The sequence below is a fragment of the Sus scrofa genome, chromosome 5 (genome assembly GCF_000003025.6).
Source record: "Sus scrofa isolate TJ Tabasco breed Duroc chromosome 5, Sscrofa11.1, whole genome shotgun sequence".
NCBI classification, from domain to species: Eukaryota; Metazoa; Chordata; class Mammalia; order Artiodactyla; family Suidae; genus Sus; species Sus scrofa.
The window spans coordinates 3,100,428-3,379,958 of record NC_010447.5 but is presented as its reverse complement, the minus strand read 5'-3'; the positions used below and the strand labels follow the sequence as shown (position 1 = coordinate 3,379,958).

General features: G+C 56.4%; 7 protein-coding genes across 13 annotated transcripts; 4 read left to right on the top strand and 3 right to left on the bottom strand.

Annotated features, from left to right (window-relative positions):
• On the top strand, positions 58,868-77,204 carry PPARA (peroxisome proliferator activated receptor alpha; the record flags this gene model as incomplete). The annotated part of the gene is given in 7 exon segments (NM_001044526.1): positions 58,868-59,075; positions 66,718-66,878; positions 68,129-68,246; positions 68,249-68,266; positions 69,509-69,711; positions 74,147-74,594; positions 76,957-77,204. Coding segments are annotated over 7 exon segments (1,404 nt in total).
• CDPF1 (cysteine rich DPF motif domain containing 1) lies at positions 84,117-92,916 on the bottom strand. 2 transcript variants are annotated; one of them, XM_003125953.4, is made up of 4 exons: positions 92,811-92,916; positions 87,699-87,811; positions 86,751-86,862; positions 84,117-85,912 (listed from the first exon to the last, which is right to left on the bottom strand). In XM_003125953.4, the coding sequence occupies exons 2-4, from the start codon at positions 87,809-87,811 to the stop codon at positions 85,766-85,768; spliced, it is 372 nt and encodes a 123-aa protein (XP_003126001.1). In that variant the 5' UTR covers positions 92,811-92,916; the 3' UTR covers positions 84,117-85,765. The 2 variants fall into 2 exon arrangements, with proteins under 2 accessions (XP_003126001.1, XP_005655527.1); XM_005655470.3 differs by lacking the exon at positions 92,811-92,916 and adding an exon at positions 92,453-92,804 and having other exon boundaries at positions 85,315-85,912.
• On the bottom strand, positions 96,901-109,206 carry PKDREJ (polycystin family receptor for egg jelly). Its single transcript, XM_021093095.1, is given in 5 exon segments — positions 96,901-99,286; positions 99,289-102,021; positions 102,024-104,508; positions 104,618-104,737; positions 109,162-109,206. Coding segments are annotated over 5 exon segments (6,873 nt in total). The 3' UTR covers positions 96,901-97,796.
• TTC38 (tetratricopeptide repeat domain 38) lies at positions 109,144-131,617 on the top strand. Of its 4 annotated transcripts, XM_013988183.2 has the most exons (15): positions 109,217-109,237; positions 110,258-110,335; positions 110,451-110,582; positions 112,875-112,956; positions 114,351-114,522; positions 115,840-116,013; positions 117,029-117,104; positions 120,538-120,657; positions 121,529-121,588; positions 123,060-123,098; positions 124,788-124,869; positions 126,729-126,894; positions 128,039-128,198; positions 128,401-128,502; positions 130,664-131,617. In XM_013988183.2, exons 5-15 carry the CDS (start codon positions 114,353-114,355, stop codon positions 130,826-130,828), a joined length of 1,314 nt encoding a protein of 437 aa, XP_013843637.1. In that variant the 5' UTR covers positions 109,217-109,237; positions 110,258-110,335; positions 110,451-110,582; positions 112,875-112,956; positions 114,351-114,352; the 3' UTR covers positions 130,829-131,617. The 4 variants fall into 4 exon arrangements, with proteins under 4 accessions (XP_003125999.3, XP_013843636.1, XP_020947036.1 ...); XM_003125951.6 differs by lacking the exon at positions 110,451-110,582 and having other exon boundaries at positions 109,144-109,237; positions 128,429-128,502; XM_013988182.2 differs by lacking the exon at positions 110,451-110,582 and having other exon boundaries at positions 109,144-109,237.
• Positions 133,280-152,146, top strand: GTSE1 (G2 and S-phase expressed 1). Its single transcript, XM_021091376.1, has 12 exons — positions 133,280-133,768; positions 134,222-134,317; positions 137,782-137,839; positions 137,940-138,486; positions 142,091-142,261; positions 142,847-142,976; positions 145,045-145,419; positions 148,310-148,380; positions 148,956-149,188; positions 150,609-150,819; positions 151,072-151,272; positions 151,680-152,146. Exons 2-12 carry the CDS (start codon positions 134,299-134,301, stop codon positions 151,761-151,763), a joined length of 2,100 nt encoding a protein of 699 aa, XP_020947035.1. The 5' UTR covers positions 133,280-133,768; positions 134,222-134,298; the 3' UTR covers positions 151,764-152,146.
• TRMU (tRNA 5-methylaminomethyl-2-thiouridylate methyltransferase) lies at positions 155,577-171,837 on the top strand. 3 transcript variants are annotated; one of them, XM_021091373.1, is made up of 11 exons: positions 155,578-155,727; positions 159,889-160,054; positions 160,751-160,857; positions 163,072-163,194; positions 166,647-166,819; positions 168,398-168,451; positions 168,535-168,601; positions 169,886-169,986; positions 170,346-170,490; positions 170,883-170,965; positions 171,368-171,837. In XM_021091373.1, the coding sequence occupies exons 1-11, from the start codon at positions 155,646-155,648 to the stop codon at positions 171,530-171,532; spliced, it is 1,266 nt and encodes a 421-aa protein (XP_020947032.1). In that variant the 5' UTR covers positions 155,578-155,645; the 3' UTR covers positions 171,533-171,837. The 3 variants fall into 3 exon arrangements, with proteins under 3 accessions (XP_020947034.1, XP_020947032.1, XP_020947033.1); XM_021091374.1 differs by lacking the exon at positions 155,578-155,727 and adding an exon at positions 157,930-158,291; XM_021091375.1 differs by lacking the exon at positions 170,883-170,965 and having other exon boundaries at positions 155,577-155,727.
• On the bottom strand, positions 176,581-265,549 carry LOC102159820 (cadherin EGF LAG seven-pass G-type receptor 1). Its single transcript, XM_021091370.1, has 34 exons — positions 264,904-265,549; positions 244,145-244,367; positions 237,973-238,088; positions 236,780-236,868; positions 219,206-219,363; positions 217,997-218,160; positions 217,416-217,541; positions 214,649-214,815; positions 210,722-210,907; positions 209,668-209,781; positions 208,037-208,211; positions 206,641-206,782; positions 204,442-204,562; positions 203,185-203,368; positions 202,731-202,832; positions 202,068-202,162; positions 200,889-201,098; positions 199,712-199,895; positions 198,051-198,194; positions 195,821-196,025; positions 194,889-195,056; positions 193,108-193,234; positions 191,161-191,361; positions 185,548-185,722; positions 184,482-184,594; positions 184,062-184,141; positions 183,026-183,152; positions 181,869-181,994; positions 181,410-181,504; positions 181,053-181,156; positions 180,669-180,818; positions 180,128-180,356; positions 179,385-179,646; positions 176,581-178,604 (listed from the first exon to the last, which is right to left on the bottom strand). The coding sequence occupies exons 1-34, from the start codon at positions 265,481-265,483 to the stop codon at positions 178,596-178,598; spliced, it is 5,451 nt and encodes a 1,816-aa protein (XP_020947029.1). The 5' UTR covers positions 265,484-265,549; the 3' UTR covers positions 176,581-178,595.

The following is a 279,531-nucleotide window of genomic DNA, read 5'->3' as shown; positions in this document are numbered from 1 at the left end:
TTTTTCGAGGAGAGGGGGGTACAAGGGGCAGGGGGTGCAGTTGGGGCTGTTTGGGGAGGAGGAGGAGGTGAGGGAGGGCTGGCCTCCTTGGCCGGAGCTGGTGACGGGTTTGGAGGGACTCTGGGGAGTGGGTGGCACGTTTGTACACGGAGGCATTCATGCACGTACTTGCTCAGGCACACAAATGAACAGGCCGAAGGCACATGCACACACACGTGCAGCCAGAAATGCACACCTGCTCATGCACACGCCCATACACAAGCTATACCCACGTGCGCAGCCTTGCACATGCATCCATGCTCTAGATGGCAGGCGGAGCTCCCGTCCCACCAGTGACTCAGCCATGCAGAGTCCCGTGTCTCCCGACCCTCATCCTTCTCTCCTGGAGGAGGAAGCAGAGCCACGGTCTGGGGAGCTCCCAGCTCTGCCATGTGGGCAGCACACGCTCCGCTCCAGGAAGGTCAGAGCTGTGGTTGCTGGTTCCATGCAGCCCCCACGTCCAAGGGCATCTCTGGGGGAGGAGCACAGGGATGGGGCTGGCCGGCTCACCCGGGCAGAGGGGAGTGATTCGCTCAAGGTCACACACACAGGCTGCTGGGGCCCCGGTCCTTTTATTGTTCTGAAATAAATACCCCTCACAGTATATGTTAACAGAAAAATGGAGGCTTTGAGCAGACCGGGGTAGAAATTCTGACTCTGTCTCCTCTCTACTACTCGGCCGACCGATGACTCACATCCAACAAGTGTACATTCAGCTCTGAACTTCCCACCATGGGGAGGAAGTGACACGGACGGAAACTCAATTCCTTTCCCGTAAACTGGTTAAATCCAAGAAAAAGCCGTGTGTGGCTAAGGCAGCCCCGGCCACCTCCCTGCCCTCCTGCCCCCGCCCAGGGGTGCTGGACAGGTGGATGGGTGGTCCTAGTGACCTCCGTGGGCAGTCCCTACCCAGAGGAGGTTCCAGAAACCTGGCCACTACCCACATCCCTCGGCACCTGCAGAAGGAGATGCTGGCATGACAGGGGCCGGGAGTCAGGAGCCCAGGGGCAACTGAGCCACCCCGGCTGGCTCCTGGCCTCCCTACCAGTGCAGTAGAGGGTTGAACCCTTGCCCTGAAGCTGCTGTGGTGCCACCCAGGAGCCTCCCAAGATACTTGGGAAGTATCCAGGTGGGTGGGGAGAAGGTGGCTGGGCCCACGGGCTCTGGGATATCGATGGGCCTCCCTCCGGGGCTGCACATTTACGATTCCAGAGCCAGCAGTTTCCGTTGTGGCTCAGCAAAAATGAATCTGACTAGTATCCATGAGGACGCAGGTTCGAAGCTTGGCCTTGTTTGGTGGATTAAAGATCCAGCGTTGCTGTGAGCTGTGGTATAGGTTGCAGATGCAGCTCGGATTCTGTGTGGCTGTGGTGTAGGCCGGAAGCTGCGGCTCCGATTTGACCCCTAGCCTGGGAACCTCCATATGCCATGGGTGTGGCCTTAAAAAAAAGCAAAAAAAAAAGAGATTCTGGAGCTACAGCAAAGCAGCCCCAGGGAGGGTGCTGGGGGGCCGCCAGTGCCTTGTCAAGTCCAGGTTCCTGGGCTGCAAAGGGCAGGGACATCTGAGGCTTGATGGTCTCCCCAAGTGCCAACCTTCTCGAGTGCCCGGCCTGCCCTGAGGAACGTACGGGTTTTAACTTGCTGGCCCTTCCAGCAGCTGATGAGGCAGGATAATTATTGTCTTCCATCTCCAGATGGGGAAACTGAGGCATGGAGTCATGAAAGGGTGAGTCCAAGGCCCCACGGCAGCAGGTGGCAAAACCAATCTTCCCTGTGGCCAAGCTCTCGACCACTCTGGTGGCACAAGAATATCCCCCCAAATGTCCACGTCTCAATCCCCAGAACTGGTGAATATGTTACTTCTGCAGCAAAAGGGACTTTGCAGATGGGATTCAGCTGAGAATCTTTTTTTTTTTTTTTTTTTTTTTGTCTTTTTAGGGCCACACCCATGGCACATGGAATTTCCCAGGCGAAGGGTCCAATTGGAGCTGTAGCCACCAGCCTACACCACAGCAATGCCAGAACTGAGCCGCGTCTGCGACCTACACCCCAGCTCATGGCAACGCCGGATCCTTAACCCACTGAGTGAGGCCAGGGATCGAACCCGAATCCTCATGGATCCTAGTCGGATTCGTTAACCACTGCGCCACGACGGAACTCCTCAGCTGAGAATCTTGAGATGGGAGATGGTCCTGGATTTTCTCAGTAGGTCCAAGGTCATCACAAAAGTCAGGGGAGGAAGGAGGAGATCGGAGCCAGAGAGACTGGGAGACGGAAGGGGCCACGAGCCAAGGAATGTGGGCACCTCCAGCAGGCGGGAAACGATTGTCCCCTGGAGCCTGCAGAGGGACCTCCGCCCGCGCACACACCTTGACGTTAGCCTGTGGCAACCACATTACACGCTGATCTTCCGACCCGCGAGGGAGTAAATTCGGGGTTCTTTTAGCCATTACGTTTGTGGTCATTTGTTACAGCAGCCACAGGACGCACATACGAGGCTGTGCCAGCTGTGCCCACCACCTCCACCCGCCTCTCTCATCTCGCTTTCCCACAGTCCACAAATTCTCCCCGGTTTCTCATGGGCTCTGTATCCCCCCCTAGTGGATATGACTTAGCGCTACCACGCTGGGCACTGGGGATGCTCTCTCTGCTCCTTTTCTTTTTGGCCGCCCCAGGGCGTACCGAGTTCCCAGGCCAGGGATCAGATCCAAGCCACGGTTGCAACCTATGCCATTGCAGATCCTTAACCACTGTGCTGGGCCAGGGATGGAACCTGCACCTTAGAGCTCCAGAGATGCCGCTAATCCCATTGTGTCACAGTGGAAACCCCTCTTCTTCTTCTCCTCCTCCTCCTCCTTCTTCTTGTGGCCGTGCCCTTGGCATGCAGAAGTTCCCAGGTCAGAGACTGAACCCTCATCAAGTACTGACACTTTAGGATCCTTAACCCACTAGGCCACCAGGGAACTCCCGGGTATGTTCGCTTTTACGCGTTATAATCCTCCCTGCTGGAACTCGCCCCCATGTGGTCTCAGGCGGGAGGGGAGAAGGACTCAGGGTCAACCTGGCTGCAGGGCTTGAGGATTTTCCTGATGGGGCCCCTGTCTTCCCAGCCCATTCCCCCTGTGGTGTCTTCCTAGCAGGTGTGTGCATGTTGGGGGGCTGTCCTGATTTTACCCCAGCCTGGGGACACCCCTTCCAGTGCCCTCCAAGCCCCAGGAAGAGTAGACGGGGATGAGGGTTAGGACGCCGTGAGGTCCTAAAAGCCATGGGATTGTGAATTTTACGGCATGTGAATTAGGCAGCATGGAAGCTGTTAGAGCAAAAAAAGAAAAGAAATATCTGCTTGTTGAAGTTGGGGGCAGCGTCAAAGAACACCCACAATTGGAGTTCCTGTCTTGGCTCAGCAGTAACAACCCTGACCAGTATCCATGAGGACCCAGGTTCAATCCCTAGCCTTGTTCAGTGGGTTAAGATCCAGTATTGGGAGTTCCTCTCGTGGCACAGGGGAAACAAACCCGACTAGGAACCTTGAGGTTGTGGCTTCGATCCCTAGCCTCACTCAGTGGGTTAAGGATCTAGCGTCGCCGTGAGCTGTGGTGTAGGTCACAGACACGACTTGGATCCTGCAGCTGTAGTTTTTTTTTTTTTTTTTTTTTTTTTTTTGCTATTTCTTTGGGCTGCTCCCACGGCATATGGAGGTTCCCAGGCTAGGGTTCTAATCGGAGCCATAGCCGCCAGCCTACGCTAGAGCCACAGCAACGCCGGATCCTTAACCCACTGAGCAAGGGCAGGGACCGAACCCGCAACCTCATGGTTCCTAGTCGGATTCATTAACCGCTGCGCCACGACGGGAACTCCAGCAGCTGCAGTTCTGATTCCACCCATAGCCTGGGAACCTCCATATGCCGCAGGTGCAGCCCTAAAAGGATAAAAAAAAAAAAAAAAAAAAAAAAGGATCCAGTGTTGGCATGAGCTCCAGTGTAGGTAGCAGACTCCTCGGCTTTGATCCCAAGTTTCTGTGGCTGTGGTGTAGACCAGCAGCTGCAGCTCCGATTTGACCCCTAGCCTGGGAACCTCCATAGACCGTGGGTGCAGCCCTAAAAAGCAAAAAAAAAAAAAGAAAAAAAGAAAAAAAGAAAAAAAAAATACCCTCAATTACCTGAAACTGCTATTAAATCTGCCCCCTCCCACCTGCTGTTGTGTGAAGCTAGATTGTCTGGCCAGAGGTCAGAGGTCAACAAATATGATGGATGGCAGCAGGTTGATTGCAGAAGTGACGTGAGCATCAAGCGAGCGTCTGTTAAACCAGATGTTAAAGAGATTGAAAAAAATGTTTTTTCTTAATTTGGGGGGACTTTGGAAATGATAATCATTTTCATAAAAGTGTTGTATGTGTTAACCTAGGAAGGACTTAGTGTTATTTTTATAGGAATTAATTTAAATACTTAAAGTTCTATTTTCTAATCCTGGAAATATGGACACTGGAATATGTTCCACAGACACACAGCGTCTTGGGGTTCTCAGTAGGCTTTTAAGAGGATAAAGGCGGAGTCTCTTGGTGGCGAAGTGGGTTAAGGATCTGGTGTTGTCACTGCAGCGGGAGCTAAGGCCACAGCTGTGGCACAGTTTCAGTCCCTGGCCTGGAAATTTCCATGCACCACGAAGACAGCCAAAAAAAAAAAAAAAAAAAAAAAAAAAAAAAAAAAAAAGATTGCTCCTACTGTTGTTGTTGTTATTAATAATCTCAGACAAAATCCTAATCCCCAAGAAACTTCCAACCTGGTGAAGGAGATGGACGAGTAAATAGGCCAGTATAACACAGAGACCAGCAGAGGCACTGGGGAGCGCAGAAAAGGAACACAGCCCAGAGAGGGGAGATCTGGGAGGCCTTCCTGGAGGAGGCAGGGCATTGAAAGAAAATCAGAAGTGGGAGGAGGAGAGGCCCTGCAGAAGTCAAATAAGTGGGGCGTGGTGGCTTGCAAGCAGAGAGGCTGGGCGGAGGGGTGGGGGATGTGACCCTGGCTGACCCCACGTGTCAGGCCCAGGGGCTCTGCCAGGCCTATCAGGCTGCCAGTAGTGCAGGGATGTGGCAAGAGGAGGGGCTGTGCAGGCAGGACCGAGCCCGGTGGCTGGTGGATGAGGGTCGTGGGAAATGCTTGCCCAGCTAAAAGGGCAGAACGAGCACGTGGGGGAGGAGTCGGGGCCCGGGGCTTGCTGGCTGGGGCCAAGATTGACCTTCAGAACCTCCGACCCTGACAGCGACCCTCCCAGGGCAGCCTTAACTCTCTCCACAAAGCAGCTGAGGAGCTGCGAGGAAGGCAATGGGCCAAGTGCGCCAGCAGAGCCGGAATCAGCGCTCTGACTCGCAGTCTGGCTTTGCTTCCTGAACAGAATGGGTGATGGGGACAGGGAGCCCCTCTCAGTGATGAGCCCATGTCACCCCAAGGCTGCCCGAGCCTTCCTTTCAGGGCCTGTGCCTGGCCCAAGGGGCACAGCAAGGATACCACGGGGTCTTGCCCTTAAGGAAACCCAGTCAGTCCAGAAAGTTCCAGTTGGGCCTCAGGTCCTGCCAAGAGGCCCTTCCCCAGTCGACTTCTCGGGCTCCCTTCCAAAAGGGCAGGAGTAACTGGGTGAGGAGGCCCCAGGGCCGGCTGGGAACCGGCTTTCTGTTCCCCGACGTGCTAGTGTGTGAATGGGGGCTGCCTGGGACTGGATTCTGCTGTTTTGTTAATTTGCCGAGTCCCGTCCCGTCCAGCAATTTCTTCCTCTTATCAGCGGGATCTGCCACCTCTACTGGTTTCCAACAAGAAGCCGGAGCAAAGTTTTAGACCCCAGCGGTGGGTGGGACTGGCGGGGGTGGGGGTGGGGGTCCCTGACAGAGCAAGCGAAGGGTAGGAAGGCGAAGGGGTGTCCCCTCCCTGGTACGGGGTTGGAAAGGGACACGGGACAGCCTGTCTGCTGTGTGTTTGCAGAAGCAGAGGTGCGTGACTTTCAGCTGACCCGCCTCGGCCTGGGAGGTTCCAGCCTAAAAAAGGAGCTGATTTCCTGCGGGCCACAGTGTCGGAGGCAGATCCCAAGCCCAGAGTCTGGTCCTGGAAGCGGTTCCAAAGCCCGAAGCACGAGATGCCGATCGTAATTCACACAAGTGCTCAGCCCCAAGTCATGTGTCTGCTCTCCCCTGGCGAGGCAGGAAAAAGTGCCTCCCTCGTGGACACTGGCAGCTGGCTTCTGGGGCACGTCACTGTCACACCCCGAGCCCCGCTCAGAATCCCGAGCTGGCAGGGGACGTCTCAGACCAGCCAGCTCTGCCTCTCAGTTTGTGACTGGGAACAGACACGGGGCAGTCATGGCTGTCCAAGGTCACAAAGCCCAGGAGGGGGGTGGGGGGGGGCACAGTGGAAAAACTGAGCACACTTGAGCCAGGCAGACACACCGGGCAGACACAGCTCTCAGGCAGCAGAGTCAGGGGAATGGGCCAGCCTCACAGCCTCAGTTTCCACCCCTGGGGGCAGAGGCCGAAGGGCAGCTCCTGCGGGCCTGCTTGGGGCTCAGCAGCGCTGAGCACAAGTGCCGCACGTCCAGCGGTTACATCATCAACTGTCTATAGGCAACCGAGCCAGAGGGTGCCCTCTGCCCGAGGAAGAGGGGCAGTCACCCTCCTCCCTCTGGATCCCCAACGCCCTTAAGGCGAAAGTGCCTCGAAAGTGCCTGATTAGCCGCCCCCTCCCCCGTGACAGGCAAGCCAGGCAACTCACAGAGTGGGAGGGACAGGCCCAGGGTTCGAGCTGTTTAACATCTGAATCACAACATAAATAAGCATCCTCTCCGGCTGAAAGTGGCTAATTGGACCGACTCTCTGGAAACAAGTCAAACTTTTGGGTAAAAAAGTCATTTAGGAGTTCCCGTGGTGGTGCAGTGGAAACAAATCGACTAGGAAACATGAGGTTGCGGGTTTGATCCCTGGCCTCGTCCGGTGGGTTAAGGATCCGGCACTGCATTGGTGTCGGTCACAGAAGAAGCAGCTTGGATCCTGTGTTGCTGTGGCTCTGGTGTAGGCTGGCAGCTATAGCTCCGGTTCGACCCCTAGCCTGGGAACCTCCATATGCCGTGGGAGCGGCCCAAGAAATGGCAAAAAGACAAACAAACAAACAAAAAGAAGTCCAAACATCAGGCACCTAACTGGGTGTGGGGGAGCTGTCCCTCACACTGAGCTGGAGGCCAGGGTGGCGGGAACCAGGGGGACAGCCCACCTTGCTGTCCTGGAGGAGGTCAGGGCTGGAGTCACTGGGTGGTGAACCGGGTTCAGGCTTGGAAAGTGCCAGCTCAGGCCTTGGCATCCCTAGGTCCTTTTGCAGGGTGGGGTTGGTTTCAAATTAAATGCAGCACCAATACTTGCCCAGGCGGTTAACCTAATCTAATGTTTCAACGGAGAGAAGTGACGGGTCTGCAGCCCCAGTCTTTCTGTCCCACCCGCCGTCTAAGGACCATTGCTGACCCCATGTCCTCCCGTCATGCCAATGGAGCTTTCTAGAAAGAGCATGCCATGTAGATTTCAGCTTCCCTCCTGCCTCCAGCCGAGTCCCTCCCCTGCACAGCTCAGGCTCTGAGGCCGAGGGAAGGCTTGTTCCCCCATGGGGCCCCCACCCCGAGGGTGCCCAATGGCTGAGCTGGGCCCCAAGTGGGTGTAACCCCTGCAGGCTCCCAGGCAGTGGCCCACACCCTACTCCCTCACCCTGCTAAAGATCCGAATCAGGCCCTCCCGCAAGATTTTATATTCCCTGCTGCAAGTCTGGACACAAGCAGAAGTGTTGATGTGAAAATACGTATCACGAGCAAACCGGGAGAAGAGAGCGGGGCCAGAAGGCTCAGAAAAAATGGCAGGAAGCCTGTGCATCCACGTGCTTATCGGTAAATAGTCCAGCCGGGCCTGGACTTTGGGCTCACAAACCCTTTTACATGGTGTTGGGGATGCTCAAAGGGCTGCTGGGCCAAAACACACCGTCCCGTCCCTGTCAACTCTTAATCAGCTTCACATCTGAGACATTTTTATTAAGAAAAGGCATTTTTAGGAGTTCCCATCATGGCTCAGGGGTTAACGAATCTGACTAGGAACCATGAGGTTGCAGGTTCGATCCCTGGCCTTGCTCAGTGGGTTAAGGATCTGGTGTTGCCATGAGCTGTGGTGTAGGTTGCAGACATGGCTGGGATCCCGTGTTGCTGTGGCTCTGGTGAAGGCCTGCAGCTATGACTCCGATTAGACCCCTAGCCTGGGAACCTCCGTGTGCCACAGGTGCAGCCCTAGAAAAATAGGAAAAAAAAAAAAAAAAGGCATTTTTAGCAACAAAAGACTCTAAAGGACACGCTCAGGGAGAAAGAGGATCTTTCTCTAAATTGACCAGATGGAGCTTTCCAGAAAACTCCCCACGAAGCCCTTGGCTTTTTTTGCCCCTGTTGCCACATGCTGGGGACATTTTGTCAGATGTGGCCTGTCCCTTCAGGGCACTGGGGACCATGGCCTACTTCTTCCAAAAACCACGGCCTGGGAATGCTGACAGACATGGCAGCCACTCCCCCATGTCACGCAGCCTGGCAGGGTGGGTTCCAGGCCCTGGGCTAGGCACCCACGAATGGAGAGCGGGTCGGGGGAGCTGGCAGCCGGGGGCAGGGGGTGGTGGTGGGGGCGGGCGCAGCAGGCTGCTCAGCCTGGCTGGCGGGACCCTTCTGTAAAAGACAAGAAACAGGCACCTTGCCAGGTGCCAGAGAGGTTCAAGTTCTCAGTCGGGTCAGCTATTTGAGTGGTGGGCAGGCAGGGGTCAGACGCGGTAACGACAGCGCTGACTAGACAGGAGCTACCCATGGAAGAGGGTGGGAGGGATGCCCAGCAGACTTCCTGGAGGAGGTGACCCTTGGCAGAGCCCCCAGGCAGGTGGTCATCAAATCTCCAACCAGACCCCACCTATCAGGCCCTGCCCCTGCACGTGCTATGCGCTCCTTCCTAATGCTCACCCCAGGGCCCGCGGGGGTCGGCATCCCTGCCCCGTTTTATCTGCGAGGAAGTTCAGAGGCAGGTCAAGTCTTTTGTCAAGGTTAAATGCTGAGTAAAAGGCAGAGCAAGGTGTTGAATCCAGGTCGGCTTGACTCCAAATCCCAGGTTCAATCTACTAATTTCAGGAGGGAATTGGGGGGTGGGGTCCCAGGCAGAAAACCTGCATTTATAATACACCTGCATTTATGGCTCATTTGTGGGTCAATGCACCTGTCGTATCGCTGCCCGCTCCCGACCCGCCTGCCCGCAGCAGTTGCAGTTCACGGTCAGGACCCTGGTCAGATATTTTCGAAGCCCGTCTCCAGCAGAGCAGGAGGTCCTTGATTGACCGAATTCATCTTGACATCAGCCTTACGGTGACATGCTCACCTTCCAGGTCCCCCGGGTTCTGAAACGCCAAGCCGGCGCTCTGAACCGGGAAAAGGACATCAGCGACCCAGCCTGTCCTGAGGAGCTTAGGCCACCTGGGATGGGGTAGCAGGTGCTGAGGCGGAGGGATCCTGACTCTTGAGAGGAACAGCGTGGGGAGGGGCAGGGGTGGAGGGGTGGCAGGAGCACCGCAGTGGGTGGGCTGCCTTAGGCAGATACCAGAGACAGAGACCTGGAGCACAGCCGGGAAACGTTGGCCCAGATCAGCTTAGTTCTCAAAGGGGCCCCATGTCTATGAGAGCCACCTTTGCTGGGCCTGCAGAAGGTTCCAGACCCTGCAGACTTCAAGCGAGTGCACAGCTTTACCCACCACCCTACCTCTGGTTCGGTCATAACAACTGGTTGACACATACCTTCTATAATCTGTTACTGCGGTGATGGAGTCAAGCCACACTCCCCATGCGGCCACAAGGCACTGCCCCCCTCGGCTTGTCTTGTGCCATTTCTACGTCTCCTTGAACATGGCTTTTTCCTGCCACAGGCCTGTGCACGTGTTTACCAGCATGCTCTGGGTCTGCCAGAGACGGTCAGGGTATCAGGCCAGGAGAGCACCGGCTTCTAGAGTGGACAGTGCAACCCGGGGGCTACCCGAGGCAGGTGTAGAGGGCCCGCTTCTCGTTCCCCCTTGGAGACCTCGGCCGAGGGATGTTGGTTTTCGCCTCTGTAAAATGAGAATGAAGCCAGCTGTTTGGCGGGGCCACTGTGAGTTCTGTGCTTTGGCGTGACAAGACTTGGTTGCCTGGAGGCCCGCGGTTTGGCGGCCCATGCTGCACAGGATGGCAGCCGTGCACCTGCACGTGGCCGGTCCTCGCTGAGCTCCTCTGTGGGCCACGGAGCAGCTCTGCTGACCGTGAACGCTCTCTTTCTCAGTCCCCTGCCCCTGCTACCTTCTACCACCTGACCTGAGGGCCTGTTTCCAGGAGACCAGAGGCCACGGCCCTGGCTGATGACACCCCAGAAGCACAAATTCCATCTCATGGGGGAACTTTGCAGATCAGCAAAGGGCAAACGAGTGACCCGCTGAGGCTTCGACAGTTCCTGGAAAAGGGCTTACCCCAGCTGCAGGTCAAACAGACAGACTTCTGCCTGGGGCCTTGACCTCAGACTCAGGGCAGACGCTGCCCCCTGCAGGGGTCAGGACAGCATCTGAACACAGAAGCTTGGCATCACGTATTTACACACTCAGGGTCTAACCTGCTGCCTGGAATCTAGTGGCGAGAGCCTATGCCAGCCTCTCCCTTCCTTTCCTCTCAGTGTCCCTGAGCTTCCTGATTCTCCCCCAGAGGCCAAAGGGTAGCCTCTGGTGGGATTCGGCAGGTGGATCCATCCGAGAGTGGCTCAGCAGGGCAGGTGTGGGCAGCACAGACCTGCTTCCTATCCTGGGCTCTACAACGGGCCAGTGTGACCTGGTGTGGCCGTTCGGGGGGTTGGGGGGAGGTCCATGCTTCGGTCTCCCTCTTATCATATAGGCACAATAATAATTCTTTTTCCAAACATCTTCGAGATTAGAAAAATGTGAAACAGGACCTGAAAGAGCATCAGCACCAAATAAATGGAAGCTGTGAATTGAGATACACAGCACCCCGCCCCCTCCATGCTTTAAGTATTTACCAAGGCTGCAAAGAGGAATTCAGGCAGGTTTCAAGGAGTACGAATTTGTCCCTGACGTTACAAGGGTCTGCTCAGTCCGTGCACAGGAAGCTGTCTGCGTTCTGGTGCCCATGTTTTGTTGTTGTTGTTGTTGTTTTGTTTGTTTTGTCTTTTTATCTTTTTCCTGAGCTGCTCCCACGGCATATGGAGGTTCCCAGGCCAGGGGTCTAATCAGAGCTGTAGCCACCGGCCTACACCAGAGCCACAGCAACTCGGGATCTGAGACACAGCAACGGGGGATGCGAGCCGTGAATGCGACCCACACCACAGCTCATGGCAACACTGGATCCTTAACCCACTGAGCAAGGCCAGGGATCGAGCCTGCAACCTCATGGTTCCTAGTCGGATTCATTAACCACTGTGCAACGACGGGAACTCCACCCGTGTTTCATCAATGCAGAGAGTGGTAAGGAGGGAAGGAGGGGAGACTTCAGGAGCTGGGGGCGGGGAGAGGCATGTCCTTTCTGACAGTTTCTCCTGTGCTGGGACACACAGGTTTTTCATGGCTAACAGAAAGTCGGAAAGGTAAACGGGAGTGAACAGTCCCCTGGGGGGCAGGACGTATGGGGCCGTGTCACGAACACTCCCATGAGAAAACTCCTAAGCACCCTTCTAGTTTCCTCCCGGTGGGGGGGAGGCAAGGGACCGGCTGGGAGCATTTGTTCAAAGGTGAGGAACTTCCATCAAATGCATGAAAAACAAATTGTCTCTCCACCAAACCTTGGGAGCGCCAAGGACCCAAGAACTTCATTTCTCTAGATCTGCTGCAGGTACACACACTACCCTGTGGAACCCCATGCAGCTTCCTCTGCCCTGGTCCAAAATTTTCCCCAGGTCTTTCCAACTGCCGTATTTACATGGGTTGAAAGCAGACCATCACGGTGCTTCTGGGAAAAAAAAAAAAAAAAGCCAACACTCCTGTGTTTGGAGACTTGGCTCTTGATGGCCTGGGAGATGGAGTGTGTCAGGTGACCACGTCTCTGAGCCTGGATGTCCTTCTGAGGACCCGCTGGGCAGGGGGTGGTCAGCTCCCTTCCCTGCTATATCCATGACACAGCAGTGCAGTACAGCCCCTAGCTGGGTGAATCAATAATACCTACAACGTATCCTGGATCACTCTGTAAACTCTGAAACATAATACAAAAAGTGTCTATTGCTATATGGCATGTGCAATAAAAGCTGGGATTGTCAGATGTGTTAGTGGGAGGGTTATGTGGGTGTCTGCAGCGGGGGCAAAGTTCACCGCAGGTATGGGGCCAATCAACAAGGGAGAGCCTAAGACATCTGTGAAAGGGCCAGGTAGGGGCAGGGTCTCCAGCGCCTCCGTGTAATGAGGGGGTTTGCTTTGGAGTTGTTTCCGGTCCACTACAAATAGAACAGTGACAGGAGCAGCGGGAGGGCAAGGAGCAGCGCTGGCATAGCATACATTTCGTTCCCACAGGAGGGGCGTCCTGGTGCGCTGGCACCAGAGGCTTTGTGCATTCCGCGCGGGGAGCTCGGGCGTCGCGGTGCAAACAAAGCCGCTTTGCAGCTCTCGCTCTTACTCCTCTCCATTGGCTGCCGGGCCGCGACCTCCCTCCTGCGCTGGCAGAAGCCCAGCGCGTCCGCTGGGCACAAAGTCAGCCCCTCACCCCCGACGCACGGGGGGAGGGGTACGGCACTCGCGACAGCGGGGGGTGGGGGGCGGCTGGTCCGAGTAGGCGGCGCCTCCCGGTGTCCCGTCCGGTTGCCCTTCACCCTTCTACGTCCCTGTCCCGCCGCACCTGCCCTGGCAACTCCCCCACCTGTTGATGCGTCCTCCTTTTGCATTCTGGGGTCCCCCGGACAAACTCCTTCACCGCCCACCCCACATCCTGCGCTCCCCAGAGACTCGAGGGCACCTCCGCCTCGGTCCCGGGTCTAGACCAGCTCAACGCATAGACGGGCATAGCCGGGCTCCCCGAGGGAGGAGGGGCCTCGCCAGCGTGGCCAGGGCGCGGGGCGGGAACCTCCACCCGTCCCGCAACCTCGCGCCCGCCCCTCCTCGACTTCAGCCCTTCCCGGTGGGCGGGGCCGGACGCTCGCCGAAGCCCAGCCGCACGAGGTGTGCCATCGAGGCGCTGTGCCCACCGGCCAGTTGACCTTGGCTGTCCCTCCGCCTCTCCCTCCTCAGTTTCCCCACTGGTGTTGCCAGGGCTGGGCAGGAGGTGGGAGCCGCCAGGAGCGGCCCCACCCCGGTCGCCGCCGACAGCCAATGGCGCGGCGCCATCCGGGGGTGTGCCCCGAGCGGGGCGGGGCCTGGGCGGGGCTTCCTCCCGGGTCCCAAGCGCTCGCGGTCTGAGCCTCCCGGCCCGGGAGGGGGGCAGAGGGGCGGCGCGTGCCGCAGGGGCGCGGCTGGCACGGGCGCGGGGAGGCGGCGCCGGGCTTGGGTAGGGGACGCAGCGGCCCCACGGCGAGGGCAGCCGGCGGCGGGGGCGGAGGCGGCCGCAAGCGCCCTGCCCGGCGCCGCCTCCCTCAGCGCGCTTGCCCGGCGGACCGGCAGGCGGCGGACCGCAGCCTCAGGTGCCAGGCGGCGGGCGGGCGCGCGCGGGGGTCCGCGGGCCAGGCTTCCTCCGACTCCGGACCCCGAGCGGCGGCGGACGGGGAGGGGCCGGGCGGCGCATGCGCGGGGCCCAGGGGCGCGGGTGAGGGCGCTTGCCGCGGGCTCGTGCTGGGAGATCCCGGGCCCCTGGGGCCGCTTCTAGCTCGGCCTCCCTTGGAGCGTCCAGGGCCTTCCCGGAGCCTCGGCGTCCGCAGCTGTCGGTGGGGCTGGGGGCTGGGTAGAAGTGGAGGCCGGGGACTTCGGAGACACTGCGTCCTTAAGTTGTCACCCCGGGGAGAAGGCCCACCAAGCGAGTGCCTCGGGTGCGTCTTCCTTCAGCGTGGTCGAGTTTGGGTGTCACCGGCTGGGGGAGGTTTCCCGCGGCCTCCGGCGACCCCCTAGGCTAGGTGGCCCGAAACCCCGACAGACCGACTCTCCTGCCCCTGACGGCTGAGTCCCACGGGAGGGACTCGCACGCGGGTTAGTTCACCTTTGAGGAGCTGCCCCACTTTGTCCCTGAGCGAAATCGGGCGACCCAGACGGGCCGGGCCGGGCGAGCCCAGGGCAGTCTCCCGAGCCCGGGGCCCTCGAGTCCCCAGCTGCACAGAGAGGTGCTGGCGGAAGTCCGGAGGGTCGGTTCGGCCCCCCACGTCCTCCGCAGACCAACGAGGAACAACTGTATGCTCGTGCTTTCCTCGCCTTTTTTAAGTTTTAAAGGCCCGACGCCGGTGCCCCAAATGCCAAGGTTCTTTCTAAGAAAAGTCCGTAGTTGTATAAAATGTCTTGGATTTCGCCGGGACCCAAGGCTGCATGCCTGCCCCGACCCGAGCCACCCCTCCCCAAACCAGGGAGCCCCTCCTCCTCTCCCAGGGCTGCTTCGGAAGGGGTGCAGGGGGCGCGCGGGAGGGGGTGGGGGTGGTGGCGGCAAGGTTGGGCTGGGAACGACCCTGCCACACTCTAGCCATTGAACAAGAAGTGTCACGGTGACTTTCCTCTTCCAAGGTGGTGGAGCGTTGGGGACAACCCAGGGGACATATTGTAATTATTTCCTCCTTTACTTTCTTACTGCCAAGACTGCCGTGAAAGGCCCTGCCTCGTGGCAAGACAAGCTCAGAAGCAGGACGCTGTCATCACAGGTAAACAGAAGATTTAACTTACTCATTTTTCCAGACTGAAGTATTGAAGCCTTGACTTGCACTGCCCTATAGACTAGCACGCTGAGGGTTAATTATTACTTTGTGATGCAACATGAGACGGCTTTTCATTTCTCTGAAAGTAGGATAAATGTGGATGGATTCTCTAAGTTCTGAAAACGTTCTCGTGTTGGTTTTCCTAGGCACCTCCCGTCTTTATGGCAGGCTGTTTGCATGTAATTTCAAACTAGATAATATAAGCACGTGAGAAATGTTTTTGCTTCGCAGACACTTAAGTTACAGACTCCCAAGGAAAAGAGCCTCAGGCCATCTCTTAGCCGTTTTAATCCCAGTTTGAGTAGCAAGCAGATGGCTTTCTGAGCTTGTAGGCCAGGTCTGAAACTGTCATTGACCCAGAGGTGTCACCCTGGAGAAGCAGGTGGGTGGTGAAGAGTTTGCGTGGTCACTCTGTATAAAGGGCCAGCAGTGAGCGTGACAAAATTCTATACATCTTCGAAGCAACAGCAGCATAACTGACCTTAGGAAAAACGTGTTCTCTTTTCTCATCGTGGGTGTATACAGGTTATTCTGTAATCATGCTGTAGTTTTTGTGCCCGGAACACAGCTTTTTAAAACATCTGTGAGAGAGGGAATGAGAGAGAAAAAAAAATGTGATTATATGGACTATTTTGTCATCTGCTTTATTCACCATGAGGACATGAAACATCTTTGCATGTGAAGAAAAGTGTTTGTGCCTTATCGTTTTAAATGTCTAGGTAATATTTCACTGGGGTTAGGGGATAGTAGTGATTGAGCCAATACTTTCAGATAAATATTTTAAATTCATTTATTCTGTAAATAGGGAGCGAGGAGCTGCTCTATGCTCTTGTGTTCAGTACCGAGCAGAGCAATCCCGGATCTGCTCATGAAGCTGACTTTGTTACATCAAAATATTAAAAAGGGAGCTGAAAGAGTGTGACCCTGGCGTGGGGAAAGGGAAACTATTTTTGCTACACCACCTTGCTGGAAACCAGTACTTTTTCCCTTGCATGTTGCCTATGAGCTTCTGTGGATGCTGTAAGTAATTGTCTTTTAAAAACGTTTATGAAAACGTTTATGAAAATGTTCCTTTGCTCACTGTATGCAGATTTTAAACATGCCCAATTTCTGTTTCCTCTCTGGGTCTGTGCGTGAATGGATAGATTCTTAACAGCAAATAGAATGAGTGTCTAAACTTCCAAGAGGCCCGTGTTTGGGGTGAACCGTTTGTACTCATTTTGTGGCACTGCAGTTAGAGGATGTGGCTTTTTGGGAATGGGAGCGTTTGTTCTTATTTCTGGTGTTGGTGCCTTAGTATAGAGCCCCAGACGTGTTTCATAGACATTTCAAATAAAGGCATAGTTTCTGTTTGTAGGATAAACATGTGCTGTGTCTGTTACTTCTGCCTTTAGGATTACATTGAACAAGCTAGCTCACTTCTAAGGCCAGGTGGTTAGAGACGATTAGGCAAAGAATTTTAATTTCCAGCTTGGTGTTAAGATCGTTTTAAGGTTAAGAACCAAACAGGAAAAACCCCCAATGTCCCAGTGGACTCTGTTTAAAATGTTTCTTCTTCCAAGTATTTCTGTCACTTGCATGCAGTGACCTGTCCTGTGGGGAACAGACATCCCTGAGTCTGATTTGCTCGTCGTTAAAGGTGTGTTGATTCTTTATTTCTGGAATATTTAATTAGCCCCTTGTCATAGTGATATCGCGGCAGAGTTTATGTCCTTCGGAAGGTGAAAAATATACTCCTTTTACCAGGTCAGTCCTATTATCGTTGTTTTGGTGGTGGAGCTGCATTTCTTTTGAGGTCTGCGTATAATACAAGAAAAAACACTTGAGAAGTTTGCTTTGCATCAAGGAAGCTGCTTGACAGAGCGGAAAAGGCCTCAGGTCATCGCCCGTGACGTGCCTTAGGAGCACACCTGCACTGCCCGCCTCTCTCCCTGAGCCCAGTCTGGTACCTGGTGTTATTTCCGCTCTGACCATCTTGTGAATTTTCAAAGGCTTTTGGAAAGAAGCACATCCCCCACCCGGCATAGACACTTTGTCATATTTTTATTTTTACTTTTTAATGGAAGTATAGTCACTTTACACCGCTGTGCCAATCTCTGCTGCCCAGCAGAGCGACCCAGTCATACATTCCTTTTCTTATATCGTCTTCCGTCATGGCACTTGGTTGTTTTTTTTTTTTTTTTTTTTTGCTTTTTAGGGCCGCACCTGAGGCATATGGAGGTTCCCAGGCTAGGGGTCTAATCAGAGCTATAGCCTGGCCTACACCACAGCCACAGCAATGCGTGTCTGCGACCTACACCACAGCTCACGGCAGTGCCGGATCCTTAACCCACTGAGCGAGGCCAGGGACCGAACCTGCAACGCCGGTTCCTAGTCAGGTTCATTTCCACCGCGCCACGACGGGAACATGATGACTTTTGTGTGTGTGTGTGTGTGTGTGTGTGTGTGTGTGTGTGTGTGTGTGGTTTTTCGTTTTTGAGTAGGTAAACGGGAGTCCTACACCAGTGTGAACAAAACTCCTGCGTGGTTTGTGTTGCTGTGAACGTGGACACACGGTCGTGTTTGATATTCTTGCCCCCTTTGTCGAAGATGAAGTGACTGTAGGCGTGTGGGTTTATTTCTGGGTTCTCTATGCCGTACCATGGCTCTGTGCATCTGTTGTGGTACCAGCAACACACTGTCTTGATGCCTGCGGCTTTGTGACACTGCCTGAAGTCAGGGAGAGTTAGGCCTCCTGCTTGCTTTTTGTTCCTCAGGATTGCTTTGGCAAGTCTGGGTCCTTTGTGGTTCCATCTAACCAGTTCTGCGTTATGTGGTTCCATATAAAATTTTGGCTGGTTTGTTCTAGTTCTGGCATGGGTCATTTGATAGGGATTGCATCGAATCTGTAGATGGCTTTGGGCAGTATGGCCGTTTTTACAGTATTAATTTTTCCAGCCCAGGAGCATGGAATAGCTTTCCATTTCTTTGAATCCTCTTTCATTTCCTTGATGAATGTTTTCTAGTTCTCAGCCCATAAGTCTTTCACCTCCTTGGTCAGGTTTATTCCCAGGTATTTGATTTCAGGGGTGGGCTACCCTGCTGTGTTTTGATGGTGGTTTATTTTGCTTCTGGCCTTACGCCCCGGTACCCTGACCTTGCATGTGGTCGTCCCTCATCCTCGGAGGTTCTGCCCCCGTGCAGCCTGGGTGGCTCCTACGTGCTGCCCCGCGTGGCTTTTCCCGTGGAGTCTGACCCGATGAGAGCAAAGTGTCTTAGTCCGTTCTGCCTGGCTGGTCCTGTGTACTGAGTCGGTCCTTATGCAGTCAGCCCTCCATACGTGCAGGTTCTGCCTCCATGGATTCAGTCAACCATGGACCAGGAATATTCGGAGAGAAAACATTCCAAAAAGTTCCGAAAAGCAAAACTTGAATTTGCCCATGCCGATAACTGTTTACATGGCATTTACGTGGCGTTACATGGCAACGATTTACACCGCAGTTGTGTTGTCCTAGGTATTACAAGTGATCTAGAGCTGATTTAAAGTATACAGAGGATTGGCGTTCCCGTTGTGGCTCAGTGGCTAACGAATCCGACTAGGAAAAACCCTGAGGTTGCGGGTGCGGTCCCTGGCCTTGCTCAGTGGGTGAAGGATCCGGCGTTGCTGGGAGCTGTGGGAGCGGCCCAAGAAATGGCAAAAAGACAAAATAAATAAATAAATAGATAAAGTATACAGAAGATGTGCATAGGTTGTATGCAAATACAACACCTTTTTTTTTTTTTTTTTTTTTTGTCTTTTTAGGGCTGCACCTGTGGCATATGGAGGTTCCCAGGCTAGGGGTTGAATCAGAGCTCCAGCTGCCGGCCTACACCGCAGTCACAGCAACGTGGGATCTGAGCTGCATCTTTGACCTACACCACAGCTCATGGCAACACCGGACCCTTAACCCACTGAGCAAGGCCAGGGATCGAACCCGCAACCTCATGGTTCCTAGTCAGATTCGTTAACCACTGCGCCACGACGGGAACTCCACGACACCGTTTTATTGAAGGGACTTGAGCACCTGCAGGTTTGGGTATTCCTGGAGGGCTCCCAGAATCAATTCCCTGAGGATGCTGGCCGAGGGCCGCGAATGTTCATTGAACAAATGCGGGATGAACAGAGTTGAAGTCAGCAAGTGCTTGTCGGTGTTTTCACAGCTCTCAAAAGCAGGTGGCAGCTGGCTGAGGAGGGACTTAGACATACAGGAGGGGGACTGCCCCCCGCAGCACCATCTCTCCTTGGCATTGCGTAGCTTTCCTCAATCCTTAGATGCCCAGAGTCCATCCTTCCATCCCTCTTAGGCCTGTTGCTGCCCGCCGTGCCCGACTCCTACACGTGGCTCCCATCACACGGGTGTCATAAAGGTGACAGCTGCCAGTCAAAGTATTCCGTTTATAAGTATCACTAGATCAGGGGTATATCAAGCACCAACTAGCCTTTTTATGAGACGGCCTGAGAATCTGATTAAATAAAATGCTCTTTCTTTCTGCAAGATCATGGGTTTTAATTCCAACCAACTGACTCAGTAGGCAAGAGGTGTGTCTAAACCTTCAGGAGTTGGGAAGTCTTTTTGTTTAGCAGGGCCAGGGTGCTGCTGGCCCTCCAGTTGTGGAGATAAGATTTGCCCAGGAGGAATTAGAGGAGGCTTTGAGGATATTTAAATCTTCTGTGTACATCTGACTGCTTTTATTTTGCTCCGTTTAAAGAGATTTTGCAAATAAAGAGGGGTGGGAGTTTCTGTTCTGAGATCTACTTGCTTTATGCTTTTAACTTAGAGGCCGCCAGTAAATCTTTGAAGAAGGATCGCCTTGGAGTTCCCTGGTGGCTCACTGGGTTAAGGGTCAGTGTTGTCACTGCTGTGGCTCGGATTCTGTCCCTGGCCCCACAACGTCCGCATGCCGTGGGTTTGGCCCCCAAAAAGGCATCATCTTGATTAGGAAGAATTAGGACAGCAAATACAGAAGGCATTATCTCAGGGTTTTGAAGCCTCCTATGAAAGATTGGACATGATAACATAGTTAAGCAAACAGTAACATGTAGCCCCTCCCCACCCCCGCTTTTAAAAGTTCCTTGCAGCCATTTGTAACCGAATGAGTCTGTGGTTATGTGATAACCACACAGAGGTGACAAATTGCCAAGTTCTAGTAAAAGATACCCAGTTATTTAAAGGTTGACATGTAAATATGTCCCTTTTGGAAATATTCTAAGTGGTTGTTTGCCCTCCATGCATATTTAAATGTATACTTACAGTGAAGTAATCTGGCTTGTAAAATACGGGGTTGCAGGATCCAATGACAAATTTAGATGATCTGAAATCAAGGTGTCCTCTGTTACCTATATGTTAAATGGGATTTTTTTTTTTTTTTTTTAACCAGAAGAATGCTAAGAAGCATTTTCAGGCATTGTTCTTTTTTCTCCCATCTTTTTAGGGTGCACCTTCAGCACATGGAGGTTCCCAGGCTAGGGGTCGAATCAGAGCTGTAGCTACCGGCCCACACCACAGCCACAGCACAGCAATGCAAGACCTGAGCTGCGTCTGCGACCTACACCACAGCTCACAGCAACACCGGATCCTTAACCCACGGAGCAAGGCCAGGGATCGAACCTGCGCCCTCGTGGTTCCTAGTCAGATTCATTTCTGCTGAGCCACGACGGGAACTGGACCCGTTGCCACCTAGTAGGCTGCCAGCAGCAAGCATGTATTCTCCTCTGAGTAGAATTAGAATACATTTGATCAGTTCAGGGCCGTCATCCCACTTTGGCTCATTTTACGGGACAGCTTGCTAAGTGGGTTAGTGTCTTACTTATTCACCATCTGCTCCCTTTCTGGTTTCCTAAGCGTGTGTGGGAGCAGGGGTTCACGTGAAGAATGTCAGAAGGAAGACTGTTTGGAGAAGTTGGGCATTTGGTTTAAACAGAGGCATCTCATGGTGTGTGGAACTTATCTGCAGTATAAGCAAAAAGGCAGTTGAGGGCATCCGTGGATTTTTGGATTGGGCAGGCGGAGTATTTTGCTTGAGTATCGGGACCACTTTTTTGGTTTTGGCCGCTTTGAAACACGTGGCAGAATCTAGGCGAGGGGACTTCTGCCGGCCTCTCTGCAAGAGCCTCCTAATGGTCGCAGCAAGCAGCCCAAAGCACGGGGAAGTTAGACAGCAGCCTTCGGGCTCTCCTCGCCTTAGACAACCTCACTTGTGGAGAGCATTTTCCAGAAGGGAAGACAGGCTGTTGCTGTGGGTCTCAGATCGGAGCAATACACCTGATCCTTCCATTCAGGGAGGAGTCCCGAGTAGGTAAACTAACAAACAAACAAACAACGCACCAAGTTCACTTGTGCAAAAATATCGATGGCGAGAGCTTGGTAGGGAAAAAATACGGGGCATAAAGAGAAAGGCAGCAGAGCATTTAAAGGCGTGTGGGGCTGATGCCCCTCGAGAGCAAAGACGGGCATAGACGGGGTTAAGCCTGTGTGGGTGATGAGCGATGGCAGAGGAACCTGGGGGTGGACGTGTTGGGGTCCCAGCCGGAGGAAGAAGGTTCTGGACCCAGGAAGGAGGTAGGGTCAGGGTGCCTGCATCACCTAATGATGGGGGGGATGGGGGATAGATGTCTCATCGTGGGGGGTGGGGGGCTGCCCAGCCCCCACTGGAACAGCCTGGAAACCAAAGATTGCAACCGCCAGCCAGTGCAGGGACAGGAAGTCCAGATGGAGCCCTGGTGTGTCGAACCGAAAGAGGAAGGTCCCTCTCCTGGTGGAGGGTGACAGCGGCTGGCGACAGGAGGAAGGCTTAAGCGGAAAGCCCTCCATGCGGAGCGGCAGGAATCCTTTCCAGGTCCTGGCTTCGGGTGTGAATGTGGCGTGAAGAGGATCCAGCGCGACGAAGCCTTGTAAATCACCTCTGGTGCCATGGAATAAAGTCTCTGAAGAAGTATCGAGCAGGAGAGCAACGTACGAAGAGAAAATCGGGTATTTCCCTGCACTCTGGAAAGGAGAAATTATTGATTTTTTTCCCTGCCGCAGTCTCTTTACTTAGATGAATCTCCTGCAGTTCGCTTTTAGTGGCTCGGTCAGAAGTCTAAGTGAAAGTGAATATTTAACCACGTTCAAGGACGACTGATAATCTTTCCTGCTAATAGAGACGCAAGACTCAAGAGAAAGAAGAATCTAGAAGAAAAAAAAAAAAAAATAGCCAGGGAAGCAGATATGGCCAAGGCTGGTTCACGGACGGATGGAGGAAGGGCTCGCAGCCAAGGAGGCTCTCGAGAACTCTGTGTGGAACAAGCGACTTCACATGCGGGCTTTCCACGTCGGATCAGTTCTTTCCTCGAAGGTGTTTGAGAAAGATGCACGCCCAGTTCTGGTATCAGACCTCGGAGGACAAGACCTCTGACATGGAAGAGCCAGGAAATAAAATTTAGCAATGACTTTTAGGAAATGAAAAGATGAAATCCCAACCTCAGGTATCTACACATCCCCCACCTGTCGTCTTCACGTGGGTGGATCTGAGGTTCAGTCGCCAAAGGACCGGGGCCACGGAAGCTCACTCAGCGCAGCAGGCTGTCCCCTCCCTGGGTGGCACTGACGCTGCACGGTTGCCTGGATCCAGCTGGCCTGGCCCTGCTGGAGGCCCCTGTGCTTGGTCGTGGCTCTCGTGACCTCGGGCCCCACGTCTGCCAGCCTTCCTGACACCCCCAACCCTCCCCGAGACTCCAACTCAGCCTGTCCTGTTCTGAGCCCCCCCGTTCTCCCCCAATCCTGGTCTCTCCTCCCTGTCCAGTAAGTGGCCTCCCATGGGGGCAGAGGCCACAGGACAGGTACAAGGACCTGACCTGCTGCTTAGCAGCCCTCGGGCTCAGGCAGCCCATTCATTGGCCTGTGCCTCAGTTTTCTTATCTACAAATGGGGTAGATACTGTCACTTTGTGTGGGTGGTTGTGCCTGGCACAGAGCAAGAACGCTTTTCTGGAAAAATTATTTTGGAGTTCCCATTGTGGCTCAGTGGGTTAAGAACCTGACATGGTGTCCGTGAGGATGCGAGTTCCATCTCTGGCCTTGCTCCGTGGGTTACGGATCCGGCGTTGCCGTGAGCTATAGTGTAGGTCGCAGATGTGGCTCAGATCTGGTGTTGCTGTGGTTGTGGTGTCGGCTGGCAGCTGCAGCTCTGATTCGACGGCTAGCCTGGGAACCTCCATATGCCACAGGTGCAGCCCTAAAAAGAAAATAATTTTAAATAAAAAACTGATTTTACTCAACTATAGTTGATTCACAGTGTTAATTTCTGTTGAGCAGCAAAGTGATTATTATACATATATGCATTCTTTTTCATACTCTTTTCCATTAGGGTTTATCACAGGGGCTTGGCTCCCGTTCCCTGTGTAACGCGTGCTTTAGTTGGGGAGCTCCCTGGTGGTCTGTGGTTAGGACTTGGCACTTTGACCGCCGCAGCCTGGGTTCAGTCCCAGGTCTGGGCACTGAGATCCCACCTCAAGCCGCTGCGTACCATGGCCTGAAAGACAAACACAAAGAAACTGTATTTGTTTCCTTGCCTGCTGGTAACGCCGCCGTGGGGTGGACTCAGTGGCACGTAAATGTATCAGGGAGGCAGGGCCGGGGCCCCCACTCTTGGGGGTCGACATTCTTCCTCCGCCACCAGATCCAGACCCCAGGACACCCCCACGCCCTGCCCCTCACCCACCCTCCTTACCCTTGATGTTTCAGCTGAAAATTGCTTTCTTAGGGAAACTTCCCGGAACTGCCTGCCTGGGTCGGGCCTCCCCGATGCAGCGTCCACTGCTTCTCCCGAGAGCTTGCCTAGTCCGTGTTCATTTGAATGGCCTCTCTCAGAAGCCATTCTCCCCGATGGGTCTCAGACCCCGGGGTGGGGGGGAGGAAACCACAGCTGTCACGCTTCTGTCACCCAAGATGAGCTGCTGGCAGGTGCCGCGGGACCGGCTTGGTGACCATGCAGCTCCGGTCCAGCAACCCTCCACTTGAGAGTCCTTCAGGGCTTCGGCAGACGCCACCTCCTTCAGGAAGCCTTCCCTGATTTCCCCCCCACATCCCCCAAACAAGAGGCAGGAATTTGGTCACTCAGACACCCTGTAGCAGTTTGAATTTCTCGGATCGGGCATCATCTGTGTCACCTTAGCAGCCGGTGATTGAGTATTTCAGCAGTTTACTCCTCAGCGCGTTCATTTATTCAGCAAGTGTTTCCTGAGCACCGACTATGGGCCAGGCAGCGTTCTAAGTGCAGGTGACAGCAGGGGGAAGCGGCAGGCACCGTTTCCTGCCCTAGAAAGCACTGCGTGACAGGACAAGCAGGACTTCTGCGCTCAGAGGACAGGCAGATCCCAAAGCAATGACATGAGCGCCAGCCTGGAAGTTCCGGTAGGCGAGGCTGGTCTTTCCTGAGCACCCTGGCGGCCAGAGGAGCAGCGGTGTTTTAACAGTGATCCGCCCGTGCGGGTGAATAAACAATCGTCTTTAAAATCTCCTGTCCCAGTGTTCCCATTGTGGCGCAGTGGCTAATGAATCTGACTAGAAACCATGAGGTTGCGGGTTCGATCCCTGGCCTTGCTCAGTGGGTTAAGGATCCGGCGTTACCAGGAGCTGTGTTAGGTCGCAGACGTGGCTCGGATCCTGCGTTGCTGTGGCTCTGGTGTACACGGGTGGCTACAGCTCCGATTCGACCCCTAGCCTGGGAACCTCCATGTGCTGCGGGAACGGCCCTAGAAAAGGCAAAAAGACAAAAAAAAAAAAAAAAAAAAAAAAAAAAATTTCCTGTCCCTGAAGGAGCTGAGTTGGAGAAAAGACCCAAGCCATGGCAGAACCCGTCTTGGTTCTTCTGGTGATTATTGTCCTCTGTCACTTTCCAGGAGGGGCTCCAGGGAAATCCTTTTGACCCACTTAGGTCAGCGGGATTTGAATCTTGGAGGCCTGGGAGCTCATCCCGCCTCGAATGGCCTAGTTTCAGGAAGGACTGCACCTTGAGTCACAGACTCTGCCGTCTCTCTCACTGGTAGTTCCAGCAGGAAACACAGATAAGCCCTCTGAGTGGTGATTCTGTCTTAATCACAGGTGGGTGAGGACGGCTTCCTGAAAGGAACGGGTCGGGACTTGCAGGGGCACAGCTGGATCGCGGGCGCCGGCAGACTGGCATCGGGTGTTTCGTGGCAGTGAATGAGCCGAATGATTCCCCGGACACAGGCAAGCCCCTTTCCTGGGATGATGGACAGCGGTCATGTCTGTGCCTTCCTGGGCCACATCCTTCCCGCTCTGTGGCTGGGGTGATGTGGGAGAGGCCGCTAAACCCTGCCCGGGAGGTTTCAGGCCCAGGTGCATCAGGTGGGAGCAGGGCTGGCTGCAGAAGGGGCTGAGGAATCCCCCTGGCTGCCTGCTGCATGGGGGTGATGATGTGTTAGGCTGGCTTCCAACGCCAGACTCGCCAGACTCGCCAGACTCGTCTCTTGGCGTGAGGCTCCCGAGAAACCCAGGCGGTGGAGGTGGGTCGGAGGCTTTTTTGAAGTCGGGTTTACTGAGCTATAATTTACATGCAGTAAAATCTGTCCTCTTCGGGTGGACTCTTCTGTGCGATTTGAACACCCTCTCGCCTGTTTTTCTCGCTGGTTCTCAGCCAGAGGCGCCCACATTCCTTGGCTTGCGGCCCCAGGGTTGTCAAAAGCAGCCACATGGGTTGAGTCCTCACACTCAGAATCTCCAGGGCCTCCTCTTCTGCCTCCTTTCAGCCAGAGAAAGGTCTCTGCTTTTCAGGGCTGAAGTGATTTGATTGGGCCTCCCGGGTTATCCAGACATGCTCTGTACCCATGTCAGTGGCCTGGGGCTGCCGTCTCAGCACCCCAGTCCGGGTGGCTTTAAACAACACAAATGCATCCTCCTGCAGTTCTGGGGACCAGAGGTCAAGGTGAAGGCAGGGACGCTGTGGCTCTGAGCCTCTGCGCAGACTCCTTGCTCTGATCTTGGGTGGTGCCTGTTGACCTGTTGCATGGTCTGGCTGTGGAAGCACCCTCCAGTCTGCCCGTCGTCACGTGGCATCCTTGCTGTGTGTGTCTGTGCCCAAATTTTCACGGTTCATTTCGCTTTTATTTTTGGCCGCACCCACGGCCTGTGGAAGCTCCTGGGCCAGGGATCGAACCTGCACCACAGCCATGACTCGAGCCCCAGCAGTGACAATGCCGAGTCCTTGACCGCGAGGCTACCGAGGAACTCCCAGATTTCTGCTTTTTATAAGAACACCAGTCGTGTTGCATTAAAGGCCCGCCCCCTCCGAGGTAACGTCATCGTAACTACTTTGCCAGACTCCCGTGTCCAGTGAGGTCACAGTCTGAAGTCTTGGCCGTGAGGACGTGGACGTAGCTTTTGGGGGGGGGACACACTGAACCCTTGATGTCCCCTTAGTCGCATCTGCGGAGCCCCTTCCACACGTGTGGGTGACATGTCCATGGGCTCCAGGGCTGGAGCATGGACATCTTTGGGGCCTTATTGGGCACCCCTGGGCACCCATGCCCGCCTGGCACGCACGGTCTGTGAGCAGCTAACACTCGCGCAAGGACTTGTGGGAGCCTTGAGACCATGCTGCGCACATCCTGTTCGTCCTCCAAGGCGGGAGACTTCTGTGGTGTCCATCTCAGCAGTTAGGGACAGAGCCGTAACGTCAGAGAAAGGGTCGTGATCGGAGGTGTGTGATGCGTTGGGCGGCTTAGGTAGCGCTCGTCTCGGGGACCTTGCCCAGGGCGGTGGGAGGAGGGGGGCCCTAAAGTGTCTGAGTCAGAGCAGCGGCAGTCCAGGGCCTGGTGGCCCCGGGACCCTCCCAGCCCCACGTCCCTGCTGCAGGAAAAGGGTCCCCTGCGTATATCGCCCCCCCAGCAGAGAGCCCTCCCCAGCCCCTTAGTTATAATGGCAGCCCCTCCCCCACCAGGCCTCCATCTCTCGGCGTTTAAGCGTCGCTGGTTTCCTTCTCCACTGTGTCCTGCAGCATAGCAGCCCCACGAGGGCAGAGGTGGTGTCTGTTTTCTTCACTGCTGTACCCACACCAGCTGTCACAGGAGACGCCTAAAAATACCTGTTGAATGAACAAAGCTTTCTGCACTGCTTAATGGTCCGTGCCTTCCCGCTTGTTGAAAAGGTGACGGTTTTTCTGTTCTAGGATTTTCTTGGCATTTTATTAGTGAGTTGGTGTTATTTGCGTACTGCTACCCGAATATGAGGAAAACCTTAAGGCAATGTCATCATTTTTCCATATCCAGGCCATGGAGGTTATTGAAGAGGGTGGAAATACCTCTTTGTAACTCTGGACGTGAATGATAGCCATTTCGAACTGTGGAGCTGATCATTCAGTGGTTTTTATGTGTTAAGACAGGGGCTCCATTTCTGAGCATGGCTTAACTGTTTGGAGGTCAAGTTGAAAAGATGGACACAAGCTTTAAACAGGTGCTGAGACACCGGCAGTGTCTCGAGGGGATGCATTGTTTCCAGGCTGAGATCTGGAGAGGGTGGAAACTTGACATCTGGGGTCATTTTGTCCCTGGGGTGCTGGCCAATTTATGGAAGAAGCAGTTAAGAACCTCAGTGGCACTTCCGAGGGGCTGGGAGTCAAAAATTGGAATATAAAGGGAAGGCCGTGATCAACAGCCCCAACTCTGGAAATACAGGGGAAAAGCTGCCCCGGGAAATACACGTGACCTGGAAACCGACCCTCTGCTCAAAGACCGAAGGCCTGTTGTAACTAATCTCAATCCCTGAGGTTGGATTAAGGTGCTCTCAGATTGCTAGGACCTCCGATGCCTGGAGGAAACAAATGAATATCCTCTCCGGGGGAGCACAGCAACCTCCTCGGCCTCTATTTCTGTGAATAATTTTTCAAATACAGGTGGGCCTCACTTTGCGCCGTTCCATTATGCACAAACTTCACGACCATGGTTAGTTAACTAACAACACTGGTCTGACCACAGTTAGTTAAATAACACCAGTCTCCCTCTCCCAGGGCTCAGATTTCAGTTATCTGGGATAAGAGCTGCGTAGCTGCAGAAAGAACAGTCTCTGCGGAGGGCTCCCCAGCCCACAAATCACTACGCAGATAACAGACGTGCCTAGGATCAGTGACCAATCCTGTCACTCCTTTCAGAGTCAGCCCTGTGATTGGTCCTTGTGCATCTGTCATTCACACACAGACAGCAAAGTGTGTAACCATGTTGGTTCCTCCTCCCCCAGTGAAAAACCCATGTGACACTTTATAAAAATGGGTAAGTAATGAGGAATTGGCCAGCGAAGATGAAAGTGCAGCAAATAAGTGAAAGGTGCTAATGCTGGGTATAAAATCAGAGTTGAACATGAGTGGAGTTTTTGAAGAAATAGTTGACAGTGGGAATGTGGACACTGCTGCCATTCAAGAGACTCTAGGTTGGCAGCCAGGAGCACTTAGTAAAAGTGACTCATTGAGGAAGACCGTTGTGATGAAAAGTTGAAGTTGTCACACAGGAAATGACCCCAGCAAAAAAAAAAAAAAAAAAAAAAAAAAATCTAATTAAAAGAACCCTTTCAGGAGTTCCCATCATGGCTTGGTGGTTAATGAACCTGACTAGTACATATGAGGACACGGGTTCGATCCCTGGCCTCGCTCAGTGGGTTAAGGATCTGGCATTGCGGTGACTGTAGGTCACAGATGCGGCTCCGATCCTGTGTTGCTGTGGCTGTGGTGTAAGCCGGCGGCTACAGTTCAGATTGGACTCCTAGCCTGGGAACCTCCATATGCTGGGGGTGTGGCCCTAAAAAGGAAAAAAAAAGAACCCTTTCAGAAATTGTAAGGATAAAAATTGGAAGCTGATCCAAACTTAGTATGACAATTTGGTAGGACATAGAAGTTCGCTCCTGGAGTTCCCATCGTGGCTCAGCAGTCAACAAACCGAGTGGCATCCATGAGGACCCAGGTTCAATCCCTAGCCTCACTCTGTGGGTTAAGGATCTGGCACTGCTGTGAACTGTGGTGTAAGTTACAGATGTGGCTCAGATCTGCATTGCTGTGGCTTTGGCATAGGCCAGTGGCTACAGCTCCAATTAGACCCCTATCCTGGGAACCTCTATATGTCGCAGGTGGGGCCCTAAAAAGACAAAAAGACAAAAAAAAAAAAAAAAAAAAGAGGTTCGCTCCAAATTGTAAGTTATACAATTAGTAGAAAGCAAGCATGGTTCAGTCTACTCTTGATAAGTTTTTTTAAACAAGGAAATAAAACACTTTTTAATTTTCAATGATCCTAATGTTTTAAATTGCAATCTACTAAATACATACTACTTTTACTATAGTTTTTATTTCCCTGTGTGTTTACAACTAATAAAAAGAAGTGTTTTAGGAGTTCCTGCTGTGGCACAGCAGGTTAAGACCCAGTGTTGTCTCTGTGGCAGTGCAAGTTGCAAGTTCAATTCCTGGCCGAGAGCACTGGGTTAGGAATTTGGCATTGCTGCAGCTGTGGTGTGGATTGCAGCTTCAGCTCAAATTTGATCCCTGGCCTGGGAACTATGGCTGAAAGAAATGGGGGGGGGTTGTTTTAATATTTTGACAAAAAATTTAAAGGTCATGGAGCAGTTGTGATTTTTCACCTCTGATTAGTAAAATCACTTTGCATAATCTCTGCTTGTGGGATGCTTTTTATCTTCTCACATTGCTGTGCAAATCAAGACTGTTTGTACAGTAATGACACACAACAAAACCAACCAAGCCCATGAGAGAACTCATGAACCAGCCGAAATGATAAATGATAGAAACAGAACTATGAGACTCTAAATATTAGATTTAAAAGACAAACTTTAAAATAAAATTGTTTATTACACTCACAAAGATTGGGAATTTTGGTAGAACACTAGAAATTGTATTTTTAAAAAGGACACTGATTTGAAAAAAAAAGTCAGGAGTTCCTTTTGTGGCACAGCGGCAACAAATCCAATTAGGAACCATGAGGTTTCGGGTTCGATCCCTGTCCTCACTCAGTGGGTTAGCAATCTGGCGTTGCCGTGAGCTGTGGTGTAGGTCGCAGATATGGCTCAGATCCCACATTGCTGTGGCTGTGGTGTAGGCCGGCAGCTATAGCTCTGATTGGACCCCTACCTAGCCTGGGGACCTCCATATGCCACAGGTGCGGACCTGAAAAGCCAAAAAAAGAAAAAGAAAAAAAGTGGAAATTATGTATTGTAGAAAGATATTATAGCTGAGGTGAGAAATGGTGAGTAAGAAGATAGATCAGAATCAATAACTAATATGAAGCATGAAAGACAAAAGGGAAGAATTCAAATGCAAAGATCAGAGTGAAGAATTCTACCATGCATGTGACTGGAATCCCAGGATAAGAAAGAGAAACAGGACAGAAGCAATAGTTGAAGAGATCGTGGCTGAAGTTTTTCCAACACTGATGAAAGACATTAAGTCACAGATTCAAGAATCCTATGGAGGAGTTCCCGTCGTGGCGCAGTGGTTAATGAATCCGACTAGGAACCATGAGGTTGCGGGTTCAGTCCCTGCCCGTGCTCAGTGGGTTAACGATCTGGCGTTGCCGGGAGCTGTGGTGTAGGTTGCAGACGCGGCTCAGATCTGGCATTGCTGTGGCTACAGCCAGGAGCTACAGCTCCGATTCAATCCCTAGCCTGGAAACCTCCATATGCCGTGGGAGCAGCCCAAAGAAATATCAAAAAAAGACCAAAAAAAAAAAAAAAAAAGAGTCTTATGGAACAACCAGCAGAATAACCCCCCCCCCAAATCCATACCTAATTACTCTGTAGTAAAACTGCTGAAAAAAACAAAGGGAAAGAGATAATCTTAAAAGAGTCTAGAGGTTAACAACAAAAAAACAAAACCACACATTATGTTCAAAGGAGCAACACGTCAGAAATTCTCAACCCAAACGAGGGAAGCCAGAAGACAATGGAAAGACATCTTCAAGATGCTGAAAGTTGGCTTTGTTCCAGGAATATAAGATTAGATTAACGTTTAAAAAGTAATCAAGCATCGGGAGTTCCCTGGTCACCAGTTAAGGATTTGGCTTTGTGTTCAATCCCTGCCCAGGAAATTTCGCATGCCGTTGGTGCAGCCAAAAAAAGAAAAAGAAAAGGTGTGTGAGAGAGTTCCTGTTGTGGCTCAGCCGGTTAAGGACCCAGCTAGTATCCATGAGGATGCAGGTTTGATCCCTGGCCTTGCTCAGTGGGTTAAGGATCCGGTTGCCACAAGTTGCGGCATAGGTCGCAGGTGCAGCTCAGATCTGATATGGTGGTGTATTCTGCAGCTCCGAATGGACCCCTAACCTGGGAACTTCCATTTGCTTCGGGTGCAGCCATTAAAAAAAAAAAAAAAAGTAATCATGCATCAACCAACAGGAACTGCATCTGGATAAGATGCATGAGTCTTGGACAGTGAAATTTACCAAACGTGGCTGAGAGTAAATTTGAAACCTAAATAAACGACAAGTTACAGCAGGCTCTTGAGTCATCAGACTCAGTATCGCTACGATGGCTGTTCTTTCCAAGATGCCCTGCACGTTCCCAGTGAGCAAAGTCAAATCCCAACATGCCTGTTTGTAGAATTTGACAAACCGAGTCTGAAATGTTACGGAGATGCAAAGGATCTAGAGTGGCTTTGAAGCCGAGGACTGTCAAAGAGGACTTCGACTAGCTGATTTCTTTCTTTCTTTTTTTGAAGTTGAGGTATAGCTGATTTCCAGGGTTGTGTTAATTTTTTCTGCACAGCAAAAGATGGTTTTCGGATACATGTATGTATACTCTTCTCAGAATTATATATATATATATATATTTTTATGGCCACACTCCACGGCATAGGTATGTTCCCGGGCCAGGGATTGAATCCACAGCTGCAGCAACACCGAATCCTTTATAACCCACGGTGCCAGGCCAGGGATCGAACCCGCTCCCCTGCAGTGACCCAAGCCAGAGCAGTTGGATTCTTAACCGACTCTGCCACAACAGGAACTCCTCCTTTTTTTCTTAAACAGATTTTTTTTTTGTTCCCTTAGCATTCTTGCCCCTCGAAGGTGCGTGGTGAGTCCTTGTTTCTTCGGGAAGGTTCCACACCCAGGCTTTACCTGTTGAACCCTGGCGGTGTCCTCTGCATAGACTCCTTTTATTGGTTGGTTACTGTCCATGATGGGAGCGTTTTTGTAGGAAAGGGAACGGTGGTCAGAGTGGAGCACCAGTGTTTGATTGAATCACTCTCTGTTTATCGAGCACCTGGCTTGTGTGGAGAGCACGCTGGCAGGTGTGAATTCCGGCTTAAGGAGCGGCAGATCAGTTGGCCAGAAAAGACATCTCTCGATGCCTGTGATGTCAGCTGTGGGGCTACAGAGGGATGAGGTCCTTCCGCCTGGTGAATCCGGGAAAGTTTGGGGAGGACTTGGTTTTTAAGCTCCCCCTGATATATGTGCACATGGGAGGCATTCCAGGCAAAGGCACGGGAGGGAATATAGAGGCTGGAAAGCATGAGGTGAGTCTGGCAGGGGCTGAGCAGTTTATTTTGACCAGCACACTGGGTTTGCCAAGGGAAATGAAAAGAGGATTGATTGGTTCAGCATAAAATTCCATCGGATGTTTGCTAAGCTCCGTCTCTGGGCCAGGCATCATTCTGAGCATTTGGAGGTACATGAGCAAGCAAAGAACCGAGAAAGCCTTTTCTTGGGCAGACAGATGAGAAGCACAGTGGCCGCGTCCATGCGCGGCTTGGTGTGTTTGAAGATGCTCTGGGCAGGGGAGGCACGGTCCAGGGAGGGCGAGGGCACTGCAAGGATGGCCAAGGTGGCCTCTGGAGAAAGGACTGGGAAGTAAGCGGCTAGGCAGACATCAGGAGGGGGCATCCTGGGGGAGCGGGGCAGCTGGGGCCAGGCTCCCCGGAGGAGCACGAGGAGGCATGACTGGAGGAATGTACCAGCCAGGCGGAGGACATGACGTCCCAGAGGGCAGGTGGCAGCGGGTCACCATGGAAGGCCCTGGGGACAGCGTAAAGGCTCTGGCTGTGCGCTCTGCGTAAAAGTAGCCCCGGTCGGGGGAGGGCCGTGGTGAGGCGTCATACACGTCAACTATGCACGGCTCCCTGTGGCTTGTCGTCACAGGCCAGGGACTGAAGCTGCAGGCCGGTGGTGAGACGTGACAGTCTGCACCTTGGGCAGCAAGGTGGCCTGGTGGAGGACGCTGCTCCACCCGCGGGGCAGGGAAACTGACCTGAGCAGCCCTGTGACCTTGGAGGGTCCTTATCCTCGATCTGTCTCCTTTACCTGCAGTTCCAGGTGTCTGGGCTCCTCACTGGGGTGCCTGAAGCGGGGGCGGTGTGATCAGGGGGCACCTGGCAGCCAGGCGGGAGACCCTTGGAGAGGGAGGTCGTGGGGGGGCGGGGGCGCGTTAGGGGCTGTTGCAGGAGTCCAGGCTGGAGTCGGGGTTGGGGCGGGGGAGTGATGCCGTGGGCAAGGCAGAGACGGGATGCAGGTAATTGGGAAGAAAACAGTCTTTCGAAACAAACGGCAACCAAACCAACCCCACCGTCCGAAGCCTCGAAGCTGTGATTTTGTCCAGACGTTAAAGACCAAGGTCACATCAGGGCGTGTTGGGTATGAGGCGTGGACAGCTGCTCCCGGCCTCAGACATGCCCTCTGGCTGGCAGGTGGCCACACAGAGCCTTCTGCAAGTCAAGCACTGGTGCTTTGATGGGCCCCTGAGCCCGCTGCCCTCCCGCATTGGGCCCAGTGGATTGGAGTAATCCGTTACCCAAGAGACATGACTGCTTCCTCCTTAAAGGCCCCAGCCCTGGGTCTTATGAATAAACTCTTAGTAGCTTTCCTGGTTCTCTTATTTTTATGCAGGGCTTGACTTGATAGCCGAAAATGCAATGTCTTCCCCTAAACAGATTGCTTCTGTTCCCTTGGTGTCCTTGTCACTTTAAGTCTAGCCTTCCTCCCAGTTTCTGCAGAAAAGCCATTGTTCTACAGCCGGCCATTGAAGACGGTATTTGGCTGATGGTTCGTTACCGCATGTGCTCACTGTTGGCTTTATTGAGCTGCTTAAACATCAGCGTTAGGTAGATTTTGTTTCTGTCTTTTTCACTCTCTTCCTGCTTGGGAATTTACAGAATAATTACGTTTTCCGTTTTCTTTTCTTCGTTATGCTGAATAGGAATGGAAGCTATGTAGCTCTGGGAACCTCTAGTTCCAAATAGGAAAGCCTTGCAAAATTTCCAGCTGGCAAACGGACAAAACTGAGGGCGTGAAAGTTGCTCCAGAGGCTGAGAGCCTGCTGAAGAACTCAGCTCCGCCAGGTCACGTGGTAGTTGTATGTTTCGTTTTGTAAGAAACTGACCAGCTCTTTTCGAGTGGCTGTACCACTGTTCCCACCAGCAATGTCTGACTGGTCCTGTTTTGCATTTGGTGGCGTTGCCCTTTTTTTCATTTTGTCCATCCCGACAGGTGTGCAGTGTTATCTTACGGTGGTTTTCATCTGTGAGTCCCCCGTGGGTGGTGATGTGGAAATTATTTCCTGTGCCTAGTCTGCCGTCTTTGGCTCTTCTTTGGCCAAATGTCTCTTCATGTTTCCTGCTCATTTTCTTGTTGAATTTTAGGTGTTTTGTGTGTGTGTGTGTGTGTGTTTTAACAATTCTGAAGGAGTGTTTTCCTGTTTTTAGAATTCTCTTTCCATCCAGGCTTCTAATCAAGCACCAGAGTAGAAATAACACTGTTGACAGCTGATAAAGATCTAAATACGTATGACTGGAGTTCCCGTTGGGGTGCAGTGGAAACAAATCCGACTAGGAACCATGAGGTTGCGGGTTCGATCCCTGGCCTTGCTCCGTGGGTTAAGGGTCTGGCGTTGCCCTGAGCTGTGGTGTCGGTCACAGATGCAGCTCAGATCCCGCATTGCTGTGGCTCTGGCGTAGGCCAGCAGCTACAGCTCCGATTAGACTCCTAGCCTGGGAACCTCTATATGCCTCGGGTGTGGCCCTAAAAAAAAAGGCAAAAAAAAAAAAAATATGTATGACCTGCCACAGGTATCCTTTTGGGAGAAACTATGGGAGAATGTGCTCCCCAAAAACAAGGGGGGGGAGGAACAGAATTATATAAGAAAAGAAATGCATGCATGGCACACGACACGACTTGGCTGTCGTATATACATTATTTTACATTATTTATGCATTACTCTGATATGTCCTCTATGTATTAACATTGACTCTTGGGTTAACTGGAAATGTTATAAAATTACCATAAGAAGAAAGAAATAGGAAAAGTGTGATTGGAGCAGTGAGAATAGAGTTAAATTCTAAGCTCCTTGGGCAGGAAGTCTAAACTAACACTAAACACATCAACCTAGGGGGGTTTTTTGTGCATTTTTTGTTTTTTATTGTTCAGTTTTGAAATTATTTGTTCAAGAGACTTGTCTTTTGTCAGATATGCGATTTGCACGTATTTTCACCTGAAGTATACTTGTCTTTTCATCCTCATTATAATGTCCTTTTTAGACCAAACATTTTAAATTTTGATGAGATCCAATTTATCGATTTTTCCTTTTAGGGGTTGTGTTTTCTAGTGTCAAGCCTAAGAACTTTTTACTTAGCTGTAGATCTTAAAGACGTTTCTCCTGTTTGTTCTCCAAGTTTTTTTTTTTTTTTTTAGTTTTAATTCTACGTCTCAGTCCATGACCTATTTGAAGTTAGTTCTTGTCTTAGATGTGAGACCTTAGATTGAGGTTCGTTTTTATTATTATGATGATGATGGATTTCTACACCAGCACCATGTGTTGAAAAGGCTGTCATTCCTCCATCGTCTTCATTTGTATCAAAAACGAGTGGGGCATATTCGTATAGAGCTACATCAGGGTTTTGTGATCTGTCCACTGGTCTATATGTTGATCCCTTTGCCAAAACCACACTGCCGTGATTACAGAGTAGGTCTCAGTACTGTTTCTGAGTCCAAGCATGTAATGCCCACCGCAAGACATGCCTAGAAATGGAGGGGCAAGTTGTTGTGGCGAGGAATAGCAACTTCATTTGGAAAGCCAGCAGACCAAGAAGACGGTGGACTCCTGACCCAAAGAACCACTTCCTTGAGGCAAAATTCAGGCTTCTTTTATACTAAAAGGGGAGGGGGCGCCAGAATCTATTGTTCTTGCAGCTGTCCCTGTAGATCTAGTTGCAATGTTCCCATAAACCTCCACCAAGACAACTGTTGTTTCCTGTGCTGCAATTTTTATCGCTGTGTGAATGGAAAAGTGTTATCTCTTTAAAGGTCAGAGCCTTGACAATGGGCTCTCCTGTGTATTTCAGGCTAGAGGCAACATTCCTTTAGGAAAGGTACAGAGCCAGCCTGACCAAACACAGGCAGCAGAGCACAAGGGTTGGAGCTGAAGAAATGGGTTCCCAGAGGAGTCAGGTTTGTTCTTCTCTGTTACAGTGTTAGGTAGAATCAGTCCTTCTCACTCTACTTCTTTTTCATGATTGATTTAGCCTGTTTCTGGGGCACGTGCCTTTGCATAAAATTTAAGAGTAAACCTGTGTCTACCAAAAAAAACCTTGCTGGGATTTTGATGGCATTATATTGAACCTGTAATCTGGGGAGAACTAATGTATTTGTTGTGTTGAGTCTTTCAATCCATTAACATGGTATGTCTCTTCTTTATTTCAATCTTTTTGGATTTTTTTTCATCAGCACTTTGTAATTTTCAGGACGTAGATCCTGTGTATGTTTTGTCAAGCTTATACTCGGTGTTTCGTTTTCTTTGGCATGCCTGTAAATGGCATTATTTCAGAGTTTCATTTCTGTATGTTTACTGTCAGTAAATAGAAGTACTGTTTATGTTTGTATGTTGATCTTGCAACATTGCTGAACTCACTCACTAGTTCCAAGAGGTGTTTGGTAGCTTCCTGGGTATTTTCTATCTATAAACAAGCATGTCCTCTGCAAATAAGTTTTTAATTCTTCCTTTTCCATATGTATGCCTTTTACTCATTTTCCCCCCCTTATTACAGTTAATGGCTATAACTTCAAAAACTCTGTTGAACAAGGATGATGACCCAAAAAAGGAGCTTCCGCTGTGGTACGGCAGCATTGGCATTGTCTTGGGAGCACTGGGAGGCAGGTTCATTCCCCGGCCTGGCACAGCACTGCTGCAGTCGTGGTTTCGTTTGAGACTGTGGCTCAGATCTGATCCCTGGCCCGGGAGCTGCATATGCCATGGGGTGGCCAAAAAAGGAAAAAAAAAAAAAAAAAAAAAAAAAGGCATGATGGGAGTAAACATCCCTGCTTTTTCCTGACCTTAGGGAGGAAGCATTCAGTCTTCCACCGTTAAGTATGACATATGGTTTTTCTAAATATTCTTCATCAAGTTGAGAGGGATCTTCTCTATTCCAAACTTCCTCAGAGTGTTTGGTGGTGAATAAGTATTAGATTTCGTCAGATACTTTTTCTGCATTAATTAATGTGATCATATGATTTTTCTTTTTTAGTTTTGTTGAAACAGTAGATTTCAGTCATTGATTTTCAACTACTGACCCAGACTTTGCATACCTGGGATAAATCCCACTTGGTAATGGGGTATACTTCTTTTTATGCATTCTGAGACGTGATTTGCTAGTATTTTGTTAAGGATATTTATGTCTAAGTTCACAATCAGTATTGGTCTATAGCTTTTGGTGGTTTTTTTTTTTGGTACTGGTTTTGTCTGGTTTGGGTATCAGATTAATACTAGCTTCATGAAAATGCATTGAGAAGTATTTCCTCCTCTTCTGTTTTTGGGAAGTGATTGTATAAAATTGGTGTAATGTTAATTCTTCTCTACGTGTTTGTTAGAATTTTATGATGAAACCAGCTGCATATGGAAATTTCTTTCTCAGGAGATTCTGAACCACAAATTCAGTTTTTAAGTGGTTATAAAGCTACTGAGGTCATATGATTCATGTTGGTTAAGTTTTCGGAGTTTGTAGTTTTCAAGGAATTAATCTTCTAAGTTGTTGAAGTTGTGAGCCTAAAATTGCAGATTTTTATTACTCATTTTTTGTTTGTTTGTTTTTTGTTTTTTAGGGCCGCACACCTGGCATATGGAAGTTCCCAGCCCAGGGGTCAAATCGGAGCTATAGCTGCCAGTCACAGCCACAGCCACAACAACTCGGGATCCAAGCTGACCTACACCGCAGCTCACAGCAATGCCGTGTCCTTTAACCCACTGAGCAAGGTCAGGGATCGAACCCGCATCTTCATGGATACTAGTTGGGTTCATTACCACTAGCCACAGCAGGAACTCCTATACTTCACTTTTAAAAGATGAACAGTCTTATGTAATCTCGATAAGCAAGGTTTTTGGAGAGATCTCAGTATTAGGTTTAAACAGGGATTTGAGTATGTGTGAGGAGGAGGTGTTTCAAAAGCTTGGTTGCATACACAGGAACTGTATCAGTTCTCAGGTGTATATTCAAGGACATATATCAGAATCTTGGGTATTTGTCCAAGAAAGTGTTGCAGAATCTCAGGTATAAACCCAAGAATTTGTAACAGGATCTCAGGTTTTACAGCCAAAAAGATGTATCAGAATCTTGTATACCCAAGGAAGCTTAGCAGGCTTTCATGGGGGTGGGGGTAAAGTATAGTCTTCAAAAATTCATTTACTTTTAAATGTAAAACAATGTTAAAGAAGGATATGAGATAATTCTGTTTATCAGAAGGGGACATAGATTTTAAAAGATTGAGAAAGAATGGTTGCAGCCTTGTAACCAGTTTACCCTATGTGTGTAAAAATGATTGGTTCTATTGTCCAAGATGGAATAACAGGAACAGATGTACCTTCCTGCCAGAGATAACCAGAAATCCAGACAAATATATGAAACAAGGTTTTTCAAGACATTGGATATCAGGCAAAGAACATACTGGTGGTTGAGAGGCAAAAACAACTAAGGTGAGAGGTGTGACTTGAGAGGGTTTCCAGGCCATGGTGCAGGGAGGGGGAACCCAAGCTGAGCTTGGCAGCCTCTCCAAGTTGAGGAGATGGAGCTGAGAATCTGGACAGACCAACACGTTTAGTGTCCCCAGGGCAGAGTACCAAAGAGAGACCTTGGGAAATCTGCTGTGTGCTGATTGGTGCAGGCATGTGGAGGACAACTGCTTGAGGCCAGGAAAAGAACCATCTGAGAGGATTAGAAGGAACAGTGGCCAGCACTCAAACTGGGCCAGGAACAGTGCCTGGCGTTTGTTCACATGGGGCTGGGAACTGTGCCTGTTTCCACCTGCCAATCTGGAAAACCTCATACTTCAAGGGAAATTTGATACAGTCCTCGGAAAGATCTTGCCTCAGTAGTGGGGATAATTGCATTAGATTACATACGGCTGTTGTCCTGCCTGACAGATCTCAAACATAAAATACAAAGGCATCATTTCCAAGTAATTTAACTATATCCTGGAGCAAAGCTCAAGAATATTTATAGGAGTACAAAACTATCCAGCATGACAAAGGTAAAAAAAAAAATCACAATATCTGACATCGAATCAAAGATTACTCGACATGTAAGGAAGCAGGAAAAGAGGAAGCATGATGAGAGAAAAAATCAATTAATGAAAAGCTAAGAACTGACATATATGTTAGATTTAGCAGACATTAAAATAGTTATTATGGCTGTATTATAGGTGTTCACAAAGTTAAGTAAATACAGCAAAAGACACCACTTGAACTACACTGGAAAACACAGTGTCTGTACTTAAAACACACTAGACAGGATTAACAGCAGATTAGATATTGGAGAAGAAAAGATTAGTGAACTTGAAGGCATAACAATACAAACTAAAATGATACATACAAAGGAAAAATAATAATAATAATAAAAAAGAAAACAGCATCAGTGAACTGTGGATGTGTGCATAATTGGTGTCCCTGAGGACAGAAAAAATATTGGAAGAAACAATGGGTTTGATTCATTGGGAAGACTTAACAATTCTAAAAGTTTATGATTCTAATAACAGAGCTTTAAAATACATGAAGCAAAAACTGATAGAGCTACAAGGTGAAAGAGACAAACAAAATTATAGTCAGAGATAATACACTGAACAAATATAGAGAATTCAGCAAAAATGTAAAAGATTTGAACTACACTGTCAGCCAACTTGAACTAATTGACATTTTTATGTAGCACACTCTACCCAATAAGAGCAGAATATGCATTATTTTTAAGTGCATACAGAACACTTACCAAGACGCATCGTATTCTTGGCTGTAAAACAAGCCTCAATACATTTTAAAAGGTTCCATCATACAGAGTGGATTCTCTGACATAATGGAATTAAATTTGATATCAGTAACATAACATGAGTGAAAAATCATCAAATATTTGTAAACTAAATGACATCCTTCCAAACAATCCATGTGTCAAAAAAGAAATTAAAAAAAATTAGAATGTATTTTGAACTGAATGAAAATAAAAACAACTTACTGAAGTTTATGGCAGTACTGCTATGGCAGTACTTAGGTGAAAATCTATAACACCAAACACCTATATTAGAAAAGAAGAAAGGACTCTTATCAATGACCTTAAGAAACTAGAAAAAAAAAGAGCAAATTAAACCTAATGTAAGCATAATAATAACAATAGTAAAGATCAGGGTGAAATTGATGAATAGAAAACCAAACACAACAGAGAAAAACAATTTTTTTTTTTTGTCTTTTGTCTTTTTAGGGCTGCACTCATGGCATATGGAGTTTCCCAGGCTCAGAGTTGAATTAGAGTTATAGCCACTGGCCTACGCCACAACCAAAGAAATGCCAGATCTGACCCGTATCTGTAACCTACACCACAGCTCATGGCAACACTGGATCCTTAACCCACCAAGTGAGGCCAGGGATTGAACCTGTGTCCTCATAGATGCTAGTCAGATTCGTTTCCACTGAGCCACGATGGGAACTCCACAACAGTGAAAACTGATGAAACACAAAGTTGGTTCTTTGAGAAGATAAATAATATTAATAAACCTCTAGCCCGGCTTGTCCAGAAAAAGAAAAGGCACAAATTATCAGTATCTAGAATGAGAGAGGTGGCATCACTACAAATTCTACAGATATCAAAGGGGTAATAATAAAATATTATGAATTTTATACCAATACATTTGACAACTCAGATAAAAAGGACAAATTACTTGAAGTACACAAACTTCCAAAACTGAATTCAAGAGGAAATAAATCATCTGTCTAGCCATCTATCTATTAAATAAATAGCATTTTCCATTTAAAACCTTTCCACAAAGAAACCTCAGGCTCAGATGGCTTCACTGGTAAATTCTACCAAATAGCTAAAGAATAAATGATACCAGTTCTACACAAAATCTTCCAAGAATTGAAGAAGTGAGAGTACTTTGTAATTCATTCTAATAGGCTGACATTAATCTGATACCAAGACTAAGCAAAGACATTACAAGAAAAGAAAAATAAGACAAATATCTCTTGTGAACTAGCTGCAGAAATTCTAGGCTAAAGTTTAGGACACTGAATCAATGATATATAAAAAGAATGTTATATCATAGGCAAATGGGTTCAGCCCGGAAATGTAAGGATGTTTAACAGTCAAAAATTAGTGTATTTCACCAAATTAACAGAACGAAAAAGAAAAACTATATTGTCATTTCAGTAGATATAAAAGAAAATCATTTGATAGCATTCCGCATTTGTTACTAAGAAGAATCACTGTTTTTTTTACAAAGGTACAAAGGCAATGCAGTGGAGAAAGGGCAGTGTTTTCAACAAATGGTGCCAACGCAGTTGGTTATCCATATGCCCCAAGTGAACTTTGATCCATACCTCACACCATATACAAAAATTAACTCAGGAGTTCCCATCGTGGCTCAGCAGAAATGAATCTGACTGGCATCCATGAGGACAGAGGTTTGATCCCTGGCTTTACTCAGTGGGTTAAGGATCCAGTGTTGCCTTGAGCTTTGGTGGAGATCACAGACACGGCTCGGATCTGGCATTGCTGTGGCTGTGGTGTAGGCCAGTAGCTGTAGCTCTGATTCGACCTCTAGCCTGGGAACCTCCATATGCTACAGGTGTGGCCCTAAAAAGACAAAAAATTAACTCAAAATAGATTAAATATAAAATCTAAAATGATAAAACATCTAGAAGAAAACGGGGAAAAAAAAAATCTTTTTGACCTTGGGCTAGGCAAAGATTTCATAGGTATGAGGCCCAAAGCACAGTGCCCCAAAGAAGAAAACTGATAAATTATACTTCATCAAAATGAAAACCTTAACTCTTTAAGAGACAGTTTGGGGGAAGTGAAAAAGAAATTACAGACTGAGAAGAACTCCTCTTTGTAAAACATAAACCCGATAAAAGACGTATTCAGAATACAGGAAAAACAACAACAAAATTCTGAAAATTCACCTGTAAGAAAATAACCCAGGGGGAGACAGGATTAAGACGGGGAATAGAAGGACTGGAGCTCACCTTCTCTCATAAAAACAACAAAATTACAACCAAATTCTGAGCAACCTTCAACCAAATGGACTGGAAACTTTCAAAAAGATATCCTACTCCAGAAGACAAAGAGGAGGCCACATCAAGAGGTAGGAGGGGCTATTACAGGCAACCCCATACCACCTGGGTGGGAAGCCCCACAGACTGGAATGTAACTGGTTCACAGAGACTCACCTACAGGAGGGAGAGTTCTGAGCCCCACATCAGACTCCCATGTGTGGGATCTGGCACTGGGAGAAAAAGCCCCAGGAGCATCTGGCTTTGAAGGCCAGTGGGCTTATGTGCAGAAGCTCCACGGGACTGGGGAAAATGGAGACCCCATTCTTAAAAGGCAAAAGGCACACACAGACTTTATCACGTGCACTGGGTCCCAGGGCAAAGCTAAGTCTCCACAGGAATCTGGGTCAAACATGACTGCAGTTCTTGGAGGACCTCCTGGAAAAACGGGTGAATGTGGCTTGTTGTGGGGGAAGGACATTGAAAGCAAAGCTCTTGGGAATATTCATCAGCATGCCTTTTTCTGGAGGTGGCCTTTAGGGAAAATCTGGCCCACTCATCAGTGCTAAGAAGCCCCAGGGCAAACAACAATCCAGGTGGGATCACAGCACTGCCCATCAGTAAACAGGCTGCCTAACTCTAATCTCATCCAGAGACATAGCCTCACCCACCAAAGGGATAGGAATCAGCCCCACCTACCAGTGGGCAGGCACCAGTCCCTCCCATCAGGAAGCCTATAGCAAGCCCCTGTATGAACTTCAGCCACAAGGGGGGCAGACGCCAAAAGTAAGAGAGGCTGCAACTCTATTGTCTGCAAAAAGGTCACCACAACAAAAACCTATAAAAATGAAAAGACAGAGAACTATAACTCAGATAAGGGAGAAGGAAAAAGCCCCAGCAAAACAGATAAATGATCAGGAGGTTATCAGCCTCCAGGAAAAAGACTTTAGACTGTTGATGCTGAAGGTGATGCAAGACATTGGAAGTAAACTGGAGGCAAAGATTGATAATTTACAGGAAACACTGAGCAAAGAGATACAAGATATAAAACTTAAGCAAGAAGAGATGCAAAATACAATAACTGAAATAAAAATTCATTAGAAGCAGCCAACAGCAGAATACAGGAGGCAGAAGACCAAATAAGCGAGTTGGAGGGCAGACTAGTGGAAACCACTGATGCGAAACAGAAAAGAGAAAAAAGATTGAAAACAAATTAAGAGAGTCTCAGAGAACTCTGGGACAATGTTAAATGCACCAACATCCATATTATAGGGGTGCCAGAAGGAGAAGAGAGAGAGAAAGGGACAGAAAAAGTATGCGAAGAGATAATAGCTGAAAACTTCCCTAACATGGGAAAAGAACCATTTCTTCAAACCCAGGAAGCACAACGAATACCATATAAAATAAACCCAAGGAGGAACACCTCGAGACACATATTAATTGAACTGACCAAAATTAAAGACAAAGAGAAAATACTGAAAGCAGCTGCAGAAAAGAAACAAATAACCACAAGAGAACCCAGATAAAGTTATCAGCAGATTGTTCAGCAGAAACTCTGCAGGCCAGAAGGGAGTGGCATGATATACTTAACATGATGAAAAGAAAAAGCCTCCAAGCAAGATTACTTTACCCAGCAAGGCTCTCATTCAGATTTGAAGGAGAAATCAAAACCTTCACAGATAAGCAAAAGCTAAGATGATTCAGCAACACTAAACCAGCTTTACAACAAATACTAAAGGAACTTCTCTAGGCAGAAAAGAAAAGACAGCAACAGGAAACAAAAATTCCACAAATGACAAGGCCCACCAGTAAAGGTATATATACAATAAAGTTACGAAATCATGTATGCACAATTATGCTACCAAAATCAGAAATCGTGAGACGACGAGGGCACAAATGCAGGACAGTGGAGATGCACTTGCAATTGAGAGACCAACAACTTCAAACAATCTCATATATAAATAAATATAAATATATATTCCTGTATCAAAACTACAGGGCAACTGCAAACCAAAAATCTACAATCGATACACAAACAAATAAGAAAAATCACCTCAAATACAACACTAAAGATAGTCATCAAACCACAAGAGGAGAGAACAAGAGAAGGGAAGAAAAAAGAGCCACAAAAACAAATCCAAAGCAATTAGTAAAATGGCAATAAGAACATATGTATCAATAATTACCTTAAATGTGAATGGACGAAACGCCCCAACCAAAAGACATAGACTGGCTGAATGGATACACAGACAAGACCCATGTATATGCTGCCTTCAAGAGACCCACGTCACTTCTAGGGACACAGACAACCTGAAAGTGAGAGGATGGAAGACAATATTCCGTGCAAATGGGAATCAAAAGAAAGCTGGGGAGTTCCCGTCATGGCGCAGCAGTTAACGAATCCAACTAGGAACCATGAGGTTGCGGGTTCGATCCCTGCCCCTGCTCAGTGGGTTAACGATCCGGCATTGCTGTGAGCTGTGGTGTAGGTTGCAGACGCGGCTCGGATCCCACGTTGCTGTGGCTCTGGCGTAGGCCAGTGGCTACAGCTCCGATTCGACCCCTAGCCTGGGAACGGTCTAATAACATGCCATGGGAGTGGCCCCAAAAAATAGCAAAAAGACAAAAAAAAAAAAAAAAGAAAGCTGGAGTAGCAATACTCATAGCAGACAAGAAAATAACGCAGGCCTTCTCTGCAGCTCCGCGGGTTAAGGATCCGGCATTGTCACTGCAGTGGCTCAGGCTGCCTCTATGTCAAAGGTTCAGTTCCTGGCCCAGGAACTTCCTCATGCCAAGGGTGCATCTAGGAGAAAAAAAAAAAAGAAGAAGAAAGAAAATAATCCTTTTTTTAAAAATGGGCGAGAGGTTTGAACGGACATTTCACCAGAGAAGAAGGACGGATAGCCCATGTGCGTGTGGAGAATCTTCGACGTGGTTAGTCACCAGGGCAGGTTAACCCTATTGTCCCCATACTAGTGTTTCGTAGTTTTCCCAGGGGCCATAGGGGCCACTGCAGACCCATTCGAATGGCTAAAATCAAGAAGACCAACCACACCAAATGTTGGCCATGACCTGGCGGAGCTGGAATGCTCATATGCTGCTGATTGAAATGAAAACAAGGCAAGCACTTTGGAAGACAGGTGGGCAGTTTCTTTAAAAGTTGAAGAAAGATGGATATTTTCACTATCGTGACGGCATGCAGTGTTTGTCTTTCCCTTTCTGACTGACTTAGTATGAGAATCTCTAGTTGCGTTAAGATGAACTAAAAAGTTCTGCCAGGGAGTTCCTGTTGTGGCTCAGTGGTAACAAACCTGACTACTATCCATGAGGACACAGGTTCAATCCCTGGCCCTGCTCAGTGGGTTAAGGACCCCACGTTGCTGTGGCTGTGGCCTAGGCTGGCAGCTGCATCTCCAATTGGACCCCTAGTCTGGGAACTTCCATGTGCCCCAGGTGTGGCCCTAAATTTTTTTTTAATTAAAAAAAGATCTTCTAAGCTGAGCTCCTGTTTAATTGTTGTACACGGTGTGTGAGTTTCTCTTTTGAAACTCTGCTCCCTCTCCCTCTGTCATACTCGGTGCTTTCTGTGCTCTTCCTTCTGGGGTGATTGTTGGTAAGCGTGTTCTATCTTTCCCCTCCCTCGATTACTTCTGGAACTCCTGAAGGCTAAGAGCTATGTCCCAGTCAGCTCTCCCCCCGAAGGCCTCCTACAGGCCACGCACAGCACCATGAAGCTGAAGAAACTGTTGCTTGGTGACTCTAGAAATAAAATTATAATATTATCTGTCAATTGTCTAACAGAACCGCTGAAGAGAAGCAGTAGGCTTTTTTCCTTTTTTTTTTTTTTTTGTATAGTTGTACAGTGATCATCACAATCCAGTTTTATAGCATGTCCATCCCACACCCCCAGTGTATCTCCTACCCCCCAAACTGTCTCCTTTGGAAACCATGTTTTCCAAAGTCAGTGAGTCAGTATCTGTTCTGCAAAGAAGTCCACTGCATCCTTCTTTCAGATTCCACATGTCAGTGAAAGCATTTGATGGTGGTGTCTCCTTGTCTGACAGACTTCACTTAGCATGATCATTTCTAGGTCCATCTATGTTGCTAAAAATGTTGGTATTTCGTTCCTTTTAATGGCTGAGTAATATTCCATTGTGTGTATGTACCACGTCTTCTTGATCCACTCCTCGGTCGATGGACATTTAGGTTGTTTCCATGTCTTGGCTGTTGTAAACAGTGCTGCAATGAACATGGGAGTACATGTGTCTAGGCTTTTTTTTTTTTTTTAACCCAGTCTCCTTATTCTTATGGAGAAGGATGAGCCAGTGAAAACATTGTATGACTATCCCGGAGTTTGGCTTTTTTCTTACTTTTGTCTAATTCGCCGTAGAGCAAAACCCAGACAGAAATGAGCAGAGCAGGCATCTACCATTCAGTCAAGAAGGAAAGGCAGAAGGCAGGAGATTCTGGAGGCGTGACACACTGACTCATTTTGTACCTTAGTGCCACTTATGAAAATGTCCAAAAAATGGCTTTCACTTAGGGCCACATGTGTGACACATAGAGGTTCCCAGGCTAGGGGTCGAATTGGAGCTGTATCTGCCGGCCTACACCGCAGCTCACTGCAATGCCAGATCCTTAACCCACTGATCGAGGCCAGGGATCGAACCCGCATCTTCATGGTACTAGTCAGGTTTGTTAACTGCTGAGCTGTGATGGCTACTCCTCATTTTTTTTTTTTTAATGGTTTGAAAAAAAGGAAAGAAATGGACACCTCTCTTTATCAACTTTCTGAAATAAAACCAAACTAATCTCCAGGATAGAGAGCATCTCCAGAAGTAATCAGCATTCTCCTTGGTTAGTCTTGGTTTCTTTTATTTTTTTATTTTTATTTTGTCTTTTTGCCTTTTCTAGGGCCGTTCCTGCGGCATACGGAGGTTCCCAGGCTAGGGGTCTAACCGGAGCTGTAGCCACTGGCCTACACCACAGCCGCAGCAACTCGGGATCCTTAACCCACTGAGCGAGGCCAGGGATCGAACCCGCAACCTCATGGTTCCTAGTCGTTAACCACGGCGCCACGGCAGGAACTACTGGTTAGCCTTGGTTTTGAGCAGATGCACACATCCATTGAGTGGGCCCCCAGAAGTTAAAGGGAAAGGGACCTTTCTCTTTCCCTTAAAACCCATCTCGCACCCTTGTCTGAGTCTCTCCGCAGGGAGGTGTTTTGATGCAGGGCTGGATGCCGCGAGTCAGCGTTGGGGAGTCTGCTTCCTAGCGGCTCATTTTGTTTCAGTAACACCAGGTCCTCCCCAGGCCTCAGACGTTTGTTCTTGGTCCTTGTGGCTTCTCATATAAGTGGCGTCTCCCTTCCCCCTTCCCTCTGTGGCTCAGCTCGGTGCATCCGAGGGTGTATTTTGTGCAGTACCCTTGCGTAAGGCTTGGTTTTGTCTTTGGGGATAGTCTAGATCGGGGAAGACCCCTGCAGGGGGAGGAGGGGGGTGATTAAAGGAGAAAGGCAGGGGGGTGGGGGGGACCCCAGGAGGAAGGAGGTCCATGTGCCCCATGAGATCGCTCGGAACAACCTGCACGGGGTGTCAGGAAGCCTGACTCACGGATGTTGAGTCTGCATTTCAAGGTCACTCAGCCCCGCCCGAGGAGGGGACTTCATGGCAGGACTTCATGGCCCAAGGTGCCGATGCCGGACAAGAGCCATACAAGGCCAAGGCTGCTCGCCTCATCAGGATTTCCCAGCCTGTGTGACCCTCAGACACCCTAACAGCTGGTTTACTGCTGAACTGGTTGTTTTTCCACCCCCACCCCCCACTCTGCACCCCGGGAACCTGCCCTGCTCCTGCCATTCTGGATTTCACAGATGTCACCCCACCCTCCCAGTTACCTAAGCCAGAGAGGAGGTTTAGCCTAGGCTCTGGCCCTGGTCCCTGCTCCATCAGCCGCTGGCTGTCCACGTTGGCTCCTCGTCCCTTTCCCGTCCTCCCTGCCTCCCCAGGCCAGCCCCTGGGGCCTCATCACCTCCTGGGCAGGGTTCCCACAGCCCCAGGAGGAGTCTTGCTGCTTCTCGCCTTGTCTCTTTTCATCAGGATCCCACCTTGCTGCCAGAACAGTCCTGATGCAGCCCTTCCCAGGTCACCCTCCTGCCCAGCACCCTCAGTGACACCTTACTGCTTTCAGGACAGAGTCCACTGCCTGATTGCACTGCCCGCCTCTCCCCGTCTGCAGGCTCCTCTCCTGCCCCTTCCCCCCACCCCGTGCTGCATCACAGGCTCTCTGAGCACCACGGCCCCCCCACCCCCATCAGAGGTAGGGCTTCTTTCCCCATCCCTTGCACTTGAGCTTGGGACTCGCTTTGACTGTGGCCAAAGTGACATGGAATTTACGAGGAGGTTCTCGAAGTTTCCACACTTGCTCTTGGAAGATGGAGGCCTCTGCAGCCGCCTGGGCTGGTCTCCCACGGAGAGAGGAGGGCCCAGCCCACAGCCAGCACCCACCGCCCCTCCAGCCGTGGCTGCCGCATGACCGAAGAAGACCCGGCCAGCGCAGCCCAAAGTGCTGATCCACAGAGCTGTGAGCAAGTCAAGTGGCTGTAGCTTCGAGCTGCTGAGCTTTGGGGCTGTTCACTGTGCAGTGACCCCATAACCGACCCAGCTCCCTCAGGGTGGACCGTCCAGCCTGTCTCAGCTACTCCCTCGGTGGTGTTTCAGGGCATCTCTGCATGAGGGCTGTGCCCTTTGCTTAAAAATACCCCTTACTTTTTTTCTGTCATTTTTTTTCCTGCTGCCTTTTTAATTTTTTTAAAAAGACTTCTCTTTCCCTCCTTTTTTGGCCGCCCCATAGCATATGGAGTTCCCAGGCCAGGGATCAGATCTGAGCTGCAATTTTGACCTATGCCAAAGCTGTGGCAATGCTGGATCCTTAACCTGTTGCACTGGGCCAGGACCGAACCTGCATCCCCGCGCTGCAGAGACGCCATCAATCCCATCGTGCTGCAGTGGGAACTCCCGCTGCCTTTCTTTCTGATCAGCTTTTAGGATTCAGCTTGGGTGTCCCCTCCTGCGTGGAGCCTCCCCCGACCCTCAGGATGCCCCATTAGGACACGTGTCACTCGGTCTCTATGATCATGTGTTTCTCTCTTTCTCTCTCTTCACCTGCTGGCTGCCCACGTGATGTCCATCCAGGTGCCTCTGCATTTTCTCCTCTGTCCACGGGACCAGTGCTCCCCACCCTGTCCCGGGGTCCAGCCCATTAAAGAAAGCAACGCAGTAACTGTTTCTTGGGGCCTGGCTCCAGGAGGGCTCTGAGGACATCCCTGCCTGTCCTGGGGCTGCGGGTCCCCTTCCGTGTCCCCAGGCAGGTCCCCCAGGGAGTCTCCAGGTGAAGCACAGCCATCGCTCAAGGCACTCATGTGGTTCACAAGCACAGTGTCCCACCGTGTCCCGCCCCAGGGGCGACCACCAGCTTAACCCTGAGAGCGGACGCTGAGCCTTCCGTCTGCCTGCCGCCTGTCGGATGGATTTCTGCCTAAACCCACAGGCCCCTCCTTGTCTGGAAGGTCACCCTGCGGTTCTGTAACCATCGAGGCCCTCGGCCCTCCGTTGCTTCTCTGTCCTGTGGCTGGAAAAACTCAGTGTCATCCTGTTGCGGTTGGTTCCGTCTACACGGGGTCAGGGCTTTGTGCGCTGAATGCGAAGTTCATTTCCACTGACTCGACTCCCGTGGTCAGCTTCTCCGTCCCTCGGAGCTCGCTGCAGCTGATACTAACATGTGCCCTTTGCAGCTTTCCTGTCATTATTTCCATATCACCATCTCCAAAGGTAAGACTATATTTAAAGAGAGTTCCTGTCGTGGCCCAGCAGTAACGAACCCCACTGGCATCCATGAGGCTGCAGGTTTGATCCCTGGCCCTGCTCAGTGGGTTAAGGGTCTGGTGTTGCTGTGAGCTGTGGTGTAGGTTGCAGATGCAGCTCGGATCTGGCGTTGCTGTGGCTGTGGTGGAGGCGGGCAGCTGCAGCTCCAATTCAACCCCTAGCCTGGGAACCTCCATATGCTGCAGGTGTGGCCCTAAAAAGACAAAAAAAAGTTTAAAAATGAGAACTCCATTTTCAGGAAAATGGAAAGGAGTTGGGCTTGAAGGGGCTGGAACACACACTGTCCTCGATCGAGTGAGACTTTTGGGTGAAACTGAAGGGGGTTTTCTTGAAATGACCAGGAACATTCTTTTTGCACCTTTAAGGATAGAGCCAGAGAGGCCCACAACTGCTCTTCTGTCCCCCGTTTTCGCCCCATTCTTTCGATGACAACTTTCACGCCTCCGGCGTTGTTGGGAAAGATCCAGATATCTAGTTAAACCTCTGTGACATACAGACTCTTCATCCCACATTCGATTTCATTCCTTAAAATACACACCCCCCTAGGAGTTCCCGTCGTGGCTCAGTGGTTAACGAATCCGACTAGGAACCATGAGGTTGCGGGTTCCATCCCTGGCCTCGCTCCGTGGGTGAAGGATCCGGTGTAGGTCACAGTTGCAGCTCGGATCCCGCGTTACTGTGACTGTGGTGTAGGCCAGTGGCTACAGCTCTGATTAGACCCCTAGCCTGGAACTTCCAAATGCCATGGGAGCGGCCCTAGAAAAGGCAAAAAGACCAAAAAGAAAAAGAAAAAATACATATATATATATCCTGTTTCCTTATCATTATTATACTCTGATATTTTTCTTCTGTTTCAAATGTGTTTCCCCGGCATTTTCGCTACTTAGTTTGATAGCCTGTTAATCATTCTGCACGTGGTAATGATTAATCTATGTCAGTGAACTCCTGTTGCTGGGCGAAGGTACAGAGGGCTTTTTAGCGTTCTTTTGTTTATTTTGAAAAGTTATTTTAAACCCTAGCCCAACACATTAAGCCAAAAGGCATCTGAGTTGTATATATAATATCTTGAAGAGTAAACAGAAGATGTGAGGGGTCAGACAAGGTGGTGAGTTCAAATTGGTAAAAAATGGAGCAATTCACGGTCTCAGAGCTGCTTATATCTGCTGCGTAGATAGTGCTCCCTGGACAAAATTGCACCTTTTACCTTTAAACCACTCAATGAAGTCTAATTGGGCTTAATTTGGCAAAGGAGCATGTCAGCAGGGAGTCCCCTTGTGGTGCAACAGGTTGAGGCTCCAGCATGATCACTGAAGTGGCACGGGTTTGATCCCTGGCCCAGGAACTTCCACGTGCCATGGGTGAAGCCAAAAAAATGTCAGCCGATTTCTCTAAGGTGGCATTTTTTTTTTTTTTGTCTTTTTGCCATTTCTAGGGCCGCTCCCATGGCATATGGAGGTTCCCAGGCTAGGGGTCCATTCGGAGCTGTAACCACCAGCCTATGCCAGAACCACAGCAACACGGGATCTGAGCCGCGTCTGCAACCTACACCACAGCTCACAGCAACGCCGGATCCTTAACCCACTGGGCAAGGCCAGGGATGGAACCCGCAACCTCATGGTTCCTAGTCAGATTCGTTAACCACTGCGCCACAACGGGAACTCCTAAGGTGGCATTTTTAAGCATAATAAGTGATCATTTGAGAGGGCTTTACGATGCAGGAGTTAGAATTGAATACAGAAAGATAAATAGCAGCAAAGTAAAAGACTGGTGTTTGTAACTATTTAGCTGGACCCTTTTGAGTCAAATGTGAGTTCTGAGTGTGGGAATTCCAGCCCAGTTCCATTCGTTCTTTTGCTTGAGTGTCTGGTATCCATAGCGTTTAAACATGCATAGGTCGCTGTTACTGAATACTTAATTTACGAGCAAAAAGGTGTTCTACGTCCCAGAAACTACGTTAATTGTGTAGGATGCAGGTCCACGCACCCCAGCGTTCATGGCAGCACTATTCACAACAGCCAAGACGTGGAAACAACCTAAATGCCCATTGACAGAGAAGTGGAGAAAGATGGCGTGGTGCATATATACAATGGAATACTACTCGGCCTTCAAAAAGAATGAAATGATGCACTTTGCAGCAACATGGATGGACCGAGAGATGATCATATTAAGTGAAGTTAATCAGACAAATACTATGAGATCACTTAAATGTGGAATCTGTGATGCAAAAGAACTCATTTAAAAAGCAGAAACAAACCTAACAGATTTCAAAACCAATCTTTCTTGGTTACCATCTGTGAAACTGTTGTGGAGAGAAAAGAACTGGGAGGTGGGAATACCACACACACACCACTGTATAAAATAGATGCTTAATGAGAACCTACTGTGTGCACCGCGAAATCTACTCGATAGCTTGTAATAAACAACGTGGGGAGAGAAAGAATGGGTATATCTGTATGTATGACTGTGAGTATGTATGATTCATGTTGCCGCACACCCGAAACTAAAACAACATATTGTAAACCAACTATACTCCAAAAGCAAGTAGATTTTAAGAAACCGTAAGGATGCAGAGATGGGAGAGAGATGGTAAGCCAACAGCAGTGATTTCCCCTTACTGTTTTTTTTTTTTTTTTTTTTTTTTTTTTCCTGGCTGTGCCTGCAGCATGCGAGAGCTCCTGGCCCAGAGATTGACCCCGAGCCACAGCAGTGACAATGCCACAGCCTCGGCCCACTGGGCCACCAGGGAGCTCGTCCCTTCGTCTTTTAATGCAATCAGATGATGAAGCTCTGTCCCTCTTTCTTCCAAGCACCTGATCTATTTTATCACCAAACGTTTCCCAAGCTCTCTAACTGCTGCCTCCACGGAGTCAGGCTGGTCATCTAATCACACCTCTCCTGAGCAGTCTCTCCTATGCCCGTGCGCTGCCCGGGCCGTGGGCACAGTCCCGTTCTCAGGATGAAGGCCTCGAGCATCAGCACCTCTGCCCCGAACAGCCCCATTTGAGGCTTGTCCTTTCCTGTGGATGCCAACTTTGTTGTTCACTCTTATGCTTAGGGGGGTTTTCCCTCCCTCTCATGCTTAGTTTTTCAGTCCCTGCAAAGGCTGTGATCCATTCTGCAAATTCAGCATCCCTTTCCGCGGTAGCATCACTTGGCTAGATATCTTTATGTGTTGTCTTTCCATCACTGGCTGCCCGTGCAGCTCTGCCGTCTGGGTGACAGGCTGTGGAGGCTGTCACAGGCCCGGGAGGTGGTCTCACAGACCTTCGCCTGGTGAGCGTGGAGTAAGCACTTCATGAGTTCAAGTTCTGTGCCAACCTCGCTAAGCGGTAGCAGCGGAAACGGAGCGTCTGCCGCATGTCAGGGATTGTGCTGGAAGGACAGGGACAGAGATTAGCCAAGTCCATTCCCTGCCATCAAGAAACATAGTCTGGGAGTTCCTGTTGTGGCACAGTGGGGACAAACCTGACTAGTATCCATGAGGACGCGGGTTCGATTCCTGGCCTCACTCTGGAGGCGGTGCCGTGAGCTGTGGTGTGGGTCGCAGATGCAGCTTGGATCCTGTGTTGCTGTGGCTGTGGTGTAGGCCGGCGGCTACAGCTCCGATTCGACCCCTCGCCTGGGAACCTCCATCTGCCTCCGGTGAGGCCCTAAAAAAGCAAATTAAAAAAAAAAGAAAGAAAGAAAAGAAGAAGAAATATAGTCTAGTGGGAGACATGGAAACCTTTCCAACACTGCCTGTAATTAGGGCTCAATCAGAATCAGGCCGAGGGTGCTGGGGGGCGCAGGCTGGAGTGTGCCCGGCCTTCCTCGGCTTCCCAAACTCGGAGCCCGTTACAGCAACTCATGCTCCTCCAGACAGCCTACGTCCTCTGAGAGTCGATGATCAAATCCTTTAATATCAAGGTTAACAATTAGTGCTAAAATTCTTCTGGAGAGTTCCCTGATGGTGCAGTGGGTTAAGGATCTGGCACTGTCACGGCTGTGACTCGGGTCACTGCTATGGCACAGGTTCGATCCTTGGCCCAGGAACTTGCACGTGCTGTGGGTGCAGCCAAAAAAAAAAAAATTTCTTTTGGTGTTTTCACCTGCCCTTTGTTGGGGTGACATAAAGTGATCCCAGGATACTCTCTCTCTCTTTTCTCCATTCTTTCTTCCTTCCTTCCTCCCTCCCTCCGTCCTTCTTTCCTTCCCTGTATCATGTCCCCCCAGTGTTCTGCAGTTTTCCTGCAGCCTGCTTCGTACCTCTCAAAGAAATATTCTGACTGATAAATATTCTGCTCAACATCGAAGTTCAGCAGTTGACGTTTAATTCTCTGATTTTCAGGGTGTGGCCCTGACAGTCACATGGGTTGGGGAAGAAAAAAGGTGCATTGAGAACCCCAGGGGGCCTGGGGCTCATGCATGAAGGAGTGACAGGATTACACAGATGCCACCCCTTTGGGGGACGTCGGCTTTACTGCCGCTTCTCAGCGCCCCGCTGCTCCTTGCTGGTGCCTCTCTGTGAGGACAGCAAGGCCGCTTTAAGCTCCACTCACTTCCTCTCCTGATTTCTTGGGAAGCGTTAGGAGCTGCTGAGAAGAGACCTCCTTCTGCCCCCGAAGGGAGAGAGGGACATCGGGCGCAGGACACGACAACTGGCGCCTGGATGCCCGTCTCCATGAACTGGGCACTGGCCGTGTTCTTCGGATTTGAGAGGCAGGGCGTTGCGGTGATGTCCCCGCACCCCGAGCAGAGGTGACAGCACCGAGGGGCGAGCGGGTGCCAGAGCCTGCCCAGAACCGCAGGCCAGCGGGCGGGCGCTGGGCCACATGGCCTCAGCTCTACCTGGGGACGCGTTCAAAGGGCGCCGTCCCTTATCGGCTGGAAGGGAGGAGGGCCTGTGTGTCCAGGGATGTGGGCAAAGGCCAGTCCTCTGGCCAGAGGTCCCTGTGTTGCCTCACGCTGGAGGGATCTTGTTGGGCGCTTCATGCGCAGGACAACCCATGTTTTCTAGACACATCTCAGGTATCCTTTCAAAGCAACTGAAACGCAAAATGGTAAGATCTCCAAACATCCTAACTCTCCGAATGGAACAACAGAGAGACCAACAGCCTCTCCTGGGGGAGACCAGCTCCTCCCGTTCCGGCAGGGAGAGAGGCTGTTGGCAGGAGGGAAAGGCTGCTGTCCACGTGCATGCCCCTGGCAGCGCCAAGTTGGTGATGGGGCAGGGGAGGAGGTGGTCACGGCCCCATTGATAACACAGCCCCTGCCCGGCTGTCGCATGTTTATTAGGCTCAACTTTATGGTTAAGCTACTAAGTTAATGACTGCACTTTGGAACCTTTTGTTCATGGTGGAAAATATTTTGAGTAATGCTTCCCGCTTGATCTTACTTGCCATTTGAAGAAATCGCCTTCCATTATGATGCAGAATAAAAATAAATGGAAAGAGTTCCTGTTATGGCTCAGCAGGTTAAGAACCCAGCTAGCATCCGTGAGGATGAGGGTTCCATCCCTGGCCTCGCTCAGTGGGTTAAGGATCTGGCGTGACTGTGAGCTGTGGTGTAGGTTGCAGATTCGGCTCAGATCTGGCGTTGCTGTGGCTGTGGTGTGGGTCGGCAGCTGCAGCTGGAATTAGACCCCTAGCCTGGAAACTTATAAATGCCGCAGGTCTGGTCCTAAAAAGAAAAATAATTTTAGGAGTCATGGCTTCGCGGTTAACGAACCCAACTAGCATCCATGAGGATGCGGGTTCGATCCCTGGCCTCACTCAGTGGGTTAAGGATCCGGCGTTGCCATGAGCTGTGGTGTACGTTGCAGATGCGGCTCAGATCTGGCATTGCTGTGGCTGTGGCATAGGCTGGCAGCTACAACTCTGATTCGACCCCTAGCCTGGGAACCTCTACATGCCCGGGTGCAGCCCTAAAAAGACAAAAAAAAGAAAGAAAAAAAGAAAAATAATTTTTAAATAAAAATAAAATGTAGTAGAAAAAATGCAGAGATTCACAAGCTGATTTGTACTAGCACACAAGAGAGAAAATTTACTGAGCTTATAGACATTTCATCATTCTTTTTTATTTTTCCCTGTGTGTCACTGTCCCCTCGGATCATTTGTTGTGAGAATTGCAGGTGTGAGACGTGCCCATTTTTTGTTTCTGAAAGAAACCAGAGCATCTTTTCATCTTTGCACTTAAAGCTGTTTCCTCGCTGCAGGGCTGAAGGTGACATGTTTTCCCACAAGCGCCTTCCAGGAGTTTTTGCTTTGGCAGAATTTCCTTCCTCCGTTGAGAGAGCCAGGCCTGGTGTGGCCCTGTGGGACGGCAGCCACCGTGCAGGGAGCCCTGGCCTGGTTGGTGGCACGAACCTCTCTGGTCCTGCTGCCACGTGGGCCGTGGGCTTGGCTGTGACCATGGCAGGTGGGGAAACAGTTCCAGGAGCTCAGGGTCACCTCACTGGCCTTGATGGGGATGAGCGACCCCACTGGGCCGGGGGTGGGCCTGGAACGGGGCCCCAGGGCCGGGGTGGAGGGCAGTTCGGGCAGGTGGGCGGGGCCCAGGTGCAGAGACCGCAGTGCAGGGAGGTCTGGGGGAGGTGACAGCCCGGGGCGCTGGTCACCGTGGGGGCGGGGGGGGCCAGTGACCGGGGCGAGGTCAGGGGAGCCACGTCACCGGGGCCCACGTGGCACTGAGCGGACTGGTGTTAGGCCAAGGTCACCGGAAGTGACGTCAGAGGTTTGCGTAAGAGCGAGAAAGCCACCAACGCGGGAAGAACCGCAGTCTGGCCTTTGTACCTGGGCGCGATCGCCAGGGTTGCCCTGACAGGGGCCCGCCGACCCTGGCCCTTCGCGGAAACTGACTTCTCACAGGCCTGGAGGCTTGAAGCCACGATCACAGCGTCGCGCGGCGCTGGTTTCTCCCCGGCCCCGCTCCCTGATTGGCAGGCGGCTGCCTTCCTGCTGCGTCCTCACGTGGCGGCCCTGAGTGTGCGCAGCCCTGGTGTCCCTTCTGATGTGTCCAGACCTCCTCCTAGGACACCAGCCCGCCTGGATGGGAGCCCCGCTTAGAGACCTCATGTTAATGTCACCCCACTTTCCTATCCCCACGTACAACCACGTTCTGAGGTCCTGGGGGCTGGGAGTCCCCCGTGGGAATCGAGGGGCACGGTGTAGCCCGGAACGGTGCCCACGTGGGGAGCGTTCCTCCTTTTTTCGTTGTTTCCTGTTTCTGTTCTTGGCCGCCCCACAGTGTATGGAGTCCCCCGGCCAGGGACAAGATGTGAGCCACAGCTGCGGCAGCACGGGATCCTGAACCCACTGTGTGGGGGCTGGGATCGAACCTGTGTCCCGGTGCTCCGCAGATGCCGATGACCTGTTGTGCCACAGCGGGAATCGGTTTTTGAGTTTGAAGTAGCCTAACACTGTCAGGGATGAACCTATTTAGATTTTTTTTGACTGCCGTGTATTTGTTAAGGTGCACAATGTTTTAGAGCTGCCTACATGAGTCAGCCCAGGGCACACGGGGAACAGATAACATTGCACCCTGCGTGCACGCAGACTGCCCGCCCCGTCCTGCTCCCCTGCGCCCTCCACTGAGCCACCCTGGCCTGTCCTTCCCAGAAGTACCTGCAGGCTCCCCTGCCCCCCCTCTGGAGGGCTTTACACTCACTCCTCTTTTCTTTTTCTTTTTTTTTAGGGCTGCACTCAGGGCATATGGAGGCCCCCAGGCTAGGGATTGAATCTGAGCAGCAGCTGCCAGCTTACGCCACAGCCACAGCAACACTGGATCCAAGCAATGTCTTTGACCTACCCCACAGCTCATAGCAATGCCAGATCCTTAACCCTCTGGGCAAGGCCAGGAATCAAACCCCCATCCTCATGGATACTAGTCAGGGTCTTTATGGCTGAGCCACAACGGGAACTCCTTTGCCATTCCTTGTGCTGGAACATTCTCCCAAGACCGCTGCACAGCTCACCCTTGCAGGCATCTGTTTCCCTTTTCTGTGAGACCCTCCCAGCCAACCCTGTGGAACAGGGTCTGTCCCGTGTTCCTCCTGCATAGTCCCCACCAGATGTTCTAGACGTGTGCTCACCCCAAGGGCATTCGGGGACAGCCGGGCTTGGTGTGTGTCCCCTCCCGCTTCTCTGCGTCCGATGCTCAGTGTGCACGAGCTTGCTTACTGGTGAATGATTCCCAGCCTGACCTCTGGCTCCTGAGACGGGTTCTTGCTGAAAGATGCCTGTTTCCACAATGAGCTTATCAAGAGCCAAGCTGAAGAAGGATGGCCAATGATGTCACACTTTTTTTTTCCCCCTGGCCATGCCCGAAGCCTGTAAAAGTTCCTGGGCTAGGAATTGAACCTGAGCCGCAGCAGCAGCAGCAGCAGCGCCAGATCCTTAACCTGCTGCACCGCCAGGGAACACCAGCGGCATGACTTTGCAGACGATGAGTTCAGCTTTGTCTGCACTGACAAGTGATGCTTTCGTGGGAGGAAAAACCAATGTGCTTTTCTCTCATTTTACCGACTGCTTCTCCCTCCCAGGAGCTTGGAGCCCGGGGCTGAGAGCAGACTGCCGGGTCAGGATGGTGGACATGGAGAGCCCCATCTGTCCCCTGTCCCCGCTGGAGGCCGACGACCTGGAAAGCCCGTTATCTGAAGAATTCCTGCAAGAAATGGGAACCATTCAAGAGATTTCTCAGTCCATTGGTGAGGACAGTTCTGGAAGCTTTAGTTTTACAGACTACCAGTACTTAGGAAGCGGTCCGGGATCAGATGGATCCGTTATTACAGGTAAGTCCAGCTATTTCCTAGAAAGCACTCTTTAGAAATGTTTTCTCTCTCTCTTTTTGTGTGTGTGTGTTTTGTTTGTTTGTCTGTTTGTTGCTTTTTATGGCTACATCTGCAGCATAGGAAAGTTCCCGGGCTAGGGGTTGAATCGGAGCTGCAGCTGCCAGCCTACACCACAGCCGCAGCAATGGGGGATCCAAGCCACATCCGCAACCTACACCACAGCTCATGGCAACGCTGGATCCTTAACCCACTGAGCAAGGCCACGGATCGAACCTGCATCCTCATGGATGCTAGTCGGGTTGCTAACCACTGAGCCACGACGGGAAATCCCCCCCCCCCATCTAACTTTGTTTCCTTTCCAGATTATTCAGTGTTATTGTTTCCAGTTAACTGAGAGAGGGAGAATTATATCTTATTTGGATTTTTCATCTTTGTATCTGATGGCTCCCTTGGGTGCTGTTTCTAAGTTACATCCATTGCTCTTAGGGAGGGTCACCTAGAAAATGCATTCATTTTGGGAGTTCCTGTTGTGGCTCAGCAGTCACGAACCCAACGAGTATGCGCGAGGACGCAGGTTCGATCCCTGGCCTTGCTCAGTGGGTTAAGCATCCGGCGTTGCCATGAGCCTGTAGTGTAGGTCACAGATGTGGCTTGGATCCTGCGTTGCTGTGGCTGTGGTGTAGGCCGGCAGCTACAGCTCCGATGGAACCCCTAGCCTGGGAACCTCCATATGCTATGGGTATGGCCCTAAAAAGACAAAAAAAAAAAAAGTAAGAAAAACAAAACCTAAAAATAAATAAAATACATAAATAAAATAAAATAAAATGTATTCACTTGGAACGTTATGCCTGGGAGACCAGATGGCCCGGGCGGCTTTGCTCTGTCATCTGTCTTTGCCACTCCTCCCAGTTTTTCTCAGCAGCTTTATTGACATACAAAACCTCCACATATGCAAAGTGTACGTTGGATGTACACGCACACACGCACGCTTGTGAGGCCATTGGCACAATCAGAACACCAGCCCCTGCACCCCAGCATCTGCCTGTGCCCTGGGGTCGTGTCTCTTCCCTGGGTTTGCTTCTGTCATTAGAGATCAGTTTGTATTTACTAGAATTTCACATAAATAGAACCATAGAGAATGGACTCTTCCTAGTCTGGCTCCTTTCCCTCAGCAAAGTGATTCTGAGGTTCATATGCATTGTACCCATAGTTCTTTTTTTTTTGCTTTTTCAGTGCGGCACCCACGGCATATGGAGGTTCCCAGGCTAGGGGTCCAATCGGAGCTGCAGCTGCCGGCCTACGCCACAGCCACAGCAACACCGGATCCGAGCCGCGTCTGCGACCTACACCACAGCTCACAGCAACGCTGGATCCTGAACCCACTGAGCGAGGCCAGGGATCGAACCCGAAACCTCCTGGTTCCTAGTGGGATTCCTTTCCGCAGCACCACGCCGGGAACTCCTGCCATAGTTCACTTTAACAGTCTACTGCATGGATATGCCCCGGTTTGTTTCTCGGCGATGATTCGATTGTTTGCGGGGTTTGGCTGTTACAGATAAAGCGGCTGTGAACATTCAGGCAGACGTCTTGTTTAGACAGCTGTGTTCACTGCTCTGGGGTAAATCCAAGTGGACTGGCTGCGGCATGTATGCTAGATGTTCCGGGGACTTTTTTGTCCCTCTTGGGGCCGCACCTGCAGTGTACGGAAGCTGTCAGGCTAGGAGTCGAATTGGAGCTGCAGCTGAGGCCTGTGCTGCAGCTATGGCCACAGCCACGCTACATCGGAGCCTCGTCTACACAGCAACGCCAGACCCTTACCTCACTGAGAGAGGCCAGGGATCAAACCCGCATCCTCACGGATACGAGTCGGATTCGTAACCTGCTGAGCCACAGTGGGAACTCCCTGTGTGACTTTTTCAAGCAACTGCCCAAATCTGTCCCAGAGTGCTCTACTGCTTCCTGTTCCCACGGCCACCGTGAGAGTTCCGGGTCTTCCGCAGCCTGACCTACGCCAGGCACCACCCCGCTTCAGGGTGGCAGCCGTTCTGACAGGTGCGCGATGGCGTCTCATTATCCCGGGTTGCATCATCGTTTCCCTGGTGCCTAATGACCTGGAGCATCTTTGCCTGTGCTCACTTGCCAGTTTTCTTCTTTGGTGAAGTTCTATGCAAATATTTTGCCTATTTTTAAATTGAATTGTTTGGTTTTTTTTTTTTTTTTTAAATATTGACAGTGAGAGCTATTTATATATTCTGGATACAGATACATGATCAGATATGTGATTTATTTTTTTTTGGCTTTGTTTTTGTTTTTTTAATATTGACAGTTGAGAGCTATTTACATATTCTGGACACAAATACATGATCAGATATGCGATTTGTCAATAGTCTCTCCCAGTCTGTGGCTTGTCTTTTCTTTCTCTTAAGCACAGCCTTCAAAAAGCAAAATTCCTTAATTCTGACAATGTCTAGTTTGTCATGTTTTTTCTTTCATGGATCATACTTTTCATGACATGACATATCTAAGAAATTTTTGCCTAACCCTAAGTCCCTTCTTTTGGAAGTTTGATATATATATATATATATATTTATTTATTTTGTCTTTTTAGGGCCACACCCACAGCATATGGAGATTCCCAGGCTAGAGGTAGAATCAGAGCTCTAGCCCCTGGCCTCCGCCACAGCCACAGCAACTCAGGTTCCGAGCGACCTACACCACAGCTCACGGCAACGCTGCATTCTTAACCCACTGAGCAAGGCCAGGGTCGAACCTGCGTCCTCATGCATACTAGTCAGATTCATTTCTGCTGAACCACGACAGGAACTCCAAAGTTTTATATTTTTAGGTTCTGCATTTGTGCCTACGATCCAGTGCGTCAGTTTTTGTGCTGTGAATCCAAACTCATTTCTTTTCTCTCTCCCTTATGCGTCCATAATTGTTCAAGCACAGTTTGTGAAAAAGCCGGCTGTCTCTGGAATTTCCCTTGCGGCTCAGCAGGTTAAGGACCCAATGTTGTCTCTGTGAAGATGTGGGTTCGATCCCTGGCCTCACTCGTGGGGTTAAGGATCCAGTGTTGTCGCAAGCTGCAGTGTAGGTCTTAGATGTGGCTCGGATCTGGCGTTGCTGTGGCTGTGGGTGTAGGCCAGCAGCTGTGGCTCCGATTCGACCCCTCACCCGAGAACTTAACGTACGCCACAGGTGCAGCCGTGAAAAGAAAAAAAATCTGCATTCTCCACTAAATTGCCTCTCTACCTTTGTCAAAAATCGATTAACCACACATGTAGGAGCCAATATCTGGACTCTATTCAGTTCCGTTGATCTGTTTACCACGGTTCCTGGTGGCTGCAGCTTTCAAATAAGGCCTAACGTCAGGCAGCAGAAGTTCTCCGACTTCATTCTTCTTTGCCAAAGATGCTTTGGATATTCTGGGTCCCTTTCATTCCCATAGGAGTTTTCCAGTGTCTACCAAGAAGAAAAGCCTACTGAGATTCGGGGGGTTGCCTCCCCTCTGAGGGTGCATGTGGGAAGATGTAGGTGCGTCTCATAACCAAATTGAGTCTTCCGAGCTGTGACCTTTCCTCCATTTAGTCCAGGTCTTTTTGACGTCTCTCAGCTGAAATTTTGTCATTTTTAGTGTTCAGGTCTTTCACACTTTCTGGCAGATGTACTGCTGTGAGTTGCATGTTTTGGATGCTTTTGTGAATGGTGTTTTGAAAAATTTTATTTGATTCTTTATTGCTGCTTATAAATAAAAATTCATTCCTATTTCTCTCTGTGTTTCATTTTGCATGGTTTCTTTAGCTTGGATGTCACGTTTACTCTTCTTCTCTCTGCAAGATATCTAATCTGGTTCTCATCCTGCCCAATATATTTGCTTATTTCTTTTTTTTTAGGGCCACGCCCATGGCATACGGAGGTTCCCAGGCTAGGGGTCGAATCGGAGCTACAGCCGCTGGTCTACACCACAGCCATGGCAACGCAGGATCTGAGCCATGTCTGCAACCTACACCCCAGCTTACGGCAACACCAGATCTTTAACCTACTGAGCGAGGCCAGGGATCAAACCCGCAACCTCATGGTTCCTAGTCGGATTCGTTGCCGCTGTGCCATGGCAGGAAGTCCCCACCCAGCGTATTTTTGATTTTGTACTTTTCATCACTAGACACTCGATTGGGTTCTTTTTCACCCCCAGGGTCTTCCTGACATGTCCAGTCTCTCCTCTAACTTCTTAAACATTTTGAATACAGTTATAACTTTTTAAATGTCTGGACTGGGAATTCTATCACGTGTCATTTCTGGGTCGGTTTCAGTTCTGTGATTCTCCTCTTTGCTGCGGGTCACGTTTTTCCACTTCTTCGAATGTTTTATAATTTGCTAGTGGATGCCACACCTGGCGAACCTTCGGGATGATGGCTATTTTCGTCTTTACGCAGATATTCTGCATTTTGTTCTGGGGTGCCGTCAAGTTGCTTGGAAAATGCTGGTCCTTTTGGGTCCTGTGGTTAACCTCTGTTGTGTGGGACCAGAGCAGTGTTGATTCTAGAGGTAATTCTGTCAACTACACAAAAGCTTTTTTTGTATTTAACTCAGCGCCTTGAGGATGCTGAGATTTTCTGCCATGAGTGTTGGTCACAGGATTACATCTGAGTCCTGGGCACTGTTCCTGCCCAGCATTTCAGGTTGCTATGGGAGTGGCTTTCCTTTTTGGCTCTCTCGGCTGCTGGAGTGGACACAGCCATGTGCAGTTACTAGCCACGTATATACACATGGGTATACACGAATATTTCTCTCTGCAGCCACCTGTCACCTGTCTCTGTGTTCGGGTAGACATGGCTTTAACAGATGTCTGCAGTTAACCTGCCACCTCCCAGACCATTCTTGCTTTCCTCCTCTTGCTTCCCTGTGAGCTCACACCCAACACTGAGAGACCCGGCCCCCGGCACCTCCATCCACCCGTTCATCCATTCACCACCACTAATGGAGAGTTAGTGGTGCTTCTCCCACGTGGTGGCATCAGACCTGCTGACCCAGAGCCTTGGGGGAAACAACCTTATCCGCTAAGGATAGTGTCCAGGTGCAGCGTCCTCTAGTCTCTGGCCCCACAGACCCCATGTCTGTACACACGGACCTCATCCCCAAGGTCACCTAGGTGGACGTCCATTTGTGACATAGTCAGACTGTCTTGCCACATTTTGCACGTTGTCCCCCCCCCCCCCGTTACTGTTGTTCATTTGCACACACGAAGGCTCCCTCTGTACTGTAAAATTCTGTGGATTTTGACAAATGCATCGTGTCACGTATTCATCCATACACGTCTGTATGCACGGTTTCACCACCTCCCTAAAAACCGCTGTAATTCGCCTATTCGCTGCTGCCTCCCTCATCCCCGCTCCATACCACTGCTGTTCGGATTTTCCCAAAATGTCAGATATTAGCAATCATATAGTATAGAGCCTTTGGGAGTGGTCTCTCCCCTCCTGAAGCATTTTGGTTGCTTCTGATTTTTGGCAATTAAGAATTAAGCTGCTGGAGTTCCCATCATGGCTCAGTGGTTAACAAGCCTGACTAGTATCCATGAGGACGTGGGCTCAATCCCTCGCTCAGTGTGTTAAGGACCTGGCGTTGCCATGAGCTGTGGTATAGGTCACAGCTGCAGCTCTGATTCGACCTCTCGCCTGGGGACCTCCATATGCCATGGGTACGGCTCTGAAAAAAAAAGAATAAAGCTGCTAAAAGCATCCACGGGTAGGTTTTTGTGTGGACACACATTTTCAGCTCACTTGGGTAAATATCTAAAGTTGTAGTTCCTTTAAGGTTCTTTTGCGTCATAAGAAACTGCAAACTGTCTTCCAAAGTGGCTGCACCATTCTGTATTCCCTCCAGCCAGGAGTGAGAGTTTCTGTCACTCCCCTTCATTGCCCGCACTTGGTGGTGTCGGTTTTGTGGCTCTTAGCCGTTCTGAGAGATGCGTGGTGATGTCTTGTTGTTTTGATTCACAGTTTTCTGATGACCAGCAATGGGGAGCATCTTTTCAAGTGCTTGCTTGCCATCTGTACCGCTTCCTCAGCTAGGTATCTAGTCAGATCTTTTGCCCACTTTTTAATTGAGTTTCTTGTTTTCTTACTGTTGAGTTGCAGGACTTCTTTGTGTATTTTTGGATACAAGTCTATTGTCAGATGTGTCTTTTGCAAAAAGCTTCCCCCAGGCTGTGGCTTGTCTTTTCATTTTCTTAACAGCAGAGCAGAAGTTTTTGGGGGGTTTTGTTTGTCTGTTTTCAGCCGTGTCCATGGCATGCCAAAGTTCCCGGGGCGGGGATCGATCCTGCACCACAGCAGTGACAAGCCCAGATTCTTTACCTGCTGAGCCATCAAGGAACTTCCAGAAGTTTTTAATTTTAAGAAAATCCAGCTTATTATTATTTTTTTCTTTCCTGGGTTGTGCTTTTGTGTTGCCCACATGGATTTTTTTTTTTTCTGTATTCTCTTGCATTTTACTGAGTTAACAATTAACAAAAGGGCCGGAAGGGAGGAAGTAATGAAAGCCATGAATTCTATGTAATACATGTCAATTTTTGGCAACTAAGAATAACAATTCATGTACATTGGCTGCTTGTTAAGTGGCCCTTTCTGCAGGGCCATGATTTAGTCACTTTTGCTTTTTTGGACTAAACAGTCAAGTTCTTTCTCAGTTGGGGAGCCTCTTGGGTGCAGGGGCTCTGAGGATGCCTGTGCTGGTCACTCTGGGAGCACAGGAGGGGGACAGGTCAGGCCCTGACTCAGGATGCGGGGCCTCTGGCTCCACTGGGCTGATGCCACGCCTCTAAATGCCCTCATCCTGGTGGAAATATCACATCCTCAGAAACCTGGTTCATAAAGAAGCGGTACGGATACACAGTGGAATATTACTCAGCCATTAAAAAGAATGAAACAATGCCATTTGCAGCAACATGGATGGACCTCGAAATTTTTATACTAAGTGAAGTAAGCCAGACAGAGAAAGACAAAGACCATAGGAGATCACTAATACATAGACTCTAACAAAAACGCCTTGAAAGAACTTACGAAAGAGAAACAGACTCAAAGATTTTGAAACCAAACATATGGTTACCAAAGGGGAAATGGGGGCCAGAGGGATAAATTAGGGGTCGGGTTTGACAGCTCCACACTATGTGTATAAAACACACAAGGAACGGGGACCTGCTGTATAGCCCAGAGTAACCTACTCAATGCTTTGTCCTAACCTATATGGGGAAGAATCTGAAAAAGAACAGCTATATGGAAATGTGCAACTGATTTAATCTGCTGTATGCCTGAAACCTACACACCTTTTTTTTTTGGTCTTTTTAGGGCTGTACTCATGGCACATGGAGGTTCCCAGGTTAGGGGTCAAATCAGAGCTGTAGCCACCGGCCTACACCACAGCCACAGCCACACAGGCCAAAGATCGTACTTGCATCCTCTTGGATTCTAGGAAGATTTGTTATCACCGAGCCATGCCGGGAACTCTAACACAACTTTCTCAGGCAACCATACTCCAATATAATTAAAATAATAAATAAATAAAGTTTTTAAAAAAGAAACCTGGTTTAGACCCCGGATGGTGAGGCCGTGGATATTCACGACTCTTCCCCTTCTGCCCTCAGACACCCTGTCTCCAGCCTCCAGCCCCTCGTCCGTCACCTACCCTGTGGCTCCTGCTGGTGCTGACGAGTCGCCCAGCGTGGCACTGAACATCGAATGTAGAATCTGTGGGGACAAAGCCTCGGGCTACCACTACGGAGTTCATGCCTGTGAAGGTTGCAAGGTGCGTGGAGCCTGGACGGGGAGAAGGGTGGCCTTTCAGGGACTATGGGTGGTCCCTTTGGTTCTGCACACAAATGCCCGCCATCATTCCTAAGAATAAGATCCGCTGGGAGTTCCCGTCGTGGCTCAGCGGTTAACAAACCCGACTAGCATCCATGAGGATGCGGGTTCCATCCCTGGCCTCGCCCCATGGGTTAAGGATCCGGCGTTGCTGTGAGCTGTGGTGTAGGTCACAGACGCGGCTCGGATCCTGTGTTGCTGTGGCTGGGGTGTAGGCCGGCAACCTCAGCTCCAATTCGACCCCTAGGCTGGGATCCTCCATATGCCAAGGGTGCGGGCTAAAAAGCAAAAAGACAAAAAAAAAAAAAAAAAAAAAAAAAGAAGAAGAAGAAGACCTGAGGTTGTAGATCAGAAAGTGACCCAAGCGGATAATCAGCAAGGACCTACTGTCAGCACAGGGGACTCTACTCAGTCTTCTGTAATAACCTATTTGGGGGAGGAATCTGAAAAGGAACGGAGGTCTGCAGACGTATCACTGAAATCACTTTGCTGTGCAGCTGAAGCGAGCACATTGTAAGTCAACTATACTCCATAAAAATTTTTTTCTAAAAAAGAAACAAAGGGAGTTCCTGTTGTGGCTCAGCGGTAATGAACCTGACTAGAATCCATGAGGATGTGGGTTCAACCTCTGGCCCCACTCAGTGGGTCAAGGATCCGGCACTGTCACAAACTTCTTGTAAGTCGCAGGTGTGGCTCAGATCCTGCATGGCTGTGGCTGTGGTGTCGGCCGGTAGCGGCAGCTCCAGTTGGAGCCCTGGCCTGGGAACTTCCATATGCTGCAGGTGCGGCCGTAAAAAAAAAAAAAAAAGGAGAGAGAGAGAGAGATGATAAATAAACAGGCAGCATGACTAAAGGGATGACACTGATTCATCAGTGGTCCCTACTCTTTTTTTTTTTTTTTGGTCTTTTTGCTATTTCTTTTGGGCCACTCCCGCGGCATATGGAGGTTCCCAGGCTAGGGGTCCAATCGGAGCTGTAGCCACTGGCCTACACCAGAGCCACAGCAACTCAGGATCCGAGCCACATCTGCAACCTACACCACAGCTCACGGCAACGCGGGATCGTTAACCCACTGAGCAAGGGCAGGGACTGAACCCGCAACCTCATGGTTCCTAGTCGGATTCGTTAACCACTGCGCCATGACGGGAGCTCCAGTCCCTACTCTTTACTAAACTGTATGTTAATCGGCAGGGCTTCTTTCGGAGAACCATTCGGCTAAAGCTGGTCTATGACAAATGTGATCGGAGCTGTAAGATTCAGAAAAAGAATCGGAATAAATGCCAGTATTGTCGTTTCCACAAGTGCCTCTCGCCGGGATGTCCCATAATGGTAGGTAAGGTTGTCTCTGGCCAAACACCTCGTTTACCTCCCGGGTCGGGTCCGAATGGACTGTCTTTTGAATGTATATGCTGCAACAATACCGAGATCCTTTTGTGAGATGCTCGCCTGAGAAAATAAGTCTCAAAAAATCACGACAGTCCAGCAGATCCTCGGAATTACTGAGAAACAGCACGTGGCAAAACTTTGGCGTGAGATGTTTGAAACCAACTGGAAATCACAGGGCCACCTTAGTGTTCGTATCCTGCGTATGAAGCCTGTGCCATTTCAATCATGTTTATTAAATCATGAACTTAAGTCTATACTTAAGTCATACTCTCATTTTAAAACATGCCAATTACTATGGGAAAATAAATGTAAAATAATGCATTCCTGAGAGCTGCATGTTTACCTTCTGGAAAAAGAAACAAGTGTTATGTAAACTTCTTAGGCTCACACGATTCGTCTCCTTAACCGAAAGGCTCGGAGTTCCTGTCTTGGCTCCGTGGTTAACGACTCCGACTAGGAACCATGAGGTTGCAGGTTTGATCCCTGGCTTTGCTCAGTGGGTTAAGGATCTGGCATTGCCATGAGCTGTGGTGTAGGTTGCAGACATGGCTGGGATCTAGCGTTGCTGTGGCTGGGGTGTAGGCCAGCGGCTACAGCTCCGATTCGACCCCTAGCCTGGGAACCTCCATATGCCGAGGGAGCAGCACAAGAAAAGGCAGAAAGACAAAAAAACAAAGGAAAAAACCCAAAAACCCCGAAAGGCTTGACTATGTGGTACCTAATGATGTTAAGTGGCCTGAAGCCCGTCCTTCTGATAAATGCGTATTTCTTTTTTTATTTTAACCTTTTAAAAAAGCCCCGGAGGCGTTCCCACGCCAGTGCAAGGGGATCGGCGGTGGGTCTCTGCAGCATCAGGACACAGGTTCGATCCCTGGCCTGGCACAGTGGGTTAAATTCTGCTGTTGCCGCACCTGCAGCTTGAATCTGATCCCTGGCCCTGGCCTGGGTACTGCCGATGCTGCAGAGCAGCAAAAAAAAAAAAAAAAAAAAAAAAAAAAAAAAATTCGGGGACTTGGTTTTTTATTTCCGTCTCTTCCGAGTTGAGAAGTGGGTTTTCACTGACCCGTGAATGTTCCCTCGCAGCTTGACTTCTCGTCCAGCTGGTGGCCGTCGTTCGGGCTGTGCTGTTCATTTCTGTGTGTTTTCTGTCCCCCCCGCCCCCGTCTCTCCCCTCCAACCCCCCAGCAATTCGATTTGGGCGCATGCCAAGGTCTGAAAAAGCCAAACTGAAAGCAGAAATCCTCACATGTGAACATGACCTAGAAGATGCCGAGACCGCAGATCTCAAGTCTCTCGCCAAGAGGATTTACGAGGCCTACTTGAAGAACTTCAACATGAACAAGGTCAAGGCCCGGGTCATCCTCGCGGGAAAGGCCAGCAATAACCCGGTAGGTGGCTGGGCCGCTGCTGAGTAGAGTCTGAAGCGCTGGCACCGCGGCCCCTGGGTCGCAGAGGAGGGAGGAGGAAACGCGTCCTAAACACTGAGAAAATAGCATTTATCCCCGAGGCCAGTGAGAGACAATGGAATGGCAGCATTTTGTTCAGAGATGATAAAACATAGCCTAGGGAGTGCCCGTCATGGCGTAGCGGAAACGAATCTGACTAGGAACCAGGAGGTTGTGGGTTCCATCCCTGGCCTCGCTCCGTGGGTTAAGGATCTGGTGTTGCCGTGAGCTGTGGTGTAGGTCGAAGACGTGGCTCGGATCTGGTTTTGCTATGGCTCTGGCGTAGGCGGATGGCAACAGCTCGGATTAGACCCCTAGCCTGGGAACCTCCATGTGCCATGGGAGTGGCCCTAAAAAGACAAAACGACAACAAATAAACAAACAGGAGTTTCCGTTGTGGTGCAGTGGTTAACAAATCCGATTAGGAACCATGAGGTTGCGGGTTTGATCCTTGGCCTTTCTTAGTGGGTTAATGATCTGGCGTTGCCGTGAGCTGTGCTGTAGGTTGCAGACGTGGCTCGGATCCCATGTTGCTGTGGCTCTGGCGTAGGCCGGTGGCTACAGCTCTGATTAGACCCCCAGCCTGAAAACCTCCATATGCTGAGGGAGTGGCCCTAGAAAAGGCAAAAAGACAAAAAATAAATAAACAGACAAACAAACAAATAAATAAAACGTAGCGTACCAGCAACTCCCGTCCCATTTGATCCACCTCGAAGCTCCCAGCAACCAAGTCATTATGATGTGACTGTGTCACTTGATGCACCCCAAAAAACCGGGTTAATAGTTTACCAGGGTTGTTTCTTAAGATTCTAGGCAGGGCTTCTGGATGCCAGCAAAAGACACTGCTTCCCACTCAAAGTGAGTTCTTGCGCCCTTTCTCCTAAAACTAACCTGTCGTCCCGAGTCCCCCGCTTCTTACCCGATACCTTCCTTTTCTCCGATGAGGAGGATGCGACATCTCAGGGCTTAGAAAGGGCCCTTTGTTGCAGGAGGTTTTTACTTGTATTGTCTTTGTGGACGGACGGTAGCAACGAAGAGGGACCCCACGCGCCGTCTGCCCAGCCAGCCCACCCTGTCCCCACCCCATGGTCAGCGAAGCCTTTGTCTCCGTTACCAAACTCATCTCCGAGCTGCCTTCAAAGAGCGGATGGCCCAGGGTTGGCCAATAAAGACCTTTTGCCTTTGTCCTATGAGCGTGGCGAAACAGGTTTAATTTGTCCTAATGACTAGCTTGAAGCGGTCCTTCTTGGGAATTACAGGCTGGAATTTTTAGTCACAGGAAAAGAAAGTCTTTCACAAGCGGCTTTGTTTCATGAACAAACCAAACCTCTTTTTTTTTTTTAACCGAGCCTTTTCATTCTTCAGTGGATTCTCCAATTAAATCCCGGAGACACTTCAGAAGGGTTCCAGCAGACTCTGGTAAGTGGGTAAAGCCGCACCCACACCAGGTGGCCCCAGAGGCTTGCATACCTAGACCCTTTCTGGATCCCAAGGGTGTAACAAGCAAAATCATCTTTTCCCTTTGAATGTCCGTCCTGGGAATGATTAGGATAGCCCCAAATCAGAGCAACCCCCACTTTTTTTTTTTTTTTTTTAAATCTCTTTGAATGTTTTGGATCTTTCTGAGAACTTCTGCTTCCCCCTTGGGTTTCAGAATGGAAAGCAAACACGGAAGCCATCTTTACTCTTAACCAAAGACTCTTGTTTGATATTAACCTGATTCCCATGGGCATCCTTCTCGTTTCCCGCCGAGAGCCGCACGCTCTTAGGAGCTGGTCAGGCCGGAGGTGCGATTTGGACGGTTGAGGACTCTGTTACTCTGGGAGAGGGACCTGCACGTGGGTCTTAAGGAAGTGCAGGTATAGACCAGGTGTCCAGGAATGGGCTTCCCCGGATGGGCACAGTGGAATTCAGGGTACAGCTAAGAGTCGATTGCCTGCTTCTGCCCCCACTTCCAAACCAGAGCGCCGTGGGTACCACTTGAAAGGAAGCTTCCGGGGGTCGGCCACTGCATCGTCTTCATGCACGTTTACTCCAAGTTACTTCGCTTCCCACCCCTGCCCTCTACGTGTCCAGGCATGGCCCTCCTCCTGCCTCCCCACCCAGCTCAGGAATTCAGGGTGGATTGCCTGCTCAGGAGCGCCCAGCTCGGAGGCACCCAGCTCGGGGCCAGTCTCTCCTCTCCGTCTGTGCTCACTGCAGGCAGAGCTGCCCGGCGGGGTGCCACCCTAGAGCGCAGCCCCCTAGCACCGCGTATTGGGCTCTTGCCTGCTGTTAGGTTGAAATATTTTACCTACAACTTCAGTTGTCTTTAGATTGAAAAACATGCTTGCTATTTGGGGAGTTCCCATGGAGGCTCAGTGGAAACAAATCTAAGTGGCATCCACGAGGATGTAGCTTCGATCCCTGGCCTTGCTCAGTGGATTAAGGATCCAGGGTGGGCATGAGCTATGGCGTAGGTGGCAGACGCGTTGGATCTGGCATTGCTGTGGCTGTGGTGCAGGCCAGCAGCTAAAGCTCCCATTCGACTCCTAGCCTGGGAACCTCCATATGCCGCAGGTGTGACCCTGAAAAGACAAGCAAACAAACACAACTCATGCTTACATTTTATACTCTATCTAGAAATGTGTAGTAAAACCTCACCAAAAGCATATTAAATCATTTCATCCACAGCAGTTCTACCAATAGTTCACCATTAAATTTCTCCTCAAAGATGGTGCTGCCTGATTTGTCACAGATAATACTGTTTAAATGTATTTTGGAGACGAATTGTTGCAACATCCCTAACACGTAGAACAATGTCGAGTATGAGCAAAGTTCATATATGCCAGTTAGGGGAGCTTTCAGGGCTTGGTGGGGAGTGACTTGGGAAGAGAGCGGGCAGCTTTCTGTCTTGCGCTGTTTAAAATCATTATCATGGGAGTTCCCGTCGTGGCGCAGTGGTTAACGAATCCGACTAGAAACCATGAGGATGCGGGTTCGGTCCCTGCCCTGCTCAGTGGGTTAACGATCCGGCGTTGCCGTGAGCTGTGGTGTAGGTTGCAGACGCGGCTCGGATCCCGCGTTGCTGTGGCTCTGGCGTAGGCCAGTGGCTACAGCTCCGATTCGACCCCTAGCCTGGGAACCTCCATATCCCGCGGGAGCGGCCCAAAGAAATAGCAAAAAGACAAAAAAATAAATAAATAAATAAAGTAAAATAAAATCATTACCATGTGCTCCATTGATTTGAAGTGACCGCCTGTAAGGTCACATACATTCATATACAAGCTGGACTATGAAAGGCACGTTCCAGGAGCTCCCTGGTGGCTCAGCATGTTAAGGATCTGGCATTGTCACTGGTGTGGCTTGGGTTGCACCTGTGACACGGGTTCAAGCCCTGACCCCAGATCTTCTGCATGCTGTGGGCGCAGCCAAAAAAAATAAAAAATAGTAAAAGGGACATTTAAAGTTAAATATAAGCTTCCTCTTTGGCTTTAATAAAGACTGTTTGGGGTTTTTTTTTTTTTTTTTTTTTTTTTTGCTTTTTGGGGCCACACCTGAGACATATGGAGGTTCCCAGGCTAGGGGTCCAACTGGAGCTGTAGCCCCCCTGCCTGCACCACAGCCACAACAATGCCAGATCTGAGCCGCGCCGTGACCTACACCACAGCTCATGGCAATACTGGATCCTTAACCCACTGAGCCAGGTCAGGAATCGAACCCACAACCTCATGGTTCCTAGTCGGATTCGCTTCCACTGTGCCAAGGCAGGAGCTCCTAATAGACATGGTTTTTTAATGTTAGCCCTTGTTTTGAATTCCAGTGACTCCAAATTTTACCTGTTAAGGAGGCCTACCTTCTAAAATCCAAGTGCTAATTTTACAAAGATGAAATGGAACCCTTGTTACCACTGAAGTCTGTTTATGAGAATGTCTCACATAAAAGTAGCCCAGCTCGGGCTTCCTGGGCATGCCCCCTGTTTCACAATGTCCCCTGCTGAGAGGGCCCTGCGCTGGGGTTTAAGGCTCTGTGTCATGGATGTGACATTTTTTTTTTTTCTATTTTAGGGCCCACCTGCGGCATATGGAAGTTCCCAGGCCAAGGGTCAAATCGAGGCTGCAGCTGGGGCCTCCACCACAGCCAGGCAACGCTGGATCCCATCCGCATCTGCGACCTATGCTGCAGCTTGCAGCGTGGGGCCAGATCCCTCACCCACAGAGCCAGGCCAGGGATGGAACCCGCCCTCTCACAGAGACCACGCAGGGTCCTGAAGCCCCTGCGCTACCGCGGGGACTCCCATGCCAATGTCGGAACTGTTTTGCCGTGTCCTTTTGTCTGGATGACGAAGAGGAGAGCTTGTCGCCAGTCGCGCGGCTCATCCCCGTGTCTTTCGTTTCAGCCTTTCGTCATACACGACATGGAGACACTGTGTATGGCCGAGAAGACGCTCGTGGCCAAGCTGGTGGCCAACGGCATCCAGAACAAGGAGGCGGAGGTCCGCATCTTCCACTGCTGCCAGTGCACGTCCGTCGAGACCGTCACGGAGCTCACGGAGTTCGCCAAGTCCATCCCGGGGTTCGCAAGCTTGGACTTGAACGACCAGGTCACGCTGCTGAAGTACGGCGTCTACGAGGCCATCTTCGCCATGCTGTCCTCTGTGATGAACAAGGACGGGATGCTGGTGGCTTACGGCAATGGCTTCATCACGCGCGAGTTCCTCAAGAGCCTGAGGAAACCCTTCTGCGACATCATGGAGCCCAAGTTTGACTTCGCCATGAAGTTCAATGCGCTGGAGCTGGACGACAGTGACCTTTCCCTCTTTGTGGCTGCTATCATTTGCTGCGGAGGTAAGTTGCTGCCTTCACCTGCTGGGGCAGTGCCGCCTGCAGCCTCCTCTCTCTCGAAGAAGCCGACAGTGGGAAACCCCGTGAGAGTGGCACGGGACCAGCCCTGGCAGGTAGGCAGGCGTCTGAGCCCCCACGTCACCGCTGACTGGAACTTACTGAGAGGGACATCAAAGTCATGTCACAGTGTAGCATTCGTGAATTTAGCAACGCACGTGTCGATATATAATCTACCTAGTCGTTCATATAGGAACAGATGTGTTCATATATAATCTAACATATGTGTCAACACAGAAACACATTTGTCAAGTATAAATAGTCCTGTGTAATCACATGAGCACACATCTACGTAATTACATAATATACATTCCATCCTGTTATAGATTCAATATATTTATATAGTCCATAAACAATCGATAATGTAATCGATTACATTATCTATTATTTATATATAATTTATTCATATTTAAGTATAAATAACTATCACGGAGTTATATCCATTATCCATACCTAATAGCTATTACATATCAGATATAATAATAATGCACGGTGTGTAATATTACCATATACAGTAGACCCTCCACATATGCGGGTTCTGTGTCTGCAGAGTCAACCCACTGTGGCTCCAAAACAGTTAGGAAAAAAATTTCCGGAAAGTTCCAAAAAGGAACACTTGAACGTGCCGACACCGACAATGATTCACGTAGCATTTACGTGGTATTAGGTGTCTCGGGTAATCTAGGGAGCCTTTGAAGTGTGCACGAGGCTGTGCACAGGTTATGTGCCCTCTCAGGTAGGCACCTGAGGTTTGGTCATCTGCAGGAGGTCCTGAACCAAGGCCCCGCAGATCCCAAGGGCCGGCTGTGTTGTAACGATGTTACTATAATCTCATCTCCGTATTACAGCCAGCGTTCTGTGCCATACAGGTATCTGTACAGTCGCTGTCTCAACGGGTCTATTTATGCTGTTTCATAAGGAAAAACATCAGGCACTAACTGGCAGTGACAGCAAAGTGTGCTTTGCCAAAGGAGGTAGATCCCAGAGAAGGAAAATGGGGGCCCCTTGCAGGGGAGCTGGCCCTGCCGTCCCCACATTTTTGGCTCGGTGTCTCATTGCCGTAAATAGCCCTGTCCTGGATCTGAGAACGTCATCCCTCTCCTGTAAACTCAGCTGACCTTACCCAGCCTTGGGGCAGACACATGGGGCAACCGTCCTCTCAAACTGCCTGATGTCTGTCCCCCATCAGCCCTCCCTCAAGGAACGGAGGCTGCAGGCTGCAGGACTCCGTAGGTGGCGCTGGGTGAGGGCGGCCGGGCTCCACCAGGCCTGAAGCATCGACTGGCGAGGCAGCTGCACGTAACCTGCCGCTGCCCTCTGTGTGCTCAAGATGTAGTGTGGCGGGTAAAAAAACAACGCACAACTGTTTATATAAGTAGTGGGACCACAGAGGCCTAGAGGAAATTACAGCCCTACATCGGAAAAATGTCTGGTGAGGTGTACCTGAAATCTGTACGATGGAGTCCAAGTTATGAGAAGGGGTTCTCCTACTCGTTTTTAAAATCTCTGTTTAAAAGCTGAGTAATCCTTTTACAATAGCAACTGCAGCAGCAAACAATGAAAAACCCACATCAGCAACACCCGAAAGTCCTGGTCCTGAGCGGGCTCTAGAGAGCGGTGCCTCCTGAATAGGGAAGGCGGGCTGCGATTTTTCTGGACAAGGATGCAGGACGGTCTGAGCTGTGCTGGGAAGTCTGGTGCCTGTGTCCCAGCCTCCCCAGGTTTGTCACCTGGTGTCCATGTCACCGTCCCTGCACCAGGCCTCAGGACCCCCCCACCCCCCACCCCCGGGGAGCCCTCGGCATCCTCTCGGCCCGTGTCCATCTTCCCATTCATTTCTTGCCCCACCATCGTTTGAGCTGATTTATCTTAGAAGGTCCCTCTGATGGTGTTTCAAGTGGGACACACCCCATTCTTTCAATGTGGTTGAAACCGAGTATCTAGGGGGGACACGGAGAAGAAGCATTTCATGTCCCACGTTATGCAGAAGTGGTTGACTGTAGAGCTGCTCCTCGTGTCTGGGGGGTGATGATGCTGATGATTAGACAAAACCCCAAGGAAGGGGCCACCCCGAAGGGGCGTTTTAAGACAGCAGCCCTCTGTCTTGTCTGCCCCTGGTGGGCCTGGAGACTCTGGAGAAGTCTCGTTCTATCTTCTCGGCACGGGGACGGTAGCCAAGACGGCTAAGCCTGCTGCCAGCAGGGCCTCATCAGAGCCGAGTGTGGGGTTCCGCCACCTGCACGACACCTCTGAGGCCTTAGCCTGGGGCTCCTCCAGCTCAGACCTCTCTTCTTTCTTTTGAGGATAGACCGGCCCGGCCTCCTAAACGTAGGACACATTGAGAGAATGCAGGAGGGTATCGTGCATGTGCTCAAACTTCACTTGCAGACCAACCACCCCGACGACGTCTTTCTCTTCCCCAAACTCCTGCAAAAGCTGGCGGACCTGCGGCAGCTGGTCACGGAGCATGCGCAGCTGGTGCAGGTGATCAAGAAGACGGAGGCGGACGCCGCGCTGCACCCGCTGCTGCAGGAAATTTACAGGGACATGTACTGAGGGCGCGGCCCAGCGCGCACCGAAGAAACTTTCCCAGGGTTTTGTTTTTGTTTTTTTTGTTTTTTAAAGGCAACAGCACTACAGGTGAGACATGGGAGCAACGCGGCTTTGCACCTTGGACAACAGAAAGCTTAACCAGCTCTAGGTAACCGGCATCCTATTATTCCACGTCTCTCTGTTTAACCAGTTCTCCGAAGAGGGAGCGGAGTCTGGAAAGGCTGATGATAAGCGCCTGGGCCTCAGGGCTTGGAAAACAAGAAGGAAGCGGGTCAGCGGTCTGATGGTGGCGCCCCCCGCTGTTAACCAGCGCAGGATGCTTAGTGCTTTACCCTTGAACTCCCCTCAGAACGCGCCGTCCGTCTTCCCTTTGCACCACCTCTTGACGCCCGTGCTCCTTTAGAATTTGGAAAACTAATCAGCACTTTTAAAACTTTTGTAATGATGTAAATCTAGATGTCCCCGAAGGTTAGGTATTTTGAAAAAGCAGCAGAATATTTATTTGAAGGACTTCAGTTCTGTGTCCCGAATTTGAAGAAAGACAACACGCTGCTTTTTAAGCACAGGATTTAGAAGTTCCAAGAACGATGTGATAAGCTATCAAAACGCAGTGGTTCCATTTCAGTTTGCCATTTTCATGGTTGTAACTAATACGGGAAAGCCTGTTGCTCCCAGGTTTGTGGAGAAGGTCCCAGAAAGCCACGTCGCCAGCACCGCCCCCCCCAAACTTGGTTCTCTGTGGTCGGCGGGAACCGGACAGACTCGGAAGCACATTGGCTCCCCATTCCTCTCACCCCCACTTCCTCCCAGATCTGAACCAGCCGAGTCAGGTGGTTTGGGGGCCGCGGTGGTGTTTCCAGGGGCACAGTGACAAGTGACTTGTAGATGTCGCTTTGAAGCTCCCTCTGTCAAGGCAGCTCTGTGGTCTTTTTCTACGTTGCTTTCCAAAATATGCAGCTTTATTTTTTTAACTCTTGATGGTGGTAGCTGCTCCCTGGAGTGGAGTGACTTTATAGCATGGCCTGGGGTCGGGGCGGGCTCGGGGTCTCAGCTGGAGAACCGGGGTGGGGGGGGGTTGGGGGCGGGGATGAAACGGTGGTTTTCCTTGGTCTCAGGATTCATGACGGGCTGGTGTTTTTTACCAAGATTTCGAGGGTGGGCTCCTTTTCCAAATCCACATATAAGGTGGTTTTTCCAACATCAAAAATAGGTGTTTCGGGAGTTCCCAATGTGGTGCCACAGAAATGATCTGACCAGGAACCATGACGTTGCAGGTTCGATCCCTGGCCTCGCTCCGTGGGTTAAGTGGGTTAAGGGTCCGGCGTTGCTGTGAGCTGTGGTGTAGGTTGCAGATGCAGCTCGGATGCCATGTTGCTGTGGTGTTGGTGTAAGCTGGCAGCTATAGCTCCGATTCAGCCTCTAGCCTGGGAACCTCCATATGCCGTGGGCTCGGCCCTAAAAAGCAAAAAAATAAAATAAAATAGGTGTTTCAGCCTTAAAGATCAACTAACTGTTCAGCCTTGCCCAGAGATGAAGGCAGTGCTGATTATAGGTTTTGTCCAGAGCACTCAGACCTGGAAGTTCTCTTTTTCTGTCCACCAGGGTAGATCAGTTGTCCCAGCAGAGACCCTTCAGCAGTGCCGTCCTCTGAGCCAGACTGGGCTGGGTCTGCCAGTTCCATTGCCCCCCTGGGTTAAGGATCCTGGGGTCTCTGGAGGCCTCTTGGACCCACAGTGCTCACAACCTGGTTGTACCCTTGACACCCCTCCTCCTCTGTCTTTGGGAAGTTTGGTTCTAGAAGGTCATGATGATTTGCCGTTAAAGAATGGTTAGGATTGGCATTCCCGCTATGCCCAGTGGTTTAATGATCCAGCTTGTCTCTATGGAGGTGCCAGTTTGATCCCCAGCCCAGTGCAGTGGGCTGAGGTTCCCGCATTGCTGCAGCTATGGTGTCGGTAGCAGCTCTGGCTCCAATTCGATCCCTGGCCCGGGAACTTCCACATGCTGCAGGTTCAGCTCAAAAAGAAAAAGAAAAAAAATAAAATAAAAAGGTTCAGATTGAATTGGATAAAATTGCCAAGAGCAGCATTATTTTTTTAAATTTGTTTTGCTTTTTAGGGCTGCACCCTCAGCATATGAAAGTTCCCAGACTAGGGGTTGAGCTGAGCTACAGCTGCCAGCCTACACCCCAGCCATAGCAACACGGGATCTGCGCCGCGTCTGTGACCTACCCCCCAGCTCATGGCAACGCCCAATCCCCGACCCACTGAGTGAGGCCGGGGAGCCAACCTGCATCCTCACGGCTACTAGTTGGATTCGTTTCCACTGCGCCACAACGGGAACTCCCCCGGGATCAGGAGTGTTATAAGTGAAATGGTGACGCGGGCGAGAAAAAAGCAGACGTTTCCATTAGGACACCCTCTTGCACACCACACACGTGCTGATTTATTTTTAGTTTTAGTTTTTGAATGATCCAGTCAAAGCATCTGTTGGCGGCAAATAAAAGCATTTCTGCTTCGGAATGACGCCCATCAAGCGTCGCCCTGAGTCACCAAGGAGTGAAGTGGGGAGTCGCAGGGTTCCGCGGCCGTGTTTTCTCCTGCGCTGCTGAGCCTGGGGGGCTGCGGCTTGCCCGAGGTCTCGGGGTTGTGGGCTGGATCCTGGTTCTGGGTGTGTGCTGCCTCCGGCTCCGGGGAACAGATCCGTCCAAATGGACGCCGCCTGGAAAGTGAACCTTCAGGCTCTCGGAAGCCTTGTTCATTCTGTTTGGATTCTCGTAAAACCTGCCTGAAACAGTTCTCATTTCACGAGCTGACCGCCGGCCCAGGTTCTGCATCAGCGGCATTAGCGAGCTCTTGGCTCTCTTGGGGCCCAGCTGGACCACCAGCGATGCCCCAGGCGAAGCCACCGAGGAGGCCACAGGTGACCTCAGCTTGGAAGTCACTTGCCATTGCTCACTTCTTAATAGGAAGAAATTCACTTTAAATAACAGAGGTACTAACGGCCACGCAGGATGTTAGGTCACCTAATCAAACATTTCTCAGAGCACTGATTGTCAGATTGAGACCAGTTACTCACCGGTATCATATACAGTAGTAGTTTAAATAGGAACAATTGAAGAGCACCCCTACGGCTTGCTAGGTGTCAAGCAAACATGTCAGCATAAGGGACAATGGAAACAGGTTCCAGAAGCTTCCAACCAGGAGTGTGGAGCCCACTGCCCTCGGGGTGGACGCAGGACACGGCGGGACCCGGTTTCACCACCTCGACCTGCTCTTCACCCACTGTTTCAGCCTGGTTCCTCCTTTCCTCCGCTTGTGGCAGAAAGCACCATACTCCCCAGAGACCCCAGATTACCAGGCGGCCTCTGTCTGGATGCTCCGCCTGCAGCGCCCCCTCCCCCTGCCTCCTAGGCATTTCTGGTTGGGGGTGCCCCACGCTGACTTCTGCCCCCGCCATCCATTGAGAAGCCTGTGGGCTGCAGGACACCTTGTCCGTGACATCTGGGACTGTCAGCAACGGGCGCCCCAGCCGTCGGCAGGTGTGGTTTGAATGTGGCCAGCGCACCAGAGCCCGTCTGTCTTTCCCGCCTTGTCTCCAGTTTCCCTGTGACCTTTCTGCAGCCCTCCTGTGGGATGAGTTTCAGGCATCCTGGCCAAGAGGATGCAGGCACGGGCGTAAATAAGGAATGTGAGTCCAGGGGAGAGACGTCCAGAATGCCCGCCAGCGCTCTCCTCGTTAAAAGGATTCCCTCCTTTCATTTTAAGAGCAGAGCACGCACCGTCCCGCTGTTCCCGAGTGTTCCCCACACCGGGCCACAGAAAACAAGGACACGGACGGGCTTAAGGACTGAGTGCGCAGAAACAGCGCAGAATCCCGAGATCTGAGCAGAAGCTCCAGGCACGAGGAAGAGCCTTTGCTGGACGGTGATGAAGAATGAAGCAGTCATTCGGCACCTGCTGTTTTCCCAGATCTACACGACGGCTGTCTCGGCAGAGCTATCAAAAGGCACTGTTACCGTGAAGGGCCCCGGGACTCCGCAGTCAGACCACCTGGGGTTAGGGCCCGGGGTCTGCTGACCTTGGCTGTGTGCACGCCGGGCTGGAAGGTTATAGGGCTTTTTAAAGGGGCTTGTTTGAAGGGAGCCTTAAAGTACGAATGCGCAGAAGTTGCTGCTCAGGAGTGAGCCCCGGGCGATGGTCCCCGCCTGCAGTGACCTGCCCGCCCCCTCTTCAGCCACACCTGCTGGGCATGCAGGAGCCTGCAGATGTGGCTGGAGGGGGTGCCTCCAGGCCAGCCTTGGTCAGACGGTGGCTTTCCCAGGCCTCACCCACCCCCCAGCCGCACCTGTGTCCTCCCGGCCTGAGTCCTTTTTAAACACGGCTGCAACACCGGGAACATGTGGGGTCTCTTTTGTTTTTTGTCTTGGCCCATGGCCCCACCTGTCTCGGGGGTGTCTTAAAAAGTCCTGTGTAAATATAGGCCCATTGTTTTAACCAGCGAGTCCGGTGCTCGCGGCCGGGGCCCACTTGACCACCGGCCTGGCCTTTGGAGGGGCTTCCAGGGACCCAGGGAAAACTGGGCACCCCAAAGTACCTCTTCACCCCAAGTGCCCTTTTAGAACATGTCAGGTGCTCACGGCTGCCCACCTAGGCTGTCAGCGCAGGGTCCTGCTGTCTCCTCCGGTTCTTGGCCCCTTGAGGGGGTCGGGCTGGCATCTTCCCCACCCTAAAGATGGGCGAGGGTGCGGCGAGGAGCTTCCTGGAGGTCAGCCTGGCCTGTTGGCTGCACATGCTGCTGGAGGTCACTTGGTCTTAGGTTTGCAGTGTCGGTGTCCATTCAGGCGAGGCAAAGAAATTATACTGTCGCCAAAACTAAGGTCGATGCCATCAACGGAGGGCTTCCTGATTATCAAGAAGCGTCCAGGGAGGATTTTGCCACACTCGCTCACCAGTGCACGGCGTGGGTGCTGTGGGCACGGGCGGTTCCCAAGCCAGAGTGTCTGTACTTGCTCTCGATTTTTTGTGGCGCAGCTTCTCTCAAGCCTTGGTCCAGGCGGACTTACAGGGACCCGCTGGGATGGAGGATTTTTTCCCAACCAGGTCTTGGCATCCAGTTGACAGCTGAGGGGACTCTCAGCTTCCTGCCAGCAGGGATGTCCAGACGGCCCGGCCCCCCTGCCAGCGCCCCACAGACTGGACCCTGTCCTCCCCAGGGCGAGATGCTCCCCGCGGCGTGTTCCCTGGAGACCCTCTGCCCAGAAAGATCTAAGACTGGGCTCCGAAGGTTGAGGTCTGAGTTTCTGCTGAGATTTCTGTCAGTGTTTAGGTGACATTTTAAGACAATTCGGGAAAAGAGTCATCCACCCTCAGCCTGTAAAACACACGAGGGTGAAAACCAAGGCAGCCCTTTGGTCCCACTCAGAACACGGGAGACCAGCGGCTCTGGAAACCCTAATATGAACCAAAACGTGACGCTGGAAGTTTGGCGAGAAAAGGAGACAACGCATCCCGATGCTCTCGTTGAAACAGTGCCCTGACACCTTCCATCGCGCTGTGTTCGTGGACTGCGGCAGGTTCCTCAAGCTCATTTCATTAGAGTGGGGTGCTCTGGGGGGGGCAGGGGGCCGCGCATTAGAACCGAGAGCAAGAGGCTGCTGCCCAGGGCTGATCTCCACGCACCGCTTCCAGCTTGAGGCGCCTGGATGCCTCTGAGATCTAGAGCGGGGCTCTCAGCAGACCAGCTGCTTCCCGGGAATTTCAGTCTAACGAGAGAAATAACCGTTTCTCTCCACCCCTCTGAGGACGAGGGGCCTCTCTGATGTGGTCCCGCTGGGAAGCACAACGGCCGCTCCTTCTGGAAGCCTTGGCCACATACCACAGCCCAACAGCTTCCGCTTCAAGCTCACATCTCAACTGAAGCAACTGGTAATAACATCAAGGATTTCAGTGATCCCGTGGCTGTTAATTGCACTACTTGCAAAATAAAAATATGAGTTCCTCTGTGGCTCAGTGGCTTAAGGATCCAGCATTGTCTCTGCTGCGGCAAGGGTTCGATCCCGGGCCCAGGAGCTTCCACGTACCATGGACATGGCCGAAAAAAAAAATCAAAGAAGTATCCATTTTTATGTCACAAGCAGCAAATGAAGATCTGGGTCAGGTTTTTACTTTCAGATGCTTGCTCGTTTGGGTCAAATGTGCAAACCCTCCCTGTTTTTCCCCAGAGGAGGTAAGAACCAGCCTCCTCTCTTGCCCTTCCTCCCTGCCCCGCCCAGCACCTGACATGCCTTATGTGAGGAACCCGTACAGCGCGGTGCCACCCCCACCCCAACGAGCCCTGCCTCTTGGGACAAGGAGGAGGGAGCCACAGGCCCTGAAGACGAGTGGCTTAGCTTTTCAAAGGTAAAAGCATTCATTTTGGGGAAATGGTTTTTTTTTTTTTTCTTTTTGGCTGCCCTGCAGCACAAGGAGTGCCCCAGCCAGGGATCAGATCAGAGCCGCAGTTGTGCCCCACGCTGCAGCTGCAGCAATGCCGGATCCTTTAACCCACTGTGCCAGGCCAGGAATCAGACCCGCGTCCTGGCACTGCAGAGGCGCCGCTAATCCCTGTTGCGCCACAGCGGGAACTCCTGGGAAAATGTCTTTTTTAAAGGCCCAGATGGTCTGGTCCTTTTTTCAGGCCTAAAAAAATGTACCTCATAGGAGATGGCTACCACTCAGTCCCCTTTTGGGCAAGATTACAGTGTTTGTGTTCCAGTGTCACTACCTTTTCCACACTCTGTGGTGAAACGAGCTGTGTTAATAGCTGTGTCTTAAATACTGTGATTTGAGTTTTTGAAAATCCTAGTATAAACGTTTTATTAACGTACAATCATGCACCTAATAACAAACATTGGGACTCTTCTGAAATCAGTGTTAATTGTTAGTAGCCTGGCTTTGGACGGGTTGGAAACACAAAGGAAGCTGAAACAACGGTGTGTGCCCTGCACACGAGCTCACGCACACACGCTCGCACACAGGCACACACACATCAGGGCTTCTCGCTCCTGAGCCACGCGGGATTTACTTCCCTGTAAACCTGTTCCCTTCGCCGTGCTTCACGTGCCAGGTATGCACAGGCGAGTCTGTGTCATTCCCACCAGCGAGGCTGCCTCGGACCCAGCTTGGGCGGCACCGATTTCCCAGGAGACACGAGCCAGGCCTGCACAGTGGGTGGCTGTCTGCTCTTCAGGGAATCGCTCCCTGTGGGCTGTTACCAAAGATCCCGGCCCTTTGGAAGACGCCGGTGGCAGTGATTCATACCAGCTGGTTCTCTGGCACCTCCAGAGCCCAACCCGGGCGTGTGGCAGAAGCCACAGACCCTGAGTCTCCCAGACACTGTTTCCATACTGGGGCAGAGCCCGCCCGATGTGTCTGCCCCCAGGACGTGTGGGGCAGAGCCGCGCAGGTTCCCAGCGCCAGGACTGGCCTTGGCGTCGCGGTGTGTGCTTGTTCCTGATCTTGGGTGCCTTATACGCAGTGCTCAGGGGCTGACAGGCCCCTTCTGTCTTGTACTAAACAGCGGCAATCCCAAAGCCCATCTTTTCCGAGCAGGCTCTGGCATCCCCTCCCTGGACCAGACCCTCTGGGGACAGCCGGGCTACGGGGAAGAGCAAACGGAATCTAACCTGTCACTTTACTCTGGTGGTTCCAGGCAGTTAGAAAGCAGATATAAAATAACTTAATTTTTAAAAAAATCTTGGGTCTCATTCACTTTCCCTTTAGGAGATTGAACTGATCGTATGTGTTGATTTCTGTCCTGAATTCACGGGAACTTACACATCTGGAATGTCCTACTGTAAGACTGATGAATGTAAAGAGTTAATTTCAGGGTACAGCTTTGCCTTAATGGTTTAAAAAAATAAACTATTTTTAAAAATTATTTGGTGGGTTTTGAAGGCTGTGGTGAGATGAACGTTTTGGTTTCAAACAACAATCTCGTCCTGGAGCGTCCACCCTGGACCTGGAGCAGGCCCCCCACCCCCGGCCCCTCCTGGAGGCGTCTCTGCCTCCACGAGTCCTTCACGGTGGGCCCCAGTCAGTGTGGCCCCAGCTCACAAAGCCCAGCGCCGGCATCCATCCGTAAAGGCTCTTTATTCATCCTCTCATCAGACACATTTCTAACACCCCCGGGAAAGGGTTCTCTGGCCCCGCAGAAGCTGCAGAACAGCACAGAGCTGTTGGGTCCGCTAAGACCTGCGGGCAGAGGGGAGCCCACGGGTGGCTTCTCACCAGTTGCTACAGGGGGCCTTTGAGGGCGGGGGGCAGGGGAAGGGGCGCCCGCCGTCTCAGCACTGACAGCAGCTCTGGCGCACCGGGGTCTGGGCGCCTTCTCGGCGTGGTCCTCTGGCCCTGTCGCTCAGGTCCCTCGGGCTGCAGACACTGCCTCCCGTGGCCCAGAAACAGCGCCAGGCACGGCAGCTCCCAGCTCGGCCCCATCTCTGCCCCAGGCCGCAGAAGCCCGCAAGCGGGAGCCGGAGCCGGGTGCAGGGCCGGCACTACTGCGGACCCGGTTCCCGGCTGCGCTCACGTCCGAGAGCCGTGCTGGCTGGAAGGCCTCTTGCGTGGGCTTTTCTTTTTCTCCAAATCTTGCTGAACTTCCGGAGGGAAAGCAGCAGCGTTCTCCTGGGCACAGGGGAGGCAGAACCTCCTGCAGTAAAACAGACTGCATTCCTGCAAGAGGAGGAGGAAGCTCAGGGCCGCTCACAGAGGCCGGGCTCCTCCCAGCGGGGGGGCGCAGGCAGGGTCCCAGCGGGGCCCAGGCAGTTGGGCGGGTGGGGGGTGGAGCCAGAGCCAAGGGAAGGGAGAGCAGGACCCTGGGCCTGGCCGGCCACCCTAAGGAGGTGTCTTCGCCTAATTGAGAAGGGGAAGATGAGCTGGGGGCGGGGGGAGGCATTGCAAAACAGCCAGGGTCAGAGCTGCAGGCAGCGGTTATGGTTCCAGGATGGGGGCCTGCTCCTCCAGGCGCCCTAGGCTTGCAAACAGGCCCAGCTACCCAGTGACCTGCCAGCTGGGCCTCGCCACCCCTCGGCTTCCTGACCCATGCATGCATGCATAACACGGGTGCAGCATGGCTGGGCCTGACGAGGCGGGACAGGAGTGAAGGAAGCCTCTGGAAAGCGCCCCTCCACCCCCTGGAAGGGCCCAGAACAAGGGGAAAGGCCGCCACCACCCAGGGAGGAGCACAGCTGGTGGCAGGGGAGGGGCTCTTGGGGGGACGGAGCCTCGGCGAATCTCTTCCTCAACCCGCTGGGATGCTCTAAGCGACCCGCTTGCCTGCCCCCTACCCCTCTGGGGGCCGCGGGGACCCACCCTTGACAAGGCAGACCAGCTGCCGGAAGAGACCCCTGACGCCCGCCCCCCAAGCGACTGTGAGGGCTCCCGGGTCACCAAGGGCGGGAAAGGCTGCTGCTCTCGCCGGCCCTGGGGAAGGGTCTCTCCCCGGCCCCGCATGTGAGGTCGCCGCCACAGGCAGGGAGGGGAGGCGGCCGGGCGCCCGCGGCTCACCCACCGGGCCCACGCACACCAGCCTGCCGCACAGACTGCATCTGGAGCCGAGGATCAGGAACCTGTCCTTGTCGGAGGTGAAGGGGTCCTTCATGACGTAGCTCTCCTCCAGGAGCCTGCGGGACACCGAGGGGCGCCGGTGGGCGGACGGCCCAACCTCTGCTGATGGGGGCCGCGCAGCTGGACGGACCTGCCCACTGCGCGTGCGCTTGGGGAGCCACCCCCTCACCCAGCCCTGGGGCTGAAATGCGACCTGCTCTGGGCTCCGTGACACCCGCAGGGAGAGGACCCCCTCCTCCGCAGCCAAAGAAGGGCTGCTGCTTCCTCGCCCCCACGGCCACCCCCAGCCTGGCGAGGGGGGCGAGGGGGGGCACGAGGCCCCGGGATGACGCCCACTCCCAAGTGGCTGCTTTCCCGCAGAGAGAACAGGCACCTTGCACTGGGTAAGGGGCGGCCTCGCAGCACAGAAAGGGGACCGACACGTTCCCAGGTGACACAGGAGGAAAGGAGCCTGCCCCCCCCTCCCCCCGCCTGACCCACGTGAGTGAGGTCCTGGTCAGCCCCACGCAGTGGCATCTGATGAAGGACAAGCCGAAGGTCAAGAGTCAAGCCCCAGGGCCCCGTGGCTCTGCTCCAGGCCTTCCCTGGGCAGGTGCCTGGGAAGCCGTGCTCAGGGCGCACTCCCAGCAGGACAAGGGCCAGGGCAGGCCGCCTCCCACTGAGAAGGTGCCTCATAGGAACCAGCGCGATGGGCAACAAGGCCCAGCCCCAGCGGGGGCGGCCTGCACCGCCCCTGCATCCCTAGCTGCTGAGCCTGAGCCAGGTGTTTCCACCCCACAGCTGGAGCAGGTGCTGGACTCTGGGCTGAACGGGGAGGTAGGGACCGGAAGGTGCTGGATGGCCCCAGAACCTTGCCCTGTGCCTCCCGGGCCACTGGGACACTGGTACTCACACAATGGACTGGGTGTAGGGGGGCCGCTGCCCCACGTAGCTGTAAGGGGCTGTTAAGGCACAGAGCTGGCACTCGAACATGCCCAAGGGACTGTGCTCTGCCTCACACGCCATCTGCAAAACCAGGAGACAGGACCTGTCAGGTCCAGAAGAGAGACCCCCCCCAACATCTCAAAGCCACCACTGCTCCTTACAGACAAGGAACCCCAGAGCGAGTACCACACCTGCTCAAGGCCACACGTTATTTCCAAGCGCATGTGAGATACTCACCAAGATAACATGAGCCTCAAACTCTAAAAGCCTGAAATCACGGAGTGTGTTCTCCACCCCAAAATAATTAAATTAAAATTAGTCACAGAGATACCTGGAAAATCTCCAAATATTTGGAAATTTAATGATATACTTCTAAATAAAGCATAATTCAAAGATGAACTCACAAGAAGAATTAGAAAATATTTTGAATTCAATGAAAACTAAAATAAAAAATGTCAAAATACATAGAACACAGCTTAAGCGGTGTTTCCAGGGAATTCACTACTTTATTATATTTTTTATCTTTTTGCCATTTTCTTGGGCCGCTCCCATGGCACATGGAGGTCCCCAGGCTAGGGGTTGAATCAGAGCTGTAGCCGCCGGCCTACACCACAGCCACAGCAACGCGGGATCCGAGCCACGTCTGCAACCTACACCACAGCTCACGGCAACGCCAGATCCTTAACCCACTGAGCAAGGGCAGGGACCAAACCCGCAACCTCATGGTTCCTAGTCGGATTCATTAACCACTGAGCCATGATAGGAACTCCCAGGAATTCACCACTTTAAATGTTTAAATTAGAAAAGAAGGTCTAAAATCACCTAAGTTTTGGAGTTTCCCGGTGGCTCAGGGGTTAAGGACCTGGCATTCTCACTACTGTGGTGCAGATTCAATTCCTGGCCCAGGAAATTCCACACGCAGTGGGCACAGCTAAAAAAAAAAAAATTGTTTCTACCTTAAGAAGGTAGAAAAAGGCAAGTTAAACTCAACATAAACAATAAAATAATAAAGAACAGAAATCAAAGAAACAGAAAATGGACAAACAATAGGAAAAAATCAATAAAACAAAAGCTGGTTATTTCAAAACTTCAATAAAGTTGATAACCTCTCATTAGACTGATCAAGAAAAACAAGAGTTCCCGCCATGGGACAGTGAGTTAAGAATCTGACTGCAGTGGCTCAGGTCGATCCCCAGCCTGGGGCAGTGGGTTAAGGATCCAGTGTTGCCGCAGCTGTGGTGGAGGTCGCAGCTGCAGCTTGGATTCAGTCCTTGGCCCAGGAATTTCCGTATGCAGTGGGTGTGGCCATAAAAAGAAAAAATAAATAAAAAGAAAAATGGGAAGAAGACACAAGTTACCATAATGAGGAATGAAACAGGGGATATCACTAAGGCTGCAGACATTTAAAGGATAGTAACGGAATGCTGTGAACTTCGTACCCAATAAATTGACAATTTAGATGAAATGCACATATTTCTTAAAAAAACACCAATTATCAAAAGTGACTCAAAAAGAAATAGAAAACCTGAATAGCCGTATGTCAATTAAGAAAAGTAAATTCATAATTTAAATTTTCCTTTAAAAGGAAAGAGAACACCCGCAAAACTTCACGCCCAGCGGCTTTCCCAACAAATAGGCAAGCATTTAAGGACGAAGCAATACCAACCCACAGAGACTGTTTCAGACTATGAGAAAGGAACACTTTCCAAGCCACTCCATGGCAGTATTATATGGATGCTTAAACTGCCAGTATTATTACCCTGGCACCATTAATAAGACAAAGCTATTCGAGGAAAAACTACAGACCGATATCCTGTGCAAATAAAAATCCTTAGCACGGTATTAGCACACCGAATTCAATGATACATGGGAAACCTGGAGCATCATGGCCAATGGATCCAACCCAGGAATGCAACGTTAGTTTAACACTCGAAAAACCGTGAAGGCAACTCATGATACTACCACAGCAAAGGAAGAAAACCACGCCATCATTTCATGACAAAATTCAACAGGATTTTACAAAACGTAAGGCTCCAGGTGGTGCGTCAAAGCTAAGGGGCTCCCCACCTGATCACAGAATAAACTCCCTTCCTTGGCCTTTGAGGCCCCCCCACCCCCAAGACGGCAGGCTGCTCCCGACGCTTCAGATATATTCCCTGCACCTCCAGCCTCGATTCCTGCTGCTGCTGACACCCGGAGGGCTCTTCCCCCCCACCCTCGGTCTCTACCCAGGGGGTTTCCCTCTGGCTGCCTTGAAGCTTTTGTTCACCTTTGGCTTTCAGGAGTTTGAATACACATCTGCTTCCCCCACGCCTTTTAAACCCGTGTATCCTGTTTACACAGCTTGATCCATAGTTGGATACTTTTCATTACTTTTGGACACTTCAAATGTGTCCCCTGCCCCTTTCTGTCCCTTCTCTCACTGAGATTTCAACTGCAAGGACATTGAACTTTGATGTTGTCCTGCGGTTCTTGGACCCTCTGTTCTGGGGTTTGGTTTTTCACTCTTTTTAAAATATTCCTTAGATCATACACACACACACACACACACACACACACATACACACTTATATATACAGAGAATAATATTCCATATCCTATATTTATATTCTTTTCCATTAGGGTTTAGCATAGGATATTGAATACAGGTCCCGTGCTATACGGTAGGACCTTGTTGTATGTATAATAGCTGACCTCCAGTAACCCCAACCTCCCACTCCATCCTTCCCCAACACCCTCCCCCACCTGGCAAGACAGGTCTGCTCCTGGTTGTTTCACAAAATAGGTTCACTTCTATCATATTTTAGAGTCCACATATAAGTAATAACATATGGTATTTGTCTTTCTCTTGCTGACTTCACTTAGTATAATCTCTAGTTGTATCCATGTTGCTACAAATGGCATTATTTCATTCTTTTTATGGCTGAGTAGTACTCCATTGTATATACGTACCACTTCTCCTTTATCCATCTGTCAGTGGACATTTAGATTGTTTTCCATGTCTTGGCTATTGTAAACAGTGCTGCTATGAACACAAGGGTGCATTATCTTTTTGAATTATAGTTCTGTCTGGATATTTGCCCAGAAGTGGGATTTCTGGATCACATGGTAACTTCATTTTCAGTTCTATTTTATTTCTTTCTTTCTTTATTTTATTTATTTATTTAGGCCTCTTCTAGGGCCACTCCAGCAGCACATGGAGGCTCCCAGGCTAGAGGTATAATCGGAGCTGTAGCCACCAGCCTACACCACAGCCACAGCAACGCCAGATCCTTAACCCACTGAGCAAGGCCAGGGATCGAACCCGCAACCTCATGGTTCCTCGTCGGATTCATTAACCACTGAGCCACGATGGGAACTCCTTTAGTTCTATTTTAGTTCTGAGGAAACTCCATACTATTCTCCATAGTGGCTGTACCAACTTCTCCCACCAACAGTGTAGGAGGGCTCCTTTTTCTCCACATCCTCTCCAGCATTTGTTATTTGTAGACTGGGTTTTTTCTTTTCTTTTCTTTTTTTTTTTTTGGTCTTTTTAGGGCCACACCTGCAGCATAGGGAGGTTCCCAGGCTAGGAGTCCAATTGCAGCTGTAGCCACCAGCCTACACCAGAGCCAGAGCAGAGCAATGTGGGATCCAAGTTGCATCTGTGACCTGCACCACAGCTCACAGCAACCCTGATCCTTAACCCACTGAGTGAGGCCAGGGATTGAACATGCATCCTCATGGATGCTAGTCAGGTTCATTAACCACGGAGTCATGAGGGGAACTCCCATTACTTGTATACTTTGTAATCATAGCCATTCTGACTGGTGTCAGGTGGTACCTCATTGTATTTTGATTTGCATTTCTCCAATAATTAACAATGTTAAGCAGTTTTTTCATGTGCCTAATGGCCATCTGTACTTCTGCTTTGGTGAAATGGCTATAATGGGCTGCATTGCTTTACACTAAGAGTGAAATGTCAGAAAAGGAATGTAAAAAAAAAAGCCAATACCTTTATTTATTCATTTACTTTCTGGTCATGCCTAAAGCATGCAGAAATTCCTGAGCCAGGGACTGAACCCAAGTCACAGCTGTGACAACGCCAAACCCTGAACCACTAGGCCACCAAAGAACTGCAGGTACCTTTTAAAGTCACACCAAGATAAATACATACATACATACATATGTAGGAATAAACCTATCCAAGGAGGTAAAAGATTTATACACCGAAAAGTATAAAACATTAATAAAGGAAACTGCAGATGATTTATTAAAGAAATGCAAGGACAGCCCATGCTCTTGGACTGGAAGAATTAATACTGTTGAAGTGGCTATACCACCCAAAGTAATCTACACATTTAACGTGATTCCTATCAAATTAACCATGACATTTTTTACTAGAACAAATAACCCAAAAGTGTATATGGAACCACAAAAGATTGCCAAAACAATCTTGAAGAAAAAGAACAAAACAGGAAGCATCACCCTCCCAGACTTCTACAATACTACAAAGCTACAGTAATCAAAATGGCATGGTACTGGCAGAGAGACAGACCTACAGATCAATGCAACAGAGCAGAGAGCCCAGAAATAAACACACACGCCCATGGTCAATTCATCTTCAACAAAGGACGCAAGAATATACACTGGGGACAGTCTCTTCAGCAAGTGGTGTGGGGACAGCCGGACAGCCACGGCAACACACCCTCACACCATACACAAAAGTAAACTCCAAATGACCTGAAGGCTTCAACATAAGACATGGTCCTCTTTTCTGTTTCATTTCGGCTAATGTCTATCGCCCTGTCCGCGTGTTCCCTGGCTTTTCCCTTGGCTATGTCAGGTCGGCGCAGCGGCGCCCCGCAGGATCCCGGCGTCTCCGCAGGGCTCTTCCTCTCCGTCCACCCGCTCCGTGCTCGCCCTCCGTTCCTGCAACGCCCCGCAGGCCACCCGCTCCGTGCCCGCCCCCAACGCCGCAACGTGCGCAGCCGCTCGGGCCTCCGGGTTCCAAACCCCGCCGGGCTCCGCTGAGCCGCCCAAGCCGGCCCCGCGAGCGGGAAGCGCACTACCCTCCGGACCGTCAGGCCGCACCACTCACCTCCGCCTCCGCCTGCGCGGCCCAGCCCAAGGCGCGTGCGCGGCCCCGCCCCAAGGCGGCCGTCCGCCCTGGGCGCGTGCGCAGCGCGGGCGGGGGCGGGGCTTCTCGGCGGACTTCCGCCTCGCGGCGGCTTCCGGAACCTCAGGTCTCGCGGTTGGCGGCGGCAGGGCGGGGCCTGGGTTCTGCTTGTCGGCTCCTGCTGACGGGGCTGCAGTCTTGGCTGCGCGGAGGCTGTCAGGTTCTTCCTGGGCTTCCCATCCAGCTCCACGGAGCCGGTGCGGCCCTCGCGCGGCCCATGGGTAACCCGGCCCCATCGCCACGTGGTTTCGCTCAGCCTGCGCCTCGGACCGAAATGGTCTTAGGTCTGCTACCTGTCCCCCCAGTAGAACAGGAGCCCCGGGACCTGGGCCCAGGGCTGCAGGAAAAGTCAACTGTCTCCTAAGGCAACAGACGAAATGAATTCAAAATGAGCCTTCTCGCTTCCTGCAACCTTTAAAAGCTGTTTGCACCCAGGGACTTGTAGCTTCTCCTCCAAAGCGGTAAAGTGGCCTGGAACGCCCGCCATCACCCGGGCCCCACCATCCTTCAGCCTCCAGGTCCTCGCCCTGGGGCACCAACCACGCCTGCTTCAAAGGATCCTCTGGACCCTAAGCTCCCCCTGGCCCAGGCCTCCGGTTCTAGACCGGCTGTGACCATCACACCCCACTTCTTCCCCTCTACTGTGTGTGGGGCACCGTTTTATGGGGTTAGGGGGTGATTTGAAACCCAGACACCCTGAGGTCTGGGACTTTTTCTTTCGGGGAATTAAGAAATAAGGATTATACAAGGTATTTTGGTAATGCTGAAAACCATTCCTGGACCTGAGCAAGAGGGGCTCCTGCCCTGAGCCTCAGGAGCTAATAAGCACTTTGATTTTGTTCCTAGAACATAGGACCTCAACTGTGCTTACAACAATGACATTCTTTGGATTAATTCAAAGATTATATACTGCTGGTTTTTATTTCTGGATCTGCCCAAAGGTGGACCGTCTTGATGAAGTATTTCAAATGTGACCTATATCCAGTCTCAGATACGTGACCGGTAATCACGTCAATGATGTCAAAGCCTTGAGATCGTTTGGACAAGTTACAAGCTGCGCTGGAAGGGTTAAGTGATAGGCTATCACTTAATATCGGAGCAAACCATGGTCTCTGGGAGAAAATAAAGTTAATTTTGATTTGAGTTGTCCCAGTTACTAATAGAGAAAAAGCTTACCAAAAACCCAAAAGATTAAAAATATCTAATAAAGCTTTAGAAGAAAATGGTTTCCTGAAAGAAACTGCACACGAAATAAGCACCCAATCAAGAGAAGGAAAAGACAGGCCACAGAGTGGGCAAAAGAATTTGCCAAAGACAAATCTGATACAGGACTCTTCTCCAAAACACACAAAGAACTCTTAAAATGCAACAGGAAGAAAGCAAGCAATTTGATTAAAAAATGGGCAAAAGAACTGAACAGACCCCTCACCCAAGGGGATACACAGATGGCAAATAAGCATCTGAAAAGGTGGCCTGCATCCTGTGCTATCAGGGAAATGCAAATTAAAACAGCAGGGAGATACCACTGCACACCTAATAGAACAGCCAAACTCCACAACACGACAACCCAAGGGCAGGGGAGGATGCTGAGCGACAGGAAGTCTCATTCGCTGCTGGCGGAATGCAAAATGGTACAGGCGCTTTGGAAGAGAGTTTGGCAGTTTCTTGCGAAAACAAACATACCTTTCCCACGTGACACAGCCATCATCAGGTCCAAAGGCTGGCATGTTGCTTCCAGTGCTAGTGAACTTCCAGAAGCAGGACGTGGTTTTTTAAGCAAACTCTTTAAAGTACAACACACATACAGGAAAGTACATGCTTTCTTAAGTGTGTGGCAAGATGAATTTTCCCTAAGTGCAGCAGCGTCACCAGTGCCAGATAAAGTCTTCATGACACACCACACTGGAGGTTTCTTCTGGCTCAAGGGAAAGTTTGGTTCTCTGTGGAGGGTGAAGGGAGGATGCAGTCTGGGACCTGAGTGTGTGGCCGATGGACAAAATGCCTTTAGTGTTGCAGGTTTTTAAGTAAATATTTAACAGGATATTAGCACAGGCTTTGCAAATGCACGTCTTCATGATTAGTAAAAGGGTTTGAAATGGATTAAGGACACGGAGCTACGGCTGGAACAGTCTCTCTGCGCGTAGAACTTGTTCACCTGCTCTGCCCTAACGAGCGTACGTTTATCTCGTTTTCCTCCCAAGCCATGGAGACTTGGGTGGGTATCCATAGCTGTTTCCGACTAGTTCTGGTGTGCGTCTACCCTGTACCTCTAAATGCGATGCGAACAAGTCTCTAAAGACTCCTTTAGAAACTGTTGCCATGTCCTGTGAAAAGGACCTTCCAGAGGAACCTAAATTTTGATTTGTCTTACTTGTCAGTTTGGCTTCCTGAGGTTAACGTACGACAATAAAACAGGTCTACTCGGGAGCAGCGGAGTTGCGATTTGGAACATGTGAGTCTGGCAAAGCAGAGGAGGGGAAACTCTTTTATGGAGGAAAAGGGGAGGCTGGGAGGGGCTGTTGCAGATAAAAAGTCCGTTGGAAGAAACACCGTACCAAATGTAGTGGCTTTCATGGCTGAGTTGTGACAGTCTCTCATTGGCTGAGCTGCTGCTGGCCAACACGAGAGGCTGGCAGGTCATAGGGTGGTGTCACTTTCTGCCGGAGATGCAAGGTACCTGTTGGGATTGGTATCCATCTGAGCGGTACCTGCGTGAGAGCTCCCCCTTCTGGCCTCCTGGCTCCCTTTTGGTGAGGTTTCCCCTTATTTTCACACGGATAATGTTGTAGGTGGCATCTCTTTATTCCTAAATGATGTAAATACTTGCTCTCTCATATTTAGGGGGCCCCCGGCACTCCCCTCTTTCCCAGTGTACATGGAAGCGGTCCCATGACTCTGCCAGACGTCTCACTGTAACCAGAGGTCGAGCGTCTTGTCTGCAGCACAGGACCTGCAGCCACGCTCCCTGGTCCTGACCCTCGCATGCTTGTTCCTGCGACCCTCGGATTGGCCCTGCATTTCTGACCCTGGAACTCACAGCCCTGGATCACAGGATGCTGTGCTGGTCTGGTGGGTTTCTTCCAGGGAAGGGAGGCCAGCTCACGCAGCTCTCCATCTCCCCAGCACCAGGAGGGCGCAGAGACTTTAGCCGATTCCTAAATGGTGGGAAGGCTGTCTGGGCGCACCCACCCAGCGTGCGCGAGTCTGCCTTGCCTCCCCTCCGCCTTTTTGTTTTTGTCTTTTGAGGGCCAAACCCACAGCATACGGAGGTTCCCAGGCTAGGGGTCGGATCAGAGCTACAGCTGCCGCCTACACCACAGCCAGAGCAATGCCAAAGCCTTAACCCACTGAGCAAGGCCAGGGATGGAACCCTCAACCTCATGGTTCCTAGTCGGATTCGTTTCTACTGCGCCACGACGGGAACTCCTCCCCTCTGTCTTTGAAGCCTCTGAGGGCAGGCCTGCCCACGTGGCCCACACATCTCATTCCCCAGGGCTTCAACTCCCTCCTTCTGTGATGAGCGAGTGCCTCTGACCAGACCCCGGGAAAAAGGAAACAAACAGCTGTCGCCTGTGTTTACTCTTTTCCTCAGCATGTTCAGAAGTCCGGTGGTAAGGGGAGGTGCTCACCATGAACCTTCATCACCTTGCCCACCAGGGAACTCGGGAAATCCAAAACGGACCAACCTTCTGACCGGAACCATGTGGGTGGCCTTGGGTGAGTCACAAACCCTCTTCATTTTCTCACCTGGCGGAGAAGACCCCTCCCCACCCCAGCTTCTCAGGCCGCCCTCCCCCTCCCCGGAAAGCAACGTGGGACGCGCATGCACGCCTGTGCGTGTGTGCCGGTGCGTGTGCCCACCGGGGTGTAGAGGATCGTGGCCACTCCAGCGCAGCTCAGGCTCACAGGGGTGCCTGTGAGCAGCAAACGCCTGAGACAAAGCAGTCACCCCCGCCCCCCGCTTGTCCCCTCTGTGTCTTTGCCCCCCTCTCAAAGAAACCACTGCCGAGCCCACAGAAGTAATCTCACATTTAATTCTCATCAAGCTTATAGTGGCATCTACATAAATGAACATGTTCTGAGTGAAAATACAACAGCTGCTAGTCCGTTTTTCTTAAACAATAAACCACCTTTTCTTGCCACGGGCCGTCAGCGCCCAAATGCTGGATGTGTGTGTTGCTGCGTTCATTACATAGAGTATGTACTCTCTTTCCATGTGAACCCCCCCGCCCCCGACAAGCACACGCGTTCTTGTTTAACAAGAGTCATGTCTCGTGGCCAGAAGATGCCGAGAAATGTCACGCCCTCAGCTTGCAGTGGCCTGAAGGAGGAAATGGGAAGCTTCAGGCTTCGGACCCCTGGCTCACATCCCTGCGTTCCCAAGCACGAGGGCAAGTTCTGGAAGTCCTCGCGCGAGGGCCCTGCAGCCCTGGCCCAGCTGGTGTGCGGGCGGCGGCAGTAGGGAGGGTGGAGGAGGCGCTGCAGCCCCGTCTGCACAGGGCACCGCCAGGGCCAGCGGGGCGAGGGAGCCGGGCTCTGGGCTGAACGCTAGCACTTGCCGCAGAAACAGCTGAGGGTTCTCTGGCGGTGGTGGCGGTGGGCAGGGTGGGGCTTCCAGCTCCCTCCCTCCGTCTAGGCGTCTAAGCCTCTACACTGCGGCGAGTTCCAAGGATGCCTACTTCGCAGCTAAAAAGGAAGTCCACCCAGGGCTCACGGCCGTCAGATGCTACATTGCATGCCTTTTAAGATCTCAAAAGTGGATGACAGGACGGGGGCACCCCCGAACGCAGGGGTGTGCGTGGTGAAGGAGAGGGCTCGGAAGCAGCGTGAGCCGCCGAACAGGTCTCTCCGCCGTGATGGGCCCGGGGGAGAGACCCGCCTGCGGGGCCCGACACCCTCGTGGATGGATCACACGACGAGGTAAACCATTTTCTTCCCGTTGATGTTTCTGGTCTTCAGGCCCAGGTACCGGCGGCTGTTCCTCTCGGGCTGCCCGTACACCATGTCGACAAAGAACTCGGATTCCTGCCTCGGCTTGGCTGGGGCGCTGCGGAGGCCAAACGTGCTCCTTAGCCTGTAGCACAGGTAAGCCATGGCTTCCGCTTCTTCCGAGGGCTCCTCGTACACCGGCTGCTTCATCTCCTCGTAGGCGGACAGGATCACGGCCTGGAACAGGTTGATGAGGACGCAGACCATCACCAGCGTGAAGGACAAGAGGAAGAGCACCCCCATCGCCCGGCTGTGGGCAAACTCGGTGTTCTGGAAGGCCGAGACGCAGTAGGAGAACACGGTCTGCGTGGCGTGGGTCATGTCGCTGTAGTTCCACTCGTGCTGCCCGAACACCAGGTAGCCGAAGGCCATGAACACGAAGAAGTACACGGACACCACCAAGGCCATGTGGCAGATGCCGGGCAGGGCGATCTGGATGGCCCGCTGAGCCAGACGCACGTCGTAGAAGAGCCTGGAGTAGCGCAGGGTCTTCAGGATGGTCAGGAATATCAGGACCCCCAAGACCACCTTCAGGGTGTGGTCCACCTGCGACACGGCGTGGAAAGGGACGAAATCCTCAGGGCGCGACAGGTAGGAGCGGGTGAGGCCCGCGGCCAGGAAGTGTTTCCTCAGAAAGAGCACGATCAGGAGGGCGAAGGAGCACTTGAAGGCGAAGTTGAGCAGGTTGTACAGGCTCCTGACGTAGGCCGTCCCCTCCTGCGCGAGGACGTAGGCCTCGTCGAGGACGTAGGCGGCGAAGAAGATGAGGACGGCCACGTACAGGTAGACCTCGGCCGAGGCGCCCCTGTCGAGGTTGGCCAGCGAGAAGGAGCGCGCCGACAGGCTCGTGTTCACCACCCCCAGCTGGGAGACCTCGAAGGCCACCAAGACGCTGCAGAACAGGTGGACGTCGGCGTTGTAGGTGGTGAGCTCCACAAGGACCGCCCACGTCTTCTCATCCAGCCAGTGGTTCCCCTGGAGTTCGCTGAGCCTCAAGGAGGAATTGGACGGCTGCTCTTTGGGGAAGAAATAGAACGCGTACCCCCCTGACCCGTAGGTGTGCAGCAGCCCGTGGGAGGCGTACCTCCATCTCTTTTCTGGAGGCTTGTAGGTGAAGCCGTGGGCGTTCTCGGCGACGGCCCGCTTGCTAACTCGACTCCACGACCCCGCGTAGCTTCTGGTGTCCTCGGGGTCGGTGCCGTACTGGGGGTGACAGTGGATCTCTTTGTGGAGGCTGTTCTGCATGAAGTTTTTGGCAGGCGGGCAGGTTTTGTTTCCGGGCTGAGCCCTCACCTGCCTCATCAGCGGCAGGCCGAGGATTTGGGAGGAGCTGTCCGGGAGGAAGCGGGGGCGCGCGTCGTTGTGCAGCAGAGGCAACAGCACCCTGTTCAGCCACGGATAGACGTCGCCAGCTTGGTCACCGTCGCAAGATCCACGGAGAACTGGTCCTGGATGAACTGATTATAGTAAAAGCTGTCCCGGTGGCGGAGGAGGGCCACCAGGACCAGCAGGAGAGCCAGAAAGACGAAGTGAGTGAGAATGTAGCCCAGGAAGAGGAAGGCCCTCCTCTTGACCCTCCTCTTCCTCTTGAAGAGTCCGATTTCGTCCTCGGTGAGGGGCTGGTACATCCTGGAGCTGCGGAGCTGGGCGTTGTACTCCTGGAGCCTCTGCATTTCCTCCGGGTTCTTCCGGAGGTCGGACAGCTTGATCTCGGAGTAGTGGTAGTTGGTGGCCCAAGAGATGTTTTTGGAATACTTGGGCTTGCCCGTTTGGTACCCCGTCAAGAGGATGATCTTAGACGGCTGCACCACAAAGACGGACAGGATGAAGGCGCAGATGGAGGCGAAGAGCCAGTCTATCGACTTGCTGAAGCCGTACGTCAGCCCGTAAAACACAATGAAGAAGGAGGAGATGCTCGAAGTGGCGAAAACCAGGAACCAGGCGACATACACACACCACCAGGGCAGGACGATCCGGGGCTTCTCTTTGAAGGGCTCGATGCCCGGCAGCTCGAGGGACTCCCCGGAAGCGGCCGTCTGATCGTCGCCCGCGTTCGGGTTGTTGGTGTTCCTGTTCTTCTCTTGGGCGCGCGGGGCCTGGCTTTCTGCTGGCTTGGCCTTGGACCGCGTTTTAGAGGTCGCCTTGGTGGGAGCCTTGCGAAGCCCCCGGGTCTTCCTCTTGAGCCGGTGCTTCCTGGGCGCCCGCACGCGTTCCTTGTCAACTTCCTGCGCGTGCCACTTCTTGAGCCGCTCCTCCCAGTGCCCGCTCGTGGACGTGAAGACGTGCTCCTGGGGCGAGACCTCCTCCAGGCTCACCTGGGGCCGCCTCTGGGAGTAGAAGAAGAGGAAGGTGATCAGCACCTGCACGGGCACGGTGATCAGGGCACTTTCCAAGCCGATCATCATGGACCGGATGAGCCGCACCCCCGGCGCCCCGGGCGCGTCCTTCTCCTCGTCCACGTTGAAGAACATGATGTTGCACAGCAGCGAGGACAGCAGCATCGCCAAGCAGCAGGACAGTCGCTGCAGCCTATTGAACGGCTTGGAGATGACGCCCGAGAAGACGGAGAACCATATGTGGCTCTTCCCCAGCTTGTAACTCAGATCGATGAGGAAAAAGTCCCTCCTGGCGAGAGGCGTATCCGGGAGCGTTACAGGAAAGGTTCTGTCCAGAGAGGTGTCCACGGAGAGCCACTCCCGGCACAGGAAGAGCCAGATGCGTCTCCGGAAGAGGTTCTCCACCTTGACTCGACTCAGATACCAGCTGGGGGATCGGCCCTCGTTGTTGTGCCACACGCGGATGGCCTGGATGTCCCCCAGGTCGCTCTTCGTCGTCAGGAGGAATGTGCTGATGCTGCCGCGGTAGAGCGTGGTGAACTTCGGGTGGCTCAGGCAGTGCACGTCGCTGCTGCCTTCCGTCCCCTGCAGTTGGATGAAGACGTCGGCCCTGGTCCCGGACCCGCAGCGGCTGCCGGTGAACACCGTGACGAGGTAGCACACGTCATCGTAAGGGTCGTTGTCCGGCAGCACCACCACGTGCTCCCGCAGCAGCTCGTCCATCTCGTCCCTGTGCAGGGCCCAGAAGGCCAGGATGATGTACAGGAGCGTGATGAAGAGGACAGTCAGGAGGGTCACGGGGTTCCACATCACCTTCCGGATGGTGTCCAGCCGCAGGTCCACGGGGTTGGGGACCACAATCACCCTGGCCGCCACGTAGTAGGTGTGCATCGGCAGGCTGCTCAGGTCTGTGAGGCCCAGCTGCCGCTTGGCCCGCCGGGGCGTCCTGCAGATGCAGTGGATCTTGTCCCAGCTGCTCTTCTCGCCGAGGTCACAGGTGTCCTCCCGCCAGTCGCTCTGGACCCCGTACATGTCCAGACACTGGATGCTGAACAGAGCGATGCTCACCAGCTTGTCCGTGGGCTTCAAGACGAAACGCGGCGCCTCCAGAACCATGGTGACGGTACACTCGGGCGAGTCGCCGGCCCGCCGGGCCAGGACGCTCAGCAGGGACGGGGACAGGCAGAGCACGCGGGCCGTCCTCACGGTGCAGGCCGAGTCAAACAGGTCGCTGTGGTTGGCGATCGGAGGGAGCTCGTGGGGCACGAGGAAGGTGGCGACCAAGGCGTCGGGCGCCATCTGCCGGCCGGCGTACACCAGCACCGTGAGCAGGAGCGTCACCTCTGTCACGATGTGCACCAGCACCTCCTTCCTCGTCTGGCTGTCCACCGGGAAGCAGAACGCCCCCGTCGTCTTTCTCGACGCCGCGTCCCCGGTGCCGGGCTCCTGGCTGGATCCCACCATGAGGGCAAAGGCCCCGAAGGTCAAGTTCCTGCGGAGGAGGTGCACCTCCGCCACGTCGGGCGTGATGTCCGTCACGGCGCCGGAGGCCTCGGCGCCCGTCAGGCGGAAGCCCACCACCTCCGTCAGGGAGCTCGCCTGATACTTCAGCCACGGGAAGGGGTCGTCGGCGAACTCACAGAACATGGTAGAGATGGGCGCGCGGGCGGGCAAACTGGGAGCGCTGTTCACGTCCAGGGTCGGGTAGAAACAGTTACTGCGACAGTGTCGCTGGCCGCTGAAGAACTTGGTGACGTTCCACTTCTCCGTCTTCTTGAGGTACATGTTGAAGTTGGAGGTCCTCAGGCCGTGGTCTCGTTCTCGGGCACTTTGACCGCCAGCACCGTGTCTGCCAGGGCCTCCACCACGTGGAAAGGCTCTTCCTCCACCTGGTGACGCGTGGTCTGCCTCAGGACGTTGGAGAGACTCGTCAGGATCCCCGTGCTCACGGTCTCCACCTGCTCGGAGGAAACGCGCCGGTCCCGCGCGTGACACTGCTGCAGCGCTCGGCTCGCCTGCCAGACCCTCACCATGGCCAGCTTGCGCGCCATGGGGGTGAACTCCGAGGTCTTCTGGGTTAACTTGGTCACACACATGACCACCTGGCTAATCTCCACCAGCGTGGTGATGGGCAGAGCGAAGGTCTGATTGAAGAGGTACTCCTGGAGTCTGGTCTTGTTCGCCTCCAGAGGTGGTTCCGGCTTCAGGCTGTTCAAGACAGAAGCTACGACGTATATCAGATAGCCGGCAGGTAAGAACTCCCGCTGCTGAAGCAACGTCGCCAGCGATGAGTTTGGTCCTTCCGTGAAATTGAACAGCTGCCCCAGCACCGTGCCGGACGAGTTTCTGTCCGTGGGCGCCTGGACGGTGGCGTACAAGATCACCTGCGAAAAAGCTCCCAGAGCATTGTTGTACGCCTGGACGTAGAGCTTCACGGCGTAGTGACTGGCCACCACGCCCACAGGCAAAAAGGAAGGGGGCGACGTGGGCTCCTCCCCCAGGTACAGGATGGCCCCAAAGGTGTTCTCTTTTAACGAGCTGATTTCCCCAAAGCCGTGCACATCCGAAACGATGATTTTGTACGTAAGAGGGACGTTAATCTCGGTATTGTTGCACCGGATGACAAATTTGGTCCACAGCGCGATACCTTCGGCCGGACTAATCTTGCATTCTCTGATCTCAGAGATCCGCCTAATAATGAAGGGGTGCCTTAAGTCCAAGGTCCAGCCACTCCAGGTGGTTAGATGTAGAGAGACCGAATAGTTCCCTTCGGGGAAACGCTGGAAAGCAAAAGCTTTTATGGACAAGTGAGCACCATTCCGCCCTGTTGCTGTTTGCCTGGTCCAGTCAAATGGTATCTCATCACCTGAGGAGGACAGAATCGACCACCGATAGACGTCACGGCCTGCCGTGCAGTGGGTGCACTCCAGAGACAAAGAAAACCTGTCTGGTGTAACCAACACTGCATCACAATTTTCGATGCATGAGATGTTGGCTACAAGTGTGGGTTCTCGGAGCACATGCACTGTCTTATCAGCAAATGCCGTTCTGTTGTTCTTCTGGATCACCATCCTGAAAAAATACGCACCGGCACCCTTAAGTGTTCCTGGCGGAAGTGTGAGGACAGGACCCGAGGCCCCTGGCCACCTGAGATCGGCCTGCTCCGGGAGGCAAACGTCCCTGCTGTTCACTCTTACTGTCTCCCCTTGGTAGTTCCTTGGGTCTGTGGTGCAGTACCAAAAAAACTGAAGTCCCTCCGACGGGTTTTGCGCATCTGGGTCAGAGGATGCCGAGCCATTCAGAGTCAGCCCTTCGGTGAAATTAATGCTGATGTTGGCAGGTCCAGGAATAACGGCCTTCAGGGGGGCTCTACCAATGACTAGGTAGATGGAATCAGAGTCTCTTAGCATCGGTATCCTGGGATGCCTTCTGTAGATGACCACTGAGATATTAAGCACGTACACCCCCCAGGATAAAGAATTCCTCCGGATGTGGATAACGTTGGGCTCCATCGCTGCCCTGAAGGGTGGATTTCTCAAAGGACTAGACCAGTTTGGCACATCGGATACAGAGTTCACGGGAAAGAGTCGCCAGTGGTAATTAATGAACTGCAGGTTGGGGCAGCGGTACTGCACCGTGGAGTTGACGGTCAGTTCCCGACTCCGGCTCCAGTGCAGCGGGCCGGTCTCATTCCTGTGGATCCTCACCGGCTCCAAAACGCAGGGGTACTCGTCTTCGTCTTCCTCCTGGCAGGACACCGACGACTCGACGGCTTGGGAACCGTTCGGGTGGACAGCCTCGAACGCCACAGGGGTGGGGCCGTCCGTCGGGCACCTGGCTCTGCCGCCGGGCCGAGGCGAGCTGGGCGACACGTGCGAGGCGGCCGCGGCGCTGACGGACCCGAGCGGCCCCGGGCGGGAGGTCGGCTCCAGGCCCGGCAGCGAGCGCGGCAGGCGGGCGAGCCGGCGCAGGGCCGGCCGGCCGCGGCCGCCGCTCCGGATCAGGCCGCCGCCCAGGGCCGCGCGGGGCCGCAGGCTGAGTTGGGCGCGGCCGCCGCCGGTGCCGCCGCCGCCGCCGCGCACCCCGGGACCCTGGGCGGCCTGGACCCGGCGCGGCGCGGCCGCCTCGCCCCGCACGGGGACGGGGGCCCGGGCGGCGGGCGGCGGGCGGCGGGCCGAGGCGGGGGCCGGGCCTCGGAGGTCCTCGGCGGGCGAGCGGGGCGCGTCGGCGATGGGGGCCCGGCCCCCTCGAGCAGCCCGCGGCGGGGGGCGGCGGCCAGAGGCCAGGCCCGGGCCCTGGAGGAGGAGGAGGAGGAGGAGGAGGGAGAGGAGGAGGAGGGCAGGCCCAGGCCGCATGGTTGCGGGGAGAGGGCGGCGCCGCGGAGGTCGAGGCGGACCAGCCAACGGCCGCGGGGTCGCGAGGCAGGGAGTCGCGGGGCGGCGGGGTCACCGGGGTGTCGCGGGGGGTGGGGGTGGGGAGGCTGCGAGGCGCCCCGGCTCCGGGCGGCGCCGTGCCCGCGCCTGGCTAGGCCTCAGATCAGGGGTGCCGGTGAGGCTCCTGCGGCCCAGTCTCTGCACCTGCTGAGAAGGCCCCTTAGCGGGAACCCCAGTCCCCCCAGCCCAGGAAAGCTCTTCTCATAGCGCTGCAAAGCAGAGGGGACCAGGGCCTCCCTGAGCGCCAGGGGAATCCCTGCTGGGTTTTTCCTTTGCTTTTCTCTTTCTACTGTTTGAGGATGAAACCCTGTGTCATTACTTTATTTATTTACTTATTTATTTATTTATTTGGTCTCTTTTAGGGCCGCCCCCGAGGCATACGGAGGTTCCCAGGCTAGGGGACCAATTGGAGCTGCAGCTGAGGCCTACACCACAGCCACAGCAACATGGGGTCCAAGCCACATCTGTGACCTGTGCCCCAGCTCTCAGCAACATCAGATCTTTAACCCACTGAGTGAGGTCAGGGATCGAACCCAAATCCTCATGGATACTGTGTTCGGTTCTTAACCTGCTAAGCCACACCGGGAACTCCAATTTCTAATTTAACATTGTTATGATCAGAGAAAACACATCTGTGTGACTTTTATCCCTTTGAACTTACTGAGACGTGTTTGAAAGCCCATCATGTGGTCTGTCAATGTATGTTCCATGTGCACTTTCTTCTTCTTTAGCTTTTTTTTTTTTTTTTCTTTTTTTTTTGTCTTTTTAGGGCTGCACCTGTGGCACATGGAGGTTCCCAGGCTAGGGGCTGAATTGCTACAGCTGCCTGCCTACGCCACAGCCATAGCAACTCCAGATCCACATCTGTGACCTACACCACAGCTCATGGCAACGCCAGATGCTTAACCCATTGAGTGAGGCCAGGGATTGAACCTGCATCCTCATGGATACTAGTCAGATTCGTTTCTGCTGAGCCACAACAGGAACTCCCCATGTGCACTTTATTTTTATTTTTTGATTTTTAGGGCCACATCTGTGTCATATGGAAGTACCCAGGCTAGGGGTCCAATCAGAGCTGTAGCTACTGGTCTACACCCCAGCTCACAGCAACACCAGGTCCTTAACCCACTGAGCGAGGTTAGGGATTGAACCCACATCCTCTTGGGTACTAGTCAGGTTCATAACCTGCTGAGTCACACCAGGAACTCCTCCGTGTGCACTTTAAAAGAATATGTAGTCTACTCCTGTTGGATGGATTGTTCTGTACATATCATTTGGATCAAAAGGAGTTGGCGTGTTGCTTAGATCTAAGTCTTTTCTAGACTTTTGCCTGGTTGTTGTATCAGCGGCCGAGAGAGGATGCTGATCTCGTCTGTGACTGTGGGATTGTCTGTGTCGTTCTTTGACTCTGTCCGTTTCTGCTTTCTCTATTTGGGGCTCTGTTTATTAGATGCATACACATTTGTGGTGGTGTCTTCCTGGTGAACCGCTCCTGTCATCATGATGACATTCTTTATCTCTGGTAATAATCTTTGTTTGGAGGTCTCTTTTACCTGGTATTAAAATAGCCACATTAAGGAGTTCCTGTAGTGGCTCAGCCGAAACAAACCCGACTAGTATCCAAGAGGACACAGATTCAATCCCCAGCCCCGCTCAGTGGGTTAAGGATCCAGTGTTGCCATGAGCCGTGGTGTGGGTCCCGAATATGGGTTGCATCTGGTGTGGCTGTGGTTGTGGTGTAGGCCGGCAGCTGTAGCTCCAGGTTGACTCCCAGCCTGAGAACTTCCATATGCCACAGGTGCGGCCCCCAAAATAAAATAAATAAATAAATAGCCACGCCGTATGTCAATTATATTGCAACACAGTGGGAGAAAATGAAGTACAGTGGTAGAGCCACACCAGCCTTCTTATCCTTAGTGTCTATGTGGCATGTGTTTTTTCATTCACTTACTTTCAGCTTATTCATGTCTTTATGTTTAAAGTGGTCTAACATCTGACAGGGTTGTACTTTTTTAACCTACTCAGTCTCTGCCTTTTAATTGAGGTGTTTGGATCATTAACAGTGTAATTATTATCATGATTTCATGTAACTATTGCTATGGCTGTCAATTGTTTTCTTATTATCCCTTATTCCCTCTTTTTTTTTCACTCCCCATAAATTCATTTAGTATAGCCATTTCACACATATTTCTCAAGCACCTACTGTATGCCAGACATTTTTCTAGGCATCAGCCCTAGGTCCAGTTCTCATGGAGTTTCCATTATAATGACGATGAGAGGCAATCAGAAAGAACTCGGGAATGATATATTTGTGATAAGGCATACGAAGGAAAATAAGACAGGCTAATAGATAATAAGTGAAGATGAGTCGGAGGAGTCAAGGAAGGCCTCTTGGAGGAGGTGCCGTCTGAGCCAGCAGATCCGTGCGAAATGAGGGGCAAGCCTCACAAAGAGCTAGGGAACAGGAGTTCCTGCTGTGGCACAGTGGGTTAAGGATCTGGCATTGTCTCTGGGGTGGCATGGCTTTGATCCCAGGCCCAGCGGCGTGGGTGAAGTATCCAGCGCTGCCGCAGCTGTGGTGCAGGTCACAGGTATGGCTCAGATTCGATTCTTAGCCTGGGGAACTTCTTTTTTTTTGGTCTTTTGTTGTTGTTGCTATTTCTTGGGCCGCTCCCGCGGCATATGGAGGTTCCCAGGCTAGGGGTCGAATCGGAGCTGTAGCCACCGGCCTACGCCAGGATCCGAGCCACGTCTGCAACCTACACCACAGCTCACGGCAACGCCGGATCGTTAACCCAATGAGCAAGGGCAGGGACCGAACCCGCAACCTCATGGTTCCTAGTCGGATTCGTTAACCACTGCGCCACGACGGGAACTCCAAGCCTGGGGAACTTCTGTAAGAGGCAGGTGTGGGGGGAAAAAAAGGGAAAAAGAAAGAAAAAAGAAAAAGAAGAGAACAAGGAGCAAGGAAGTGGCATTCCTAGCACAGGGAACTGAAGGTGCAAAGGCATGGAGGCAGGAACAAAGTGACAAGGTTAGCAGCGGGAAGGTCAGCAAAGAGAAGGTTAGTATTGGGAAAGGTAGTCGTGGGGCTGGAGTGAGCAGGGAGGGGAGTGAGTGGTAGAAGATACGCTTGGAGAGATGGCCGACGACCACGGCAAGTGGGGCCTCAGAGGCCGTGGCCACATATTTAAATTTTATCTCAAGTGGGTTGGAAAGTCTTCGGAGGGTGTTGAGCCGGGAAAGGCCCCGCTCTGGTTTCCAGTTTGGAAGCCTCCTTCTGCTGTGAGGGAAATAGATCGTACATAGTTAGAGGGAAAGGACAGAGGCCAAATTGGGGGTGTGGGCAGTGAAATCAAAGGGGCAGGCCAGGAGTTCCTGTCCTGGCTCAGCAGTTAACAAACCCAACTAGCATCCCTGAGGACTCGAGTTCCATCCCTGGCCTAGCTCAGTGAACAGTTAAGTATCCAGCGTTGCTGAGAACTGTGGTGTGGGTTGCAGACATGGTTCCGATCTGGCGTTGCTGTGGCTGTGGTGTAGGCCGGCAGCTACATCTCCAATTGAACCCTTAGCCTGGGAACCTCCATATGCTGCGAGTGGGGCCCTAAAAAGACAAAAAAGAAAAAGACAGGCTTGGGGCTGCTGCAAGAAACAATTGGTGTGTAAATGAGCCAATGCTGACTTGGTTAGGGTTTGTGATGGTGGAGGCGGTGAGCCCTGGGAACTCAGAAAGATGGCTCTCTTTAACGGCTTGGCTGTCAGAGGACTGGCTACATGATTTTCAGGGCCCAGTGAGGAATGACATGTGGGGCCCTTGTTCCAAACCTGCTAAGGACTTCAAGTCAGAGGCAGCAGAGCTTTCAGCCAAGCGGGGTGGGCTTCTAAGTGTGAGGCCCTGCGCAGCTGCCCAGGTTGCACACCCATAGCCACGCCAAGGCTTTCCTACCACAGCCTTTTGTTGCCTCTGGGCCCCAGGCCCTCCAGGGAGCTCCAGAAGGCCCTGCTACTTGTTGGGGTGAGGGGAAGGGGAGGGGAAATGCCGCATCGCAAAGTTTTGGTCTCCAAAGACACTCTCCCCGCCACTTCAGCCTCTACCCTGACAGGTTGCAGGGCGAGGCGCCCCCGCAGGTCAGAATAACCTCTGAGTGTTTGTGCGCGCGGCTTCCGGGTGGGGCTGTAAGAGCCTGAAAGCGACCGCCGTCCCGAGGATCCCCTGCTCCCATCGGGACTTTGCAGTCGCCTCCCAGAGGGTCCCCACAAGGAGACCCCTGCCCGTCCTCTACCCTGCCGCCCCAGGCTCTGTGTCTGATGCGGGAGCCGGGCGCATACACGGAGGCTAACACCCAAGCCGCCTGCCCGGAACCGACCCGGTTCCCAGAGCCCCCGAGGTGGGAGCCCCGGGGCCGCGGAGATGGGGGGGGCCTTGCGGAGCGGGGAACGCGAGTCCAAAGCCGACCAGTGAGCGAGCGGGGGGCGTGTCCGCCCCGCCCCCAGGCCTCCAGGCCCCGCCCCCACCCGGAAGGCCGCGGCGTTGGTGCCGCGACACCGACCGTGCACCATGGCCGCGGCCGCGCCGCTGCGTGACTGCCAGGTACGCGGAGGCCGCCCCCCGCCCGCTTCCCCGCGGCCCGGCGACCCGGGGGAGCCCTGGCGTCCTGGGGAACAAGGGATCGGACCTGCCGGGGGTCTGGCGGGGGCGTGGCCTCCGGGAGGCGGGCGCGCGCCCTGGGCGCTCGGAAGGGACCTGAGGGCCCTCCGGTGGGGCCGCCACCCAGGGAAACCTGCGGCGCGGGGCGGGGTACCCGGGAGGCCCCGGCCCCTCTTGAAAAGTTTAGCTCCTCAACCCCGGCACAGCAAGGACGCTGGGCATTAGTGAGCGTCTCCTTGGGGACCCACCAGGGCAGGGAGCCTGGGTCCATTTTGCAGATGAGGACGGGGAGTTCAGAGGAGCGAGGGACCCTGACCACAGCCAAGCAATGCGCATCCCGAGGGGCCGCCCGCTGTGCTGGACAGAGTAAGGGAGATTTCCCCTGTCCGGGACAGGCTGTGCGTCCCTGGCAGGACACCGGGAGCCGCCGTTACAGTGGACAGTTCTGCCACTTGGAGACATTTCCACTGTTTGAATCGTGGGGTAAAGCAGGGAGATGAGAAGCATTGCTTCCGTGGTTGGTGGATCGTGTGCCCCTTGCCAGCCAGGCGGGAAGACCGCAGTCCTGGTTTTGCACTCCAGCGCTCGCCCCCCTTCCGCCCAGCAGCCTGATCCGGGACTCCCACTTTAGTGAGAGTCTGCTCCCTGGGGGACACTGTATAGTCACCCAGCAATCCTCCTGAGCCCCATTTCACAGGGGGGCCAGCCAAGGGTCCCAGGGAGGACTTTGCCTGGGGACACACAGCTCCTTAGAGGCCCCTGGGACTTGCATCGGATCTGCCGCCTGCAGGGCTCACCTTCTCTGCTCTGCACCCTCTGTGAAATCGGGGAGCCCAGCTTGCCCCCCAAGAACAGGTCTTACAGAGGATGCTAGGCATTAGCATCTTTGTTGCTTGGGGGGTCGGGGTTCGTGTGTTTGTTTGGAGGGCTCCATGGAGTAAGAGTCCATCTTGCTGTGTGCAGGCATGGAAGGATACCGGGCTCCCGCTCTCCACCACAAGCAATGAGGCCTGTAAGCTGTTTGATGCCACCCTGACTCAGGTATGCCCGTGGGGAGAAGTGGTGGCGCCTTCTGTAATGGTCCAGGGGCAGGTGTCTTCAACTGGTGATTTTTTTTTTTCTCTCACTTAAAAAATTTTTTCGGTGCATCTTACAGCTGCATTCATTCGTGCCCCAAGGAAATGGAACTTCACAAGTGTGCACTGCTGCTCCAGCTCCCATCTAACACAGCTTGCTTAAACGTACAGACAAACTGCCCATCATCTGATGTGCCCTCCAAGTAAAGCTGGTTAGTAATGACCTTGAGCAGGCACACGACCTTCAAACTTTGAATGTCCTTATCCTGACTTTATAAAGGGCACAGCCATCCACCCTATTCCTATGCAAATCTCCAGGTAAATTCGCGTATTGTAAGGCTTCACGGGGACCCAGTCTTCAAGACGCTTGGAAGCATCCTTGCACGGGACCAACCGCTCAGGCTGCTCCAGAGCCCCAGAGACAATGGCTCTGAAAGTGCTGGATGCTTTTTAAACTTCTTGGAGACGTTAGCAATTGGCAGCAATGAATCCTTCTACTCTGTACCCCCGGAACATGGGAATGCTATCCCTGCCCAGGGCATTGGCCTGCAGTGTGGGGCTCCTCCGTTTAGGGCATGGGGCCCCCCTCCTGGGGCTAATCTGTGAATAGACCACTCTCACTTATGGCTGTCCTAAGACCTTCCAGATTCCCAGCTATTTCTAACACCAGTGAAGAAGCCTATAGTCTTAGAACTAGAAGGGTCTCAGATAAGTTCCAACTACTTTGCCTGACAGATGGGGAAACTGAGGCCCAGAACGCTGAGCAGGATGCACCTGGGTCTCACACACTGATGGAAAACTAGAACCAGGCTTTTTCAAGAGCAGGGAGGCCCCCCCCCACCATGCACTGACTCCAGCCACACAGCAGAGGGACCAAGGAAGCCTCTAGAAACACAAGGGCCGTAGGAGAAGCAACTGGTGAATTGCCGTCATCTTGCCCAGGGACCCCGCTGCATTTGAGCTCTTGGCCTGTTTGGGCCCTTCCTGCCCCTCCTGGCCCCTGCAGAGCATGGCTGTTACAGGGAGTTCCTCGGGCAGCCCACCCGCACCCACAGCCCCACCCCCACCAACCTGTGTGTATTCTGTCCAGCTGCCTGGTGTCTCTCTGCCAGCTGCCTGTGTCTGCTTAGAATACATGTGCTAATTCTGTGTAGATGTAGGTTAGATATTCTAAAATCTAGTGCACTATTGTGGATTTAAGATTTTTTAAAATTAGGCACTTAAAAAAACAGACTAGAAGAGTTCTCTTGTGGCGAGGCAGGTTAGGGATCGGGCGTTGTCACTGCAACAGCTCAGGTTGCTGCTATGACGGGGGTTCGATCCCTGGCCTGGGAACTTCCGCATGTTATGGGTGTGGTCAAAAAAACAAAAACAGGAAGTTCTCCTTGTGGCTCAGCGGTAACAAGCCCAACTAGTATCTATGAGGATGAGTGTTCGATCTCTGACCTCACTCCGTGGGTTAAGGATCTGGCGTTGCCGTGGCTGTGGTGTAGGCCGGCAGCTGCAGCTCTGATTTGATCCCTAGCCTGGGAACCTCCATATGCTGGAGGTGTGGCCCTAAAAACAAAACAAAACAAAAACAATCAGGGACAAAATACTTTTAAAACCACTAGAAACTAATACACCAAATTGTCAGAAATGATAATGAGATGAGATTAAGGGGTGACTTTGATCTTTCGGCTTTCATGCTTCTTCCCAACTTTCTATAATGAAGGGATTTTTGTTTGTTTGTTTTTATTACTCAACTGAATTTGTCACATCTGTAGTTGTATAATGATCATAACAATCTGATTTCACAGGATTCCCATCCCACAGCCCAGGCACATCCCCCCACCCCCCAAACTGTCTCCTCCGGAGACCATAAGTTTTTCAATGTCTGTGAGTCAGCATCTGTTCTGCCAAGAAGTTCCATCTGTCCTTTTTTCAGATTCCGCATGTCAGTGAAAGCATTTGATGGTGGTGTCTCATTGTATGGCTGACCTCACTTAGCATGATAATTTCTAGGTCCGTCCATGTTGCTAAAAATGCTGGTATTTCGTTCCTTTTAATGGCTGAGTCATATTCCATTGTGTGTATGTACCATGTCTTCTGGATCCGCTCCTCTGTCGACGGACATTGAGGTTGTTTCCATGTCTTGGCTGTTGTCTGTAATGAAGGTTTGCTGTGGTTCTTTTTTAAGGGAATGACGTGGGAAGGTGCCTATCACGATAGGCGATGTCAGGGCCTCTCTTGCGGTGACAAGGCTGATGATGGGGGCGGGTCGCCCGTCAGGAAGAACCTTCCTTTCGTGTTTCTTTTTTTGGAAACGGTGGCCTCGCCAGCCCTCGAACACGTGTCTTGAGTTGCGTGTATTCACTCTCTTCACATGAGATCAACCAACTGACCTTTTCTTTGAGCTAAGATGCAGAAAATACTCAGCGTTCTCGAAAAAAATAAACAAGGTTAGATCCATGCCTTCATTAAAACTCCCTGGGGACAGCTTGGTTTTCCCTTTTAAATTTCAGTACGTCAAATGGACCAACGACCAGAGTCTCGGTGGCATTGAGGGCTGCCTGTCAAAGCTCAAAGCAGCCGATCCGACCTTTGGTGAGTGACGCTTTTCCTGGGCGGAAGAGCCCTGTTTTGTGAGTGCAGCCCCTCTCTGGTTCCCTGACTGCAGGACTCAGCTGGGCGGGTGGCAGTGACCAGGCTGGCATTTGCACAGAGGGCGGGAGGGAGGGGGACCCCTGCCTTTGTGCTTAGAATAACAGCTGCTCCCAGAAAGATGCCAGGATCTAGAGAAGGTGGCTTTCAGGTATTTTCCTCAATCGTACGTCAGTTCTGCAAGGAAGACACTGATCCCGTTTCTCGGATGAGAAACCTGAGGTTTGGAGAGAGTAAGACATATACCCAGCCTCCCAGCTGGTAGTTGGGGTGGGGGCTGGATCAGACAAGGCTGCCTCAGTCCAAAGCCGGGACCCCCCTGGAACCCAAGAAGTGGCCGCTGCAGCCTCCCTAGGTGGCCGGGGTGGGGAGGGCCAGCCTGGTGACGGAGCCGCCCTCACAGGCAAGCTTCCTGTGTGGCAGGTGTCGGGGAGGCGTGGTGATCCCAGTGTGTTCTGGAACCCCAGGAGGGTGGCCCAGTGTGGGGTGAGGTTCCCAGCTGGGGGTGGGGCAAGGGCTGTGGAGGCGGGAGCTGGGACATCTTCTGTGGCCAGGTCCCACTGAGGGCGAGGGGCACAGGATGCGGGAAGGAGGAAGCTGTGAGGGCGGCCAATAGGGGCGGGCTTAGGCTCTGAGCAGACCCAGGGGCCCAGGGCAAGAGCAGGGCCACCCGGGTGGTCCCAGCAACATGGTTGGGTCCTAGGTCCCAGGCCTGGGCCAGGGAATGCGTCTCAGATGCCAGAGGACACCCTTCCTCTGTCAAGGTGGGGGCTGGGAAGCCCAGGGAGGACCTGGGGGCTGCACGCCTGCCAGCAAGGTGGCTACAGATGCCACAAGATACGCCCCCGTGGTCCCCCAGCCACCAAGCTCTCAGCACATGGGCTCAGCCAACACAGGATCACGGCTTCTGTGCCCTGGGGACCAGCTCCCCCAACAGCATCTACACGGTGGCCCCTGGGCAGCCGTGTGCTGGCGTAGCAACAATGGCAGCTGATGAGGGAAGCGAGGGGGGTGCCACGGAAGCCTGGAGGCGGCCCCTAAGCGCTTCACCCAGCGAGGGGCAGTGAGGGTGCTGGGGATGTTGGCACTCCCCAGAACGCCACCATGAGAAAAGTATTTGAGGGGTGAGGATGCTTCAGGATGGGCACGCCTCCACGTGCATGGCGAGGGCCTGGGCCGCGTTCTGGACTCTTGGGGGCGACACAGCCCATCTGCCTCCTGGCCTGCCCCTCCCGGGACGTGGGGTGTTTATTTCACGTGCAGGGTCGGGGTGGGCAGGGCTGGGCTGGGCTGGACCGGACCGAAGAATCACCAGCTGTTTTTCCACCTTTCGCCAGCCATGGGCCACGCCATCGCCAACGGCCTCGTGCTGATTGGCACCGGGAACTCTGTGAGGCTGGACAGAGAGCTGGACCTGGCCGTGGCGAAGATGGTGGAAATCTCCAAAACTCAGCCGCTGACCCAGCGGGAGCAGCTGCACGTGGCTGCGGTAGAGACCTTTGCCAAGGGGTGAGGGGCCTCCTGGAGCCAGGGGCTGGCGCTCTGAGGCCAGGCCGGGCGAGACCATGGGCCACCCCAACACCGCGGGGGGGGGGGTTCACCGTGATCCTCGCCCGCCTCCTGGGCCCCTGGGATTGAGAAGTGCATCCTGCCTGCTCGCCTGTCCTCAGCGGACTGGGAACCAGGGCGTGGTTGGTTAGGAGTCTCAGGGCGGCATTCAAAACAACTGTCTTTTGGGAGTTGCCCTTGTGGTGCAGCAGAAATGCATCCACCTGGCATCTATGAGGATGCGGGTTCCATCCCTGGCCTCACTCGCTTAGTTGCCATAAGCTGTGGGGTCGATCACAGATCCCGCGTTGCTGTGGCTGTGGCATAAGCTGGCACTTGTAGCTCCAATTTGACCCCTCGCCTGGGAACTTCCATATGCTGTGGGTGTGGCCCTATTAAAAAAAAAACCAAAACAACTTTTTTTCTTTTTTTGGCCGCTCCCGGCATATGGACCAGGGATCAGATCCAAGCCACACTTGTGGCCTTCACCGCAGCTGTGGTGACACTGGATGCTTTAACCCACCGTGCTGAGCCGGGGATCAAACCTTCATCCTGGCGCTGCAGAGACGCCTCTGATCCAGTTGTACCACAGCAGGAACTCCCAAAACAACTTATTTTGTTTTGTGAAATGAATTGGTTATTATTTTTGTTACAAAAATAATAAGAGCACCATAGAAAAATAGATTAAAGGTAGGAGAAAGAAGAGAACCCTCAGCCTTATATGCTCCTTGTCCTCACACAGCCTCCAAGCATCTGCTCGGAGCCTTGTAGATGGTCCCCTGCCCCTGTTCCCACGGCTGTCCCCTAGTGTGGGTGCTGGGACCCTGAAGCCTGCCCCGGACAGCCCCCGTCTGCTCGGGCAGGGGAGAGCCCTGTGCTGCTAGGTGACCCGAGCTGAGTTCTGGAGAGTTTGTTCCTGGTGAGGCAGTGTGGGTGGTGGTGCCAGGTGGATCCAGCTCGTATTTCCTGCAGCTGCTTCCCTGTCTCGGGTGAAATCCTCTGGCCACTTGTTAAACCAGTTTTGTTTTGTTTTGGTTTGGTTTTTTGTTGCGTGTGTTTGTGTGCGTGTGCATGGGTGTGTGCGTGCATGTGTGTGTGTTTTGGCTTGAATTAAAGAGAAAAACTTCCCACTGGCTTTTCAATTTTCTGAGCCCCAAGCTACATAGAAACTTACATGTGTATTTTAGCCAGTTCTCTGTCACGGGGACTTGAAGCCTTTTCCACTCGCCGTGCGTGAACTGTGCTCAGTGCTGCTGAGAAACCGCTCTTGGCTTCCAGGAACTTCCCCAAAGCCTGTGACCTATGGGAACAGATTCTCCAGGACCACCCCACAGACATGTTGGCCCTGAAGTTCTCCCATGATGCTTATTTCTACCTGGGCTACCAGGAACAGATGCGAGATTCTGTGGCTCGAGTCTATCCCTTCTGGACACCTGACATCCCCCTGAGCAGGTGGGTGCCAGAGGGAAATCCCATCATTGCTATTTCTCCGACTCTCTCCTCGTCCCTAAAAGCAGGGTGACTCTCCTGACCCTGCCCTCAAACTAGGGAGACGACTGTGGATCTTCTCCCAGTTCTTTTTTATTTTATTTTATTTTATTTTGGCCATGACCACAGCATGCAGAATTCCCGGGCCAAGGATCAAACCCGAGCCACAGCAATGACAATACCAAATCCTTAACCCACTAGACCAACAGGGAACTTCTTTCCTAGTTCTTTAAAGGGGAAAGGCTTTGTGTCTTCATTTGATCATCCCATCTCGTGAATGAGGTAGTACCAGTATGTATCAGTCAGCACAGGATCGTTTTTTGCTGCAGTAACAAACATCCCCTAGAGCTTTTTATCCAAGCTTATTACAACCAAAGTTAGTTTCTCACACACAATGCATGGCCATCATAGGAGGGCCGAGGCTCTGGCAGTTGTCTCCCTCCAGGAACCCAGCTGATGAAGCCACTGCTTTCCGTACATAGAGCTGCTCAGAGCAAAAAGAGAGCCATCCTAAGGGACTCGCCATGGCATTAGTGCTCAGAGCCGAGGGGGTGCCCTGTAGCCATGGAGTCACTGGCAAGACCCAGTCATCCACCCACAGGAGGGCTGGAGGGAGGGGGAGGCCTTGAATATCCATGAACAGCCCTAGGGACCACCACACAGGGGCACCTCCACTGCATCTTTTAAAAGTTATTTTTCTATTTAGGGCCGCACCCATGGCATATGGACGTTCCCAGGCTAGGGGTCGAATTGGAGCTCCAGCTGCCAGCCTACACCACAGCCCTAGCAACATGGGATCCGAGCTGTGCCTGTGACCTACACCACAGCTCATGGCAACGCTGGATCCTTAACCCCCTGATCGAGGCTAGGGATCTAACCCACATCCTCATCGACACAAGTCAAGTTCTTTAAGGCTGAGCCGCAATGGGAACTCCCTCCACTTAAAAGAAAAAAAAATACCTGTTTTCTCTGTTTTCAGCTATGTGAAAGGCATATATTCTTTTGGACTGATGGAAACCAACTTCTATGATAGGGCGGAAAAGCTGGCCAAGGAGGTACGAGGGCCTGACCCCCTGGGGAGTGGTGGTGTCGGGTGGGGCGTAGCTCGGGAGGACCAGCACCTGTGGGCGACGCTGTTCACCTGGTTTCCTCCTCGGAGGGCAGCTCCCTCCAGTCGCCTGTGCCTCCCGGGCCTGCAGAGCCGCCCAGCTCAGCATACTGCCTGCACAGGCGAGGAGGACAAAATGAGGCCTGGGCGTTCTGTCCACCCCCTCATTCAGGGTCACACAGGGTGGCAGCTCTGGGCGCCCCCAGCTCTGTGTCACCAGGGCCCACAGTTTGCGCTGCTGGCCCCAGACTTTTGTAGGTGGCCCAGCAGGTTCCAGCATTGGTTCTCAAACCTGGACCCTCATGGTCTGAGTGTCACTGACGGGAGCAGAGAGCTGAGTGATGCATAAGGCCTGCCGATGAAGAGTCAGTGAGCTGCCAAGTAAAGGAAAGAGGGAGTTCCTAGCGTGGCTCAGTGATTAACAAATCCCACTAGGAATGAGGTTGCGGGTTCAATCCCTGGCCTTGCTCAGTGGGTTAAGGATCCAGTGTTGCCGTGAGCTGTGCTGTAGGTCGCAAACGCGGCTTGATCCCCTGTTGCTGTGGCTGTGGCGTAGGCCAGTGGCTACAGCTTCGATTCAACCCCTAGCCTGGGAACCTCCATATGTCGCAGGAGTGGCCCCAGAAAAGGCAAAAAGACCAAAAAAAAAGGAAAGACGTTCCTTTTGTGGCTCAGCAGGTTCAGAACCCCACACAGTGTCTGTGCGGATGCAGGTTCAATCCCTGGCCCCGCTCAGTGGGTTGAAGATCTGGGGCTGCAGTGTGGGCTGGCTGCTGCAGCTCTGATTCGACCCCCAGCCTGGGAACCTCCATGTACCACAGGTGTGGTCCTAAAAAGAAAAAAAAAATTAAATTTAATATATATATGTCAGGCTGCTTCTGGGCAGACCAGCCCCTCTCTTGAGCACAGCCCCCAACTGGAGGCAGGGCTGGAGGCTAAGTGCTTCCCGCTGGCCTGGGCCCCTCCCTGTGAGTGGCTGCCGTGGGCTGGCTGGTACCGAGGATGCACTGTGGACGTCCCTCGCAGGCGGGCCCGGGCCCTGGGGGGTCTCTGGCTCTCAGCGCCCCTTGCAGGAATGGAAACTGAGGCCCAGGGAGGGGCCGCCATGCAGACTGGGGTGACAGCCGCTCTGTGCCTGGCTCAGGGCTGGCGCTCTGTCTACACACCCGCTCCCATCTGCTCAGCCCTCTGACACAAAGCATCAAGCTCTTCACTGCCCAGAGGAGTGCCAAGGCTCAGGGAGGCCAAGGCCACAGCCGCGCAGCTCATGGAAGGCAGAGCCGTGCTCCCCCAGGCCGGCAAAGCACAGTCCTTCATGGGCCCTGGACCAGACCTGCTTCCTAGCAGCCAGCCGGGGCTCCTCGCCCCAGGCGTTGCCCTAGTGGGCTCGCAGCACCCTCCCCACAGGACAGCCAGCACCCTCTGGGCCTGTGCCGTCTCTGACACCACTCTGCTTACAGAAATAGAGCCCAGACCTGAGAGGGGCATGATGGGTCCGTGCTTTAGCCTGGGGCCGAGGCTCGGAGGGACTTACTGGCAATCTTGCCTCCATGGCCTGGGTGACTGGACACCCCCATCCAGGGGGTCAGCCACAGGAAGGTCCCCTGGAGACCATGGCAGCTGGGCCTGAGGCACCTGAGGGAAGTCAGAGGGTGGCCGAAAGGTGCAGGTTCTCAGGGTGCCCCTCTTGCTCCCTTCATGCCCTTTCTCCTGCAGGTGCCCCACTCTGACCCCCACCCGCCCACCACAGACAGGTCCTGGGCAAGGCCAGGCTTCTAGGAGAGTGAGGGTGGGCTGCCCCAGGCTCACTGGAGTCCTGAGGGCCCTCCCGGTGATGTCACCTGGCCTTGTCTGCAGGCTGGGCCCTGAGGCTGAAGAGCAAAGGGCAGCAGAGCAGCTGGCAGAGCCTTGGTGACCCAGAGACGTGGACAGCCTGATTGGCTGAGGCTCAGGGTGTGGAAGGGCTGGGTGGGTGCTGGGAGCACAGTCTGGGGGACAGGGCCCAGTGGGGCTGGCCTTGTTGACTGTCCCCGGGAACCCAGGAGGAAGCTGGCCAGGAGCGCCTCAGCAAGGGTGGGGCTTAATGCCAGCCGGGCTGGTGGGGAGCAGCCGCCCTGCCCTGAGCCTTTGCCCTGCGTGGCGCCCTGACCGGGCCGGTGCCCCAGCTGCTCAGTTGTGCCCCTCAGCTTCCTGAAGTGTCCTGGTCCTGCAGGACCCATTGTCCCTACCCACATGCTCTTTCTCTGTGTTCCCATGTGAACCGTTTGGGACCATACACGCTGGGGCTGGAGCAGGGAGGCGGGGCTTGCCAGAGACCACCTGCCCGCATAGACCCCATGGCCGGTGCCTGGCCTTCCCGGTTCTGCTTCTGTGAAAGGCACGGAGGACTGAGGTAGCAGGGCTGGGGGACCCTGTGATCAGGCTGGGGGCCTGGATTCGCGTGGGGGCACCCACAGGACCATGGCGAGCCTCAGCTTACTGCCCGTGCTGGGTTCAGTGGACGCTCGGCAACCACGAGCTGCACTTCCCGCCAGTAGTGGGAGTCAGAGCTCGTGTCCCGCCTGCCACGTCGTCACTGTCAAGTTCAACGGTCTTGTGGGCGGCTGTGGTTATTAGCAGGAACATCAGAATGAGCCCAGAAAGCCAAACACATGGTCCTTGCGTGTGTGTCGGTGGGAGGGGTGACCCGGAGCACGCACCCGCTCAGCACCCTCTTGGCCTCCATGCAGCCCCGAGAGGAAGCCGGTGTTACTTCTCACCACAGGGGACACTGGGTGGCACATTGCAGGTGACAGTATGCAGGAGGCGGTGGGGCCCAGGGGTTGGATGAGCCCCTGCTCTGGAAAGACCCCCTCTGCCACCAAGCTGTGTGGCCCCAGGCAAGTGCCTTAACCTCCCTGAGCCTTAGTTTCCTCATCTGTGAAATGGACAGTGATACGCTCATTGGCAGCATCCTGTATTTGATCAAGCCTGGTCTTTGGGTCCTTGCCATCTTTTTTTTGGCTATTTCTTGGGCCGCTGCCGCGGCATATGGAGGTTCCCAGGCTAGGGGTCCAATCGGAGCTGTAGCTGCCGGCCTACGCCACAGCCACAGGCAACGTGGGATCTGAGCTGCGTCTGCAACCTACACCACAGCTCACGGCAACACCGGATCCTTAACCCACTAAGTGAGGCCAGGGATTGAACCCACAACCTCATGGATGCTAGTCGGATTTGTTAACCACTGAGCCACGACGGGAACTCCCGTGGTCCTTACCATCTTGAGCCCAGTCCCGTCGCTTGCTCAGGCCCCCCCCGTGTTCCTGCCTAACTTGGGGACGCCTTGTCACCAGGCTTCCTGACTCACCTACGTTCTCTCCACCTGCTCCCCAACCCCGTAGGCTCTATCTATTGACCCAACGGACGCGTGGTCAGTACACACCATCGCCCACATTCACGAGATGAAAGCGGAGGTCCAGGATGGGCTGGAGTTCATGCAGCGCTCAGAAACCCACTGGAAGGTACTCGTCTTGCCTGTCCACCTGCCCGGAAAATTCTGTCTTTTCCCCCAACTTAAGCTGAGGCTTAGTGGACAGACCACAGGGTCCAGCTTGGTTCTGAGAAAACTCAAATTCCGCTTGGAGACATTGCTGTCAGGCCACAGAGTCCCCTGGGAGCCACACGGCTCCCCAGCACCTGCCAGCATTTTGAAGGTGATTCTGGAATTAGCTGTGGGCAGACTGATTTGGTTGTAGACGGAAGGCATGAGAAAATTGCCAAGGGAAACAAGAGCCCAGCAGGGGTGAGAACGAGGAGGGCTCTGAGCTGCTTCTTCCACCACCAGCCAGTGGGCTCCACATGGACCCCAGGACTGAGGTGTGCCCCCACTGGCAAGTGGCCCAACAGGGGATGATGGGAGATGGGGCGGGGACGGCCTGGAGACTGTCTGCAGCGCTGGCATGCGGGCCTCAGAGGCCTTGTCGGGCAGCGATGCTGGTGCCACCCAGACCCCTCAAGCCCTGCCAGGCCTCTCCCTGGGGCCTGACCATCCCCACTCCCGGCGCCCACCTGCACCCAGCTGTGATGGCCTGCCCTCCTCTGCATGCACCTGTTTGTCTCTGGCTACCTGTCCAGGTATGGTCTGCTGCCCTGCCCTTCTCTGGGCCGTGCTGGGCTTCCCAGGGCACCGCCGGCCAAGGCCAAGGGCAGAAGTAGACGGTGGGCTTTGGCATCGCTGGCACAGGCTGGCCAGGGTGGGTGCCCGGGATGTGTTACCTGCACGCAAAGCTTCAGGATTCTGCGCTGGCACAAGACAGCAGCTGCTCTCTTTCACCACTGCCCCCGCAACACACATACGGTCAAGTGTCTCTCACTCTCTCGTTCTCTCCCCAGGAGTCCGACATGCTCGCTTGTCATAATTATTGGCACTGGGCTTTATATCTGATTGAAAAGGTAAGACGAATAGTTGTTTTCTCCTGTAAAGGCGTCCAAGGAAAGAAAAATGTCCCTACCTTTCAGAGCATTTATATCCTGTGGAACACTATTCTGTGTTTGCACATTTATTTTATTTTAAGTTTTTCTTTTTTCTTTTTAGGGCCTCACCTGCTGCATACGGAAGTTCCCAGGCTAGGGGTCTAATCGGAGCTCCAACCGCCGGCCTACACCACAGCCACAGCAACACCAGATCCGAGCTGCGTCTGCGACCTACGCCACAGCTCACGGCAACGCTGGATCCTTAACCCACTGAGCAAGGCTGGGGATCAAACCCGCAACCTCATGGTTCCTAGTCCGATTTGTTTTCTCTGAGCCACAGTGGGAACTCCAAGTGTTTGCACATTTAAATGGTGCCCTGGAGTTCCCTTTGTGGCTCAGTGGTTAAGGAACCCGACCAGGATCCATGAGGATGCAGGTTCGATCCCCACCCTTGCTTAGGGGGTTAAGGATCCGGCGTTGCCGTGAGCTGTGGTGTAGGCCGGCGGCTGGAGCTCCAACTTGACCCCTAGCTGGGAACCTCCATATGCCGCAGGTGTGGCCCTAAAAAGAAGAATAAGAAAAAAAAAATGGGGTCCTAAGGCCAAAGAGCATCAGCATTTTCAAATAGCTTTTCAGGTTTAAACGACTTTAGGTGTTTCCCACCGTCTGGACTCAGAAACCGGGCATCTCGTGTGCCATTTGTGGAGACAGTTTAGACCGAGGGCCTCTCTGCCGATGGAGTGGATTGCTTCGTCTCCGCCCCACAATTGTACCCGAAGGAGCCACCAGACCCCTGAACGCCCTGCCCCCAGGGAGGGAGGGTGTGGGGACACCCATGACCCCAGTGGTTCCACGCTGGGTCCTGTTTATAAGGGTGCTTTTGACAGTGCTGATTATCAGAGAGAAAAACCTAGGAGCTCCCTAAACGCCCAAAGGGAAATGGCTGGACGGCAAGACCCTGTAAGGACGAGCAGGAGGCCGTGATGCAGTGTCTCCGAGAAAGCAGTCAACCCACAGCTGAATGGGCAGCAGGGAAAACAAAGAGAGGAGGAAGAAATCCACAAAAAAGCTCACAGCTGCCCTCTCAAGCACTTCATAGGAATGGAGCTCCCTGGTGGCGCAGCAGGTTAAGGACCTGGCATTGTCCCTGATAGGGCGTGGGTTCGATCCCTCGTCCAGGAACCTCTGCATACTGCAGGCACATCCAGAAAAAAGTATATACTGCTTTCACAGGAAGTGTTCCCTCGAGGCAGCCCGGGCTGCTGCTGTGTCTTCTCCACGGAGAGTGAAGGGCGGGAGCGGAAGTGGGCTCCTCTCTGGGTTCCTCTCCCCATCCTGAGCCCCAGCAGGGCCAGAGGGCGCGGCGGGGCTTAGTCCAGGCCGTTTTCAGCTCACCTCCCAGCAGGACGGTTCGGCTTCCCCACGGTTAGCCTCAGCCTTTGTTTTCCAGGGCGAACCCGAGGCGGCGCTGACGATGTACGATGATCACGTAAGTCCAGCGGACCTTGGCGCCCTTGCCGTTGCCCCTGCCAGACCCACAGCCGCCCCAAGAGCCCAGCTCTTGGGTAAGACCCGGTGGGGCTGACAGTCCCCCAGAGCCGGGTCGTAACCCACAGTTCGCCGTCGGCCTTGGTAGGTTGCACATCCCAGCTGGTCGTCTCTGAAATCTCAGACTTCTCTTCAGTATTTTTTTTTGTTTTTGTTTTTGTTTTTGCTTTTGTAGGGCCGCACCCGCAGCATATGGAGGTTCCCAGGCTAGGGGATGAATCAGAGCTGCAGCTGCCGGCTACACCCCAGCCACGGCAACGCCAGATCGGAGCCACATCTGTGACCTACGCTGCAGCTTGTGGCTACACCAGATCCTTAACCCACTGAGCGAGGCCAGGGATGGAACCCGCCTCCTCATGGACACCACGTTGGGTTCTTAACCCGCGGAGCCACAACGGGAACTCCCTCTTCAGTCATTTTAGATTGTTTCTCTTTGATGGAATCACTGACCTGCCCGTAGGAAGTTTTTTTACTGTGGTAATGATATATATACCTGGAGTTCCTGTCATGGCTTAGCGGAAATGAATCTCACTAGTATCTGTGAGGACGCAGGTTTGATCCCTGGCCTTGCTCAGTGGGCTATGGATCCAGCATTGCCATGAGCTGTGGTGCAGGTTGCAGATGCAGCTCGGATCTCGTGTTGCTGTGGCTGTGGTGTAGGCCGGCAGCTGCAGCTCCCATTCAAACCCTAGCCTGGGAACTTCCATATGCCGTAGGTGGGTGCGGCCCTTTTTTTTAAAAAATAATATGTACACACCATATTTTTATTAAAAAAATAATATGCACATACCATATTTTTATTAAAAAATAATATGTACATACCATATTTTTACGGTTTTAACCATATTTTTTTTGGCTGCACCCATGGCATATGGAAGTTCCCAAGCCACAGTACTGGCAATACCAGGTCCTTAACCTCTAGGCCACCAGGGAACTCCCTGTTTCAAGCATTTTTGAGTGTACGAGTCTGTGTACATTTACACTGTAGTACAGCCATTTCCACCCTCCATTTCTAGAACTTTTTCATCTTTCCAAACTGAAACTCCTCGCCTGGGAAACACTAACTCCCCATTCCCCCTCCCCCCAGCCCTAGGCATGTGTTTAAGAGAAAAAAAAAAAAGTGTAGCTCACAGCTGCTGGGGACCCCACTGCAGGCTTCATAACAGAACCTGGGGTCACAAAAACGCTTGTAATTTGAGGATCAAAACCCCGGAGAAGACGCTCATCCGCTGTCCCTTAGGTCACCCTCTCGGGTTGTCGGGACTGCGGGTGAGGAGTGAGGGGTGACGGTGCTGTGGGCCGGGAGTGTAGACCAGCTGGACGAGAATCCTGGGCGGGGGATGATTCTTGCCCACGTGGTCCAGGACTGGGGGCAGGAGATGCCGTGTTGGGGCCGAGACTGTGTCCCCCCAGGTATCAGTGCAGGGGGCTCTTCCTTCCACTCTGCTGCCCCTGTGCCCCTGGGGCAGTCCGGGCCCTCGGCCAGGGGGACAGTCCTGATAGGTGGCATGGAGGGTACAGAGGTGATGGCTCCTATTAGCTGGGGGCTGGTTCTGCCCAGCTCCCCCCCCATCCCCGCAGCCCAGCTGTCCCTGCAGCCCCTCACCCCCCACCTGCCCTTGTCTTCCAGATCCTTCCCAGCCTGCGGGCCAGCGGGGCGATGCTGGATGTGGTGGACAGCTGCTCCATGCTGTACCGGCTGCAGATGGAAGGTAGCTGCTTCCTCCTCTCCTCCCACGCCACGAGGGGAAGGCGTGGCGGCCTGGGCCCAGGGCGCCAGGAGCTCGTTTCTCCAGGCCCCACTCTCGGCCCTGGGACAGCAGGCCCTGCGTGATCTGCAGCTGCCTTCCAGCCAGCCTGAGGCCAGTGGGCCCGGGCCACCACTGCCCTCTCTCCCAGTTCCCACAGCTCCTCGGTGTGCCGGCCATTCCCTCAAGCCTGCAAGGTCAGGCCTGCAGGACGCAGGCACCTGGCCACCAGCCTCTGGGCACCACTTCCGTTCCTACAACAAAGGAAGTGAGGGTTTCTCAACTCCGTGGGATTTCAGAGAGAGGGGTTTCTCAACAGTGTCACCCCGTGCTCTGCAGGAAGCCTGGAGGGGTAGCCACAGCCCCGGGAGTGATGGAGGGCCCCGGCCTACTGCTGGGGGTGCCGATGGCTCCCCCACCCCCAGGTTCAGCAGAGCCAAACCCATACCCGCCCCAGGTCCTGGGTCAGCAGGATGATGTGCGGATGAGGCCTGAGTGGGTCTGGCTGTTTCCAGAGGGTTCCGGGAGGGCTTCCTGGAGGAGGGAAGTATGAACCTTGGAAGAGAACGTAGGGTTCGGTCAGGTGGCCATGGAAAGGACATCACGGGTGGAGAGCAGCCTGTCCAAAGCCCCCAAGACACAGAAGCCAGTGGCCTGTGAGGGGACCAGTGACTGAAGGGTGGGGTTGTGCGGTCGGATGGAGCAGAGGAGGCCCAGGCGGGAAGGGAGCCTTATCTGGGTCTGGGGGAGCGGCGGCGCTGGACAGACTCCATCCGACCTGCCTCTGAGAGACTCCTGAGCAGGGGCCAGGCCAGGGGAGGCCGGGCAGGGGCCGGGGTGTCCCCCGAGGAGCTGGGAGAACATGAGGAGCTTTCTTGCCATCCTGGTGACAAGTCAGGGACACTGGAAGGGGGCCAGCGGAGGCCTGTGTCTGTCCAGCCAAACCATCCAGAGCTGCGTGGAGAGGCCACGGTCCTGGGGCAGTTACCTATTGAGCCTTCACCTGCGGAGGCGCGGCTGAAGCCTCAGGCCTGGGCCCCTGAATGCTTGGGCCCTGGTCTGGAGGCTGGGCGGCCCGCGGGGTTGGCGCCGAGGGGCAGGCAGAGGGAAGAGAGAGGCCCCTCGCGCCCTCGCAGCACAGACCAGAGACTCAAAAGCCGCGTCCAGTTTGCCGGGCTGAGAAATGGAGGTCAAGGGCAACGACAAGGTCAGGGAAGGAGCCGCTGGGAGGGGTCACGCGGGAGTGGAGAGGGACAGGAGGCGGGAGGTGGGGTTGGGGAGGCGGCAGGGACTGGGACTGTCCAGAGGTGGAATCCAGCGCCGAGGCAGAAGGGTGCTGCGGGTTAACTGCACAGACCCCTGTTCTGTGTCAGCTGCCATCCCATCCGTAACCACGGCAAGAGTTTTTAAAGTGGTTTTGGGGTTTGAAACGGGGGCCGAAGACTTCATTTAACCTCTTTCATAACTTTTTTTTTTAACTTGCTTTCTACCCTCCCATCTCGATTTCGTGATTAAACAAAGTTAATGGGGAGTTCCCGTTGTGGCCCAGCAGTTAAGAACCCGACTAGTATCCATGAGGATGCGGGTTTGATCCCTGGCCTCACCCTGTGGGTTAAGGATCCGGCGTTGCTGTGGCTGGGGTGTAGGCCGGCAGCTGCAGCTCTGATTGGACCCTTAGCCTGGGAGCCTCCATATGCCACAGGTGTCTCCCTAAAAAGGAAAAAAAAAGTTAAGGAGAACTGGCCCCCAAGCAGACGCTGCTTGCCAGCCTTGCCAGGTCTCCTCACCTGGGACCACCTGTGGGGGTCCTCCTGTGTCCCCAGGGGTGTCTGTGGGTGAGCGGTGGCAGGACGTCCTGGCCGTGACCCGGAAGCACAGCCGAGACCACATCCTGCTCTTCAATGACGCCCACTTCTTGATGGCGTCGCTGGGCGCCCGTGACCCCCAGACCACGCAGGAGCTGCTCACCACCCTGCAGGACGCCAGCGAGTATGTGTCCAGGCCAGGGCCTTCGAAGGCCCTGCCGCCAAGGGGGGCCCCTGCCCTGCTGAGAGGGCTGCGGTGGGAGGGGTCTGCCCCTGCTTGCCTGGGAGGCCGGGGCTGGAGCACGGTCACACGGATGCCCGCGGGTGCCCCCAGGTGTTCAGTGTCCCCAGATGTGCGTCTTTGCAGGTGTGCCCTGCAAGGGTACAGCCGGCTCCCCCAGGACACACAGCAGCCTCTCCATCCCCTGGGCCTCCATGTCAGTGTCACACCCAGGGGACACAGGGAGGCCCTGGAACCAGAGAGGCCTGAGCTTACAGGGCCTGAGATCCTGGACAAGGCACTTCTCTGCTCTGAGCCTGTTCCCTCACCTGCTGAGTCAGGCTGGTAGGAGAGGGAGAGGCAGTGACGTGGTGACACACCTCCCTGGCACAGCTCCTGGCACAGGGGGGACCCAGCTCCAAACACAGCTGGGCCAGAGAATCCAGGGAGATGGCTCTGCCTGGCACAGGGCCACGAGGAATACAGCCAGCCCTGTCTCCTGCCTGTAGGGCTAGAGTCATGGGGCCTGTGACCCCTGGTGGTTTGTCCTGGGCACCTAGGGGAGGGTGACCCCTGCCAAGGCCACTTGCACGGCCTCTCCTCCCAGGCCCGTGCCGCGTGAACTGGGGCCTTTGGCCGGGGACATGCTTCAGCCCCCCAACCCTCTTGACCCAGAATGGCCACCACCCGAGGGCCACAGAAAATTAAGGCTGGCCACGGCCGTTCACCCCAGCGGTCAGCACCAACTCCAGTGCCAGGCCTTTACCTGTACTGCCCTGTGAGGTTGGCACCAAGACTCCCACTTTACAGATGAACATGCTGAGGCCAGATGTTGGGGGACCTGCCCAAGGCCTTGTCCCTAGTGCTCAGGAGTCCAGCCCAGTTGAACTGAGTTTGTGCCCTGCTCCCTCCCCTGCCTGGCAGCCTGTCCTCTGTCAACTCACCCACTCAGAGCACCTAGTGTGTCGAGCATGGTGCCAGGGACAGTGGGCTGGGGACCAGGCTGTCTCTCCTTAGGAGCCTCAGCCAGGCGGGGAGACAGACGTGCTGGGGTGGGGGTGGCACAGGCGCCCTGCAGGCCACTGAGAGCACCTTCTCGGGCTGGCAGGTCCCCGGGGGAGAACTGTCAGCACCTGCTGGCCCGCGACGTGGGACTGCCCTTGTGCCAGGCCCTGGTGGAGGCGCAGAATGGGAACCCCGACCGCGTGGTTGAGCTGCTCCTGCCCATCCGCTACCGGCTCGTCCAGATTGGAGGCAGCAATGCCCAGGTGAGCCTCGGGCCTCGAGTCATGCCAGCTGCCGCCGCGCAAGGGCCCAGGGCCTGGAGCCCACAGCTCCCGTCTCCCGGGTGCTGGTGCCCACGGTGGGGGAGCATCCTTGCCGTTCACACGCCCAGTAGGCTTGTCCCTGCGCACAGGCGGTCTGTGGTGGGGAGGGGTGAGTGTCCACATTTCTCACCCCATGTCACAGAGCCTTATGCGCCCACCTGACCTTTCAGAGAGATGTCTTCAACCAATTACTGATTCACGCGGCCTTGAACTGCTCGTCTGGCGTCCACAAGAACGTGGCCCGGTGAGTTCCTCATTCTGGCCCCAAAGCCCAGCGGGGAGGACTCTGAGCACAGCCACCCTCTCCCTGGGGTGACTTGCGGGGGCCCGGAGGCTCCCACCTCCCTTGGCCTGAGGCGGTGCTCCCCTTTGAGGCTGTGAAGGCGTGAGGCTGCAAGGTCCCCTGGTTCTCCCCTGCCAGCATGCTCACCTTGACCTAAGGGGACCCCCCACCCCCAACACACACCCCTCCTTTGCTCCAGCCCGCTCCTCGTCGTGGCCATGCTGCGCTTCGGTCACTTTCCAGGCCCCCGGGGCTTTGCACATGCTGCAGCCTCTGCCTGGAACACCCCGTCTTCTTTCTCACCCCGAAACCTATGATCCTTCAGGCCTCAGCTCACATTCTCCTGCCTGTGCTGCGTGCCAGGAGGCGCGATGGGCAGCAGACCCAGCCCGGGCTGCGTGGAGCTTCCCTCTCATGTGGGAACAGACACGAAGCAGTGAATCCCACTGTTTATATAAACCTGCCTCGAGGGCGGGTGCTGTGACGGAGGAGCTGGCAAGTGGGAGTCAGGAAGGGAGAGTCCCCCTGCGGTGACATTGAGGGGGAGCTGACACCCAGCGGGTTTAAGCAGGCCAGGGTGGTCTCATTAGGTCGGCTGGAGGATTGAGGGTGTCAGGATGCAGACAACCCGAGAGGAAAGCTCTGCAAAGCCACATGTTGCCAGCAGCCTCTGTGCTCCCACATCTGCTAATCTTGCTTGGCACCGGGCGGCTGAGTTCCTTGCCAGCTCCTGCCCCAGCCTCTGTGCTCCTGGGCTCAGATGTGAAACCACCCCCCATCCAAGCCCCGCTGGAATGCCAAGGGGAGGGGCGGAAGAGGGAGCCTCGGGGTGCCGGCTGGGCAGAAGGGGTGTCCTGAGGCCCCGTGCAGCTGCTGCAGCAAGTCTGGGCTGGCACCGTGGGGCCCAGGAGGCCCTTGCTGGGCTCGAGGTCAAATAGAAAGTGCCAGGGTACAAGCATGGGCACAGGGCCCACAGTGGGCAAGGCCTAGCGGTTCTTAACTGAGCAGTGTGGGTGCTGGTGGTGATGAAGCAGCCGTGGACGCTGTGTCACACCCACGTCTGGATGGACATGCTGGAATTGGTCGGACTCTGAAGTGTCTAAGACATGTGGCCCTGGCTGTCCCCCTCCGTGGGCACGGGGCAAAGCTGCACACCTTTCTCTACTGGGGTAACTGCTTGGGGAGCTCCGGGTGGACGAGGGTGGGGGCGGTGGGCAGCGCCTCCAGTGGCAGCCAGGTCGGGGGTGGGAGGGTGGGGGTCGGGGCCTGTCTGGACAGAGAGGAGAGTGAAGGCTTGAGTGGGGGACCTGGGGCCCACCCAGGGCAGGTGGGGTGCCCGGCGGGGCGTCTGCCCTGGGAGCGCTGAGGGGAACAGGCTGACTGGAGGGGAGCTTGTTGCTGTGGGGGTGAGAGGCACGCCCCCTCCAAGTGCCCTGGGGCCACCATCACACATCTCAGGTGGAAACCCTGGGCCCCTGCCATGGTGTGCCCACCCCAAGGGCCAGGCTCCATCCCCTCAGCCCCACCCACACCGCACGGAATCCCCGTTGTCAGCTGTTTGGGGCCTTTGGCTCGGCGGTATTGAAAGTTGGACTTTTCCCACACTATCTTCTCTGCCACTCTCTTTCCTGAACATTCTCAGGCCTGGCTGCCCGCTCTCCCATCCCCACCGGCGTCCTCTACCCTCTGGTCCCCGCTTTTCAGCTTTGGGCTTGGATTATGGCGGGAGGTTGGCCCCCCATGTTCCGGAGGCAGACGAGGCCGCAGGGGTATGCGGACCTTGGAATCCTCAGCGCTCGGGGCCTTGCCAGCGTGTTCGCCGGCACAGGGCGCGCTCCCGGGCCGAGCCCGCTGGGCTCCCGAAGCCCACGCTCTCGGGTCCTCCGCCCTCCCCCCACCTCCTCTGCGGTCCGGTCCCTCCGCCAAGGTCAGGGCTCCTTGGTCCATCCTGTCCCCCTGCTGTGATGCCGGCCCCTCCTCCAGCACCTTGGGAAGCGGGGCCCTTTGCTCTCCACCCAGGGCAGCCCCAGCCCGAGCTGCCCGCATCCTGCTTTAGGGTGGAGGGACGCTCCGGCCCCCACGGTCTAGGAGGTTCCAGCATAGGCCCTGTCTGTTTCCCCAGGAGCCTTCTGATGGAGCGAGACGCCTTGAAGCCCAACTCACCCCTGACGGCGAGGCTCATCCGGAAGGCGGCCGCCGTCCACCTCCTGCAGTGAGCCTGCCCCACGCAGCCTCGCCAGGGCTGCCCCCCGACCTCTCAGGCTTACAAGTAGCCAGAGCTCGTTAGGCAACTTTGACCAGAAAGCCCTGTAACCAATGGCATTAATGGAAGAGGGGACGCAAATCGTTTTCAGCGTGATTCAGAATCTTCTTCTAATCCGTGTTAAGGGCCACAGGGCTGTGGGAGGAGGCCCGTCCCCGGCCCGGGCTGCCCCTGGGATAAACCCCTTCCTTCTGTCTTCCTGTCATATGCTGGAGAGGCTCTGTTGCCCCATCTTTTGGGTGAGGGGACCGGTGGGGGGAAGTGACTTGCCCAGGGTCACAGCTAGTGGAGGCCCTGCTGACATTCACCTCAGACCCCTGCCCTGTGCTTCCTGGGGGAGGGGAGGGCGCCCCCCTCACTGCCTGGGGCCTGGGCCCTCCTGCTGTTTCTGCAGAGATGTCTTCAGGCTTCTCGGAGGCGGTGTGGGGGTGGTTGGTGGTACGGATTCGGGCTTGTTTTCTCTTTATTCTAAACTGCACACTGTAAAGGGACCTTGGGTACCTGGCTTCCTTTGTCATCCACGATTGTAAGCACATGAGGGCACACGCATGGAGCTGGTGTGTTTTCTGGGTGTGAGGAATGAGCCGAGAGGTTGCCCTGTGGTGGCAAAAAGCCAAGCATTGTGGTGGGGTTTTAACAGGATCTGCCTCAGTCTCTTTCCCCATAGGTCACCTGACCTGGCACAGCCATGCCACGGGTGTTTCTTGGATTCTTTCAAAGCAAACTGAAGTTAGGTGGGTCTCCTGGAGGCGCTGATGCCTCCAAATGGACTAGACAAATTCCTGAAATTAAAATAAATTGGTTGATTGGTTCTTTGGCTGTTGCTAAGTGGGTACCTCCAAGCATCTTCCATGTGCCAGGCCTGGGCTGGGTCCTGGGGAGATAGGCTTTTCCTTGAACTTGGGGGTGGGGTGGGGAAGCAAGTCAAGAACAGAGTAATTGCAGTAGGATTTTTTTTTTCTTTTTTTTTTTGCTTTTTAGGGCCGCACCCGCAGCATATGGAGGTTCCCAGGCTAGGGGTCCAATCAGAGCCACGGCTGCCAGCCTATGCCACAGCCACAGCAATGCCAGATCCAAGCCGAATCTGCAATCTACACCACAGCTCACAGCAACACTGGATCCTTAACCCACTGAGCAAAGCCAGGGATCGAACCTGCAACCTCATGGTTCCTAGTTGGATTCGTTTCCACGGTGCCATGATGGGACCTCCCTCAGTAGGATCTTAAGAGAGGTGCTGTTTCACCTCAGGGGCTAGGGGCACATCCCAAGGGGGAGCCTGCCTTCCCATCCTGAGCTGTCCCCTCCTGCCAGTTCTCAGGACAGAGCCTGCCCACACCCCACCTGTCCTTCCTTCTCCTGGTTCCAAGCAAGATACGACTTGGCCAGGGTATCAGGAACCCTGGTCCCCTCCTCTGGGAAGGCCTCTGTCCCCCCAGTGCAGGCTGGTGCCCCACAGCCCTTGGCACCTGCCCTTGCTATTGCATCTTTCTCGCCGGCTGGACTGCTTGGGGTCAGGGACAGCATATGTGTCCCAGCCTCACCCAGCACAGAGCCTGCACTGACTATCTGTCAGGGACCCATGATGGATACGTGATCCCATGAACAAGTGCAGGAAAACATGAAGCATAATCCAACCAGGCAGGGAGAACTGAGTCTACAGTGGATGGAAAAGAGGAGGCCCAGAGGAGAGATGGATGAAGGTACAGCTCAGAGTTAGCAGCAGCAAGTTATTGATAATTGGGGTACTCACTGAGCACGTCCCACGTGCTGATATGATGCAGGGGGAGGAGCATCGGGAGTGGGTGTCTGGGGGCCTTCACCCCAGCAGATGCCCACAGGGTCGTAGGAATCCGACATCTAGGCTAACTGCCCTTGGGTCTAGTACCTTCTGGGTCCCTGCTGCAGTGGCCCTGTGGTCACGACCAGGCAGGCCTGGGCCTTGGGATCATGGATTGAGTCCAGGTTCTGGCAGGCAGGGAGAAGCCTGGAGTGAAGGCAGCCTGCCTGAAGCTGAGCAGGACCCCAGAGGGGCCAGCAGGGGACAATCTGACCTGGCACCCTCCTTCAAGCCCCTCTCTCTGTCTAGGCCCGAAGTCAGGACTCCTGTCAGGGCTCCTGGACGTCCCTACTCCTGGAGCCAATAAATACTCTTTCTAAAGCCAACTTGAAGCTGATTTTCTATTACTTGTAACCCGAGAGCTCTGGACCAAGACCTGCCGCTGGGATTTATACCTGGGTCTGTCTGGCCCCCTCTCTCTTCTCCAGTTAAGCAGGGTCCTGAGCAAAAGATGATGAAACTCAGAAGGGAGCCCATGGACAGAGGCCCAGGGAGAATCCAGGAGGACCCAGCACATCAGAATGCAGCGGGGTGGGGGGCGAGGCAAAGAGCAAGGCCCAGGACTGCAGGGGGAGCCCTTGGATAGACTGGTCAAGGATTCAGGACAAGACAAAGCGCGGATGAAGGCCATGTTCAGGGCCTAAACACGTTCTCCGGGTTCAAGGGCACAAACTGGGGTGTCTGGTCACCCGGTGTCACCTGGGCACTCTTCCGGGCAGGGAACCGGTCTCCTTGCTCTGTTAAGAACTTGGTAATGCTTTACAAAGCAGGTGGGAGCACCTATTTCGTTTGGTCTTCACATCAACACCCTACGATAGGAATTTGATTTTTATTTAAGGATGAAGATCTGGTCCTGATGCCTGGTCTTCTGGGACATACGGGGTGCAAGCTCTAAGAGACCTCGCCCCACGTCAGCTCCACCGCAAGCCTGGGACGAACCTCAGGCACGATCAGCGCGCCGATGCAGTGCGCATGCGTCCTGTGCCCGCCTCCCAGGGCTCTGACTACAACCCCCAGCATGCACCGGGCGCCGAGACCTTTCAAACTAGCCAATCCTCAGCCCGCGCCGCAGTTGCCGCGGCGCGTTTAAACCCGGGGCGGAGGCGCGTCGGCCGGGACCGCTCCGGGTGAGGGGGCGCGGGGGCGCGGGCGAGGCCCGGGGCGCAGGTCGGGGGACGTCGAGCGGGGGGCTCATGTGGCGGGGATCCCAGGCTCCCCTCGCGCGCTCCGTCGGGGCTGCAGCGAGTACGGAGCCGCCCCGGGGGCAAACCGCAGCCCCCAGCAGTCGGCCTGGGGGCTGGAATTCGGTCGTGCGGGTCCGGGGCGTTCAGGCCTGCCTCGGCCGGCGCCGCGCCGGAGCACCCGGCGTGGAGGCGCGCGGGCGCTGGGGTGCGTCCCGGAGGGTCTCGGGCTGCGCCTGAGGTGGCCTCTGCCGCCCCCGCTCCCTGGCCCGCCGCGGCCGCCAGCTCAGCTCCCTCCGCGCGGCCCGTGCTGCTCGTGCTGCAGGGCTTCTCTGGGGCTGGAGGAAGCCGGGGCTCGGCTCTGCCACCCGCTCACCCTCTGGCCCGCTCGTCCCGCAGTGACTTCTGACAGCTCTCGCCGCGGCGGGAGGAGCCGGCAGCGACGCGCCTTCGGCCAGCCAGGCCCAGCGGCGGCGATGGAGGTTCCCGAGGACGGTACGTTTTGTGACTGCAGCGCTGTTGTTCGGGGAGCTCGGGGGAGATGCAGGTCGGTTTAACGCTCTTGGGACAACTTACTCGTTTATTCATTCAGTGCTCGTCCTGTGCTCTGCACCCCTGCGATTCCTGCTCCCTGCCTTCAAGGAGTTTGCATCCGTCTACTTTTTTTTTTTTTTGGCCCTGCCCGTAGCATGTGGAAGTTCCTGGCTCAGGGCTCCAGACCCCAGCCGCAGGAGTGACAATGAGGGATCCTTAACCCCTAGGCCACAAGGGAAATCCCGTCCAACGTCTTTATTTTCCGGTTTTCTACATTCCCTTTGCTCCCAGTTTCAGCTTCATAGCCGAGATTCTTTGCGATTTTATTCACCGCAGGATCCTCAGTGCCTGGCCCGTGGTGGGTCCTCAGCTGTATTTGTGGACTTGAATTTGATGTTGCCTTTTCGCGCTCCTGCTGGTTCCCTTTTCGAAGACTTGCTTAGGATCGCCGTCGCTGCCTTAGGGAGAGAGCCTGGCCTGTGGCTCTGCTGTCTTGTTCTGTCCCTGTCTGATTTGAGTGTGGCGGTCAGAGCACAGCCTCACCAAAGGAGTTAAGGACCGTACCCTCTTTCTCTGCTGAAGGGCGGGGACATCCTTCTAGCCTTTGTTCTTCGCAGCATTCCCCCCCCCCCCCCCGGCGTGTAGACTGGGTATCCCAGCATCCTTAATGCCTCCATTTTGCAGAAACCCCCCCAGAGGCCGCCAGCCATCGGCGCTGCTTCATCAGATCTAGAACGGTCTTTGCTGCCACATCCCTCTCCTTCCGCTGCCCTCTCTGGCCCCTCCGCCTGGCATGCTGAATCCCCTTGGGGACCCCAGCCTCTCTCACCCTCCCTTTGCATCCTGACTTTTTTGCCTGTCCATCAGCGCAGGCCCATCCCTGACACATGGATGGGTCCTGTTATCTGACTTGTCCCCGTAGTCTCTGCTCCCTCTCCACTGCTCTGTGCCTCATTCAGAGCCAGGCTTCAAGAAGGTTCTCTGTTTCCCCGTGTTTTCCCATCCTCAGCCCCCACAGCTTCCTCCGCCCCCGTCCTCTGGGAAAGCTGCCTTGTCAGTGCCTGAGGACAGCCGGCTTGTCATTTTTCAACGTCTCATTACCTCTTGACCTTCTCGCCTTCTGGAAGCGTCCCTTGCTTGCCTTCTGAGGCGTCTTGCTTTTCCTCCGGCCTCCCTGGCTGGTGTATCCATCACTGTGCCCTTCTCCGGCTCTCCCAGCTTCTGAAGCTGATTCCGCAGGACCTGGTTGGGGGTCTCTCTGTATTCCACCCCCCACCCCCAGGTCCTCAGTGGTGCTGTGGCTGTAAATCCCGTCCTCCCTCAGGCGGTGCCCACATTTTGTCTTGAGCCAAACCTCTCCTCTGAGCGCTGGACGTGTACGTTCACCTGCCTACCTGGCATCAGCCGCCCGAGTGTCTCCCAGCTCTTCCTTGGCACGTCCCCCCTCCCACCTCCTTCCGAGCCGTTTCTTTGTCTTTCTCAAGGAAGTGAGCTGCCCCTCCAGTGGCAGCTGCCACCGCCACCCGGTCTTCCGTCACTGTCGTTTCCACTTTCAGAGTAGACCTTCCTCTTTCCAGCGCCACTCAGATGCCGCCACCGTGGTCTCAGCCGTAGCAGCTCTCCTCCACCTCCCCAGTATGCTTTGCGCTTTGGCCCATGTGTCCATTTGTAATTTCAGTGGATAACGCTTCTTTTCAGATACACTGTACGCAGCCACCAGGGTAGCTTTTTAAAAATAAAAGTTAGAGCATAAACTCTTCTGCTAAGAACCCTTCAGTGACTCCGGTCGCACTCTGGACAAAATAGAAAAGCCTGCCATGGCTTGTATGCTGCTTTTCTGATATGTGTACACAGCCACTAGGGTAGCGTGAAATTTTTATCTATTGGACTATCGACCTTTTATTTAATGGCTTCTGGCTTGGAGGCATGGTTAGAACTCCGAACTCCAGGTTGTAAAATCTTTTCCCCATGGTTTCTTGTTTCTTTAAGGTTTCATTTTTTTTCAGTTAAGTCTTTGACTTATTTGGATTCTGTTCTGCTATGATGTGAAGAATAGATCAAACTTGAGACACATGTATCTCCCCTCCTCCCCCAAAGGATTATCGAGTTTATCAGTTTTGTAAATAAGTCAACTTTAATCTTTTTTTTTTTTCTTTTTTCTTTTTGGCTGCGCCCCGGTGTGCAGTTGCCAGGCCAGGGATCAAACCTGTGCCACAGCAGTGACAACACCAGATTCTTAACCAGCTGTGCCACCAGGGAACTCCTTACTCATTTAAATACAAAAATAAATTCTATTTTCTAAAACATTTCATCCAAGTTCTTACTTTGTGTACAGAGTTGAGCAACCTAGCTTATAAATCTATAATCTCCTCTCTCTGGTTATTTTTTTTTTATTTCTTTGGTGCAGTTGTGCTTTCTACCTTTTCCTTGATGAGGTAATTAGGATTAATGGAATTGACTAATTGGGACCTAATTAGAATATTAGTGTATTTTTAAAATGTTATGGTTTTGGTAAACATGCTGCATTGTTTATTAGGGTCAAATAAAATAAGATCTGTGAAAGTGGTATGTATATACACTTTACAGTACTGAAATACCAGTTCCTTGCATTTCGGTGAGTATTGGCTGAGTGTCCAGGCCCTTAGCTGGACCTTGGGGCATTTGGGGGTGTATTAGACATGTGCTGTCTTAGAGAGCTCACAGTCTAGTGGGGGCCACAGAAGGTCGAGGGACACCTGCAGGCTAGCAATGCTGGCGCAGAGGTCAGGTCCAGGTGCTGCGGGAGCCCCAGGGAATGGCAGGGGTGGCGCGGGATGCAGGAGCCGGAGGAGAAGCCGTTGCCCCCGCAAAGGGGCCTGCTGACCCCGAGCCTGTGGTCTGTGAGCAGAGGCTTGTGAACGGTCAGGGCTGTGAAGGCAGTGGGGACCGGGGCGCAGAGAGCACTTTTCCCTGGGGTTCAGAATGGGCTTCAGGGAGAGGGGACCGCAGGTATGTGCGTCTGAACAACACTGAACTTGGCTTTGAAAGAGGAATCGATGCAGCTTGTAAATGGGGCGTTTCATTCTAGGGGAGCTGAGGCAGGTGGCCTTTCAAAAACGCTCTGTGCTGGAAAATGACTCACCTGGTCCTGCGAAGCTGGTCGAATGACTCGGTCTTTGGTTTGAGCTTCCCTCTTACACTTCAGGGCTCCAAGATAAGCACCTCTTAGGCCTTGGTGGCAACCTAGCGAACAGAGCGGCCGATGCTATTTTTAACAAGAAAAGGGAAAAAGTGAGATAATCCAGAGCCCCTCAAGAGAATGCGACTGTGACAGCGATGTCACACTTCGGAAGTGACGTCTCAAAAGCGCCCTGACAGCCGCGGAGACCGGTGGCGCTTCCCGGGTCCAGCCCACCCCTAAGATAACGGCCCGCTTCTCCCCGCAGGTGTCGTCCTTTTGGCCGATGAGAAGTTCGACTTCGACCTTTCCTTGTCGTCTTCGAGGTAACACGTCGCCTTCTTCTCCTGCCTTTGCCGTGGCCGCATCCGGCGGAGCCTCTCGCGTCCGTCCAGTGCCGCTCACCATGCTTTTCTTTTAAAACAGCGCGAATGAAGACGACGAGGTCTTTTTTGGACCCATTGGGCATAGAGAACGGTGCGTCGCCGCCAGCTTGGAATTAAAAGAATTAAACGGCCAGATTCCCAAGGAGCCGCCGCCGCCGCCATCTGAAAGCCGCCTGGCTTGGAGCCCTCTCACGGGGGAGAAATTTGTGGAGGTTTATAAAGAAGCTCACTTGCTGGCCTTGCAGATACAAAGCAGCAGCAAAAACCAGGCGGCCCAGGCTGCCAAGCCCGAGGGCCCTGGGAGCCAGGGGGCGGATGGATTCATCCAGGAGTCAGCGTTAAAAATAAACCTCTTCGAGAAGGAAAACGAAGCGGAGAAAAGCCCCAGGTCCCTGAAGAGGGAGACGTACTGCCTGTCGGCCGGCGCCCCTCCCGGCCTGGGCCTCGGGCAGACGCGGGGCCCACCGGAGCCGAGGCCTGCTCCCCCTCCGAACCAGGCTGGACCGCAGAAGAAGGTCACCAGCAAATTGCCACCGCCCCGAGCCTCGTCCCATAGAGGAAAAAGCATTCCCTGGGCCGTGGAGAAGGTAGTCACACCGACCGGGGGCCAGACGGTCGCGGCCCTGAGGGCCCCGACGTTGGGGACAGAGCTGGGCTCGGGGGGCAGGGCAGGGCTGCCTCAGGGACAGAGCTGGGCTCAGGCGGCAGGGCAGGGCTGCCTCAGGGACAGAGCTGCCTCTGGACAGATGGGGCTGGGCTCAGGTGGCAGGGCAGGGCTGCCTCTGGACGGATGGTGCTGGGCTTGGGTGGCAGGGCAGGGCTGCCTCAGGGACAGAGCTGGGCTCGGGTAGCTGGGCTCGGGTGGCAGGGCAGGGCTGCCTCTGGACGGATGGGGCTGGGCTTGGGTGGCAGGGCAGGGCTGCCTCAGGGACAGAGCTGGCCTCGGGTAGCTAGGCTCGGGTGGCAGGGCAGGGCTGCCTCAGGGACAGAGCTGGGCTCGGGCGGCAGGGCAGGGCTGCCTCAGGGACAGAGCTGCCTCTGGACAGATGGGGCTGGGCTCAGGTGGCAGGGCAGGGCTGTCTCTGGACGGATGGTGCTGGGCTTGGGTGGCAGGGCAGGGCTGCCTCAGGGACAGAGCTGGGCTCGGGTAGCTGGGCTCGGGTGGCAGGGCAGGGCTGCCTCTGGACAGATGGGGCTGGGCTTGGGTGGCAGGGTAGGGCTGTCTCTGGACAGATGGGGCTGGGCTTGGGTGGCAGGGCAGGGCTGCCTCAGGGACAGAGCTGGGCTCGGGTAGCAGGGCAGAGCCGCCTTGCTATTGTGGTGTCTTAAAGGCACCGCCTTCTCAGTTCGGTTTGAAATCTTGGCTTTCATTTTGCTGCAACACTGGACACTCCTGCCGTTAGGGGTTTTCTTTGCATTAACAAGCAACCTCGTCCCACTCCCCTTCTGGAATAGCCTCTAGTCATTCTCCCCCGCCAGCAGGGCTGAGTGTCGGTCACTCTCCTCCAGGCGTGAGGCCGATGCCCGTCCTGGGAAGTGGCCGCGGACCCGTGTGCCTTTGGGGTGCCCACAGCCAACTCTGGGAAGCTGGGGGTCCTGTGGATTGTGGGGGTGGGCACTTGGGTAAGGTGGGGGTCAGCCTGCGGCTGCCTCTGGTTGGCCTTGGCCGGCTTCGCTTGGGGAGGGAGGGAGCATCTGCTCTGGGGGAGCCCCGTGGAGGCGGCCCCGCTTGGGCCGCCCAGCCAGTTAGCGGGATGGCGCCGTGGGGCTGGTAGTAGGGTTAGGTCAACGCAGAACACCCGGCAAGGCCTCGAAATCCTTTCTCCTTCTACGAACTCACCTCCTGAACCGCCTGACTCCCTGTTGTCAGGACCCAGAAATGAACCGAGCTGAAAGCGGGGCTGCCGTGGGGAGCCCTGGACGGAGCGGGGCGTGTGGCCGTGGCGTCCCCAGAGGGCAGAGGCTCTTCTGTAGTCGTGCAGACTCTTTTCTGGGGGTCATTTGGATGTAAACTGCTGAAGTGATGTTTCTAGAAGGAAAGCAGTGTGAATCCACGTAGCACATGGATTTGTGTGTGTAACACATGGGCTTGGGCAAGGATTTGCGTGTGTAACTTGGAGACTTGAGGCAGGGGAGTGTGTGTGTGTGTGTGTGTGTGTGTGTGTGTGTGTGTGTGTGTGACACACGGTCTCAGGGCAGAGAGGTTGTGATGAGATTCTGGCTGGTTGGGCCCTTTTGTTTCCTCGTCCTCGGTAGCGCTCCGGCGCCAGGGCTGTTTTCGGTCGCAGAGGGGTTCGCCGAGAGCTGGGCTGCGTCTGAGCTCCCTCGGGAACCCCTGTCACTTCCCACGGGGTTTCTACGGGAAAGTCAGCCCCGTCTCAAGTGACCTGTCGGCCCACATCCCTCCGTGAGGCTCGCCGGTCACGGCCGGGCTGCTTGGCGGGGCCGCTCAGAAGTGTCTGCTGCGGCGGCGGGGCCGCGGCCGAGGTGAGAAGACGCCGAAGTAGCACGTGTGTCAGTGAGGCTGTGGAGACCTCGCAGTGCTCACGCGTTGCCAGCGGGACGTGCAAGTGGTTGGGCGGTTCCCGGAGAAGTTACACAGAAGTCACGTGGCCCTGCAGCGCCACACCTCGGCCTGGTCCCCAGGGAGCTGAACACACGTGTCCACGCAGAAGCCTGTGTAGCGGTGCCCAGAGCAGTGTTGTTCATGGCAGCCGAAAAGCAGTAACCGCCAGTAGTGCCCACTGGCTGATGAACAGATACGAAAACGTGGTCCGTCCATACAGTGGGCTATGTGGGTTTTGTCTTTTTCTTTCTTTTTCATGCCCACACCCATGGTGTATGGAAGCTCCCAGGCCAGGGATTGAACCCTGTGATCTCTGCCACAGCTGCAGTGAAGCCGGGTCCTTTACTCCACTGCGCTGGGCAGGGATTGAACCTCTGCCTCCACGGTGACCTGAACCGATGCAGTTGGATTCCTTTTTTTTATCCATCTTTTTAGGGCCACACCCGCAGCGTGTGGAGGTTCCCAGGGTAAGAGTCGACTCAGAGCTGTAGCTGCCGGCCTACACCACAGCCACAGCAACATGGGATCCGAGCCGCGTCTGCGACCTCCACTACGCTCGCACCAACGCTGGGTCCTTAACCCACTGAGCGATGCCAGGGATCGAACCTGCGTCCTCATGGATGCTCGTCAGATTTGTTTCTACTGAGCCACGACGGGAACGCCTGTGGTTGGATTCTTAACGCCCCGTGCCACAGCGGAAACTCCACAGGGGGATACTTATGACCAGGAAGACATGCAGGACGGATACCTGCTAAACACAGGTGACCTTGGGAGCAGGGTCAGTGAGGGAAGCCAGACGCAGAAGGTCCCACGTCGTGTGATCTCTTTTCTCCGACGTGACCATAACAGGCAGGTCCTGTTCGCGAGACAGAGGGTAGCTTGCGGGTGGCCTCGGCCGGGGCTGAGGAGCGCAGAGGGGCTGCTGAGGCCGCGAGCTCCTCTTGGGGCAACAAAAGTGTTCTGAAGTTGAGTTGTGACGATGCTCCCCCGGCGCAGAATACGCTAAAACCACTGGTGTGTCCGCTCCGAACAGCGGGTTTTAGGTTACGTGGCGTATGTCTCTCTTTCCAAAAAGATGTGACGGGAAAAGAAGGTAACCGCTTCCCCCCGCCGACTTCAGGAGCTGCTGTTGCTTGTTCACAGGGGTTGTTTAGGCAGCACGGCCTTCAACTCCGTGAATGCCCTTGTGCCTAAGTGTCAGGAATTTATTCTCTGGTTGCTTCTGCTGGCCAAAGGAAGATGGCTTTTTGGTCCTAGATGAAGATGCAGGGCAGTTGGGCAGCTCCTCTGGTCGCGGTCGTGACCCCTGGTGAATGATTCCTTTCCGGGCGGCGTTTGCGTTTGTGTGACTAGATCAGTGTCCTGTGATCAGCCTCACGCAGAGTGACTGCGACCCCCTCGAGAGGCGCGCTCTCCTCCCTGGTAGAGACCCGACTTGGTGCCGCTTCACCCTGCTTCTGATGGGGACGCACAGGCCACCCTCACTCTGGTCCGTGCTGATCTGGGGAGGAAGCGCGTGGCTGGCGGCCTTTGGGAACGGCCGTCGGGAGCCGGACGCCGGCCGTTGCTCTGACCGAAGGCTCCGTGCGCCGGCGGCTCTCACACCTCAGTGTTCCATGTCCCAGCCTGTGAAAGAGAGGCCAGCTAGTCTTTCCAGCGTGAAGACCCTACATGACAAGGAAGCCCTCGGCACCGTGCCCGCCGACAGGCCCCTGGCTGCCCAGGACGTCAGCGGCTTGCCCGCCAGCGGAGGCCCCGCGGTCCCGGGCAAGCGATCGCTCCCTGTTCCCAACAAGGTGGGTCGGCCTGGGGCTGGGGCTCTGGCTGTGGACGCGGGGGATCGGGTGGCTTTGAACACGCGGGACCTGTCTTTTGATTAAAGTCAGGGTTAGGGAGGTTGAAATAGGACCCAGGAGAGGCAGCTCGGCAAAATGTGGAGCAAAATGTGGAGCACGCGGGCCTGGCCGGCGGGAGGGGCGGTCAGAGATGCTCCCTGCTACCCTCCCAGGGTCCAAGCGCCGAGGAGAGGGGGTGCTGGTGCTCGGGAAACGGCAGCTCCTCCCGGGCCTGGAGACGCCTGTCCACGCCCTTGCTGCTTATCTTCCAGCACTGAGGTCAGGCTGAGCTACGTGAGCTCGTGACGGCTGCCAGATCCCTGGTGACGCTCGTGACAGTGGCCGAAAGCCAGGCCCCGCAGGCCTCCCCCGGTCCGCATGCAGCCCCTGGTGCTTCCCGCGCGGGGCCCTGGCCGCGCTGTGGGAGGTGCTGCTCCACCTCCTCCTCCTTTACGCCCGAGACGGCGCTTTGCCCGTTACTGCAGACCGCGGAACCCCCGCTCTGGCGGAAGTAACTATGTGTGGGTCACGAGGTCTCTGTTTCAGTCCGGGTTGAAGAGAAGCATGTTCAAACCACCTGGATGCGCTGGCGGTCTTGCAAGAAAGCCCTCCTCCTCCTCGGGGTCCCTCTCTGGCGGGAGTTCTGGCGCCTGTGCTTCTCCGGTGGCCGGCAAAGGTAAGGCGGCCCGGAGCGCTGTCTGCTCCTGCCAGGCTCTCTTGGCAGGGCCACTTAGCTCGGGAGGTTCCGGGAGGCTTGCTGTGGTCTGGGGCAGGGGAGGCGGTGTCCTCCAAGGAGAGGCACGCTCGGACGGACGGTCATCGTTTGGGTGGGACAAGCGGTCACCAAGTGGGCGCCTTCTAGGTGCCAGAGAATCGGAAGGAGGCTGAGACCAGCCTCGTGGACATGTGGTCAGACACGGGTCTCTAACTGGGACGGTTCCAGGTGCTGTACACTGAGCAAAGGGCCCTTCTAAGTCCTGGGTACTGGTTTGTTTATTTATTTTTTAATGATTTTTGTTTTTTCCATTAGAGTTGGGTGCTAATTTAAATCTGCACTCCCAACCCTGTTCCAAGTCAGGCTACTTGCTGCTCTTAAGCCAAGCATGCCATCTGGTGGTCAAGGGGAGAGATCCCACTTCCTAAACCCGCTTCAGAGCATGTTTGCTGTGTAGACTCCTGACTGTAGTCCAGGCAGCGTGGTGTGCGTTTTGTACACAGAATGTGAAGTCTGAACTCCGGAATGAGGCTGATCTGATCTGGAGTCCTGACTGCCAGTTGGTGGCTGAGAGAACGGAGTTGTTTCTGCATCTTTTCAAACCTCCCCGCAGTGTCTTGTGGGCCTTAGAAGGACCCACAAAGTTCCGGCCCCGTCTCTGCCAAGTGGCCCATGTCCAGTGGGAAGGACCTCTGTTAGGTTCGGTACTGTGAGGTCTGTTTTGCTGCACTGGTTCAGCATGGGCACTGTTTTCGTGTCCAATTTCCAGTCCTACCTCTGGTGTTGAGACAGACTGAGGGGGCTTCCGGTCGGTGTGTCTTTCCCTGTGGTCTCTAGCAAATCTCCAGGGTCACATCCAAGTGTGAGACCGTTCGACACAGTGTAACGTGAGCTGTGGCATTGCCCATTCTCTTACGTTTTTCTTTTAAGACTCTTCTACCAGCTTGGCCTCTGTGTGGGGTGTATTGGCAGCTGTTTTTACCCCAGTTTATTTGCTCTTCTGATGTAAACAGCGCTCGTAATTGATATGCTCCAACCTCCTTGTAATTTAAAGGACCGACCAGTAACACGTCGTCTCTCCCTGTCCGCTGCCCCCACCCTCGTGCCCGCTCCAGTGGGACAGGCGGGGCCTGTGACTCGACCGTCCGTTTTCGTCTGCTCAGCTAGAGGAGATTTCTGCCGTCGACATAGTGAAGATAGGGGAGCTCGAACTCTCATACACTGATAGACATTCCGATAATTGTGTCCAGAATTAGCCCTTAACACACTCTCGGCGAAGCTGTGAGTGGCCTGGGTGGCCCTGTGTTTGAGGGTGCTGCATGATGGACATGCAGAGTAGTCTTCATATGTCGTTTTTTTTTTTTTTGTCTTTTTATTTTTATATTTGCTTTTTAGGGCCGCACCTGTGGCACATGGAGGTTCCCAGGCTGGGGGTCTAATCAGAGCTGAAGCTGCCAGCCTGCACCACAGCCACAGCAACACCGGATCTGAGCCTCGCCTGTGACCTAGACCACAGCCCATGGCAATGCCAGATCCTTAACCCACTAAGCGAGGCCCGGAATAGAACCCACAACCCGTGGTTCCTCGTCGGATTCATTAAGCACTGAGCCACGAAGGAAACTCCTTTGTCTCTTTATTTTATTTTTTTATTTTTTAGGGCCACACCACCCTCGGCATATGGAGGTTCCCAGGCTAGGGGTCTAATCGGAGCTGCTGCCGACAGCCTACTCCACAGCCACAGCAATGTGGGATCCGAGCGGCGTCTGAGGCCCACACCACTGCGCCAGGCCAGGGATCGAACCTGTGTCCTCATGGATGCGAGTCACAGTCACGTCCGCTGAGCCAGGACGGGAGCTCCTGCCGCGTTTTTGTGTGGAAATCACTGCGCTGGAGATGCGTCATTCTCCTCACTGGGAAGCGCGTTGAGGGAGACGAGTTAAAGAAAGCGTGTCTGTGTGTCTTAAGTAACTTGGGGATTAAACATCACATCAGCTTGAGTGATGATCAGACTGTGTGTCTCCGCTTCCAGCTAAATCCGGTGACCATCCAAGCCTTCCCGCGGGCAGCTCCCGGCCAGACCCCGGCCAGTCGGGCAGAACCGGACTCGCCGTGCCGCCGCCGGCTCTGCAGGCGGGCCCTGTGGCCGAGGCCCGCGGGCAGGGCCAGCGTTCCGGGCCTGCCGCGTGGACAGCGGAGCAGCCCAGGGCGCCCAGCAGCGGGCCGCTCGCCCGACCCCACACTCCAGGACAGGGAGGCCCCGGGCTGAGCTCTCACTTGGGTTTGGCACCGTCTTCGCAAACGCAGGCGACGGGGGGCGCCAGAGGGCGTGGTTCCTGTCTGACTTCCAAGACCAAGGTCACGGCTACCCCGACAGACCAGTTTAAAGTTCCCAAGTTTTCTGCTGGTAAGTAAGAGAGAAACTTTCGTGTGCTTTCAAAATAGTGAACACACTGAAAGTTAAAGAAATTCCTGGCTTTGGGGATGCTGGTGTCTTGGCTCTGGTCTTTCCTGAGGCGCCTCGCGTGAGTGTCCCGGCGTGGCTGTCTGGGTGGGCCGGGCCTCTCCTCCCTCGAAGGACCCTCCGCCTGACGCCGCATCGCCCCGCGGCTGCTCCCGAGAGGCTCTCGTGCTGGTTTCAGCACGCCGACGATGGCGTCTTTGCGTTTAGCCTGCGTGGGAGTGCTTGAGTCGGTCTGTAGGTCAATATTTGTAATCAAATCTGGGGAAAACCTGGCCGTTATTTCCTCAAGTATATTTCCTTGCTTCCCCGTTTCCTGCGACTCTAGCTGCCTGAGGCGTGGGCTTCCTGTGTTGTCCCCGAGGTCACTGTGCTCTGCGCTTGTGTTTTCCCAGCCTCTGTTCTTGTGCTTCGGTTTGGATCGTTTGTCACGTCTCTGTGAGCACAGGTGTCCTGTTCTGCAGGTGTCTAACCTGCTGTCAGGCCCGTCCAGTTGACTTTCATCTGACGGTGTAGTTTCCCCATTTTTGTCCTCATGGTATTTGTTTTCCTTCGAATTCTTAAACATTTATAATGGGTTTTTATTTAATTAATTAATTAATTTGCTTTTTAGGGCTGTACCCGTGGCATGTGGAGGTTCCCAGGCTAGGGGCTGAATCAGCTACAGCCGCCGGCCTACGCCACAGCCACAGCAGTGCCGGATCCGAGCCGTGTCTGCGACCTACACCGCAGCCCACGGTAACGCCAGATCCTTAACCCACGGAGCGAGGCCAGGGATTGAACCTGCAACCTCAAGGTCCCTAGTCAGATTCATTTCCGCTGCGCCACGACGGGAACTCTAAATGGCTTTTTTTTTTTTTTTTTTTTTTTGTCGTCTTTTTGCTATTTCTTTGGACCGCTCCCACGGCATATGGAGGTTCCTGGGCTAGGGGTCGAATCGGAGCTGTAGCCACCGGCCTACGCCAGAGACACAGCAACGCTGGATCCGAGCCGTGTCTGCAACCTACACCACAGCTCACGGCAACGCCGGATCCTTAACCCACTGAGCAAGGGCAGGGACCGAACCCGCAACCTCATGGTTCCTACTCGGATTTGTTAACCACTGCGCCACGATGGGAACTCCTAAATGGCTTTTTTGAAAGACCGTTTATTCTAATTCCGTCTTCCCTGTCCCTTTGGGCCTGTTTCTGTTGACTAGTTTCTTCCTCGTTATGGTTACATTTCCCTGCTTCTTCACATGTTTAATAATTTTTATTGTCTACTGGACATCAAAAATCATACATTTTGGGTTTTGGGGTTTTTTTTGGTCTTCCTAGGGCCTCACCCAAGGCATAGGGAGGTTCCCAGGCTAGGGGTCGAATTGGAGCTGCGGCTGCCGACTTGCACCACAGCTCACCGCAACGCCAGATCCCCGACCCACTGAGCGAGGCCAGGGATGTGGCTGTGAGCCATGGGGACTCAAGGTGACCCTGGCGATGGGAGGGCGGGAGGGAGAGCAGAGCTTGGACAGAGACCAGGGTCCAGTCTGGACCTGTCGAGTCTACAGGGGCTGCGGGCTCCAGGGGTGTCCATGAGCTTGGACCTCAGAGGAGAGGCCTCAGCGGGAGATGAAGCGGAGGGTCCCAGGGCGGAGAGCTGGGTGCGTGTGCAGCCGCGGACGCCGTAACGGATGGCTCCCTCGGGGGCAGCCCCTCCCAGGGAGCTTGTTCAACGGTGTTTGCCCCCTTCTTCCCAATCGCCCGCGTGCTGCCGCTGCCCAGTTGCCGGCTGGCCCTCCCTCCCCTGGACCCCTGCCCACTGCTGCCAGGCCAGCCCCAGACGGCTCCTCAGCTCCTCTGAACCTGCGTTCTCACTTTGCCAGCTGTCGCTTCCCCACACCCTGGGCCAAAGTGTCCCCACCACGTTAGTACCGGCTCCACCAGGGCTGCGACGACATGGCTGAGCACACGCTGCCCCCACTCTGGCTGTTGTGTGACACTAGCTGTCATCACAGGAGACTCGGGGCCTGTGTTGCAACTTTCTGATGATATTCCTGAGATGGAGTGTCATTTGCTGTGACTCCGCCGTCAGGGCCACACGAGGAACTGAGGCCCGAGTGACCTGCACTCAGCCTTCGAGTCGGAAGCGCCAGCCCCAATCCCCAAGCCCAGGGGCTCGGCCCCCCTGCTCACCCTTGGTTAATTGTGGCTGTGATAGGGTAGTTTAATAATCCGAAATTCAACAGAAGGCGTTCCCCTCCATGGTCTTTGGAAGCTCCACCAGAAGGCAGAAGCAGGGGGAAGAAGGTTCGGGCTGTGACAGCGGGAACCCAGCACGGGGGTTTGGGGGTGAGGGCGGCCCCGTCTGGGCAGGGACCTCCTGGTGGGTGGGTGAGCTCCCGCACGTGAGACTGCACGTAAACAACAACGTCACATGGTCACCACATGCTGTCCTGGTTCCTGAGAGCGGAGGCGGTGGCAGGCTCTGTGGGACCCGCCTGGAAACACCCCCCCCCCGGCACCGTGTGAGCGCTGCCTCCCGGGGCGGGGGCTCCCTGGGCGGCCTGCCTGGGCTCGGCCCTGGGCGCTTTCCCCACTCTGGTGCTCCAGCCGCTCTGTGCCTGCCTGGGGACAATCCAGGCTGAGGGCAGCGGTGTGACGGCCGCACCCCCCGGCCGGGCACTGCAGCCCTGCCGGTATGTCCCCTGCTGCGCTCCAGGGCCGGCAGCTCTTCCCGTGGGCCTGTCTCCTCTGTCTGCTTTCCGTGCCATCTTCCTGGCAACGTGGGCAGGTGGAGACCAAGAGGAGACAGACTGTCCGCTGACCCGCATCTGACTGCTCACTTCTTCTTGTCACAGGTGAACCCCCAGGCGGTGCCACCCCCAGGTCCTCCCGGGCGCAGAGGCCGCAGTCCTGCACGGCCGTGGGAGGTAATGAGTCGGTCCACTTCCTTTCCTCTAAGAAGAGACCCGGGCGCCTGCTACCTTCCCAAGCACCTTCTCCTGCGTGCGGCGACCCCGCGGCCTGGCCACGCAAGGCTGGCCTGAGCCTGGTCTCTTGGAGCTGCTGCTCCATCCGCTGTGGTTCATGGTGGCCGCAGCCTTGCTTCTGGTCCTCGAACCTGTGGTTCTCTGGCCAGACCGCATGGCCACCCGCGGAGGTTCTGGCTCAGTTGGGCTGCGGCAGAGCCCTGCGCCTGCGGGGCCTGAGGGCCGCTTGTGTGGGCCGTGGTTGAGGCAGGGTCTGAGCCCAGGGCGCTGTTTCCTGGCCCAGACTGAGTGCAGGCGATTGACTCTTTGGACTTCGTGTCCCAGTGGGGCCGCAGAGGAGCCGAGGGCGGGGCGGGGTGGCTGCAGCCCCCCTCAGAGGACAGGGCTCTAACTGGCTCCGCTGGCCTCAGCCTTTTCCATTGAAACTGCAGACTTCCCACCTCGTTAGCACGTGGCTGAGCCGTCAGGTTGTCTGCGTCTAGGTCACCCCTCCCTGACCCCCGTTTGCCTCCCCAGGGTCGTGCACAGCACGCCTGCCCGCCGGTCCTTGGCCTCACAGAGCCTCGTGGGCAGCATGGGGACCCCCGTGAGCGCAAGACGCATGTCGGCCCTGCCCACGCCTGCCAGCCGTCGTCTCTCCAGCCTGGCACTGGTGACCCCTCAAACCATGCCCAGAGCACTGGCTTCTCCCCTGTGCGTGTCTGCTCGGCGACTCGCTTCTGAGCCACAGAAAAAATCTGCAGTAAGGTAAGAGTTAAAGGTTGCACTAAGTTCCTCTCAAGTTCATAAAACTCCCAAGTGGTCGTGTGCTGAGGCGCTGAAAGGTCACTGTAGGAACTGTCCCCACTGCAGCCGTGAGGGACCCCCCTGTGGGCGGGGCTCTGAAAGGGGGGCTGGGCACCTGCTCCTTTCTTGTGCTTCTGTCCCGGGTCCGAGCTGGAGGCCTGGGCAGCAGAGAGGACGCCTGGACCTCGTCACACTCTCGGGGAGACGAAGGCCTCCCTCTCCCGGGGAGGGCCCCCAGCCTCGCCCCAGCCTCGCCCCCGAGGGTCTCCGGGGGGTAACCACCCCCAGGCTTCCTGGGAGGCGGCCGCAGCTCCACTGCCTCACCCTCGCTGTCACTTTGCCACTTTGCTCCGGCCCCACGGCCCCTCACTGCACTGTGGGCATGCCCATCCTCGCCATCCTCTCTGCCCCGCCCGCGCCCCTGGTCCTGGCAGGGCTGCCCTCTCTGGGCGGCGGTCTGCGTCCAGGGCCCTCTCTGGACCCCAGATCCCTGCCTGGGCTCCTTGCTGCCCCCACAGAGGCCACGTGTGTCCGCTGGCTGCTCGTCCGAGTCCGCAGGGGTGGAGGCTCGGTGCCCTGTCCCCAGGCCTGGGGACGCACTCCTGGCACACAGCAGTCTCAGGAACTGCCTGTGAGAGGGTCACCCACTGGAACAGACCCTTGGTCACTGGCTTCCGTGGCTGGAAGCCTGTCTGTGCAGGGGACCGGGCGGTCGGCAGAGCTGGGGGCAGAGCACACAGGTGGGTGTCCGCTCGGATCTGGACGAATGGAGAGCAGAAGGAAAAGCGCTAGGCTGTGTGTCACATGGGGAGAGGGGACACCAAACAGATGCGGCCTGGAGTGTGGACCGCGACTGCGCCCTGTTCGCAGGTGTCAATGCCACCTTCTCGGCAGTTCTGATGCCTGTAAACGATTCAAAGGGAAACGAGCCGAATTCATTGACCGAAGCCGCAGCTTTCTGTGCTTTCGCGTGTGACCTGTTCTGAGGGGTGGGTGTCGACACCTGCCGGGTGGCTGACCCTGTCCTGGGTCTGGAGACACATGGGAGGCAGGCCGGCTGGGACCGCACTGCTGCCAGGAACACCGACTCCAGGGCAGTGTCTGCTGGGGACCGGGGACGGGCTCACGGCGGAGCGTGGAACCAGGGCATCCTGACGCGTGGCCTGGGCTCCCGCGGCAGCAGCAGGGCCGCTGTGGTCCTGCCCGGCTCCTCCTGCTGCTGCCTGACGGAAAGGGCCTAAAATGGGCTCGTGTGGAGGCAGGCTGGTGGCCGGCGCTGACGGGGACGCAGGAACCCCAGCCAGCCGCCCAAACCAGGCTCCCCGAGTCCCGGACCAGCCAGCGCGGGGCGCCGGTCCTGAAAGCGCCCCTCCCTCCGCAGGGCCGCCCCAGCGACGGAGCGCCAGGGCCGGGTGGCCTCCGGGCTCTCGGACACGTCGCTGGACGGGAGCTTTTCTCCTGCGTCTGCTGTGCCACAGGCGCTGAGCTTTTCTCCGGAAAAGAGTGACTTTACTTTCTCGAAAAGTATCGCCACAGAAGCAGCAGCAGCTCTGGGTGACCCGCGGCCACCCGAAGCTCCGCTCCCCGAGGAGGTGAGAGCCGCCGCGGTGCCGGGTGGCTCGGGGCTTCCAGTGCCGGCCCTGCCGGAGGGAGGGTGTCGGGACCCCCGCCCCACCGGCCGCGACACGGAGAGACCCCGGTGGGGTGGGGGGGCGCAGGTCAGGGTTCCCCCCGGCCCCGCCCAGGCCTCCTTCCCAGGTTCCTAACCGGCCGCGTGGGAGAGAAGCCAAGGCCGGCGTCTCCGCGGCTCGGCCGACTCGCCCTTGCCCGCGTCTCCCGTCCAGGCGGTCCTCGTGGACGTGCAGCTGGAGCAACTCCGCATCGGCCCGGCAGCCGCGGGCGACCTCCCGCTCATCGACTTCTGCGCGCCGCCCGAGGCCAGCGCGGCTTTGGGGGCTGGGGGCGGGCCCCTGGTCGACCTCCTGACGAACACCCCAGGCGCGGAGCGGGGGGCTGCGGCCAAGCCCCCCCTCGAGGCGGGGCAGGTGAGGCCCAGGCGGCCTGCGGCTTCGGTTCGGGTAGTCGCGGCTGGGTTTGCTCCTCCCCAGGCACAGCAGGATGACCCTGCCGAGGGGCCACCGGGCTTCGAAGGGCCGCAGGGCTCGGCCTCCTCGTCGGTGGCCGGAGCCCTCCGTTCCCCAAGCCCCGCGGAGGAATCCCGCCCGGGATCCCCTCCAAGGCCGGGTCCCCAGTGCCCGACAGACATGGTGGAGGCGCACGGGGTTCGCAGCGAGTGGCGCTTTCTCCCTCCAGCTGCTCAAACACAGCGGTCAAGGCGTCTCCCGGGGCCTGGGCCAGGTTCCCGAGCCGTCGGGGCCGCGCCGCGGGGGGCTGGCCACAGGCAGCCCGGCCTTACGCGGACGCCCCGCTCCCCCGTCCTTCTCCCCTGCAGCTCATAGACTTGTCCTCCCCTCTGATCCTGCTGAGCCCCGAGGCCGACAAGGAGAACGTGGAGTCGCCGCTTCTCAAGTTCTGAGCAGGACGAGGGCCTTTGCGTTTCCCTCAAGGCCAGTGCCTTCACCACAGGCAGCCCTAGTGTGGCTTTCAACCCTGAGATAAAGTTGAGAAGAGGTGGTTTTGGCAAAGGTGAAAACACAAACATCTAAGTGAAGTGGCCATGCCTGGAGTGGGGCTGTGGGATCCAGGGTGTTGGCCACCTGAGGTCACTGCTGGCCAGGAGCTCCTGTTCCCACGCCCGCCACACCCGCAGGAGCGAGGAGCTGCAGTGGCTCTAGGTGAAGAATTTGTTTGGAATCTTTTGTACGTAAAATAGCAAGTGGCTATTTTTAAAATTAAGTGTGTATGAAAAGTTAAATATTCCAGGTTTAAGTTAAATTGTAAAATAAAATGTATTAAAGCTTATCTGGATGTTTATCTTGATTTTCAAACATGCATAGCTATTTTTATTACTAGTCAGCATGCTCGGTTTATATTATCCAAACTTTCTTTCTACAAAAGTGATTTTCAGAATTTAGTGTGGATAAAAATTGGTTTAAATGCAGATCCCACGCCCCACCCCCAGGTCTGGGGCAGGCCTAGTGTCCTGTGCTTTCAGTGGGCACCCAGGTGACGGTGGCGAGATGGGTTCCAGAGCTTCCCTTAGGAGGAGGCCGCTCCAGGAGGTGGGGTGCAGGACGGAGGGGGAAGCGTGGGAACGAGGGGCTTATCCGAAGGCTGGACCGCTGGCTGTAGCAGCGCCCCTGGTGGAGGCCAGCAGGGTCATGGCCTGTGGAACCCTTCTAACTTAGTATCTGCTAAAAACAGCTAGCCTGGAAGTCACTAATCCACAGAGATCCTTTGTTTTAATTTAATTTTACTTTTTTAACGGCCACCCCTGTGGCATAATGGAAGTTCCCAGGCGGGGAGTCTAATTGGAGCTGCAGCTGCCGGCCTACGCCACAGCTCACGGCAACGCCGGATCCTTAACCCACTGAGCGAGGCCAGGGATAGAACCTGCGTGCTCACGGAAATAACATTAGGTTCTTAACCCACTGAGCCACAACGGGAACTACCTTATTTTTTATTGTACAGCCGCACCAGAGGCATATGGAAGTTCCAGGGCCAGGGATCGAATCCAGCTGCAGCTACAGCACTGGGCTGGGGATCGAACCCGTGCCTCCATAGCGACCCAACCACTGCAGTCAGATTCTTAACCCACTGCGCCACAGCAGGAACGCCTATTATTTAATGAGGAAATTTCTCAGTCTTAGTTCAGTGGCTTCACAGCAAACAGTAGAAAAGCTGCTAACTGGACCGGCTTTGGGGTCCAGTGTTCCCCACATGAAACCAGGGGACCTCTGTTCGCACCAGGCTGGGGGCGGGGAGCTGGTTGATTCGTGTCAGCAACGCACAGCAGCATCACTTGGGACGGCCGCTCCCGCGGTACCAGGGGCAGACAGGTGAGCACCAGGGACCGCACCGCTGCGCCTGGAGCCAGAGCTTCACCTGTGAAGGCGGCGGTGCTCGGACATGAGTCCCCAAGGAGGCGTCCCAGGAAACCAGAGGTTCGATGCCAGCAGGGCCGCCTCCCCCAAAACCTGGAACTGCATTCACTCATTCAACCAGCATATGTGGAGACAAGCACGAGGCAGGCTGCATTTCAGCGGGGGTCGCCGCTAGGGGGCGCAAAGCTCACGCATCGTCCAGCGTTTGCTGGGAGGGAGGGAGCAAGCGGGCTGGGGCGGGCAGTCCACGCGGGGGCTGAGCTGGGCCCCTCCTCCTCCCCGGCTCCTCTCATTGGGGCCCTCCCCTCCCGCAGACTCCTCGGGAGCAGCCAAGCTCTCCTGGGGGCCACGGTGCGCTGTCCCATCTACAAGGGTCCCCGGGCAGGACGGCAGGAACCCTGTCTCTTCAAACAGATAGGAGGAGGTCCCCAGAGCGCGTTGGGTAACCAGGGCCTGCTGCGCCCTCATCCTTACTCTTCTGGAAAAAGAGCCCTTGCTCTGCTTCCTACAGGGGCCGTGTCCATCGCCGACCACGGAACTCACTGCTCTCCGCACCGGTGGCCCTGATGTACCACCAGTTGGCAGTTCCTGCTTCTTGTGTCAGAACTGGGGACTTGGGGCTTTCCTCATTTCACTCCAGGCTCTTGAAATTATTCATATTCTCAAAAAAATGACTTGCCTTAATAATTATCCACATTTAGACAAGTACGGCCGCTGTGAAGCTTTTAAGAAACTGTTAAGAAATCAATGGGTTTTTTTTTAGAGCCGCACCCATGGCATATGGAAGTTCCCAGGGTAGGGGTCAAATCTGAACTGCAGCTGCCTGCATACCCCACAGCTAGAGCAACGCAGGATCCGAGCTGTGTCTGTGACCTACACCACAGCTCGTGGCAACACCGGATGCTTAACACTGAACGAGGCCAGAGATCGAATCCACATCCTCGTGGATTCTAGTCGGGTTCATTACTGCTGAGCCATGAAAGAAACTCCAAAACCAATGTGATTTTAATGCTAAGCTTTGGGGTGTGTGTGTGATCAAAAACCATCTGCATTTGGAGTGCATTTCCTCCCCTGCTGTTCTCAAACGATGGTTCAAATCCTACCTGAAATCAACACGGTGACGTGCACCAAGTTTTTAAACGTGAAAAAGAATGAAATGAGAAATAACAGGTACACAGCCCACTGCGAGGGTAAGAAATGTTCCCAGATGTTTTTTTCTGTACATATGTTACAGGGTGGCGCGTCCTCTGGGCTGCCCTGTAAATTGTGACTGTGAGTTGAAGTCGAAAAAGTTGAGCCACTGGTTTAACAAATGCCTGTATCTTGCACACGTGGACCGGAGCCTCTGGGGTCAAACCAAATCCCAAAGTCCTCGGAGGCCTGTGGCACTCTTGGTTTGAGCTGTGTCATCCTGACCACACTGACGGCCCCCTCCTCGCTGTCCCAGCCTCTCGCCCAGTCACTGGACCTCCAGCCAGCTCGGCTTCATCAAGGTCTCCTAGCTGGGCCTCTTTGCTTTCCTCTACACCCGATTCCCTTCCCACACCCTTCTATTAGGCTCAGCGAATGTTCCTAGGTGCAGGCTCCCCTTGACTCCCAGCCTCGCTTATTCCTGCAGGAACAGACGCATCTCCGGAGGCGCATCCCCAGTGCAGCTCACACGGTGAAGCTGATCTCGCCGGCCCCTTTGGTCCTCAGAGAACACCCCTCAAGACAATATCATCAACTCCTCCATCCTCTTTCTCATCCCCCATGTCCATCCCACCAGCAAGGGCTATAGATTTTACGTCCGAACACGCATCTTTCTGTCTCCACCACCTCCTTCCCAGACGGCTGGGGTCGTGACCTCCTAGCCAGGCCTCAGCCCCTGTCCACAGCGCAGCCGCGAACATCTTCTAGGAACTTCACGAGGATGGCCTCGCGGCCTGGCCCTACACCGTCCCCGAGGCCCAGGGCCTTTGGGCGAGGCCCTCCGCTTGCTATTCTTTTTTTCCTCATTAGCTAAACCCTGACCCCCCTTCCAGCAGAACCTCGCTCAACCTCAGGGCCTTTCGTTTACCAGCCTGTCTACAGGGCGCCCGCCTAAGCCGCACACGCCTGTGGGTGCTGGGAGCACAGCCGCGAACCACGCACGCAGACGCACAGACACACACGCCTGCGCCTCACGGTTCGGGCGCGCTAGACACCAGCTCACCAAGGAGGCGGGAACGGAGCGGGGAGGGCGTTGGGCGTGGGCAGAGACCCCGCCTCCGAGGGGACCCCGGGGACTGGCCCGCCGAGCGGAACGCCGGACGACGAGCACGCGTTTCCGGCCGGGCCTCATCTGCGCGCGCCGCCGGGGGCGGGCCTTCCGGCGCGGCGCGGAAGCGGCGGCGGCGACAGCGGCGGCAGTGGAGCAGGTTGGCAGCACTCAGATGCAGGCGGCGCGGCACGTCGTGTGCGCCCTGTCCGGCGGGGTGGACAGCGCGGTGGCCGCGCTGCTGTTGAGGCGGAGAGGTGAGGTGGCCCCTTCTCGGGAGTCCTGCCCCGTCCCGCGGGCCTTGGGTGGCGCCCCGTCTCAGCTGTGCGTGGGGCGCTGTGGGACCCGGGTCCTCGCTGTGGCGCCCCGGCCCCTCTTCCTCTGCCTGGGCGTCGGGAGAGCGCGCGACGGCAGCCGGGGCAGTCGGGCCCCGTAACCGACGCCGTGGAGGGTGGATCTCCGACCTGAGGGCACCGCGTTTTTCCCTGACCCAGCGCGCGGGGTCATGGCGGCGGCGGCGGCGTCCGCACTTAGCCAGGGGCGGGCGCAGACGTGAGCGGCGCTGACCTCTGCGGACACAGCAGCCTCCGTCGAGGGCCTTGTCCTTACGATAGACGAAGGGACCGTCAGCAGCGTGTGCGACAATACCGACGGGCAGTCTGCTTATTTATTTATTTTGCTTTTTAGAGCAGCACCGGCGGCATGTGGAGGTTCCCAGGCTGGGGGTCCAATCGGACCTGCAGCCCCCGGCCTACACCGCAGCCACAACAACACCGGATCCGAGCCTCATCTGTGACCTACACCGCAGCTCACGGTAACACCGGATCCTTAACCCACTGAGCGAGGCCAAGGATGGGACCTTCAACCTCATGGTTCCTAATGGGCTTCGTTGCCGCTGCTGCACAAGGGGAACTCCCAGTCTACTTGTTAAACCATGTCCATGTTCTCCATTGAATGGATGGCAGATTTCTGTGCAAAAGCGCTTGTATTTCTCAGGCGTCCAAAGGGTGCCTCCAGCCGAGATTAACTGCCTGGGGATATTCTCCATGTGTGTGGCCCTCCCTCACTGTGAGGCCTCGCACACACCTAGTGACGCTTGTGGACCCTCTGCTGTGAGCCGTGCTGGAGACTCCGAATGCAGCGTGGATGGGAGGTGCCCGACCTGGGACACGTGGCTTAAGCTCTCCCTGTCAAATGCCTACCTCCCAGAGTCACTGAAGTATTAAGTAACAGCACATATAGCAAGTTTGCACAGTGCATATTAGGCACTCGGAAAAACAGCAGAAACAAACCTGACTAGTATCCATGAGGATGCAGGTTTGATCCCTGGCCTTGATCAGTGGGTTAAGGATCCAGCGTTGCCATGAGATGTGGTGTGAGTCGCAGATGCAGCTTAGACCCCGAGTTGCTGTGGCTCTGGCATAGGCGGACAGCTGTATCTCCGATTGGACCCCTAGTCTGGGAATTTCCATATGCCGCAGGTGCAGTCCTAAAAAGTGGGAAAAAACAAAACAAAACCAAAACTAGTCGTGGCTATTCGTTCATATTATTAACAACCATATCTGTTACAAAAGGTTTAATAAGTGTTAATCAGAAGTGCAGGAGTTCCCATCGTGATGCAGTGGTTAACAAATCCGACTAGGAACCATGAGGTTGCAGGTTCGATCCCTGGCCTTGCTCAGTGGGTTAAGGATCCGGCGTTGCTGTGAGCTGTGGTGTAGGCCGGTGGCTACAGCTCCAATTAGACCCCTAGCCTGGGAACCTCCATATGCCGCGGAAGCGGCCCAAGAAACGGCAAAAAGCCAAAAAAAAAAAAAAAAGAAAAAAAAAAAAGAAGTACAGGCAGGAGTTCTTGTTGTGGCGCAGAGGAAATGAATCTGACTAGGAACCATGAGGTTGCACGTTCAATCCCTGGCCTTGCTCAGTGGGTTAAGGATCCGGCATTGCTGTGGCTGTGGTGTCGGCCGGCAGCTACAGGTCCGATTGGACCCCCAGCCTGGGAACCTCCACATGCCGCAGGTGTGGCCCTAAAAAGACAAAAAAAGCCAAAAAAAGCCAAAAAAAAAAAAAAAGAAGTACAGGCAGACTGTAAGCGTACATAATTGTGAGGAAGGTTGGATCAACAGGTCACAGAGGTGGTGGTGTTTGAGCTGAGACTGTTGTCAGACCCATGTCCAGGGAGGCCACACCAAAAGCTTGAGTTTGGAACAGAGAAGGGCTAATTAGGGCAGGACCTGGAAGTTGGGAGACCTGGACTCGTCCCAAAGCCGTGGTTACAGGACTTGGAGGAAGAGTAGGATTTCACTGAGCAAAGATCCGGAGTCGTGACGTGAGGAGGAGAGCACATCTGGCCGAGCCAGCACAGGGCAGAAGCCAGAGACACGAAGGTGTCGGCCAGGTCTGGCCAGAGGCAGGTGGAAGGGGAGGAGGGTGGGGGCAGGGTTGAGCCCCGGTTAGGGAGCGAGTTCTGTCAGATACCCGGCCGTGTCGGGTGGCAGTGCAGCGTCCTCTGACGGGGCCGGGACGTGTCGGGGGAGACGCGGGACACTGCGTCCATTAGGAAGGTGAGCGCGCCTCCTCCTCGGAGCCCAGATAGTCCAGCTTCCTTGGGCCTTCCTGCTCCCATGGGGAAGCCGATGGACGTAGCAGAAGAAAGCCTGGTCCTCTCTGCTTGGCCTCCAGGTCTTTCCCAGTCTCGCTGGAGGCGCACGTTTTGTCGTGTGCTCCTGGGGCAGGCAAGGTGTTCCAGTCCCATCCTAGACTGCCTGAGGCCGTGCGCTTGCAAGTGGGTCACATCTCCGGGAGAAAGATGAGGAGATAGGTGAGGCTGCACAAGAGGGGATTTCTTTATCTTTTTTTTTTTTTTTTGGTCTTTTTAGGGCTGCACCACGCATATTCAGGCTAGGGGGGAATTGGAGCCATAGCCACAAGCCTATGTCACAGCCACAGCAGTGCTAGGTCCAAGCTGCATCTGTGACTTACACCTTGGCTTGCTGCAAAGCCAAATCCTTATCCCACTGAGCGAGGCCAGGGATTGAACCCGCATCCTCATGGATACTAGTCAGGTTCTTAACCCGCTGAGCCACAGTAGGAACTCCAGGAGAGGGGATTTTTAAAGCGCTGGGTGTGGAGTTGTATGTGTGCTCTGTTAAGCTCTTGTTCTGGTGCTGGACACCGGGGACATGGCTGGCTGAGACGCAGCAGCGCCTGTGGTCAGAGGGGGTGGCTCGGTGCTCTAGTGAGGGGCTGGGGGCCACTGGCCGGCAGTGCTGGAGCCCAGCGTGCTTTGCGCTGTAAGAGAAGCAGAGTCGGGGGGTTTGGGAGGCAGGGGGGGGGGCCTGTCGCCTGCTGGGGTGGGGGTCGTTCTCCATGTGGCGTTTTAGTTTTGGCAAAGCTCTGTCACTGAATCTCTGTTTTCTGGAGACCATTTTAAACCTTTTGCAGCCAGATGCCCTGTCTTTGATTGCATTGAGCCTTTACCCCAAAGAAACAGATTTCTCATAGGTGGTGGGCACCTGTGCAGCGCTGAAGTTGGTCTCGGAAAAGGGAAAAAATAAGTCTCAAAATATATAGAGAGGACAGCTCTTAGAGTAAAACAAGCCCCCCTCAATTTTTTTTGACGGCACTTGTGGCGTGTGGACGCTCCTGAGCCAGAGAGCGAACCCACGCCGCAGCAGTGACCAGAGCCGCTGCAGCGACAATGCTGGATCCTTAACCTGCTGAGCCACAGGGAGCTCCAGAGTTGAGGACTGAGAGTCTCCTTCTCAGCTGGCAGTTGGAAGTAGCTCATGAAAGAAGTTTACTTTTCTGGTGACCGAGGGTGGTTTTTATTTGCTTTGAAACATTTTGTGGACTTTCTGCGCTCCCTTCGTTCAGTCAGCACACCTTTGCTGCGTCTCCCTTTGCGTGAGACATCGTGCTGACAGTGTGGGGACCCAGCGATGACGACGCGCCGTCTTGCTGTTCCCGTGGGGACGCAGGCAGGCAGCCCCGCAGGGGAGTGTGGTGACGGAGGCCTCACCACGGGCGGCGGGAGGCTTGGGGTAGGACCATCAGCTGGGAGTCAGGGTGGTTTGCACTAAGATCTGGTCCGAGCACCGAAGGCCACGTGCCCAGGGGGGTGCCGGGCACACTGGTGCACAGAGGCACAGGAAAGTTCCTTTTTCCACCCATGGTTGGTTTTGTCTTTTTTTTTTTAGGGCCGCACCCGCAGCATATGGAGGTTCCCAGGTCAGGGGTCACATCTGAGCCGCGTCTGCGACCCACACCACAGCCACAGCAACACCGGATCCATAACCCACTGAGCGAGGCCACATCCTCCTGGATGCCAGCTGGGTCCGTTAACCGCTGAGCCACGAAGGGAACCCCCGTGGCTGGTTTTATTCACTGCCTTTAATGTGCCCTTGGTGCCTCCCCAGGTTACCAGGTGACGGGGGTGTTTATGAAGAACTGGGACTTGCTGGATGAGCGGGGGGTGTGCGCCGCCGACAAAGACTGCGAGGACGCGTACAGAGTGTGCCAGATCCTAGACCTCCCCTTCCGGCAAGTGTCCTACGTGAAGGAGTACTGGCATGATGTGTTCAGGTGGGTGTGGGTCCCGCGGGGCCGCGAGCTCTTCCCCAGGGCAGGGCTACCGTAGCTGGCCAGGCTGAGGGCCTGCAGCCGGCGCTTCTGGGCCAGTGGTGCCAAAGGCCGCGTGTGGGAGGCCCAGCCGCTCTCGGGGAGTCTGCGTTAGAGCCCAGGCCTGCGTGCCAGCGCACCCTGGCTCTTATTCCTGCTGTGCGCCACCTGCTGGGAGTCTCTGTAATGTCTCTGGAATCTTGAGCGGTTTCTGCAGTTAAGGTAGCTCAGAGGAGCTGGGGCGGCGGTCTCCCCTGCAAGGCTGGCTGAGACTGGCCCGAGGACGGGTCCACTGGGCAGTAGATGTCAGGCTGAGGAGTCAGGTGGGGTCCTTGTCGAAAGGGACCCGGGTCTGGGCCTGGGATGGGGCCTGGGCATTGCACTGTTTCAGGCCCTCCGCTGAGTCCGGTGGAGGGGGTCCTGTGGGCCTTTGGGCAGCAGTGCCACGGGGCTGCGGGTCTGAGGAGCGGAGCTGCAGCCGCCTCTGCACAGATGTTTGGTGCAAATACTGAGAATGGCCCTATACCGAAGGTTTCCTGTTTTGCAGAAAATTATGGTTTTGGTAAGACAAGGAGAGACTCTAAGCAAGTAATTTAATGGGTTTATCTTTGGAGGGATGTTTCACACTTAGGAATGAATGGTCTTTTTCTCTTATTCCAGCGATTTCTTAAATGAGTATGAAAAAGGAAGAACTCCTAATCCTGACATCATCTGCAACAAGCACATCAAGTTCAGTTGCTTTTTTAATTACGCCGTGGATAATCTTGGTAAGTAATTCGGATCGTCTTCCTTTGTCTTTTTAAAAACCCAAGGTTCCGGGAGCTGCGGTTGGTTTCAGTGTGTATCTGCTGGATGGTGGTGGCTTGTCTGCATCTGCGGACGCAGAGCTTAAAATTGAAGAGCTCACCGGTGTAGTCGGCCCAGCGTGGGACAGGTGCTTCCGTCAGACTCTAGAGCAGGAGTCATAGCCGAGCCCGGGAGGCACGGCACGGCCTCAGCTCTCCCGCTGCTGCTCGTAGTTAATGTCATTGCCAAAGCCTCGTGTTAAGGGAACACTTGGACTCCAGTGACAAAGATGAGTCACGCACCGCATCCTTCGTCGTCACGCACACGCGAAGCCCCTCGGGCAGCAGGGACGCAGACCGCGTGAGAAGTACGGTCCCTCGGCCTCTGGGGACCGACCTAGGATGGCCTGGGTCGCAGCCTTGAGCTCACCCTGCTTGAGAGGCATGTGGGCCATTGGATGCTCTTTGGAAACGTGGGTGCTCACACCGCTGCTGCTGCTTCCTTTGTGTGTCTGTGTGTGTTTTAGGGCCACACCCGAAGCATGTGGAGGTGCCCAGGCTAGGGGTCCAATCAGAGCTGTAGCCACCGGCCTACACCACAGCCACAGCAGCACCAGATCCGAGCTGTGTCTGTGACCTACACCACAGCTCTCGGCAACACCGGACCCTAAACCCACTGAGGGAGGCCAGGGGTCGAACCTACTTCCTCATGGGTACCAGTTGGGTTCATTACCACTGAGCCCCAATGGGAGCTCCCCTGCTGCTTCCATTTGGAACGGATTCCAGAGGCCGACTGTCTGCTCTGTGACGTCAGGGTCATCGTGGCAACAGATGCAGCAAATCCAGAAGCACGACTTCCCACCCCAGGTAGAGGCGTGGCCTTGGCCTCTGCCTGTGTCTCGTGCTTGGGAAAGTGGGTTGAACGTTACCCGGCAGCCCAGGCCTCTGGCCATTTTGCATAGTGTGGACAGAGGCAATTAGATGTGCTGTTTGGTCCTTCACTGTGACAAAAACTGTATGTATTGATCAGAGACAGTGGAAAACTATAGAAGAGCGAAAAACGGAGGGAAGGTGTCAGCTATCATTTCACCTCCCGAATCAAAGGAGAAGATTTCTTTTCTTTGCTTTTTTTTTTTTTTTTTTTTGGCTTTTTGCCATTTTCATGGGCCGCTCCCGCGGCATGTGGAGGTTCCCAGGCTAAAGGTCGAATTGGAGTTGTAGCTGCCAGCCTAGGCCAGAGCCACAGCCACGTGGGATCCGAGCTGCGTCTGCGATCGACACCACAGCTCACAGCAACGCCGGATCCTTAACCCACTGAGCCAGGCCAGGGATTGAACCCGCAACCTCATGGTTCCTCGTCGGATTCGTTAACCACTGAGCCACGACGGAAACGCCTTTTTTTTTTTTTTTTTGCAAAGGAGAAGGTTTTCTGATGTTTGTCTTCATTTTTATCTGGACATTAAAAAAAGTGGAGTCCTAGACGCTTTTGCTACTGAACAGTATCCTAAGTATCTTCCCGGCGCCGTTAAAAATTCTGCGTGAATGGCACTGTTATCACGGCTTTATGTATCATTCATTTATTTCATGTTCTCCTGCTGTTGGACATTTTGGTTGTTTTCCGTTTCTCCTTGGTTTAGGAAACACTGAAATGCGCTTTCTGTACTTAAAGCTTTGTGTGCGCATCTGACTTCCTCCTTAAGCTGGAATGAATGGACAGCTGGATGTTAACTTTCAAAGGCGCTCAGAGATGCCGTAAAACCTGTTGCAGGTGACGTCCCCCAGAGGTCCTGCTGCGTTGCAGCTGGTTAATGAGTCAGCTTGTCTCTGTGGCCGTGCAGGTCCGATCCCTGGGCCCACGCAGTGGGTTAAGGATCCGGGGTTGCTGCAGCTGTGGTGCTGGTCGCAGCTGCAGTTTGGATTCGATCCCTGGCCTGGGAACTTCTCTGTGCGGCGGGGGTGGCTGGAAAAAGAAAGGTGAAAGTTTAAAGACTCACAAGCTGCTTGTCCAGCAGGATTTCGGGTGCTCAGGAATGTCTCTGCTCCCTGGGCTCTGGGTGCTGCGGGGGCGGGGCGCAGACCCTGCTGGCGGAAGACCTGGTGTCTGCCCGCGCCCTGCACCCGCCCCCGGGCTCACCCTGGCCATGGCCAGCAAGTGCGAGTCTCAAGCGGATTGTTGTGCTCCTTAAACCCTCCCAGGAGCAGACGCCGTGGCCACGGGGCACTATGCGAGGACGTCGCAGGAGGATGAGGAGGTCTTCCGGCAGAAGCACATCAGGAGGCCAGAGGGGCTCTTCAGGAACCGCTTTGAAGTTAGGAGCGGTGAGTGAGCGCCCGCGTCGGAGCCCGAGTGTTTGTGCACAGCGGGAAAGACCGTGGAGCGTGACCGCGGGTTGTCTGAGCACCCGCCCCACCTCTCTCTGAGTCCCACACTCGCGCCTCGGTTTGGTTTCCTTTGAAAAGGGACAGTCACTGGGAGGTCGCGTCCCCACGGGCCTGTGGTTGGTACCGGGAGGGGGCTGAGGCAGGCGCCCAGGCCAGGGCTGCCGGGTCCCCTAGTTCCAGGGGAATGTGTGTCAGGCATACCGCCGCCTGAGAGGCCCTGGTCTTACCCTTGGGTTTGGGGGGCTTGGGGTTGAGTGACCTGACAATCAGGCACAGGCCTGGCGGCCAGGCTTGTGACTCTGCTTATGAGTTCGTTTATCGGGGTCAGAGCTTCACCTTCCAAGATGCCCAGCAGCCATCTGCAGAGCTGCCGGCGGGTCCCGTGCGTGTGCGTTATAGCCAAGAGGGCTTCGCATCAAGTGAAAGACAAATGGGCCCGAGAGCCGTGTTTCTGCAGGCAGTGGCCTTGTAGGATCATGGGGGTGGCAGCGTGGGGGCTGAGCGTCCCCCTCCTCACGTCCGCCGGCCTCCCCGCCCCCCACGTGCGGTCTGTGTGCGCCCCACGGTGCCCCTCTTAGCTGTGGCAGGAGGGGGTGCTCTCGTCCTGCCTCTCAGATGAGGACTGAAGCCCCGCTGTGCTGTGCTCACTGCTGGGGAGGCCGTGGCGCTAGGCGGTGGGGCTGGACCTCCGCAGGCTCCGTGCCCTTCCTGCCGTCCCCCGGGCCACCCACCCGATGTGAGGGCCTGTTCCCTTTCCCTCCGCCCCCCTCACAGCCGCCGAGGCCCCAGATCTCCTTACTGAGGGGCCCAGACAAGGCCTCTGCTGCCCTGATGTCGGGCGGCCTCCCGCTGCTGCCGCGGTCCCTGTGGGGATGCGCGGGGGGCGGGGAGGTGGGGGCAGCGACCCTCCCCGCCTGCTGCCTTCCACCCTCCCTCCTGGGCACCCTCCATGGCAGGAGAACATGGGCTTGGTGCCCGGCCTGGGCGCGTGCAGCTCCACGGTGGGAGTCGCCGGTGAACGTGGGTCTGAGGGACCCGAGAAGATGAAGCCTTTGTTTCGTGTCCAGCAGCCCGACTCTGGTCTCCTAGGAAGGGCGAGGCCCGGCAGGGCTCCCCAGGCCTCTTCGAGGGCCTGCACCCAGACCCGACTGCCGGGCACTGGCTGGTTCCGCGTGGTGGCTGTGGTGACACCGCAGTGTCTTCGTTCTCTGTGGTGCCCAGAGATGTGTTTTCCTGTTTTGAGCATTAAAGCAGTGAAGGAGATGTAGTTTTATTGGGGATTTTTGGCCCAGCAGGCATTTTTTTAGCAGTAGTAAATTACAGTTGAGCAGGGAAAAACCCCATGGTTAAAGTATATAAATTATTAAAATTTAGTGAAACGAAATCTAAGTAGTTTTACTTTGATAGAAGTTACTGTTCTTCATTCTTTCCCACTGTTTTTGATAACCAGAGTTTTCATTTTATTTTTTGGGCTGCTCCCACGGCACACACAAGTTCCTGGGCTAGGGTTGGAACCCACACTACAGCAGCAACAACACTGGATCCTTAACCCACCGAGCCACCAGGGAACTCCTGATGACTGGAGATTTTTATTTGACTTTTACTCAGTTGCCCTGGAGACCAGGACGAGGGCCTCCGGGCCTGGGTCCTGGGGGGTCCTGTGTGGGGGCAGCGGAGGTTTGCCGGCCTGGGGAGTGAAGGTGCTGAATGAAGCTCCGGGCACAGGCAGACCCTCACCTGGTGGGCGTCCTTCTCGGGGATTTAGGGTTGTCTGCTTTCTTTTTTAAAGATCATAGACTTTGAGTCTGTTTTAAAGAACTCAGAACTTGGGAATTCCCTTCATGGAGCAGCGGAAACGAATCTGACTAGGAACCAGGAGGCTGCAGGTTCGATCCCTGCCCTCGCTCAGTGGGTTAAGGATCCGGCGTGGCCGTGAGCTGTGGTGTAGGTCGCAGATGCGGCTCGGATCCTGCGTTGCTGTGGCTGTGGTGTAGGCCGGCAGCTCTAGTTCTGATTCGACCCCTAGCCTGGGAACCTCCATATGCCGCAGGCACGGCCCCCCCAAAAAAAAGTAAAAAAATAAAGTAACTCGAAACGTGGAGAAATTGCACGTTGCTGCTGGTGTTCGGAGGCCTCTGTACACAGTGTTGGAATTCAGTTTTGAAACAAAAAATATCACTTGGCAGATGAGCCTGCCCACCTGATGGCAGGTCGAGTGACCTCTGCTTTTCACTTGCCCCTTGATCTTGTTGTTTTGTGTGTGAAAGTGATGGCATGGATACGAGGGGGTCGGGCTCCGTCTCCAGCTCGGTCCTTCTGTCCCTGCGCCTTCGAGGGCAGGCACTGGGGTTATCTGAGCCTCGGTGTCCCCTGTTGCAGACCCAGGCAGATTTGAGGTCACGGGTGAGAAACGTTACGTGTCCCCTGTCACTAGACCCAGGCAGATTTGAGGTCACGGGTGAGAAACGTTACCTCCACGAGAGCATGTTCCCTGCATGCCTGGGACAAGCCACACCGTGCGTGTGTGTGTGTGTGTGCGCACGTGCGCGTGTGCCCGGGTGTCCCTTGCCCTGGCTGTGAGAGCCGTGGGAGGAGCCGGAACCACTCGGATCACGCTAACTTTTCGCCATTGGTCCCTGAGCTTTGTTTGTGGTCGTGGAAGTTCTGTGACACGCCAGGCAGGACCGAGCGGCCCGGAGACAGAGCCGGGCCGTCTTTGCTAAACCGCGCCCCGTGGCCGGCGTGGGTCGCCCCGCTGCGCCGTGGCCGTGACGCCGGGAAGGGGCTTTACAGTGCAGCGGAACGTTAGAGGAGAGGCAGAGAGCGTCTGGCAAACATCAGCCTGGTCCCGAGACAAAACCCCACCGCCGCCGAGCAGGGAGGCGCGTTGCGCAGCCAGGTGCTGCTGGGGTGTGGTCTGGGCCGCTGGTGGGGCCTGGGGTCAGGGGGTTCCTCGGGAGCAGCCAGGGCCCGAACCCATCCCGTGGTTACCAGAAACCACAGCTGACACCACGGCAGCGGATTTCCTGTGAGTGGTCTCATCCAGTTTCCCCAAAGGTGGCTGAACTTTTCTTATTACTTCAAAACATTTTGTCCTGAGAGGCTTAATCTTTGAAAAGATTACAGTCTAGTATATAAACTGGAATGAGTTTCCTTCTCACATAAAACCTACCTTCCACGTGTTTTTTTTCAATAGTAGATAAATTCAGGATGAGAATTTTTCATACCTGAACCTCGATGGCTCTTTTTCTGGAAGCGGGTTATTGAGTATTGATCTTTGCTTCTGCCAGACCAGGGCTGGTCTGTCAAAGTAAACAGGAGGACGTTATTTAAAAGCAAAGTAGGATGATTTTTATCCCTGCAACATCTTCTGTTTTTACTTTTGGCAGCGGTAAAGCTTCTCCAAGCAGCTGACAGCTTTAAAGACCAGACCTTCTTTCTCAGCCAGGTTTCCCAGGACGCCCTGCGGAGAACCCTCTTCCCCCTGGGGGGGTTAACGAAAGCGTTTGTAAAGAAAATAGCTGCTGAGAATAGACTCCATCATGTGCTTCAGAAAAAGGAGGTACGAGGAGTTCCCGTCGTGGCGCAGTGGTTAACAAATCCAACTAGGAACCATGAGGTTGTGGGTTCGGTCCCTGCCCTTGCTCAGTGGGTTAACGGTCCGGCATTGCCGGGAGCTGTGGTGTAGGTTGCAGACGCGGCTCGGATCCCGCGTTGCTGTGGCTCTGGCGTAGGCCGGTGGCTACAGCTCCGATTCGACCCCTAGCCTGGGAACCTCCCATATGCCGCAGGAGCAGCCCAAGAAATGGCAAAAAGACAAAAAAAAGAAAAAAAAAAAGAAAGGAAAAGGAGGTACGATTGGGGGCATGTGTTCACGGCCACAGCCCCGTGTCCTGGGGTCCGGGTGCTGATGTCATCAGTGGGCGGTGCTGTGACACGTGCAGAAAACAGCTGAAGAGTGACCTCCCCCGCCTGAGCCCCGGCGCCTCCCAGGTGGCAGCTTCCCGAGCAGCGCGGTGGCTCCAGATGAGAGCAGGGCGATGAGGACCGGGCCCCTGGGCGCCCTGTGGGCACCCAGGTCTGTCTGCCACACGCCCGCGTCACGTGTGTCCTCTGCACTGGGCGCTGGGCCGCTGGCCTCTGAGGACACGGTGAGGGGCACAGTCTCACTCCCGCTCACGGAGCTCAGGTCACGGGCAGACGGACCGACCCACCGTAGTCAGCGTGGGGGTGTCTCTGAGGAGCATGAGATGGGTGAGAAGACGCCAGGGGCTCTGGTTTAGATTGGGGGCCAGAGACAGGCAGGAAAGGCCTCGGAGGAAAGTGCCGCCTTCACCCTGAGGCCTGGCGGCGAGTAGGACTTGGGGTCACGTGGGCGGCCGGGCAGAGCCTGTGCAAAGGCCCTGTGCCTGGCACATTGACGCTGAGGTGAAGCAGCGTGGTGGGGCCGCGCCCAGGGCAGGCCCCAGTCTGACCGGCCGTTTCGGGTTGAGGCGGCTCTGGCTGCAGCTGCCACTCCATGTCTGTCCTGGGGACGGGCCTGGCTGTGCCCTGGTCGGCAGGTCCCCAAGGAGGGCACCCTGCACCCTGCCTGCAGCCGTCCCCCGTCCATCTCTTCCCCTGGCGGTTTCTGGGTGGGATGGTGGGTGCTTGGGGAGCCACCCCACAGGACCCGCATTCTAGGGATGCCACTGAGGTGCACGTGAGGAGGCGCAGGCGCGGGGCGCATGGCCCGGGGCCCCGGTCTCCCGCGCTGGGCGGCGTCACCTCGGGAGGAGGCTCCTCGCTGAGACCCTCCTGCGATGCTTCGCCTCGTGGCCCGGCCTCTGCTTCCCGCTCCTGCCCTGGACTCAGGGACAGTGGCCCGAGGGCTTGAGCAGCCGTATTTCCTTTCCCGGGGCGGCTGGTCTCACCGGCTGCAGCGCAGGCAGGTGTGGTGTTGTCGGGCAGGGCCTGGACTGGGGACCCGAAATAGCCCCGCAGCTCTGTGTGGCTCTGACGGTGGCTGCAGGGCTGCAGGAGGGAGGCCGGGCAGGTGAGGCCCGAGGAGGCCGGGGCCCGGGGTCTCCGAGCCGACGCCGCCGGGGCAGCACGGCCCCACGTGGGCGGCTGGTCTCACGCAGCCTTCCTTCCGTTTCAGAGCATGGGCATCTGTTTCGTTGGCAAAAGGAACTTTGAGGATTTCATTCTTCAGGTGAGCGTCCTTGATGCCAACGGAGGGAGTCGTGTTTCTCCCCCGGACCCGCGTCCATTATTGATGGACCCTGTGTTTTCCAGTATTTACAGCCTCGACCCGGTAAATTTATTTCTATAGAAGACAATAAGGTTCTGGGAACGCACAAAGGTGAGACGCGGCCTCCGGCTGCCCTTCCCGCTGAGCCCCGTGGGGCGTGCGCGGCATGGGTGGAGCTCTGGGGACGCAGACGCACGGGAGCTCTGACGGGGTGTTTGGGTTTTGAGATGTGGGCTCCTTTTAAGCCTCGCAGCCCCTGGAAAGGATGCCATCTGGGGGAAAGAAAAGTTTGCTGGTGGCCTAGCAGTAAGGACTGGGCATTGTCACTGCTGTGGCGCAGGTTCAATCCCCGGCCCGGGCACTCGTGCATGCTGTGGGGCAGCCACAAAATCAGAAGGAGCCCGCCTCACTCAGCTGCCTCCTCTCTGGGCTGTGTGCTAAGCCCCTGTGAGCAGACTTGCCTTTCCCCCGTGTTCCGGGAGCCCTGGACTGCAGAAAACTCCCACCCCCAGGCACAGAGTTAGGTCAGCTTCACGAGACTCATGATTTAGGATGTGAAGAGATGGGATCAGAAGGGGGTCCTCGGGCCCGTGCGGCCCCCTCCTCCGCAGGCGGCTGTTGGGGCTAGAGCACCAGGACAGCGTGGGGAGGCCGGGTCAGGCGGGAGGTCACGCCCAGGAGGGAGGAGGGCGCTTGGGTCGATGATAAGGGGGCCTTGGCCTGGGGACCCTGGACTCGGCCCCGCGTGGGTCTGACCTGCCGGAAGGACGAGGGCGCACTCCCAGCTGTGGACACTCACAGGGGCTTGTTCCTTGGAGACCCCTCCCGCTGGTTTGGCTGGTGCTTTTCCCCTCCCTATTTTCTGTTGGGGGAGTGGGGCCCAGACATCACTGTGACAGGAGGAGGTGACAGCCCTGCTGAGGCCAGAGCCACTCGGTGCCCCCACCCTGTCCCCACAGGGCTGTCGGGACGCAGGGGAGCCTGGCTCAGTTGCGCAGCCTGGAGAAGAGCACAGGGCGGGTGGTTCCCTCCGCTGCCTCTGCCCGTGCACGGGCACGGCGAGGGTGGTCCTGCCACCTGGCCTGTGGTGTTTGTGGAAGCGGTGGGGTGTGCAGAGGGATGCGGGGGGAGCTGGGCACGGGGAAGTCGGGGCAGCCCTGAGGCCCCAGCCCGCATTTGGTCAGTACCTGGGGGGCGTGCGTGTGGAACCCACGGGTACATGGCTCCAGCGGGAGGCCTCGTGGCTTCAAGCGGGACACTTGGCCCACATTCGAAGGGAGTGTCCCTGTTCTTTGGGGATCGGGGGCCCCGCAGCTGGAACGGGCCTCGGCGCCCCAGCCCAGGAGTGCTGTTGGAAGCGGGACTCGCTCCCTCACGGAGCACCTGTCTCTGTAGGCTGGTTCCTGTACACTCTGGGCCAGAGAGCCAAGATAGGGGGCTTGCGGGAGCCCTGGTACGTGGTGGAGAAGGACAGCGCCAGTGGCGACGTGCTCGTGGTGAGTCGGGCTGGTGAGGGGACGGCGGTCTGGGTACACTGAGCCCACGGGGCCGAGACCTGCGGACTTGAACTTCTAGGAGGAGTGAGGTCCTGGGGTCGGCTTGCACGCCCCTCTGCTGCTTGTTGCGCGGGACTGTGACCAGTGATTTTTTTCCCTCTGCCTCAGTTCCCTCGTCCGCCAAGGGGGGAGGAAGGCTGGTGGGGAAGCTGGTGGGTCGGATGGCGTGGTTTTGTGGTTTTCCGTGCGTGTTGGCCGTTAATGATCATTGCCAGTGAGGTGCAGTGAGGGCTTTGGGGCGGGGACCCTCTGCCGAGGTGAGGTCCCCAGGGCGTCAGGACCTGGTGTCCCCTCCACAGGCCCCCCGGACAGACCACCCGGCCCTGTACAGGGACCTGCTGCGGACGGGCCGCGTGCACTGGATCGCGGAGGAGCCGCCGGCAGCCCTGGTCCGGGACAAGATGATGGCCTGCCACTTCCGCTTCCGCCACCAGATGGCGCTAGGTGACTGAGCCGGGGAGCTGCCCGGGAGGCCCCTTGTCAGGACAGGCGGTGCAGGTGGGGCGGGAAAGGCCCCACCTTTCAGGTGATGTGACTGTCCAGCCCTCCCCACCCTCTGCCCAGGCCGGAGACAGCCCTGGGGGGCCAGCTCAGCCTCCGTCCATGCCACGGGGAGGTTTTGGGGGAGAGGGTGGGGGACGAGGGTCCAGCTGGCAGGCTGGGCGCAGGTAGTGTCTGTGCTGGCCCCAGGCCCAGGCGGGCAGCACCAAGCCCCTCTGGGTGTCCCCTGAGCTTCCTCTGTTCCCGCTGCCCGTTCCTCCTTCCCTGGGGCCTGGCCTGGGCCAAGCACACTTGGCAAGGCCGGTGCCCCCTCCAAGGTCCTTCTCTTCCATCAGTGCCCTGCGTGCTGACTCTTAACCAGGACGGCACCGTGTGGGTGACGGCTGTGGAGGCTGTGCGGGCTCTCGCCCTGGGACAGGTGAGCGGGGCGCCCAGCTTCTCCGGGGCGGCGGGCGGGGGGATGCCAACAGGCAGGCAGGCTGGGACCTCGGCCCCGAGACTCTGCACTTCCTCCCACCAGAGCATCCGGTCTGCGGCTGGGGCAGAGGGGCTGCAGGCGCTCAGGTCATGGCCCTCGAGGGTGGGCGCACGGGCAGCCCTACGACCTTGAGGCCTGGCCCCTGTGTGGCCCCTGGGAGGCCCGACTGCCCCACCTCGGCCCACCTCTGGTCTGGGCCTGGGGACAAGGACGGGGTGGGGTGGGGAGTGGACAGAGATCGCCTCTCCCCTGCCGCCAGCAGCCGCAGGTCTGGGCTCCTGGCTGCTCTGCGGGCGCCCGGATGCTGGCTGTCCCGCGGGTGACACGGCCTCTCGTTTGCAGTTCGCTGTGTTCTACAAAGGGGACGAGTGCCTGGGCAGCGGGAAGATCCTCCGCCTGGGGCCGTCCGCCTACACGCTCCAGAAGGGCAGGAGCAAGTCCAGAGCGGCCACAGAGGGCTCCAGCGCCGGCCAGGGCGGTAGCCCGGGCCCGGGTCCCACGCTCTGACGAGGCTGAGCCGCCGCTGGGCAGTCCCAGGGGAGGACGTGGAGGAGCGCGGCCGCCAGGGGCTCTGCCGCCGCCTCAACCAAGGGGGTGTGGCCCGGCCTGCTGCCCCCCGCCCTGGCCAGGCTGGCCCAGCTTCTGGAAAGCCTCCGGAGCCGTGGAGAACCCGTCTTCCCCGCCTGCCCCGTGGTTGGAGCTCCGCGTTCACAGCCCCAGGCAGGTTGCCCCAGGAGCGCACCCGCGGGCCTGTGGGGGGTTGAACGGGCTGCAGGGATGGCATATCCAATAAAACGCCGTCGGGATGTGGATTCTGACCTCGGCCTCCACTGGGATCCGGGGCGGCAGGGCGCTGGCCGGGCGGGACGGCAGGTGTGCGCGGCCCAGGGGAGCGACCGTTCCCCGCCGCCTCCCCCAGGGCTGTGTGCGGAGGACCTGCGAGCGGCCTCGGGCTGCCTCCCAGGGTCTGAGGGCAGGGTGGAGGCCACCCGTCCCCCGGCTACTCTGCCGCCCAGAAGCCACCCCTTCCACTGGGAGCTCCCCGCTCCCTGGCCCGTCACACGGGAAGCCTAAGGGCTGAAGGGGCCGGCGAGGGGGAACGAGGGGGATGAGGAGCCGGGGCGCCTGTCCGGGTCCCTTCAGGCTGCTCTCAGAGGATACCCCAGACCCTTAGGCGTCCGTGTCTTCTCGTCGTGGAAGGGCCGGGGGTCTTCCTGGGGCCTCTCGGCGAACGCCAGGCCCATCCTAGGGCCACCCCCGGGCCCTCATCCAAGGCTGCACCCCCTAACTCCGCCTCAGGCGTTGGGCGTTTCGGGGCACGGATGCTTAGACGGCACTGTGTGTGTGTGTGTGTGTGTGTGTGTGTGCGCGCGTGTGTGCGTGCGTGTGTGTGTGTGTGTGCGCGCGCGCACGTGCGCACGTTTGTGTGTGTGGGGACAGCAGCTCAAGCAGGTGAGCGTACAGACGTTCAGAGCTGGCTTCGGCCTGGGGTGTTTTGGTCCCCGCTGAGTCCTGGGCTGGCTGTCGTGCTGTCAGTGGTTGACCGGCCGGCTGGGCCACAGCTGCAGGCCTCGGAGGTTTCGAGGTGCTCGGCTCCGCCTGCCCCCGCTGTCCTCGTGGGCTCCGCCTCGGGAGGGGCCGACTGCACACCCCGCTGCCTCCACTTCCCTGTCCTGGGGGTGAGGGTAGGGCCCTGTCTGTGGCCCCCAGGGTCCCCCGGAGGGAGGGCCTGGCCCCCTGGTCCGGGTGGCAGGTGGATGAGCCTCAGGCTCCCTTCTCCCCACTTCAGACCCAGTTTGTTCGTAGTGCTTCGAGCCTGTGGGGGCTGGAAGGGTGGCCCCCTGCCTCTTGTGGGCTGGAAGGTGCCCCAGGTACTGCGCTGATGGTGGTGGGGGCCCCTCGGGAGGCAGTCACATGCGTGTGTGCGGGGACAGCAGCCTCTAGGGCTCAGAAGCCCCCAGTGCTGGGGGTGGGACTGCAGGGCCAGCCCTGGTCAAGGCGCCGGGGTCGAGCAGCGGGTGGCAGGCAGCCCGGGACCCACAGTGAGGACTGGGCTTCCTTGCGAACAGGGAGGGGAGGGGCCTGAGCGAAGAGTCCCTCTGGCCTGTATGAGGACAGGACAGGACCAGGCAGGCTATAGAGGGTGGGTGTGGGGGGCAGAGTGGGTCCGGGAGCAAGGAGCTGACCACTAAGCCCTGGTCCCAACACGCGTGGCTGGCAGTGTGTGCAGAGCAGGGCGTTGTCCAGAGGGAGGCGGGGTCCAGACGCCCTGCTTCTCCCTAGCGGCTCGGTGGACGCTTCCCCAGCCCAGCGCAGTCACCCTCCTGCACAGCCGGCTCCCAACCCAGGGCAAGGGGGCGAGGCTGGGAACTGACCCCACACTTGGGACTTGCTTTGGGTTTCGGGGAGCGGCCTCAGGCCTGGCATGCTGTCCCTGCTGGCCTGGGGCGAGGGGCCCGAGCAGGGCTGTGCCCCAGACATCCAAGTGTGACCCTGTGTCAGAGGGGGACCCCCTGTTCTGTGGGGGAGCTGTGAGAGCTGCACCAGCCCCCGCCCCCAACCCCAGAGGAGTTGTGAGGGGCCAGGGGCCTGGACCTGGACTCTGCTCTGCAGAGGACAAGGCCCACAGGCAGGACGCACCCCCATGGGAACTGAGGGCCCTGGCCCCACCCCAAAGCCCAGCGGCGTCCTCCCTCCACGCCGTCCTGGCTCAAGGGAGCAGCCTCGGAGGAGCTGGAGCCCCATGCCCCCTCCTCGGCCTCCTGGGCCCTGCCTTGGCTCTCTCCCACCCATGCCTCGCCCAGCAGTGGGGAGGGGGCCAGAGCAGACACGGCCCACACTTGCTACCCTGCCACGCAGCCTCTGAGTCGGTTCCCACAATCCAGGTGAAGAGACAGACCCTGTGAAGTGGGGGCTCGGGCCGGGCAGCTGCCCCCAGGCCTGCCTCAGGCTCACGCTCCAGCCAGGCCCAGCGAGGCTTGCCTGGCTCTGGGCAGGGGGCCGACCACAGCATGGAGGCCGGGCTGAAACACCGCCTTTGTTCTGCCCGCTCAGAGGGCAGCATGGGGCCGCCTGGGGCCCAGGTTTCCTGGATCCACTGCCCTGGCGGCTGGGCCTCACGCCGGGGAACCGGGGTCTGAGCTGTGGCCCTGTTTGGGGAGCTGCCACTGGGCAGGAAGGGCAGCCAGTGGAGGCAGGTGGGCAGAGGGTCACCACTCACCCACAGCTGGCACCCGGGGCAGCCTCGGGCCACCAGTGCTACCTTCTCTCTGGGGACACAGCCTTCCGTGTGCCCTCCGGGAGGTGATGCCTCAGATTCAGCTGCAGCTGTTGGCCAAGGGGCACCACTGGGCCAAGTTCACAGGCTGGGACTCCAGGGCGTGACCTCCACAGGGGCTGGGGCTGGGCTAGATGCCCTTCCCACGTCGGGCACCCTGCTGCCAGGCCCCGTCACCCGCACACCATGACCATGGTGGAAGGGCCGGAGCTGAGGCTTTCTCACACCTGCCTCGCCTCCTGATGTAAACTGGGGGGTCCCCCTCGCCCACATCGCCCCCAGCCTAACCTCGGCCCCCGCAGCTGTGTTGTCTTCCTAGAAGGTTCAGTGTCCAGCCCTGGGGCCTGTCCTCTGCCCGCAGCACCCCGGGCTCTAGCTGCCGCGTGTCCACGTCGCGGGAAGCCTTCGCAAGCCCCTGGTCCGCCTTCTGTGTCTTAATAAACCTTGTCTGCAGGAGAGGCCGCAGCTACGTCTGAGGGTGAGTTATCCCTGCAGCCAGACCGGGAGGTTTGGATGTTGGGGCCCGGATACGGTCTGACGTCCAGTGTTCACGCCTGTGTTTCTCTGTGATCCCGCGGGTCCCAGAGCAGCGCTGTCTGAGCTGGGCGTTGGGTACAGTCCTTTACATCCACGGGACACCGGCCCAACGGACACATCTGTGCCCTTCCGCCCTGGCTGCTCTCCTTCTCGAGGCGGCCCCATTAAGCAGGACTTTGTCCTATCACGTTGGTGACCGAGCACGCTGAGACGGAGCCTCAGCAGGACACTGGGGACGAAGGAGGGCCTGTGGGGGTGGGGCGCCGGGACCGGTCTCTTTCTCCCAGCCGCGACCCAAGGGCAGCCCTGGCTCTGGAGCTGTGTGACCTGCACCGGGGTGAGGGGTCCAAGGGAGGCCTGGGAAGAGGGGGCCCTGTGGGCTGAAGAGTGAGGGAGCCCCACTGTTTTCTAAGGCTCCCTCTAGTTCTTCCCAAAGGGCCACCGTCGGGTGGAAGTGTGAGGTTGTGTGGGCAGCTAGAATTCTGGAAGAAACCCACCTTTCCAGACAGGAACGCAGCAGAGGGGCCCAGGAGTAAGCCTGTGGGGGGTGAATTCCAGGGAGGAGAGGCCTGGCGGAGGGGACCCCCCCAGGCATCCTGACGGCCTCACCCCAAAACGGCAGAGCAAAGGTTCTGAGGGCAGAACAGATGTAAACCACCCCAAGTCCCAGGCTACCAGGATGGCAGGTGCAGGGTGGCCCCAAAGCGGCAAAGTCACAGCTGTGGAAGGTGAGACGGGACTTGTGGGCTGAACCCAGCCGGGTGGACCACCCACTAACACCAACCAAAATGACATCAGCCAGGGGATTCTAACAGGACGCAGCGTCTCCTGACAGAACCTTCGACCTGTCGATCAAGGAATCGATTTTCCCGCATACAAAGAGCCAGGAAAAGGCCAAGAGAAAACGGATTTCGGCCCCTCGATGACCCAGATCTACAAATAATCAAAAACCTAAAGCAGCTCTTTTTTTCTTTTTTTCGTCATTTCTTGGGCCGCTCCCGCGGCATATGGAGGTTCCCAGGCTAGGGGTTGAATTGAAGCTGTAGCCGCTGGCCTACACCACAGCCACAGCAACGCGGGGTCCAAGCCACATCTGCAGCCTACACCACAGCTCACAGCAACACTGGATCCTTCACCCACTGAGCAAGGCCAAGGATCGAACCGGCAACCTCATGGTTCCTAGTCGGATTCTTTAACCACTGAGCCACGACAGGAACTCCAAAGCAGCTCTTACAATCACGCTCTGTGAAGCAAAGGTTGACACTGAATATTCATGGAAAATCCAAAGTCTTTAGCAGAGAAAGAAAAATTATAATAAGGAACCAAATGGAACTTTTAGGACTTGAAGTCGTAATATCTGAAACTTAAATCACTGGATGGGCCCAATGACAGAATGGAGATTATAGAGGAAAGAATCAGTGAACTTGAAAACTGATCACTTGAAATGGTTGAATACAAAGAAGAGGAAAAAAATGAAGTCAGAAGAACAAAGCCCCAGTAACCTACAGACCCTATCAAAAGGTGCGACATTTGCCTCACCGGAGTCCAAGGCGGACGAGAAAGAGAGATGGTGCAGGGAAAAGAACTCGGGTGTGAGGTGCAGGGGTCTGGATGAGGAGGAAAGTGAGCAGAAAGTTCCGGAATGGCCCCTGCTCCCCCAGGCTCCTCAGCAGCCTGTACATGGTCCCTTTTCGGGGAAGCAGGAGTGGGGGAAAGTCAATCAGCACAGCAGAAACACAGATTCAAAAATCTTAATTTATTGTAGACTCTTTCCTCATTTGTGTCAAAATTCCAGTGTTCTGAACATTAATAAATACACATTTGTTAAAAAAAAAACAACAGCCTCCAGTGTCTCGGAGCTCTCATAAAATTTTTAAGTCACAAAAATAGGTTTACATTTTTCCTGTCTTCATAAAACTGACCCTTGTTTTTTTGGTAACAGTTCTGACCAAATTAAAAACTTTAAGTACACACCTCAAGGGGCAAGAGCCAGGTGCAGGTGACCCGAAGGCAGAGCGCTCACAGACACGACGACACGACCACCTCGAAACGTTTGCTCGGAAAACATCTCCCACGGCTGACCCCTGAGGGTGCCATGCTTGTGTGTCTGGAAAAGGCCACTCACCCGCGAAGGCACGTTTCTAACTCATCGAGGCACGAGGGCTTTGGGTTCTCCTTTCGCTTGTGTGCGACGCGTGCGGCCTCAGCCCAGAACCAGAGACGTTTCCTCCGGGCCGTGAACAAGACTCGCATTTTCATCGGAGAAACACAGCGTGGACATCTTTGCTTTGCAGCTGGTTTTCCTCGTACCTTGCGGCGTCTCACACTGGGGAGCAGCCAGGCCGGGCCCCCGATGGAAGGACAAAAGAAACACTGAACTAGAACGTGTCTGGAGGTTTCTGGGCCCCGTTCCACAGCCCCTCAGGCCACGCCGTCCCAACTGCCCACAGAGGGACAGTCACAGCCGGCCCTGGGTACGAGTTTCCAAAAAACAGCTTGGTAACCATTGAACAGGGTGGCTGCGGCTTTGTCCCTTCGCACAATTGGCCATTTGAGGCAAAACGACGTCATTGGTCAGACGCTGGGGGTGGGAGCCCCGCCTGCCTGGAGAGCCTCGGAGTCTAAATAGGAGCTAGAAAATCGGCAGGAAGGAATGTGACATCCTGGAAGACCTCACGCCTCCGTCTGAATCGGGGACGTGTGAACGCCCTGCAGAGAACGGGAGCAGAGGGACAAAGGAACTCCCCACCTGTGGAACCACCAGGCAAGATGGGGCCCGGGAGGCCCCGAGGGCTCAGAGTGGGGCTGGGGGAGGGGACGGGGAGGGGGTCACGGCCAGTGTGCAGCCACATCCCACCCCGAAGGCCAAGGCCCATCCAGTCCCAGATCGCCCCAGAGGCACCCCCATCCGTCCAGGCACATGCGAGGCTGAGCGCAAAGCATCTCCAAAGCGGATGTGCTGTGTGCCCAGGTGACCACGTGCAATGCCCACGGGCTCCTGGCTCCAGGCTGGAAGCAGCACAGGAACCTCTATCCAAAGACACCCCCTCCACCCCTCCCGCCTCTGCTTGGCTGGGCCACCAGCTGCGTGAGTGCCACACTCTGGGCCGCCCGTGCAATCTTCTTTATATAAAAAATAGCGAGAGATCACCCCACAATCTCCCAGCATCCACAGAGTCAGTACAAATGCAAAATATACAGAGCTTTTCGCTTTTCAAAGTTCCATACAAATATACAAAAGTATCTACACCTTTTTAACAAAGCAAAGGGGTCTGCTTTAAGACCAGGGCGGCCTTTGCTGCTGTGGAGCTGGTGGCCCAGGGCCTACGCTGCAGGGAGGTGCCCCCGGCCCCGAGTCCTGGCAAGATGGCCTGGTGGCTCCTCTCAAGGCCAGCTCTCGTGCTGGGCCCTGTCCCGGCCAGGCCAGTGCAAGCCTTGGCTCTGTCTGCTGCCTGAGGATTGAGCTGTGCTGGCCTGGAGTCCACGCCTCTCCGTGCCTGTGGCCTTTTGGCACTTGTCCTGGGGTCTAATGGGCCCTGAACCCCCAGGGCAGCTCAGGGCTTCTCCTCTGGACCTTCAGTCTCGCTAGTCTTGGGGCTGTCACAGCAGGGACCCGGCCACCGGGGCCTGCTTCACTGAAAGGGCAGGGGCCCCTCAGGCTCCTTGCAAGGTCCAAGAGCATGACGTCACAGCAGAGGCCTGGGTGCGGGCGACAGGCTGATCTCACGGATTCCTGATGGTCAAATTGAAGTTTCGTTACTGCCTCTGCACGTGGGAAGAAGCCGTCAGGCAGGTGGAGGGTCAGCAAGGCGGCCCCTGCCATCCTTGGAGCCAGCAGCTGCGCTGGGGCCAAGGCCATGCAGAGGCACACCCCCCACGACAGAGGGCAAGTCCAGGCGTGGACTCAGTGACACTGGCAGGCAGGACGGGGGCAGGTCGGACCTGCACCCCTGACAGCCAGCATCCCCTGGGGACCCAGGCCCATCTGTGGTCCTGTGCAGGGCTGGCCACGCACAGGAGCACAGGGAGCCACAGCGAGTGACGAGACTCATTCTCTACGTTTCAGGAAGAGGGTTCTGGGAGACCTGGTCCCTATTCTTCCTGCCCCCCTGGGGTGTCTGTGAGCAAGGGGTCGGGGCGGGGGTGGAAGCCCCGGGGAGATCAGCAGGCCCGCCTCTGCGGCTGGGTGTCCCCCGGCCCCAAGCCTCAGTCTCCTCAACCACAGGACGGGGCTGCTAAGGACCCTGGGCCGCGGGAACGACGCTTATAAAGTGCTTGGTGCTGCACGGTCTCAGGTCCTAGAGTCACAGGCTTGGGCTTCGGCGGACTCGGCCCCCAGGACAAGGGTCTGCGCCACCTCTGGCCGGTCCCTCCTGGCCCCGAGCAGAGGCCCTCTCTTGGGTGGAAACCTACTGCGGCCCCTGGGCATCTGGGTGCGCTCTGTGCTCAGGCCCCGACCATGCCCCCCCCCGCCCCCCGGACTGGGCGCCTGTCCTCTGGGCGAGGGACGCCCGCCCCTGCTCCCGCCAGGCCCAGGCTACTCACTCGGAGCCGGAGCCCTGGGCCTGGGCGCTCCCGGCCCGCACGTTCATGGCCGCCCCGTTGAGCTGCTCGCGCCCCGGCTCCCGGCGGGGCGTCTTGACCGTGACAGCGCTGTCCGGGGCACGGAGCCCGTCGCTGGAGCCCAGCGAGGACGACCGCGAGGACGCGGGGCTCTGCTCGCACTCCGCTAGCTTCTCCCGCAGCCGGGACTTGAGCGTCTTCTCGGTCAGTGGCGGCGGGTAGGTGACTTTGTTTTTCAAGATGCCTAGGATGGGGGGCGGAGGACGGGAAGGCTGACGTGGTCACGGCCAGGCTGCCACAGAGCTGAGTGCTCGGCCTCTGGGCTGCCCTCCGCCCTGCCAGGTGCCAGTCTGTGCCCCACAGACCCACCCCCCTTTGGCCCTTCTGTCGCCTGCCCCGGGGCACATGGAGTTCCGGGCCAGGGATCAGATCCGAGCCACAGCTGCCGCTCCCACATCCCTGGCAACGCCAGATCCTTTAACCCACTGTGCCAGGCTGGGGATTGAACTTGCGTCTCAGTGCTCCAGAGATGCGTTGAATCCCGCCGTGCCACAGCGGGAACTCCAGCCCAGCCAGCCCTTGTCCAGCAGGGCCTGCTCCACCTGCCTGCACGGTCCCCGCCTCCACGCCCCCCCCAACCCCAGGGCCAGGGACTTCCCAGCGCCCCCTCCCACATTCCCTCCCCCCGCCCCCGGCATTGAGGGCAGCGGGCGCTCGCTCGGCACCTTTCCTCTGCTCGGGGGCTGGCTGGGCGGGGCGGCCGCGGGCTTGGGCCCCCGCTGTCGCGGTCCGGGACACGCTCGCTGCACAGGTGGCCCTGCTCGTCCAGGTGCAGCTCCACACTGACCCTGGTCTCCACCTTCAGGCGAGGCTGCTCGCCGGGCTCCTCGCTGTCACTCCCGGCCAGGCTCCCGTCGGGCCAGCCGGCTGGGACATGGTTGGCCACGGCGTCCACTGAGGCACAGAGGTGACGTTCAGCAGGCAGGGAGCCCCCCCCCCACGGCTCCCTGTCCTGCTCAGTGGGGACGCGTCCCACCCCGCAGGGTGGGGACTCCAGGGCTCAGGATCCCAGGGTGCGCCCCCACTGCACCCCAACACCCGGGAGCCTCGTGCTCCCTACAGACAGTGGCACCAGCTTCGTGGAGACCTTGCGGTGAGGGTCCCACAGAGACGCGCAGAGCTGGCCTGTGCTCCTGGTGGGGGCAAACGGCCACCTCCGAGGCCCGCCCTGCAGCGTGGCTCCCCACTGTGCCCCGGCTCGCTCACCTTTGGGGGTGCTGTGCACGGGGCCCCGGGCCGGGTCCCACTTGCCCTCGGCCTCCACCCCGTCGTCCTCGCTGTCGGACGAGTGCGAGGACGCGTAGGAGCTGCTCTGCTCGTCCAAGGACAGCTCGCTGTCCGAGTCCGAGTCGTGGCCTGCAGGGAGGAAGGAGGGACGGCTCAGGCCCGTGGCGGGGCTTCCCGCCAAGGGGAGGGCAGAGCCACCTGGGCCCCTGTGGACCCTCCAAGGGTGACGTGGCCCCCGCTCCAAGGTGTGCGTTCCCCAGTGGCCGGGGGGCCACAGGACAGACAAGAGCCAGCAGGAGGCCCTGGCCCATGCCCCCCGCCCCCAGCCCCCAGGAAGGAAACCACCCTCCAGGGGACACGCACCGTGGGACTTCTTGGCACTCCTGGGGACAAAGGACGAGGCTGGCTCCCCATGGCCGCCCCGCACCGGCCCAGAGGACACGCTGAGCTTCTGGCCCCCGGCGTCCCTGGAGGGCAGACAGTGGGCTCAGCACCACTGCTGGGGCAGGGGGAAGCATGGCACAGCCACCCAGCACCTTCTGGGTGTGCAGGGCAGCCACTCCGGGCTCTGGAAGGTTCTTGGCCACCAGACTCCCAAAGCACATGAGCAAACACACATGAACTTGAAGAGCGGGACACACAGCTGGCACGGAGGGGACAAAGGCTGCCCTTGCCCTGAGAGCCGGGCCGCCCCGCCCCATGCCCGCCGCCTGGCCTGACCTGAGCGTGCTGTCCAGCGAGGCGGTGGACTCGCCCAGGGCCGTGCGGAACATGTCGGGCTCCTCGCCGTAGGTGTTGTTGCAGTTGAGCGAGCGCTGCGGGGAGGGGCAGGTTATCTGCCATGCAGAGGCCACCAGGGCACAAGGGGCAGCTGGGTCCCCAAGGCAGCCCCAGGCCAGCACCCCGACTACCCCTGCCGGGCAGAGCACTGGGGCCTGGGGGCAGCTCCCGCCGCCACTGCCTCTGGCCGGGACCCCCACTGGCCGCAAGGGGAGAAGAGCTGCGACTTGGACAGGCCCCAGCCCACAGCCTCTGCCAGCTCCGGGGAAGGCCGCCCGCTGGATGTCAGGTCCAGGGTTGGGTCTGTGATGCCCCCTCCTCTGCGGGACTCGAGACTGTGGCGCTGTGTCTGACACTGGTCCCGACACCCCCAGGGCCCAGCTCCCAGGCGCCTCCTACCGTCAGCAGGGTGGCCCTGGTGGTGGCCGAGTCGTCAGGGTAAGCCTTCTTCCCGGCCAGCACGGCCTTCAGGTGCTTCCGGACCTCCCTGTTGAGCACGCAGTGAAGCAAGAGGACGCCGAGGCCCTGGGGGGTGGGGGTGGAGGGGGTCAGTGCCGGGCTCAGCCTCGGCCTCGGGACAGAAGCCAAGGCCCTGCCGCTGCCACGCTGTATAGCCACCTGCCAGGAGGCTACAGGGAGCACAGCTCAGCAGTAAGGAGCTGACGGTCCCCAGGGCAGGCCTGGCCCCCGTGGCCGTGCAGACGCCCACAGCCCACACCGGGCCTCCCCACCCAGGGGCTTGCGCTTTTTCCAGGTAGGGGGCCCTGGTCAGGACAGCCAGCAGGCCCCAGCCCTCTGGCCACTTGGGTCCCCAATGCTGCATCATGAATCGGGGTCCAGGGGGGGCCTCAGTGCGGACTGTAACCAGCCAGCGCCCTCCTGGGGCCACAGCGAATTTACTACGGCCTGGGAGGGGGTGAGGCCCTGCAGGGGCCAAGCAGGAGGACAGCATCCTGGCAGCCACGGGAGGGACCGTGGAGCGGGGGTCCCTGGGACAGCTCCAGGCAGGGCTGTGTTTGGAACAACAGGCTCCTTTTGGTGGCAGGACCACAAGCCTTCACCATAACCCCTAACATAACACGGTGATGACACGGGAAGGACAGCCCTGTGTGTCCGGGAGCGAGGACGCAGCCTGGACGCCACATCAGGGATCTCCCACTCGGGGGAGGGGCATTTCTTTTCTTTGCTTTTTTGCCATTTCTTGGGCCGCTCCCGCGGCATATGGAGGTTCCCAGGCTCGGGGTCAAATCGGAGCTGTAGCCACCAGTCTATGCCAGAGCCACAGCAACGCGGGATCCAAGCCGCGTCTGCGATCTACACCACAGCTCCCGGCAACGCCGGATCCTTCACCCACCGAGTGAGGCCAGGGACCGAACCCGCAACCTCATGGTTCCTCGTCGGATTCGTTAACGACTGCGCCACGACGGGAACTCCTTGGGGTTGGGGCATTTCAGACGGGAAGCACCACAGGCGACCCAGGACCTCGCCAGGGCTGGCCCAGCAGAGGCCCCGCCAGGCCCGGGGACATCCGCCCGACCCGCCGGCGGCACCCGCACCTGTAAGCAGCTGAAGGCGGCGAAGAGGTAGTGGAAGACCAGCCCGTCGCTGTTCACGGCCAGCAGCCCCAGCAGCCAGGCGGCGCTGATGAGCAGCAGCAGGAGGAAGGCGGTTCTCAGCAGGGAGCTGGGGGCGAGGGCGTGACTGCAGCCTCCCCTCCCGCCGGTGCCCCACCCCTGGCCCCTGGCCCCCTCCACAGCCATCTCAGACGCTGCTCTTCCGAGGGCTGAGGCCCCCCCCCCCCCCCGCTGACCCCAGCCCCGTGGGCCTCCTCCGGCATCCGCCCTCCCCTGGCTCGGGTTACCCAGCCCAGGGGACGCCCGTGTCCTCCTCTCCCCCGGCCCTTTCGTGGCTCCCGGGCCCCATGCTGAGCTCTCCCGCTGCCCAGTCTGGCTCCCCAAGGGAGGGTCCCCTGCCTCCTCCCTGCCCGTAATCATGGGAGGGTCCCCTCTGCTGGGCCCCCATTCTTGTGCTGTGGGGCCCCTCTCTCCGCTCTGGTGGCCCCAGGGTCACCATCACCACCACTGTGGAAAGTCGCGCCCCACCTCCACCCTGTCTGACTCCAGGGGGTGTCCAGGCACCCTGGCATCTCTGCCGTCGTCACCCCCCTCCTCCTGCCCGTCCCAGGCGTGGACCCCAGGCATCCCTGCCAGGCCTGTGGATCCTACCTCCTAAACACCCTCAGATCCAAACACGACCCCTCCCTGGTCCCGGCTGACCTCTGGCTGCCTGCCCTGGTCCCCTGTGGTCAGCCTCCCTCCCTCTCCTCCACAGCGTCCAACCCGGATCCAGACACTGCTTGGCACAGCCCAGGCGTGGCCAGACGCAGCTGGCCTCTGCCGCCCGCGGCCTGATCACTACTGACGTGGCTGCCATGGCCCCCGGGACCGGCCCAGGAAGCCGGCCACCGGCCCACCAAGTGACGGGCACTTTCACGGGCTTCCACCCCGTGTGTAAACCAGACTCGCGGGGGTTCTCGGGTGGGCGTGGCTCCATGGTGGTCCCACCCACTGGCTGGGTGTAGCACCAACTTACACGACCCGTTTTCTTTCATAATAATGGCGCTTCCTTTGGCAGGAAACCTTTGCAGACAAGACAAAAATGACTGTGTTGACCTGGAAAAAAAAACAAACAGAAAAACCCAAAGTCAGGTGATCGGCTCAACTGCATTGTCACAACACACCTTCGAAAGCCAAAGGCTTCTGAGGATCCTCAGCCCACGTCTCAGGGGGTGACTCTGGGATGAGGCCTCGGGGTCCAGGAACCAAATCCCAGAGTCCAGGGGTCGGGGACCAGGCTTTCTCCCCGTGAGATCGGCCCTTCCTGTCCCGCCAGATGCTCCGTGGAGCTGGCAGCCCAGCCGGCCCGGAACGCCGTTCAATTCAAGGCATCTGAGGGGCCCCGGCTTCCCACGTCCCTGAGAGCCTGGGGCTCCGCAAAGCTCCTGGCACTCACGACTATGATGATTCCAATGGGCCCAGCAAAGCTCCAGATGAGGGTGTCTCGGAGGGACAGCCAGCAGAAGTCCGGGTTCCCGTAGCCCTGGGGGTCCAAGCCCACGGCCAGTCCTGGGCAACAGGAGAGAAGTGTGACGGCCACCCCAAGAGGACGCTTCCTGAGGGCCAGCCGATGGCGGTGAACACGACCGCAGTGTCCCTGGGGCCCCGGCATCGCTCTCAGAGCGCAGAGCAGGGCAGGGAGCCCGACACAAGCAGCCGGGAAATCCAGAAGGCCCAGGTCCCCTCCAGCAAAGGCCTTCTTGGTGCCAGTCGCGGGTCCGTCCCAGCCACATGGCGGGCAGACTTCCCGTCTGGATCCCTGGGACCCGGGGACTGCCGAGGAGGGAGGCGCTTCCTTTGTGAATGCAGGTGGGCATCTTCCCCCACAGGAAGCAAACTTTGACTTTCTGACATTTAGTGAAATGTGTACTGAGAAAATACTGCTTGTTCTCTTCATTAACTAATTCTTCCATCCATCAACCCATCCATCCACCTGCTGCTCTATCCACTCATCTACCATCCACCCGCCAGTGCACCCGCTCCTCCATCCGTCCATCCATCTGTCCACGCACCCACTCATCCATCCACCCATCCACGCACCCGCTCCTCCATCCGTCCATCCATCCGTCCACTGGTCCATCCATCCGTCTTCTGACCCATGCGCCGGCATATTCTCCAACCACCCGCCCAGCCATTCATCCACTCATTCATCCTTCTATCCGTCCACCCACTCCTCTCTCCATCATTCACCCGTCTACCTACAAAGTGGGCAGACGTGGGAGTTCTGTCTGGCAGGTGCCACAAAGAGAACCCTGAATGGATCTGGGCCCAGCTCTTGAAGGGCCCACACCTGACAGGTGGTGTGTCCCCTCGGTGGGCGCTGAGAGAGCACGCGTGTGGACAGGTGTGGGTGCAGGTGCCTCTGCAGGGCACACAGGAGGCCAGAAAGCTCTCCCGTCCACACCCGGAGGCGAGGGCTCGCGGCCCGGGCCGCCCGGCGGGGCTGCTCCGCGCGTCCTCACCTGTGACGATGGCGGGGAAGCCCCAGCCCACGACGTAGTAGAAGCGCATGGGCCCCGCGTCGATGTTGCGCACCTCGGTGAGCATGCGGTGGACGTGCAGGCTCTCCACGGAGGTCCAGGCGAAGGTGCTCAGGTAGACGTAGTGCAGGACGATGGCGATCACCGTGCACAGGAACTGCGGGGAGGGGCCGCGGTCAGCGCCAGCCCGCGGGCGGGGGCGCCGGCCGGGGGCGGGGCGCTGAGAAAGGAGACCCGGCTGGCTGTCTTCTTCCTGCGATTCACCCAGGAGCAGCTAAGCACCAGCAGTCCCAGCGTCGCAGGCTCCCGACAGAGGGCAGAGCAGCTGGGGTTTCAGGGACTCACCCCGCCCCAACCCAGATCAGTGCCATGAGTGAGCGGAACCTGGGGCTGGGAGGAGGGACAGGGGAGCAAAGCCTCGTGTTTTCATTAGAAGCTGCAAATTGGTAATTTCACATCATGGCTCCCAATTTTTTTTTTTTTTTTTTTTGGTCTTTTTGCCTTTTCTAGGGCCACATTCCACGGCATATGGAGGTTCCCAGGCTAGGGGTCGAATCGGAGCTGTAGCCACCGGCCTATGCCACAGCCACAGCAACCTGGAACCCAAGCTGAGTCTGTGACCTACACCACAGCTCACAGCAACCGCTGGATCCTTAACCCGCTAAGCGAGGCCAGGGATCGAACCTGCAACCTCATGGTTCCTAGTCAGATTCATTAACCACCGCGCCACGATGGGAACTGCAATGGCTCCAAATTTTTAAACGCTGGCATTTCACATAAAGTTAAAAACATATATCTTGGAGGCAGCCGGCTCAGGCTATGGCCGCAAACCGTGGCCTTCGCCCACCACTCCGGCCCACACGCGGGCTTCCTCGGTCCAATGAATGCGGGGAGCGGGAGAGAGGGGCCTCGAGTTGTGACCTCGCAGATGCATAAGGATGAACTGTGCCGATTTAACAGAAGAAAGCAGACGGCATGTCCGGTCTCCTTCTGGCCTCAGCTGGGAGGGGGCGGTGTGTCTGGCCAGCGGTCGAGGGCCAGGACGAGAGCCTCCCTGCGTGGGGCAACCAAGGGTCACCTTCTCAGCCTCTGGGGGCCGTGGTGGCCCAGGCCTGCGTCCTCGGACGCTGTAGGTGGGATGAGAATGTAGAAGGCAGTGGTGGGGGCCTGGGGACACCGTGGGATCCGGGGAGTCCAGGCCCAGGTGCGCCGGGACGGAACCTCACGAGCTCTGTCTGCCTCGTTTAGAACAGATGCGCAATGAGGTCCTGCTGTTCAGCACGGGGACTGCATCCAGTCTCCGGGGACCGACCGTGACGGGGACAGACCGAGACGGGAGAGAATGAGAAAGGGAGTGTGTGTGTGCGCGCGCACGCGCGCCAGGGGCACCATCTGTACAGCAGAAAACAGCACAACACTGTAAATCAACTATGTTTCAATAAAACTTAAAAATGGAAAAAAACAAACAAACAACAAAGAAAGAAAAGGAAGAGCTCTGCCTGGCCCAGACCATCCTCACGGGTGCTCCTGGGAGGGGCCGGCTGCCGGGCCGGGGGCTCCCAAGGCCCGCCTGCTGGGTGATGTGGGCGAGCACCCGTCCAGGTCCTTGGAAGCTGGACGGGCAGGAGAGGGGGGCCCACCTGGGACATTCTGTCCCACCCTCCCTGTGGTCCCAGCAGCCTGACCCCTCCCTGTCCGGGGGCCTCAGTATGCCACGGAGACACCCCCACCCCAACAGACACCAGAGGAGGGGACAGATTCACGTGGAGGCCTCTCCGCTCAGGCCCAGGGCACTGGGAAGACAAGTGCCACCTGCCAATGGGACCAGCTTGATGAGCCCCGTTCTCTCCCGACACAAAACTCCCGAGACGTGCAAGGCTACCCAGTCCAGCACTAACACCTGCCAAGTACAGTACAAGGGGGAACTGGGTGAACCCCCACCAACCCCAGGCCCCCCTGTGCAAAGCATGGCTTTCTCTGCTATACGAAGAACAGTGAGGAGGCTGGTGTGCTGCCGTCAACAGCTTGTAAAGGAGGCGTTTGCGCTGTGGCACCATGGGGTCTGCAGCATCTCTGCAGCACTAGGATGCAGGGTTGTTTTTTTTTTGTTTTGTTTTTTTGTTTTTTTTTGTCTTTCGTCTTTTTAGGGCCACACCTGCGGCATGTGGAGATTCCCAGGCTGGGGGTCTAATTGGAGCTGTCGCCACCGGCCTACGCCAGAGCCACAGCAACGCCAGATCCAAGCCGCATCTGTGACCTACACCACAGCTCAAGGCAACACTGGATCCTTAACCCACTGAGCAAGGCCAGGGGTTGAACCCGCAACATCATGGTTCCTAGTCAGATTTGTTTCTGCCGCGTCACGACGGCAACTCCAGGATGCAGGCTGGATCCCCGGCCCAGCACAGTGGGTTAAGGACCCAGTGTTGCTGCACCTGTGGTTGCAACTGCAGCTCGGATCTGATCCCTGGCAGGGAACTCCTTACGTGGCAGGGAAGCCAAGAAAAAAAAAAAAAAAACAACAACGGAAAAGTAAACCCACAAAACCACCTTTAGAAAAAAAAGAAGTGTTGGAAACACAATTTATCGGTAACGGGGCGGTAATGCACCCAGGGACTTCTGCGCTGAAAGTACTACCTTTTCCAGAAACAAAGACAAACGCAGAGGCACAATAAACCATGTCAACCTGCCAGTAATCCGCGAGATGAAAAGCCTCGCCCAGAGATGGGATTGTGAGTTTACAGGAAACCATCAGAAGCAGGCGCGGAGCCAAGCCCGCTGAACAGCTCGGCCCTCCCCTCCCCTCCCCTCCCCGGGTGCGTGGAGGCTGCTAAGCCCGCCCTCCGGGCTGCGGGTGAGTCAGTGCTTGAAACCAGGGGCAGCCTCGCGGCATTTCTCACACGGTATTTAGTTGCAAGGAGGAGCCTGTCACCACTGTTCAGGCCACTCAAAGGCACCCTGGAAGGGCTTTGCACCGGAGTCACAGCCCCCTGAGCTATGCCTGGCTGATGCAGCGACAAGGACACGCAGGCAAGGAACATGCAGGCGGGGAGAGGTGCCTGGGCCCAGGGGGTGCCAGGGGCAGGCAGTCCAGCTCCCCACCAGCCGCCAGCCCTGGGAGCCCGACAACCACGTGCAAGTCACTTCTCTGGGTCAGGCCCTGGGCTCCGTGCATCCCGGCGGGCAAGCCGCCAAGGTCATCTGGGAGCCCTCCCAAGGTCGTCTGACTGGACACCCCCCTCTCTCCCTCCAACCCACCCCCCAGGGGGTCTGCTGCCTCCCAAGGTCCCTGAGGGGTCCCCCTCCTGCACTCACGGAGGAAGGCGTGACCAGGCCAGCAAACACCACCTGTGTCTCTTCAGCCCGCGTCCCCTCAGGCTGGCCCCTCCCACACACGCCTCCTCCCCAGGCTCAGCTCCGCACTTTCCCCAGCCTGCAGGGAACCGCGTGTCCAGCCTCACCCAGACCTGCCACTGTGTCGGTTTCCAGCTCACCCGGCGGCGCCCCCTTCTGGGGACAGGAGGCATCGCCCACGCCGCCTCCTCCCTCTCCCTCCTTACCTGCCCCGCTGGGCCCGACTCCCGCCCTTGCCTGCTGGCCTGGCCTGGCCTCCACCCCCAGACCCAGGCAGCGGCCAGCCCGGCTACCTCTCTGACCTGCTGCCCCCGTCCTTCCCTCTCATCTTCCCCATCACCCTCTTCCTGAAACGCAGACCCAGGCGTGGCGCTCCATGGCACAAGGCCGCCTGCAAACAGAGACGGCGCTGTGTGCCAGCCCCTCAGGCCCTGGGTGACTGGACCCCCGACCTCTCCACCCCATCCTGGATGGTGACGACAGTCCTGCTCAGGCCCTCTCTGACCAGGCGCAGCTGCCCCACCAGCCTCCACGGTACCATTTTGGCCCCTGACATGCATGTGCCACAGCACGGGGGGGTCTGGAGGGCGGGCACAGATGGGAGTGCCCCTAGGATCTGGGTCAGTGGCAGATCCTCACTGGTACAGTGACGAGAGCCCTCACCGCCTGAGGAAGGAGGACATGGTGGCGACGGCAGCAGCGCGTGGCCGTCGTGCTGGGCCAGCCCATGGGAGAGGGAGCGGCCACCGCTCACCTCGGGAGGGGGGCGCTTAGGTGAGAGCAGCCTTTGAACTTCCTGGTCACCACGTGTGCGCACGTGAAGGCCAGGTGGCCTCGCCTCCTAGGGCTGTTAGGGTCACCGTTCAGCGGTGGCCACGTGAACTCACACACACACACACACACATGTGCTCGCACACACACAGAACCCTCTGCCCTGGGGCCGGTCACTCAGCCTTCCTGGCCCCAGGCTCCTCATCTGGGAGAAGAGATGCTGTCACCTCCCAGGCCCTGGGACGTTTCCAGCAGCTGAAGTGTGCCTCCGCCCTTGCCCCCAACCACGTGCTGTGAAAACCCCCTTCATAAAAACAGAAAATCCCTGGCAACCTGCCGGGAGCCAAGCCGTGGAGCTCCGTCCAGCCTCCTGCCTTGAGGTTCCCCAGCGACCTCAGCCATCCTCCCTGCAGAGCTCCCCAAGGACCTCGCCCAGGGCCCCACCCCAGACACCAGCCACCACCGCTCCTCCTCCTTCCCCTCCAATCACGCGGGCTCGGATCCGCATCCTACAGAAGCGCCCTGGCCGCGGTACCTCCTTCTCTCCTCCCTCGGAGGCAAACGCCACAGCGGCCTCACCCAGGGTCCCACCGCGGTCCTTCCACCCAGGCTTTCGAAGTCCCCGTTTGCATGCACGTTGCGGCGGGGGGGGCAGGAATGCAAGGCATTATCTATCAGGAGCGCCAGTGGGAGCCGGCGACTTTGCTCAACAGTTCAGTTAGTCCCTCCAATGCGTCTGAGATCCACCCCAGGAGCTCTACAATCTAGTCACTTAAGGATAGCTGCCAGGGCCTCTACCACACCGTACGAACCCACGTGACACCCTGGGAGCCCACGCGACAGCCTGGAGCCTGCGTGACCTGGGGTGCTCGAACAGGACATCCATACTTAACCCGATCACCCAAAGGTCACCGGTCCTCCTCTCCCCTGCGATTCTCCTCTCAGCCAGCTCCTCTGTCTCGTCAACCCCGTCACCACCACCACCACCTGGCAGAGTCCTGGGCCGGCGCTAAGTGTCTCTCTCCTGCTCCAGGGAGACACCTGAGCTCTCACAGAAAACATGGCCGTGACCCTCAGGAAGCACGGGGTGGGCGACGCTGCCCAGTAGGGACATCTCCGGGCTCCTGTGACAGCTCTGGGGACCCTGGGGTCTCACAGGTGACTGTAAGTGAGGACAACCTCACTAGTGTCTGGGTCAGGAGCGGAAGAGCTGGTGCACACGGAGCCCCAGCTCCCCGGAGGCCCCCGGAGGCAGCGTCCCCCCAGACAGCAAGCAGGGAGCCCACGTGCTGGGCCCGGGCGCCGGCTTCCCGCCAGATGGAGACGGAAACTGCAGCGGACACGCCACCCAGGCCCCGGGAAAAAGCCCCAGGACGCCTCCCTGCTCCCGCCGGGGAGGAAGGTGGGCCGCCACGGACCACGTGGGCCACCGGGGGCGGGGCGGGGCCTGGGCGGAGGGCGGGGCCTCACCGGGTTTTCCGTCTGCGCGATGCCGATCACGAAGACCAGCTGCGAGAAGAAAAGGGCGCCGATGAGGTTCTTGTGGATGCCGAGCAGGTTGGACCGCAGCGTCCGCACCAGCGCCAGGAGTATGAACGCCACCAGCAGGGCAGCCAGGGACAAGGACACGGCGGCGTAGGTGACGATCTTCAGGGGCAGGACCTCTCCGTGCTGTGGGCGGGTTGGTGAAAGGAAGAACAGTCATGGGGCTTTTGCACAAGCGAGACCCATCAACACGTGGATGCTGCGGCCGGCAAGCAGCAGGCGGCGGCGCGGCTCGGGCTGGGAGGGGCAGGAACCAGGAACAAAACCCAAAGACGAGGTCGAGGTGATAAAAGAGCTCCGGCGATGTCGGTGGCAATGGCTGTGACCAGCCGTGACCAGACCCAACGCCCCTGACCCGTACACTCAAACACCTCGGAGACAGCGAATTTCACGGGCCATGTGTTTCACCACAATTTAAAAAAAAAAAAAAAAAAAAAAACAAAACACCTCGCATGTCACGCCTGCCGTCCGGCAGGTGCAGAGGCCACCCACCCAGATTCCAAGCCGAGAGACCGTCACGCAGAGCTCTGTTCACACCGAAGGCAGATGTGCCACAGCTGCAGGAAGCCGCAGTTGCCTCCTACACTTTTGCAAAATACACTTGTCTGGGACCCTGTGCCCTGCCGGCTTTCAGGCCTCAGGGAGGAAGCCGCCCTGGTTCTCCAGTGACTTCTGGAAAGCCGTCCTGAACTGGCCAGAACTATGAGCCGGGGCAGCCAAGGGGATGCGGGCAGCCTGAGTGGGATGGCAGACACAGGGCTCTCAGAGAGACCAGAGCTGCAGGAACCCCCGCTCCCCCACATTGGGTGCTCCTCAGAGGCCTGGGGTGGGCTCCTGATCCCTGCTCTGCTTCTCTTTCCTCTGCCTGAGCTTCTGCTTCCTCCGCCTGTGAGTCGGCTCCCGGCGTTGCCCAACTTCCAGCCGCGAAGAGACCCCCAAACCTCCCCTCGGTGGACAAAGGCCACTAATAATTAAGCTCCTCCAGGCCAGGACCCAGGCTACCTGCTGGAAAGTGCCCTGCCCAGGGGCGTCCGCAGTCTTGGGTGCCCAGAGGCACACTCTCGGGTGTTGGGGTGACAAAGAGCAGCAACCTGTGGCTGATTCAGCCTCCCAAGAATGTGACAGGACCTTGGGCTGCTGCGTGCTGCAGCGTCCTGGGAGGGCCACCGGGGACACATCCCAGGCCTGAAAACAGGGTGTGGTCCCCCAGGCCTCTGGCTCCTAGATACCAGCACAGGCTCCCTCCAGGGTGACCCTGCCCAGGCTGACCTTGGCCAGGGTGACCCCGCCCAGGCCGACCTTGCTCGGGGCAACACCATCTCATCGGAGGCCCACAGAGGCCAGCTCACACTCCCAGGCCACTGAAAAGGCTCAAGGTTAAACGTTAGCAGCCCCGCTCCTCGGGGCTCCTGACCGAACCCTCCATCCTCCGGGGCCAGTGTGTGCGGCGCTCAGGGGAGACGCTCCCTCCGTTCCCACCAGCCTCTCTTTTCCTCCTTAAAATGCAAAATTCGGCAGAAACAGCATCATGTGACAGTCTGCCGAGAAGCTGCTTTGAAGTGAGGTCTCCGTTCCAGGAGTTCCTTTCAGTCTGAGGTTCCAGACAGGCCATCACGGGTTTTCATTTACAACCTGGCCTCTCTGAAAACCCTCTTAAGGGGGTTTTGTTATGGAAATCCTAAGGGATTCTGGCCAATTCCCCCCCCCCAAGCCAGCCGAGTTTTTAATTGTGGATTCAGTTTGTCCAAAGCGCTGGGGAGGAAGGACAGAGCTTGCCGAGGGGCAGGTCTGGAGGCCAGGCCAAATGCCCCGAGGGACTGGTCCCTGGGCACACTTGCCGGGGGCCGGGGTTGCCCGGGGGGCCGCGCCCACCTCGCGCCGGGAGATGTCCATGAGCACAGCAGAGCTGGTGGCGTGGCTGCACTGGCAGGTGACATGGGTCCGGTTTCGGGACAGTAGCTCACAACCCTTGGCTGACCACCCTCCAGGTCCACCGACGCTGCAGAGAGAAAGGGGTGAGGTGGTTCCCGCCACTGCCTGCGTCTCGAGGGCCCTCCAGCCCCCGCTGGAGCCCCAGCAGCACCCTCACTGCGCCCAAGGCCAGCGCCACCACCACCACCGCTCTGAGGACCCTCTGGGACCGTGAGAACCCTCACCCCCCCCACCCCACCCCCGGGGGGCCAGGGAGAGGCCTCTAATGAGCACCCTCTGAAGTTCGCCTTCCATGCGTCATCCAGCAGGAAGACAGCGGGATGTCGGCGCCTCCTCACACCCCTTTATCAGAGACATTAGTCAGTTGTTAAAAGAGCCCGTTTGTGCTTGAGTCGCCTTTTCAGTCCAGATGATTTAAGGAGAAGCCGCTCACGTCCGGTTCACACTTTCATCTTCAGGTTGCACAACAGTTTATGGCCACTGCCTGGAAGCAGGGCCCCGTGGTTACCCCGTCTTGCTGATGGGCAGCCCCAAACGACAGGCTGACACAGGTGTGTCTTGGCCGCAGACAGAGCCCTGCCCTCCCAGACCCTGGGAAAGCCAGCTCGTCTCTCTGATCCTTAGTTTACTCATCTGTCAAATGGGACGTGAAGGCGAACACGCGTTTGCCAAGGGCTGTAAGATCTGGGGTGTCAGGTGCAGCACAAAAGCAGAGAGATAATGAGAGCACTGGCTCACCGCCGGGATTCAATCAAGTGACCACGAGACAGCCGAGCCTAAGGCTCGCCAACAGCCTGCAGGGCCACGCTCACGGTGAAAGTGGGTCTTTCATTCTCTTTTGTCAGCCAAGCGTCTATTACACGCCAGGCACTATGCTGGCTGCTCATTAACTAGACTTTGGAAAGTACGGAGGAGGGAGAGGGATGCGAGGTCCCCGCTGAGCCAAACCTCTTCCCTGTGCAGTGCCCGGCAGAGCCCCCGCGACAGACACCCGCTCAACCTGGCGGAACCACAAGTTTAGGGAGGGCTGGTGCTGCCTGGTTGCGTGACCTCTCAACTGTACAAAACCGTGTCCGAGGTTCAAGCGTGGGGGTGGGGGCAGGAGGGAGATGGAGGCTGCCGGTGTGGGCGGGGCCTGAGGGGAAAGTGGCTCCAGCAGGTGCCGTGTGGGCCGAGGTCAGGGGCGCTCCTCTGGTACCTCCCACACATCTGGGATGTTCTGCTGTGGGTGGACGGACCCTGGGCCCAGGCTCCAAGTCCCACCTCCTGGGTGTGTCCAGACAAGCCCTGCCTTGTCTGGTGGTGGGTGGGGTGCTCGGTGGTGGGTCCCGCAGGCGAGCAGCCTGCTCTCCATGCTGGCCTTCTGGAGGGATCTGTGTGTGTGCTCTGCACGTGTGACCCTGTTTCCATGTGTGTGTCCACATGCATTCACATATACATGTGCGTGGCTGCAACTGGGCGTGTGTGTGTGCACACACGTCTGCCTCCAGGTGTGCATGGATGTACATGTGTGTATACATGTGTGTAACTGGGTATTTACGGGAGACCCTGAAACCCCCCGGAGGGGCTGGGAGGGGAGCGACAGGTCACAGAAGAACCCACAGGACACTGCCAGCGCAACTTGGGGAGTTGAGGGCGGGCCCCCCTGGGCTCAGCAGAGCCCCTCACGGACCGGAGCGGCCCCGGGCAGGAGGTGGTCCCGGCTCCCGTGTGGCCCTTACGTGATGGAGTGGTTCCAGAACACGCAGACCGGCTTGGTGCGTTCCTCCGTCTCCAGGAGGACGTGCTCCACCCGCACGGGCCTCTCCAGGGGGCTGGGCAGCGGCGCCCCCTCGCTGTACACCACCGCACTCACGACTGGCGTGTTGATGACCGGCCGGTTGGGCAGCCTGCGGGGCGAAGCACAGCTCAGCACACACCTGCGTGCCACCCTGGTGAGCGCAGCGGGACCCGTCGGGCGTGCACGCTCGGAGCTGCAGCCTGGCCCCGGAGAAGGTGCGCGGGGCGGGGGCTTGGTGAAGGTTAGCGATGGGCACAGGGTCACCTCGGGGACAAAGGCGGATGCGGGAAATTTAAAATGCAGAGAAGGTACGCTGGGCAGGAAGACGTCAAGGCCCCCTGGCATGGAGCAGCCAAAAGCTGGCGCGCCGGAAACGCCCAGTGAAGGAGCTGGTGGAGTGATTCCGGCCCAGGGGACTCTCAGCCAGTCACTGGTAGGGAGGACACGAAGACCACAGACCCAGGCGGGATCTGGACAGTGAGTCTGAGGCCAGGAAGGCGAAGCCTCTGCCTGCGCCACCTTGGATCAGGTCTCGGGTGGCACCTCTTTTTCCAGCCAAGACGACCCTGGGTCTGGGGCCACCAGCAGCTGCGGGTGGGCAGGAGTGTGGGAACTGGGGCTCAGGCAGGGACTGTACTGTGGAGCCCGGGTGGGGTGTGTGTGGGGGAGGGTGCGCCTGGCAGAAACATGAGGCCGACCCGGAACCTCAGTCCAAGCGAGATCACAGCGCAGTGGCTCTGGCCTTGGCCCAGGGTCACTGTGTAGGTCCTTGTACAGACGTTCCAGTGGTGATTTCAACTTATGGGAGCCTGGGAACCTTCTGGAATCGTCCCCCCCGCCCCCCGCCCGCCATGCTCCTGAAGCCAGCCTGACCTGAGGCTGCGGCGGTCGGGTTCATAGTGCTCAGGCAGGAGCTGCCCCAGTGTCCGGTAGATCATGACCAGGGCGATGGCAAACTGGCCTGGCTCCTCAGGGTGCCTCTTCCGCCTCCGGAACAGGGCCTCCGTCTCGGCGCCGGGCTGCCAGGGTGCTGTCTGCGGGGTGGTCTTGCGACCGGCCGGCCTCACCGTGGGGCCCTCTGCCAAGTAAGCACAGAGTGAGGATGGCGCTGGACGCCTGTGTGCCCATCAAATCGTCTGCTCCTTGAGCAAGTGCTTCCTGAGATGTATGGATGGTCCTCGGGAAGCGGCAGGCGGTTCCTCCAAAAATCAAACACAGGGCGTTCCCGTCGTGGCGCAGTGGTGAACGAATCCGACGAGGAACCATGAGGTTGCGGGTTCGACCCCTGCCCTTGCTCAGTGGGTTAAGGATCCGGCGTTGCCGTGAGCTGTGGTGTAGGTTGCAGACGCGGCTCGGATCCCACGTTGCTGTGGCTGTGGTGTAGGCCGGTGGCTACAGCTCCGACTGGACCCCTAGCCTGGGAACCTCCATATGCCGCAGGAGCAGCCTTAGAAAAGGCAAAAAGACCAAAAAAAAAAAAAAAAAAAAAATCAAACACAGAACCACACGTGACGCTGCCACCCCACGTGCAGGCAGCTGCCCCCAAACCCTGAAAGCAGGGACTCAGATCCCTGTGCAGACACACGCACAGCAGCCCAGGTGTCCTTCAGTGGATGACGGATGCACGAGCTGGCCGTCCATACAAGGGTGCATCATTCAGCCTTAGAAAGGAAGCGAGTTCTGACCTGGGCTGCAACATGGACGAACCCTGAGGCCCTCTGCTCAGTGAGGAAGCTGGTAAAGAGTGTGTGACTCGCTTACGTGGAGGACCTGGAGGCAGGATTATCGAAATTGGAACTGCGGTTACCAGAGGCTGGAGGGAGTGGGAAAGGACGAGGAGCTGGTGTTTAGCCGTTTGAAGCCTGGGGCCCATCTTCTCATCCGTAAAAGAATCCGAGGGTGACGGGCTGGTTGACAGACATTTTGGCAGATTAAGTAAAGACCACAGTGAGTAAAATGCCATGTACAGGACTGATGGGGCCTGGACGTCAGCCGGCGAATTCCCAATGAGAGCAGGGAAGCAGGGGTTTCCCGCAGCAAACTAGGCACCTGGGAGTCGTCTCCTTTTTTTTCTTTTTAGAGCCGCCCCCACGGTATGTGGAGGTTCCCAGGCTAGGGGGCAAATCGGAGCCACAGCTGCCCGCCTACACCACAGTCACAGGAATGCCAGATCGGAGCCGCCTCTGCCACCTACACCACAGCTCACAGCAACACCGGATGCTTTGACCCTCTGAGCGAGGCCAGGGATTGAACCTGCGTCCTCAACGGTGCTAGTCAGATTCATTTCCGCTGAGCCAGGGCCAGAACTCCCAAAGTGAGTTTTCATCTCCCTATGCAGAGTGGCATGTGATTTAAAACAGGAATCGCTTAATTTTGGAATTTTCCAGACCATGGCTGACCTTGGGTAACTGAAACCTCAGAAATCATAGATAAAGGGGGCACAACTGTACCTCTGAGCACAGCAGTGAACTAAGCACATGGCTGAGGGTTGAAAACCCAAATCAATCCCAAATGAACACAACTTGTTAAGATGCGGTCAGTTGTCCAGTTTGATCCTACATCAGTGTAAAATCCTCTTTAGCAGTTTTTAAGACCCCTGAATAATACCCACATAACTGACAGAAAGAATTTACTCAAAACGTTTCTAATTTTAAACTGCCCATTACAGAATTTTACATTTTCAAACCCCTATGGGGGGTGGGAGGAGGCATTTCCAGCGGAGCAGATCTGCGAAAAATACTTTAAGACAATTCAAATGTTTAAGTCATGCAGTATCACAGTCTTAAGGACTGGAGAACTGCACACAGACGGCTCTGGTTTGGTTTTGGGGGTGTCGGGGGAAGTCTAAACTTTTACCTCTAGGGCAGACAGCTTCCCGCTGCACAAGGAAGACGAGCTCGCACACAATTTAGGCGTTCACTCCATCATCACAGGATGAGTCGGCCAAATTTTTGTGAAGAAACGCCCTTTTGATCTCCTGCGCCCAGCGCCAGGGGACCGGAGGCAGGGCAAGGGCGCAGGCGCAGAGCGCGCTGTGATGCCTGCGCCCTGCTTCCCTCCGGCACCTGCAGCGGCCCGCCCTCCACCAGCCCATGGGCTTCACCTTTCCTGTCGGGTGGTTTGAAGAAATCCGCCGAGAAGAAGACGGAGGACTCCAGGTCTTTGGGGAACTCGCCTCGAAGGTCCTCGAACCGCGGCACCCTGGCGCCCGTGAAGTTCAGTTTGTCGAAGACATCGACGGCGAGAACTGTGGGGACAAGGGGTCTCCATGGCACGCGGCTCCCACCCCCTCCTGCCAAGACCCCGCCCCATCTCTGGCCGTTTTCAGACGGAGCAGAACGCTGTTCCTAATAAGCTTTCAAACAGACCTCCGTCCACCTTCCTGCCTCTTCTAAACAGGTCACCCAGCCGAGTGACTCACGGAGAAGCAGGAGCGCGAGGGGCTGGGGTCCCAGGGTGAGCTCTAGAGGCACAACCCCGCCCCCACCTCGGGCATGACCTTTCCCGGCAGCTGTGTCACGGTCAGGTTGCAGAAATGGACGGACACAGAATCAACAGACCTCAGAAAGCCTAACTCTCTCTCTCCCCGTCTGGGGAGTCAGACCCCGGCGAGCACTAGGACGGCAGAGGGTGTGTGTGTGTGTGTTTGCTGACATCGCCAGGCTCCAGGCATCACCTCGCTGCTGGGGCTGATGCCACTGCTCTGAGGGGCCTGCTAACAAAGAGGCTGATAACCCTGCAGGCTCCACGGTGACCCCCAGGTCAGCCCGCTGAGGCGTCCAGTTCAGCACCCAAGGGGTGGGCACCCTCCCGCCGCTGCACAGGCGAGGGCTGTGTTTGCACCCAAGGTGGTCAGGGTCGGGGATGGCTGGTGGCCTGGAATGTGGGCAGAGGCAGGGCCCAGGGAATGGAAGATGGACAGGGCTGGCCTGTGTCCGGAGCATGGGGAGACCAAGGAGGAAGCTCTTGGCCCAGAGCAGGGGGGCGGCCCCCACCGCAGAGCAGAGGGACGGACACCGGAGGGGCGTGCGGGCAGAGGTGGGCGGGGGGCTTGGCCGGGACCTGGAAGGGGCTGGCGTGTAGGCTGCACCAGGAGCAAGTCCACAGCCAAGCTCTGCCAGACCCTCTCCTAGGACAGAAGCGGGACTGCCGGGCGTCACCCTTCCATCCTGACCCAGCAATAACGGGGGCCCCAGCCCACTGCCACCCCAGCGCAGGCAGGTGGGAAGCGGGATCAGGGGGCCTGGGACATCTTCCGATCAGGAAGTGAGGGCCCCCCCCCAGGAACCTGAGAGTTCACGTCACGCTGCCTCTGGGTTAAAGGCTCAGGCCCTTCGGGTGACAGATAACCAGATAAATCAGGCGCAATTTCCTGGGAAGGAGAAACCCCTCCATCCTGCCTGAGCCGTTGGGGCTGCCTAAGAATCACTCAAAGGAGGAGAAAACCAGCAGCCCCCCCACCCCCCCAGAGGCTGGCCTTTAACCCCCACCTGGAGCAGCACGCCCTGGGGGCGACGCGCCCACTCGCCCAGGTGCCAGCTGCCACCCCGACCCTCCCAGGGCCTGAGCCTCTGAGTGACCCTGGAGGCTGGACCTGTGGCCACACCGTCCACCCACACCTCGTTCTGCAAGGCTGTGGGTCACGGGGATGGTGCGGTGCTGACCCCTTCCCGAGAGACAGCCGGGTAGGGGCTGCGCCCCAGACGGGCCCGAGGTGCCACCGCGCCCGCCGCCCCCACTGCCCCACGCTGGCCGCAGCCGTACTCAGGTTGGAGGTGACGATGACGAAGGGCCGCAGGTAGGTCCTCCGCAGGTTCCGGGCCACGTTGCTGAAATAGGCCTCGAAGCGCCTGAGCAGCTGCGCTGTGCCCCCCTCGCTCCGCTGGATCTGCTCCCACACGGCCCTGGTGTCCGGGGCCAGGAGGGCGCTGCCCGCGCGGACGACGTCCTGGTGGGACAGAAGGATGCGCTCTGCCCAACTGGCTACCGTGCTGGGGCCCAGGCTGGAGACAGCCTGGAGCTCGCAGGGCCGGGCGGGGCCAGGACCCAGGACAGGGAGTCTGCGGCCTAATCCCAAAGGCAAGAGACCTGTCGCGGGAAACCCGCACCCCCAGGTGCCCAGGAGAGAAGGCAGATGGAGACGCCCCCAGACAGAACCCCCACCCCCACCAGCCGGGCCAGGCGGTGGGAACGGCTGCTGAGCCCACAGTGAGACAGCCGAGGACACGCTGCGGGTTCCAGGGTGGGTGACGTGCCTCCCCCTCCCCAAACACCTCAGGTGACCCTGTGGGCAGCATGAAGGGCAAGTCGGGGGGGGGGGCTGTCACGGGGATTTGGGGGCCACAACCCTGACGGAAAGCAGGAGGGGAAACTTCTGTTAGCAAACCATCAAAAATGGGAACAAACTCCTCCAGCTCAGGCTCCCAGACTTGGATTGAAATGCAGGCAAGGGGACTGACCCGCCCAGGCCCTAGGGCTCCCCGTGGATGGGTGGCCCCCAAGGGGCTCTGGGTGGATGGGAAGGCCCCAAGGGTTCTGTGTGGACAAGAAGGCCCCCAGGGAGCTCTGGGTGAACAGGGAGGCCTCCAGGGGGCTCTGGTGGACGGGGAGGCTTCCAGGGGGCTCTGCATGAACCGGGAGCTGATTCACGCAAACCCTGGCAGGCGGGCAGTGGTCAATGGCCAGCGGTCTTCAGGGTCACTGCCAAGTCTGTTCCTCTGCCACAACGCTCCTGACACTGGTGATCATTCTGCTGGTCCCCGTCCTGGCCTGGGCTCACCCGTGACAAGTGCCGCCTTGCCCTGGGGACCCTTGGCATGAGGACCGTTCCCAGCCCCAAGGGCCCCGGGCCGTCCCCCAGCCCCGACCGGACCCCTGAGCCTGCAGCTGATCCCAGACGTGCAGGGCTGCCCACAGGGCTCTCTGCCCGCTGCCCTCCTACCTCGTGGAAGTTGGCATCCCGCGTGGCCGCCAGCTCGAAGCCCTGCTGGCCGCTCTCGTGCAGCAGGACGCGGGCCAGCAGCTGGTAGGCCGTCCGCACGTCATTGCCGAAGAGCGTGTCCGTGAGCTGCGTGGCGTTTCGCAGCGCCCGGGCCAGCCTCAGGGACCGGTCGGCGTCCATCTGCGTCTCGTTCCGGCTCAGCTTCTCGTTCTGGGTCGGGGAGCAAGTGCAATATCTGCCCTGGGCCCTCGCCTTCCCGAGAACCCACTTCCCGGTGGAGACTCCCGTCAGAAAGGAACTTCGAAACACCCCCAGGAGTTCCCGTCGTGGCTCAGCGGAAAGGACTCTGACTAGGATCCATGAGGACGCAGGTTTGATCCCTGGCTGTTCAGCGGGTTAAGGATCTGGCGTTGCTGTGGCTGTGGTGTAGGCCAGCAGCTGCAGCTCCAATTTGACCCCTAGCCTGGGAACCTCCATATGCCGTGAGTGTGGCCCTAAAAAGACAAAAAAAAAAAAAAAAAAAAAAAAAAATCCCCAAACCCAAAGTTCCTGTTGTGGCTCAGCGGGTTAAGAACCAGACATAGGGAGGTCCTGTTGCAGCTCAGAGGAAATGAAACTGACTCATAACCATGGGGTTGTGGGTTCGATCCCTGCCCTCGATCAGTGGGTGAAGGATCCGGCGTTGCCTTGGGCTGTGGTGTAGGTCACAGAGGCAGCTCGGATCCTGCATTGTTGTGGCTGTGGTGTAGGCTGGCAGCTGTAGCTCGATTTGACCCCTAGCCTGGGAACTTCCATATGCTGAGGGTGTGGCCCTAAAAGGAAAACAAAAATCCCCAGATCCCCAAATGAACTTGGGCTGATGGCCATGGCATGAGAAAGGAGGGTGTGTAAGGCTACAGAGCGCTGGGAAAAAGACGCCAAGTGGAAGAAGGGCGAGAGTACAGCACCAGGAGCCCCAGGAGGACTCATGGCAGTGGCTCGAACCTGGGGACTGAATCTGCAGAACCAAATGCAGGCTGAGGGCTGGAAGGGGAGGGGGAGACAGCTGTGTCTGGCGCCAGGCACAGATGGGGTGTTCCTGAGCCACGCCCAGCCTGGGGCCCCATGATACTGGCAGCCTAGACCCTCCCCGCCCCCCGAAGTAACCCTGTCGGCATGCACACCCCCCAGACAGCCTACCATGGCTTTGAGATCCAGGAAGGAGACGGTGGTGCAGTTAAAGAGCTCCGGGGGCAGCCAGCCCTTCTCCCCACTGCAGTGTCGGATGGCGTTTCCTAGGGGACAGAGAAGACAGCAAAGCCTGAACCCTGAATATTAATGACCCCCTCGGCTGGCCCAGGGCCAGGAGGTGCCTCAGCCACAAAGCCAAGGCAGCTCTTCTCTCAGGCCAGGGGCCACGTCCTGACAGCTGGCCCGAGCTGCCCAGCAACTATGAGTGGACGTGTGAGCAAGTCCGTGAGAAGTCGGTGAATGGTCCGCCCAGCGCCCACGTGTCCACGTGCACCGTGCACACAGCTGGACACAACCCGGGGCCGCGCGTCTCACTGGACCTCCCCGCGTCCCCTGCCAGGGGGACGCAGCCCCAAGCGCTTCACCAAGAGATGCCCACGCTCGCCGCGCCCCCGCCCGCATCTCTTTACGTCCAGTGTCCTCCTTCCAGGTTTTATCCTTCACGATGGAGAAAAACGTTATCTGATTCCCCCCAGCACTTTGGCTGAAGGAACCACTTCCACACGACCACGGGTGAGTTCTGACGCCTCGGCCAGCTCTCCCGCGAGCCACTCGCCGGGCCTAATGTCCTGTCCCCCATGGGTGCTGCAGGCCACACACCGTGGTACTTACCCACGGACCCTTTGGGGCACGGCACTGCGGCCGGCTGCCCGAACTTGGTCTGTGGCCACCAGATGCCAGCCTCAAACGCTCTGGGACAGCCGTTGTAGATCACTGCCGTGCGGAGGAAAGAAGGCGCTGAGCCCAGCAGAGACGTGCCGCCAAAGTGCAACTCTCTGCGCATGCTCCTCCCAGGAGGCCCCGCCCACACCAGGAACCAGGGGGCGGGGTGGCCCGGGCTCTGAACACGCCCCCTGGGGGGGCACCCCTGGGGGGCACCCCCGGGGCACCCCCTCGCCCCCGGGATGGAAAGCCCAGCAGACACAGTCGGACCAGGAGGCTGTCAAGCGCCCCACGTGACCCCAGGGTGTGGAGCGCATGCACACACGCACGCACGCACGCACACACGCACGCACGCGCGCCTTTCTCTGCCATTCAGCCTGAGAGGGTCAAGGCCAACTCCGACCTTCACAGCCGAGAACGGTGACCTCGGCAAAAGGGTTGTCGCAGCGGTTGCACTGGCGGCCGATGACGCCGGGCTTGCAGGTGCACTGGCCAGTGTCCATGTCACAGGCGCGGCTGTGGGAGCCGTGCGGGAAGCAGTCACACGGCAGGCAGGCATCCTGCTCCGGGGGCCGGTAGTAATTCTCCTGCAAAGCCGGAAGGGGAGGCTGTGCTTGCGGAGGGCGCCTCCTGACATCAAGGTTCCAGCTGGCTCCCCGGCCTCCACGCTGCCCTTCCCCCACATCCTCCAGGCCAGTGGCTTCCGGGGCCCTGCACTCTCTCCTAACTCAGCCACCACTGTGAGGCCACCTTCCTATCTGTCCTAAAAGGGATTACGATTCAAATAAGACTTAGAACAGGGGTACCAGCCCCCATGATTTCTCAGGGGATGACCATGCTCCGAGGCCCCGTGGAGCACGCAGGACGTGGCAGATGTTTGACAGAGCACCGGGGAGTGTCAGGGTTCCCTTTCCAGGTCGGCATGCCCGGCGGAAGGACCGAACATCCCTCCGAGCAGCTACTGTTACAGGTAGAACTTTCCTTGAGGCTTCGAGTTACTGGCCACTCACGGCAGTGGTGGACACAGCATCTGAAGGTACGTGGCATTTTCCAGGAGGCCAAGGGGCCCGGGGTTCCACGTGATTTGGACTGAGAACACCGCGGCCCCTCTAGAGACCACGAGGAGGCGACTCTGGCCGTGCATGGGAGAGACAGGCACCTGAGCTGGGGATGCGGGCACTTTTTCCTGTTTGGATCATCATGGAGTGAGGTTTGATAAAAGACGAGGAAAAGGGAGTTCCTGTCGTGGCGCATCAGAATCGGCGGCATCTCTGCAGCGCCAGGACACAGGTTCGATTCCCTGCCTCGCACAGCGGGTTAAGGATCTGGTCACAACTGCTGCTCGGATCTGATCCCTGGCCTGGGAACTCCATATGCCATGGGGTGGCAAAAAACAAAACAAAACAAAACAAAACGAAAATGGCCAAGAAGGAGAACCATGGTGGAAGAGCCAAACGCACAGAAGTTGCTGGGTTTCCCGTGACCCTCTAGGGGCCAAGGATTCTAGTGCCCACGGTCTGGGCCAGCTTCCAGGTGAAAACCAGGCCTGGGGCACGCACAGGGTACCCGCAAGTCCCCAGGTGTGGATGTGCTCTTGTCCAGCAGACGTGGTGCAGGTGGCTCTCAGGGTGCCCACCGTCCGCCCACAGCCTGGCCTTACCTTGCACTGGCACTGCCCGTTGGTCTTGTTGCAGTCTGGGTCGAAGCCTTTGCTGACAGCACAGTGGCAGGGGCCACACACGGGGTTCCCCCACCAGCCTTTGGGGCACGGAAGGTCGATCCTATTGGGAAAATCAGATGGCAAATGGAAGCTGTACACCTCTCGTTCTTTGGAACGAGAGGACGCTTGGAGGCCTGGGCCCTGGCTGGTCTGGGTCTGGGCACTGCCCTCCCCCTGAGCAGCCTCCCCTCCACAGGACTTAGCATTTCCAGTCCTGCACCCAGACCTCAGGGGCCGCATCTGCAAGGGCTCTACTACAGCACTGTTATTTTAAAGGGATTTGTTTGCTGACTTTCTTCTTCCACACGGAAGACACAGATGAGGGCCCCACCCTAGGGACACGGCTTCCTAGGGACACGGTGTCAGCAAGGTCACTCTGCCCAGCTCCCCCACATCATGACCCTGGCTCATGGGGCTGCGGGGGGTGGGGTGCCTGAGTGACAGCTAACCCGCTTGCCAGGCTGGATTGTCACGACCCAGCTCCACCCGGAGCAGACTGGGCCCTGCTGCCCCGGGGCGACCTTCTCCCAGGTGGCGGGCGTCTGCTAGCACAGGACAGGTGGGACCTGCAGCATTACTGCTTCCCAGGCCTCTGGGCCAAATGCTGACCCCGTCCCCACGGATGCTCGGGGCAGTCTTTCCAGGGATGCGGAGCCGGCCTCAGTCAGCTCAGAGCAGCCCCAGACTGCATCTGGAGGGCTCAGAACCCAGAACCCAGACTTGCCCGGTCCTGCCCTCATGCGCTGCCCCGGCAGAGAGCCCGGCTGACCCTGAGTGGCCACATCCAAGGGAAAGGAGCCAGGCGCCCCGCCCAGGCACTGGCTCCTGTCTGTTGCTGTCACCCCATCCCCACTCCTCCCTTGAGTGTGGGCGCTCTTGCAGACCCACCTGCCTGGGGATGCCCCCACCCCACCCCCTGGCAAGTGTCCTTCAGGCTTCTCAAAATGAAGAACGGCCCATAGTTACTCCCCGGGCTAATGGCCTTCCAGCCCCCCACCCACCTAGCCCTCAACCTCTTCTACGCACTCCTTCATCCAACCAGCAATTATTAAGCACTGACAGCATATGCACTAGGAGCATAAAGATGGCCAGGACAGGGCTGGGGCTCCAGCCTGGTGTTTGTGGGTCTGTATGGACACCGTGGGGACCCCAGAATCCTGGCATCATACCCTTTCTCAGCGCCTCCTCAGCCCTGCACTGTGAGCGACACCCGCCTTGGGGACGCCCCACGGCCTCTCGGCTGGTCCCTTCCGCCTGCTTAAACCACACTCCACACACGGGTTCCCTGACACCCAGGCCCACCCTGCCACTTATCTGCCAGGCCCCCACTGCCTCCACAAAGCTCCGATTCTGGCTTGCAGGCAGGACCCTACCCAGGCCTGCGTGTCTCCCCAGCAGAGAATGATCCTGGGAGAGCATGTGCCAGTTCTGCCCAGGACAGACCGCTGAGGCCCTGAGATCAGCCTCACCCCCTCACTGCTCTCTGCCTCTGCCCCGCTGGTCCCCCGAACCCCCGCTCCCTTCCGCCTCCCTGACTCCATCCTGCCATCACCCAGCGGGCTGTGTGGTGCTGAGCGCACCCACTCTGGTCCCCAGAGGACAAAGAGCAGAGTGTGGTGTCCTTGCCAGGTGGGCAGGCTGGTGCCTACGTGGCTCCTGAACCAGGATGGCCAGCACTGGCCCAGGACCACCAGCTGTGACCGCGTCACCTCTAAAAGGGGTTGGGGTCTCGGTGTGTGAAGAACCCAGCGGGTCCACCCGGGAGAAAGCCCACCTGTGATGCCCACACACCTGGGCTCCAGGGCCCCAGTGAGTTACACCGGACCATGCACGGCAGAGATGGCCGCCATCCCTCGACTTATGAAAAGTCTTTTCCATAATTACATCTTTCTGTATCTCAGCACCTGCCTGCTCTGGACACAGCAGGGCTCTCGACATATGGGCTGTGTTGTGTCATGTTGTTTCTGGGGTGGGATGGAGTTAGTTTGAGATGCCCAATCTCATTCTCATTCATTTCATGCCAAAATAAGAAAGCCATGTCCTTGTCATCCAGAACCGTGGGACCGTGGGGGTTAAGAAACAAGAGAGACCAGGCCAGGAGAAGTGGCGCGCGGACCCTGTAGGGGGCGCTCGGCTCACCTGTTCTCGCAGTAGGGCCCGTAGTGGCCCGAGCCGCACTCGCACACGTAGCCCCGCGGGGAGTCGGCGCTGTGCACGCAGGCCGCCACGTGCTTGCAGGGGTTCACGTGGCACGCGTCCACACACTTTCTGCCGAAGTACCCTGGAGGGAGAGGCCGGTGTTACCCCGCCCCCCGGGATCCACCTCGGGCGGCCCCGGGACTCGGCTTCCGAGCTTCTCCACGGAGGACCGTGGCCACGCCCCTGAGGGCCATGGGAAAGACACATTCTCTGGGTCACACCTGCACGTGCAGACAGGGGGGTCCCTCTGCATGGGGGTGGGTATTGCGTAGGGGGACACGGGGACAGGTACCAGCGAAGCATGTCTGCATCACCCCAAAATGCTGAGGTGACCACTAAATGTATTTGGGTTTTTTTGTGGTGGTGGGTTTTTGGTTGGGTGGGTGTTTTTGGCCGCACTCAAGGCATGCAGAAGTTCCTGGGCCAGGGAACCAGCCTGAGCCACAGCAGTGACCCAAACTGCTGCAAGGATCCTTCATCTGCAGCCATGCAATAGGACTCGGGCTTTTTTTGGCCACGGTGTGCAGCGGCTTGACACGGGATCTCAGTTCCTAGACCCCGGATTGAATCAGAGCTGCAACGGCGGGAACACCAACCTAACAACTGGGGAAACTTCCTATGTATATTTTTTTTTGTCTTTTTTTTTTTTTAAGGGCTGCACCCGTGGCATATGGAGGTTCCCAGGTTGGAATGGAATCAGAGCTATACTGCCAGCCTATACCACAGCCACAGCAACGTGAGATCGGAGCCGGGTCTTTGACCAGCACCACAGCTCACGGATTTTTAAATTTTATTTATTTATTTATTTATTTATTTATTATTTATTTTTAGATTTATTTATTTTTTTTTTGCGGCTGCACCTGGGGCATGTGGAGGTTCCCAGGCTAGGGATCAAATTGAAGCTGCAGCTGCCGGCCTACACCACAGGCAAAGCAACGCGGGATCTGAGCCGTGTCTGCGACCTACACCACAGCTCACGGCAACGCTGGAGCCTTAACCCACCGAGCGAGGCCATGGATGGGCCTTATATCCTCATGGATGCTATGTCAGGTTCTTAACCTGCTGAGCCACAATGGGAACTCCACTAATTTTAAAATGTGTGCTTTTCACTAACGCTCCCCCATCTGAATATGCGCCCTGAGGACACAGCCGGGGGAGGGGGGGTCCCCTCTACCCCAAGTGGAGAAGAGACAGAACAGAGGGCCCATCCTCAGGTGAGAAACCAAGCTCAGGGCATCACAGACCCACAGGGGGGTGACAGGGGAGCCCAGGCCCAGCTCAGCTTCCCTGCTCCATCCCTCCATCGACGGGCACAGGAGCGGGTGGGGGCACCCACCTCTGTCGCAGATGCAGGCGAAGCCGTCCCAGGTGTTGTGGCAGCGGCTGTGCTTAGGGCAGGGGCTGGAGGAGCAGGGGTCCTCCACGTCACAGCCGTCCTTCACCCTGACCTTGAGGGCGTCGTTCATGTTGAGTGTGGCAGTGTTGGTGGCCGTCTCCCCCATTCTCACGCCCTGCGTTAGAGACAGGCAGCCTGGGTCAGTCCTGGGGCCTTGGGGCTGGAGAACCCCTCAAGGTAACCAGGGGTTAAGAAAAACCCCAATTCTTTAGGGTCCCATTTCCAAAGTGATGCCTCTTATCAAGAGGGCTGGGATTGGGGAGTTGGGGGGTGAGAGGAGCAGAGAGGTGGGTGACGGTCAGGGTGGGTCTGGATGCTAGACAGGGGGCCAGGAGGCCCAGAATGAAGGGGAAATGGTTCGCTATTGTGAAGATTCCACGGAGAGTGTTACAAAGAAAAAATAATGAGGGGTATAGGCAATGGAATATTACTCAGCCATAAAAAAGGATGAAACCATGCCATTTGCAGCAACATGGGTGGACCTAGAAACCATCATTCTTAGTGACATCAGACAGTGAAAGACAAACATCAGGTGACATCACCTTTATGGGGAATGCTTAAAAAAGGATACGAATGAAGTTATTTGCAGAATAGAAACAGACTTACAGACGTTGAAAACTTAGGGTTACCAAAGGAGACAGGTGGGGTGTTGGGAGGGACGGACTGGGGCTTTGGGACTCGCGCATGCACACCGAGGTATGGGAAATGACTGGCCAACGGGGACCTGCAGTAGAGCACAGGGAACTCTCCCCGGTGTTCTGTGACCATCTACGTGGAAAAAGAATCTGAGAGAGAATGGCTGTGTGTACAGGTATAACTGAGTCACTCTGTTACACGGCAAAAATGACCACAACCCTGTAAATCAACTATACTTCAAATAAAACTTTTAGAAAAAGAACAAAAATAATGCAGGTGATGGGTGAGCAGGGCTGATAACGGAGGTGGGCAGGGCGGCCCCGGGGAGGAGGGGGATGTGCAGAGGGCCCCCCCGCGCTGGGTACCACTGGCCAGGTCACCAGGGATGCAGGGGTGCAGGTGAAGGAACTAAGGTGCTATTTCCCCGCAGCGGGAGGTGGGGGCGGGGGCAAAAGCAGGGGGACCTGGGCTGGGTGAGCTACTTTATAGCCTAGGTTTCTTTGTCGTCTTCTTTTAAACGGCCACACCCGCGGCATTTGTAAGTTCCCGGGCCAGGGACTGAATCCCGGCTGCGGCAAAGCCGGCTCCATTAACCCACTGCACGGAGCTGGGGATCGAACCTGCACCTCTGCAGTGACCCGAGCCGCTGCATCAGTTTCTTAACCCACTGTACCACAGTGGGAACTCTGAGCCGAGCCACTTTTTAAACAGCTCAGTCTGGCTGCTGCCAGAACACCTGGTGTAGCGGATGAACCAGGTGAGGTAGGACCCATCCAGGTGTGGACCAGGCGGGGCTGGTGCGGGAGGTGAGGCAGATCAGGGGGCCGAGGGTGGTGAGGTGGGGGTGGGAGGACTCCATGAGGGGAAGCGTGCTGGGGCGGAGGGCCCAGAGGGGGAGGCAGGGCTTGTTAACGGGGGGCCCGTGCTCGGCGTACCTGCATGCAGCCCCGGAAACCGCGACGCACCGAGACCTTGTCTTCCGACACGCCCCCCACGACGATGCTTCTCATCCTCAGGCCGGGCAGCTGGTTCCCGATCTGCACCGTGTCCTGCGCAAGGAGAGGGGTTCCGTCCACCGACTGGAACAGCCAGGTGGGAAGAACACACTGGAAGACTCAACACACTCGCTCTGGCGAGCTCCCCGCAGCCCAGAGCTGTGCCTCCCAAGGGCCGGGCTCAGCCTTCTCAGTGGAGAGCTCGGCGTCTGTGTGTGCCGGGCACAGTGCAGGGACCCGTCAGGGGACACACATCCGTGTCCCACGCGGCCATGATGGGCAGTTGCTGGCAGGGGCGAGGGCAACCCTCCCTCCTCTGTCATGGGATGACCAGTGAGCCCCGGCGAGGAAGGGTGAGGTAGAGCGTGGCGAGCCGGATCCTCCAGCCCAGGGAGATGGCACGCAGAATACAGCTGTTTGCTCTTTGAAGCAGGTGTAAGATAACCCTGGCCTCCAAAAGCACTTCAGAATCTCAGGTAGCCCTGAAAACGTGTGGGTGTCCCGCAGAGATGTTACCTGGCTACAAACCCGGGAACTCCAGCCTGGCTCCGCAAGTGTTCCCTGAATGCACCTGCCTGGAAGGCCACCTGCGCATCTGGGATGGGCGAACTTCTCTGGGGCCCTGCAGCCCCGCCCCGGGGCCTGGGGCTCACCGCTCACCCACCCGTATACATCTCTGGACCGCAGACGCACAGCCCTGGGTGTGCGGTTGTGGCTTAAGCCAGCTTGGCTGAAAGGGACCAACAGCACCATCATGGGACACAAAGATGGACCAAGTCCAGTCCCTGATGCCAGGAGCTGACTGTCTCGCAAGGGGATGAGACCCAGACTTCAGCATCAAGAGGAAGGTGAGACCCAAATGCGGGGGCGTCCAGAAAGTGCGTCCTCAAGTCCACAAGGGCTCAGGCAGGCCTGGCCCGGGGAGGGGTTCCCCTGTTTCCCCACGGGCCCCCTGAAGGGGTCTGTTCCGAAGAGGGTGCAGGTGCCCACCCACCTGGTCCATCCCATAGTCCAAGGTCATGACCGCCAGGTACTTGATGTCCTTGCCCTCCTTGGCGCTCTTCAGTTCTATCAGGAGGTGGTGCCACTCCCCGTCGGTCACGCGTGACCTGGACAGCCGCATGGACACCACATCCGAGGGGCCGTGGGACACCTCAAACTGGACACAGTTGTTCAGGATCTGCAGGACAGAGAGCTACGCTAGCGACTCAGGCAGTGATGACAAAAATACAAAATACGCTGCAGTCACTTAAATAACAAAGCCACACCAGCAGGCTCACCCCAGGGCATTAGATCAAAGACGCACTTAAAAATTAGGCCAAGTATGGGGTTCTCATCATGGCTCAGTGGTGAACAAATCCGACGAGGAACCATGAGGTTTCGGGTTCGATCCCTGGCCTTGCTCAGTGGGTTAAGGATCCGGTGTTGCCGTGAGCTATGGTGTAGGTTGCAGATGCGGCTCGGATCCCACGTTGCTGTGGCTGTGGTGTAGGTGGGTGGCTATAGCTCCGATTCGACCCTAGCCTGGGAACCTCCATATGCCGCAGGTGCAGCCCTAGAAAAAAGACAAAAAAAAAAGACCGAAAAAAACTTAGGCCAAGTTTAATCTGCTGTTGCCTGTGATACTCTTCAGACATATGCCTCCTTCTAACGTTAAGACGTGCGAATTACTGACAGAGGTCAAGGAAGACAGAGCCCTTTGGACTTAAGGGTGGGGAACAACCACAGATTCAGGTGGTGACCGGGGCGCTTGCTGTTGGATGTAAATGTTTCAAATCCATGCATGGGAAGCAGGTGGCCGTGTTCACCAGGTTCAGATCCACGTAGGGAAAAGCAGAACTCAGCATCGTCACTGCCTAAGGTGCTCATGTTTGAGGAAAACGTAGCCAGAGCCATGCTGACGTCACGTTTCCTCTTTCCCAGGACTGGTTAGTTTGGACCAATCCTCCTCCTGCAAAGACCTAGAAAAATGAGACCAAAACGCCACAGCACACCTGTCTGAGGCATCAGAGCGACTTAAGTCACTGCAAATTACGGAGGCATGGCCAGGGAGAGAGTGGAGAGCTGCAGAAACGGGCTTAGTGCTCGGCCGTCTGGTTGTCAGCAGGTTCTGGAAGGCACAGCTGAGGCTGCAAGCTGAGCAATGCTTTCTTGGCTCACAGGGCTGGGAGGACAGAGACAGGAATTCAGAGCCTAACCTGGGGGTGGGCTGCCAACCAGAAGCAAACATCGGGGACAATGGCTTCGCCATCCTAGCTTCAAATTCTCTCTAGTTTTTCAACACGACGTCCGGCCCTCCATCAAAAATAACCAAGTACTTAAGGAGACAGGACAGGGTGCTTGAAATAGACCCAGCAGGTAACAGAATCATCACACACACACACTTGGAAATGATAACGAGGGCGTTCCTGCTGTGGCTCAGTGGTAATGAACCCGACTAGTACGCATGAGGCCGCGGGTTCGATCCCTGGCCTCACTCAGTGGGTTAAGGATCTGGCATCGCCACAAGCTGTGGTGTCGGTCGCAGACGTATCTTGGAACCTGCATTGCTGTGGCTGTGCCTGTGGTGGAAGCCGGCTGCCACAGCTCCAATTCGACTCCTGGCCTGGGAACCTCCATATGCCACGAATGCAGCCCTGAAGAGACAAAAATAAAAGTGATAACGAGAACCACAGAACTTTCCGGGGAACAGATTAAGGAGACCAGTCGACTCTTATTTCTGGATGTCACTGTCCCATTTCATGAGAGAAGACTCAAGCTCTCAGGTGGAAATACATGTAAGATTGTAAACAAACTATACTTCAAGTAAAAAAATACATGTAAGAAATATAAAAAACCCCAGCACTGTAACTCACCTAAGAGACACATGTTTAAAGATAACTTTAATTTAAAAACAGAGCAGGTAAAATAAAACTATGAGTACAGTGTTTAAAAGAGACACGTTTGAAATAGAAGGACACAGAAATGTCAAAAGAGAAAAGATGCATCACGTAAACACCAATAAAAGGAAAGCTGGCAGAAGTACATTCATATGAGACAGTAGACTTTACAGCAAAAATTGTCATGAGAGATAAAGAGGATTTTTATCACAGTAACAGTCAATATTCCAGAAAGGTAAAACAATTCTGAGTTAGTACGCACCTAATAACAGAGCCTCGAAATCTATAAAGCAAAAATTGACAGACCTAAAAGGAGTACAACCCAGATTGGAGATTAGTAACTCGGTTCTCTCAGCATCTGAGCAAACAGACCAAAAAAATCCAATAACGATACAGAAAAGTTGAATGTCACGTGAACAAATGTTACCTACTCGCCATACACACAGCCCCACAGAACACAGCGGCAGCGCACACACTCTTTTCGAGCACCGGTGGGACCTTTGTAAAAATGACTAAATGCTGGGCTAGGAAGCACGTCTCAACACATCTCAAAGGTCTGAAATCACGCAGCGTGTGTTCTTGGACCCGCAATGATGCCACAGACAATAAAAGACGGTTTACCAGCAGATGCCAGTCACTTGGGAACGGAGAAATAGACCCGTCAGCACCCAGAGGGTCAAGAAGAAGGCGTGATGGAACACAGAAAATACACGTCGCTGATTGTAAAGACGAGACGACCCATGATGTACCTGGATTTTTAGTGTCAAGCGATGGTCACCTGAAGAAGATAACTTCTCCCGTTCACATTTGTTTCCTTTCGTTTCTCAGAAGCCTGAGCCAGCTCCCTAATTTCCCGTGCCATTCTCCTTCACTGTCCTTGCTAGCCAAACCCCAAAGCCAGCAGATCAGCAATATGCCATGACATATGTCCACAAACAAAGGCAATTGTCTGCAGACTGATCCCAGGACGGTGGCAGTGACAACTTGCCACCTTCGATCTGTCACTGGATTTAAGAGACGCATACAACAGCAGCCAGGTTATCCTACTTGACAATGCAGGTGGATTTGGGCGCCGAAGAGCAATTACCTAAATTGTCTGGCCTGCTCTGGAGGCCGGGAACACCCAGGCTGCCGCCCCCCTGAGCTCAGGGGGCCTGCAGAAGGCCTGCATTTGGAATACGCCACGTGGAAATAACCCAGATACTCCCACAATCCCCAGCTGATCAGACCCTGTTGGGCCCTGGCCTGGGGTGGCCTTCTGGGTGGCCCCTGGGGTCTGAAGGATCCCCTCCAGGTCACCACTCTTGCCCCCCAGCCTCCCACAGGGAGGGGCTGGCCACAGTCCCTGGCCAAAACCCTTCGCTTTTGGATTAGCGCTCCATGACGTAATTACGCAAACAATACGGGAGTTTGTGGCTCTGGGTGGTGTTCCGCTGAAAGGGTGCTTTTTTCCTACAGAGACCCCACTGCCAAGTGACAACCTGCAAACTCCCATTCATCACCCCAATCAGGCAGTTTAATTTGTTCCAATAGCAAAACCACCGCAGAGGGAAACAGCATCCTCGGGCAGAACCGTGCCTGCCAAGTTCTGGCCCAGAGCTTGCTTCTGGCGCTGCCTGGTAAACCGACAAAATTACTGGATAATAAGGGGCAAACAATGACGGCTGCAATTACCCCAGTGCAATCCCAGCAGGCCAGTGCTGGAGACACTCCTAGGCAGTGACAGGCGGGAGGTGAAGCTCAGGTGAGAGGTCAGGGGCAGGTGAGAGGTCAGGGGGGCAGGTGGGGGAAGAGAAGGGGGTGCCCAGCTGGGCGCGGAGCCCCCAGCCCCTGCCCGGGCAGAGTTAGGCGGGCCTCCCTGTCCTGAGCCGGCAGGCACAGGCATTGAGGCGGCCACGTTCTTCACACTGGGGACCAGCAGGCAGGTGTGGGGAGAGAAGTGGGGCGGGAAGGCCAGGCTTCTGGCCAGAGCCACCTGCACCCTTTAGTTCCATCACTCAGGCGCACACCTGTCCTAGGGGCGGGACGTGGCCCTCGCTCACCTGGAGATGGAGCCTGGAGGACACGCCCGCCGCGGCCTCCATCAGCACGCCGTCCTCCTTCCTGGTCCGGAACATGAGCCCCAGGTACCAGGGCACAGAGATGGTGATGTCCAGGTCGCTCCAGGACACGATGCTCTCCCCGCTGAAGCGCTGGGGGTGGGGCATGACTGTGGACACAGACACGGGGACCTCCCCCATCAGAAGGGCCTGAGTCTTTTCCACCTGCAGGGGGTGGGGACAGGTTCCCGGAGGGGAGCGGGGGACACCTGGGCTTTTCGCTGTACTGCAAAGGCTGGCTCAGACTTCCCCTTGGGTGGCACTGGCCCTCGCAATCCTGAATCCAGGAGCCCGGGCTTGGGACGCAGGCCACCTTCCTTCCTCGACTATGGCCAGTGTCCAGTAAGGGGCCCTCAGGCTAGACGGCAGACAGAGGGGGACGGCTCAGGACCCCGGGGCTCCGTGGGGGGGTCCTGTGAGCCTGACCTAGCCATCCTACCCCACACCTGCCAGGTTGGGGGCCTGGGGCACAAACTGGGCTATTTGGAGAACCATCTCCTGGCGGGATGGTGCCAGCCTGCCGTGACCCCCACACACCTGTGTCCCCACACACGCCCCTCCACCCTGCAGCCCAACCTGCCATCAGTTGGTGCCCGGGGTGGAGTTCCAACCCCCAGCGCATGGACCACTATTTCTCTGCTCCTGCTGATGGGCAGAGCTGGAAAGGCTGGCCAGCGAGGGCTCCCAGATGGTTGGGGAGGGGGACCAGGGAGGTGGCACTGAGGGACCAGGAGCCTCATCCAGTCTGTCGCACGTGGGAAACTGGGTGCCACAGACCAGTCGGCCAGCCTGACTCTCAGTCAAATCAGCTTCATCCTGCTGCCACCCGTGCGTCACGGGTGTTGTGTGCTGGTTGGGCACCTGGCCTGTCCCAGAATCTCACCCTAACTCCCCTGGGGGCACGCCCAGTCATCACCATGAGACCAGCAGCACAGGACACGCCAGGTGGGGGGGCGCCTCAGCCCTGTGAGCACCAGACATCTGTTTCCTGCTCTCAGGACCCCGAGCCCTGGCAGCTGTTTGCTCTGGCACAGCTGGAGCCGGACTCACAGCCTCCATAACAGGAACTCCGTGGGTGTGGATGGCCCCGCTGGTGCTGGGTCCACCCGGGCCTCTGTCCCTCCCTGCGACCTGAGCTTCCTGCTTGTGGCCCTCAGCCGAGGCTGCGCCTAACCTGTCCACAGGACCTGCCCCGCTGCTGCCCGGAAAACAGACCTCTGGGGCCTTGACAGGTGCATGGTGCTTTGTAGCATGAAGAGGCTGGCCCTGACCGGGAACTGTGTCCGGGACGAGGACTCTGGATGTAACACAGGTCCATGCCACAGGCCTTGGCTCCATCAGTAACAGCCCTGGGCGGGGGGACTGCCTGACACAGGACGCTGCCGGCCGGCCCCACCCCTTTGGCTCCTGCACTAATGGCACCAACTTTGCTCTCCTTGCGAAGAGCTGTTACGATTCCCGCCCGTTTCCAGAGAATCTCAGGAAAGCCATGGACCTCAACCCCTCAAAACAGTCACACAGAGACCTCCAGTCCATCCCGTGGGGTGCACGGGCCAAGGTGAGGTACATCTGACTTCTCTGGAGAGGCCATGGGTTGGGGGCCAGCGGGCAGCTCCACGCAGGACTTCTCCTGGCCATCAATTTGCTCATGAGCTCCGGGCATCTCCAAGGCAGATCCAGGGGCTGCCCAGGCTTACCTGGGGTCAATCTCCCCCTTTTGGTCTACTTTATTTTATTGTATTTAATTATTATTATTATTAATTAATTTATTTATTTTAACACATGGCCATGATTGCGGCATATGGAAGTTCCCGAGCCAGGGGTCGAGCCACAGCCACTGTAGAAGCAACACTGAGTAGCTATGCTGCAAAGCCACACGGGAAGTCCTTAATTTACTTAATTTGTTTTCTTTTTTTATGGCCACATCTGCAGCATGTGGGAGTTCCCAGGCTAGGGGTCGAATCAGAGCTGCAGCTGCCAGCCTACACCACAGCCACAGCAGTGCAGGACCTGAACCACACCTGCAGCCTATGCTGCAGCGTGGGGTTCTTAACTGGCCTGGCCACAACAGGAATTCCTAAATTAATTTTTGGCCACGCCCACAGCAGGTGGGCCAGGGATAGAACATGTATCAAGCCGCAGCAGCCACAACGCTGGATGCTTAACCCTTGCGCCGCAGGAGAGCTGCGGTTTACCTTAAAGAGCATCAGTGATTTATAAATGCCGGCTCTTCATTAAACCATGTTGCTTCAAAATGAATGACTTGTTTAAAACTTGTCAGCATGTATAACTGCAGGGCTGGGGTCGGGGGAGAGACCCAGCCTTTGATGCCCATAACAGGGTCTAGTGGGGACGCAGCCAGCTGGAGGACCCCGTGGCAGGGCGAGAAGGGGCTTGGGGACATGGGCCCTGGGAGCTGCCCCTTCAGGCCACAGGGTGCCCTGAGGCCAACCGCAGCCACCAGGAAACCCGGCCTGGCCCCACCTGGCTTCTCTGACCCTCCTGGACCCCCAACCTCAGGCTGGCCCTGCTTGGAGGAGGGGCTGTGTCCCACGGACCTGTCCTGGACCCCAGCCTCGGCTCCAGCATCACCTGCCCCAGTGCCTCCATGAGCCCCCTCAGCCTCCCCGCAGCCCAGGCCCTGTGCCTGCTCCCGCTCCACACCAGCACCTGGGCCTGGGGACGCATGTGCCACCCGAGGTGTCCTCACCTTGCTCGCAGTTCTTCCCGCCGAAGCGGAGCGGGCACTCACAGAGGTATGTGTTCCAGCCGCTGACACAGGTGCCCCCGTTCTGGCACGAGGTCCCGTCACAGAAGTTCCTCTGAGCAGCGCAGCCTGGAAACGGAGCAGCCGGCGTGGTCTCAGAGCAGGAAACGGGAGGAGAAAGGGACTCAGGGGCGGGGGGGGCACTGTCACTGTTTTCTAGCCCTGACCCCCACGGTGGGGAAACTGGGAGCCCTGGACACAGCCAGAGGGAAGGCGGGCAGGCCCGGGACCCTCTGGGCAGGTCACAACCTAAGCCCTAACATGGCACAGAACCGCTGCCCATATCCAGAGACCTCGGACCCCTGGGCCCATCCTGCAGGCACACCGGTCATCTGGTGACCTGCTCAAGGCCCCGGGATTGAGTGCCCGCCTCGGGAGCAGGCCCACTCACAGCTTCATCTCCACGGCACGCTGCGGGACCCCAGACCGGAGAGCAGCTGGGCTCATCCTCCAGGACGTGGGTGGGGGGGCTCTCCCCGTGGTGTGGCCGCCGCAGCCCCGCGACGCCCCTGGTCCCACCGTACCTGCCCTGGTGCCGTTGTTGGCGATGAAGCCGGCCATGTCCACGTTCCTGCCGTCGATGGACAGGTTCCGCATGCAGCCCACGAACTGCCGGTTCTGCACCGGGAAGTCCTCAGGCAGGTTGGGGACGCCCCCCAGGAGCAGGGGTCCCGTCAGATCCAGGGACCTGAGGAGGCAATGCCAACCTCTGTGATGGCCGGGCGACAAGAGGTGCCCTGACGCTGCCCGTACGTCGCAACGAACATCCGCTCGCTCGACCTGGACACCAATAACCCAACAGGTGGAGAGGCCGGCAGGGCAGGCGGCCAGCAGATCCCTCTTCTGGTGCCACCGCTGCCTTTCAGCCTCTCTGTGCCTGTTTCCTGCCCCTTGGGTCAGACCCTAAAAAGCTGGGTGTTCCTGGCGACTGCCTGAGTCCTGTCTGCAGGCTGCACCCGTGCACCTGAAACAGGACGTGCAGAGCTAAACGGTGGTGCCCCTTCCTCTGGCTTCTGATGACCTTGAGGGGAAGTCCCTGCAAACGAGAGCCCTCGTTCTGCAGGAGCAGCCACATGACCTTGGACAAGGAGCCAAACCGCTCCAGGACCCGGCCGTGCCATCCGTAAGACGGGCGTGATCCCACCTGTATCACAGGCGTATTTCACACCGGGTGTTCTGGTGGTCTTCAAAAAGCTGAGTAAGCATCCCACCAAAACACAACTAGGGAAGAATCCCACAAGAACCTTTGCTCTGAGATTTGAAGCTGGAGTTACAAAAAGAGAACCACAACCACGGCCGCAAATATCCATGTCAGCGTTGCTCTGCCCTGAGTCAGGGTGGCCCCAGGGACCTCCAGATCTGCAGGGTGACACGGCCGACCCTGATCTAATGGAGGGGTCACTGACTCAGCCTTGACCCTAGGCACCAGCCCTTACTGGAACGAAGTCAGGGACGCCATGGACACAGGGCTGGGGGTGGCTTCTGGGGTCAGCCAGCCGGCTGTCATTACCCTGAGGTTGGCCTGGCCACGCCTCTGGCCAGTGAGTCTAAGGGGACTTATTCTAGAAGGTTCTAATGTGTTGGAGGGAAGGGGAGGGAATCCGACCCCAGCTTGGATTGGGGCTGCCAGGACAATGGGACCTGAGTGCCTGCGTGGGTCCTGCCCAGGCACCCCCTTTCAGAGCAGTGGCCATGGGGGGGCAGACACTGGGGGCCCCCCAGAGGATGCTTACTTTTTGGAGCCGCTCTGAGTGCCCTGGGCCGCACAGCTGTAGTTGCCGACGAGGCTGCCGAAGCGCACAGCCACGGCCGTGTCACAGCCGTCCACGGTGACCACAGCCACCTTCTCTTCCGACGGTCCATGGGGCAGGCCCAGGCGGCCGATGTTGGGCTGTGGGGAGAGGAAACACGGCCTGGACAGAGCCCCCAGCCCCTGCACCCCCCGCCAGGCCTCGGAGGGAGGAGGACACGGAGGGTGAGGCGCCCCAGGCCCAGGGTTAAACAGTCCCCGAGCCAGCTCTGCTGGGCTAACAGCAAAGCCCCCAAATTGACGCCCTTCCCAGAAGCTTAGAATGTGACCTGATTTGGAAAGAGGGGTCTTGCAGGTGTAACTGGAGAAGACAAGGTCACAGTGCAGTGGGGTGGACCCTAATCCAGTGTCCCTGCTGCCCCATGAGACACAGAGACGCACAGGGAGAACGTGGTGTGACAAGATGCCGCCACAGCCCAGGATGCCAGCGCCCTTGAATCTGAAGGAGACGAGAAGGGCCCCCCTGGAGCCCCCAGGGAGCACAGCCCACAAACACCCTGGTTTCCGGTTTCTGGCCCCCGGAAGCGAGAGGGTACATTTCTGCTGCTTTAAGACCCCCGATGGCGTGTTTTGTTCCAGCAGCCAAACCAAAATCCAGGGTCCCCCCTGCTGAATATCAGATTCTGCTCGAAGTCGAAGCATCGGCCGGACCGCGTCCACACATCTGGCCAGGAGCCTGCCCTGTGCTCCCGGAGTGCAGACGGCCACTGCTTCTGACATGCGGCCGGGGCCAGTGGGCAGGCGACCCCAGGCTCTCACAGTCACTCCTGGCCTCATCCTGTCCTCCCTGAGGACAACCCCCAGGCACCTTTTGCTGGCCTGAGGTCAACGCCCCTTGGTGGCCCCACACCAAGCGCCCCTTCTCCCAGCTTCTCCCCCTGCCGGTTCTCATCACCCAGTCTCCCAGCCCAGAGCTGGTTATAAGGATTCCTCTGGAAGGGGAAACGCGGGGGTGGGAGGGCTCAGTTAGGGGCTGGGCCTGATATATACACTCTACTGTGTACGCAACAGGTGGACAACAGGGCCCACCGTACAGCACAGGGAGACTCACTCGATCCTGGGTAATAACCTGCGTGGGAGGGGAGTCTGAACAGGAATGGCTACCGAGGCACCTCGCGGTGCACCCGACACTAACGTGAGGCTCTAAGTCAACTATATTCCAATAAAATTTAAACAATAAAAAATTAACTCCTACACGGTGACTATGGCTGCTGTGCTGTATCATTGAAATTGGCTAACGGGGGGCGTTCCCGTCATGGCGCCGTGGAAACGAACCCGACCAGGAACCATGAGGTTGCGGGTTCGATCCCTGGCCTCGCTCAGTGGGTTAAGGATCCAGTGTGGCCGTGAGCAGTGGTGTAGGTCGCAGATGCGGCCCGGATCCCATGTTGCTGTGGCTGTGGTGTAGGCCGGCGGCTGTAGCTCTGATTGGACCTCTAGCCTGGGAACCTCCATATGCCGCAAGTGCAGCCCTAAAAAGACCAAAAAAAAAAAAAAAAAAAAAAAAAAAAAAAAAAAAAAAAAGAGAGAGAGAGAGAAAGAAAAGATAAATAAATACTAGAAACTTGCTAACAATAGAACTTCAATGTTCTCAACAAAAATTAATTAATTAAAATGAAGATTAAAGAAAGAATTCCTGTGGAATCAGTAACCTGAGGTACAGCTGCTCACTTCTGCAGGTTCCCTTCCTGAGGGGGCTGTGGTCTGTGTTCAGTGACTGACCCTCTCTGCCTGGTGGCCCCGGCCACCCCTGGGTGCCCCTCGCCGAGCACACCCACCCAGACAGGTGTCAGATATCAGCCATGCAACGTGGGACAGTCTTGATGCTCCAGAAAGAAACAAGGCAGGCGGCCAGAGGGCAGGCTCGGGCTGGGCCCCGCCACTGAGCTCCCTCGTCTGCACAGCCTGGTCACGGGCCTGAGTCCTGCGAGGTGGCCTGTGGGTTAACCCAGATGGTACACGCTGAGGGCCAGCGAGCCGCACAGGGCACGCAGTGGCTCCCTCCTCCCCAGAGAGAGACGCTCTCCTGCCAGTCCCAGCAGGGCCCTTCCATCACCTCCAAACACACAGCCCCCGCTTGAACGCTCTGGGGTCGGTCAAAGTTTCCGACTCGATGCAACTTTACGTTTCTTTATAGTAACCTGGCAAACCGGCAGGAGTGAACAGGGGGAGAATTTGATGAAACCATCCTCCAAGTCTCTCAGCAGGGAAATAACAGCTACACAGGTCATTCCAAAGCTTCAGCGGTTTTTGTTTCGTTTTGTTTTGTTTGTCCTTTTAGGGCTGCACCCGCAGCATATGGAGGTTCCCAGGCTAGGGGTCTAATCGGAGCTGTAGCTGCCGCCGGCCTACACCACAGCCATAGAAACACAGGATCCGAGCCTCGTCTGCGACCTATACCACAGCTCACGGCCACGCCGGATCCTTAACCCACTGAGCAAAGCCAGGGATCGAACCTGCAACCTCATGGTTCCTAGTTGGATTCGTTCACCACTGTGCCAAGACGGGAACGCCCCAAATCTTTACTTTTTAACAGGAACAGACGTATCCATTGGCTGGAGGACACTGGGCTGAAAGGCAGGACACGGAGCTTCTGGGAACATGAACTCAGCCATGCAGCCAAGTCGTGTGACCCCAGGAGGCTTCATTCACCCTGGTGGCACCCCCTGGAGATAGGCAGTGCACAGCCTCCGCCACTGTACGTGGCAGCCCCGGTTGAGCCTTCTGCTCCCCGTCGGCCAACCACCTGACCTGAACAAGGCCACCACTACAAGTCAGTTTCTCTGACTACAAGCCAAGGATTTAACATTAGAATACCTGAAGTTCCTGTTGTGGCTCAGTGGTAACGAACCTACTAGTATCCATGAGGACGCGGGTTTGATCCCTGGCCTCGCTCAGTAGGTTAAGGATCCGGTGTTGCCGTGAGCTGGGGTGTAGGTCGCAGACGCGGCTCTGGCGTGGCTGCAGCTGTGGCGTCGGCCAGTGGCTATAGCTCTGATTTGATCCCTGGCCTGGGAATTTCCACATACCGCAGGTGTGGCCCTAAAAAGACCAAAAAAAAAAAAAAATTAGAATACCCATCCTCTCTGTGTTACAGGGACTTTGAGAGTGACTTGAGCATAAGGCCCGCCTCCTGAGCGCCTCGCTCACGGAGGGCCCTTTTCATTGTCTTGTACATCAGCTGATGAGATCACAGGGTCCGCTAAGCTATACCCCTAAATATTTCCCCTTCAGTTACACAACAGAGAGACACAAGAGGATAACAAACCACCGGTTTTCTCGCACTGTAATAGCAACCTGCTTCAGACAGCACGTACAAATGCCTATCGTGGGATGCTTAAGTATCAGGTGTGATCCTGGGGAAAGAAGCATCCCCTCGCTGTGCGAGCCCCATATCATCTCTACAACGTGTAATTTACATTTTTGGGGATGGGCGTGAACCTTCTAGAGGAAGGGGGATAAACAGCACTTATGCTCGGGAGGCTTTAATGAGCAAAGCTGCTGTTTACACCAGCGCAGCTGTTGTCAACAGCAGACCCTCAGGAACCGCTCGGAGCCACGGGATTCGAGCAGACATAGCAAAGGAGCAAGAAACCGGAGGCCAAGGACAAAAACCAAACCAGCATTTGTATTTAGAGCCGCGCTTACTGACTAGAGACAGGTGTCAGGGTCTGGCGTCACTTCCTTAAGCAGCAAGCGAGGCTTTTAGGAAAACAAAGGTCGCCCAAGCCCTGCTGCTAGGGTCCTATTCCCAGATCCACCAGCCACGGGCTCAACCGCGACGGCCCCTTGCGCCACAGAATGAAGGCTTCTCAGAGTAAGAACTCAACGTACCAGCAGGAGGGACACACAGCGAGGTACCGGGGGGGACGCTGCAACCTCCGAGGGCCGCCTCCTGGCTCCACAGGGCACCCCGACCCCCACCCCGGCCCAGGCTCCCACTGCCCCAGAACCAGCAGCACCTCTGGCCAGTCTGCTTAATACACAAGCCAACGATCTGCACGGGTCAGTGTCAACAAGAGAAGAGGCAGGGGACAGGGGGATGTGGGGGAGGCCAGGGGGACAGGAAGCAGTGCGGCAGGTGACTCGACATACAGGGACAGGGGGGCGCGTCCCAGCAAGCCCCACGCCCAGGTACAGACCCAAGAGAACGGCCCACAGGGACTCAAGCAAACCTGGGGTCAAGCATGTTCCCAGTAGCCCTACGTTCAATAGCCGGACGGTCAAGCCACGCCAGGGTCCAGCACGTGGGGAACCGATGAACACAACACGCTCTACCCACTCGGTGGAATAGCGATCGGCCACAAGCAGGGACAAAACAGAAGCGCTCCGATGTGGCTGAACCTCCAGAGCACCGTGCTAAGCCACAAGGTCACGCGCTGTATGGGCCAATTTACAGGAATTGTCCAGAACAGACAGATACACAGAAGGTAGATGAGGGACTCCAGGGGCTGGGCTGATGGGGGGATTGGCGGTGAGAGCTCATGGGTACAGGGCTCCCTCTTCGGGTGATGGAACTACATGGAGACGGACGTGGTGGCTGCACAAGAGTGTGAATGCACTGAAAGCCACTGAATCGTTTGCCTTTTTTTTTTTTTCTTCCCCTTTTTAGGGCCGCGCCCACAGCACATGGAGGTTCCCAGGCTGGGGGTCGAATTGGAGCTGCACCTGCCGGCCTCCACCGCAGCCCCGGCAACGCAGGATCCAAGCTGTGTCTGTGACCTACACCACAGCTCACAGCAACACCGGATCCTTAATCCACTGAGCGAGGCCAAGGATCGAACCCACGTCCTCAGGGATACTAGTCGGGTTCATTACCACTGAGCCATGGCACACCTCTGAGATGAATTTTTAAAGTCTGCACAAGGAAGCTCCCTGTTAGCTCAGTGGGGTAAGGATCCAGTGTTGTCACCGCAGTGGCTCAGGTCACTGTCATGGTGAGGGGTTGACCCCCTGGCCCAGGAACTTCTACCTTCCATGGGCATGGCCAAAAAAAGGAAAAAGTTAAAATTTGCACAAAAGAAAAAGACAGCCTGGGAATAAAAGGGGCCATATATGAGGTTTCTCTCAATTCTTGAGTTAATAAGGTCCCTTCCTTCCTGGGGTCCAACATGTCCTGCGGGGTGGCCATCCCAGCCAGGGCACCCCTGTCTCCACTCTCCCTCAGTCCCCCCTAGGGCAGCCAGGCCTGGCCACCCAGGGGCCGACAACCAAGCTGGCACAAGATGTGCAAACTGGAGGCACAAACCAGTGGGCAGGGCCTGCAGGTGGTGCTGTCTGCACTGCTCCGTGTACACAGGCTGCCCTGAGCAGAACCCGCCACCAGGCCCACCTCTGCCTCCACCTAGAAAAATCCTGAAGGACTGAGTGGGCTGCAGGGGGACCAAGGCAACGCGCTTTGCAAATCTGTTTGGATCCGGGTTCCTGGCTCTCCCCAAATCTGCCAGAAGTGATCACCTGGGGTCTGTCCCTTTTTATTCCTCTTCAGCTCCTTCCCTCTCCCTGTGCAGCCCCCCCGGCCGCTCCCATCGGGTTGAAGCCCATGGGGTCGTGTGAGCATCAAGGCATCTGGTCCGCACACAGTGCTCACATTTCTACGGCCTTTTCACCTGCTGCAGACAATTCGTGGTCAGGGAGGCAGAGGGGGGTTCGATTTCAAATGCTGGATGCCGGGGACAGAGGCATGGGGGCGCCTCGAAACCGGACGCCGGGAGGGCGAGTCTTGGGAAAGATGGATTCACGCTCTGTGTGAGAAACGATTAAACCGACGCTCATTCACATCAAGGAATTCACACATGGCCAGGCTCGAGGAATGCCACAGGGAGCCAAGACGCGGCCTTGAACGTGTACCGTGAGGCTCAGACCTGACGGCGGGCAGGGGGCGCGGGGGGAGCTGAACGCAGCCCCAAGAAACGCGGGTGACACCTGCTGGTCCTGGCACAGGGGTGATGAGACCCCTCAGAAACAGGCATGGCCTTTCTCTGAAGCTCACTGGTGACAAGAGGAGAAAACATCACACACACACACACACACACACACACACACACACACACACACACACGCTTCCAGGATCTAAAACAAATTCCCGAGGGACCTCCAGCAGGCCTCTGCTGCCACACAAACACCAGATCAAGATGCTGCATCCCCAGAGCCCAGGCTGGGCCTGGGAAGGGCGCCCACACTGGAGGGCAGGGAACAGGTCACCTCTCTCTCTCAGCCTCGGCTTCCCCACTGCCACGCGCAGGTGTGACTTCCCACCTGTCTCCAGGTAGGCCGCCCGGACCCCCTGCCAGTCAGGCCTCCACGCAGGTGCTTTGGGCTCCATGATGCAGGTATGCGTCCTCGTCTCCTACAGAAGGGGGTCACCCCAGCGCCACACGGGCACGGAACGGAGGAGGAACGCAGGACAAACAGGTTAAAGGATTCGGCGGGTTGATCCTGATCCTTCCGCCACTCGCCACCCCCTTGTCCCTTCTGAATGTCCCGGGGGCACTTACACCTCAACTTGTCCCCCCACCAAGGCAAGTGTCTGCAGCAAGGCCCTTCCCTGCCACCCACATGGAATCCCAGGCCCCAGGGACAGGACAGGGCCACGTGGAGGTGGGAGGAACGGGTATCGCCCACGTCGGATTCACCTGCACCAGGTCTGCTGCACAGTAAGGGCTGCACTGACTAGACCGGCTCCCCCAGGACGGCTCAGAACTCAGCACGGGACTTGCCCCCTCCCCACGGAGAAAATGGCTTGTGCAGGGAGAACCCCGCTCCCCTCGGGGTGGGGCCTGGGCCCTGGGCGGGTCATCCCCGCACCTGCGTTTTCTTTTTTTTTCTTTGTCTTTTTGCCATTTTCTTGAGCCGCTCCCAGGGCATATGGAGGTTCCCAGGCTAGGGGTCGAATCAGAGCTGTAGTCTCCGGCCTACACCAGAGCCACAGCAACACAGGATCCGAGCCGCATCTGCGACCGACACCACAGCTCATGGCAACGCCGGATCCTTCACCCACTGAGCGAGGCCAGGGATCGAACCCACAACCTCATGGTTCCTAGTCGGATTCATTAACCACTGCACCACGACGGGAACTCCTGTTCTCTTCTTTTTAATTTTTTATATATATTATATTTTTTGGCCATACCTATGCCCTTCAGAAGTTCCTGGGCCAGGGATCAAACCCGAGCCACAGCAGTGACGCCAGATCCTTAACCGCTGGGCCACCGGGTACACCTACCCTGGCCTTTCAATGGGGGCTTGGGGTCTGTTTAGCAGCATCAAGAAACCATTTCACCTTTTTCTTTTTTGCTTTGTAGGGCCACACCCACAGGATATGGAGGTTCCCAGGCTAGGGGTCGAATCAGAGTACAGCTGCCGGCCACAGCCACAGCAACGCGGGATCCGAGCTGCGTCTGCGACCTGCACCACAGCCCATGGCAACACACCCCATTAGATCCTTAACCCACTGAGCGAGGCCAGGGATCGAATCCGTGACCTCATGGATGCCAGTCAGGTTCGCTAACCGCTAAGCCACAATGGGAACTCCCATTTCGCCTTTTTCAATTAACGAAATTATCAGAAGCCCAGAGCTCCCCCAAAGTCCTTTGTAAATACATTCACCATCTGAATTTAACATGAAGACACAAGCCCAGACCTTCTTGCCCAAAAGGAAAAGTCCTTTCTGTTGGCTACACTCATGGATGGCAGAGGTCCCAGGCCAGGGAGTGAACCTGCACCACAGCAGTGACCTGAGCTACAGCAGTGACAAGGTCTGATCCTTAACCCACTAGGCCACCAGGGAACTCCTTGTCTCTTTTCCTTTAGACACCAAGCACCTACATCCCAGGAGGGTCACGGCCTCCCCTTAGGGTGTGGGAGCCTGACTGGGTCAACCAGTGGGCCACTTACTGGCCACCAGGCAGGGAGTGCAGCCCGGGATGAGAGCGACAGGTGCTCCTGACTCCCCCACCTGGCAGTGACCTGGGGCAGGGGACACCCCGCCGAGCTGGACAGCCTCTTCCACAGCGAGGCTAAATTCAGAGCTACCACCTCCAGGGTCATCCGAAAGACTGGACCCGAGCGCCTCTGCAGAGTCCCTGACGCTGGGCGGGCTGTCACACGTCACACCCACGCGGGTGAGGATCCAAGGCTGCCAGGGAGGGGGAACAGCAGGGTTCCCAGCCTCCAATGAGCATCACTTCCCAAAGGCCAAGAGGTTACAGCCTGACCCCACTTAGGAAAAGCACCTGACTCCCCGCCCCCCCCCGGCACCAGGCTCAGCTGTAAGACGGAGGCAAAAATACACACACACCAGAATTCCATCAAGTTCTCTGTTGCTGCGCTGTTGCTAAGGAAGGCGGGAAGAAAGCCAAAACCATGCACATGGCTCTTCTTCCTCCTGCTACTTTCCTATATTAAAAACATAGTTTCTTTTCATATCTTTAAAGGAAAAAGGAGCCATCCACAGCCCACACGTCCTTGCATCTTCGCTGAAGCCACAGGGCCTCCCCCAAGGCCCGAACCCACACACCTGAGGCTCCCGGTCCTTCACTAGGTCAGTCATCCAAGAAAATACTGAGCTGTGCTAACAGACTCTCTTTGTTTGGGGACCTTAAAAAAAAAAGATTTCTTTTTTTTTGCTTTTTAGGGCCGCTCCCGTGGCATATGGAGGTTCCCAGACCAGGGGTCAAACTGGAGCTACAGCTGCCAGCCTACCCCACAGCCACAGCAACGCAGGATCCGAGCCACGTCTTTGACCTACACCACAGCTCACGGCCACACCGGATCCTTAACCCACGGAGCGAGGCCAGGGATCGAACCCTCAACCTCATGGGTTTGCTAACCACTGAAGCATGATGGGAACCCCGAAAAGATTTCTAATGAAAGTCAGAACCAACTGGTCAAACCAGAGCAAAGCCTTCTGTTTCTCAGGCAAGGCGGTTAATTCAATGCCAGACAACGCTGGCCACAGGTCAAAGGAGGACCTTTTGTGATGGTTGCACAAGACGCTGGGATATGGAATAGCCGCAAGCTCGGGGCAGAGGCTTTGGGAGCCCGGCTCTCGGGCTCGGCACTGTGTATAGAGAAGCATCTCCTGAGGCCCTCAGGATCTCCGTGGGGATGACCCTTGTTCTGGAAAAGATCCATGGGGCCCAGTGCCAGCCCATCTGGGTCCAGCCCTTCCCCAGACAAAGCTCCCAGGCCAGTGAGAGGGAGCCGGGAGCCTCTGAGCTGCTGTCCTGCTGGGCTGGCCCAGAGGGTCAGGTCCCCGTCTGCGGCTGCCCTGGTTGGACAGGCCCCCCAGGTTTTCTGGGAACTGGGGAGTTTATGCAGATTTGCTTGGAGAGGAAGTTTTCTCATTTTCTCTCCTATGACAAATGAAGCTTCAAATCAAGAATTTTTTTTTTTTTTTTTTTTTTTTAGGGCCAAACCTGTGGCATGTGGAGGTTCCCAGGCTAGGGGTCGAACTGGAGCTGCATCTGTGACCTACCCCACAGCTCACAGCAACGCTGGATCCTTAACCCACTGAGCAAGGCCAAAGATTGAACCCGCATCCTCATGGATACTAGTTGGATTCGTTTACCGCTGAGCTACAACAGGAACTCCCCAAACTGAGATTCTTTAAGTTTAAACAGCACCTTCCTGGAAAGCTGGGGTCGCATGTTCCTTCTCTTGGGTGCTCTGTGGACAAGCTATTTGGCACAAACTGGGGGACCCTCAGGCACCCCATGAAAAGCTCATATTCCCGCATCCAGGGGGCCTATAATCTGACTGTCAGGTCCTTCCAGCTGGACTAGGGATGGGGGAGGGGCACCCCGAGCAGCTGCCCCCTGGGGTCCTCCACATGGCATGGCACAGGTGCCTGGGGGGAGCTCCTGGGGCCCCAGAGATGACTCTCTTGGCTCCACCAACATGGCCAGGGACAGAAAGGGCAGAGCCCTTGGGGGCAATGACAAAGTCACTCTGGGCTACAGGGGTTCTTGAGTCACAGGTCATTTGAGGAAGTCTCCTTGGCTGAAGGGAGAAAGGCTTTCAAGAAAAGCAGTCACTCGGAGTTCCCATTGTGGCTCAGTGGTTAACGAATCCGACTAGGAACCATGAGGTTGTGGGTTCGATCCCTGGCCTCAATCAGTGGGTTAAGGATCTGGCGTTGCCGTAAGCTGTGGTGTAGGTTGCAGATGCCGACTCGGATCCTACATTGCTGTGGCTCTGGCGTAGGCCGGTGGCTACAGCTCCAATTGGACCCCTAGCCTGGGAACCTCCATATGCCGCGGGAGCAGCCCTAGAAAAGGCAAAAAGACAAAAAAAAAAAGAAAAGCACTCACTCAAGAACACATGCACACAGACACACACACACACAGACACACACACACATGCATGCGCCCCGGCCTGCTCCTGCTGGGACCCCAACAGGCTCCTCTCTGTCCCCAGTCTGCAGACCCCGAACTTCTCCCTACAGACCCCCAGGGCCTCCCACTTGACCCGACCCCCTTTCTGAGCGGCCTCCAACCCCCACCTCCTGTGCAAAGGCCCGAGGGTGCTGTGCTGAGAATCCCTGCAATGAAAGTGGAAACGCAGGCTCTGTGTTGGGGAGAAACCACGGACGATACTGGAAAGGCTGGGACGGCGCAGGGAGAGGGGGGCAGGGCCAGTCCGGCAGGAGGGCACCGGAGGTGGGGGGGAGCCGCCCGCCCGCAGCCCCGCCCAGCCCTGGCCCTGACCCCCTCATCCTCCTCCGAGGGTGGAGGCGGGGCTAGGAAGGTGCTGGTCCAGGAGGGGAGGGAGGGGCAGGGAGGAGGGGGCGGGCAGGAGGGGGGCTGGGAGGAAAGGCAGAGGTGAGAGGGAAGACGGGCCAGCCTGGGCAGAGGGGCAGGGGGGCAGCATTTCATCCGAGAGCGTTGGAGGACAGTGAACGGGCACCACGGGCATGAGACGGGTGGCAGGTGGTAGAGTGAGGCCACCAGACAGGGAACCGCCCCAGCCTGCAGCGACTTTCCACAGCGGGCATGAGCTCGGGCCCAGGGTGGGGCCGTGTGCGACCCGGGGAGTCATTCTGTTTCCATAGCAGGTGACCTGGATCGGACGGGCCCTTGTTTGGAAAGGAAGTGGGCGACCGTCCCAGTTCCCTGGGCCACCAGCAGGCGGGCACCACCCTCCTTGGGGCCGTGGGCCTGGCTCCCATGGAGGCCGCTTAGCCGGCTTTTCTCAGCCCCACCCGGTTACCCTCTGCTGGACCTGAGCAGAGGGCGGTCTGTAACGGGAGCGCTGATGCTGGATATTTATCCGCTAGCCAGGGGCCGGTCACACGGGGGCCACTCCCGTCCTGACAAACTGGCCAAGTGAGCAGGAAACACGGCCGGAGACCAACAGAACAATTCACCCCGGACTGGGGATTCGGGACTTGAACTGCTGAACCTGCAGAGCAGGAAATGAGCACGAGGGGTATCCCAGACTCACCCCCGAGGCCACGCCCCGGCAGTGGGGAAGCAAAGCTAGGACCCCCGTGCAGATGCAGACGAGCCTGTCTGCCGGCTCCAGCGTAAAGGTTTGATGTGCTTGGCAAACGCTTGGTTACACTTTTAAGAAGCTTAGCTTCCTTATCTTGTACATTCTTTCAATCAAATGATCTTCTCGACAGAACATTTAAAACAAAAACGGTTCACGAGCCCACCACCCAGATGACTCCTGATGCATTCTTCACAGCAACAACACGTGAGGAGGTCCCGTCGTGGCTCAAGTATCCGTGAGGACGCAGGTTCGATCCCTGGCCTTGCTCAGTGGGTTAAGGATCCGGTGTGGCTGTGAGCTGTGGTCTAGGTTGCAGACACGGCTCGGATCCCACGTGGCTGTGGCTGTGGCTGTGGCGTAGGGCAGCCGTTACAGCTCCGATTCTACCCCTAGCCTGGGAACCTCCATATGCCGCAGGTGCAGCCCTAAAAAGACAAAAAAAAAATGTGAAACACATAACACATCGCAGACAGGTATAAAATGCACATGAAGGCTACCTGGGTTCTCATCATCCTTAGGTGGCACACTATTTGCAAAAACAGCTGCAACAGTGCCTCCTGCCCAACACTCACAAGGAATAACAAACATCTGATGTTTTTAGACACCGCATTTTGGATGGTTTATGACCTGGCACGGCTATCTGATAAACGCCTCTGATGGATTTGTTTTGGGGAGGAAGAGGGTGCCCTTCAGGAGAAAAAAAAAAAAATTTGGTGTCTGCCTGCCTATCTTTGTGTACCTTTCAAAGTTCTTTTAGTTAAACTTTCTGTGCTTAATTTTAGATGCACATGCAATTTTAAAAAATAATAGATGTGGCGTTCCCGCTGTGGCTCCGCAGGCTAAGGTCCCAAAGAGGTGTCTGTGAGGATGCGGGTTCGATCCCTGGCTCGGGGAACTTCCTTATGCCACAGGCGCAGCCATAAAAAGAAGAAGAAGAACAGTAGCAGATGATGTGCCCTTTACCCAGTTTCTACGGTGTAAACAGCCTGTGAAGTGGTGGTTAGAACATCACAGCCCAGGTGTGGACGCCGATACGGTCAGGATACACAGATGTTCCATCACCACCAGGACTCGGCCTGCAGGGCGCTCGCGGGCACACCCACGTGCCTCCCGCCCCCAAGCCCGGCGGCCACTCAGTTGTTCTTCCCTCATTGGAGAATGTGACACACGTGGAAGCACCTGCCTCGTGAGACTGGCTTTCCTCGCTCAGCATCGCTCTTACGTGCGGCAGTGGTTCACCCGTCTCGTTCCCGAACAGCATCCCGAGTTCCGGTGGGCAGGTCACCTGCACTGGGGGGCTGGGTGGTTTCCAGTTTGGGCTTGTTGGGGAAGGAGCTGCCCAGGACGGTCGTGCACTGGAATCCAAGCTGGGCAGACACGAGGGATATTAGCCTGGATTCTTCCTTCCTTCCTTCCTTCCCTCCCTTCTTTCTTCCATTTTTCTTTCTTTCTTTCTTTCTCTCTCTCTCTCTTCCTTCCTTCCTTCTCTTTTTCTTGCCACACCTGCGTGCATATGGAGGTTCCCAGGCTAGGGGTCTAATCGGAGCTGTAGCTGCGGGTCTACACCACAGCCACAGCCACAGCAACGCCAGATCCGAGCCGCATCTCTGACCTACATCACAGCTCACGGCAACACCGGATCCCTGACCCACTGATCGAGGCCAGGGATCGAACTTGCATCCTCAGGGACATTGGGTTCTTAACCTGCTGAGCCACAACGGGAACTCTTGGACTTTTTTGTACTGTCTTCATCTGATGTTGGCGGACTGCAGAGAAAGAACGGGGACATGTTCCCTCGTCTGAGCCTCTAAACCTTTGGCAGAATGTGCCAGTGAAACCATCCAAGCTTGGAGATTTCCTATTGGGGAGTTTTTAAAATATAACTTCAATTTCCTTAACAGTAATGTTGTTATTCAAATTATTTCATACTGGTTGAATTATGGTAGCTTATGATTTTTGAGGAATTGAGAGTTTATTCCTGATACTAGTAATCTTTCTTGGTTTAGGGTTTGTTTTTTTTTTAAGTCATTAAACTTGTTTGTCAACATTATTGCTTTTTCCAAAGCTGTTTCATCGCTTCTGTTGTCTGTCTTCCATCCCACCGGTTTCTGCTCTTTAGTCTTTCCTTTTTCTTGCTTTGGGTTTATTTTGCTCTTCTTTTTGAAGATTCTTGAGCTAAGACCGCAGATGATTTTATTTATTTACTTATTGGCCACATCAGCTGCACGTGGAAATTACGGGGCCAAGGATCGAACCTGCGCTACAGCCGTGATAATGCCAGGTCCTTAACCTGCTGAGCCGTCAGGGAACTCCAAAGTTTGTATAGGGATCCTTCTAGAAACATTCTAACACCAAAGGCTGAGGGGTAAGGACAGACACTCCAAACTGCCCTGATGACAGCCAAACCCAAGCTCTGAGTGCAAACAAGTCACTTCGGAAGGATCCACACGAACCTCTCATTTCAGATTCACGCAAACTTCCCTCAGACGTGTCTACACTTTTTCAAGTCGGCAAGGAAAATGTTTACTTACCGTGCACAGTGGCCTCAGGAAAAAAGCACATCTGCAATGAAGGAAGTAACGACTACACACCCTGCAAATCCTGCCTAAGCCTCCACGGGGGGGGGGGGTCGGCAGAGAGGCTCTGGGTTCCACCTGTGCTTGATGGAGTTCCGACATGTTTGGGCAAAGTTCCCCCACCCTCCCTTTTTTTAAATTGGCCACGCCCACAGCAGGTGGAAGTTCTCAGGCCAGGGTTCGAATCCCGACCACAGCAGTGACAACAGCAGATCCTTAACCCCCTGAGCCACCAGGGAACTCCAAGGTGTCCGCTTCACTTTTAAAATACCTTCCCAGGTATTTTATTTTATTTTATTTTTAATTTTTTAAAAAATATTTTTAGGGCCGCATCCACAGCACATGGAGGTTCCCAGGCTAGGGATCAAATCAGAGCTGTAGCCACTGGCCTACACCACAGCTCATGGCAATGCCGGATCCTTAACCCGCTGAGCGAGGCCAGGGATTGAACCCGCAACCTCATGGTTCCTAGTCAGATTCGTTAACCAATGCGCCACGACGGGAACTCCTTTCCCAGGTATTTTAAACCGCCAAGCTCCAGTGGGCACCCTGTTCATCCAAGGTGAGTTATACCACCAGACCCGCTCACCTAGAATGCCACCCAGCAGAAAGAAAAGTGAACTGACTTTGCTGGCCCCCTGCTTGGATCCCCCTACCAAGGGGTGCTGTCCTCTGGTTTGGGGCTGGCTCGGGCCACCAGGGAGCCTAACAGGAGAGGAGGAGGCCGGGGACCACAGTGCACTGCCGGTCACTTCTCTGCACAGGGGGCTTCTCTCCTCAACGGGTCCTATCGGGGCTCCCTTCTGCCCTCTCGGCCTGAGGGTTGTGACAGCCGCAGGTCCCGCACTGCCCTGCACACCCCACACCCTGCCCCTCTTTGCTGATAAGCCCTCCGGGGACCATCCTGGCAAGGATTCCACCTGTTTCCTGGGGCTGAAGGGCCTGGCGAGTCAAACAGCCTGGACAGGCTCCCAGGCCCCAGCAGCCGTGGGGAGGGTCCCAGGGGACCCAGATGTTCCCTGCACTCTAAAGACCAGACACGACACAAGGACCAAGCAGACGCCTGCAGGGCAGAGGGACTCGCCCCTCGGTGACCACTCTCAGGGCTGGCCAGAGTGTCCACTGAGATTCTTCTTCTGCTTTCTATTTGAAGGCATGTGCCATGACCCACAAAAGCCTGAATGTGTTGGAGTTTCCGTTGCAGCTCAGCAGTTAACGAATCTGACTGGCATCTATGAAGACGCAGGTTCGATCCCTGGCCTCCCTCAGTGGGTTAAGGATCCGGCGTTGCTGTGAGCTGCGGTGTAGGTCGCAGACACAGCTCAGATCCCACGTTGCTGTGGCGGTGCTGTAGGCCGGCAGCTACAGCTCCAGTTTGACCCCTAGCCTGGGAACTTCCCTGTGTCGCAGGTGCGGCCATAAAAAAACAAACAAAAGCCTGAATATGTTTAAGCCAGAAAACCACCAACCCCTGTCGCTGTCCTTGGGCCAGGAGCGGCCAGCCTTGCAGAAGCTCCACTGCCACTACATGTGCTTGTGGGTCCTGCCCAGACACGGAAAGCCATCCTGATACCGTGAACGGAGAAATCGGGGGTCCAGCTGCGGTCCTGCCCGCTGGCGCAGGTTCCAGCCCTGACGTCAGATACGACAATCCCTGTGCTCAGTGGGACTGTGCCCCGGGCCGAGGGGACGCAGAGGCACACAGGGCATGACGCCGGCCTTAGGGCTCCTGGCCCTCCAGGAGGCTGGGGCACAGTCTCCCCACCTGTGCCCAGGTGAGAGCTGCTGTCCCTCATCCTGAGAGGGGCCACGGGGGAGACTGTCTCCAGGGTGGAGAGAAGGGGCCGAAACCCTCTGACCGTGCCAGGGTGTGGGGAGCCACGGGGGCACCCTGCTCCCCGGAGCAGCTGAATCGGGTGAGAGCCCCTTGGTTACTGATGGGGGATAGTGTGCCAGGCGGGTTAAGAGACCAAAAAGAGAAACACCCAGCAGTGCACTGCCACCCCCCGCCCCCGCCCGCCCCGTCCATCCCCGAGCCCCTGGAAGTCAGTAAGGGCTCTGACCGCACCCACCGCCTGGCACAGCAGCCACACGAGGCTGCTTCCAGGTGGGCACACCTGACACTGGCTAATAATTGCTCCCGGCCACGGGCCACCACATGAGCAGAAGACTCCAGACTCGAGGCAGACAGCTAGGAAGCTGCACGTGTGTCTGCAGGGGCCTGTGACCCTCCCTGCCCCGCCCGCCCCCCACCTTTACTTGCTCACACGGCCCTTCATCCAGCAACCCGGGCACTGCTGACACCACAGCCCCGGTGGTCCCAGGAACACGGGCAGCAGGGCTTCCTGGGGGCTGCGGTAGCCCAGACCCCCTCCCGGGCACCTGCGAATACTCTCTGCTTGGTCCCCCAGGTCCCCAGATGGGGACACGGCCCCCGCAACGATTCAGGTCTGCACCCCGACCCCACCAGAACCTCCCCTCATGCTCATCACAACCACGGCGCTGAGAACCTGCCTGGCCTCGGTCCCGGGAGACGATGGGTGGCCCCCACCCACGGACGGGGGGCAAAGACCACAGCCACCGTGCGGGCGATCACTGCTGGGGGCCTCGTATTCAGGGGGATGGCGACAGGAGACGTTTAGGGCGGGCCGACGTAACAGAGGCAGAGGACGGCCACGACACACTGAGAAAGGAGGGGGGTGCGTCTGAGTGACACAGGGACGCAGGCCCAAGTGGTGGGAGGGTCGCCAGTCACGACTGTGCCAAAACCCAGGGACAGAAGGCACCCCTCCCCTGGGTGTGCTTCTTACGAGACACAGGACCTCTGGTCTGCCGGCCAAGCTCCGACTCAAGCCCTGTGGAGGCCCTGGGGTGGGGAGGGGTGGGTGTGTGTCCGGGGGGGCCAAGATTGGGAGGGGTTGGCACCCTGGAGCGTCCCAGGAAGGAGAAGAGAAGTTTGCAAAATCCCAGCAATGGAAGGCTGGGCATTTTGATGCAAAATCCACCGAGGAGTTTCCTTATAAGCCCATAAACAGCAAAACGAAAGGAAACCCCCCTAAAACGACCGAACCTTCAGAGCTTTTCCCGGGAGAGCCTGCTGGCTCTGGTTCTCGGGTTTCCTCCAGGTACCAGCGAGCGGACGATTTTGGCCTTGGAATTGTGTCTGAATGGCCTGGAATCTTAGCCGCCAGTAATGACCGGGCCGAGGCAGCCGCAATGAATAAGCTCATTCTGCGTCCTCTCCCCCGTGTGGAGAGGCCTCTGGGGTCCCTGTGCCTCCCCGCCCAGTGTTCCCTGCTTCCTGGGGGCGCATCCCTGCCAGCCGGGGCTTGGGGACATTCGCACAGACACTCAGCCAGCGCGCGTTTCCTAAATGACACCTCTGCAGTTCAGAGCGTAAGCGTCTAAGGACTCCAACTCCGGCCTACCTTGTTGTAATACTGCACCTGCACAGAGTGCCACCGCCCATCACTCACGCCCCCGGGCACCTGCGGGGCCACCGTCGTCGTGGTCTCACCTGCGGGGGGCGGGGGGGGAGGCAGAGAGAAACGCGGGGTGAACAGTCCTTTCGAAGCCTGGAAAAATGTCTCCAACACCTGGGTGGACACTCCCTTTCAGAGGTTTTACCTCTTTTTTTCTTTTTGGCCGCCCTGCCGCATATGGCCTTCCAGGCCAGGGATTAGATCTATGCCACAGCTGCAGCAACGCCAGATTTTTTTTTTTTTTTTTTTTTTTTTTTTTGTCTTTTAGGGCCACACCCGCAGCACATGGAGGTTCCCAGGCTAGGGGTCCAATCAGAGTTGTAGCCACCAGCCTACGGCAGAGACACAGCAACACGGGACCCGAGCCGTGTCTGCGACCTACACCACAGCTCGCGGCAATGCAGGATCCTTAACCCACTGATCAAGGCCAGGGATGGAACCCATGTCCTCATGTTTGCTAGTTGGGTTTGTTAACTGCTCAGCCACGATGGGAACTCCCAATACCAGATCTTTTAACCCACCGCACCAGGCTGGGGACTGCACTTGCATCCTGGTGCTCCAGACACCACCACTCCCATTGTGCCACAGTGGGAACTCCAGGAAAAACATTTTCAATGGCTTTTTTTTTTTTAGGGCCACACCTGCAGCACATGGAGGTTCCCAGGCTAGGGGTCGCATCAGAGCTGCAGCCACTGGCCTACACCACAGCCACAGCACAGTGAGATGCAAGCCTCATCTGTGACCTTCACCAATGCTCACAGCAACACAGGATCCTTAAACCACTGAGTGAAACCAAGGATTGAACCTGCGTCCTCACAGTTACTCGTCAGATTCGTTTCCCTTGAGACACGGCAGGAACTCGCTTAGCGGTTTTGTAAATATTTTTCATCTACGGAGGCAGCGGCACACATTAATGATTCCCCTCGTTTTGGAAATCTGAGCATTATAAACAACGCTGCAATGAACACCCCTGTGCATTCTGGATTTCTCCCGCAGGACGGATTCCCAGACAGACGGATTCCCAGACGGAGGGCCAGGGAAGCAGGCGTGAAGGTGCTGCACAGGACGGGGTGGTTTTAACCAAGAAAACGCCCCTGAAGTGCCCCGTGGGCGGCTCCCTCAGGTGCAGGAGGCTTTACCTGCCGAGAAGGTGAGCTGCACCTGCTCGTCCACAATCTCCAGGGCAATGAAGTCGTGCTTTTCGTTGAAGCGGCCGTTATACAGCAGCAGGGCGTTCCTCTCCCGGGTAGCAAACCTGCAGGGCCAAGAGGAAGCAGGTCATACGTGCATGACGCCCAGGGCAGAAGGTTTGCTGGCGGCTGGCGGGGTGCGGGGGACAAGAGGCTGCCCAAAGGGACAAGCCGGCCAGAGGAGGTGAGAGCCTGGTCCAGAGACAGCTAAGACGCTGGCCCCTGGTACTGTTTCTTTCACATCAAGAGTTGACAGCGCATAAGACCTGATCACCAGAGAGCTCCCGGGTGGTTCAGCAGGTTAAGGATCTGGTGTTGCCACTTCAGGGGCTTGGGTCACTGTTGCGGCTCAGGTTCGATCCCTGGCCAGGAGAACTTCCACATGCTGCAAGGTGCGACCCAAAAAAGAAATAAATAATCAAACCTGATTAGCACTCCTCTTTTCTGGAAGGAGCAAAAACCAGATTCCAGAGGGGGAATCTGGTTACCACGACCTGCATACGTGACAAGATTCTATTTGCAAATGCTCCAGAAGAATGGCACAGCCGCGATGCAGACTAGAAACATCTAGACGGAAAACACAGGCCTTGCATCTTCGGCTGCTGGAGTTAGACCCCACGTACGTGCCCCTGGGCCCTGGGACATAGGTGTGGTGACCACCTCAGGGTCCACGACCCTCGTCCCCCCCACACTCCAGCCACACATGGCCATGCTCTCCTGCCCCTGGGCCTTTGCACCTGCTGTCCCCCTGTGGGGAATGGCCCTCCCTGGCTCCACAGATCCCCAGATGTCACCCCAACGGTGCCTTCCTGCCCCATTTTATCTAAATGGTGCCCCCACCCCACCATCTATCACCTTCCTCATTTTCTTCCTGAAATTATCCTGCTTATTTGTTTATAAGGATGAGCGATCCTTTGAGGGGAGGGACTGTGACTCTCATCCACTGCTGCATCCCGGGGACTAAAACAGGACTGGGCCACATAAGGGCTTGATGATGACGGGCTGAACCGACGGATGGATGGTGGCAAAAGCGTGAACCCACAGAGACGTGTTGACTTCAGGCACTCAGAGTGGAAAAGACCACAAACAGCCTCAGAAAACCCCTTCTTCCACCCATGCCCCCCACCCTGGGATGCCGCCTCCATCAGACTCCAGGGACCTGGGCGCACCAAGTCGCCGCGAGGCCTCCTCGACGCCGTGGTTACAGAGACCCGGGCAGACCTCCGGAGGGAGCCGGGACGGCTTCCGGGGCTGGCTGGCTGGCTCTCTCATCAGAGATTAAGTGGGGGAAATTCTTGCCTTCGATTCCGGTCGGTTTATCCGTTTTCGTGCGGCAGGAGTCTGTCTAGACGAGCCTCGGGCATCGGACCTCGGCGCTTCCCTCGAGTTACAGAAAAGGGACCGTTCCCTCCCCCTGACCCTGCATCCCCTTGGTGTGGACGACAAAGCTAGAGAAACACCACCTGCGTGGCCAAGGGGAGGCTTTGGGTGTGGGCTGAGCAGGCAGCGGAGGGCACTGAATTAACGCTGGGATCCACTCAACCCCAGGCTCGCTTCCCGAGACTGGCGGGCCAACCTGCTCCCCTTGGAGGCTCTCACGCTTGCGGGTTTCTCTTTGGATGGACGGGGGAGCTGGTGCGGGGGGCTGGTCAGGGCCATCTGGTCCTCCAGGCAGGCGCCCCCAGGGCTGGGGAGAGGGGGGATCAAGAAGGGACCCAGGGCCACGGGAGGGTCTGAACAGCGCAAGTGCAAAGAGGAAAGACCAGAAACAGAAACCAAAGGCCTGGCAAGGGGGCCAGGGAGGAGAACAAAGGATGGGGGCGCCGGGGGAGGCAGGGGAGGCGGGGGAGGCGCGGGAACCGTGGAGCCCAGGCCCTTGGCAAACAGAAACCAGAAAGAGGAGAAGCAGCCTCGAAAGAAACCGCCTGAAACAAAAGCCGGGGGCCGGTAGCCCAGCCCACCTTTCTCAGGGTGCGCCCTTCAGGAGGCCAGGGGCCCAGCTCCTTGCAGCCTCTGCCCCGGAGCAACCACAGCCCCCGCCTGGACCCGTTCGTCTGCCCAAGGGCTTCTCATGATTTTGCTTTTCAAGCAAAACACTCCCTGATCTGGCATCAGCCCGGCATCTCAGCCGTCATCGGGCAAACGGAATCGTCGTACACTGGTGTCACGTGGGACCATCTAAAATCCGGGGTGGGACAAGCAAGGCGACACACACTGCATTTCGTGGGCCTCTAATTAAACGCAACTATTCTTTAGTTTCTCTCGGCGTCTGGAGCCGCCGGGCTTCCTCTGTTGGTTTCCAGCCCGTCTGCCAGCCGCGGCGTCCCTGGGCCCGCCCAGCTCCAGCAGCAGGACCTCTGGTCACCTTCCAGGTCAGCCTCCCGTGGCTCACTCACCGCATGTGACGGGGGGCGGCCAGCCATGCCCAGGTGGCAGCTGACCACGGCCATGTCGACACCAAAACCACACGCCAGGGATGCGTTTGCCAGAAAACACGGGGCACCTCCGATCTGGGGGGTGGGCACCCCAGAAGCCTGCTGTTTCAACCCACCGAGGCGCTCTTGTTCTGGAGGCCGTACCCACGTGGTGGCCCTCTGAGCGCAGGGCTCATGGGGGAGGGCGGGGGCCTGGCATCCTGAGCAGGCGGAGCCGGGACCAGGGCCTGGCGCTGAGGAGGCCCCGCACTTGCTGTGCTCCAGTGAGAAGAAAGGGGGGGAGGACGCCAAGTGCCAAGTCAGATGAGCCTCACGACCCCCTGGGAGGGGCCTCACCCGCTGGTCTACAGAGCGTGGAGGAGCCTCGAACCGTGCATCAGACTGTGGTGGGTAACTTCACAACCGCTTTTAGAATCAAACCACACGGCCGCCTCGCTGCCGGGTCTGACCAGAGCCGCACCTCCCACCCCAGCCCCTCCCCAGTTCCTGGGAAAGGGGCCAACACTCAAAGGATCCGAAATAGAGCCACGAGGAGCTCCCTGGTGGCGCGGTGGGCTAGGGATCTGTGGTTACCACTGCTGTGCTCGGGTCACCGCTGGGGCGCAGGTTCGACCCCCCGGCCCACGGGCAGGGCCAGAAAACAAACCCACCAACCAAAGAAGCAGAGCCACGAGCAGGGCACCCGGCACACGTGGGCTCCATGGACGACAGCCACCCTCGCCATCCCATCAAAGCCGGTCTCCCAGGGAAGTTCAGGAGGCGGGCAGAACGAGGGACATGCCTCCCATCAGGACACGCAAGCCCGGGGCTGGTTAGCTCCCCAGTGAGGGTGGGGACATTACGAGCACGGGCTGCGGGCAAACCCCGGGGGTCCCACCAGCCAGCCTTACCACCTTGGGCGAGCGTCTCACCTGCGAGATGGGGTGACAGTGGAACCCAGCTCTCGGGGTTCCTGTGAGAAGGAAACGGGCTGAAGGGTGAGGGACCAGGAGCTGTGCTGGGCATAAAACCTGAACGTCAGGAGTCCCCGTCGTGGCTCAGTGGTTAACGAATCCGACTAGGAACCATGAGGTTACAGGTTCGATCCCTGGCCTTGCTCAGTGGGTGAAGGATCCGGCGTTGCCGTGAGCTGTGGTGTGGGTTGCAGACGCGGCTCAGATCCTACGTTGCTATGGCTGTGGTGTAGGCTGGCGGCTACAGCTCTGATTAGACCCCTGGCCTGCGAACCTCCATATGCCGCGGGTGCGGCCCTAAAAAGACAAATTAATTAATTAATTAATTAATTAAAAAAACCCAAATGTTGCCGCTGTGTGGCCGCCGCTGAAGTCTGTGATGAGCCCAGGAGGCAGTTCACCAGGGACCAGTCTCTCCAAACAAACGTCCTCTGAGCAGATGCTATCTGATGTCCAAGCCTGAGAATTTACCGGGGCTGGAGCAGGGCAAGGTGGGTGGGTCCGGGTGGGTCTGGGTGGGTGCAGGGGTCTGCCCGCCTCTGCAGAGCCCCCAGCAGACCTTCTGGGCCACTCAGAAGGCCCAGAATGTTCCCGTTCTGCTACTCACCCCCCTCCCACCCCCACCAGGCCAAGAAGCCCCTCCTCCAGGAGAGCGGCAGACCCCCAGCCAAAGTCCTGGGGCCACAGGCAGGGAGCGGTGGACGCTCAGGCCTTGTCGGCCCGGAACTAGCAGCCAGCTGTTCACTGACCCCTGGGCACCCGGGTGTCAGGACACAAGATGAAAAGCTGCTGAGCAGCTCCGGTCAGCGGGGGGACAGGCACAGACAGCTGGACCTCAGCTCAGCCATCCCAGAGCGTGAACCCCCGAGATGCCAGCCAGGGACCCCACGTGGCCACGTAAAGGTTTCACAACAACAGGCGTCTGCGTAGGAGACTTTGGCACAAACAAATAATCTGACAACCAGGGAAAAAATCAGGAAATGTGGCGTGAGTTCCCACCCCTACCAACGAGCTGGTGTGGAGGCTAAGTTTACAGCGGGAGAACCCGAGCCGCGGAGCAGAAAATCTGCCGATGACTCAAGCTCCCGTGGTGACCAAGGGCCCTCGTCCCAGGACCTCTAAGGCCATCAGTGTGGACGGAGGACGGAGGCCTGATCCTGCAAGCAGGACGTCGGGGGCTGAAGGCAGCAGATGGGCAGGCAGTGACCCGACGTCCCGCCAGCGCTGGAATGCAGGTGAGGCCCGGCCTGGGTCAGGGGGGCTTCCTGAAGGAAGAGTCAGGCGGGCCAGCAGGAGGGGCCGAGGAAATGGCCTGTGCAAGGCTGGCCAGGTCCAGAGAACCCCGAGGGAGGGTGGCCGTGTCGCAGAGGGCAAGGTGCCAGAATCAGGGGTCACCAGGGGTCAGCACCCAGGAGGCCCCCGTGTGCCTTCATTAAGAAGTTTGGGTTTTACTCCAGGTGGCAGGCAGGCCCAGCAGGGATCCACCTGACTCAGGCTGAGAGCAGATGACACCAGTGCTGTCACACCAGCTGTCACCCGGGGGGGAGAGGAGGTAGCCCAGGGCAAGGCACAGAGCACCGGGGAGGAGAGAAGTGGCCGGACAGGGCAGACATGAGGTTGAGGGACTCGCAGGACCCCGCGGAGAGGAGGGGGGAGGCGGGAGGAGCGTGGGGGGCTGCCCGCGGGGCTCACCCCCGCACAGCACCCCTCACCTGCTCAGGGCGGAACCCCCAGGAAAGAAGCCCGATCCATCCTGCCCTGAGATGCCCCGTTGTCCAAAGGCAGCTCAGAGGGAGCATCTGGGCTGTGGGGACACAGGATGGAGAATTCCCACACAGCTGGACCCCAGTGGGCCCCTAAACACCAAGCACAGATGAAAGACACCCGATTCTAGTTAAACTTGATGGAAATCTCTACCATATGGGTTTTTAGACATGCAGTTTCAATTCTCATGAGAAAAAGATACATTACTGGCCACCCCACACCATCAGCCTGCCCGTGGTACCCCAGCTCGGAGGCGGCTCGGCAGGAGGCTACGCTGAGTCTGATCCCCAAGTCTGCTGGTCCCCGTCCCTCCACCTCTGGCCACCCGGATGTTAGAGAGGCCCACGTGTTGGCAGGGGAGTGGGACAAGAACTGCCTGCCGGGCCAGCTTCAAGGGAGTGTGACCAGGGCGGTCACACAGGGGCCAACACCTGGCTTGATGCTCTGCTGCCGCCACCGGGAAATCTTTTTTTTTTTTTTTTTTTTTCTTGTTTTGGCTGCACCCGGAGCACGTGGACATTCCTGGGCCAGGGATGGCACCTGAGCCACAGCAGTGACAACTACCAGATCCTTAACTCAAGGAGCCACCAGGAAACTCCTGGAAATTCTTAATTTTTGAACAGAGCCCACATCCTCCATTTGTTTTTTGGGGTTCCTTTTTTTTTGGCCTTTTAGGGCCACCCCAGTGGCATATGGACGTTCCCAGGCCAGGGATCAACCCCGCATCCTCATGGATACTAGTCGGATTCATTTCTGCTGAGCCACAACAGGAACTCCTACACCACCTCAATTTGCACGGGGCCCTAAAATTAAGGGGCCAGGCCTGTGGCCAGCGCCGGCCAGGGCCACTCACTCCCAGAGGCCCCGGTGGACGGGCTTTGTTGTTCTCCGGGCCGAGGGGTGGGAGAGACCCCCGTCCGCCTCCCTAACCTCGAAGGACAGGCGGTGTCTCGGGGACTCGGGACTCACGCGAGGGCCACGGTGAAGTGGAAACGCTGCCTCAGGCCGCGGAAGGTGACGAAGGACTGCGGTGGGAAGCTCCTGGTGGTCACCTCGCAGTAGGGCCTCTCGAACTCGCCGGGGGGGCACACGCAGTGGAAGCCGCCGATGAGCAGGTTCACACAGGTGCCCCCGTTCTTGCACACGCCGCTGGCGCAGCGGCCGGAGCGCACGTTCACCTCGCAGTGCTCGCCTGGAGGACAAGAGAGAGAGCACGGCGGGAGGTCACACGCGGCCGGGGACAGACCCGCCCCGGGCCGCAGCCGCATGGCGGCACCAGCGGCCAAACCCACACCCGGAGCACCCAGCGCCTCTGGGACCCACGGCCGAGTCGGGCTGCGACCAGACGTGCGCTGCTCCCGCGGGGACCGTCTAAGGACTGGGCCGTGGTTCCCAATAAGCACCCTGGGGGCCCCTCGGCCGACTGTATCGGGTGGTCTAGTCACTCCAGCCCTGTCCATGTCCCTCCAGGCTCCCCGTCCCGGCGGGCGAGGGGCAGAGGGCAGCACGGCAGGGACCCCTTCTCCGCATTCCACCCGCTTCTGAACCCCCGCTGGCCGAGCCCGGCGTGCGTGCAAGACGATTACCCAGAAATCGTGAGGATAAAGAGAGGGCCTCGTGGCCTCGTGCCCCCGTCCCCACCCCCGTGGGACGGCTGGGACCGCCAGGCCTCGTCACAGATTCAGGAGGGTCACCCTGGGCCCCAGGGCCTCCTGCATGCCCACCCTCCCCTGGCACATCCCACGGCCCAGCCAACACTGGATTCACTGTGGGTTTTTGACCATGCTCACAGCATGCAGAAGTTCCCAGGGCAGAGATCAAACCTGTACCCACAACGCTGACAACTCTGCATCCCTGAACTTCTGGGCCACCAGGGAACTCTTTCCAATTTCTTTTCTTTCTTTTTTTTTTTTTTTGGACTTTTTAGGGCCACACCTGCAGCATATGGAAGTTCCCAGGCTAGGGGTCCAATCGGAGCTATAGCTGCTGGCCTACACCACAGCCACAGCAACACAGGATCTGAGCCACGTCTGCAACCTACACCACAGCTCACAGCAATGCCAGATCCTTAACCCACTGAGCGAGGCCAGGGATCAAACCCGCAACCTCATGGATGCTAGTCAGATTCATTTCCACTGAGCCACGACGGGAACGCCTCCGATTTGTTTTCAATCATGTCTGTCCTCCAGGACTATGAGCTCATCGAGAGCAGGGGCCACTGTGCTCCAACGTCCACCCTGCGGCCTAACCCCTCAGTGACAGGAGGGTTCTGGAAGTGTCCCCAGAGAAACTGACCGAGCCCAAGCCGACCGCCTCTGCCCGGAGCTCCGCGAGAGTGCCCACCAAGAGCCAGCTGGGGTCTGGCGGGGTGAGCCTCACTCCCCAGGACGTGGCCCCACGTGCCTCTGCCACAGGGTGGACAGTGCCAGGCCCTCGCAGACCCGCAGACCAAAACGAGCTCTGAAACCAGAAACTCCCCAGCTCCCACCAACATGTGCACCGGTTACTGATTTTTAAATGAATGCATTTTGAAATAAAAGTATTATGTCCACAAACTTCAAAAAATCACTGTTTAAACAGGGTGGCGTGACGTCTTCAGCAGTTTCAGGCAAGTCCCCACAGGGAAAAATCACGAGAGCTGGACGTCCCCGCCCAGCCATCCTGCCTGTCTGCTCAGCATCCTGGAGAGCCTCCCTCTCAGCACCCACAGTTCCGTGTGTTTCTTTATCATGGCTGTATAGTATTCCTTCAGAGGGACACCCCCCTCATTTAAATCACTCATGTTTCTTGTACTATTACCAATGGACATGTAGGTGTATAGAGCTGGCTTTTACTGCAGATAACTTTTTTTTTTTTTGCAGATAACTTTTCTTTTCTTTTTCTTTCTGTCTTTTCTAGGGCCACACCCATGGCATGTGGAGGTTCCCAGGCTAGGGCAGAATCAGAGCTGTTGCCACCAGACTATACCACAACTATGTAAAGCCAGATCTGAACCATGTCTGTGACCTACACCCCAGCTCACGGCAACGCCACATCCTTAACCCGCTGAGCAAGGCCAAGGATGGAACCCACAACCTCATGGTTCCTAGTCAGATTCATTAACCACTGAGCCATCACAGGAACTCCTGCAGATAACCTTTTTTTTTTTTTTTTTTTTTTTTTTTTTGCCATTTCTTGGGCCGTTCCCACGGCATATGGAGGTTCCCAGGCTAGGGGTCGAATTGGAGCTGTAGCCGCCAGCCTATGCCAGAGCCAGAGCAACCCAGGATCCGAGCCGCGTCTGCAACCTACACCACAGCTCACGGCAACGCCGGATCCTTACCCCACTGAGCAAGGCCAGGGACCGAACCCGCAACCTCATGGTTCCTAGTCGGATTCGTTAACCACTGTGCCACCACGGGAACTCCTGCAGATAACTTTTGATATACATCCTTGGTGTGTTTATCTTGTGGCGTTCCCTTCCTGGCTCAGTGGTTAAGGATCCTGACTAGTATCCATGAGGATGCAGGCTCGATCTCTGGCCTTGCTCAGTGGGTTAAGGATCCAGCATGCCATGAGCTGTGGTGTAGGCTGGCAGCTGCAACTCCAAATTCAACCCCAAGCCTGGGAACCTCCATATGCTATGGGCCATTCTTGGGCAAAAAAAAAAAAGAAAACCTCTTTCTCCCCCCTCCCTCAAATTCCTCAAAGGTACACCGAGTTTAGGAGTTTCTGCTGTGGCACAATGGGATCATTGCTGGGACACCGGTTCGATGCCTGGCCCGGCACAGGGGTGGGGTTGCCGCAGCTCTGGCATGGGTTGCAACAGCAGCTCGGATCTGACCCCTGGCCTGGGAACTCCATGTGCCGCAGGGCAGCCAAAAAGGGAAAAGAACAAAAAGAGGCACCTGTAGTTTACATTTCAATAGCTACGTCCAACCTGCCCTCCCCGAAAGGATGAACAAACTCGCAGGCCCTCACCAGTGAGGTACGATTAATCTGCAAAATAATATGCATTTCTGACAAATGAATCTCAAAGGTGTTTCATGTGCACGAATTTTTTTTTTTTTTTGGCCACACCTGCAGCATGCAGACATTCCTGGACCTGGGTTCGAACCCGTGCCATAGCAGTGACCCAAACCATAGCAGTGACAACCCAGATCCTTAACCCCCTGAGCCACCAGGGAACTCCTGCATTCATTTTTGATGAGGTTCAACATCTACCTGAATTTTATCAGCAGTGGCCATTGCCCACCTCGGAACCGCCTGGTAATACCTGTGCTTGTTTTTCTATCGGATGGTTAGAGCCTTGCTTTTCATGGTGTTACACGAGCTCCTCATAAATTACAGAAATTATTCTCTGCCATTTCTGCGGCAACTCCCTCCTGGCTTAAATTTAACTTTTGCCTTGTTTATGTATTTGTAGTCAAAATATTATACAGAAAAATGTTATTTCTGCATATGCTCACATTCATCAGTTCTTTCTTTGTGATGCTTGTGTTCTCGGGTCATGAAAAGGCTGGTAGCAAGAGATATGAACTCGGAGCTCGAGACACAGGGCACCGCGGGGCAGGGCGTGCCCTCAAGCGGCGGCATCTTCCTGGAGCCTGAGGTCACCGGGACTCCAGACCTGGGCTTCACTGGATGTCCTTTGTGCCTTTTCAATACCGAACGAGGGGACTGTTACCTGCCACCACTCAGAGGCCGTAGCAAAATGCCATGGGCTGGAGGCTAAACAGCACAAATGTCTTTCTCAGAGTCCTGGAGGCTGCAAGTACCAACGAGCTCAGGGCTCCGGCGTGGCTGGGTTCTGGTGAGGCTCTGGCCCTGGCTGCCCCCCACCACTGTCCTCACGGGGCCCCTCCTCGGGCTGTGCGCAGAGAGACAGAGAGCTCTGTCGCCACGTCTTCTTCTTTTTTTTTTTCCTTTTCTTTTTAGGGCTGCACCTGCGGTACTTGGAGGTTCCCAGGCTGGGGGTCGAATCGGAGCTGCAGCTGCCGGTCTACACCACAGCCCCAGCAGATCCTCAACCCACGGATGGAGGCCAGGGATCGAACCCGCATCCTCGCGGACACTATGTCAGGTTCTTGACCTGCTGAGCCAGAGCGGGAACTCCTGTTGTCTCCCCTCATGAGGCACGAATCCTCTGGGACCAGGACCCACCCCATCATCACCTGAGTTACTTCCTTAAGGCCCCACCTCCAGACACGGTCCCTCTGGGGGCAGCAACCTGTGAAGTTGGGGGCACACAATTCAGACCAGAGAGGCGTGTTTGAGACAACTGGGAATCTGAACAAGCTGGAGAGTGATATTAAAATTTATCATTTTTTTTTTTGGCCACACCCTTTGCATGTGAAAGTTCCTCGGCCAGGGATGGAACTCATGCCACAGCAGTGACAATGCCAGGTCCTTTACCACTAGGCCACCAGGGAACTCCTATCATCAATTCTTCAAAAGGAAACGTGGATGCTGTTGTCGGGGGGGGGGCTGTGGTGTGTGTAGCCCACCTGCCCCTTCAGGACTGAGGCTCGGGGGGAGCTGGGCGACAGTGACTCACAGCTGAGACCGCTCTCAGATCCTCCCCCAAATCCCTCACCCACGCGGCACAGCCTCTGCTGCAGACACAGCAGCCTGCACCTTGACCTGGTACAGCTCCCTCTGCACCGCGTCTCCAGAGCCGAGACCCGGGGCCAGGCGAGGCATTTGCTGCCACTGGGTCGCGGCCTGCGTGCCCTGCACCACTGTCCCCCACCCTGGCCTGTCCTGGCAGATCTACAGCCTCCGACTCTGCCTCTGAAGGGGGTCAAAGGTCCTGTCGGTCCCCCACGGGGAAGCTTCGGATGGGCTCACTTTTGAGGAACAGGTGAAACCGATCTGCTTTAGCACAACAATCGCCAGAAACCAGCAGGGCTCCTCAAACCTTCCCTCCACTTCCCCTGAGCATCTCCAGTCTCGGGTCACAACGGCAGAAGGCACACCTTGCTGGGCAAAGGGGACCCAGTCTGCACCTCTCAAAAACAGAGAGCAGAGTTGCAACCACTGACCTCTTGCTGAGTTTCACAACCGTGCAGGGGTCACCAGGCCGGTGACCCAGGACTGAGCCCACCCCCAGGGCGGGGCAGGGGTCAGGTGGGTTCTTTCTCCTCCTCCTCCTCCCCACCAGGCAGGGCTGAGAGGGAGAGGCCAGAAGGCCCAGCTGGGCCGCCCCTGGTCCCCCCGGAGGAGCTGCCCCTGGGCACCTGTGGGCAGGGGGCTCACATCCCGCTCCGTCGATCGAGACAGGACCCTCCTCTCGGGCCACCATCGGTGGAAACTGTCTGACCTCCCAGACGGCTCCTGGGTCACCATGGGGCCCCCATCCGCCACCCAACACTGGGCTCCGCCACCCCGCCAGGCAGGCTGTGTGCACACACACGCATGCGCACACACATCTCACACACGCACGCATGTACACACCTGTGCCCTCACTCGCGCCCAGCCACACGCTGCTGACACACTCACACCCACACTCACAGCCTCAGCCACCACGCATGTATGTGCACACACGCGCACCCACACCCACACCCTCTCCTGCCCATCCTGCCCCCGCTTCGTCTCCAGGTGGGCAGCCGGCAGGCTTCTTCAATTCTATTCATTCATTTTAAATGCTTAGCTTCAGGTGTGTTTGTTCTCCATAGACTTCAAATTCTCTCATCTCCACTTTTCAAACAGACGTGACATCTGGGAGTGTTTGCTTTCCAGGCCCCAACGCAGCAGGGGCACCGGGAGAGGCCGGGGTGGGCTGTGCGCCCCAAACCGTGACGGCAAACAATGGAGCCTGGCACAGCCTTCCCACGGCGCTCGGCCGGCGGGGCTGCCGCCAGAATCCTGCCCATCTGGGCCCGGCCCAGGTGGGCAATGTCACCGGGTGAAAACAAGGCCCCCACCCCAGCTGCGGCCACAGCCGCTCCTGAGCGCTGCCTGGCGGTGACCGGACGGCTGGACGCCTCCCCATCCAGCTAAGCCTCCGGGGCTCCAAGGGCCACCGGCTCCCGAGGCCCAGAGCAAGGCGAGCCCCACGCGAGAGAGAGCTCCTGGTTCAGCTCCCGAAGGTCTGGATCTGCCTGTGCCTGCGGGATTCCCGTGCAAATGTGGTTTTCAGCAGCTGCAGAGACACCCTGGTCCTCAGGCCGCCCTTGGGACGGGAGGACGACTGAGCAGGCCTCACGCTGCCCACGGCCACGCTGCAGGTCAGCCAGCTGCCTGAGAGCACCTGCCGTGCCGTGGGAAGGGCGGGACAGTGCCCGGGTTTTCCTGTCTCCCACTTCACCCTTCAGGCACCTTACGTCAGCGGCAAAAACAGCAACGTCTCCACGAAGTTGTTTTGTTTTAACCACAAAAGGGTTTTTTTTCATTTCTAACAGGTAGTTTACTAGTTTCCCGGAGCTGCTGTAATGACGAATCTAGTGGCTGAAAACGACGGAAAGGTAGGAGTTCCCTGGTGGCTCATCAGGGTTAAGGATCGGGCGTTGTCACTGCTGTGGCTCGAGCTGCTGCTGTGGCACCGGTTTGATCCGTGGCCGGGAACTTCTGCAGGCCTCAGGGCAGAGCCAAAAAAGAAAGAAACGCATCCTCTTACAGTTCTGGGGCCCAAAGTCCTGCCTCCAGGTGTGGGCAGGGCGGCACTCCCTCCTCGGACCCTGGCGAGGGTCCTTCCTGCCTCCTCCAGCACCCGGGGCTCCCGCAGCATCCCCTCTGCCTTGGTGGCCACGCAGCCGTCCTGCTGGGTCCCCCGTCTCTCCCTTCTTTCTCTCATAAGGACACAACCACTGGCTGTAGGGTGGACCCCAAATCCGGGTGACTTCATCTCGAGAGCCTTACTAATGACCTCCAGAAAGACCCTATTTCCAAATGAGGTCACGGTCTGAGGTTGTGGACACCAGTCTGGGGGTGGGGGTGGGGACACCACTCAACCCACTACAGCGGGTTTATCCCAAAATTACCATGACGGCACATGCTGGCCTCTGCAGACAGAGAGCCCCGAGGTGAGGCAGCCCCTGGCCTGTGCGGCGGCCTGCCCAGCTCCCTCGGGACTCACCAGGCTCTGGACTCTCTGCCCTTAGGAGACACCTTCCGGCCTTTCACTCTGACACCTGCAGCCAGGCCTCAGGCCCCGCTCGGGGCCCCACACCCACCCGTCCACCCACCCGTCCGCTTGCCGTCTCCCCCGAAATCCCAGGCCTCACGCCCATCACCCTCTCGCCAGGCCTGTTCTCTGAGCCCCCACCTGGGGACAGTCCCCCAGCCGCCCAGGCAGGCAGGCCAGGGGCCCTGGAGCCACCCCGGCCCCTTCTTCTTCACAGTGCCCATCTATGCCATCTCCCAGTGTCTGTCACTCACGCCCACTGCCATCTGCACCCCCATCCACACAATCAAGACGACCCCCGCATCGGGGCCCCTGGACCCATGCCAGCGGCTCGCCGCCTTACAAATCTCTTTGTTTTTCACATAACACCTGAGAGAGCTTTTCAGAACCTGACCAGGCCACATACTGGCTTAGAACCAATCCCGCGGCTCCATAAAGACCCCTCCATCCCGGGTCTGGCCCCTGGCCACACCCCAGCCTCTCACACGCAGGCCCCCCGGCCTCCCTCCTGGACGGCCGTTGGGGGATCTGAGAGGCGAACGGAGGTGGCCCCGGGCACACTCGGCGGATCCACACTCGTATCTATCCACTGCTATCGGCAATAACCCAGGAGCTCCCGTTGAGGCTCAGCAGGTTAAGAACCTGACTAGTGCCCATGGGGACATGGGTTGGATCCCTGGCCTCACTTACTGGGTTAAGGATCCAGTGTTGTCACAAGGTGCGGCCATAAAAAAAAAAAAAAAAAAAAGCAAACAAACAAAAAACCCCAATAACCCAAAGGGGACCACCTCTCTTGTGCCTGGTGTCCCCTCTCCTGGCCTCTGCAAGTGGTTTCCCTGGGCCTGGATGCGACCCTGTCTCAGGCCCCCCACACACACCACCCACACCTCCTGACCGGTCCAGGGTGCCCATGACAGACCCAGAATCTCTCTCTAGAGAGCACTCGTCCCAGCTCCCGGGGACCCCTGCCTCCACATCTGTCTCCCCAGGCTCTGGGGCAGGGCCACCGTCTGGGGACCAAGCCTAAGAGGATCCGGCACACGGAGGGTGCCTGGCGGATACTCGGCCCGCAGCAGATACGCCAACAGATGCTCGTGAGGTGAAGTCATCAAATGCCAGGATCGCCCCAATTCCAAGCCAATGATTAATGCTGGTACCAAATTATAAAACCTGCATAATTCACATGTTTGATTCAGAGAGGGCTGGAAATATGCTGATGTCATGAACGAAGAATTATTTCTACAGTTAAACATGCCTTTTAACACAAGTCAGTGAAAACTTGAGCATGCGGGTTTTGGATGAACTGGGTCCCCTGGAAACGGTCTCATCTCTGGGTGCTGGGACCTCCCTTCAGCTGCACCCTAGGTCCCCATGGGCGCCTGGCAGCGTGCTTTCCAAGACAGTCACTCCAGCTAGTTTGTTTAAGCTGCACGTAATCCGTGATGCATCCCCTTAACTGTATCTCCTAAGCAGGGGCGTGGTGGCCCATCCCAGGGGCCAGCCCTCGGCGGGGGCGGGAGAGCTCTGATTGGTAGCACTGCCTGTCCCCTTTCCACGCCGGACGCACCCCCAGCACAGCCAAGGTGACATCACAGGGCTCAGAGGCGGGAAGAGATGTGACAAGATAGTTTTGAATTCTTAAAATCCTCCTACTTTAGGCAAATACTTTGGACCACATTTAGTGAGCCCTATATCTTCAGTTTTTTAAAACGGCTCTTCCAAGAAATACTATTTTAATGAAACTAATGTGCTCAGATATGCTTACTGATCAAGTTTTTTTTTGTTTTTGTTTTGTTTTGTTTTGTTTTTAGGGCCTCACCTGTGGCATATGGAGGTTCCCAGGCTATAGAGGTTGAAATGGAGCAGCAGCTGCCAGCCGACGTCAGAGCCACAGCAACACCAGATCCGAGCTGCATCTGCGACCTACACCACAGCGCACGGCAACGCCAGATCCATAACCCACAGAGGGAGGCCAGGGATCGAACCCACGTCCTCATGGACACTAGTCAGATTCGTTTTCGCTGAGCCACAACGGGAACTCCTACTTATTAAGATTGAACTTTCTCTTTCCTTTTCTAGGAATTCTCATTCCAAATAAATTTGGGGGGGCATCCCTGCTGTGGCTCAACAGGATCCGCGGTGTCTTAGGGACGCTGGGACGCAGGTTTGATCGCCAGCCCAGCACAGTGGGTTAAGGATCCAGCGCTGCTGCAGTGGCGGCTTAGGTCAAGTCTGCGGTTCGGATCTGATCCCGGGCCCAGGAACTCCATATGCCGCAGGGTAGTCCAAGATGAAAAAACAAACAAAACATAAATTTGGGCTTCTCCTTGCGTCCTGGCCTCCTATATGGAGTTAACTGCTTGTTCTGAATCATTCTAAACTTGACAAAAATCCCCCCATCTTCCCACTGTGCAACCCCCCCCATTACAGCCCTGCCCCCACGCCAAAGATCAAGTTCACCTGAGCAAACCAATAGCCTTGCTCAATAATGCATATAGCACTGCAACCCCCGCAGCCCAGGTCCCGTCTCCTTCTCCTGGTCACGGCCAAATGCAGAACGCTACACAGCAAACTGGGAAAGGACCCTGCCCCATTAACTGCAAAACAGGAGCTCCCGGGCGCCGAGGCCTCCCGGCCCCCAAGGCCTCATGCACGACCCCATCGCTGGATACCTGCCCCACCCAGGCTTGGGGCTGGGAGTGAGGGGACACTGCCCACCTGGGGACCCCCGCAGACCAGAGCCACAGACCTTCCATTAAGGAGTGTTACGTGCCCCGAGAAGCCCCCCTACACGGGGCTGAAACGAGGACTCATCTGCAGGGAACTGTGCCCAGAGCTCAGGGTTACAGAGGGCGGGGGGTCGGGGGCACCCGCTCAGCCCCTGGGTGCTCCGCTCCGCCCCGCCCGCCCTGGGCGTGGGAACCGATACGCCCCATCTTACAGACAGGACACCGAGGCCTGGCATGGGCTGTGTGAATGCCACTTTTTCTTTGTAACCAAACCAGATACTCCTTAAAGAGAAGGGACATGGAGAGAAAAGATCCTGCCCAAGATGATGCCTCTGAGCCGGGCTGCGCAGGAGGGTCTGTGGAAGGCGGAGACCACTCGGCCCCAGAAAGGCCCAGCAGAGGCACGGGACACCTGCATGGGGCGGATGCTGGGTGACAGGTGCACACCTGGTCAGGTCTGTGAAGGGGGCAAGGGGCCACTGAGCCCCGGCCTCAATGTACAGAGGGCCGGGGGAGCAGGGGGCGCCTGGAGAAGGGAGAAGGCCAAGGAGTGAGAGAGTGAGTGTGAGTGTGTGTGTGAGTGTGTGTGTGTGTGTGTGTGTGTGATGCACGTGTCTGACAGTCACGGCAGGTCTGGGAGACGAGGGGCAGGGTGGGAACCAAGAGCAGCTTCAGAAGCTGGTCCAGGATGGGGACAAGAGAGCCGGGGGTGCGGGGGCACTGGGGGCAGCCAGAGATGGCAGCATAGCCAGGCCAAACCCCTTGGCCCTGGAGGAAAGCCGGGCTGGGCCCAGAAGGAGTAGGGCCTGCAAAGGTCGGAGGACAGGTTTTCAGTAAGTAAAGACACAACGCTACGGACAGGGAGAAAATATTTGCAAATGATGCGACAGACAAGGCATTAACTTCGAAAATATACACTTTCCAAATTATACAGCTCATACAGCTCAATATCAAAAAAAAACAACTCCATCAGAAAATGAGCAGACGGGAGTTCCCGTTGTGGTGCAGTGGAAACAAATCCAACTAGGAACCATGAAGTTGCGGGTTCGATCCCTGGCCTTGCTCTGTGGGTTAAGGATCTGGCGTTGCCATGAGCTGTGGCGCAGGTCGCAGACGCAGCTCAGATCCTGCGCTGCTGGGGCTGTGACATAGGCGGGCAGCGGTAGCTCCAATTAGACCCCGAGCCTGGGAATCTCCATATGCCGTGGGTGGGGCCCTAAAAAGAAAAAAAAAGGCGTTCCCTGGTGGCTCAGCAGGTTAAGGAAACGGTGTTGTCATCGTAGCAGATTGGCTGCTGTGTCTTGGGTTCAGTCTCTGGCCCGGGAACTTTCCCCTGCCTCAGGTGGAGCCAAAAACAAAAACAAAAAACAACTTTATAAAAAAAGAGAGAGACAACTGCCTTCTGGTCCTAAGAGGCAGCTCAGGGCTTTGAACTAGAAAAAGCAGAAGCTCTGGAGCAGCAATCCACCCCCGCGGCTTGAGTCAGAAGCTTTGTTGGAAGAAGGAGCAGAGGAGGCAACGGACAGAATTTCTGAAAAGGCTAAACACTGAGAAAACTGGTCCCTCCACCTCCCCCACCCCCAACCCCCTTCCACCAAATCCCCCGCAGGCCACTGCCAGGGACAGAGGTGTCCCAAGCAAGCTGCTGACCCGTCTCCGTTTCCCCGGCTATAAACCCTCCCTGGAGGCATCCTGGCCCCTGGGAGGCTGGTGTCCAGGTGAGCTGAGCTCATTCTGATGCTCTGAGCTGAGCACCTGGCAGGTGGAGCTGTCACCCTGACCCCCTGCTATTAACTGGTCTCTTGAGGCCTCATCTGTGCCCCCCAACCCCAGCCCCGCTCCCCTCCCCTCTGAGTTCTAAGGTTGTTTGATGGTCTCACCTCCAGGCCTGCCTTGGGGCCTCCCCCTCCCCCTCGCCCAAGGGGCAAGGCTGCCAGGAAAGGCCTCTCAGAGGCCAGACACCTGCCCTCCAGGGGAGGGGAGGCCGGAAGCCCAGACCACTGCGGGCTTGTCCTGGGCTGGGCCTTTGGGTGACTTCACTGCCGTCTTTGAAGCAAATTCCCAGAACCCCGGACACACCCATTTCTTAAAATATAAATAAAAAACTGCATTCCAGCAGCAAAGAAAATCAATTCCAGCTTATCCACGGCTCCTGGCTGTAAGACAAGAGTCACCTACACACCTGAGGGCTGAAACCCGGCTAAACTGAGTAATCGCTGTGCTTCCTAAACTCCTGGCGCAGGTATGCAGCCCAGCCTGGCCCGGAGCCACACATCGGGACCCCCCCCTTTCAGAAAAGGGGTGCTCTCCCAACCCTCCCCCTCCTCATGCCCACTGTGGGGTGGGGGGACAGAAAATAACCCTGCAGTCAGCTACACAGTGGCCCCTAAAAGACACATTCGTGTCCTGACTCCAGAAACTTGGGAAGACAAACCCACGCAGCAAAATCATGTCCATCAGAGCTCCTGCTGGGGCACAACAGGATCAGCAGTGTCTCTGCAGCATCAGGACACAGGTTCGAGCCCCAGCCCAGTACAGTGGGTTAAGGGATCTGGTGTTGCTATAGCTACAGTGTAGGCTGCAGCTTCAACTCAGATCTGATCCTTGGCCCGGGAAGTTCCACATGCCTCAGGGCGGCCAAAAAAGGAAAAAAATGGACATCACCCCATGTGGAAAAAGACGTGGCTGAATCAAGGATTTTGAGGGGAAACTGGTCCTTATGACCTGGAGGGGGGGGGCTCTGCAACCGCACCTTCTGAAAGAGGGGCAGCTGGGACCGCGTGAGGATGGGGGGACAGACCACATGGGGGTGGGGGTCAGACCACGTGAGAATGGGGTGTAGTCATGAGCACACCTGGGCTGGAAGAGACAAAAGGAGCTTCCCCTGGCCCCCGGGGCCTTCCGAGGGAGGGCGGCCCCAGACACACCCTGGTTTCGGATTCTGGCCTCTGGAACTGAGAGACAATGATTCCTGCTGCGTCAAACCCCTAGTCTGTGGTCTCTCCTGACAGCAGCCACAGGAAACCACGAAATCCTACATCCACTGAGGCCGCTGGGCAGACTCGGCAGAAATCTCTTCCCGGGGACAGTCCCCTGAGAAGGCAGCTGCCTGACACCTGTCAACGTCGTTCTGAGCCTCAGTGGACCTGGAGGCGCCTTCGAGAAGGTGCCCTCTGGCCCCCAGGCCCTTGTGGTACCCAGGGGACAGCAGCTAAGGCCCCAGGAGGCCCCAAGTAAGACCCTGGGCACTGCTGGGAGGAGGGGTGGGCAGACCGTGGAGGCCGGGCTGGGGTCTTTGCCCTCCTCCCCAGGGAAGGGCCTGTCGGGGGGAAGAAGGGGCAGCAGTGCGTGGCGGGGCCGGAAAGGGGCGTCCCGGCACCTGATGGGTTTGGAGGGAAACCGCGCCAACTTTCAAACAGCGACGTGTCCAAACACAGCCGGAATGCTAACTACAGCCTTAGTCATCCCCGCAGAACAGCAACGGGGCCCCCGATGGTTCAATTTCCTTTCCTGCGTGGTGCCGGGACGAGGGACAGGCCCCTGGGACAGACGCAGGTCCAGAGAGAGGAATGATCTGTGTTCTGGGCTTGGAGTCCGAGCAGCCGCGCTGCCCTGGGAATGCAACCCCCCTCCAGCTGAGACGACTCGCCTTGTCACCCCAGCCCTGCAGCCCCTGGCCCCGGGAGCACCCCAGACATCTGCCTGTCCACACCCAGGGGAGGGCTCAGGAGTGGGCGGTGGGCAACAGTGCGAACAGAGACCACTCTCCCTGGGGAAGTCTGGGGCGGCCACTCTCAGGTCCAGGGCTCCCAGCCACCCCCCACGGCCCTGGGTCCCTGCAGTGCCGCCAGACAAACAGCCCGGGGAGCTCCCTCTGTGGCGCAGCAGGTTCGGAACCCAAATAGTATCCATGAGGATGTAGGTTTGATCCCTGGCCTGCTCAGTGGGTTAAGGATCTGGCATTGCTGTGGCTGTGGTGTAGGTTGGCAGCTGCAGCTCCAATTTGACCCCTAGCCTGGGCACCTCCACACGCTGCAGGTTCGGCCATTAAAAGGAGGGAAAAAATTTTTTTTAAGGAAAACAGACCACAGGAGCCTTCTCCTGCCCAAGAATATCCTCCAGCCCAACCAATGTCAACAAGCAGGTTGACAAGACACAGCTGCCCCCATGGACACCCCCCCAATCGGAGGCCTGAGTCAGGTACAACTGTGTCCTCCGAACCAGGTTCAAGTTCTACCCCTGGCACGTGAGAACTGATCTTCCTTGGAAATAGGTTCCTGCAGATGTGATCAAGTTAAAATGAGATTATGCAAGAAGGGGCGAGGCGCCTCGTCCAGCGGCCGGGTGTCCTTATAAAATAAGGGGCATATCTGGACACAGAACACACCCAGGGAGGAGGCCGCCTGAGGACAGAGGCACGGGCTCAGCCACCAACCAGGATCACCTGGGCCACCAGGAGCTAAGAGGAGGCAGGAAGGACCCTCCCTGGTAGCCTCTGCAGGGAGCCGGGCCCCGAGGACACAGAGACTTTGGACGTGCGGCCTCCAGAGCTGTGAGCGAATGAACATCTGTTGTTTCAAGCCACCCAGTGTCTGGTTCTCTGTGACAGGAGCCCCAGGAAGCCATCAGGAGCCCTGAGCTCATCCTCACCTCCAGCGGCCCCTTGGCTGGGGACGGACACCCTGACCAGGCAAGGAGGACGCTAATCCTGTTTGTCAAAAGCCCCCGTTTTGGGGGAAGACTCCACGGAAGAGAACAGGCGATACCGGCTACAGGTGTCCACACCACAAACCCCCTGCATGTGCTCTTAATGGAAAACAGTCTCCCCAAAGAGCAAAATCATGCTGGGGCTGCACGAGGACGCACTGGGGAAACACAGACTGTCCCCAGCCCGGACTCTGGAGCCAAACCTCAGAGCCTGGCGAGGGGCTAAAACGGGGAGTAATCCCTGAATATCTGAAAAGCACCTTTTCCTAAGAAAGGATTCTGTGTCTGCTTTATTTGAGATTTTAATTATAGGCTAGGTAACGAGGTTCGTTTGGGATGATAATTAACTCTCTGGTTGAAGGACTAAATTCAACCTGACGACACACACTTCCACGTGGAGTTTTAATCCCCCAAACTGCAGTCGGGGCGGCAAACGCGTTTCTCCCGTAGGACGGGACCGGCCCCCCTCGGGACGGCACAGCTCAGACACGGCGTCCTCAGGCGGACACGGCGTGCGGATCACGTGGTGGTGGAAATACCACTTTGCTGATAAGAGAATTCGAGATAAAGCGCAGAGGTGGGGTCATGCACATTTTTTATAGCAGAACTGGAAAAGGGCCAGAATTCATTTTTTTCCCCATGAACAGGAAAGCTGATTTGATATTTACATGAGAAGTTTCTCCGGGCTTAAACCTACATGAGATATCCTGGCCCTGGGGAGGTCATCAAGAGAGATGGTCAGGGCCCCCAGCCCAGGGAGGTGACCACGGGGGACAGTCAGGTCCCCCGGCCCAGGGAGGTGACCACGGGGGACAGTCAGGTCCCCAAGCCCAGGGAGGTGACCACGGGGGACAGTCAGGTCCCCAAGCCCAGGGAGGTGACCACGGGGGACAGTCAGGTCCCCCGGCCCAGGGAGGTGACCATGGGGGACAGTCAGGTCCCCCGGCCCAGGGAGGTGACCACGGGGGACAGTCAGGTCCCCAAGCCCAGGGAGGTGACCACGGGGGACAGTCAGGTCCCCCGGCCCAGGGAGGTGACCACGGGGGACAGTCAGGTCCCCCGGCCCAGGGAGGTGACCACGGGGGACAGTCAGGTCCCCCGGCCCAGGGAGGTGACCACGGGGGACAGTCAGGTCCCCAAGCCCAGGGAGGTGACCACGGGGGACAGTCAGGTCCCCCGGCCCAGGGAGGTGACCACGGGGGACAGTCAGGTCCCCCGGCCCAGGGAGGTGACCACGGGGGACAGTCAGGTCCCCCGGCCCAGGGAGGTGACCACAGGGGACGGTCAGGGTCCCAGAAGGCCCTCGCACAGGACATCTGGGCCATTCCACCCCAGGGACCCAAACCCAGCGCCACTGAGACTCTCCTAAGTGGCCCCTGACCCACGGGTCCCCAAACCAGGCTAAATCCGGCTGGGGCCCACTCTTGATGGCACAGGGCATCTGCAGCCCGGGCACAGCGTGTGCTTCACACAGAGGCAGGATTATTCACTGTTATGTGTTAAAACGCCCTCTGAGCAGCCGGGGCTCTAAAAGCAGAGGCTCAAGAATAAAGAGGACAGCCTGCTCCGTCCCCCTGACGGGCTGAGACGTGCAGGAGAGCCTTCCTTCCGGGGACGTCACAGCTGCCGCCTTCTCAGCAATGTCCCCGGGGCTGCTGTGGATCGCTGCCCGCTGGTCTCCATCCCGTGAGGATGGGAAGGCTTCCGAGGCCACTGCAGGCCCGGGGGGCCCGGCACACGGCTGCACGGTGACCGGAACGGAGCTGGGCAGGTGCACACCCAGCAGGACAGGGAGGCACAGAGCGGGCAGAAAGTGGGGAGAAAGGTGGGGCGGGGGGACAGGGCCTGGGCACCCAGGATCGCGCTCAGGAAGAGACCCCGGGTCGCCCCAACCAGCTCTGCACCTTGGTGTCCCTGAACCTGTGACAACTGTCCCCACCTCCTGGGGTTGACACGGGCACGGGAAGGGCCTGGAGCAGAGATGGGGGGCACACGCTCTCCACTAAGTTGGGGGCAGGCGAGGGCAATTAAACTGTTTGATTAGGGAGACACCTGATGTGCCCAGAGGCTCAGAACCACATCCTGAGGCTCACCCCGGATTAATTTAGTCCAGTGCCTTCCAGGAAGGGAGAGTTTCCTGCCACCCCCTCGGGTAAGGGTGACCAGGAAGCGACCCCGGGGCCACTGCCCGGTGACGCTACTCTTTCTCACCCATCACACTTGCCGTGGACCTGTGAGGGCCCTGCACACGGAAGGCGCTTTTTACTGGAGGCTGTGAGGTCAGCGACGCCAGAGGAAGGCCTTGCTGAACAGGTAAACCGGTCATTCCACCACAAGGAGCCCACTGGGCAGGTGAGCCTGAGCTCAGGAGCCGGAACACAGGGTTCAAACCCTGACTCACCCCTTGCCCAGGTCCAGAGCAGGGCTCCTCCGTCTCTACCACAGGGCTGGCTCCGTAGGGGCGACTGGAGGAGGGTGGGATCCTTGGCTTCCAGCCGCCAGCGCCCCACCCCCAGCTGTGACGGCCGGAAACATCCCGGGGTGTTGTCACGTGTCCCCCAAGGTAGACCCACCCCCGCTGAGAAGCTCTGTGCTAGAAACGTGACGGTCCCGTGCCAGGGTCCTTCCATGACATGATGGGCCTCAGAGCTGCAGGGAGGGTTGGGGGAACCACACAGAACCTTCTGGAACAGCACAGCAGCTGAAGGGCCCAAGAGTCCCATCTGCAGGGCGCCGCTGTCCAGAGGGTCACGGAAACACACGAACCACACCCACGAGAGGACATGTCCAGGGCGATGGAAGGGCCACCGTCCCAGGAAGTCGGGGACCTTCCAGAACCTTCCCAGAGCAGGGACTGCGCCGGGCTGGATCCGAGGGAGGCGAGGACAGAAGGACGGCAGGCGTGGACGTGCGGCCAGCGGAAGAGCGGGCCACGTCCAGGGGAGTTTAACCAGAACCAAAGCCACGCTGTCCACAGCCGGGAAGACGGAGGGGCCAGAGCCAAGGCAGCCAGCCTGTGCTTGTCACACAAGTGCCTGAGCTGAGCTCCGAGCCTGCAGTCCTCCTGTCCCCGTCCCCTTCAGAGCGGGGGTCCCCTGCAGACCCCACGTGGAAGCCTGCTCCCTACAAGGACCGGGAGTCTGCACCCCCCCAAAGTGGACACAGGAGAGCTGCCGGGGGTCATTTTCCAGCATCAGATTTGCGAGCTTTTCCTGAAATTAACTGATACCTTCCTTCACCCAGCTCGCCGCCGCCGTCCAGCAACACGGGAAGCCCCGGTCCTCAGGCGGCCTTGGGTCACGTCCAACTTCCCGCCCGCCAGGCCCCGAGCTCGGCTTACCAGGGAGCAAGTAATAAAACCCTGGCGACGACAGCGCGGCTTTCACCGCCAATAAATGGGCTCAATTACCTCCCCCGAGAGCACGGGCTTCAAAGGAAGAAAGGAAGAAAGAGAGGAAGGAAAAATAATCAGCCTGAGTCAATCTTATCCCGGAGGGAAATACATATGATAATTTGGTACCAAAGACATTCAAATTAGCCCCCTGCCCATCATGACATTTCGGGGTGATGACACACCGGGCCATTCCCGGTATAATTCCTCTGCAAATGATGCTCCTGATGAAAGCGAAATTGGAGGCTCTGCAGGTCCTTTCCACCCGGCAGCCCAAGGCGTCTGGAGGATCAGGGTCTGCGGGACCCCATCAGCCTCCGCCTCTCCTGCCCAGACGTGGCCCCAAGCTCACGGCTGGGACTTGGGGAGCCCAGGCCTGCTGCAGCCACAAGACGAAGCTGGTCTCCTCCACCACGGAGGCCCCCACCCCAGGCTTCCAGCCGGTCTTCAAGATGAAGCCACCAGATTCTGGGGGCACCCGGGGGGGTCTCCCGCACCAGGTCCCCACCACATGTGCCCACCAAGGAGGGGGCCAATCACATAGCAACCTTGGGCACCCACTCAATTGGGCAAGGGCAGGCCTGCCGCGCGCACTGGCCGGGCATACAGCAGGTGTTCAACTAACACTTGCAGAGCGAGTGAATGACGGTTTGGTGGCTGCCCCTTGGAGGGCACCAGGCCCTCTCCCAGAGGCCCAGGGCAGGAGGCATCCATGGAAGCCCTCCCCATGCAGGCCACGTGGCAGGGAGGGGGCGGGGACCCTGGCTCAGGGGCAGCTGAGATGGGCTGTGGCACCTGGGCAGGCACTTCAGAGGCAGCCGAGGTGCCAGCTCAAGGCCGTGGGTGGGAGGGGGAGGAAGGGCATACCTGCACCTGGCGGTGAGCCTCCTGGACCAGAGCCCCTGACACCTCAGGAGTGGGCCGAGAGCTGGGGTCTCCTCTGTCTTCCTCCCCTGCTCACCTGCCCACTGCCCAGCCCCCGGGGTAACCCTTGAGAGACCACAGGGAAGAGGTCACCGGAGCTGGACAGGCCAGCCGGCCAGACAGACAGCCAGCCACCGACGGGTACGGGGAGGGGAGACACGGGCAGGTGATCAAGGCTTTCTCGCCGCAGCGGTGCCAGCGGATTATAACCAGGCTGGTGCTCAGACGCGGCAAGCCGGGGCGCACCCCCCCCACTCCCGGGCAGCCAGATGCCCCCTCTCTGCCTCGCCACCCGGCCCGCTCTCTTCCTGCCTGATGAAAGCCTGTTAATGCCGGAAACCCCGCCTAAGCTCCATCAGCGGGCACTGCATCCCACACGCTCAGGAGCCACTTCTCCACTGTTTATACCAAACACATCTGCGGACGCAAACCGTGCGAGGACCGCGACGACGCCACCTCCGGCCCCGCCTAACCTCGGAGGACTTCCCGCAAGACAGGCTGTCCCCGTCCGCCGCGATGCCCTCACTGGTCTGTCACATGGGCCAGGATTCCATGTAACGGGCGATCGAAGAGCAAAGCAGGACTGCATTTCTGTCCTGCCCGCGGCGGGCTTGTTTTTTGTTTTTTTAATGATTTTATTTTTTCCATTATCGTTGGTCAAATGAACCTTTCCACAGAAAAGAAACTGGGCAGGCTTTTTATTTTCAAAATAACCCTCGGCTGTCTTTAGAGCGATTCGCCTTTGGGACAAACCAGGACGTCTGGGAAGAAGTGTATCTTCAAGGCAGAGAAGATGCGTTATTTCTACAGGGACCACGAGCCGTGAAAAAACCAACACCGCCTTTCCAGACCCGAGGGATGAACGGCTCAAGCGATCTCTATCCAGAGACACCGTTTACAGTGACCAATGAAACTTGAAATCCGGAATGAACGACTTTAAACTTGAAGCCACTGAGGTTGTCCAGGGGGAGGGGGAGGGAGGGGGATGCACGCGGAGTTTGGGTTGGGAGATTCGGACACTGAGCGCGGAGCAGCAACGAGGTCCTGCTGTGCAGCGCAGGGAACTCTATCCAGCCTCTGGGGACAGACCATGATGGAAGGTAATAGAAAAAAAAGAAGGTGTGTGTGTGTGTATATGAAAAACAGGAATGACTGAGTCGCTTTGCTGTTCAGCAGAAATGGACACACACTGTAAATCAACCACTTTCATTTAAAAAAGGGAAACCAAGTTCCCATCGTGGCTCGGTGGTTAGCGAGCCCGACTGGCATCCATGAGGATGCGGGTTCGATTCCTGGCCTCGCTCAGTGAGGGAAGGACCGGGTGCTGCCGTGAGCTGTGGTGTAGGTCACGGCTCGCATCCCACGTTGCTGTGGCTGTGGCTGTGGCTGCGGCCAGCGGCTGCAGCTCCGAGTGGACCCCTAGCCTGGGAGACTCCATAGGCCGCTGGTGCCCTAAAAAGACAAAAAAAACAACCACCACCACCAAAAAAGTGAAGCCACTTACAAGGGGCACACGTCACATATACATCTTTTAAAACTAACGTCCAGTTGATCTACAGTGTTACACAGCAAAGTGGCCCAATCATGCGTGTGCATATATATACATTCCTTGTCCTGTATTATTTTCCATCACATTCTGTCCCAAGAGACTGGATCTAGCTCCCCAGGCCGCGTAGGTTTCTGAAGGTGGCTCTCACACCACATAACTCTCCTCTGCCCGTTCTTATAAAGAGGGTGGCAGGAAGCAGAGCCGACGCCCCAGCCCGGGATCCGTCCTGAGATCCTGTCCCCCAGGAGCGAAGTGGACAGAGGAAACCCGCGGACACCCCCCGACCTGCCTGTGACCCGGGCCCACGGGAGGGGCGACACCTACCGGTGAAGTCGTCCTGACACTCGCAGGTGTAGCCGCCCTCGCGGCTGCGGCACCGGCCGTGGGCGCCGCAGGGGCTGGAGTAGCAGAGGTCAATCTCCGTCTCGCAGTAGTCGCCGGTGAAGCCGGGCGGGCACCGGCACCGCAGGCCGTTGACGGGGTGGATGGGCCGGAAGAGCACGGTGGGGGAGCTGATGAAGGGGGCCGAGCTGTCGAACCTGAGCACAGACACGCACTTCATGTAGTTCTCGCAGGGCTCCCGCAGGCAGATGTTGTCGTCGAAGGGCAGCACGCGCTGGGTGGACACGGCCGTCAGCAGCGTCCGGTTCAGGTAGATCTGCTCCTGCAGGTCCTCCGACGGGAAGAACCTGTCCCGGACGCCGCCCGGGAGCAGGGCCGAGAAGGTCACGTTCAGGATGTTGGAGCGGACGTCCGTGTCGTTCTGGATGTTGAAGACGAAGACGGCGTCCTTGGTTGTGGACAGCACGGTGGCCACCCCTTCCACGAAGAGGGCCAGCAGCGGCGACAGGAACTTCTCCTGCGACATGTTCTCCAGGCGGACGGTGATGCTGTTGGTCAGCATGTCGTCTGTGATGATGCTGACCCGCAGGGTGCAGAGAGCCGCCACGCTGTGGATGCCGTCTGCGAGACACAAGGGGTGTCACTCGGCTGCCCCCGCTCCGCCCCGCCGGGAACAGCGTCCCCGAGCCCCACGCCTCGCCCCAACGGGGAGCGCCCCCTCGACCCCGATTCCCAGACCCCGCGCCACCCCCTCCACACTTATGAAAGCACAGCTTCCCTCTCGTCCGTCAAGCAGACCCCCAACCGCCCAGCAGGCATCCCCGCGACCCCCACGATCCAGCCCCTCGCCACCTGCGACCCCAGCCTTGCGCGCTTTGCTCCAGACGCACGAGGACGCTGAGCCCTGGTGTTGCCTCCTCTGCATCGGTTCAGCCTCCAGGCGACCTGCCCGCCCCCCAGCCCAGCTCAGACCCCACCGCGGCCAGCACGGTCCCGCCCAGGGGTGCCCTCGGCCTGTGCTACATGGGCAGCTTCTCTTCTCTCAGCTGCGTCTACTCAGTGACGCGTCCAGCACACCCGAGAGATGGCACGTGCTGCTTCAGAAAGACGCACAAGAGGGCCTTGCATCTCAGCCAACACAAGGGAACAGATGACGCAGCAGAGGTGCTGAGCACCGGGGACCAGAAAGGGTGGGATACTTTGGTCATCCGGCTGAGCACATGGGTTCTGAGGCCAGAACCGGAGGAGCCATCCAGGGGCTGCCACAGGGACCCCCCCAAGACGGCCACGGAGCAGCACTGTCACCTCCAGGGCAGCCAGGGGGCCTTCACCTGCCTCCCAGTCTGCTCCCCAGATGTGCTCTGGGACCGAGAAAAATCTGATACAGTTCCTGTCCTTCTGGCTTGGCTCAGAGCCGTGTCCCCGTGGCCCCGACGGATTCCCCCCACGTGGCTCCCTGCTTGTGTCCCCACGTTCCATGAGGCAAAGAGCCACGTGGGTCGGGCTGTGGATCCCCAGAGGGTCCCGCCCACTCAGAGTCCGAAGCCTGGCTGTGCCCCCTGAGGGCAGGAGCCTGGGACGGAGCCCTTTGGACTTGTTTCTGGGAAGTTCCAGGAAAGTCTCGGGACCACTGAAAGGATGCCGTCAGGTGACAAAACCCGGGGGCCACCTTGCCTCTCTGGACCCAGCAAGTCCCTGCCAAGGCACAAAGCTTGCAGGGGAACCTTAGAACGACGGGGAGCAGAAGCACAAAGCTTCCCTCCCAGGACTGCTCTTCTCAGACACACAGGGGCCACAGGCCATGTGCGGGGGGGCGGGGGGAGACCATGTGTCACAGAACTTGTTCACACAGCAAAGAAACATAACCGCTCCAGAAATCACGACACGTTCCAGTGCAAATGAGAGATTCTGAGAGAACCGGCATCACCCATTTGACTGGTGAGCAAAACTGAGACCCTGAGAAGCCAAGTCTCATGCCTGGAGGAGGGGGCCTGGCTTCCCCCACCAGTGACTCCCATCACCTCGAGGTCAGGGACCCAGCAGCTCTAATACTGCTCCAGCTGGTCTCGCGATAACGCGGCAGGGCCGCATCTGGGTAGAGGAAATAGTTCTGGAAGACTCAGTGGGGAGAGGGCGCCTTGAAGGCTGGTGGGAGCCCAGAGGCCGGTGAGGTCCCGCCTCGGTCCTGTCTGCAGCATCCGTGGAGCGCAAACAGAAAGCCAACAGCTGAGCCTGTATCTGCAGCTCCTGTGCAAAGGGCCAGGGGCCGGCATGAGTCCAGGAGCATAAACTAAAGCAAAAGAAGGAGGCAGAGGCAGAGGGCCTCGGAGCTGGCCCCACCCCCTCTGCCTTCTGCCACGCCGGCCACGCCAGCCACAGGGAGTCTTTGCTCACACTGCAGCCAGAACCATCCTGAAAGGTTGATCTCATCATGCCACTCCCATGGGGCCCCCATGGCACCCAGGATAAAACGCACAGCCCTCACCCCGTAAGCACTCACCCCATATTGTCCTACAAGGTCCTTCCCTCCCCCCCTCCCCCGCCCCGTCTTAAGGACACCTCCCTGCCCTGGGGCCTTGGCACACTTCTTCTCCCTCCTTGTCACCGGTGGCTTCTCCCTCGGCCACCCAGGTCTCAGCTGCCTGTCCCTCGTGTGGGGCCGTTCGCATCCCCCACTCAGGCTCCTCGCCGTTACTTTCATTCCCCCCCTGGGCGCGGCCGCAGCAGCGGGATTTCATCTGCTCACATCGGTCCCCTCCTCCCGGAGAACGCGCCAGGACCAAGAACTTGCACATCTTGTTCCCGCCGCACCGGTCACTTCTAGAACAGTCCCTGGCACTACAAGCCGCTGGATAAACATGGGGGGGGAGAGTCCCCCTTCCAGCGGCATCTCTTTAACCCCAAGACTGACGCTGGCACAAAGGGCATCAGAGGCTCCATTTTCCACGTAAGTGATTTTCTATGGGTGTTTCTTTTCTTCTCTTTTTTTTTTTGCAAAAGCCCATTACAATAATATAGGATATAAGGTATCGTTTGTTTGTTTCCTGCTGGCAGTTGTTATAAAAAATGTCCTTTTAATCTTAAACCACACACGGATTTGTTCTGGCCCGATTCAAGGGTCAAGCTGAGTTTTTTTCCCCTTTTTTGCCGCCCCGCTGCACATGGAGTTCCTGGGCCAGGAACCAGATCCAATCCACAGTTGTGACCTATGCCGCAGCTGTGGCAACACGAGATCCTTCACCCCACAGTGTCGGCCCGGGGATTGAACATGCATCCCAGTGCTTCAGACGCCACCGATCCCTTTGCACCACAGCGGGAACTCCAGGTCGAGTTGACTTAAAGCTCAAAGCTCAGGCCGTCTCGGCGTGCTCTGGGCTCTCCAGCCTTCCCCCTCCTCGGGGATGGGCAGGGGCTCCACTGCTCGGACCCTCCCGCAGGCGCCCAGGAGGCCAGCACGGAGGAACACCCTGGAACAAGGAGCCACCTTCTGACCAGAAAATAGCCTTAGATATGAACTCACGTCAGATGGGTGGGACAATAAAGCATACGTCTTATTACCAAGCTTACCATTAACTTCTCTCAAGATCTTGGACCATCCTGAGCCACCAGACCCTGAAGACAGTGAAGTCGCAGGGTCCTTTAGTCACCTGGGCTGGATTGCTGAGTCCCCACGGACACAAACCCGATGCCCTATCAACAGGGAGCGCCCCACATAAAGGACGGCTGTGCTGACCCTGGAGTCTGGCACAGCCAAAGGCACCCGGAGACACCTCCAGTGCTGCCGGGGCAGATCCAGACACCATGGTCCTGGGGGAGAGGGGAGTGAGTCCCTTTTTTTTTTGCTGCGACCTATACCCCAGCTCACGGCAACACCAGCCAGATCCTTAACCCCCTGAGCAAGGCCAGGGATCAAAGCCGTAACCTCATAGTTACTAGTCAGATTCGTTTCTGCTGCGCCACGACAGGAACTCCTTTTATTTTAAATTTTTTGGTTTTTTGGAGTAAGTCACTTTTTCACACAAACCAAAAAACGCTTTTGCACAGAAGTCCAGAGAGCTGTCAGCAGGGACGGCAAAACCTGCAGAGCTGATGGTGATTCCACCTGGGTGGCTGAATTTGCTTTTAAATAAACTTCTTGGGTCTTTTGTTGCTGCTGTTATTGTTTTATCTGTATTGGTTTTGTTGTTATTGTTTTATTTTATTTTTTTCTTTTTAGGGCTGCACCTGCGGAAGTTCCCAGGCTAGGGGTTGAATCAGAGCTGCAGCTGCAGGTCTACACCACAGCCACAGCAACCTCGGACCCCAGCTGCGTCTGTGACCTCCACCAGAGCTCATGGCAACACCAGATCCCTACCCCACTGAACGAGGCCAGCTTCGAGCCTGCATCCTCATGGATGCTAGTCGGATTCGTGATCCACTGAGCCTTGATGGGAACCCTAAACTTCTTGTTTTAGAGCAGTTTTATGTTATTTCATTTCATTTATTTTTGGCCACAGTGTGCAGCAGCCTGACGGGGGATCTCAGTTTCCAGACCAGGGATTGAACCTGGGCTGCAGCAGTGAAAGCGCCAAATCCGCTCCACTAGACCGGCAGGGGACGCCCACCAGGTAGCGCAGCGTCCCACACGCCCAGCCTCAGTTTCCCCGCAGCTGTATCGTTACGTCCTCTATATGTTCCTAGAAAGTTCTTTTTCCGCGTGAGCATCCATTCGGTTCACCACTTAGAAGCCGATTTTCATTTTGGAAAACCAGGAGCTCGCCCAGGACTCCCCCAGATTGCGCGGTAGGCACTCCGTCCACGACTGTGAAACAAGGCTGTGACCAGCACCCTCAGGCCAGCTTTGCAGCGCCTCCAGAGTGGTCCAGCACAGCTTCCACGGCGTCCCCGAGGAAAGCTGAGTCGCCCCACTGTCCCTCAGTTGCAGTGGGAAAGAGAGAGAACAGGTGGCAGAGCGGGGCTCTGGGGCGCCCACCAGCAGGTGCTTTTTGCAAAACCCCTGTCGGCGCATGCGAGGGAGGCTTCGTGGGTCTTCACAGACGGCAGGGCCCGTCCGCGCCTCCAGCTCTAGAGAAAGTACAGGATCATGGCCCCATGGTCTGCTCACCCCTGGGACACGGGGCATCTCAGTGCCCAAGGAGGTGGCAGCTCATGGGAGCAGGGGACAGAGGCGAAACAGGACGACCCCAGGGGGGTGGCAGGGAGGGTGGGTTCCGGGGAGGAATGGAGCTTGGCACGCAGGGGACAGGAACTGCCTCACCAGCACAAGATGCAGAGAAGCAGCAAGGCCTGGCCCGTTGGGGGCAGGAGGCTGTGTCGGGAGGGCCCCCCCGCCATGGCCTGGGGCTCAGAGAACACTTGTCTTCCCCCCGTCTGGAGGCCCGAAGTCCAAAAGCAAGTGCCAGCAGGGCTGCTTCCACCCAGAGGCTCTGGGGTAGGGAATCCGTCCCTGGGTCGTGTCCTGGCGTCCAACGGCAGCTGGCAGTCCTTGGCGTCCTTGGCTGGCAGACACTTCCATCATGGCCATATGGCCTCTCCCTACCTGGGTCCAGGTCACCCTCTCTTAAAAGGATACCAGCTAGAGTTCCCGTCATGGCTCAGCAGAAACGAATCTGACTAATATCCATGAAGAAGCAGGTTTGATCCCGGGTTTTGCTCAGTGGGTGAAGGATCCAGCACTGCCATGAGCTGTGGTGTAGTCTGCAGATGTGGCTCGGATCCTGTGTTGCTTTGGCTATGGTGTAGCCCAGTGGCTACAGCTCTGATTTGACCCCAGCATGGGAACTTCCACATGCTGCAGGTGTGGCCCCAAAAAGGAAAAAAAAAAAAAAAAGAGGACACCAGTTTTGGATCAGGAGCCACCCAAATCCAGGAGGACCTCATGTCAACGCTTAGCTTGCTCACCTGTGCTCAGATCCTAGCCCCAAGTAACACCATGTCCTGAGGTGCCAGGGTACATGATGTTGGAGGCACGCAACGGCACCCAGGACAGTGGCAGTGTGGGTTGGGATTCAAGGCCACAGAGCAGGTGAAGGTCCTCTAGCGCTGCCAGCCTGTTGGACCCTTGGTGTGGGGCAGTGGGGAGAGGACGCTGGCGAAATGCCCCCGTGGTGTGACCTCGATCCAAGGGACGATGCTCCATCACGGTCCGCCAAGGCCCTGCACGACATCTTCCCCGGTGCCCCCCACCCAGTCCCTGCCACAGCCCCGAGGGGCACCCCTGCTGGCCCTTAAAGGTAAGGACACCGAGGCACAAGGACGCTGACCCATGAGCCCGGCTGAGGTCACTTGGGTAGCAAGGGGCAGACCCAGACCGCATGGGCTGGAGCCCTACCGACGGTGGTCCTGGCTCCAGAGGGTCCACTAAGGGCAGAGAAAGAGCCCATTTCTGACCCACTAAACACCCACAGCCTTGGGGACAACCACACGGAGCCCAGGCCGCCAGCAGCTGGAGAGGCAGCAGTGCCAGGAGGGAGCAAGACCAGCTGCGGGAGTCTCGTGGAGGGGGTCTTCCATCTGCCACCAGCGCCCTGCCAGGCCCGGCTGGTACAGCCCGTGATGCCGCAGTCAGGTGGCTGTGGCCACTCCACTGGGCGCCGTTGGCTGTCCAGTCCGTCTGAGACAAAGGCTGCCTTCCTGTCCCTGCCAGGCCCCTCCCAGGTGTCCCCAGGGGCAGGGAGCGCCTGCCGGGGACTGTGAAGTGGCTCCTGCGTTCTCTTGGCAGGCGTGGCATTTTGAGACCAGAGGGAAGGCAGACGCCAGGCATGATGCTCGGACTTGCTACCTGCAGGGCATCTGCTTTCTCTCCTTTTGGACCATAAAAGCCAAACCAGAACCTGGCAACCCGGGCCAGGGTTCCCTGCACAGGACCAGGGTGACCCGTGTTCAGGGCACAGCTGGGCAAACGCTGGAGCCGGGCCTGGCAGGCACACGGGCCAGAGAAGATGCTATGGGTCCTGCCCGTCTGTGGGGAGGGGCCTCGGGCAAATCAAATGCAGCACCAAAAGCCGGACACGGCTCACACTCGCTCTCCGCCCGGCTACGGCTCCTTCCCCCGGTCCCCCTGCATGCAGCAACCTCGCCGTGGGGAGGGAGGGCCCTCCGGAATACTGCGGCCAGATCACGTTGCGTATTTTATTTGTTTTTCATTCTTTGTGTTTTAGGGGTCTTTTTGTTTTTGTTTTTGTTTTTTGCCACGCCCACTGTGTATGGAAGTTCCTGGCCGGGGATTTGAACCTGAGCCCTAGCAGGGACCCCAGCTGCTGCACTGACAATGCCAGATCCTTAAACTCCTGAGCTACAGAGGAACTCCTCGAATATATTATTTGCGTGACTCTGGACTCCCTGGGCTACAGAGGTTGTGGTCTGAGATGCAGAGAACGCGCACGCTGATCAAGATATAAAGCACTTGCACTTAAGGGCTAAGGGTTGGTGCTGCCAACAGCTAAACGTATAATTAACACAGGACCAGAATTCCAGCCCTAAGTGGAATTCAAAAGAACCGAAACATACATCCGTGCAAAAGCTTGCACGCGAATGCAAGGACTATTATTCAGGACTATTATTCAGACACAGGTAGAATGAGGCACCTCAAAAACACGACCCTCCGTGAAAAAGGCCGGTGACAAGAGGCCACATGTCCTGAATCCAGAATCCAGAAACCAAACCAGCAGCTGCAATACAGAATAGAGAATCCATAATACAGAAACCAAACCAGCGGTCACCAAGGGCAGGGGAGGGCAGTGACGGCTGGCGGATGCGGGCTTTCTCTGGGGTGATAAAATGCTTTGGAACTGGACGGGGCGGGGGCAGGGGGCAGGGGCAGGGGTAGCTGCATAATCCAAATGCCACGAATGTTTCCACTTGAAATGGTTAATTCTGTGCAGCATGAATTCCGCCTCCACTGGAAAGACGGGAAAAGGAGTTAAGGATGGACCCAATAAAAAGTTGCTTTACTTTGCACGAGACGATCCAAAAGGAAAGAAGTTGTTTTAAAAGGCATTGTACAACCTAAGTGGCGGAGTTCCTGGTGGGGCTCAGCAGGTTAAGGACCTGACATACCGTCGGGGAGGATGCTGGGGTCATCCCTGGCCTCAGCCGGTTAAGGAGCTGGCGCTGCCACAAAGCTGCAGCACAGGTCACAGCTGCAGCTCAGGTCACAGCTGCAGCTCAGATCTGGCGGGGCTGTGGCTGTGGTGTCGGCCGGCAGCGGCAGCTCCGATTCAGCCCCTAGCCTGGGAAATTCCACATGCTGTAGGTGCAGCCCTAAAAAGAAAACAACGAAAAAAACAAGTCATAAACGAAGTCAGAGGAGCCAGGAGCCCCCTTCTGACCTGCGATGACGGGATGAAGGGGGAAACACGGTGTTACCGCCGAGGCGGGGCTGAACACCGCAGGCTGTTTACACTGCACACTTGGCACTGAGGAAAGCAACCAGCACTGGGGGGCAGGGTGCACGTGCCCGCAGTGAGAACACACCAGCCGCCCCAGGCTCCCATGGAATCACACCCAGGGTTTCGTCAGGATCTCCTGTTGTTCCCGGGTTTTGTTTTATTTCAAGGACAGGCCGAGTAATCACTGAGCTGGAATCTGGAAGTCCGATCTCACCACACCCCTTGGTGACGGGTGGTGAGGACCAGGCCCGACCCAGTTAGGGTTCGATCCCTGGCCTGGGAACGTCCGCATGCCGAGGACATGTCCAAAGGGGAAAAAAAGAGAGAGAGAGAAACTCTTCTTGGCAGAAATAAGGAAGATCCACCCATCTCCATCGAGGGGAAGAGCCAAGGTGGCAGCGGAGCAGCTCGCAAATGGATCTACCGGCTCACTGGCGTTCTTAGCGGGATGCCTGCAGGCTCTTCACGGGCCTGGCACGTTAACCTCCGCGGTCTCTGATCCACAGGAAGAGGACAGGCCAGCAAGCCAGGACACTCGGGAAGGACAGGGGAGGGCCCGGCTCTAGGAGGCAACGTTGCCATCCTAACCCACAGGAAGCAGAGGGCACCGGCACCGAGCAACCCACAGACCCGAGGGCAGGAGACGGCACCCAGAAACAGAGCCACGCGTACATGGAGATGCGACAGGGGGCAGAGCTGGCAACTGAGAGGGAGAGGCGCCCACAAACAGGCCCAGGACCACTGCTTGGAGACCTTCGGTGTGGATGACAAAATGACACTGGCTCCCTCCCTCCCACGGCCACCAAAGCAATCCCAGGGAATTAAGAAGCCTTAAATGTGAAAGACAAAACCTAATTTTGGCCACACCCTCAGCTTGTGGAAGTCTGGGGCCAGGGATCAAACCTGCACCACAGCAGTTACCAGAGCCGCAGAAGTGACACTGCCGGATCCTTAACCCTGCTGAACCAGCAGGGAACGCGACACCCGGCAAAATCTATTTTAGAAGAGGCTGTATGGAACCAATCTTTATGGGACTCCTGTTGTGGCTCAGCAGTAATGAACCCAGCTAGGATCCATGAGGATACGGGTTTGATCCCTGGCCTCCCTCAGTGGGTTAAGGATCTGGCATTGCCATGAGCTGTGGTGTAGGTTGCAGACGCGGCTTGGATCCCGCGCTGATTCGACCCCTAGCTTGGGAACGTCCATATGTCACAGGTACAGCCCTAAAAAGCAAAAAAAAGAAAAAAAGAAAGAAAGAAAGAAAGAAAAAGGAAAAAAAGAACTAATGTTTATGATCTGAACCAGGTAGGGATTTCTTAAGACACATAAAGCATGACCATAGGGAGTTCCCTGGTGGCCCAGTGGGTTAGGGACCTGGCATTGTCAGTTCTATGGCTCTGGTCACTGCTGTGGTGCAGGTTCGGTTGCTGGTCTGGAACTTATACATGCCGAGGGCACAGCCAAAAAATAAAAACTACGTCATGAAGGGAAAAAAATCTGTACTTTGGATGTTAACACTACGACTTCACAAAGAACCTGATCTTAAAAATGAATGATGAGACACGTCACAGCGGGAACATAGCTGGGCCTAAAACAACCCTGGAGTCCCCACCCCTCCGTGCCCATGGGGCAGCAACTCCCAGGGGAGGTAGCCTGGGGCAGCCATGCCCTCAGGCCAGGAGGCGCCCAGGGACATGGAGCACGAGGACATCAGCAGCCTGGCGTGTTCCCAGGACACATATCCACGCGACAGTGGGAATGAACCGGGCGTGACTTGGGACGCCGTCGCCATCGTGGCCCCTGCGTGGGAAGGGCAGGCCGCAGACGAGGACACACCGCCTCGTGCCACGTACACAGACCCCAGAAACAGGCACAACTTAACGAGCCAGGTCCAGATCTTTTATCGGAAACCCTTGCGAGCAGGTGGTTCTGGAACTCGGGGTGTTTTGAATGTGGGAAGTGATACCCAGAGCCCGCTCCATCCCACCTCGCAGCAGAGCCGTCGCCCGCGCGTGTCCCTCCCATGGCCATGCAAGAACAGCCACACGGACCAGGACAAGGACGGGCCACAGTCCCAAGTGGGTGGGGGGCACATTTTGCCGCTAACGGAATTTTTGCAAAACTGACTTTGGTTTTCAGAGGTTTGGGACTTTGGAAGAGCAGAGGAGGGCCGCGGACCAGCGTGCTGACAACCACACCGCCTGCCTCGGAGGGAAAATGAAAATCCGGCAGATGGAGCTCCCGCTGTGGCCCAACGGGATCAGTGGTGCGGTGTCTCTGCGGCGCCAGGACACAGGTTCGATCCCCGCACGGTCGCAACTACAGCTCGGATGCTCAGATGGGATCCCCGGCCCCGGCAACTCCATGTGCCACGGGGTGGCCAAAAACAGAAAAAAGAAAGAAGCCAGAGAGGAGATGGGAGCCAGAAGATCTACGGTGCGTGCGTGTCTATCGCTGTCCTTTTTCCTTTCACGTCTCTGACCTCTTCCCGAACAATGACTTTTCGACACGGAAGAGGCAGAGGCAGGCCTGGGGGCTGGACCCGGCGTCCTGTTTCCAGAGACAGAAACTCGAGCGGGAGGCGGGGTTTTCTCTCTGCCTGGGGCGAGGGGGGGCAGGGGGGGGCGGGATGGAAGAATGCAGCGGTTTTCAAAAATGACCACAGAGGCTGTGCCACCCTCCCCCCGACAGGTGAGCCTGTGTCCCTTTCCTCTGGCATCTGGGTGGGCCTGGGAGGGCTTCAACCGACAGAAGAGGGAGCAGCGGCACAAAAGGGTCGCAAAAGGTCCTACATTCCACACTCCTGAGACAACCCCGCTCTGCCAGCCACCCCCTCTGCGACCAGGGACAAGCTCCTGACCCCCGCCCCCACCACCCGCCACGGTTTCCTCATCAGTAAACCAGGACGGTGGCCCCTGCCCCCTCCCCTGAGGCCACAAGCCGGTGTCCTCATCTCCTGGCGTCTCCTTCGCTTCTCCCCCGGCTCAGACTCTGCTACCCCAGCGACAAGGACGTGGGACCAGGGAGGCTCGGGGGCTGGACACACGGCCTTCGGAGGAGGCCAGGCAGCCTCCGCAGACGGCGCTGCTGGTTTACACGAGCGCTTTCCAGAGAGAAAATAATTATTAACTGCAGAGGCTTAATGAGGAGAGGGAGCTGCAAGGGTTTTCTAATTCCAATAATTTGTACCTATTTAAGAGCACATGTGTGACAACAAAGGCAGCTGGAAGTGGCTGCGGCAGCAGAGTCTGCCTGCAGGTTAGAAGGCCCCGCCCAGCGCAAGGTGCATCCAGCTGACAGAAGTCAGGATGGTCCAGGCCCCCAGACGCCCGGCTCAGACACACCCGCAAAGGGCCTTCAGCCCAGAACCCAGGGGGTGAGGCCAGAGAGGGGAGACGTGGGTGCCCCTGCTGCCGTGCCGGGGACCTCCCTCCTGGCCCTCCCACCCTGGCTGCGAGGCCCCTACAGGGACAGGACCACCCCTTCCGCCCCACCCGGGGGCTCCGTCTTTCTCAAAAGACAGAGGCAGAGCATCCGACAGCGCTGAGAGGGCCACCCTCCCGACCCCTAACGTCACCGCGCAGGGGCCCCGAAGTCCCTCCGGAATAATTTCAGTGAGACTCTCTTGAAAGGCCAACACCACGGAGGGGCTCCATTAAGGCCCTGGTCCCTTGGTGGCTCAGTTCCTCAAGTCGCAGGGCAGCCGCTGCCCTCACACACTGTGGCCACTGGAGACACGGGAGTGACTCACCACCTGCTACGGGCGTGGGGGGGGGTACTCGGCCTGACCCATCAGTGGGACAAACGGCAGCAGTAGATCATCCTCCACGGCGTCCTGGGACCCTTCCCCCAACTGAGGGCAGACCCCGCAAATCATTTTGGGAAAAGATCAAACACTGGCCCAGATGTCTATCAAGTGACAACTTGCATCCCAACTGCTAAGAACAGTTGCAGGTTCGATCCCTGGCCTTGCTCAGTGGGTTAAGGATCCAGCGTCGCCACGCGCTGTGGTGGCTCAGATCCAGCGTGGCTGTGGCTGTGGTGTCAGCTGGAAGCTGCAGCTCCGATTCAACCCCTAGCCTGGGAACTTCTATATGCTGCAGGTGTAGCCCTAAAAAAAAAAAAAAAAAAAAAAAAAAATCCTGCTGAGAACAGAAAAGCAGGGACTTTTTTTTTTTTTTTTTTCTGGTTAAATATTTGCTAAGAAATTCTAATCCTAAATTTCAAGAGACCAATTTAGCATGACAGTAGAAGGGAGACACAGTTATTTTAGATTATTAACCAGAAACTCTTGAGAAAAAGTTACAGGGCGCTCCCAGTAAAAACACTTCTTTGAGTAAATACAGAAAATGTGTTATTTTAGCAACTTTCCTTCTTCCGTCTTTCTTGCACCTTAAAATGTTTTTCTGGAGTTGCGTCTGTTAATTTACTTTGCTTCCAGACCCCTCCCTCTCCGTCCAGACGGTGCAAATCAGTCTCCAGGATTCAAAGCCAGGAACAAAACCCCGCCCGCCTCTGGGTGGTTCCAGGGGACCTCAGGTCCTCCTTCCTCATACTTGCTCTGCGGTTCTCATTCTTGTGGCCTTTGTCTGCAGCCCTCTGACTGCCCCTCCCGGAAATTAATGGGCTGCGGGCCCACTCACAAGTCAGAGATCGAGAAGATTCTAGAAAGACTCGAAACTCCATTTGGACGGGATGGGCCCGTGCACGGGTTCTGCACAGACCAGGGACGGAGCTCCCTTATGGCTCCTCGTCGGGGCGCCCGGGAGGAGGGACGTGTCCAGGGAGGCTGCAAATGACATCTGGCTGCCAACACCTCCCAGGGCCACTGCACACCTAGTGTCTGAGCATCTCTGGCCGCCGAGGTGGGAGCCCCGGTTCTGCAGTGCCTCCCACCCAGGTGGGTGCTTTCTGCATAATCTCGCTGGGGACACGGAGGCCCGAGGTCTGGGAGACGGGCTGGAGCAGGAGGGTCACGGGGCTGCCCCTGGACAACGGGGTATGGAAGCTGCTCTGCACTGGGGACCCGTGGTGGGTTTTACCCACCTGCTGATGCACCTTACCGCCCCCACCTGCGGCACGTGGAAGTCGCCCGGCCAGGATCGAACCCGAGCCACAGAAGTAATACCGCCCAAGCCTAACAAGGCCACCAGGGAACTGGCTGCAGGTGGTTTTGGGTCCCACGTCAGGAACGTTCTCTGAAAGGCGTCTGGCCCCGTGTCCTCCCACCCACCTGCCAGCCCCTGTTCCCTGAAGGCTCCCCCCCAGCCCTGCCGGCCACCTGCTCCTCACTGAGCACCTACTGTGTGCCTGCCCGGGCCTCACACCCCGCCTCTCCTCCGCTCACACTCACGCATCCTCTCCCACAGTCTTAGATGCACGCGCATGCTCATGCCTCACACCTACACATTCATACACTTTCACACGCACACCCTCTTATACCCTCTCGCTCGCCTCTCGCAGTCACACTCTCGATCACACACCCACCATCTCCCCTTCACACTCACACATGCCCATCTCATCCACACCCTCACACCCGCACCCTCGCACACACACGTCGGAGGTTCAGAAGGCGAATGCCGGCTCCAAGCGCCTGCAGGGGCGCCCTCGCTGTGGGTCTCAACAGATGGACGCGGTTAATCTAACACCAGACACAGCCTGTTGGTAAGTGATTAACCACTGAGTCACACGCTGGATCCCCGCTCACGCCCCCAAGGGTCCCGGAGCGGATGTGTCAGTTCCCGCTGGAATTGCCACGACTGATCACACGTACAATTCGTGTGTAATTTTAAATTACTTGGTATAATAAACCTTTTCAACGACCCTAATCTGCAACCTAAACTCAAAGAAACCAATTAAAACTGCCGTCACTCATTAATTCAACAAACATCCGCAGCCTTCTGCGCTCAGGCCCAGATCTAGGGATGGCAAGAGGAAACCCAGTGTGCCCTCAAGGCGTCCTCAGCCCTGCGGGGGTGACAGATGGGCCACAGACGAGATCACAGTCTGGAAAGTGTTGGGGGGCGTCCAGGGTGCAGACGGGTGTGTAGGGTGGGAGGGGGTGATGGAGGTGTGGGGGAGGGCTTTGGGGTGAGAATGGGGTGGGGAGGGGGCCCTGAGCTTCAGCTGCAGGGAGATGGGCGCTGAGAGGGAGGAGCAGCTGGGGGAGGCCCGAGGTCAGCACATGCTCAGATGTGTGCCACTGCACCTGGCGACAATG

Coding starts and splice junctions, on each gene's coding strand:
- CDPF1 (XM_003125953.4), bottom strand. CDS start 87,811: ATGGCGTGTGAGGCAGAGCACAGTCCCTTGGGCATGTTCGAGTGCCAG. Junction 86,863..87,698: donor CCCTACACCCAGTCCATTGT/GTGAGTACCAGT, acceptor GGTGTCCCGCAG/GCTCCTGGAGGAGAGCTACG. Junction 85,913..86,750: donor GGCTGGTGTGCGTGGGCCCG/GTGGGTGAGCCG, acceptor CTCCTCTTGCAG/GAATGCAGTCTGTTTTACTG.
- TTC38 (XM_013988182.2), top strand. CDS start 109,205: ATGGCCGCGGCCGCGCCGCTGCGTGACTGCCAG. Junction 117,105..120,537: donor CGGAAAAGCTGGCCAAGGAG/GTACGAGGGCCT, acceptor CCAACCCCGTAG/GCTCTATCTATTGACCCAAC. Junction 123,099..124,787: donor TGACGATGTACGATGATCAC/GTAAGTCCAGCG, acceptor CTTGTCTTCCAG/ATCCTTCCCAGCCTGCGGGC.
- GTSE1 (XM_021091376.1), top strand. Junction 137,840..137,939: donor CTTTCCTTGTCGTCTTCGAG/GTAACACGTCGC, acceptor CTTTTAAAACAG/CGCGAATGAAGACGACGAGG. Junction 138,487..142,090: donor TTCCCTGGGCCGTGGAGAAG/GTAGTCACACCG, acceptor TCCATGTCCCAG/CCTGTGAAAGAGAGGCCAGC.
- TRMU (XM_021091373.1), top strand. CDS start 155,646: ATGCAGGCGGCGCGGCACGTCGTGTGCGCCCTGTCCGGCGGGGTGGAC. Junction 163,195..166,646: donor CCGCTTTGAAGTTAGGAGCG/GTGAGTGAGCGC, acceptor TACTTTTGGCAG/CGGTAAAGCTTCTCCAAGCA. Junction 166,820..168,397: donor ATGTGCTTCAGAAAAAGGAG/GTACGAGGAGTT, acceptor CTTCCGTTTCAG/AGCATGGGCATCTGTTTCGT.
- LOC102159820 (XM_021091370.1), bottom strand. CDS start 265,483: ATGCTGACCAACAGCATCACCGTCCGCCTGGAGAACATGTCGCAGGAG. Junction 236,869..237,972: donor GCAGCTCACCTTCTCGGCAG/GTAAAGCCTCCT, acceptor CGCCCCCCGCAG/GTGAGACCACGACGACGGTG. Junction 191,362..193,107: donor TGGACATCTCCCGGCGCGAG/GTGGGCGCGGCC, acceptor ACCCGCCCACAG/CACGGAGAGGTCCTGCCCCT.